The sequence below is a fragment of the Diorhabda carinulata genome, chromosome 2 (genome assembly GCF_026250575.1).
Source record: "Diorhabda carinulata isolate Delta chromosome 2, icDioCari1.1, whole genome shotgun sequence".
Classification (NCBI taxonomy): Eukaryota; Metazoa; Arthropoda; class Insecta; order Coleoptera; family Chrysomelidae; genus Diorhabda; species Diorhabda carinulata.
The window spans coordinates 60057-348414 of record NC_079461.1 but is presented as its reverse complement, the minus strand read 5'-3'; the positions used below and the strand labels follow the sequence as shown (position 1 = coordinate 348414).

General features: G+C 31.0%; 25 protein-coding genes and 1 long non-coding RNA gene across 53 annotated transcripts; 14 read left to right on the top strand and 12 right to left on the bottom strand.

Annotated features, from left to right (window-relative positions):
- Positions 1-17017: 17017 nt before the first annotated feature.
- Positions 17018-22762, top strand: LOC130903533 (uncharacterized). The gene is made up of 3 exons (XM_057815686.1): positions 17018-17225; positions 19247-19710; positions 20618-22762. The coding sequence occupies exons 2-3, from the start codon at positions 19252-19254 to the stop codon at positions 20873-20875; spliced, it is 717 nt and encodes a 238-aa protein (XP_057671669.1). The 5' UTR covers positions 17018-17225; positions 19247-19251; the 3' UTR covers positions 20876-22762.
- A 1439-nt stretch (positions 22763-24201) lies between these two features.
- On the bottom strand, positions 24202-36469 carry LOC130903520 (SUN domain-containing ossification factor). Its single transcript, XM_057815667.1, has 7 exons — positions 36238-36469; positions 35677-35928; positions 34664-34998; positions 31504-31956; positions 27026-27318; positions 26281-26964; positions 24202-25027 (listed from the first exon to the last, which is right to left on the bottom strand). The coding sequence occupies exons 1-7, from the start codon at positions 36294-36296 to the stop codon at positions 24293-24295; spliced, it is 2811 nt and encodes a 936-aa protein (XP_057671650.1). The 5' UTR covers positions 36297-36469; the 3' UTR covers positions 24202-24292.
- Positions 36470-36479: 10 nt separating this feature from the next.
- Positions 36480-45194, top strand: LOC130903527 (eukaryotic translation initiation factor 4E-binding protein Mextli). Of its 7 annotated transcripts, none has more exons than XM_057815674.1 (11): positions 36684-36839; positions 36966-37101; positions 37159-37271; positions 37865-38077; positions 38140-38329; positions 38621-38692; positions 39384-39444; positions 39598-39874; positions 41178-41358; positions 42648-42874; positions 44316-45194. In XM_057815674.1, exons 2-11 carry the CDS (start codon positions 36984-36986, stop codon positions 44418-44420), a joined length of 1557 nt encoding a protein of 518 aa, XP_057671657.1. In that variant the 5' UTR covers positions 36684-36839; positions 36966-36983; the 3' UTR covers positions 44421-45194. The 7 variants fall into 7 exon arrangements, with proteins under 7 accessions (XP_057671660.1, XP_057671657.1, XP_057671662.1 ...); XM_057815675.1 differs by having other exon boundaries at positions 36721-36839; positions 36972-37101; XM_057815677.1 differs by lacking the exon at positions 38621-38692 and having other exon boundaries at positions 36480-36839.
- A 1808-nt stretch (positions 45195-47002) lies between these two features.
- On the bottom strand, positions 47003-56389 carry LOC130903519 (Golgi apparatus protein 1). Its single transcript, XM_057815666.1, has 9 exons — positions 55384-56389; positions 54992-55325; positions 54257-54401; positions 52065-53120; positions 49285-49473; positions 48919-49221; positions 47884-48127; positions 47716-47825; positions 47003-47278 (listed from the first exon to the last, which is right to left on the bottom strand). The coding sequence occupies exons 1-9, from the start codon at positions 56084-56086 to the stop codon at positions 47111-47113; spliced, it is 3252 nt and encodes a 1083-aa protein (XP_057671649.1). The 5' UTR covers positions 56087-56389; the 3' UTR covers positions 47003-47110.
- A 226-nt stretch (positions 56390-56615) lies between these two features.
- Positions 56616-60384, top strand: LOC130903531 (carboxy-terminal domain RNA polymerase II polypeptide A small phosphatase 1). Its single transcript, XM_057815683.1, has 4 exons — positions 56616-56862; positions 58277-58563; positions 59116-59451; positions 59513-60384. Exons 1-4 carry the CDS (start codon positions 56790-56792, stop codon positions 59729-59731), a joined length of 915 nt encoding a protein of 304 aa, XP_057671666.1. The 5' UTR covers positions 56616-56789; the 3' UTR covers positions 59732-60384.
- A 5026-nt stretch (positions 60385-65410) lies between these two features.
- LOC130903524 (myotubularin-related protein 9) lies at positions 65411-71487 on the bottom strand. The gene is made up of 6 exons (XM_057815670.1): positions 71054-71487; positions 70455-70891; positions 70114-70400; positions 68247-68690; positions 67993-68188; positions 65411-67284 (listed from the first exon to the last, which is right to left on the bottom strand). Exons 1-6 carry the CDS (start codon positions 71198-71200, stop codon positions 67119-67121), a joined length of 1677 nt encoding a protein of 558 aa, XP_057671653.1. The 5' UTR covers positions 71201-71487; the 3' UTR covers positions 65411-67118.
- Positions 71488-72014: 527 nt separating this feature from the next.
- LOC130903525 (protein nessun dorma) lies at positions 72015-74468 on the top strand. Its single transcript, XM_057815672.1, has 2 exons — positions 72015-73581; positions 74178-74468. The coding sequence occupies exons 1-2, from the start codon at positions 72104-72106 to the stop codon at positions 74338-74340; spliced, it is 1641 nt and encodes a 546-aa protein (XP_057671655.1). The 5' UTR covers positions 72015-72103; the 3' UTR covers positions 74341-74468.
- A 491-nt stretch (positions 74469-74959) lies between these two features.
- LOC130903522 (GTPase-activating protein) lies at positions 74960-101272 on the bottom strand. The gene is made up of 13 exons (XM_057815668.1): positions 100962-101272; positions 97336-97456; positions 89329-89593; positions 88930-89258; positions 84444-84636; positions 84235-84380; positions 83891-84092; positions 81767-81985; positions 81455-81693; positions 79454-79560; positions 79128-79371; positions 78756-79055; positions 74960-77892 (listed from the first exon to the last, which is right to left on the bottom strand). Exons 1-13 carry the CDS (start codon positions 101056-101058, stop codon positions 77787-77789), a joined length of 2568 nt encoding a protein of 855 aa, XP_057671651.1. The 5' UTR covers positions 101059-101272; the 3' UTR covers positions 74960-77786.
- Positions 101273-103031: 1759 nt separating this feature from the next.
- Positions 103032-105419, top strand: LOC130903534 (protein slowmo). The gene is made up of 3 exons (XM_057815687.1): positions 103032-103211; positions 103278-103443; positions 104806-105419. Exons 1-3 carry the CDS (start codon positions 103180-103182, stop codon positions 105262-105264), a joined length of 657 nt encoding a protein of 218 aa, XP_057671670.1. The 5' UTR covers positions 103032-103179; the 3' UTR covers positions 105265-105419.
- A 2527-nt stretch (positions 105420-107946) lies between these two features.
- On the top strand, positions 107947-109899 carry LOC130903335 (protein-S-isoprenylcysteine O-methyltransferase). The gene is made up of 5 exons (XM_057815420.1): positions 107947-108382; positions 108441-108702; positions 108756-108865; positions 108925-109032; positions 109095-109899. The coding sequence occupies exons 1-5, from the start codon at positions 108191-108193 to the stop codon at positions 109269-109271; spliced, it is 849 nt and encodes a 282-aa protein (XP_057671403.1). The 5' UTR covers positions 107947-108190; the 3' UTR covers positions 109272-109899.
- Positions 109900-110480: 581 nt separating this feature from the next.
- On the bottom strand, positions 110481-143330 carry LOC130904219 (uncharacterized). Its single transcript, XM_057816859.1, has 8 exons — positions 143221-143330; positions 131787-131916; positions 116316-116430; positions 116099-116259; positions 114571-114719; positions 113725-113983; positions 113196-113513; positions 110481-112695 (listed from the first exon to the last, which is right to left on the bottom strand). Exons 1-8 carry the CDS (start codon positions 143290-143292, stop codon positions 111725-111727), a joined length of 2175 nt encoding a protein of 724 aa, XP_057672842.1. The 5' UTR covers positions 143293-143330; the 3' UTR covers positions 110481-111724.
- On the top strand, positions 116659-169157 carry LOC130904220 (monocarboxylate transporter 12). 6 transcript variants are annotated; one of them, XM_057816865.1, is made up of 9 exons: positions 116659-116829; positions 153170-153299; positions 157444-157563; positions 157618-158127; positions 158756-159038; positions 160838-160958; positions 161023-161299; positions 161355-161555; positions 168227-169157. In XM_057816865.1, the coding sequence occupies exons 2-9, from the start codon at positions 153182-153184 to the stop codon at positions 168379-168381; spliced, it is 1785 nt and encodes a 594-aa protein (XP_057672848.1). In that variant the 5' UTR covers positions 116659-116829; positions 153170-153181; the 3' UTR covers positions 168382-169157. The 6 variants fall into 6 exon arrangements, with proteins under 6 accessions (XP_057672848.1, XP_057672845.1, XP_057672846.1 ...); XM_057816862.1 differs by lacking the exon at positions 116659-116829 and adding an exon at positions 146551-146799; XM_057816863.1 differs by lacking the exon at positions 116659-116829 and adding an exon at positions 146586-146799 and having other exon boundaries at positions 157618-158109.
- LOC130904218 (nuclear valosin-containing protein-like) lies at positions 164334-167853 on the bottom strand. Of its 2 annotated transcripts, XM_057816858.1 has the most exons (8): positions 167641-167844; positions 167294-167397; positions 166685-167213; positions 166471-166632; positions 166103-166419; positions 165553-166050; positions 164989-165487; positions 164334-164927 (listed from the first exon to the last, which is right to left on the bottom strand). In XM_057816858.1, the coding sequence occupies exons 1-8, from the start codon at positions 167642-167644 to the stop codon at positions 164611-164613; spliced, it is 2430 nt and encodes an 809-aa protein (XP_057672841.1). In that variant the 5' UTR covers positions 167645-167844; the 3' UTR covers positions 164334-164610. The 2 variants fall into 2 exon arrangements, with proteins under 2 accessions (XP_057672841.1, XP_057672839.1); XM_057816856.1 differs by having other exon boundaries at positions 167294-167853.
- Positions 169158-169415: 258 nt separating the features above from the next.
- Positions 169416-174540, bottom strand: LOC130904217 (fl(2)d-associated complex component-like). Its single transcript, XM_057816855.1, has 10 exons — positions 174197-174540; positions 173757-174052; positions 173472-173703; positions 172763-173318; positions 172439-172707; positions 171651-172379; positions 171308-171597; positions 170841-171249; positions 170386-170626; positions 169416-169645 (listed from the first exon to the last, which is right to left on the bottom strand). The coding sequence occupies exons 1-10, from the start codon at positions 174309-174311 to the stop codon at positions 169450-169452; spliced, it is 3333 nt and encodes a 1110-aa protein (XP_057672838.1). The 5' UTR covers positions 174312-174540; the 3' UTR covers positions 169416-169449.
- Positions 174541-175082: 542 nt separating this feature from the next.
- On the top strand, positions 175083-180701 carry LOC130890961 (sodium-dependent phosphate transporter 2). Of its 2 annotated transcripts, XM_057795424.1 has the most exons (10): positions 175083-175210; positions 176308-176481; positions 176539-176664; positions 177656-177898; positions 177972-178331; positions 178402-178728; positions 178783-178915; positions 178972-179157; positions 180366-180518; positions 180585-180701. In XM_057795424.1, the coding sequence occupies exons 2-10, from the start codon at positions 176412-176414 to the stop codon at positions 180685-180687; spliced, it is 1701 nt and encodes a 566-aa protein (XP_057651407.1). In that variant the 5' UTR covers positions 175083-175210; positions 176308-176411; the 3' UTR covers positions 180688-180701. The 2 variants fall into 2 exon arrangements, with proteins under 2 accessions (XP_057651407.1, XP_057651408.1); XM_057795425.1 differs by lacking the exons at positions 175083-175210; positions 176308-176481; positions 176539-176664 and adding an exon at positions 177033-177438.
- Positions 180702-182078: 1377 nt separating this feature from the next.
- LOC130890964 (uncharacterized) lies at positions 182079-182684 on the bottom strand. The gene is made up of 2 exons (XR_009058809.1): positions 182578-182684; positions 182079-182281 (listed from the first exon to the last, which is right to left on the bottom strand). It is a non-coding gene; the product is annotated as an uncharacterized LOC130890964 (long non-coding RNA).
- A 167-nt stretch (positions 182685-182851) lies between these two features.
- On the top strand, positions 182852-195492 carry LOC130890963 (SET domain-containing protein SmydA-8-like). Of its 2 annotated transcripts, none has more exons than XM_057795428.1 (8): positions 182852-183239; positions 183912-184161; positions 184293-184681; positions 184741-184951; positions 185547-185857; positions 185920-186083; positions 187080-187247; positions 195381-195492. In XM_057795428.1, the coding sequence occupies exons 2-7, from the start codon at positions 183926-183928 to the stop codon at positions 187191-187193; spliced, it is 1425 nt and encodes a 474-aa protein (XP_057651411.1). In that variant the 5' UTR covers positions 182852-183239; positions 183912-183925; the 3' UTR covers positions 187194-187247; positions 195381-195492. The 2 variants fall into 2 exon arrangements, with proteins under 2 accessions (XP_057651411.1, XP_057651410.1); XM_057795427.1 differs by having other exon boundaries at positions 182959-183239; positions 185905-186083.
- On the bottom strand, positions 187371-194202 carry LOC130890960 (cyclic nucleotide-gated cation channel beta-1). 3 transcript variants are annotated; one of them, XM_057795422.1, is made up of 10 exons: positions 193943-194202; positions 193470-193648; positions 193162-193412; positions 192138-192421; positions 191750-192074; positions 191432-191686; positions 189726-189955; positions 189543-189655; positions 188495-188708; positions 187371-187782 (listed from the first exon to the last, which is right to left on the bottom strand). In XM_057795422.1, exons 1-10 carry the CDS (start codon positions 193967-193969, stop codon positions 187600-187602), a joined length of 2061 nt encoding a protein of 686 aa, XP_057651405.1. In that variant the 5' UTR covers positions 193970-194202; the 3' UTR covers positions 187371-187599. The 3 variants fall into 3 exon arrangements, with proteins under 3 accessions (XP_057651405.1, XP_057651404.1, XP_057651406.1); XM_057795421.1 differs by lacking the exon at positions 193943-194202 and adding an exon at positions 193710-193874; XM_057795423.1 differs by lacking the exon at positions 193943-194202 and adding an exon at positions 193796-193815.
- Positions 194769-198083, top strand: LOC130890962 (diacylglycerol O-acyltransferase 1). The gene is made up of 8 exons (XM_057795426.1): positions 194769-195492; positions 195646-195774; positions 195831-195925; positions 195979-196031; positions 196086-196191; positions 196246-196401; positions 196453-196754; positions 197355-198083. Exons 1-8 carry the CDS (start codon positions 195386-195388, stop codon positions 197859-197861), a joined length of 1455 nt encoding a protein of 484 aa, XP_057651409.1. The 5' UTR covers positions 194769-195385; the 3' UTR covers positions 197862-198083.
- A 1095-nt stretch (positions 198084-199178) lies between these two features.
- Positions 199179-201124, bottom strand: LOC130903577 (alpha-aspartyl dipeptidase). Its single transcript, XM_057815763.1, has 5 exons — positions 200682-201124; positions 200120-200211; positions 199878-200060; positions 199393-199678; positions 199179-199332 (listed from the first exon to the last, which is right to left on the bottom strand). The coding sequence occupies exons 1-5, from the start codon at positions 200777-200779 to the stop codon at positions 199269-199271; spliced, it is 723 nt and encodes a 240-aa protein (XP_057671746.1). The 5' UTR covers positions 200780-201124; the 3' UTR covers positions 199179-199268.
- Positions 201125-202247: 1123 nt separating this feature from the next.
- LOC130903438 (mitoguardin) lies at positions 202248-235373 on the bottom strand. The gene is made up of 8 exons (XM_057815532.1): positions 235048-235373; positions 234841-234997; positions 234591-234785; positions 204283-204578; positions 203824-204127; positions 203568-203764; positions 203137-203328; positions 202248-202907 (listed from the first exon to the last, which is right to left on the bottom strand). Exons 1-8 carry the CDS (start codon positions 235141-235143, stop codon positions 202770-202772), a joined length of 1575 nt encoding a protein of 524 aa, XP_057671515.1. The 5' UTR covers positions 235144-235373; the 3' UTR covers positions 202248-202769.
- Positions 211164-234075, top strand: LOC130903440 (protein unzipped). 3 transcript variants are annotated; one of them, XM_057815535.1, is made up of 7 exons: positions 211174-211312; positions 211370-211422; positions 226434-226630; positions 229262-229594; positions 229675-230083; positions 230143-230428; positions 230493-234075. In XM_057815535.1, exons 3-7 carry the CDS (start codon positions 226441-226443, stop codon positions 230700-230702), a joined length of 1428 nt encoding a protein of 475 aa, XP_057671518.1. In that variant the 5' UTR covers positions 211174-211312; positions 211370-211422; positions 226434-226440; the 3' UTR covers positions 230703-234075. The 3 variants fall into 3 exon arrangements, with proteins under 3 accessions (XP_057671517.1, XP_057671518.1, XP_057671516.1); XM_057815534.1 differs by having other exon boundaries at positions 211164-211422; XM_057815533.1 differs by lacking the exon at positions 211370-211422 and having other exon boundaries at positions 211185-211312.
- Positions 235374-235424: 51 nt separating the features above from the next.
- LOC130903700 (pre-mRNA-splicing factor syf1 homolog) lies at positions 235425-239160 on the top strand. The gene is made up of 11 exons (XM_057815933.1): positions 235425-235602; positions 235680-236140; positions 236209-236462; positions 236520-236861; positions 236915-237182; positions 237250-237492; positions 237552-237788; positions 237839-238020; positions 238451-238626; positions 238684-238881; positions 238943-239160. Exons 1-11 carry the CDS (start codon positions 235555-235557, stop codon positions 239084-239086), a joined length of 2553 nt encoding a protein of 850 aa, XP_057671916.1. The 5' UTR covers positions 235425-235554; the 3' UTR covers positions 239087-239160.
- Positions 239161-239517: 357 nt separating this feature from the next.
- LOC130903701 (homeobox protein caupolican-like) lies at positions 239518-242877 on the bottom strand. Of its 4 annotated transcripts, none has more exons than XM_057815935.1 (7): positions 242787-242877; positions 242294-242401; positions 241871-242183; positions 241190-241486; positions 240938-241091; positions 240499-240879; positions 239518-240437 (listed from the first exon to the last, which is right to left on the bottom strand). In XM_057815935.1, exons 2-7 carry the CDS (start codon positions 242328-242330, stop codon positions 240294-240296), a joined length of 1326 nt encoding a protein of 441 aa, XP_057671918.1. In that variant the 5' UTR covers positions 242331-242401; positions 242787-242877; the 3' UTR covers positions 239518-240293. The 4 variants fall into 4 exon arrangements, with proteins under 4 accessions (XP_057671918.1, XP_057671921.1, XP_057671922.1 ...); XM_057815938.1 differs by having other exon boundaries at positions 240938-241088; positions 242787-242873; XM_057815939.1 differs by lacking the exon at positions 242787-242877 and adding an exon at positions 242578-242670 and having other exon boundaries at positions 240938-241088.
- Positions 242878-243771: 894 nt separating this feature from the next.
- On the top strand, positions 243772-248920 carry LOC130903731 (MFS-type transporter SLC18B1-like). Its single transcript, XM_057815981.1, has 8 exons — positions 243772-243879; positions 244082-244251; positions 244313-244460; positions 244919-245105; positions 245166-245475; positions 245535-245630; positions 248305-248613; positions 248679-248920. Exons 1-8 carry the CDS (start codon positions 243772-243774, stop codon positions 248800-248802), a joined length of 1452 nt encoding a protein of 483 aa, XP_057671964.1. The 3' UTR covers positions 248803-248920.
- Positions 248921-248971: 51 nt separating this feature from the next.
- On the top strand, positions 248972-270481 carry LOC130903730 (uncharacterized). Of its 7 annotated transcripts, none has more exons than XM_057815979.1 (23): positions 248972-248992; positions 260316-260558; positions 260703-260937; positions 261000-261216; positions 261564-261685; positions 261796-261990; positions 262091-262280; positions 262380-263065; positions 263129-263314; positions 263386-263619; positions 263678-264019; positions 264231-264467; positions 264527-265275; positions 265334-265576; positions 265682-266020; positions 266087-266171; positions 266274-266516; positions 266630-266799; positions 266885-267140; positions 267204-267496; positions 267603-267765; positions 267819-267964; positions 268038-270481. In XM_057815979.1, the coding sequence occupies exons 2-23, from the start codon at positions 260319-260321 to the stop codon at positions 268224-268226; spliced, it is 5760 nt and encodes a 1919-aa protein (XP_057671962.1). In that variant the 5' UTR covers positions 248972-248992; positions 260316-260318; the 3' UTR covers positions 268227-270481. The 7 variants fall into 7 exon arrangements, with proteins under 7 accessions (XP_057671962.1, XP_057671958.1, XP_057671956.1 ...); XM_057815975.1 differs by lacking the exon at positions 248972-248992 and adding an exon at positions 249302-249493; XM_057815973.1 differs by lacking the exon at positions 248972-248992 and adding an exon at positions 251476-251713.
- The last annotated feature ends 17877 nt before the right edge of the window (positions 270482-288358 follow it).

Genomic DNA, 288358 nt, shown 5'->3' with positions numbered 1-288358 from the left:
GGATAAGTTTTCCCCAAGGAATCCCCTTCTAATAAATGCAAGTTTAATAGTGTAAATTGAATTGAAAATCAAGGCTGTGACTTGATGATGAGAATCGACAGTACTGACCTCAAATCCCTGCTAAGAGCCGTCGAGCAGTGGTGACTGTTTCCCCCTTCATTTTGCACCCTCCGTAAAGAGCATAGAGAGAAAGAGAGAGAGAGAGAGAGAGAGAAGCGAACGGGCGACGGTTGAATGCTGAAACTCTCCTTAGGGATACGATAATACCAGTGACGGTCTTAAAACATTTTTTTTTTATATATAAAACTTTCTCCTTCATAGATTTTCCTAATCGAATTTTCATTTTTAATACACAGACGGTTGTGTCTGTATAATGATAACCCGCCGCTACTTAATCCTTCAAAATTTGAGTAGACGTACCGGGAATTCTTAAAAACGGGCTCGGTCGTCGACGCGCCGCGATCTGGACGAACGGTATCGGTGAAAACTAACGAAAATATGGAAAAACTGACAGTTGAGCATCCGAATCAAACTGTAGTGGAGCTTAACCTTCCAAAAAACTTCTGGATCGCAAATTAGAATGCAGCAATCTATTTTGTAATCAAATGGAACAATCTTCAACCTGAACGGTACGATCTGCATCTACTGGAACGACCAGAATCCTCAAGTCTTCATTGAAGAAGTATTAAACCTGTTTAAAGTGTGTTCGAGTAGGTTTCGTGGATCCGTGGTTGTTTGAAAATCACGTGGCGGGCTCTGTTGTCGACGCGCTGCGTTTTGAACGACCGGTATCTCTAAAAATGAACGAAAATATAGAAAAATTGACGCTGGAGTTAATTGAGCAGTCGAATCAATCTCTAGAGGGTCTAAGCCTCACGAGAATGATGTCGATCGCAAATTCGAATGTAGCAATCCATTTTATAATGGTATAGAGCAATCTTCATGCTAAAATATACGGTCTGCATCTACTGGAACGACCAGAATCCTCCAGTCTTGATTGAAGAACTATTAAACCTGTTTAAAATGTGTTCGAGTAGGTTTCGTGGATCCGTGGTTGTTTGAGAATCACGTGGCGGGCTCTGTTGTCGACGCGCTGCGTTTTGAACGACCGGTATCTCTAAAAATGAACGAAAATATAGAAAAATTGACGCTGGAGTTAATTGAGCAGTCGAATCAATCTCTAGAGGGTCTAAGCCTCACGACAATGATGTCGATCGCAAATTCGAATGTAGCAATCCATTTTATAATGGTATAGAGCAATCTTCATGCTAAAATATACGGTCTGCATCTACTGGAACGACCAGAATCCTCCAGTCTTGATTGAAGAACTATTAAACCTGTTTAAAATGTGTTCGAGTAGGTTTCGTGGATCCGTGGTTGTTTGAGAATCACGTGGCGGGCTCTGTTGTCGACGCGCTGCGTTTTGAACGACCGGTATCTCTAAAAATGAACGAAAATATAGAAAAATTGACGCTGGAGTTAATTGAGCAGTCGAATCGATCTGTAGAGGGTCTAAGCCTCACGAGAATGATGTCGATCGCAAATTCGAATGTAGCAATCCATTTTATAATGGTATAGAGCAATCTTCATGCTAAAATATACGGTCTGCATCTACTGGAACGACCAGAATCCTCCAGTCTTGATTGAAGAACTATTAAACCTGTTTAAAATGTGTTCGAGTAGGTTTCGTGGATCCGTGGTTGTTTGAGAATCACGTGGCGGGCTCTGTTGTCGACGCGCTGCGTTTTGAACGACCGGTATCTCTAAAAATGAACGAAAATATAGAAAAATTGACGCTGGAGTTAATTGAGCAGTCGAATCAATCTCTAGAGGGTCTAAGCCTCACGACAATGATGTCGATCGCAGATTTGAATGTAGCAATCCATTTTATAATGGTATAGAGCAATCTTCATGCTAAAATATACGGTCTGCATTTACTGGAATGACCAAAATCCTCCAGTCTTGATTGAAGAAGTATTAAACATGTTTAAAGTGTGTTCGCGCAGGTTTAGTGGATCCGTGGTTGTTTGAAAATCACGTGGCGGGCTCTGTTGTCGACGCGCTGCGTTTTGGACGACCGGTATCGGTAACAACTAACGAAAATATAGAAAAATTGACGCTGGAGTTAATTGAGCAGCCGAATCGATCTGTAGAGGGTCTAAGCCTCACGAGAATGATGTCGATCGCAGATTCGAATGTAGCAATCCATTTTATAATGGTATAGAGCAATCTGTACGGTTTACATCTGCTGGAACGACCAGAATCCTTCAATCTTGATTGAAGAAGTATTAAGCTTGTTTAAGGTGTGTTCGAGCAGATTTAGTGGATCCGTAGATGTTTGAAAATCACGTGGCGGGCTCTGTTGTGGACGCGCTGCGTTTTAAACGACCGGTATCGGTAACAACTAACGAAAATATGGAAAAATCGACGCTGTAGTGGTTATCCCTCGCAAGAATTAAAAATCCTCTTCCAAAGAACTTCCGAATCTTTTATTATGATAATTGAAAACAATCCTGAAACCAACCCTGCCGATAGTCTCTCCCTCAGGATAGTAAGTTGAGTTCCATAGCCAACGCTGATGTTTACAATCGAATGGAATATTTATAACTCGACAGTTGACGAGCGTTGCAATATGGTGGTGATATTTAGGTGCTGGGCGTCCGAGTACGGTTTAGACAAGACCGGAGACCGTTCGTTCGTTAGTTAGTTAGTTGGAGGGCAAAACGACAATATTGATTCGATTAAAACTAATATTTGCGGGGGTAATCTTGTAAGTAATTTGAAAAGCAAATATGATCAGGAAGGCGCTACATCCATCCGTAATGCGGTTCATTACCGTGATTGTTTTTAAATAGACGCGTTTCGATCACGATGGGGAACGGAATAAGAATCGTTGGGTAAATACGGATATTGTTTGCGGTATAATTTAATCGAGTAGATAATTATATTTGTTCTACGACTACAAAATATTAATACAGTATCATTTAAACAGTCTTAATAATGTTTAATTAGATAAATAAGAAATATTACGTTGTAAAATAAGTTTGTCGATAATTTCCTTGGTGAGGAATCATTCCTGGCCACCACGACGCTGAATCTGAGTCCAATTCCTCAGGGGATGAGTTTACTGGAAGAACCAAGCGGAATTAAATGCTTTGGTTGGAGATTTCAACGAGGAATCTTAAATTCTAGGCTCAAAACTGAAATCACAAAGTTTCTTAACCCAAGGTACATTATACTCATGGTATATGATGGTGTTTTGTTGTTACGAAATATGCGGATCCTATTGAAGAAGATGCGGAGCACCCATTGGCGATTTGAAAGCCTCCAGCTAAATCAACAGCTGGATTATTCGAAAATTGGAAAAATAAAGCTCTGGATATAAAAATTGTGTTCAAAACGACGAGATTTTCGTACCTGGTACGAAAAATATCATGTAAGAGAAGTGGATTGACCCTATGAAGAAGGCGTCTGCTCCAGGTATCAAAATCTAAACGGAGAGTGACAAACATTTATATGTAGGATGTGGTGTAATCGTTAAAATCGTTAATGCTATAATTTATTATCGAAAATTAAGTAGATAATTGAAGAAAAATATTTTTGTCAGCCCCCGAGGAACGTAAATTAATAAAAATTAGTTCAAAAAAGATACTTCCTGTTCCTCTCGTCGTTAACAATCAAATAAATCCCACATTAAGAAAAAATCTTTGTATTTCGATTTGGGGTAATTTTTTTTTGTATATTTGATGAATGGTGAGTGTCGCCGTTTTGTCGTTTGTCATCCCCTATTAAATTCCTCAATCCCGTATTGTCATTTTATACCGATCGGGGCTTATTCGTGCCCGAGGTCAATTATATGTTTTCTTTTTTTTTTTTTTTTTTTCGAAATGCATATGAAATAATTCAAATTACAAACGACAAACCCAAATAATTATTGACAATGCTACAGGATTGATTTAAGTAGTCCATCGCTTGTAAACTTCTGTTAAGGAAGATAACAACAGAAAAATTATCAAATGGTGTCATCCAAAAGATAATAGAGCCTCTAAAATGTGGTAGTATTGAGTAGAACCAAAGATAAACCAATTTAAGTCTTGTAGAAAGTTAAAAACTGTTGCAAAGTCAATATCTTTTTGTTTTTTTGAGATATTTTGAAGCTTCTTCACCCAAATGAGCCACTTAACCATGTAAAGACATCTTCAAGCTCAATATCTAATAAACGACATCCAAACAGGATCAAATCCTTCGCTGTATTTAGTAGAATCAAAGATAAACCAATTTTAGACTTTGTAGAAAGTTAAAAACTGTTGAAAAGTCTACATCTTTTTGTTTTTTTGAGATATTTTGAAGCTTCTTCACCCAAATGAGCCACTTAACCATGTAAAGACATCTTCAAGCTCAATATCTAATAAACGACATCCAAACAGGATCAAATCCTTCGCTGTATTGAGTAGAATCAAAGATAAACCAATTTTAGACTTGTAGAAAGTTAAAAACTGTTGCAAAGTCAATATCTTTTTGTTTTTTTGAGATATTTTGAAGCTTCTTCACCCAAATGAGCCACTTAACCATGTAAAGACATCTTCAAGCTCAATATCTAATAAACGACATCCAAACAGGATCAAATCCTTCGCTGTATTGAGTAGAATCAAAGATAAACCAATTTTAGACTTTGTAGAAAGTTGAAAACTGTTGAAAAGTCAATATCTTTTTGTTTTTTTGAGATATTTTGAAGCTTCTTCACCCAAATGAGCCACTTAACCATGTAAAGACATCTTCAAGCTCAATATCTAATAAACGACATCCAAACAGGATCAAATCCTTCGCTGTATTGAGTAGAATCAAAGATAAACCAATTTTAGACTTGTAGAAAGTTAAAAACTGTTGCAAAGTCAATATCTTTTTGTTTTTTTGAGATATTTTGAAGCTTTTTCACCCAAATGAGCCACTTAACCATGTAAAGACATCTTCAAGCTCAATATCTAATAAACGACATCCAAACAGGATCAAATCCTTCGCTGTATTGAGTAGAATCAAAGATAAACCAATTTTAGACTTTGTAGAAAGTTGAAAACTGTTGAAAAGTCAATATCTTTTTGTTTTTTTGAGATATTTTGAAGCTTCTTCACCCAAATGAGCCACTTAACCATGTAAAGACATCTTCAAGCTCAATATCTAATAAACGACATCCAAACAGGATCAAATCCTTCGCTGTATTGAGTAGAATCAAAGATAAACCAATTTTAGACTTGTAGAAAGTTAAAAACTGTTGCAAAGTCAATATCTTTTTGTTTTTTTGAGATATTTTGAAGCTTCTTCACCCAAATGAGCCACTTAACCATGTAAAGACATCTTCAAGCTCAATATCTAATAAACGACATCCAAACAGGATCATATCCTTCGCTGTATTGAGTAGAATCAAAGATAAACCAATTTTAGACTTGTAGAAAGTTAAAAACTGTTGAAAAGTCTACATCTTTTTGTTTTTTTGAGATATTTTGAAGCTTCTTCACCCAAATGAGCCACTTAACCATGTAAAGACATCTTCAAGCTCAATATCTAATAAACGACATCCAAACAGGATCAAATCCTTCGCTGCAGTGCCTGGATCTCTGGGGGGGTGCACGTCAAACCTTCCTGAGGTATGTCAATCGATAGAGACTTGGATAGATCGCTCTTTGAGAAAGCTAATAAACGAATCGATGATTGAGGACGACAAATCGTACGATCTCAATTTATTTAAAAGGTCATGCGTCAAAAACCTTCGATATACCCACTGCGATTGCTCCGGATTCCCTATATTCGTCTATAGCTTTAGCCCATACCTTGGTGATTTAGACCATGAGATCCCAGGTTGATCTAAGTTAACTAAAACCTTATTGATATTAGCAGAATCAAAACTTTCTCGTCAACGACTTTGGTTTGGTTTAGATTGATATTCTGGTGAACCTGAAGCTTTATCCATGCAACCTCATGCTGTATATAGAGGTTTCCATTTCGGAAACTGATTTAACGATACATCTTCTATACAATGGTAGGAAAGGTCAACAAATTGCGAAGAAATTGTCTTTCCAATAAAATATTATCGTTCCTAAATACGTTATGGAGATAAAATCGAGTTGATACTATTGACCTTGATAGGTACCGAAGGAAAACCTGACCTAGAAAAACGTCAAAAACTTTCCGTTGTTTATTTTCGGTAGCATCTCGCAAAAATCACGAATCCCGCGCGTCACTTCCTTTATTCCGATCCGAAAACAAACGAAAGTGCGTGCGTTAGGCTCGCGACTTCCGGTCGTGGGGCGGCAATTTATACCAAGAGAAACGAACCGGGGGAGGAAGACGCGGGGAGAGGCGACCGGAGGCGGCATGCTATACCCCAACATTAGCAGTAACTACGTCACCAGCCCTCTCGCGAGCTAACTTGTCGACCAATCAGTGCTTAGAACAAAAGAATACATTTAGGGGGCAAAAGTTCCGATGCTGCGGTGGCGGTAACTCGGGGACGGGTTTTCGCCGTGAGGCGGGTAGGCGATGTCGAACAGATTTTAGAGGGATCGAAATGTTTCGAAACATTTTCGTCGAGCGCTCGGAAATATAACTAATTAATCTTTATATTTTTCTCTTTATTTTCTTTTAAATATCGAATAAACTTGCAGGATATGGTCCTGTCAGGACATAAAATAACACCAGAATTGTGAAATCGTTTAGATGGAATGTATTTTCGGGGAAAATGATAGAGAATCCCCCTGTGAATCGCCAAGGAAAACCCTCAACAAACCTTCACCTTCCAAAGGATTTTTTAATATAATTCAAACGCTACCAAGACATATTCGAATTAATAAAAAATGTCTTGATAAGTTGAGTCATTCGAAATCAAAATTACAATCAAAACTATGGACTGATGAGGGAGGACCTGGTTCCACCAGCTGGCAAGGTCGTGGTGTGGTTTTTTGGGATGCACGTGGTATAATTTTCATATTGAAAGGAAAAACTGTCAACGACGAGTATTTTGTGAAGTTTTTGCAACGTTTAAGCGAAAAAATCGAACAAAAACGGCCGCATTTGGCTAAGAAGAAAGTTGTTTCGTCAAAACCATACACCAGCTCTCAAAATCGTTATTTCAATGACAAAAATTAATAAAATAAAGTTTGAATTGCTACTTTATGTTAGATTCAACCACCTTGGATTATTTTTTTGTTTCTACACTTGAAAAAATGTCGAAAGATCGCTGGTACAAGCTAAAAAAATGATAAACAATTAAGTTTTCTTTGTTGGACCTGGTACTTCTTGAATCATCCTCGTACATACGACGAAATATACAATTTTCTCATGGATTTTTCATTAATCCTCGATCATAATTATAAAAATCTTAGAAACGGCGAGAAATAATCGAAAAAATGTCCACGAAATCAAAATAACAATCAAAACGATGGACTGATGAGGGAGGACCTGGTTCCACCAGCTGGTGTCGATTTTTTGGGATGTACGTGGTATAATTTTCATATAGAAAGGAAAAACTGTCAACGACGAGTATTTTGTGAAGTTTTTGCAACGTTTAAGCGAAAAAATCGAACAAAAACGGCCGCATTTGGCTGAGAAAAAAGTTGTTTCGTCAAAACCATACACCAGCTCACAAAATCGTTATTTCAATGACAAAAATTAATGAATTAAAGTATTTTCTTGTTTCTACACTTGAAAAAATGTCGAAAGATCGCTGGTACAAGCTAAAAAAATAATAAATAAATTTTTTTCCGAAATTTTCTTTGTTGGACCTGGTACTTCTTGAATCAACCTCGTACATACGAGAAAATATACGATTTTCTAATGGATTTTTCATTAATCCTCGATCTTAATTATAAAAAATCTTAGAAACGGCGAAAAATAATCGAAAAAATGTCCACGAAATCAAAATAATTAGTTTTAAGATTTTTGATTGGTTGTTAAATCAAAAGCGACTAGATTTTTCCCTAAAAATTAAATACGAGAAAGAGAAATAATATTTTTTTGATTATATAACACGTTGCTATTTTATCCTATTTAAAAAAAAATATTCAAAAATTTGTAAGCGACATTATTTAGTAATATTCCTTCGGCAAATAGATTTCTGGCTGAATGCGGCTTTCGACTTCTTTAGGTATGTGAGCAATGCCAGGAAAGATTCCTCCATTCATTTTTACAAACATAAATCAAGGGGAATCGCTTTAATAAAACCGAGGACAAACAGCGGCGGACCGATACGAAAAAAATCCTTAAAAAATCCCCCAAGAAAGTTGAACCAAAAAATCGTTTCCATTAGAAATATTCTAAAATCATTTCGAATAGCAAATTCGAGATCTGAAACACCACCGCAAGTTCGTAGTTCGTAGATGTGGCTTCAAACAAGCCCCAGGTCACCATAATTCGATGTTTTTTAAGAATCCGATCGAGAATTTTGAATTTAACAAAAAAATAGAAAAGAAAATCCGATTTAAAACCACATCAACTAGGAAATCCTGCACATTCTGTGGGAAAACCATAGAATATCCGAAAGTGTTGTATTTCGAGGTAACTAAGTCTTTTAATGTTACAGTTTGTCTATGGTTTTCTCGTAGAATCCGCAGGACTTCCCATTTGACGCAGTCGGATTTTCTTTTCTATTTTTTTTGTTAAATACTGAATCCTTAACGAACGGTTGTTTGTTTTAACTATAAAAACGCGTGTTTTTCGTACTTTCTAACATAAAATCGAGTCGAAAATTCCGAAAATTTTGACTTCAACTTAAATTTAACAAAAAAAATCCGATTTAAAACCACATCGACTAGGAAATCCTGCACATTCTGTGGGAAAACCATAGAATATCCGAAAGTGTTGTATTTCGAGGTAACTAAGTCTTTTAATGTTACAGTTTGTCTATGGTTTTCTCGTAGAATCCGCAGGACTTCCCAATTGACGCAGTCGGATTTTCATTTCTATTTTTTTTTTTTTTAATACTGAATCCTTAACGAACGGTTGTTTGTTTTAACTATAAAAACGCGTGTTTTTGGTACTTTTTAACATAATTTCAATTCCAAAATTTTCTTTTTATATTCGCGTACGCCGCTGGAAATTCGAGTGGAACTTATATAACACAGATTTGTCGTTGGAACACCAGCCATTTTCAAGCTCAAATATTTTTATACGTGTACTTTGTCTAAGGGGATGTGTTATATTTTTCATTAGATATTAGGTAGGATATGTATGAGGGTAAAAAAAAAACGTCGCTGTCGACAAGCCGCAAACCGAGAACAATTTTGTGTAAAATCGTTTTGGGGCTTGTCTTTTTATAATTCGAACATTATATCATTCCAATACCGAATTTTATCATTATTATAAAATAAAAAAAAGTTATTTGGAACTTTTTTTATTCACTTTTGATTCACCCTGTATCACAATTAGTGAATAAATAAATAGTTTACTCAACAAATCCCAAATACTTTTCAATTTACATCTTTTGAAACACCCTGTATTTGAAAACTAAGTAATTTTGTTATCGAACAACATTCCGGAATACCCCTGTAATATTATAAATGATTTTATATTGTGAAAATTAATTAATATCTGGAATGACGAAGAAATTACTAAAATTTACGATAATAATCAATCACCCTGTATATTTATCGATATTTTGCGGGCTTCATAATTCACGTAAAATTATTTTAAAATGTCTACATCGATTTCTTCTTTTTTACTATTAAAAAATATGTCTATTATAACTACTAATTTTAATATCACAAAATCGAAATTACAAGGTAGAAAAAAAAAAGTAAATACGTAGTATAAATGTATGTATTTAATAATAAAAACAAATATAAGTGTAAAATCGATACTGAATAATGTAAGAAGAAGAAGAAATTTAACTCGAACGTATAATTCGAGTTGGTCGGGCGAACGGAAAAGAAGAAACGCGAATTTATACACATACACACACATATACACGTCTCACTCTTACATGGAACACGTTCCGCTATTATGGTAAAATATGTATAAGAATGACAATACTATTATGCTAATTCTATTAAGGATACGTCGACAATAGTGCCACCTGTTGACTATCCAATTCACGAACGTTTCATGGACAACAACTTTTTTTATTCGACTACAAAAATAGTACAAACGCCACGTACAAGGGATATTGACGAATGTACGGGAACGTGATAACCTTCATTGACGTTTATGACATCTGTCATCTTGTTTTTACTAAATTATACATTCAAACGAAGTTACCGAAATTTCAAACTTAAATCAAATAGTTAATTATAAATTATTAGTAGAAAATTATATAATAAATTCAATAAATACGAGGTACGTTCGGAAATTAAGATAAAATCTATAACTATGACAACATTGTCGATCCACAGACATGTGGAAGGGTCATAGAATGGTAGAGGGGTTCCAGAAGGACCACGTGGTTTATGGACGTTCTCTAATTTAAATTATATCGTCCTATTGCTTGTGGAAAGTCCTAATCACTAATTAATACGTTAGTGGCTTAGTAAAACGTGTTTTGGGACGCGCATAGACAAAGTATCTAGATACCTAACGCGTTTAGAGCGCCCTCTGACGGCAATGAACAAAAACTGCGATATATCATTCAAAACAATACTAGTAGAATGTTTATATGTCATATGTCAAATGTCAAATCGTCACATTCCGTATACTTCTATTTTTCTGTGTTCCCTGTACAAAGACACCTGATTTTCATCGCGGAAAATATGAACGTTGTACGTTGCATACTTCAAGGTCGTCGATTGGATTTTTTTTCGTTCTTTGTGTTGCTCGTTTTTTACTTTTTTTTTTCTTCCACTTTCGATCTTTTGATGTTCTTTGACATCGTTACAGCTGGACGGATCTATTGTCATGGTATTCGCTGGAAAATCAATAAATGCCTTACAGAAGCGCGTAAAATAGCCCATATCAATCTACAGGACGTTATTTATATATACGGGGTTACTTGAAAAGTTAAAATCATTTCTCAAACAAGGCACTTATTTATTCAATAATTCTAAATGGATTTGAGCTTCCGAAACTATTGATATTGAAGTAAACAAGAAGATAATAGGTTAGGAACGTTAAATCGATTAATTTGGTTGGAGAATTTTGACCGACGAGTCAAACTTTTGAACTTGACGGATTTCCAATTAATTTTACAGTCTTAATCAGTTTGGTTGAAGATGTTTCGGCCTACTAGATACCCAGATCTAACAATAATGCTTTTTTTTATGTGGAAAAACGGTCTAGATAGGTCCTCAAGTCTTCTCAGTAACTGATTTAGACCTGCTGCTTTTTTCAATACTATAATTTGGAAATCTTTGATATTATCGATTTCCCCCTGTATTTGTAACGTTTTTTCTTGCGTCGTAATGAAAAATTAAAAGTTTACGTACTCGAATGGAGTGTTTCTATCCAATTAAACAAGAAATCAATTTCGGAAATGCAACTTTTTGGTTAATAGAGCTCCGCTTTGATTGGGACCCCGGTAGATTTCGGCTAATAGAGAGAATGGTCGGATGGTTGTTGGATGGATGGACGTGGACGACGCCAAGGCGCTTATTGCTGGAAAACCAACCGGTGATTAAAATGGAGGCTGTTGCAGCGAGAGAAGGAGGAGGAATAGCACAAAAAAGAAAAGGGTATTTGTAAAAGCGTCAGTACATGAGTTGGACTCCAGATTGGACACCAGGAACGGAATCAGATGAAATTTATCGATAATAAATCATGTTTATCCAGAAAATTCTATATTTCCGAGAAGTACAATAAGTTTAATACACTTTTTATAATAATATTTAACTGCTGAGCTTTTTTTTCATGTCTTGGAACAAAAAATATTCCAATTCAAACTATAACTCATTCATTTTGGCCGTTGCACTTTGTTTTTAGCCAAATGCGGTCGTTTTTACTTGATTTATTCGCTCAAACGTTGTAATTAGTTCGCTATCGATAGTTTTTTAAGATTTTTAAGATAGTCAGTCCCAAAAAACTGACTCCATTACTTTGATTTCAAATGAAACGATCTCTGCCTTTTTTTGGAACCCGTTTTCATTATTATTTCTTCGAAACATCACCAAACACTCGACGGAAACATCTTCGCGACGCTTTTTTGTTCTATTCCAGTTTCTCATATCCAAATTTCCAGGTTATGTACTGCACTATTTGAAAACGGTCTCGTCCAAAGTAAAATCCAGTTCAGCTTTTATATATCGGTTAATTCTTTCAAATAAAATAACGATGAATGTTTACAAATTTACTATAAACGTTCACTATTAATAGCTGTCAAATAAATACTAAATAAAATGGCGTCTTTAAACTTCATTGTGTACTTTCTAATACAACTACCGCCATCTCTAGATCGGGAGAGGTAATTCTGTGACAATCAACGTAAATATAAAATATCCCTGGAGCTATAATAAATAATATATTTAGCAACACAGCAATCGTTACATTCTAAGTCAAATATAGTATGTACAGAATGTAAATTTTATAACCTCTGGTATGTTTAGGGTTATGAATAATTGTCGTCAGTTCAATTTCAACCAAAAAATTCTCTATAGCTTTCAGAATTCCTTGAAAAACTTGAATAATAGTATTAATTACATTGGATAACAAAATTTTTTGTCATATATCAAATTTGGAACGTACCAGGGGTTTTAAACAAACAAAAATTGACAAGTGACATATATTTTCGTCAAAAATAAAAAAATCAACAACTTTGGGGCCTAATATAGAATGAATAATTATAATTTTTGACTATATTTGGCTACTGAAAGATCTATTATAAGTTTCCAACAATAATCGGTTGGAATGTCTGTTTGAAAACGTTTTTTTCTTAAGAGAATGTCCTGATGAAACTTCTCGCCGTATTTATCACTGACAGGATCAAAATTTGCTAAAAATAAACCCCAATGCGAATCCTTTAAACGTAATTTCAAGGATATATTACACCCCGAAGCTACGATATTGTATTGTGATTTTTTTCCTGATCATTCAGCTTTCCCCTCGTATCTGTAAGCTGTCACTTGTCACCAATTGTCTTTTAAAAAATGATTTACGTCAATAACTAAAATAGAAATCGATTTTTTTTCCCATATTAGTCAAATTTCGATCCCGCTACGGCTGGATACGGTCCCGTATATGAGGGACCGAGGCCCCGGGGCTCCTGGATATTTAATATTTCACCGCCGTAAGCTGGAAACAGAAGTAATACGACATCGGAGTGCCTGTGAAACGAAAGAAAAACGATTGGAAAGGCGCTCACGTAACCGAAGCCAATATCCAAGTCTCCACTCTTTCCATTCTCTCCATTCCGAATCGCGTTCTCTATGTACGATAGCGCCATCTCTCTCTCTCCCTTTTCATCGATGTACAAGTCACCACCAGAACTTGGTTCGTGTGGCTTTTTTTATTTTCACATATTTCCCGCAGGGAAAATAATTCTAAAACGCAGATATGTAAATGACCGATTTGATGATAATACTCGGGGCGAAAACCACTTTAAAACAAAATAAATTTGTTTATTTCGAACAATTTTAGTATCTACTTTAGTTTCGAGATATGGCAACACTGGTGTGGATATGTCAAATCTGTCTAAAAAGGTTCGTCTTGGTTGTACGTTCCACGTGAATTTAACCAACATCAACAATCGATAAAATTATTTCGCGTTATTTCAAAACTTAACGAACTAATATCTTTTATAATCGAAATTTAGTATTATTTCGAGTGATTTTATCAATTTTTATTGGACCCACACACGTCGTATTCATAATATCTTAACGTAATAAAGGTCATCGCAAAGTTTTATCGGTGTCAGTGAGGGTTCTAGCGGCACACCTTAAAAGTGTCAAATCTCGACAAAAATCACCGAACGTTGATATACAACATTCGCCCTTGTTTCTACCACCCTCGAAACGATAACATAAAACTATAAATCACTTTTGTTTGGACCAAAAAAAAAAGAGATGCCATCACGTGGACATGCCCTTACATTAATTCTAAGACTAACAGAACGCATTGGCGTAGCGTATATCAAACAATTATTTCGTAATAATTATATATTTGTACTAATAACTGCACTGAAATACAATCTTAATATCTACAACTTCATTAATAATCTAGAAAAGAAGTAGAAATCTTCTATATGTAATAAATAAACAAAAGATAATGTTATTTAATAACAACAGATGGCGCTAGTGAAGTCACGTAAACTTTATTTATATAAAATTTTATATTTCGTACTCCAATAAATATACATCGGTTAATTTTTTATACTCAAAAAGCATCAGTAAATACTTTTTAGTGATATTTTTGTTGTTATTGATAAATGTCATATCCTAAACCTATCCAATCATAGACTGAATTACCTTGTCAGCTGATGCCTTTCTAATTTATTAAAAGAAGAAGAATATTAGAATTAAATATCATGTATCTAAGATTTATTTGGTTTAACTAAATAAAATACGTTTTAAAATAATAAAACTAACGAAAATGAATTTGATTCGGGTTTTATAAATGAAGATTAAACATTAAACGTCAGTTTAAATCACAGATTTTTTATACTATAATCAATTATGTGTATATGTGTATTTACATTGTTGTCATATGTTTCAGTTTATAATTATAAAAATGGATTAATTGCGTTGTTTGATGTATAGTTGAATCCCTTTGGGTACGTCATTGAATAATTTGATGTCCTAGACGTAGAGTGAGACAGGACGGCCGGGCCGGACGGAACCTCTGCCGCTAATATTTTTATGGTTGATCAGAGATAGCCATGGGTCACGGAGGAGGCGATCGTCGAATGTTATTTCCTCGTAATCGTTTCCGATACTCGTAATGGCCGAATGTTCGGCAATATTTGGACGAATTTGCGGAAGGGAAATTGCAATTGACATGAAATGCGGTCCGGCGGGGATAATTTTCAATTGGAATTTTATGTGTATGTATATTGTGCGTTCCGATTTGACGTTTCCAGGGGTATTCTTCTTCTTTTATTATGCGGAATAAGCAAATTTTACTTTAGAAAGAAAAATCGGCGTGTGGAAATTCAAATAAAAAAAGGGGTTTGTAGAAAAATTAGATCGTTCAAAATTTATGAATTGAAAATAATTTTTTTGGGCGGTGATGTAGTTCCAAAATATTTTCAAAATTCCAATTAATATTATTGACATTAATATAAATGATGAATCTGCGAAATTTGAGCTTACGTCACGTCTGAAGCAAACTTCATGCATATCAGATGATTCTCGCACTAATGTGGCGTTGCCAGATCTATTTATTTTTCAGTAAATCTATTAATTTAAAATGTAAATTGCTGATTATACTGAAAAGCATTTTATTAACATCAAATTGGTTTATTACGTAATAATACGACATAATAAATGATGATATTGAATACGTAATGATAAAACACTTTATATTATATAACAAACTACTAAAGATCCTTTTTCGTATGAATTAATTCGTGAAGAAAAACCGAAAATATTTCCAAATCCACTCACCCTTACCCAAGAACATCGACCCTATTAGAAAAATTTATTAGTACGTTAAATCGCCGCTAGAGCTGCGCCACCGCTACCAGTGAGGCGTGGTAAGTGTAGCGATACCGCCTCCGATGCGGTAGCGGGGCTGCAGGACGTCCTTTCTTCTACCACCGTTAGATTCTGTCACTTTTACTACCCCCACTACCGATCGCTGCCTACCGATCGAGTAATTCGTTGCAGTTGCTCTTCGATACTGTTTCTAAGCATCAGTAAATACGGATTTATTTAAAAAAAGGATTCATTTAATTAAAATTAGGTTTACATAAATTTAGAAATAGAAACCACAGCGATTTTAGATAAATATTCCATGATACAACAATCCCTTACTAAATATTCCTGAATACTGATGTTGTACGTACTAATTTGCCTTATAATGCACATAGAAAATGGCAGTATTTCAGCAATAATTATAATTTATTCTTAAAATCGGTTGATCACCTGTATATATCAATGTATGGAATATATAGTTTCAATTTTATAATATCAATTCGAATAGACAACGAAATTAAAAAGTTATTTCAATAAATTTCTTCGATTTTAAGACTTTATCGACATCTATACGTTAATTTACAACTCATGAATACTGTCAATTGAAATATAAAAAAAAAATCTGTAATTATTAAGTTTAGCTTCTAAGTAGTAGATGGCGTTGTATATTTCAACAAAATATTACAAATTAATTAAGATAGTAAAAAATTGTTCGTTGGAAAAGAAGTTTTTAAATAATCTTTGTTTAGTTTCAGCTCTGCAGGATTTGGGACATGTTTAATATATAAATAAATAAAATAGTTCCTATACTAGTGCCACATCTAGCGGAATTTCTTAAAGCTACATAAATAAATAATAGTAGATATTTTTATTTAAGCAGTGTTACTGGAACTATAACGTTTCTACTGTAAAATAGATGGCGTTACTAAAACTAATGTTTGTTTATAATAAATTAATAATAATAGGTTAATATGTACTATGATATTTTATTAATATTATAAATTATTGTTTTTAGATACAATACTTGCATTGAAAACAATTATAAACATTTTAGATATGAAAAAAGTTGCATTCTTATTTGTGTTCAAGTAGTATCACTTTTTTTAGTACTTACAGGGTGAACTAAAATTGTTTAGAATTGAAAAGATTTTAACAGTTGTGAAATGAATATATTCCTGTTATTTTCAGTTAGACTGGAGATAAAGTGTGTAATTTTTAGTAGGTTATTAGTTATTAATAATAAACAATTAAAAATGTCCAAAATAATATACGAATAGTACGTAAAAACATGGAATGCTACAATTAAAAAGGTGAGAAACTGATCAGGGAATAATTTTCGACCAAAACGAAAAAAAAAAATGAAATTTATTGCCCCCTTCAATACCGATTCGAAGTACCGTTAGGTTAAATACAACCATATTGATTTCAAGATTTCAAGACCAAAAGTTTGATTATTAAATTGTAAAAATTAGTGGCAGCAAACTTAGCAAACCTTCCACTAGGGTATTCGCTTTGGGTATTTCAACCGATTATTATTTAAATAAACTCGTTAAGAAAATCAGTTGTGTATTGTCCGTCACTGGTAGTGTATCGATGTCCAGTGTTACAGTTTTTTGCTAAAATTAGCAACCAGTGTTTTGGCGGCTTTTTTTTATATCGAGCGATTTCTTCTTAAAAAAAAAGGTGAGATTTAGTCAATTTTAACAACTATTAACTTAATAAATATTCAAAATAAGTCAATTTATATTTATACAAACACACTTTTTTTTATTTTTACTCTATTAGATTAAGAAAAAAAAGACTTTTTTTGTTTATTTCAACGTAATTTGTTATAATTTTATTGGTAATAATATTTTTATCGACAACAACATGTATTTAATTCGTTTTACTTCGATTTTTTGGAAAACAAAATTTCCATTGCCTTGTAAAAACCATCTGGCTGAATATCGACAAATCATAACAATACCTAACGGCTTAATACCCTTGTCAAATTATGACACACACAAACAATTCGCTTAAAAATTGCAAAGGATTGCCTAGAAAGATATTACGAAGTGAAAGTATTCCATAAAAATAACTTTTATTATCAGAATTCTTTCAACTGTTTCTTTTTATAAAGATATTTTATTTTATTACAAATAATATATCCACAAATGATGAAAATATTTCGTTTCTATCACTTAAAAGAGCTTTGAAATAAACGAGCTTTTTTACTATGCAATGACCTTGAAAAGTCCTCAGCCGTCTACTACAGTTTTTAATTCTGTTCATTTAGTTTCTTGTTAATTATGTATCCATAAAATATTAATGTAATAATAACAAAAATTACAAATAAATTATCATCTAATATGAATATTATCATTTAAAAGACATTGTAAACTAATTTATCGTTATAAGAAATATTTATTTTACGAATACAGCTACTTCTTCATTTATATAAATAAATATAACATGTTTATACAAAATATTTATCAATATTTCATTAATCCTTGTATACGCAATTTTAATTTTCGTTTATACACAAGACAAAAAAATACTTTAACATCAAATTCCATAATTACTATTTATCTACGTCTATATTTTTTTCTTTGTTTTCTATTTGTAATATTTCCGGTTTCCATCATATGTTTTGTTTATGGTTTAGTAATTATAGCATAGATGTCACTACAACTTTTTCGATTAACTGCATTTATCACGTAGGCAAATTAGTATTTATATTGAATATAATCTGGTATTAAAATTATGAATCCATATTAAAAACACAATATTAAATTTATTCTATTATGATGTAGAATTTATAATTCGTCTACATTAAATGCGTATATACTTTCAGCTTTGCTTCATTGATTATAACGTAGATGTCGCTACGAAATCTGATTGGATTTATTTTATATTCAAAATATTGATATGAAAAGAACGTGAATTAATAATAGAGAAATTCGAAATCAAATAATAAATAAAGGTTATTAATGTTTGCAAACTAATTCTCACAGAGATTAACATTTTCATATTTTTATATATGCATTGATCATCACGTAATTATACCCTGGTGAATGTCGAAACAATTAGATGGAAAACGGTAAAAAATTGAAAATATTATAGGGAAATACGTAGATGCCATTTCATAATAGTATAAATACGATAAAAATAATGACGATGGTGTATGACTTAAACAAGAGAGCATCATTTTGTTAAGAGTTGATATATTCAGTGTAGTGTAAGAGACAGAGATAGTACATTGTTAAATTCATGGTCGGAAGAGAGAAGGAGCGTTACTAATCGTTAAAATACATTAAATTATGCCGCGTTGGATGCTATTGACTTTGGAACTCGGGCTACGTTCGTTGTTTGAACGATTGCGACGTTGTCACGTATTTGATTTTGTCGTCATGTAAAAGATTTTTATTTGGTTTCATTTTAAACCAAAAAAATTGTGTTTAATTGCATTACTATATAGTAAAGTGACGTTTCTATACTGGAAATATTTACTATAAAATCATAATTTAATAAAAAAATTACTCATTATATTTTATTTTTTTCATTCATCTCCTGTATTTGCCAACTTTTTCTCAGTCTCCCCACTATTCTTTTTTATTATGCGTCTGCAAATCTTTCTTTTCAATTATTCTCATTTCTCTTCTTCTTCTTCTATGAATTATTTCCCACTAAAACAGAGTCTTAGCAAAATTTCTTTTTGATTCTAGATAAAATGGCTTTACCGACGGCAATCCTTTTATCTGGAATCGATACAACACAACTCGAAGAAATCGCCGACAAAATCGAAACGACCAACGACCTTCAACATGGACTCGATGATTTAAAAAAAGGAAAGGGTGTAATGGCGCTTCCTTTCGTAAAAACTCGTAACTCGGACAGTGGAATCGGCAGTTCGGATTCCGAAGTTTCTCGCACTCCTTCTCCTTATAATATTAACTTAATTAACGAAATTGAGGAGAAAAATAAAATCGATTTGGTAAATACTGTCGCGAAAAAAGAAGAAGGTGATAATAATGTGCTTCATGAAGATGATAACGAATCGGAAACTTCGTCTGATTATTGCCCGGACATCCCGATGGATTCGGTCGAATGGATGACAGCTATCAACAATTCCGCCGATAAATTGATTTATTGCATGAACGTCATTGACAGATTGGAAAGTAAATTCGCCGTAAGTCCCATTAGATTTAGTACAATCCAAGAAGAATATATCAAAAATAAATTCATACATATAGTGAAGTAAGCAACTGTGAAATTAGTAATTATTTTATCATAATTATGTTTTAAAAAAGACGAAAATATATTCTAATCACTCTAATGATTGCATTTGTCTATGGAAATCTGATGGTTCTTTCTTCTTTTTCATCGTCGTCCTATTTCAATATATCTATCCATCTCCTACAAGCATTTTCTATCCCATTATTTGATTTTTTTTATAATTAAACCTATATAAACATCGATAATCGTTGTTTACAACTTTTTTTCGAATTCATTCTTTTCTCTTCTTGATAATTCCTCGTATATTATGGTTTTAACTGTAATTATTAATTTTTATTTTGCGATGCATATAAAAAAGAAGACGAATGAACTGAGAAAATACATTTAGAAGCTATAAATCTTGAAAAGTACGGATTTAGTCACTTCACTATATGTATGCACGTTTTTTTTTTAATTCAGTTAAACAATCAATTTTATTTCGATTTATCCTGATAATATTAAACATATTAATCACGTCATAGTCATTTGCAACATTGCCAGATTTTTCGTAATAATAATAATATTTGAACAGAGTAGATAATGTCAATCAAAATTTCAATTGGATAAATATCTTATCATTAAAAACCGTCAGTAGTTTAATCTTTTTATTAAATCATTGCTCCATAATATATAATCCATAATAATCTTTGATATTAAGTAACAATTAAATTGTATTTACAATAAATCTAGCAACGCTGTAAATGTCTGTTTGATAACCGATTGAAAGCGCTGTTGCCTGTAGTTTTAGTATTCCAAATAGAATTATATTAGTTGAATCTACTCTATTTCGAAATAATGAGTGGTTTAAATTTTATTTTTAGATGTTTTCTCAATCTAATTGCCCTCAAGGACACATCTACAGCCCTCTGGATCCCAAAATTATTTACGATAACCGGGATATTTTAGATTTGGCATCTAACTTGCGACGTAACGTTTGGCAATCGCCATTAGCGCACGCGCAAGCCGATGCCACTACTAAATTTCAAAACGAACCAATTGCTAAGGAAATGGCGTCTCCGCGTACAACCGAAAAATGTAAAATCGAAGGTTGCAACTACAACGAACCTATTTACGATTAACTTAATCAAATTTTATTTATTTGCGCGTTTCGAAAGGAAAATTAATACAAAGTATATGCCGCAATAACACTGTGATAAATCACATCGTCCTTATTTTATTTATACAGTTTACAAAACAGACTAATGTACTTAATGTAAGTACAAATTATTTGACGAGTTGCTTTAATAATTCGAAATCGTTGAATGTTTTAATGAAATATGTGTTTTTATACTTAGTTTTAAATTCATTTTGATTGTTATTAATTGATTAAAAGGACAGTTGCGTTTTGTAAAAACGCAAATTAAATTTCCATAGCACTGATTTAACGGAAAATTACCACTACAGTGTTAACTAATTGACAATTACAAACTAAAACTGCATTATTTGTTACCAAAACACCGAAAATACGAGAACGTTGCAAGAGAAAATAATTTTTAACTTCCAATTTATCGAATCAGCTGTAACAACCAAACAATACAGCGTTGCCACGTATACTCACCATTTTATCCTGAAATTATAAACGTTTCTCCCCTCCATATATCTGGAATAATCTAGTTACCAAGTTACTTCTTTTTTTAATTTACTTGGAGTATCAAATTAACAACAATTACCAGTTACAGATTCAATTTTAATTAATACCGGAACTGGTCTCGTCTCGCAATGACATATATTCAATTTTTGTTTAAAAATATTTTACAATTTTTATTTTGTATACTTTGTATTATTTTCTTTTATGTTTATATCAGTGACATTTCTATTTTTTATATTTCTTTATTCATAAAAATAAGAATAACTCAACTTTCTAACGATAAAAGAAACGATTGAGTTTTTCTAATGTTTTTTTCTATTAATTTTTATAATATTATTACAAAGATGTTTATAGACATCATATTTTAAATAAATGTATTTTACTAACACGGATTTATTAATAGTATTAAACTGCCGGGGTAGTACAAATATGATCAAGTACCTGAACTTTGTTATACTATAAAAAAGAAATCATAAAACTCTCAATATTTTACCAAAAACACATGACTTTACAAATCTTTACGTCACAAATTACAATTCCCAAGCAATAGTATATGCAACCAATATAACATGGAGATGAACAGAGTCGATGTCTGATATTTTGTTAATCAAAAATTATGTTGTCATAACAAAACGATTACTGTTTTTGTTTCTTATTTTATACTAAACCATATTATATGTTGGTTTCGAATAGTTGAATGGAGCTTCTTATTAAGTGAACAAAATTAATTATGTCAGATCATTCAGAACAGTTTGAAATAATCTAGTCCAGTCCTGCGTATTAATGTGCTACACTGGTTGCCTATATCAATGTAATACATTTAATATTAAAATGTTTTATACTAGAAAAGATGCTAATTGTACCTTAAAATGCAGAAATATTTAATTGTGACGTCTTTTTTTTGGTGTTTTAAAGAGATATGCTAATTAGTTTATTCAATAAAATTTCATTGATACATGCACAAATCTGATGATTCATTTGTAGTAGCCCTGAATTTATTTATATATTGAATATACCTAACTATTTATTATTACTAATTCGTATGTATGTTTAAAATGTTTTTTTAAAAAATTTTTCAATTAACTAGTAATTTGTATTTTAATATATTTAATTATTATACTTATATTTTACTAGATGTCAAAAATTGCTGTTTTGCGCTGTTGCCGTTTTTGTCAATATATAATTCAGTAATGCTAGTTGCACACTAAGTAGTAACTAACATTGGTTTTAAAAATTGAATTTAAAATCAAAATACTCAAAAAAATGTTAACTTATACTCAAATAAATAAATCGTTCTGCTTATTTTTATTCATAATTACAATATAATATGTAATATTATTTCTACTTTAACAAATATAAATTATTATAGTGAAAAACATCGTTTCTTTTAAAACCTGTCCAAATCCGTGTGCTCGTGTTGTTGATTGATAATTCTAGTCTCTTGTATAATTCTAGAACGCGTATGCAGGTCACGGGTTCCTTTGTACACTCCCACAATCAAAATTAATTAGTCCAACTGGAGAGAATTTAGTTTGTAACTTTGAAAAGACGTGTCGAGCCGAAAACTTTCCAACGTTTAATTACCCGGAATAATTAGTAAGGAGCTGTTCGTGTTTCCAGACTTGTATTTTGTCTATTTATATAGACAAGTCTTTTTCGTGGGCCTTATTGGTCATAAAAATATTGAAATCAAAGAACAGTATGATTAAAATAACTGGTTTTTATTTATAGGTAGAGTGAGACATCCTGTAGGTAAAAATGTCAATAGACGTATATAAATTAATGTTTGTGATCGTATAATGTTTTTGTGAATGATTTAATGCTCAATTTAGACTTGCATGTGCTTAACAGACATTGTGCAGGTATGTTTGGTTGCCTACCTAACGAACGGTGTATTATTAGTTGTCTATAAAACCGGTATCATAGAATAGAAATATTTTTAATGATTTATTCTATATAACCAGTTTTTTATATATCTCAAATGATCGGTGTCATACGGGTACTGATTACAAATTTCTCAAATCAAATGTAAACATTGCTTATTCTTCGGAACGATTTCAACGAGTGACGTAACAACTTTCCTGTTTAGTCTGTCGCATCCATATTATTGGGCAACCTATCCTCTATCAACCTTGATACTGCGTTAGATTCTATTAACTCGCTGGTAAGCTTGGAGTTAATTTAAATTCAGTTGATAACTAAATTAGGATCTATATAATTCGTGTGATTGTTTACAAATCCAGTATATATACTATTTATTGGATTATTTTAGATATGTGTCGTAATGTCTGTCGTATCCATGTTATTGGACAACCCATCCTCTATCAACCTTGATGCTGCGTTAGATTCTGTTTCATGTCATTCTAGTTTATGAAAAATTCCTATTCGATGGGTAATTGAATTAGAATCTCTATAAAAGTACTTTTGATTAGAAACCCCATAAATTGTACGTAAACAATAATTATATGGATCATTTTCGATAAGTGACGCAATAGCTTCTTTCTTTAGTCTGTCGCATCCAATGTTATTGGGTAACCTATTCGTTATCAACCTTGATGCTGCGTTAGATTAGCTTTGTTCGAGGTCAGTTTAGGATGGATATCGATGATAATCGAGTTACGAACGGATATTTATTTATAGCGATTAAGGAAATCGATGTTTTTCAAGAACATAGAACTATTTTAGTTAGTTTAGTTCAGAATTGATCGAATCGCATACGATAATTTCGTGATCGATCCTTAGAATAATTCGAAATAAGAATTTCGAACAAAGAGATGCGTTCGTAGTTTACAGGGTGGGTGTAACAAAGAAAAAAACGATTCAAAAAAATTATATATTTAAATAAATTACAGTATAAGTAAACAATAAGTAATATACAGGGGGGTTTGAGAGAAATAAAATGAAATAGTTAAAAAACTTTTTTCAACAGCCTTTTTAAGCTCTTCTTCTCTTTCTTAACGGGTTCATTAGAAATAATATTCGTATAATTCGTTAGATTACTCTCGATTTCAATCTGACTAGATTTGACATCGACTTCTTTCGATAATTTACAACCATCCAATATGGAATTGTCGCTTTCGTCCAAAACCACCGGCACTTCTTCTATTTTATTAGTCGGCGTCGGCGTCGTTTCCTTCTCTTCCTGCCATCTATTTTTCAATTTTATACTATCCAAAGATATCGACCGGTTATGACGAACTTTCTTCTTCTTTTTTCGTATTCTCTTCAATCGATCGTCTTCGTTTAACGAACAATAACGAACGATCTTCAAAACTTGATCGCTCGGACGACGTTTCTTCTCTTCTTTATCGGCGGTTTTCAATTCGTCGACAGACTTACGACGAGCAGCCTCAACGCTTTTTTCGATGTCTCGCGAACAATCCGAGCGTTTGCCGCAAAAAAAACAAACGCAACAACAGGCAAAGCCGAGAAAAAGTAAACAGTACGCGATGGCGAGGAACGTCCTTCGTTCGGCCGTCATATTTTCAATGGCGGTCGTTAATTTGTGGAGACGTTCTTCGAGTTGTTTGTTGAGCTCGTCTCGCTTTTGGGTTTCTTCGCGCATCTCTTCCACTTGCTTTTTGTAACGTTTACTCAATTCCTCCAAGTATTGACTCGACAGCGACATGTTCCTTTCCAGCGCCTATTAAAAATCCCTAATATACCGGCCGGTTCGTTCCAAAAGAATCATAAGATTTAGAACAATTTCCGGTAGATTGCGGTTGTCGTCGAAAAAAATTTTTTCTGTTATTTAAAAATGGAGCACGTTAAATTTGTCACGAAAATAAACGGTGTGTTAATTAATATATTAGTTTTGAAAATATATATACCTATGAAATCGGGTGATTCTTTTTGGAACGAACCCCGTATAATCAAATTTTTCCCCAGTTGTATCAAAATTTAGAAAATATTTGAATTTTGACGATTTTTTTTTTTCGTAAATAAAATCCTGGGATTTAGCATTGACTTGACAATAAATTATTCAATATTTTTTTATATACGAGAGTAGTACGAAAAGTCGTTGGATTTTTTTTTTTTTATTTTATTACGTTGAATCTTGAAATTCCATATAAAATTTTTTTTTCAATTTTTAACAAGAAATTTGTATCTGCAATGAAAAAAATACTAGATCCTGTCAAATCTGTCGATATTTGACGTTTATACGTATAATTTTGTATTTTTAGATCAAAATATGTATAATTCGGTAGAAATGTTTGAAAATTTGACGATGTTTATGGAAATTACGAAGATAGACGATATTTCAACGAAAATATTAATTAGAGGTGGACGAATCGAATATAAAATAACGATACACTCAAAAAAATAAAAAATCGTAATCATTTGAGAGTTTTACGTTTAAATACGAGGGTAATAAGAAAAGTTTAAGATACAAATAAAATCCAAAAATTATTCCGTATAAAAAAACAATAAAATATTCGATGAAAATCTGTCACAATTTGACGTTTTTATTAAGATCCGGTTGAAATTTGTCAAAATTTCAAAGATGGACGATATTTCAACCAAAGTTATTAGTTAGAGGTGGACGAATCGAATATAAAGTAACGATACACTCAAAAAAATAAAAAATCGTAATCACTTGAGAGTTTTACGTATAAATACGAGGGTCTTTAGAAAGATTCACTGAAATTTCGAAGATGGACGATATTTCAACAAAAATATTAATTAGAGGTGGACGAAACCGATAAAAATTGACGATACACTCAAAAAAATAAAAAATCGTAATCACTTGAGAGTTTTACGTATAAATACGAGGGTCGTTGGATAGATTCAGTGAAATATCGAGAACGAACGATAATTTAACGGAAATTATTAATTAGAGATGGACGAAACCGATAAAAAATAACAAAATTATCGAATAGACAAAAAAAAACTCACCTTGATCCGATTAAATAACCTCAAAAAAATGGATTCTTTCGCCGCTTGAGGACTATTAGCCGACGAGGAACTGACCAAATTTTGATTTTGACCTTCGGTCGTAAAATCCGATATAAACTGATCGTCCAAAACGTCGCTACTTTCCGTCGACATGTAACCGTCGTTAACGAACGCTCCGTCGCTAACGACACCCTCCGTATAAGTATCCGCAATTTCCGTATCCTTTTTCGTACCGTTTCCGTCGGGCGTATCCGTTTTGGTGACGTTCTCGTTTACCGTTAAAGTCTTGGTCGGTTTTATTTCGTCGGCCGGAAAATATTTCCACGTTTTATTTTCCGTATTATCGATAGATGTCGCCCGTTCCGTTATTATAACTTCGTCTCGGGTATCGGCGACGTCGACGATATTATCTCCCGGTATATTCGAGGTTACGTTCCGGAATAATTGACTGACGTTGACGACTCCGGTGTTTTCGACGATGGCCGCTTCGTTGCACATCGCCCCGACGTAATGTTCGGGAAAGAAGGCTTCGATATTTTTTATCAGATGGTTCCTTTCGGTGGAATTTTTAAAGTGGTAACCGAATTTTTTGCATATCGACGACGATGTCAGGGTATCGTAGACGGAGGGTACGCCGACTAAACGTTTGATTTCCGCCGATTTGCAGCTGAGTAATTCGTATATCTGGAAAATTATTCGATTGTAAGTAGTTTTTATTTCGTTCGGATCGAATATATTTATTTACTTTGCCGAATAGGGTTTCGTTGCAGGTTTCGCAACCGATGACGTGTCTCGGGGAACTGCAGGTGTTTATTAGGGCTCCTGCCGCCGCGGCGTTTTTCGTATTGGGCGTTTGTTCGTCGGTTTTGGTACCCAATATTTGGGCGGCTCTTTTAACTACGGACATTACGGCGTCCGTTGCTGAACTGAATAGATTTTTTTTGTCGTTTTGCGTTGGATTTAAGCCGTTTTCTTCGTCATCTTCGTCGTCGTCGTCGTCCGGTCGGTTTACGTTGGCGGCGTCTTCTTTTTGAAGAACTACGGTTTGGGATTGTTGCAAAAATTTTATTCAAAAAAATATGTTGGAAGGTTCGTTAAGATGTAATTTTGATTGATATTTTTTGAAAAAACTGTCGCAAATATCGAATTTTGACAGTTTTTTTTGTCAACAGTGACGTAGGTAACAAATTTTACGAATCTTAGTGGATTTTCATGGGAAACGTTTTTGAAGGAAGATAAAATGTTTTTTTTTTATATTTTATTTATTTAACTTTTGAATCTAATTCGCGAAATTGACGAAACTTTCATGTGTAGAAGAAATTTTATTGGATAAATATCAAATTTATCTGAAAAATTTTGATCTTGTAATGAAAATTTTGAAAAACTATACACAAATAAGTTGGAATTTCAAAATTTCTATTACTCCATTTTTAAATTTGAATGATTTTGTGTCTGACTATTGCAATTTTTAATTTGTATCATTATTTTCAAATTTTTAAATAAAAATCGTCAATTTTCGTAAGTCTGTCTAAATTTGACCATTTTGCCCGTTTTCAACAAATAATTTTAAAGATCCGGTGAAAAAACTGTCAAAATTTGACATTTGTACCAAATTTCGAAAAATAATTCCGATGATACGGTTAAAATATAACAAAGTTTGACGTTTATGCCCGTTTTCAACAAATAATTCAAACGATCAAGTAAAAACCCGTCAAAACTTGACAAATGTGCCCATTTTCAACAAATAATTTTAAAGATCCGGTGAAAAAACTGTCAAAATTTGACATTTGTGCCAAAATTCGAAAAATAATTCCGATGATACGGTTAAAATCTAACAAAGTTTGACGTTTATGCCCGTTTTCAACAAATAATTCAAACGATCCAGTAAAAACCCGTCAAAACTTGACAATTGTGCCCATTTTCAACCAATAATTTCAACGAACCGGTGAAAAACTGTCAAAATTTGACATTTGTACCAAAATTCGAAAAATAATTCCGATGATACGGTTAAAATCTAACAAAGTTTGACGTTTATGCCCGTTTTCAACAAATAATTCAAACGATCCAGTAAAAACCCGTCAAAACTTGACAATTGTGCCCATTTTCAACCAATAATTTCAACGAACCGGTGAAAAACTGTCAAAATTTGACATTTGTACCAAAATTCGAAAAATAATTCCGATGATACGGTTAAAATCTAACAAAGTTTGACGTTTATGCCCGTTTTCAACAAATAATTCAAACGATCAAGTAAAAACCCGTCAAAACTTGACAATTGTGCCCATTTTCAACCAATAATTTCAACGAACCGGTGAAAAACTGTCAAAATTTGACATTTGTACCAAAATTCGAAAAATAATTCCGATGATACGGTTAAAATCTAACAAAGTTTGACGTTTATGCCCGTTTTCAACAAATAATTCAAACGATCCAGTAAAAACCCGTCAAAACTTGACAAATGTGCCCATTTTCAACAAATAATTTTAAAGATCCGGTGAAAAAACTGTCAAAATTTGACATTTGTGCCAAATTTCGAAAAATAATTCCGATGATACGGTTAAAATCTAACAAAGTTTGACGTTTATGCCCGTTTTCAACAAATAATTCAAACGATCCAGTAAAAACCCGTCAAAACTTGACAAATGTGCCCATTTTCAACAAATAATTTTAAAGATCCGGTGAAAAAACTGTCAAAATTTGACATTTGTGCCAAATTTCGAAAAATAATTCCGATGATACGGTTAAAATCTAACAAAGTTTGACGTTTATGCCCGTTTTCAACAAATAATTCAAACGATCCAGTAAAAACCCGTCAAAACTTGACAATTGTGCCCATTTTCAACCAATAATTTCAACGAACCGGTGAAAAACTGTCAAAATTTGACATTTGTACCAAAATTCGAAAAATAATTCCGATGATACGGTTAAAATCTAACAAAGTTTGACGTTTATGCCCGTTTTCAACAAATAATTCAAACGATCAAGTAAAAACCCGTCAAAACTTGACAATTGTGCCCATTTTCAACAAATAATTTTAAAGATCCGGTGAAAAAACTGTTAAAATTTGACATTTGTACCAAATTTCGATAAATAATTCCAATGATACGGTTAAAATCTAACAAAATTTGACGTTTATGCCCGTTTTAAACAAATAATTCAAACGATCCAGTAAATACCCGTCAAAACTTGACAATTGTGCCCATTTTCAACAAATAATTTTAAAGATCCGGTGAAAAAACTGTCAAAATTTGACATTTGTACCAAATTTCGAAAAATAATTCCGATGATACGGTTAAAATCTAACAAAGTTTGACGTTTATGCACGTTTTCAACAAATAATTCAAACGATCAAGTAAAAACCCGTCAAAACTTGACAATTGTGCCCATTTTCAACCAATAATTTCAAAGATCCGGTGAAAAAACTGTCAAAATTTGACATTTGTACCAAAATTCGAAAAATAATTCCGATGATACGGTTAAAATCTAACAAAGTTTGACGTTTATGCCCGTTTTCAACAAATAATTCAAACGATCAAGTAAAAACCCGTCAAAACTTGACAATTGTGCCCATTTTCAACAAATAATTTTAAAGATCCGGTGAAAAAACTGTTAAAATTTGACATTTGTACCAAATTTCGATAAATAATTCCAATGATACGGTTAAAATCTAACAAAATTTGACGTTTATGCCCGTTTTAAACAAATAATTCAAACGATCCAGTAAATACCCGTCAAAACTTGACAATTGTGCCCATTTTCAACAAATAATTTTAAAGATCCGGTGAAAAAACTGTCAAAATTTGACATTTGTACCAAAATTCGAAAAATAATTCCGATGATACGGTTAAAATCTAACAAAGTTTGACGTTTATGCCCGTTTTCAACAAATAATTCAAACGATCAAGTAAAAACCCGTCAAAACTTGACAATTGTGCCCATTTTCAACAAATAATTTTAAAGATCCGGTGAAAAAACTGTTAAAATTTGACATTTGTACCAAATTTCGATAAATAATTCCAATGATACGGTTAAAATCTAACAAAATTTGACGTTTATGCCCGTTTTAAACAAATAATTCAAACGATCCAGTAAATACCCGTCAAAACTTGACAATTGTGCCCATTTTCAACAAATAATTTTAAAGATCCGGTGAAAAAACTGTTAAAATTTGACATTTGTACCAAATTTCGATAAATAATTCCAATGATACGGTTAAAATCTAACAAAATTTGACGTTTATGCCCGTTTTAAACAAATAATTCAAACGATCCAGTAAATACCCGTCAAAACTTGACAATTGTGCCCATTTTCAACAAATAATTTTAAAGATCCGGTGAAAAAACTGTTAAAATTTGACATTTGTACCAAATTTCGATAAATAATTCCAATGATACGGTTAAAATCTAACAAAATTTGACGTTTATGCCCGTTTTAAACAAATAATTCAAACGATCCAGTAAATACCCGTCAAAACTTGACAATTGTGCCCATTTTCAACCAATAATTTCAACGAACCGGTGAAAAACTGTCAAAATTTGACATTTGTACCAAAATTCGAAAAATAATTCCGATGATACGGTTAAAATATAACAAAGTTTGACGTTTATGCCCATTTTCAACAAATAATTTCAAAGATCCGGTGAAAAAACTGTCAAAATTTGACATTTGTACCAAATTTCGAAAAATAATTCCGATGATACGGTTAAAATCTAACAAAGTTTGACGTTTATGCCCGTTTTCAACAAATAATTCAAACGATCAAGTAAAAACCTGTCAAAACTTGACAAATGTGCCCATTTTCAACAAATAATTTCAAAGATCCGGTAAAAAAACTGTCAAAATTTGACATTTGTACCAAATTTCGAAAAATAATTCCGATGATACGGTTAAAATCTAACAAAATTTGACGTTTATGCCCGTTTTCAACAAATAATTCAAACGATCAAGTAAAAACCTGTCAAAACTTGACAATTGTGTTACACCTGTCAAAATTTGACATTCACGGCATTATTTCATCAAATTTTGGTAAAAAAAATTGACCGAAACAGAGAAAATAAAAATATGACTGTCAAAAATCAAAAATTCAGTGGAGATATTGTAAAATATAACAATATCCGACATAAAAATAAAAATTGAGGGATTTTCAATCGTAAATTTGACAAATATCGAAACGATTCAATACGAAAAAAATAAAAAATAAAAAACCCCCTGCACTGCATTTACCTTCGAAAACCGAAGCTCCGTATGCCCGAAACAAGGAAATGGGACAATAATGCTCGGACCCGTAATGAGATTTGATCTCGACTTTAATATATTTTCCAAACAGTTCCGTATCTAAATCGAAACTTTGGATATCTCTTTCATCTTCGGCCGTAAATTTCCCAATTAGGGCCCAATCTCGAGTGGGAAATCTCTCGCTGACGGAAACCGTAAATTCTTTCGGCGACGACGAGAACAATTCGTAATTGGCGAGGTCGATTTTTTTGGCTTGTATAGCCTCGCACAGTTCTACCACGAACCAGATGCGACTCGTGCAAGGATTCAATTTGTATTCGTCGCTCGAAGGCGATAAAATCGCCCCTGGACTGACGGCTTCCGGATTCGCAGCTACCACTTTCGCTCCGCAATCTAACGAAGCGTAATTTTTCCAACGGAGTTTGGCGTTTTGAGCTTTCCCTTGAAAAATACACAAGATTAGGTTTCACTGCATAATTATAATATTCGATTTTTTGTCCATAAAAAACTCCAAAAACTAAGAATGCCTCTAATTAAACATGATTTTTGAATAATTTCGTATTTTTTTCGAAAATTACTTAAAAAACGAAAAATTTGAGAAAAAAAAACCATTGGATATGATTTTTTTACGAATTATTAAAAAATTTTTAGGTTATGTTAGGTTAGGATTCTTATTAACGCTTTTTTTGTTGCGTGCATTTCACAATAATTTAATTAGAGAATGAAAATTTATTTCTTTTTAATATTACGATATGATTTCTATTTTTTTTTTTTATATAAACCAGAAAAGTTTTGAAATTTTCGTTTTCAAACTTTTGGTATGTCAATTTCTCGATCAATTAAGAGCGAAATTATAAATCAAAATTCATAATAATTTGTAAAAATTGTCTAAATTATGTTATTTAACTGTTTTTTTTTCCCCAAATTGTTATTTTTCCAAAAAGAAAAACAAAATTCTTCGAGAAAAAACAATTTTCAAAAATATTTCGGGAAGTTTGAGTAGTTTTTGAATTTTTTCTTGTCCATAAAAATTGATTTTCAAACTTTTCATCTCAAATACAAACAAAAATTATTGAAAATATTGTTTTTTATAACCCTACATTTAGATACAATTTCATATTGACGTTGGAACGTCAAATGAGGTCATGTAGTATTATTTCGCCATCTTGAATTGATGCAGCGTCAAATATGAGAACTTAAAAAATGATCTGTTAACTCTAAGCTACCTTCGTGCGTCAACATGAAATTATACCATCAAAAACAATTTAATGCCAAAAGTATTTTTAAAAAACCTCGTATATACATAAAACGAATATTATAAAAGTTTCAACATTGAAGTAGAACACAATCAATTGTAAACATTTGTTTAAATAACTAATGGACTGATTTAATAATTCAAGGTCGAAATCATTAAATTGTCAATTATTTCTGTAGGGTTGTTATATCTTATATTGGTCCTCTTAACAAGGTCATTGAATCGACGAAGGATTTGAGTTTACAGTGAAATTAGGTTATGTTGACATTTCGTGTAAATTTCAACGTTTAATTTTGTAAAGATCGTCTTAGAATATTCGGAATTCAATTCTGAATATTTGGTAAAACACAAGAAACTAAAATATTTTTTTTTTCGTTATAACAACAAACTATATACAATTCGTATCCTTTTGATTATAAACTAGTACCTTAACTAACTATCAAGTATTTTTTTAATTACACATATCAATCGATAAAAATAATCTTATCGCATCGAAATATTTACGAAACAAATCAATATCTGAGTAAATAGACGAAATATGGAAATAAGCGGGACAAAATATTTACAACTAACCTTACCCAATCGTGAATCTGTAATCCATTAACACAAGTTGAAAATTTTACTCAAATTCCACACAAAAACACTAATATTTACTTTATATATTATAATTAAAATACGCGTAAACAAATTTCGATTTCACTGACTTAATTTGCCTTGTTTATTACGTAAATAAACATCCCGGTAAATGACTTTAGGAAATCGACGCCATAATGAATTGTTATGTCGTCGCCATGTTGTAAAAAAAAGTATAAAGCAGTGACTAATTCGTTTGAAATGTTCGATGAGATATTATCAAATATTTTGTAGTACTAATTATGAAAAAATGAAAATATTATAAAAAATCATATCGTAGAATAAAAATTACACAGTAACCACTGTTAATTAACGTAAATGTTAAACAAACCGCTAATTGTCATTGACGTAAATTTCAAAACACCCCCGTAATTTTTACCTGTCACTTTAATTGGATTTCATACATTATTTAAACATTCAAAAGTGTTGTATTATATCGAAGGTTTTGGTTTTAAATTAAATTTGAAGGTTAGTTTATTTAGATTAAAACTAAAATATTTTTGTATGCAAATATCATTGTTTCTCTAATCCATATTGACGAATAATACGTATAGTACATTTTCAACTATTTTATTATCATAAAAACTGTATCAAACGTTTTTCAACACCTAATGAAAATATTTCTGCATTAACCACTTTTATAAATCCCTTAATAGTGTTATTTCGAAACAATAAAGACTACACCCAATGTGACAGACAAGTTATAACAATATACATGGGTATCAAATACAAGGGCTTGTCGAAAATAACTCGAAAAACGAAATTACGTCATAATGAATCGAACATGGGGATAGTTTTTTTTCAGTCGAAAAATGGATTGAAATCACTCTAAAATAAACAGACTTCCTGAAAATTTTTTATTGAATTGTAATCAAGTCTTATCAATATGATTTTAATTCGAAAATAACCTTAAATTCAGAAATAATTAATCAATAAATTATCTCGACACTCCTAAAGGGAACCATTTGGATTTGTTAATCATACAGTTAAGTGATTCAAAGTGTCCCTTATTTATGACTAAACACTCAAATCCCATCAATGTATCATCTCCAATTACTTATTTTCATTTATAAATGTCCTTATCTACTGATTTTATGATTATTATTGTACACGATGAGATTTAGTATTTAGGCACTAGTACACTAATGCGTTATAATACCATTTGTCTTTGTTTATATCAGAAATTGAAATAAAAATTGGATTTTTAGTAGAAATACGTCTACTACATTATTAGTTTTTAATTAATATTTAAAAACTTACCATTAGTGGTTTGATGACCTTTAGTCGAATTGACCTGTTCATTTTTTTCCACCTCTTCCAACCTTTTTTGCGCCCATTCAGAAAATGAGGGCATATCCTCCGATTTTACTTCGGTTTCATTTTTTTCTAATTCGATGTTATTTTGAATTATATCGGTTTCTGTACCGTTAATGGAAATATTAATTGGAATGTTATCGTTTTCTGTTACTACTATCTTCTTTGAAGATATTTCTTCACTTTGACTAGTTATTACTACAGAAATTTCCGGGAGTTGATCCAACTCCACCGTCGAGCTTTCTGTTGACAACAAAACTGGCGTATCATCAGTAGAAACTCTAGAAAAAAACGAAAATTATCGTCTCCTATCTGGAGAACCTCAAAAGGTCAACAATTCTGCAGGAAATGATCATTTTCCAGCTGGAGGAACACAAAAGGTCAACAATTATGAAGAAAATGGTCAACTCCCAGCTGGAGAATCACAATAGGTCAAAATTCCTGCAGGAAATGATTGTCTACTAGCTGGGGAAATATAAAAGGTCAACAATTATGAAGAAAATAATCATCTCTCAGCTGGAAGTACACAAATGATCCACAATCCTGCATAAAATGATCACCTCCCATTTGAAGGAACACAAAAGGTCAACAATTCTGTTTCCGAGCACGGAAGGTCAATAATTATCATTTCCCAGCTGAAGAAAACATAAAAGGTCAACAATTCAGCTAAAAATTGTAATATTCCAGTTAGAGGTACACAAAAGATGAACAATTATGCAGAAAATTGTCGTTTCCCAGATGAAGAAACATAAAAGGTCAAAAATTTTGTGAAAATATATAAAATAGGTGATTCATGTGATGGAAAATTCGTAAATATAACTAATTTTCGAAAGTTTTAGGTTAGAATTAATAAAAAATATAATAAAGAATAATACATTACACGAATTGTTTAAAAGGTTAACCAATCATCATAATATATATTTAACACTTTTTTATATATATATTTTTGAAAAACTTACCTATTTGGTAAATCAGACTTGTCGTTTTCAATATTGGGTCTACTTTGACCCTCGAGACTCTCAAAATCTATGGCAACTTTAACACTCTCTTCAATATTTACACTAGGTTCTAAAATAAGTTCAACAGCAGATGCTATGCTAGACGCATTTTCATCAGAATTATCATTTTTTTGATAAACTCCATTAGATATATTTAGAATAAGAGTATTAACAGAACTTAAAACAGTTTCATCATCTGTATTAGTATAAGGTCTATAAAAGATTAATTAATATGTATAGAAGGAATATATAACTTGTTCTTTTTTTTAATTTTTATTAATGCTAATTTTATGTTAAAAAAAATCTCATTAACATACATCCTGGTAACAAAATGATAAAAATGCGATATCAACAACGAAATATTTAAGTAAGAAAAAAATTCCTAATGAAAGTTATTGATTGTACTTAATCACGAAATGAAACGTAAAAATTAATAGAAATCAATTCAACTTTCTCTATTTAAGAAAAATATTTATGAAAAAAACGTCACTATAAATCTGTTTTTTATTATTTCCTACTTACATTGTAAGAATAAAATATAAAATCAATTTAAATAGAATAGTCACTGTGTCGTTCTTCATGTTAAAACTTCTATATTATATTTAAGTTGTTTCTGTCGTGTTATTTTTATTAATATTAAATACATATTTTTTCATTCAGTCACTGAAGAACGACATAACCTCAACGTTCGAATAGGACAACTGTCTCTGTAGTTCCATATACGTTCACACCATCAAGTTTCTACCCACCAATCAAAAATAAGCACATAAAAAGTTTACGTGTTTTATTCCAGTTCGCCTAGTGAAGTATAAATAGCGGTACTTATAAAACAAAATATTTAAATGATAAAATTCTTTCATATTATATTAACATTTCTAATAATATTATCAAAAAAAAAATATTTAATAAATAGTAGTTTTTAGTTTTGTCGTAGTTTACCGTACGGCATTTGTAATTTTAGACACTTTAATCAGGTGATTACTAACAAGTACGACGCGTTACGGAATAAAATAGAACTAAATCGAAAGAAAACGAACACGAATACGAACGCGTTGCGAGTTGCGAATTTCATCTTTTAATAAAATTTACATTTGTTCAAAAATTTAAACTATCCTGATTTCAAGGTAAGTTGATCATCCTATTCGATAAATCAAATATTTATCCGATTGATTACAATTCTTGGAGTAAGTGAGGTTAAAAGCAGATGTCAGTCTGGTGAGTCACGCAAAAATACTTTTGTATATTTTGAGATTTAGGGATAGCGAACGATGTCCTCGAGTCTTTCTGCGCGACTTAAACATCCCAAAAAGCACGAACTCTCGAAATCGCACAGTCAGGCACAACTTTTAGCGAATAAACTCCGCCAAGATGGGGTACTATCTACGGGTAATTAAATCATAAACTTATTTGTTTAGTATTTATTTATGATTTTTATTATTGCAGTGGAAGATGTTTTGCAAGCGGTAGATCAAGTCGCGGCATTATTGTCTTCGAATTTAGCAGACAGTCATCTTTCTTATAAAGAGAGTGTTATTAATTTATGCCAACATCTTAAGGTATGTACTGGTTCATATAATTTAATAATTTATTACGTTTTTAGTAAAGTCAATGTCATATAAAACCCACACTAAAAAAAATATTAGTCATTGTTAAGAGAAAGTTTCAATTATCTTTATTTGGTTAGTTTTGTTGTTGATTCACTAAAAGTATTAATTAATAGAACACAAGGGATGTAGTTAACACAGACATTTTGATACATGTCTTTGTGACACTAACAACAAACAATTTGATTATAGTAAAGTTAATATATAGGAATCATTTTTGTTATTCCTGATGTTTAATTATTTTAACATAACCTCAAAATTTTCGAATAAAAATGCAAAAATGTCGTTTTTTCGGTGTTTCTATTTGAATTACAGTAAAACGATACGTCCCATCACAAAATATGTTAAATGAAAGTTGTAGAGAATTAAAAAATCTGTAATTTACGCCATTTGTTTTTTATTCCTAACTTCAAATTCACTAAAATATTGATTAATAAAACAAAAGGGTTGTAGTCATGTTTTGATACTTGTTTTTGTGACACTAATAACCAAAAATTTGATAATAGTAATGTTGATGTGTAGGAATCATTTCCTAACATTTCCAGGTATACGGGGTGTATTTGGAAATATTATTTAAAGAGCAGCTCGATCACGCGTTCAAGATATTTCGCGATAAAGCTCAGGACGACATCCAAGTCGATGTGTTGTCTCGTCTCCATTTGTTGGAATTAATCGAATTGCGTGCTAAAGGATGGAAAGGCACCGAGGGAATGAATTCCTATTATAAAAAGAAAATTAACCAATTCGGTAGTTCACAGGTAGATACATATATAAACCTGTAACACGGAATTTTGTGATTCGTTTGTTTTATAATTTACAGGTAGATATGACCGAATCTATATCTAGTTTGAACGAATCTATTGGTACAACTTTGACTTCCTCGCCCCCGCCATTGTTAGGGCCGGGTGAAGTTTTGAAACCTTCGGGCAAATTTACCAAACCTACCAGAATACCTGGTAAGAAATATTGTAAAGACGAAGTTGTTATCAGGAATGCCGATTCTGGGAAAGGTGAGGATTTTTTTTGATGAAAAAAAAATTGTCGAATTGAAAGATGGAAAAATAATGATCCGGGTGGGGGGTATGAATAATTTTAAATTTCGAATCTCCATTCTTATATGTATGACAAAAGTGTATTTGAAGTGTTTGCAGTCATATGAATTTCTGACTATTCCCTATATCTAAATATTTATAGAACAACATAAAGTCAAATGGGATATTTGGCATGGGTATTATAAATATAAGAGTCGAGATTCTTTTTCTATAATTTACTATTTTATTAGTATTATTTTGGTTTTGTAGTTATGGGTATCAAGGGAAGGCGAGTACATATGATAGAGGAATTGAGCGAAACTATAATTTCTTTTCAAAGAGGTAAACTTATCGTGTTCGTGACACTGCCTCTTCTTCTAACACACGCTTAATCATATAATGAATATTCACCATATAAAAAAAAATGTTTCGTTTAATACTACTATTGCAAATTTATTTTTTTATACAGTGAGAGGTAAATTTGGGTGATTATTAATTAAAAATGTGTCCACGTCGCGACGGTTTGTGGTAGTTTTTGTCGAATTTGGCATCATCGCTAACCAAGCTTGCGTTTTAATGTTGTGTATGAGTTTCGATAAATTATTTGATATGTTTCTTGTTCTGTTTTTTTTGTGCGATATTTAAGAAATAGAACAAGAGTGTTCGTATACAGGGTGAGTTAAAACTAGTCAATTTTCATAATTCGATCATATTTACCATTCTAGATGTCGTTACCATCATCAATTGTATAAAAACTTGCAAATTAGTCTTAATCGGTGACAAATTTTCAATTAATTATATTAATTTCATTTATCACAATATTTTTGTGAAGAAAGTGACAATTTTTCAAAATAGATATTTTTGTTTTAAATTCCCCTGTATATTTAAATAACTATTAACAAGAATCCCGCTTTATTTGCCTTTTGATACGATCCACGCACTGACAAAAATAAAAGCACATAATATAATATCGATTATCGATTTTTATCATCATTTGTAAATCATGATATTGAAAAATTTAATATTTTTCTAGTCAATCCTGGAGCTAAAGAACGATTAGTTCAAATTACCGGCGCTAACGAAGAAAGCATCAAGTAAGTATCCACATTACTCACCCTATAATAATATTAACTATCGAAACGCACTCGTAAAATAAAATTTCCCGATTCCCCATATTTTTATTTCAAATCCGGCAACGCTGCGTTTGTTGTTTTGGTTGGGAACAAACGTTTTTATTTTTTTAACAGTCACGCGAAACAATTGATCGAAGATACGATACGGAGGAACGCTTCGCCTGTTAGAGATCCATCGATATCGACGAGCGTCGGTCCTCTGACGGGTTCCAGTTCGAGTATCAATTCTTCGGCATCGGATGATAGCGCGTTGCCGAATTCGGCGCGCGCATCCCGCGCGTTGATGCACAGCTTGAGCACCAACGACGCCAACTTGGGCGAATACAAGTACACGGTCATCGTCAACGGTTGCACCATTAAAATTACCGGGGATAATTTGGATCTGGTTAGGGTAAGTGATATTCTTTTTTTTTTATTACAATACATATTATAATTGATAATTCGATAGTTTTTTTAATAATTAACGTATTTTATATTTCGACTTAAATATCTATTTTAAAACTATTAGGAAGTAGAATTAAACTTGGCAACATAGCGTATTCGTAATTTATAATTGAAAGTAAAACTTAATAATTTTTTTTTTTTGAATGTAGTTCAAAATTATTTACCTCATTTCACTAAATACTAACTTAACCTATAAAATATTGTCATGTTTATGTTTATTTAACGCTCTTCAGACAGTGTAATTGTGAGTGGTAGTGTAAAAAGTGTATTCAATATGAATGTCATAACGATACCAGAAATTAAAATTTAGTTGTTATGGTTATAATTGTATAAGTTACAGCGTTGCCAAGTTTTACAATTTAGTCTTAAAAAACTCTATGGAAAGTCGTTGGATTTATAAAAAAATTTTCGCGCATAATCTGTAGGCTTGTATATGCTTCCATGCCGATTCATTGTTGCCAACTACTAGAAATATTTTACCCCCATTCTTTTTTTTTGAAAACACTCGAACTACTATTTTAAAATTTATGACGTTTTTTGGACTATTGTAAATACTATCCCAAAATTGATTTCTTTTAAGAAAAATCCATTTTTTTTTTAAACAATTATTTAAATTTCATATAAATTCCCAATTCCCATCACTGAATATTGTATACCATGTTTCCATGTGCGATTTCCATATTTGTCTCGTTTGCAACAGACACTAAAAATGTATTTATGCCTACATCCGATAATATTCTTTCCTAATTCTAATGCTAATTTTGAAAAAAAAATTTTTTTCACAACTTCCCCAAACGCTTCAAAATATTTATAAATATAACATAAATTAAATTTGTGAAACGACAAAATAAACGTGGCACCGTTGCTAACGTCATGTGTACGAGATAGCGCGATCGGGAAAGTTAAAGAGGGGATCAGTCATCAGTTATATATCAAGATGGCCGTGAATTGTCAATATTATTTCGAAGTAAATGTGTGTGTGTTATAAATAAATAATAAGTAAATCAACGTAAACAAATTTTTTGTAAATATATTGAAAATACCTTCTGACTGTACATTATTTGTGATAAAAATTTAGAGAAGGATGTGAAAAAAGAGATAATGTAAAGTTATGGTTCGAGATGTGGTAAAATCGACTGTTGGTTATTGTGATTGTGTCGTGGTGATATAAACGAAAAAAAAAACAATCGACGATTTGAATAATGAATATATGAAATATAATTGTTAATATATTCCCACCCCTATTTTAGACGAGTAAATTAGTATTGGATGAATATTTTTCTGGTGAACCAATCCACGACGTGGCGCAATTTTACAGTTTTGACAGCTTACCACAACCTATAATAACCGAGGAATTTCCAATAACGCCCCTATCGCCGCCGGAATCTCTACCTTCGCCGGAGGCGGTACACAACGGACAGACCGATGGAGGTAAATAAAATAAATGCACGTTTTTTTTTTTCGAATAATTTTTTATTGTGTTATTGTGACGTGTATTTTATGCTTGAACCATTCCATAGTTTGATTATGAGAAAACTCCTAGAAAATATCGTAAGAGGGGTGGAACTTGGTTTATATATATCGGTGTGGTTATACAGGATGTCTCAGTGATAGTGATATACTTAATTGAAATTTAAAAATGGATAAAATGTGATTGTTGTCATTTTTCTGGGACTTCCGGTATAGATAAAATGGTTTTTAAGGGAACTAACATTTTAAAATATTGATTTTCGTTTATATTGGAGTATTAATATTGGAAAAACATTTGATAAAAGTATTTTTTTTTATTTAAAGTAAATTTTAATTGAAAATCGTATTATTATATCAAGAATTAGCCCGGAGAGGTGCATAGCTCGAAGTGTAATGTTTTTTTTTTTTTCGAGAAAAAAAAAATCTGGATAAAATAGAAAAAAAAATGTAACAAAAATCGATTGGATCAAGTTTTTCAAGTATTTATATCAAAAAAGTCTATTTGAATTTTAAATTTATTCATTTCGTGAAGAACAGTTGTTTAAAATTATATTTTCGTTGTTTTTGGAAACATTAAATCAATTTTCTTTATTAAAGTCATACACAAGTCATAAAATGTGATTGTAATCATTTTTATGGGACGCCCGGTATAAGTAACATAGTTTTTAAGGGAACTAACATTTTAAAATATTGATTTTCGTTTATATTGGAGTCTTAATATTGAAAAAATATTTGATAAAACTAATTTTATATTAATTGAAGTAAATTTTAATGGAAAGTCGTTATTATTATATCAAGATTTGCCCGGAGGGGTGCATAGCCCGAAGTGTGATGATTTATTTTTTCAAAAAAAAAATTCTGATTAAAACAGAATAAAAAATTTCGAAAAAATGATAGGATCCATGTTTTAGTAACTATATAAAAAAAGTCTACCTCAAATTTAAAGTTATAAATATTTACACAAAGAAAAATTGTTTAAAACGATATTTTCGTTGATTTTGTGAAAATTAATTTATTTTATAAAAGCGACTTCGTTATACAATTGATAAATGTAATATAATCATTTTTTTGGGACGTCCGGTATAGGTAAAATGGTGTAGTAAACGATGTATTTCTTCGAGAAAAATAATTCTGATTAAAATTAAAAAAAATTTCGATAAAACCCTTTTTTTTTAGTTTTTGAAAAAATTAAACGATTTTTTTTGCGAACTCATTTTATATATAAATGAAAAAATATGATTTACCATCAGATAAAATCAAATTGCGAAAACCCCGACTCTCTATAGAAGAGATAATCAAGAATAAGGGTAACGCGAATGTCGAAAGAGAAAAAGAGAAAGAAAATACTCCGACGAAACCTTCGAATCTGACGTATTCAATTGAATTCTTGGCGAATTTAGCCATGTCTCCACTCTGTCTAACTCAACCGATAGAATGGGAAAGAATACGTAACGATTATCCTACTTTAGTGAGAAACGTAAGTATAATCTTCTTTTTTAATATGTGCGCGTGACTAACACGTGGTGATACCGTGTGTGTTTAAAATAATTTTTTCGCTGGTTTGGAAATATTTCTAGGAGTGGCTTTTTCGTGTTTGTTTGTATGGAATGGAAAAAAAAATACTCGAAAACGTGGTTTTTCTTTTTTTAATCGGTGATCGGAAAAACGGTTGAACATATAAACATCGAATGTATATCTATGGTGACGTCATATCGAATAGTGTTGGTAATTTTGTAAATTAAAAAATTTTTTTTTATATAAACGTTCAAATGGAAAGTTTTTTCTCATTTTCGTTTAATTTTCAAAGGTTTTAATGTTTATATACCCCCTCTACCTATTCTACTAGTCGGGTTCGATGTAAAATGGCGTCGGGAAAATTGTGAAACAAAAAAGATTTTACGATACTGAATCATAATACACATTAATTTAGCGTTTTCGAGGTCATATAATCCATTTATCGTGGTTGCAGAATTATTACTTCCGGTTTTTCCAATATAATTATAAAGTAAACGGGAGGTTTTGGTTAGGGCTATATTGGGAAAATGGGGGGATTGGTTGGAAAATTGAAAATTTCGTAAATCCACTTGAAAAATTCGAATGGGAAATCAAATAAATCATTTATTGATTCAAATACCATTTTTCTACATCGATAAATGGATCGAAAACGCCAAATCCTCCGTTATATCACATTTCTACCTACAGAAAAAAAATTGTAACTCGTAGATGCGGTTTTTAACCCTTTCGAACCTCTTCAGTATGAGGTATAATCGCAAAATGCCGTTTTTCCAATAATTGCGCGTTTTCGAAGTGGGATTGTGGCTAGATTAGATATCAAAGTGGGGAAAGGGGGGATTGGTTGATAAACTGAAAATTTCGTAAATCCACTTGAAAAATTCGAATGGGAAATCAAATAAATCATTTATTGATTCAAATACCAATTTTGTACATCGATAAATGGATCGAAAACGCCAAATCCTCGGTTATATCACATTTCTATCTACAGAAAAAAAATTGTAACTCGTAGATGCGATTTTTAACCCTTTCGAACCTCTTCAGTATGAGGTATAATCGCAAAATGCTGTTTTTCCGATAATTGCGCGTTTTTGTAGTGGGATTGTGGCTAGATTAGACACCAAAGTGTACTAACTCTAATATATTTCCGAGTTTTCGAATACTTATGTCTGTGAATTGATCAGTAAAGAATTGTGGCGTTTTAAATTTCGTCGTTTCTTTAAAAATATTAAAATTGACGGTTTATAGAAATATGAATCGATATTTAAAGTATTCGAAAACTCGCGAGATATATTGGAGTGCGTACACTTCGGTGTTTATTTTTCCACAATCCCACTACGAAAACGTTGATTATTTAGTTCCAATTAACGTGCCTGTAAATAATATGTTTATTGGGATTTTTCTAGGTCGTTGAATATTTCGACGCGAAGACGTATCTGTCGACGCGAACGACGGAACCGACGGGCGTCCTGAGCGCCGACGACGTCGATCCTTTAGTTTTCGAAGTTTGACGTTGGAAACGTTTGAGCTCAATGAAAATATGATTTTGTGTGGTAGGAAAATATTTTCCGGCGTTTTTTTATTTAGAAATATCGATATATGTTTATTGAAAGCGAAAAAAAAATTTGATATATTTGTATTTTATAAAATAATCCAGTGAAAATATGCTTTAGATTATTGTTGTTATCAATTTTTTTTGTCTTCTTATATAATTGACTGATTTTTATTTATTTTTCTTTTTTTTTTCCAAATAGTAGGATTTTTGAAAGCGGTGGTTTCGTAAATAGTATTAGCTTCCATATTGCGAACCGGCTCGTGTGAAACTACCTTAATAATTTTTTTCAAATAAATATATAGGTAACCACTGCTTTGTAGTGTCTCGACCATAGATATTACTTAATTGTTTTTTTTTCTTTGTGATAATTGTGAAATATATTGGGTGTTCCTAAAAATTAGTTTTTCCTAATATTTTAATTTATATAATAGGGACAACCAGTATAGAAGGATTTTTGTTAACATTTAACATTTTTTTTTTGTTTCTCATTTAGTAGTTACTCATTTTAAATGAATTTTTTTTAAATATTTAAATATTGTGTTATGTATTGAGAATCTATTTTGTTTTTTACTTTTCGTTTATTCTTTTGTTTGTGAAAGTAGATTTGTGATTGTTTATTGTGAAATATTTAATGTTTTAATGAGTTGTTTTTCTTTTCTATACTTTTGTTTTTATGTGTTCGTCAATACTTTTAAATATATTTAACATATTAATAAAGTTTTTTTCTACATTTTCGTTTTAAATTTCATTTTTCACCTTTCAAAATTTTTCCCCAAAATTTTTTTTGTATTTTTGAACTTGAACTAGAGAAATATTATTAGTTGCACATCACGTTGTTGAAAAACTTCAATTTCCATCAAATGTGAGGAAGTTTTTATATAAAATCGTATAAAAATCAAGGAATTTTGAAAGTTACTGTCTGGGAAATCATTTTTCCCTAAATCTAGGGAAATTTACAATCGAGACAGTGTTGCCAGAAGTAGGTTCTTCAAAATAAATTTGATAATTAACTATGTTGTTGATTTTTTAGTAACATTTACATTGTGGAGTTGCCAGACTTGCATTAATTTCCCTAGATCTAGGAAATTATGTTGATTTACAACCAAAAAATGAATGGATGTATCTGATGACATAACAAATGAATCAATTGCGATGTTGTCAAATCTCGTTTTTATACATAAATTTAGTGATTTTAGTATACAGGACAATTTGGAGGTCTCGGTGTGTTGCCAATTTTCCTGAGGTTTGTTGAAGTAGGTATGCAATGTTGTAATAAGACATTTTAGTTTAAGGGAAATTTCAAAATTTTTTCAACAGAACGAACGAGAAGTTGCCGAACCTCATTTTCATCAAAATCTTGAGAAATTTCACTATTTACAAACTGACATTTTCAGGATGCGATGTTGCCAAATCTCAATTTCCTCGAAATCTAGGGAAATTTTACTACTAACGAAATAAATGACATTTTTAGGCAGCGATGTTGCCAAACCCCATTTCCTCAAAATCTAGAGAAATTCTAGTAGTAAAGAAATAAATGACATTTTTAGGTTGCGATGTTGCCAAATCTCAATTTCCTCGAAATCTAGGGAAATTTTACTACTTACGAAATAAATGACATTTTTAGGCAGCGATGTTGCCAAACCCCATTTCCTCAAAATCTAGAGAAATTCTAGTAGTAAAGAAATAAATGACATTTTTAGGTTGCGATGTTGCCAATTCTCAATTTCCTCGAAATCTAGGGAAATTTTACTTCTTGCTGAATCAATGACATATCTTTAGGTTGCGATGTTGCCAAATCTCAATTTCCTCGAAATCTAGGGAAATTTTACTACTAACGAAATAAATGACATTTTTAGGCAACGATGTTGCCAAATATCATTTTCGTCAAAATCTAGGGAAATTTTACGTCTTGCTGAATCATTGACATATTTTTAGGATGCGATTTTGCCAAATATCATTTTCGTCAAAATCTAGGGAAATTTTACTACTTACGAAATAAATGACATTTTTAGGAAGCGATGTTGCCAAACCCCATTTCCTCAAAATCTAGAGAAATTCTAGTACTAAAGAAATAAATGACATTATTAGGTTGCGATGTTGCCAAACTTCTTTTTTTCCCAAAAATCTAGGGAAATGTGATGACCTGCTAAATAAAGACATATTTCTGTGTTACGATGTTGCCAAAGGTAAAATTCGCTTCAATCTAAGGACATTTTGTTAATATTTGTAGGATGCCATATTGCGAACCCCATTTTGTGCCAGATCTCGGGAATTTTCACGATTTGCTAAATAAATTACGTTTTTATTATGCGATATTGCCAAATCTCCTTTTGTCTTCGATCTAAGGAAATTCTACGGCTTGCCGAATGAATATCGTATTTATAATTAGCGTGGTTGCCGTACTTCTTTTCTCCTTATATTTAGGGGAAATTTTATGATTTTTCATAGATAAACGTACCTAACCAAAACTAGGAAAGTTTTCGATAATTTTTGTTGCTTCCAAACGCGCGACGCCTGCAGATAAAAAAATAAAACGACGAAGTTATTTCGACATTTTTTTATTTTTTTCTAAAAAATATTTTTATATTACTCTGTTAGTCATAACATAACGTAATCGCTCGATGGTACGAACCTCGTCTTTTTACGTCATTTATTTTTAAGTAGCCTGTATTTCCTTTTGGAGAACCGACCGCAAAACACCCCCACGAAAAATATCGCCCCTATCATCATAAACAAAACAATCGCGAAATAATTCTTGGAAGGCGACACCGACACCGTCCTCACCAGACCTTTCAGATCCGAAGGAACCTCGATCTGAAAAACAGAACGTAAATAAATTAGTGTGTTAAGTGAAGTGTTACTGAATAGTTTAGTGTGTTAAGTGTTAGTGAATAGTTTATTGTGTTAAGTGTTAGTGAATAGTTTAGTGTGTTAAGTGTTAGTGAATAGTTTATTGTGTTAAGTGTTAGTGAATAGTTTAGTGTGTTAAGTGTTAGTGAATAGTTTATTGTGTTAAGTGTTAGTGAATAGTTTATTGTGTTAAGTGTTAGTGAATAGTTTAGTGTGTTAAGTGTTAGTGAATAGTTTAGTGTGTTAAGTGTTGGTGAATAGTTTAGTGTGTTAAGTGTTAGTGAATAGTTTAGTGTGTTAAGTGTTGGTGAATAGTTTAGTGTGTTAAGTGTTAGTGAATAGTTTGGTGTGTTAAGTGTTAGTGAATAGTTTAGTGTGTGTAAATTCATCCCAACACTCACCACTTGCGCCGCGTTTCGGTACATTTCCAACCTCTCTTTCAACTTTTCTTTACAATCTCGAGACAAATCTTGTTCCGCGGTCGACATTACGGTTTTCAAACAATTAATTTCTGAAATATTAAACGAAATATAAGAATCAATCGATGAATCGTGTTCCAGTCGACTCACTTCTGCCGTTTCCTTGTTCGATATCTTTGCAATGGGTTAAGAGATCGAGAGCGCACGCTCTTTGTAATAGAGGATCGGCTTGGATATCGGCTTCGGAACCTTCGATTAAAGCGGCTACTTCGACGCGACATTCCTGCGTCGGGATCTCTTTCGATATGAAAGCGTTCTTTAAACATTCCACCGTCGCGCCGGATTCGTCTTCGTCCGGTTTGCATATAGTTTCCAATTCGTTTTTACACATCAACTAAATCAAATCGAAAAAATTTCCAACAGTGGTCATTCCGAGTAACGCGATTTCAAACGTCGGCCATATTGTCGTGATATAGTGTTGACCGCGTCTCGTCTCGTCGAAACGATACTCGGGACGGTATTCGAAAGTTTTCTTGCGATACGAAACGAAACTTTTAAAATTCTCGTCTCAAACGAGAGTCTAGCAAAACAAGGTTTGTCCCCCGAGACAATATGGCGACTGGTTATGACGTCATACGGAAATGACCTAAGCACGACAGATATTTTAATTGAGAAAGTGATAAAACAAAAAGTATAGGAGATCTGGAATTGAATTATCTTTTATATCGATTTTAGACAAACGAGAATCGATAACAGATAATCGATTATTATCAATAGACAATCCATAATAAGTAATCGAATCGATTAACGACAATAGACGATCAAGAATCGATTATGGACAAACGAGAATCGAAACAGATAATCGATTATCATCAATAGACAATCCATAATAAGTAATCGAATCGATAAACGACAATAGACGATCAAAAATAGATCGAAAAACGTAAATTTTTTTACGTTTTAAAAACTAATTTTCAATAAAAAGCGACCCAAAATTGAGAAACATAAAAAAAAAGGATAAATAATTAGAAAAGATGATTTTTTGTTATGATTAGGTCGAAATCTTTTCACATAACCCTCGTAGAACGAGGAAAATCCAATATAAAACATTATGTTTTAGATATAAATATCAATTTAATTGGTTGGCGTTTGTTTTATCACTTTTTTGACTGTATAGTAATTTACCTTTAAAAGGGGATCCATTTGGACGTTTAACGCCATCTCGCGTAATATTTCCGCAATCTCCTGTTCGCAATTATTCGACAACTTCGATAACTTAAATTGATTTTTCAAACATTTAATCACCAAATCTTCTGGTCTCTTATCGTTCCTAACGCCGATTAATTCTTTTTTACAATAACTGTTTATGTCCGATTGGCAATTTTTTTGCAACGACGGATTCAATAGCGAATTCGAAGTTTGTTCCATGAGTCGATGCGTCACTATCAAACGACATTTTTTACTGAATCCCTTTTCTTCTTTGTTCAACTTACGAATAAAAATAATCGATATTCAAATAAGATAAATCGAAACGCTTATTACTAAACTTACTTTTAAACAATCGAAAACGTTTTCTTTTTTCGCTCTAGGACAAAATTGATCTATGGATTCGGCGCAATTGGTTAATAAAGCGTAATCGACGCTATTATCGAATACCTCGAGTTTTTGGATTTTGAAAACTTTTTTTCCGCACATCGGACTTAATTGTTCGTGCGGTACCATCTGCAGACATTCCAATACCTAACGAACCGTTTCGAATATCATCAGATACATTTTAAAAAATCACTATTGCGATCAGTGACGTTAATTTGTCAATGTCAATCTTATTGGTTAAAACTGGTAGTGGGTAGTTACACCGCTCAGAGTACTCCGAGCAAATAAAAAGTGAAACAAGTTTTTGAATATACGGGGATTTATCAATATAGGAAAGAAAATTCTACAATTCTAATTTATACGAGGATCAATCGATGTGAAACAGGACGTTTACAAATTATATACCAGGACTAATCAATATAATACAGGACATTTTATAATTTCAAAAATATGTACGAGGATCAATCGATATAAAAAAAGGGCATTTTCAAATTATATACGAGGATAAAATAATGTAAAACTAAAATTTGATAAGATTTTTAATATACGGGGACTAATCAAAATAAGGAACAAAATTTTACAATTGTAATTTGTACGAGGATCAATCGATATGGAACAGGACGTTTGCAAATTATATACGAGGATTAATCAATGTAAGACAGGACATTTTATAATTTCATAAATATGTACGAGGATCAATCGATATAAAAAAAGGGGATTTTCAAATTATATACGAGGATAAAACAATACAAAACTAATAATTTTGAATATACAGGGACTAATCAATATGATCGAGGACCAAAAAAACAAAGAGTTCAGTAGAATATGTAATATACGAGGATTAATGATGGATACAATAAAAGCAGTTATTGTATATAAGGATGAAACATGGCATTTTATATACGAGGATAAATCAATATAAAAAAAAAAACAAAAATCCTGTTGAATTTGGAAGATACGAGGTTTATCCAATATGTAATCGTATACAAGGGTCAATCGATGAAGAAACGGGACTTTTTTCAAATTATATACGAGGACGAATCAAAATATGATAGTACATTCGATAATTTTAAAAATATAAACGAGGATCAATCGATATGGAAAACAACCATATAGAATTTTTGATATACGAGGTTCGACGAATATAAAAAGAGACGTAGTTAATTTTATGATTATCTACGAGGATCAATCAATATAAAACGAAACATTTTGAAGATTGTAAACGACGAAAAATGAATATAAATCAAAATTTTATAAGTTACAAATATACGAGGACCTTTCAATAATGATATACGAAAACCGAATAAAAGTTTTAATATACGAGTACCAATCAATATAAAAAAACCTTTCGAATTTGGAAGATACGAGGTTTATCCAATATGCAAATATATACAAGGATCAATCGACAGAAAATGGGACTTTTTTCAAATTACATACGAGGACGAATCAAAATATGATTAGTACATTCGACAATTTCGAAATTTTATACGAGGATCAATCGATATAAAAAAAAAATTCTGTTGAATATGGAAAATACGAGGATCGACGAATATAAAAAGGGACGTTGATAATTTCGCGATTATCTACGAGGATAAATCATTATTAAACGAAACATTTTGAAAATTGTAAACGACGAAAAATGAACATAAATGAAAATTTCATAAGTTACAAATATACGAGGACCTTTCAATAATGATATACGAAAACCGAATAAAAGTTTTAATATACGAGTACCAATCAATATAAAAAAACCTTTCGAATTTGGAAGATACGAGGTTTATCCAATATGCAAATATATATAAGGATCAATCGACAGAAAATGGGACTTTTTTCAAATTACATACGAGGACGAATCAAAATATGATTAGTACATTCGACAATTTCGAAATTTTATACGAGGATCAATCGATATAAAAAAAAATTCTGTTGAATATGGAAAATACGAGGATCGACGAATATAAAAAGGGACGTTGATAATTTCGCGATTATATACGAGGATAAATCATTATTAAACGAAACATTTTGAAAATTGTAAACGACGAAAAATGAACATAAATGAAAATTTCATAAGTTACAAATATACGAGGACCTTTCAATAATGATATAAGAAAACCGAATAAAAGTTTTAATATACGAGGATCAATCAATTTAGAAAAATTCTTTCGTATTTGGAAGATACGAGGTTTATCCAATATGCAAATATATACAAGGATCAATCGACAGAAAATGGGACTTTTTCCAAATTATATACGAGGACGAATCAAAATATGATTAGTACATTCGACAATTTCGAAATTTTATACGAGGATCAATCGATATAAAAAAAAATTCTGTTGAATATGGAAAATACGAGGATCGACGAATATAAAAAGGGGCGTAGTTAATTTCCCGATTATATACGAGGATAAATCATTATTAAACGAAACATTTTGAAAATTGTAAACGACGAAAAATGAATATAAATCAAAATTTTATAAGTTACAAATATACGAGGACCTTTCAATAATGATATAAGAAAACCGAATAAAAGTTTTAATATACGAGTACCAATCAATATAAAAAAACCTTTCGAATTTGGAAGATACGAGGTTTATCCAATATGCAAATATATACAAGGATCAATCGAGAGAAAATGAAAATTTCATAAGTTACAAATATACGAGGACCTTCCAATAATGATATAAGAAAACCGAATGAAAATATTCGATATACGAGGGACGAGTTAATATAAAACTGACCTTGGCTTCTCCAGATTGGACGTTTTTGCAAAATTTCCTGATATCCATCAAACAAAATTTCTTCAATTGCGGATCGTAATCGATATTTTCCCTCTGCTGGAATATCTGCGCCTTCAATTGTTGTTTACATTCTTTGGGTATGAAACCTTTGTCGCCGTTTATGGTGGCGTTCAAAACGTGCTCGCTCAAACATTCGATAACGTCGCTTTTCGTCGTCGACGCACTACAAAATCTCTTCGCGTACGGTTTACAAGCCACTTTGAATTTATAAGTGAATCTGTAATCTTTCAACGATATTATTTGAAAATGTTCGACGCTCGCCCGGCAATTCGGCGTCGATTTCACTTGCGGATTATTCTTATTGCCGACCAAACATTCCACGATATCGTCCTCGTCGGCGCACAAATCGTCGATTATTTTACCGCAATATTTCGATATGTACGGATTCAATTCGACGCGTTGCGATTCGATTTCCGTGAAAGATTCCACCGTATCTCGACATTTATCCTGCAGCTCTTCCAGATGGTCTTGCAGACACATCATTTCCTCGCCCTTCTTCAATTTATCCTGGCAATAGAAACTCAGATCTTTCACGCAGGCCTCCTCGATTTCCGGTTGGAGATGGACGCTCAAAGCGCGTTGTCGCATGACGCGCTGCACTTGTTCGAGGCACTGTTTATCCAGTTTCATCGATTCGTCGGTTAGATACGCGTATCTGTAAAGACAAGGTAGAACTTGTCGTCTCGAATAACTCGGTCCCGAGCTGTCGGTATCGAAATGGCAACGTTTCGTCGCGTCCGCGCTGCAAGATCTGTACAATTGGGGATCCAAGGCGAAATCTCTCGCTACGAAATATTGGATTTCCAAAAGGGCGTTTTCGCAATCTTCCGTCATTATTTCCGATCGCATATTATCCATTAGACAAGACATAACTCTGCCGTTTCCGCCTCTAACGTTCCGACACGCCACTTTTACTACGGCGTCGCAGGCTTGACGTAAAACCGGATCCACGTTCCAATTTTCGCCGGGATCCACTTGGTGCATCAAATCTTCCAACTGTTGTTCGAAAATTAACCGAAAATTGATATGTTGGAAATGGACGGTGACGATCGGTCGTAAAACGTTTTATTTTTTGAAATTTTGTACAAAATATACCAATCAAACTCGTAAATTCGTTTCGACCGCGGATTTGACAAAAAAAAAATGAAACAAATTACAATATCTGTCGGATGTTTTTGATAATAAATCATGAAATATTTGTATAGTGACCATTTTACATCGATGGTAACCGTCAAAAACCGATTAAACCATTTCCAAAGTAGTCGCACGTCCTAGTGCCTTAAAAACAGTTACAACGGTGGATAATGATGCCAAAAACCAAAATACCGTTTCCTTCGAGAACCAGGACCTTCTCGACAATCCTTTCCTGTCCTGAACACTGTCCTTTCCTCTCAGTCGCCGTCCTCCAGGCACCGTATCGATCAGAAAGTATTCTAGCCACCTCAGACGAACCCCCGGATGAACGACTCGTAGGATATTAGGTTTCCAGAAGTTCAAAATCCTCCCAATTGTCATCGTCATAGTCCGTGTCTCGCGTTCTCGACTTCGGAGCAATGTTTGAAGTAACAAAAATCCACTTGTATTCACAATAAACCAAGAAATAGTCAATTTCACCCGGTTAACATACTCTAAAGATTGTCCCATCGGTTGGAAACGTGATGGACACCGTTTTCTCCAAGTGGAACTTACATATATATCATTTGTGGGACGATTTCACGCAAAAAACGCCATTTTTACGAAAAAAATAGTACTTTTCAATCATGACAACGCACTAGATTCCATTTACGACCTCGCGATAACCAAATTAAACCAAAAACTATTATCCGTCCACTGTATTCTCCAGATTAGGTCCCGTGCGAATTGTATTGTTTCAAAACTTGAAAAAATCACTAGTTGGATAGAAATTTAAGTAAAATAAGATTTATTATACGCATTTTTGACTGAAACATCGAGAAAACTCAATTTTCAAACGGGTTCAAGCGGTCGAAATGCGTCTGGACGATTATATCGAGACGTCAATGGAAAATAACCCTCCAATTTTTGTATATTTTTGTCGTAGTTTAAATATTAAACGTTTTCCTACATACAACCGATCGTCACTATTTATAAATCACCCTGTATATAATACTCACGGCTCTCATACAAGACGGTCCTAATCTAGCTGCTATATTCCTAGCGTGACCCATCAAACAATGCAAAGTTTTACCTCCGATACCGTATTCTTGACAAAACATGGCCGTCTCATTTTTACAATTATTCACAACTTCGGGAGACAACCTATACAATAAAAAAATAATTGTATAAAAAAAATCAATTTGCCAGTGCTTCTATTGCACCCCTTGCCCCAAAATCCCAAGAAAAAGTCGCTTCCACCCCTTTTCGGGTACTAGAAATAATCTAACATGATTCACAATTATTAATTGGTCTTTCTTGGCTAAAAATTGGAGCTCAGAGCTCTAATTACTTCTTGGTTATCTGATAAAATGATAATCTTGACCAGGATTTCATGGTTTTTATTTTCGGTTGTTTTGTAACCATCCTAATATCATTTGAAGGCAAAATCAATGATTAATGGAGGTTATAAAGTGGTATATTTTTTATCACACCCTAATTCCCATTTACCCTCAGTACAAAGACATTTAACTTGTCTAGGCATCCCCAAATCAACTAGATTCTCATAAAATAGGAGCTCAGAGCTCTAATTACTGCTTGCTTATCAGTTGATATGAGAATCTTGACCAAGATTTCATGGTTTTTAGTTCCAGTTGTTTTGTAACCATCCGGGTTCGATTTGAAGACGAAATTGGTAGTTATAGAATGATATTTTTTTACCACACCTTGTATATATAAGAATTGACAAAACTTACCTGTAATCCTCCATCAACATTCGCCTATGTTCGGTAAGTTCGCTATCACATTCAGAACTGATGTAAACGCTAGGATTATTGGAATCTTTTCTAACATAATCTTCCAAACACAATAAAATCTGAGCTAATCTGACGGATTTATCGCTAGACAAATTTTTTTTACAACGCGTCTTTTTAATATCCTCTTTACAAGCCCTTAGTAATCCCTTGCTAACTCTAAACTCTTGAGAAATCAATTTTTCCCTACGTCTCAAATGCTGTCGGCATTTGGTGGCCAAAGTCGAATCGTCCAAGTGTAATTGGTGTATTAAGCAAGGAAAAACTCTACCAGATCCTTAAATTACACCACAACTAACTTAGATATTGAACAAATTATAATTTCATTGACTAACCTTCCAAAAATTTTCCGCAGTATCTTTGGTAATCTTCTCTGCATTCTAAATAAAGCTGGGCGTCTAATTTTATATTATTAGATTGCAATTCCGATAAATGGAACACTTCTTTCCTACATTTATCTCCGACTTCCAAAATTCTATTTTGTAGACACGAAACTGATTTAATTTGAGAAAAATTATCTCCGTCTATAACGCCACATTGAAATTTTTTTATATCCTCATTGCACTGATCTAAAAAGTCCGATATCCACTTGTAATCGGTAAAAGCGATACTCTCCAGGCGATTAATTCCTCTATAACAATCTTGATTTTCGATATTATTCACTTTATCTACTAAACATTTTAAATAATTATCTCTTTGGCACTCGGTTTTTTTTAATTCTTGTCCGCAGAACGGCGAAAGGTACTGTTGTACCCCGTCGTATGCGGTAATGTTTCGTACTCTACCCCAAATTATATTCTGGCATTCCCTATTTAAACGATTCAGTTGCTGTGGATTGGACGCTAATAAACACTCCAATATAAGAACGTCGTCTTTTTCGCTTAAATTGTGGCATATAATGCCTACGTCTTGGCACGCTGGTTCATCCACTATAGACTTCGTTGATATGTTACGGCCAATTGGATCGGATAATATTAATAAAAAATATAGATGAAGTAATAAGATTACTGAAAAATTGTGCATTGTTTTGTTATACATTTTCTTAATAGATTTTTTTATTACTTATAACTAATTTTTAAAAAAATGCAATATAAACACTACATGTCATTTATTTTCACTTCTCGGTTTTATTATGCATTACCTAACTTCATTATAATAAATGACAGTATAAAAATAAAAACGATAAAACCGTAGACTTTTAAACAATTAATACTGCATTGTGATAAAGTATAGAATCCAGAACAATTTTTATTAAAACATTTTATAAAAAATCTAATTGAATTTTAAGAATTTAAGTTTAAAATGGGAATAGGTTATAACGACAGTTGGCACGCGAAAATTGAAAGAAAAAGAAGAAGAATACTCAACTGACAGTTTTCATTCCTAATAATAATTTCCTAATTTATATATCTTAAATATTAAATAGAATTTTCTTTAATTATTAAAAATCTTATTTAAATAGTGAAATATAGTTTTCCTTAATAATTTTATGATTTAAAATCTTGTTTTATTTTGAATTTAAATGGCCACTTCGATTTTAAACTTCCCGCTGTGAAAATTTGACATATACTGTTAAAACATTTTAATGGGTATGTTGATTGTTGTTTAGATCTGCGAAGTATACGAAAAAAGTAGTAAAATAATCGTTAAAGTGCATCGGTATAGTTCCTATATAATCTCGAAAATGTGGTAAATGTGCAGATAAATAAAAAAAAACAAGTGGTGATAAGCAAATGTTTAAATGGAAGCATCCTCCATCATTACCCAGGTGTCAAGAGACGAGGAACATCTGAATAATTATGCTACAGAAAAAGGTAAATATTCTCATAGATATCAAATAGATTTTAATCGTGCGAGAATCGTTTTTAATATAAAATTGATACAAAATTAATAGAGAAATATAACTTTGATAACATAGTAGGCGTGTGAGGTGTAAACAGAGAGGTGAGATAAACACTTAAAATCAAGATTCTGATTTTTAATCAAGGTCTTCTATTCTACAACTTATTATTTAAGCTGGAAAATCAACATTGTTGTCAATACGAAAAATAGACGTCTCGAATCTTGTAATTGTTCAATTTAGCAAAGGTGGGACTGGTCATTTAAATATGTAAATTGTCAACATTCCTTTTCCAACTCTATGACCTCTTTAAGAAGAAACCGTAGATATATTATACTTTCACATTAATAAACGATTAACTATAACCCCCGAAATATCTAAATTACATTATGATTTTTACGTAAATAGTTAACAAGTGCGTATTGCGTACAGGGTCACCCAAAAATAAATCACATTCATCATTATTCCAATCCAAAAATAAACGTCCATTTCCAAAAATAGGTTGGTATCAATGATTCTAGGTTTAGCGACGTCACGTCTCGCACGTGATACCACGAAAAAAACGTCAACTTTAGTTAAATTTATTCAATTATATTTTGTTTGTTATAAAAAATATTCTTCATTTAAGTTATCCGTTTTATTTTACTTGATAATAATTTAAAAATTTGCCAGTACTGTACTCTATTATTTTTAATAAACTTAGGGATGAACTAGCTGGAGTCTCCCACTGTTTTCTCATGAATATTTCTACTAATAAAAACCACATGAAAATACAATCAGTAGTTTTTGATTTTATTGAAATATACAGATGCAATGAAAAATTTTGTTTTATAATACGAGGGATACTCGTAAAGATACATTTTGGAATAAAAAACAATTAGTACTGATATGGTATATTGCCATATTACCAGTAAAGTCGTAAAATAATTTTTTTATAATACGAGGGGTTCTCGTAAAGTTAGATCCATTTTGGAATAAAAAACAATCAGTACTGATAGTGTATATTGCCATAACGTGGTAGAAGCACTAAGGGCTAAGACAGGATTGTACTGAGGGGAAAACGTTAATTATTCATCATTAAATTACATTACAGTTTATTGTTTTTCAATGAATTTCATATTTAGCAATCGATTTTCACGATAAACAGGATTACTCAATCAATTTAACCATTTTAAACAACTGTTTTGATGTATAAATTATCTTAATTTAAAAATATATCTTGCTCGTATTTATAATTTGCTTTCAATTTATAGATAAACCTATTACATCATATATTACGTTTTTAAAAATGTAATAATTGAACTAATGACATTAATATCTCAAAATTAAATTGTTTTTTGCGTTTGATTTTGAAAATAATCAGTAACAGTGGGTGATTGTTTTCAAAGGCTCTTTATCTACACAAGATGGCGGTAACGAACAACTCGCTCAACTTCAACCGTCGTCGTCGACGGCGACGAAGAAGAGTTCCACGAAGAGTTTCTTTCGTTCGTTATTCTGTTGTCTCCGACCGAAAAAATCGAAACCTCCCACATCAGAACAATGTTTGGACGGTACCCAATGCGTCGATCACACTAGATGCAGTTATCTACTCAGTCCTCCCAGAGCGGAGGATACAAACAAAAAATGTATGGTTATAGATTTGGACGAAACTCTAGTACACAGCAGCTTCAAGGTATGTAACAATAAATGACAAGCGAGTTATTATCATTGAGTTTGGGTTTATTTTTTATTCAATTTTGGTACATTTTCACTTTTGGAAAAGCTTATAGTTCCTTAGTATCTTGGTGGAATAGTTTATCTTCACATTTCTGGGAGTTTCTGCAAACTAGTCGAATTGGGAATGAAGAAAAAGTACTGAAATGCCGTTTGATTCATCTTTTGACTGAAAATTTCTCTACGATCTATTTAAAGGCAACTTAGCCATCTATTTGAGTCATCGTCAACGTTGTACTGATTTGTGAATCAATCATAAATGTTGAGTGTGTCCCTAGATACCTTGAAATTTTGTATTTAAGTATTTGTAACAATTTTCATCTCTTTGAAGTGATTTTACGGATTATTTCATCAATTTCAAATTAGTTTGAGCTGGAAATGAATAAAATTGGGTAGATAACAAGTAATTTTTGTTTTATAATGTTCATTTAATTTAGAATTTTCATTAACCATCCGAAACAATATTTTTATAGCAGATTTCTGTATAAAAAAAATAAAATTTCAATTTCAGCCAATCAATAACGCCGATTTCGTGGTACCTGTCGAGATAGACGGTACTTTACATCAAGTGTACGTTTTGAAAAGGCCGCACGTCGACGAATTCCTCCAAAGAATGGGGGAATTGTACGAATGCGTCCTTTTTACGGCGTCTCTAGCCAAATACGCCGATCCAGTGGCGGATCTACTCGATAAATGGGACGTATTCAAAGCTAGATTATTTCGAGATAGTTGCGTCTTCTACAGAGGTAACTACGTCAAAGACTTGAACAAATTAGGACGAGAATTACAACAGATCGTTATCGTTGATAATTCGCCCGCTTCTTACATATTCCATCCAGATAATGCTGTAAGTGATATCGACGACATTTTAAGAGGGTTGTTTTCGAAAAAATTTTTTATTTTATTAGGTGCCGGTAGCGTCTTGGTTCGACGATATGAACGATTCCGAACTGTTAGATCTTATACCGTTCTTCGAAAAACTCAGTAACATGGACAATGTATACACAGTGTTGTGCAACTCCAATCACCCCTACAACAATTCTACTCCTTCTCAACTCAACGGGCCGCAGAATTTGAACCACGTCATAGGCTCCGTTCAGAACAATCATTCACCTGCCAAGACGTAGCGATCGCTATTCGTCTTTCAGTTGATGATTTGTTATTGATTTTTATTTTTATTATTAATTTTTTTTTTTTTTTAATTTGCGACACTGTAAGGAGTAGAAAATGGTATCGATGTAAAATAGAACGAGAATTGATTCATATGTACACAGGGTTTTCCGAAAATTTTGCAAAAAAAAATCGATAAATTTATTATTATTTTTATCACCCTATATATATATATATACATAATTTTTACCGATTTTGAATCTATATATAATTTAATTAAATAAGTGGATATTAAAAGTATAATATTTAATATATTTAAATTTGTGACCCTTTGGCTTAGTCCGTATCTGGTTTTTTTTAACTCGAATTATATTTTGCGACTTTAGCACGATGTAATTCGTAAATTTCGTAAATAAACGTATAAAAGGATTTTTATGATATTAAACACCCTGTATAACTTATTATTCAATTTTATTTTATGTATATAATTGACAAATTTACGGTTAGAAAATGTTCGATATTCGTTAGGGGGGATGGGGTTTTTTTTTTGAAATATCTTGAAAAAAATTTTGGACAAAAACTGGAATTTTTTATATAAAATTTTGACGTAAAGAATTCGAAATAATTAAAAATAACTGTAGAATTAAAAAATTATGAAAAATAAAAAAAATGGTAAACTTTTTATGAATTATGGATTTTTTTTCAAATTTTCGAAATTAAAAAATTGCAAAATTTGATAATTAATTATGAAAATTGAAAAAAAAATATATGAAAATATCAATTAGTTGACTTTTTAATTATATTTACAAAAATCAACATTAAACACGCGGTCCAAACATAAATGTTTACAATTTTCAAAATAATTTTACTGATCTAAATTAAAAAAAATTTAAATTTCATAATATTTTTTATAATTTTTTAAATATTTAATAAATTCATATTAATATGAAATGTTGATTTAAAACATTGCCCCCTTTTAGTATTTAAAAAAAATTAAAAATGTCCATCCAAAATTGAATATTTAATTTTTTAATATTCAAATTAAATTGAAAAAAATCATAAAAATATTAAATTAAATAAAATTTTATCGAAAAATTAGAAATTTTAAACTTTTTCAAATTTTTCAATCATTTATTTTCCATAAGACATAGATTTGAAATATTTTTTTATTAATTATGAAAATTTTAAAAATATAAAAATTCAACTTTTTCGTGTTTTTCATTATATTTACAAAAGTTAATATTAAAGATAAATAAAGATTCCAAAATTTACATGTATTTTGAATATTTATACTGCACTAAATTCGAAAAAAAAAAATTAAATTGAAATTTGATAATTTTTTAAATATTTAATAAATTCATATTAATATAAAATGTTGATTTAAAACATTGCCCCCTTTTAGTATTTAAAAAAAATGAAAAATGTCCATCCAAAATTGAATATTCAATTTTTTTAAATTCAAATTAATTTGAAAAAAATCATAAAAATATTAAATTAAATAAAATTTTATCGAAAAAATAGAAATTTTAAACTTTTTCAAATTTTTCAATCATTTATTTTCCATAATACATAGATTTGAAATATTTTTTTATTAATTATGAAAATTTTAAAAATATAAAAATTCAACTTTTTCGTGTTTTTCATTATATTTACAAAAGTTAATATTAAAGATAAATAAAGATTCCAAAATTTACATGTTTTTTGAATATTTATACTGCACTAAATTCGAAAAAAAAAAAAATTAAATTGAAATTTGATAATTTTTTAAATATTTAATAAATTCATATTAATATAAAATGTTGATTTAAAACATTGCCCCCTTTTAGTATTTAAAAAAAATGAAAAATGTCCATCCAAAATTGAATATTCAATTTTTTTAAATTCAAATTAATTTGAAAAAAATCATAAAAATATTAAATTAAATAAAATTTTATCGAAAAAATAGAAATTTTAAACTTTTTCAAATTTTTCAATCATTTATTTTCCATAAGACATAGATTTGAAATACTTTTTTATTAATTATGAAAATTTTAAAAATATAAAAATTCCAATAAAATATCAATTAGTCGACTTTTTCATGTTTTTCATTATATTTACAAAAAATAACATTAAAGATAAATAAAGATTCCAAAATTTACATGTTTTTTGAATATTTATACTGACTAAATTCGAAAAAAAAAATTAAATTGAAATTTTATAATTTTTTAAATATTTAATAAATTCATATTAATATGAAATGTTGATTTAGAAAATTGCCCCCCCCCTTTTAGGAAATTTAGAAAAAAATGTCCATTTCAGAGATATTTTATAAGAAATTGTTATTTAAAACTTTTTGTCATATTTTCAAGATATTTCGTAAAAAAAATAATTTTTAATCTTTCCAGATGGAATTCGACATTTTTTTATATAAATATTCGAATATATACTAAAAAAAATTAAACTCAAATACCCTTTAAATATTAATAAAATTTAAAAAAATATTTTTTGACTACCCCCTATATTATATACAGTATTAAATAAACAATAAAATCTATTTTTTTTAAATATTCTATGTGAATAAATGTGCCAATTTGTTTTTTCGCGAATTTTATCTTTCCGACTATATACGAGGACTAGTCAAAAATTCTTGTATACAAACTAATTATTACTTTTTTTTTATTTTTTTTATATTCAATTAATTCTGTATATTATGTAAATATTACGGAAAAGAAAAAAAAAATATTTTTGTATGTACCCATACCATTTTTGTCTCCTAAAAATAATGATTTTATAGAGTGTAAAAAAAAAATAATTAATTTTTTATTTTTTTATATACATATATACATAACAAAATTTGCGTGTGCGGATGTGTATAACAATCATTTTCGATTAAAGGAGAAAAAAATTTTATAAAATCCCCACATAATTACATATTACCACGTGACAATTACACGTGATCGAATTTATATTCAGAATTTCGCGATAATCATAGTAACCAAAAAATTTATTATTTAATCGATTTTTTTTTTAATTTTAAATAATTTAAAAATTAATCAAATATATTATAATTTTATAGGGGGGTAAAAGCAAAATTTAAAAAAAATCAAAATTATTTTTTTTTATAAAATTTATTTTGTATTAAAAAAATTTGATAAATCGGATGTTTTTCAATGTTTTTTTTTTTTTTTCATTATTTCTTTTTTGTAATAAAACTATTTCACCCATGACAAAAATTTCTGTACAGGATGTTTCGGATTTAAATTAAAAATATCCATATATACGAGGCGTATTCGAAAATAAATCATAATCCAATTGTTTCGTTGTATATTTAAAAATTAATTAAAGGGAAACATCCAAATGAACTGTCGGTTGTCAAAACAGTCGAAAACAAATATATCAATAATATTCAACGTGGACTGAAATACGTTTAAGTAAAACTTTTAGGCGCGACTTAATCTCGCGTTTTATAAAATCTAGTACCAATTAAAAATGTAAAATTAGTGGCCTTTTGTGTTGTAAAAACGCTAATAATTGTAATATTCAATTTTATACGAGTTTTTTCCGATAGGTGGCGCCACGACGTATAAATAACCTTAGTGGCGCCATCTGGCGACATATCAATTCAAACAATTTTGATACTCTATTGAAAGATGAAAATAATCGCGACGATGATTGGTTGGTGTTGGTTTTTTTTTTTTTTTTATTTTATTTTATTTTCTATCGACGAGAATGTTAACGTAGTTTGTGTTCATAGTAGTTTCTTAATCTTCTGCAAATATTTTTTTATACAAGATGATATTTTTTTATCTTGTATTTACGAGGGTTGTCTAAAACAAACGATTCTCGTAACCTAAATTCTACTCTTCTAAAGGATATTTTCTATATTTTTTACTTTATTCACTCGTTTCATAAAGAAAAAAAAAATTTTAGGTTAGGAAACGTGTAAAGATCAGTTAGGATCAAATCCGGTAAAATATTCGTTCAAATCGCAATAATATCGTGGTTTTTCATTATAAGGGTGATTTATTTTACTTTTATAATCAATTTCTACTTTCCCAATCGATGTTTTCTTTATCCTTTCTTCTATTCACTAGTTCGATTAAGAAAAAACCAAATTTATAGGTTACGAATAGTGAAAAAATGACTGGGAATCGAAATTGATGAAATATTAGATCAAATTAAAGTGAAATTGTGAATCTTAGTTGTGAGGGTGACTTAATAGTGAACAGGTGAATTATCTTGAAAAAAATTCTATATTTATCCACCCAAAAATAGCATTTTTCTCATTAGTTTCACCCTTTAAGCGTAAATTTCTTTTTATTTCTGGTTTTTATCTTTTTTAATATTAGAATCTCGACAAAATTATTGGATGTTTCTAATCCATTGCTACAGTGACTTTTATCGTTAATTGTATCTGTTTTTAACCTTCCCAAACCCCCATCTCTAATCGAACTGGATATAAATGTATCTACAAAAAATTTCGCGAAAGCAATGATGCACTTTGATTAGAAATTTCTGTTATTTACATGCTTGATTCGAAAACTTTTTAGACAAACCTCGTAACAATATTTCCAGAAAAACTATTTTTCAAATTTCCTTTTGTTTTTATATTAGTTTCCAAAACGAATCGTCTGGGTTAACAAAAAAATAACCCGTATTGTAATTTTTCTTATTGTTTTAATACGTCGACATTAATTATACGAGGTGTAAAAGATAAGTTGTATTATTTTATTGTACGGAAGTATCACCCTTAAGTAGTCGAGGTTTGTTCGATTTTTTAGTTGAAAAGACCCTTAGGTGTCACGGAATGTGAGAAAAATCGCCCCAAATTAATAATTGCATTTAATTTGTTTTCCTATTTTGTAAATTTCCTGTTTTTATCAAATATACGTAATAATCTACTACGTAGTAGTTGAAATAATTTATTTTTGTTGTGTTTTTGGGGTGGTTTCTCCTATTATTCACTATATTAGTCAATTCACGAGACAAGACATATTTAAATTATTCTAATTAAGTTTTGCTGAAAAGTTAACAAAACATGCTGTAAACTAATGAAATTATGTATTGTATATATAAATATTATTGTATTATTATATATTAACTATGTATAACTACAGCTGTAAATACACAGAAATTTATTTATAATTGTTTTATTTTATTTTAACCTAAAAAAACTCATCAAAACTGAAAAAAAAAACAGGATTTATCGTATTGTTGTTACTATCTACAGATGAAATTTAAATTTTACCGCCATTTTACTAAGTTACATTAACAGTTTGTTAGTTACCTGTATATCAATAATAATAAAAGACCAAAGAAAAGAAGATTACATGATGGTGTTTACAATTCCAGTTCGCCAAACAAATTTTGTCGATCAAAGAAAATGTAAGTTTCTATGGTATTACTTTATCTATGGTATTGGGTTGATATTTCGATAGGAACGTATGTCGTAGCTCTAGACGTCGACGTTGCCAAATTCCATCGAGTTTTCTTGATATTTAAAGCATTTGCTCGATTTTTTAAGATAAATACTTCAAAATTATAATTAATACTCGAGGTTTAAAAACATGAGAAATTACAGGTTAAAATTTTATTGTGGTAGATATATTCTAATTTATAAGTAAAACAATAAATATTCGTAATTCATGTAAATATCTTTTTATTAATTTTTTTTTGGATTTCTGTCCAAGAATAAGGAAAGACATAATAAAAACTACAAAAAATATTGTCCATATTGTTTTATTCAACAAAAAAAATAAATACAAATTGTTTTAATATATTAAAAACTATATAAATTCAAATTTTTGAATATTTTTCTTTACCAGAATCGATATTCAATTGACTTATTTTCATTTTAATATACATATCGTTATATACTTTTCGAGTTATCCATATCCAAAAAAGTTACTTTTCTCTCAACCCAAAACTAAATAAAATTTTATAGATAAAACATTATAGAGTAGATTATTCCTACAAAACATAATAGATGATACACTTTTTGAGATATGATAAACATGTTAAATATCACACTAGTAGATTCATTAATGACTAGCACTGATTATATAATATAGAAATACTTTTTATATACAAAATCAATTGACTTAAAGGTCATTCTATATCAAATCAATACAGAATTTTATGAAATTTGCTGTAAACAATGACAAAGTCATATTTTGAAAACACCATGGCTACTTTCCTAATTGAGAAACTCATTTCACTTAGTTTTAAATTCCCTTTCTTTTGATAAGCAAAACAATAAACTTTGTTATAAAAATTATTGTTTAAAAATCAATTTTTTTCCAAAATTTCATAGCTAGTAGGCTATTGAGTTATAATTAAATAATAATTGAGTGCTTTATAGGTTATTATTATATTTAAGTATGTACTTAACCCAATATACAACGAAATTTAAAAAAAACTAATAATCACTTGATGAAAGTAATAAAACGTGTAAATATTTAAATTCTACTACCTTCCAATAATACTGTTGACGAATTTATAAATCCTTTATTTTTTCATTGTTCGAATGTCACAAATTCTAATTTAATAACCTAGTTTTCTCAATTTTTAGTTTCCCTGCTGATATCATTTAGATAATAGATTATTCCCAGTATCGAAAGATACCAGTGAATAGCTTTGTTCGCGTGTATGCATACGTTCAAGAGTCGATATTCATTCCCCGGGATCAACAATTTTGACAATGCGAATGCGATCCGTCCTAAACTGATTCGGAATTTGACCCCCGAACAAAGCTAATATCTACAATCCCAATCAGTCGTAATTACACCACACTACATATCCCAGTATTAACTTTTAAACCAACTCTCATTTTTGAGATTCGTTAACAATTACCTGTATATCTATAATAATAAAAGATCGAGGAAAAAGAAGATTAAATGACAGCGTTTGCAATTCCAATCAGTCAGACAAGTCTTGCAAAACAAAGATAATCAGTTTCTATTGAATTATTTTATCTATGATCTTTCGATATGAACGTATGTCGTAGCTCTAGACATCGACGTTGTCAAATTGCTTTGAAATGATTGAGGTTTACAAAAAATATTAGTTAAAAATTGTTGTTAATGATGACAATTTAGATCTGTTGGTTGATAATTTTGTTGTTTCGAAAGAAAAGACTTTTATTCTTGAATAAATAAGTGTTGTAGCTCACGATACCATGTAAATGATAAAATTTTTAGCTTTCAAGCTTTCCGTATTTCGACTATATTCCAGGTCGAAGAAATTATAGCAACAAAATACAATGTTGCTCAAAAAGGCAGATTCCGAAATATATAGGACTTTTTTTTTAATTTTAGTTGATTTCATATGGAATAACCCTATATATAAGTGATATGGAATTTATATTTGTTATTTTTTCAAAGAGATTCTTAGGTTACTTTTTTGTAAAAAAAAAATTAACAGGACTCAATCTTCTTCTTTCAATTCTTCTTGCATACATTGAAATTCTTTGATTTTATCAAACAATTGTTTCCTCAATTTCCCGGCAGTATTTCTGAGATCTTTGCTTTGTTGAATCAAATTTTGTATTTTAATTAAGGCCTTTTTTTGTTGTTCTTGGTCTATCAACCACCTACATATCGAAAAATTATTTTACAGTATATCGAAATCCCCTTGTAATTTTCAGTATGGAAAATCGAAAAATCTTCTGATTTCAATTAATTTTTTTCTTAAATCTTAATTTTTATAGCGGAATTATAGAAAAAAATAAGAATAATATTTCGTATAAGTTTGATGACTTTAAATGTTATTATAAGGGCACTTTTTTTAATATAATTATTTTGTGAAACATCAAATTGTGGTTATGCATTTTATATGTTAATCTACACATAAAATGAACATTTTTAACAAAAAAATCATATGAAAAAATGTTTGTTTAGTAAATTTTTACAACTGAAATAGAATTAAAATCAACTTTTTTTTTGATTAGTCCTATATAATATTTCAAGCTATAAAAACATTCAAAAACAAAAATTTTGTACAAGATTTTTTGAATTATGTTTTTTTTATAGATTGAGTAAAATGAACCAAGAAAAAGTCATTTGATTACTTGTAAAATAGTTATTAATAATCATATGTGATTTATTACAGTTACATCAACATTTTAACCCCTAAAACTAATATAACAACAATTTTTATTATACCCATGATTATTTTCATAAATTCTACATAAAAACATGAATTTCCGGATGATTTTTCGATTTTCTATAACAAAAAACGAAGTAACCACTCATAGTATGAACTGATTTAAAAATAATAAATAAATATAAACGAAACTCACCTAAAATAAAGATCAGACCAAACAACTATACTAACAGGGGCTACACTAGGCCAAATCGGCGATTTATTAGGCTCGTAACTGGGATTTAAAACAGAAGTCAAAACATCAGGTCGATTTAAATAAGACCACAAACTTGTAGTTTTTTTAAATAAATCAACATTGTTCCTTTCGCATTTTGAATTACATAAAAACGTACCTAAAACATATCACTTATTAATAAACAAACTTATTTTTCAATATAATAATTTTCTTACCGAATTGACTGAAATAAGAATGTTCGAATATTAAAATCAACATGTCAGTCTTATATTCGAAACTATTAGGAAATTGATAATGCAATTGTTGAACACAATCGAGAAATATTAAAAAACTAGGTTGAATTCCTTTGATTTTCGTACCGGAAAAACAGAATTTCTGATGTCTGGTATGAAACGGATGACCGGATTGCAACCATTCTCTTTCAATTAGAGCTTGAAGACCTCTAATCGTCCTACAATCCGGATTTAAGATAACTTGAGTTAAAGAGGTAACGATTAATGTACTATCTTGCCCGTTGGTGCCGTGCACAAGCACCGAAGCACCGTCTTTATCTAAACATTGGGCTACAAGGCAAGCCACATTTAACGAATTTTGTATGTGTCCTAACCAATTACTACTTTTAGATATCCATTTTTCTGATGATCCTATATCGTAACAAGCTAAAAAAACACAAACATTTATTTATTTTAAGGACAATTACTTTCACGTAAAAATCATTAAAATTTCTAATGTAATTATTGACGTTAAAAAAATAATTTACGTAGCAATATTATGTTAAAAATATACGGCAACTTTCTTTTTTTATTAAAAATGATTCACTCATCTTCGAAAATAAATTCTCGTCTATCAAAATTGATTTCTAAATCCTCTGTTATATAATGATAATAATCAACTAAAATTAAAAAAAAAGAAGAAGACTTTATTATGGGCACATTCTTTTGACGTTAATTTTTATAAGGTGTTGCCGTAATTTAAAAATTTATTGTGAACTAAAAGATGTACCAATTAAGGTTAGGATGCTTTTATACGAGTTTGAGTGATTTTGAAATAAAATTTTTAATAATTATTATTTATTTTTATTGTAACTAATTAATTAGTTGCATCAAAATAAATACAAAACGCCAGCATCCATTTATAAGTGAAATTATTTTTAATCAAAATTTTCGTTCTAATTCATAATTCGTAACTAGTTGCCAGTTTTTTTTTATGACATTCTCCTAACTGAGTAACAAAAATCATATCAATGCACCTAATGACCTTCACAACAAAAAACGTGTTACTACAAAAAACTATAATATGAAGACATTTCGTAATAATAGAAAAAACAAACGATTACTCTTAAGATTGAGGATATTGCACAGCTAAAATGATGTTTTGTTATTTGATTTATACAACTAATTAATTTTTCAATCTCAATAAAACTGATCAAAATATTTATTAATTAAACAAAATGACATGAAACTATTCAATCCTTTAAAAAAAATAGTTGAAAATCTTTACAATGGAGAAAATTTTTCAATTCTGGCAACACCGTATGTAACAAAATGACGGAAATTCTTCTTTTCTTAAATTTAATTTATCTCATTTGACCTACGATTTGTCTATGATCAACGGAGGATTCGGAAACTAGTTTTGACAAACAAGAAATTAGTTTTGACTATAGACCGGAGTCTTGAATAAAAATTGAAATAAATATGTTTTTAGTGAAATATATCGACTAAAATGTGATTTATCAACAAAATATTTCGATGATTTTAAATATAAACATAACCTCATACTTTTTTACATTTTTTTTCAATTCCATAATAAAAAACGCGACAAGAAAGTATAAACAAAATATTGGTTAAGCATCTAGAAAGGAGAAAAAATGGAAAATGAAAATAACAAAAAAAATTAAAATAATTACAGAGGGCCACTAAAAGTTTTCAAAAAATTACTATTATGAAGATTTTTTTTTCAAAAATTATTATTTTGATTCAATTTGGAAGGAAATCAACAACTGTTGTATGAAATTACATCTTAATTTAAATGAAGTACTGATATCAGATGAATTATAATAAAAATCAATTTAAAACAACTTACCATCAATAAATTTTGCTAAATGCTCCAAAACAGAACCATCACATTTAGAAATTTTATCCATAGGCCTAAAAACTTTTTTCCATTGATTGTAATAACCATCCGGCTCGGTACCACCCCCTTTTCCTTTACAATAATTAATATAAGCAGTACTCCTTAAATCTATAATATACCCCTTTTTATAAGGACCTAAAATTGAATTTAAGATCCTTTCATCGGCTTTGCACCTTCGGTTCGAATTATTTAACATTGGTTGACTACTTCTAAGTAACACCGTGCCATTTTCATGCCTTAAAACTCGATTTTATTATTATTTCCCAGATAATTATCTCACATTTTAATACCTATAACTTAAACAAGGGAAACGCCCGCCATCTCGAAAATTAGCTGATGCTACAATTGTTTCATCATCTATATTCTTTGGTACAATTAAAGTACTACCGTAAGTACCACAAACGTTGAAGTTTCTGTTAACATGCGAGACTCTCCATTCATCCCCAGCAATTAATTTAGTGAATTCTATTTCCAAGTCGAAAAGTGTATGACCGTCTTCTAATATACTATACATAGGTCTATAAAAGAATGGATACAGAAGTTCGGGTTTTTCCAGATTAGATAAACGTTGGATGGAGATTAAAACGTTTTGGAAATCTTCTGGATAAGGTATGTCTAGTTGTAAAATTCGAAAATCTTTACATTTTAGTAATATTGAGCCACCACATTGAGCTGTGTTGTTCCCAGAAACTTTTTTTTCTACAGAATCTATACTTTGATGCAACAACTGAAAAATTCGGATCCTGATAACAATAATTTAAATTTGAAATCTCAACAATTTGAATTTGAAAACAAATAAAAATGCCCAAACGAGAAAACAGAATAATGGTATTATAGATTACGAAATAAAAGCAAAAAATAATAAGTTTGAGGGTAACTTTAAACATACCCACAATTCCTGAGCGTCCTCTTTTTTAGATGAAATTATCAAATGGTGTCCTGTTATACATAATCTACAATCTATTGGGCTTTCCAAAGGGCTATGTAAAATTACACCGTCTAATTTTGGAGTTTTTATCATTTCGATAAATTCCATTATAAAAAATTGTTGCCATCACTTATTTTTATTATACATTATAAATAGGGAGGGTGTTTTAAATTTCAAAAACGTCATCAACACAAAATTATGATTAATAGATAACAACGTTGTAATTGTTGCATTTTTGTAACTAACGTGTTTAATAGTAAAAAACGAATAATGTAAATTATATCAATTAAAATTTGAACATATCGCGATTAATAAAAAAAAATATTTATTTAGAACCGAAAACGTTTCGTCACTACACGTCACTTCTTCTTTTTGGTATCAAGTTTAAATCATTTAAAATAAACAATTCCGTTGGCTGCTGCTAATCATACGATTATCGTACAATTAAAATGATTATTCTTCAAAACTATTTTATTTGTTTAATTCGAATATCAAAAAATTGATCTTACATATATTTCTCATTTTTTTATGATTATGCTATAGAACAAAAATAAATTATTCATACAATAATCGTTTAAATTAAAACAAAAGCAATTGTCCGGGTTATACGTGAATAGACACTACCTTTTTCATATGCCAAAACAAATAAATGATAAAAGAAGAAGATATAAGCTTATACGTAAAGGTATGATCACAGAGAATAGACAAAGAGTAACAGCAACAATCAATTTCTTAATTTCTATTACCAGTAATATAAATTTAACTTTAATATATATTTTACTTATAATTTTCAATATTATGATGTAGATTCAAACAGTTATTGTCTATATCGTAATGCGGATACCGTTTTTATTCTGCGGGATAGGGCTTCAAAGAATGGTACTGATTGGCTGTTTCTTCTTCAAAAGTTCTATGTAACTGCAGCTTAAGTACTTGAAAAGAAAAAGTGACATCTGCCAAATTTAAAAGTTAACGTTTTAAAAATTTCTATTTTACACGGTTGCAATAATAATGGATTCAATAATAACATTCGATAAAAGTTATCAACAACGTTTTATAGAGTTTGATGAAGTATTGTCAGATTATAACGTTGTGCCGTCTTCTCAATTAAAAAAGCAGTGGGGATTTTTTATCGACCTTACAGTAGATAAAATAGGCTGGCAGGCTATTTGGAAGATTCCCAGGTTAAAATGTGAAGCCTTAAATATCCCCTTTCCATCAGTGGTTCTCGTTTTAATTCTGACTATAAACACTGAACAATTGAAAGCTTTAGTGAGGGTGTTGGCTATACAAGGTGATATTAATATTCCGGAAAAAAATTGGGTACCTCTTACTCAACTTTGGCCTACTGAAGAACAAGATAAGAGCATCGCTATAGATTTGAATCAAACGGCAAATTCCATGGATATGTTGAGATTTTTTTATTTGTATTTATACATGCCTTGGGATAGAGAGGAAGACGACAGCGTTGATTGGAAAGAAACCCATTTGGAAAGTAGATTAAGATTTTATTACGATTTGAAAAATGGTAAAATTCCACGAGCTGTTGCCGAACATATTCATTGTTTATTAACTGAAGCTAGAAGGTTACAAAATAAACGAGATTTAATAGAAGAACAGTTGAGTAAAGAAGAAGACGAAGTTGGGGATAAAAATAGAGATAGTTTCGATAAAAAAACAAAGTGTTTGATGGAAATTCACGTGCGTTTATTACAAATTCGTCCAGATATCGAGATTGCCGAAAATCCACTACTTCGTAATGTAATTATAGAAAAATATTCTCATTTAGATCAGATTTCTAAAAACGTAGACGCTCAAATTTGGTTGATATTTGATGAAGGTACTGCCGAGCAGCATGTTAAGTACTTGAAAGAAGTGGAATCTTTATATCCGAAAGAAAATTTGAAATTTTCCACGAATTTAGCGGCGAAATTAGAAACAGGTAATCCCAAGGATATTTATGTTTTAAACGAAACTAATCACAAGATTCTAACGACTGGTGCTTTAGAAAAAGGCGGAACTTTGCGAGGAATCGGGGCTACAGATAAAGTGGTTATCACATCGAATATTGAAGATGTGATGTTAGATTTCAAGGGAAACGAAGTGAATTTGGTGAATTTAACTATAGACGCCAAAACGGCCCAATGCGCAATACTAGTTAGACAAGGCAAATGCGTTTTGAAAAATTGCAAGATAATTGGTAGAGGCAATTCTTCAATTTATCAGGGAATTATAGTTTTGAAAGGGGCTCGATTGGAATTGGAAAATTGTGAAATTACGGGATTTTCAACAGCTATTATCGGAAATTCGGGATCGTTTTTAAGTGTTAAAAATTGTGATGTGCACCATTCCGATGCTGGTTTTAAAATATTTGATGAATGCGAAATTAAATTAGAAGAAACCTTGATTAGGGAAAGTATGGAATTTGGGTTTATTCTAGAAACCAATAAAGAGAATAACCAAATCGGAGATTTCGGTAAATTAAAAGAGTGAGTAGATTTTTTTTTAATTAAAACTTAACCTTTTCACTTTACCCTTGGTGTAAAAAAATCATTAAAAAAAATCAACGGTTCATCAATCTAGTACAAAATATTTTTTTAGCTCTAATCTTTTGTGATCTCCCATTCCTTTTACTTTACAGTGTTGTCCTGTATACGTATTTTTTATAAATTCTATATCCCTATACTACATTCAATGACAGTGTAACCTTTAAATCAGTTTCACATTACAGCGTTGCCCTACTGACGTATTTTTTATAAATTCTACGTCTATTAACTACATTTCATGATTGTGTAACCTTCAGTTTGACAGTCTTGCCCTGTAGACATATTTTTGCCTATACTTCTACCAGCTACATTTGATGATGACTGTGTAATCATATTAGGCAAAGGCCAACTTACAAGAAAAAGAAGAATAACATATCTTGCAATATCTTGTTATAAAAATCAGTAAAAAAAATTGATTTTTATCAGTTAAAGGATGCTTATAATATAAAATACAATATATAACCCGAATTCCCAGTGTTGGAAAAAACTACAGGGTGTTTTAATCTATTTCTTTACCATAATTTGTATTTTGGTTGTAGTTTACCATTTGTTGAATCCAGTGGCGTAACTGGTGTTAATAATGGAAGAGGGGACGTGGCAATTTTACAAAAACCCAAATTAAAACCTGTTGAAGATTTATTTTCGAATCCTGACCACGACCCCACCATTATAGAATCGGATGATGAAGAAATGTTGCTTTAACTTTTTTTAAATCAAATGTATTTTTTTAACTTTCTGGTTGTTTAATTATTTTTTTTTCGTTATTTTCAGTGCTCACTGTATTTACAGCTATTTTTCTGTTATTAACAATTTAATAAATATATTTAACATATTTTGTTTATTTTTTTAATTATTATCCTCACTGTATTTGAAAATTTACGATCGATAATTGAGAAATGAATGAGAGTTATAATTACGAGGGCTGTACAAAAAATATCGACATTTCTTTTATGTATATTTCCACATAATCGTCAAATCATAACCTTAGAAATGTATTCAAAAAACTGTTTGTTCCCGCACAGGTGGTAGTTGTTCATTGTTTATTAGTTTCATTGAAATATATCTGAAAAGTATCAATGAAGTCTTCTCAACGCCATAAAACGATTGTTTACTATACAGCCGCCATTTTGAAGTAAATTAGCTGTTTTCTTAGATTGGTTTACAGTACAAATATCAAAATCAGCTGATTTTGACATTAACTTGACATCATGTTGAAATGACATATTGATTTTAAGGTTAGGTTTTAATTACTTGGTCGTGGTCTTGGTTACTATTCATCCATTATTATAATTGAGTGACGCATAAATAAAAAAAAACTCAGTCGCTTTTGAAAATATTTATTAAAACTTTGTTTTTTAAAAAACAACATTAATATTACACAAAAATTTACAAAAAAGTTAATAAGTTAATTTGAGAGAACAAAACAATTATATTAAATTAAAAAAAAAATCTATAAAATCAGTGCAAATAAAAATATACAATAATAAGAATTATACATACATATAAAACAGTATGTAGAAGCAAGAATTTTTTTTTTCAAAAAAATTAATCACCCAATCGCATCAACAATTCTATTTTTGAAATCGCCCAACGTTTCTAAACATACGAGGAGTGTAAAAAAATTCCTTTGACACAGAATACGAAACGTATTATCAATTTTTTTTTTTTTTAATTAAAAAATATAACCAGATCTAAGATATCAAAATTGTTATTCGGATGAAGATAATGGAAAAAAAATTGATAAATTTAAAAATGGAATTTTTGATATCACCAGATGAAATATTTGAATTGGCACTTTTAGTGTCGATAACATGAACGAAGGAAGCAGAGAGCTGTATATTAAATGCCCTTTTTCTAAACATCTCTTCGAAAAAATATCTACACTATACAGTAAGTAACAATTTTAGGACTCGAAATATACATTAAATAATTAATATAAATTTAGGGACTTTATAAAACGTATAACAATATTCAAAAATTTATATAAAGTACGAAAGTACACATCATGAATGGTCATTTTAGAAAAAAAATATCGAGTAGCTGGACTCCGGCGAAATTGTATTTTTTTTTAAGTAAAATTTTGAAGCTAATTGTAGAAGCTTCAAAATGATATGAAATTTTCTTCAATTTTTCTCTCTCTCACAGCCCAACAACTTATTTAAGCTTGATTACTAACCTAACCTAACTTTATAATAGTGCTAATTAGGGGTAACTGAACCTTATAAAAGGTTATTAACCTTAACCGATACACATTCCCGTTAAACAACAGACAAGAATTCAAACTGAAAACGGTCACAACATGTGATAAAGCTACTCGAGCGGTCACCCCTACTTTTTTTGTTTTTAAATATATTTTCAGTAAAATGAAAGTAATTGAATTTTTCAAAAAAAAAATAAAAATGATTCATGATATGTACCCATTTCTACGCATTAAAGGAAGCCATTTTTAATTACTACTTATTAGGAAAAATTGCTAACAATCGGAAGATACGGGGTGGCGTTTAAAAATAACTGCATATGAAGCAAAGTGCAAAATGTACGAAATATAAAGGACGTCATTTTTATAATAATATATACAAATATTTGTGCTACTATATAAGAGCTACCGATATTTATGGAACACCCCGTTTATATCTAAAAAATATAGATACTATATATATATATATATAGATCATTAATATAGTAATTTTTCAAAATACTTTTAACTATATTGCCATATTTTTATTTATATAATTTTATCCGTACGTATATAATCTGGTCAAAAAATATACCTCCCAACTCCAACACGTATTATTGCTTGTTTACTAATAAAAAAAAAGAAAATATTTTTTACCCTGACGCGATACTCGACGATCGCCCTAATTTGTACTCCACACACAACCGCGGGGGATAATAAAATATATCCAAATAAAAACTTTACGTACACCCCCGGTAGTTGACGTATTATTTAATTTGTATAGGGAAGTATTTAGGGTAATATTGATTGTCTTACAGAACTATAATTAACATTAAAATCTAGTATTTAGAGATATCAAAAATCAAACAGTGAAATATAAAACAACAATTTATAGAATTCTACACTTTGTAAAGTGGTTAAAAAACGTTTTCTGTAGCTATTTGTAATATGCGTAAAAGTAAGGTTATTACTTTTCTTCTTCTTTGTGGTGATGGGCTCAATCCTTAGACTATCCACCCAGACAAAGTTAAGATTCCTTAAGATTTGATTTAACTGTCTAGAGTTGCGAATATTATCGCGTCTGATTCATAGTCATCACTCCTTCCAGCCATCTGAAGGTTATTACTTTTCTTATATCACATCAATAAGAATCGAATCAAAAAAGAAGAGCTTAATAAAAAGTTGCCGTTTTAGTTCTGTTTTATCGAAAAATATTACATTAGGAAAAAGAAGAAATAAAATGTTGACAGTTCCTTGTAAATATAATGTTTACATGTGAATATCACGATAGGATAAATAATTAAACAAAAGTGGTTATAGTGAGGTTATGATAATTATTAAGTTGATATTGAATTTAAATCAATTTTTATAAGGTTAGTATATCAATTTATTGCTGCGGGATGTTGTATATTTCACCACGATTTTCTATATAATAACAAGATCAATATAAATGTAAATAACAAAACATTTGAAACGTCTTTTAATTTAATAGAATTAAATGAAAATGTTGTTGATATGTTTCAACTTTTTATGCATGTAAACACTTTTAAAAGACGATTTAAACGTTAATTAAAACAAAATACACAACCCTTTAATCTTTATGTATTCACTGGTAGTGACGTTATTCGTTTTATATTTTCTTAACTTTATAGAACAGTCTTTGAATTGAGAATCTTTGCATAAAACTATTCTTTCCATATTCCTTTACTCATTTTTTTTTTCTTAAAATAAGAATTACCATTTTGAGATTTAAATTTGACGAAAGGTAAAGGAAAAATGAAATAGAAGGCACAGTTCGACATTTTTAGCACCCTATATAAAAAATATATATATATAAGCTCTTAATTGGACGATTTTTTTTTCAAAATACGGATAAATGTGGACGAACAAAGTTAAAAACTCAAAATGTCATTGTTCTTATGGTGAACAAGTAATTCTTTGGCTAATTTTGTTTTTAACACATTTAGATACGTCAGGGACATGAAGTCGGTTCACTGGAAGCGCACCGCCTTATTATAGAGGGATCGACATTTAAACGCGACGCTAATAAATAATTATCGTCGCCTATAGGTGCCGCTCTGCAAGAAAAAAAAAATAACGAATTGTATTTATTAAAAAACTATGAAACATTTAAAAATTAATTATTAAAATTGATGAAAATAAATTCGATTTTAAACAAAAAGTGTATCAAAACGAAATTATTATCTCCTTTATCTATGAAGAAATCTTAGTTTACATTTTGACCACAATGTGAAGTGTTTGTTCAACAAAATAAAAAATTTGTTTAGTGACAATTTATAATAGTGAAAGCAAATTCAATTGATAAACTTTATCTTTCTTTCGGGTATGTAATAATGTATATTTTTTTTATAAAACATTTTTGTAAATGCAAATTAGAGGTGAACAAACAATTTCTTCGTGAATTTGGGAATTTTAAGGAAAATTTTGAAAAAATATTTGGACATTGAGTTAAAGTCAACATATTTCTTAGTAGCATTGTGGACGGTTGAACACATAGAGCTTTAGAAAGGCCTCACTTGTATGTCCTTTTAGAAATCGATCAGGCGCTTCGGTTTGAATCCTTTGATGTCATAAGACAAGTTGTGACGCTTATCCAAGTGTTGAGTATTTCATAGATGATTTGTTCTGCAGTTTTATCATCATGACCTAGTCTGGTTATCGTGTTTTAGACCAAATAACCTTGGGGTTGTTTCATGGAGATTTCCCGGTTTCTTCAACGGTATCGAGACCTGTTAGTACCAGAAGGAAGGAAGACAAACGGATGATGGTGATGGTAAGTCAATAAGGTTACCTCGAGGGAAAATAAAGAAACTGATAGGATAATTCGTGAGATGGAAGTTTAGTCCATGGTTGTCTTCATTAGGAAATTTGACAAAATTTCAAAAAAAAAAAAAATGTAAATGATCAAGTTGAAACTTACAGACTGCCGTATTTGGTGTTCCTGTCGATGGTCCTCTTGTATAATCTGTGTTTTTGTTCGATTTGGTAAACAACTTCTCTCAATTTCCGTAGGATGTCGTATACCGTGGCCGCTTCGGTATCGCCTCCTCGTTGTTTGTTGGCGCATATTCCGATGAAAGTTTCCAATGTATCCATTTGGGATATGACCAGAGAATGTACTCGTTGCAAATCTCGTTCGGGATCTAAATTCATTCGAAAGTTACTGTCTGATCGGGATACTTCGCTACAACCTGGCGCCAATTCGTTGGGGGATTTACAGCTGGGGATAAATAAATAACGGAATGTATGATAAAAGGGGGACCGATCGAAGGGATTTATATATATCGCTTACCACATCCATTGGCCGTTGATGAACGCCGAAGGGTGGTATTTTTTCAATCTGTTCGCGTTCGTTTGACATATTTTCGTCAACAGATCGACCCATTCTTTTTCTTCAACGCAATTTGTGGCTTGGACGTACAACGCCCTTTCCGGTTGGACTATTTGAAACATGTTTTTCATTTTGAACGACGTTTCGGCCAATCTTTCCACCGCCAAGATATTCGATAAAGGGATTCGACATAAAGCTTCTTTTCCTGAGAAATTATTATAACAATAACGAATTTTTCGTGTAACATCGTATAATATTATCGATATTTTATGGTAAGTAGGACTCACCTCTACTTTTGGAATAACTGAGATCGTGTGTGGTGAGTTTGAAATAACGCTGTTTGAAATTTTTCCTACCGAATCTCTTCCTCCCTTGAGCCCTTTTTATCATAAGTCTGTAACATATTTTTTTTTTCAAATAACCCTTTTTTATTTTAACTCGCGACGTAAAGTGAAAGTGAAGATTGTGAAACGGTATAGAACAAAAAAAAATCATGAAGAAATAGTGAAAAGAATTGAAATAGAGAAAAAAATAAAGTGAAAAACTACACAATAGTGTAGTGTTTAGTGAGTAGTTAAGTTTTAATGAATAATTTAGTGAATAGTGTAGTGTTTAGTGAATAGTTGAGTTTTACTGAATAATTTAGTGAATATTGTAGTATTTAGTAAGTAGTTAAGTTTTACTGAATAATTTAGTGAATAGTGTAGTGTTTAGTGAATAGTTGAGTTTTAATGAATAATTTAGTGAATAGTGTAGTGTTTAGTGAGTAGTTAAGTTTTACTGAATAATTTAGTGAATATTGTAGTATTTAGTAAGTAGTTAAGTTTTACTGAATAATTTAGTGAATAGTGTAGTGTTTAGTGAAGTTTTAATGAATAATTTAGTGAATAATGTAGTATTTAGTAAGTAGATAAGTTTTAATGAATAATTTAGTGAATAGTGTAGTGTTTAGTGAATAGTTGAGTTTTAATGAATAATTTAGTGAATAGTGTAGTGTTTAGTGAATAGTTGAGTTTTAATGAATAATTTAGTGAATAGTGTAGTGTTTAGTGAGTAGTTAAGTTTTAATGAATAATTTAGTGAATAGTGTAGTGTTTAGTGAATAGTTGAGTTTTAATGAATAATTTAGTGAATAGTGTAGTGTTTAGTGAGAGTAGTTGAGTTTTACTGAATAATTTAGTGAATAGTGTAGTGTTTAGTAAGTAGTTAAGTTTTAATGAATAATTTAGTGAATAGTGTAGTGTTTAGTGAGTAGTTAAGTTTTAATGAATAATTTAGTGAATAGTGTAGTGTTTAGTGAATAGTTGAGTTTTAATGAATAATTTAGTGAATAGTGTAGTGTTTAGTGAATAGTTGAGTTTTAATGAATAATTTAGTGAATAGTGTAGTGTTTAGTGAGAGTAGTTGAGTTTTACTGAATAATTTAGTGAATAGTGTAGTGTTTAGTAAGTAGTTAAGTTTTAATGAATAATTTAGTGAATAGTGTAGTGTTTAGTGAGTAGTTAAGTTTTAATGAATAATTTAGTGAATAGTGTAGTGTTTAGTGAATAGTTGAGTTTTAATGAATAATTTAGTGAATAGTGTAGTGTTTAGTGAATAGTTGAGTTTTAATGAATAATTTAGTGAACAGTGTAGTGTTTAGTGAGAGTAGTTGAGTTTTACTGAATAATTTAGTGAATAGTGTAGTGTTTAGTAAGTAGTTAAGTTTTAATGAATAATTTAGTGAATAGTGTAGTGTTTAGTGAGTAGTTAAGTTTTAATGAATAATTTAGTGAATAGTGTAGTGTTTAGTGAATAGTTGAGTTTTAATGAATAATTTAGTGAATAGTGTAGTGTTTAGTGAGTAGTTGAGTTTTACTGAATAGTGTAGTGTTTAGTGAGTAGTTAAGTTTTAATGAATAATTTAGTGAATAGTGTAGTGTTTAGTGAGTAGTTAAGTTTTAATGAATAATTTAGTGAATAGTGTAGTGTTTAGTGAGTAGTTGAGTTTTACTGAATAGTGTAGTGTTTAGTGAGTAGTTGAGTTTTACTGAATAATTTAGTGAATAGTGTAGTGTTTAGTGAGTAGTTAAGTTTTAATGAATGGTTTAGTGTTTAGTGCATAGTTTGGTGAATTTATTTTTGGTGTATAAATAGAATTAGCAATTTTACAATAAAATAGAATGTTAAATACATAATAAAATATTCATACCTCGTAATCAATCTGCAGCAAAAACAAAACAATACATTGTCGATTTTGTTTTTAACGAAAAATTAAAAAAAGAAAAGAAAAATGAAATTCGACTCACCCTTCTTTCAGCATCACCGGTAAATCATTTTCGATGACTTGTTGACTAGAAGTATTCGCGGAGATGATTTCCAAAAATTGCCTAACGGCCGTCATGTGAGTCTCCGTATAAAACTCTTTATATAACCCCTCCATGTATTCTTCTTTGCACACCTGCTGCGTCGACCTGCAACTAACTAAGTTACCCAGCGATTGTATGGTCTTCGAAATCAACGTTAAAGTTCGGTTCGTTTGACAATCCTATACAAAAAAAAAAAAAGAAGAAGAAGAATAATAATACCAACAAAAACAATCGACGAGATTATCGACTTACCAGAGGTTGGGTTGTGAGATCGAATAGTTTCGGTCCTAATATGGCCGGAGCGAAAAATCTGAGAAATATAAAACCGGATATGACCGAATAGCGTACCCCTTTGTTTTCCGGAAATTGTTTCATAGCGCATTCTTTCAAATTGTAAAATATCTGGCACATCAATGCGGGACAATGGACGGCGCTTTGCGTTATTGCCTCGAATATTTTTTGTATATAGCACTGGAATGGAAAATATACTTCCGTCATTGAAAAAAAAGAAGAGGAGATAAAAATTCGACCGTTTTCAAAAGCAAAAGACCATTTATAAACAATTATGAACTTTCGTTGTAAATTATTTCGAAATCGGAGGAATAAATTGTTGGATAAAGTGAAAAGTTGAAATATATTTTGTGTCGGGACATATGAAATAGTGAAAAGAGGAGTGAAATTGTTAAGTGAAAAAAAGTAGGTGAGTTATTTGATAAGGTTCGCGTGAAATAGTGAAAAAGCTAAGAAAAATTGAGAACTTTGTAGTTTTGAAGGGTTTTTTATGAGGAACAACAAAAAATAGTGAAAACAATATCAATTAGGTGAAAAGACTTTGCATTATTAAGACTGAAAATAATGAAAATCTATCTAAAATAGTGAAAAATGAATGTAAAAAGTAAAAATATTCTGTACGTTTTTAAAGTGCCCAATAAAATAGTGAAAAACGTTTGAAATTGGTGATATTTTGAAAAACTTTGCATTTTTTTTCAGAAACATGTATAATTAACCACGTAAAATAGTGAAAACAATATAAATTAAGTGAAAAGACTTTTCTTTAAGACCGAAGTTAATGGAAATCTATCTAAAATAGTGAAAAAGTAATGAAATAAGTAAAAGTGCTACATAAAATAGTGAAAAAGGTATAAAATAAGTGGAATTTTGAACAACTTTTCATTTTTTCATAAACATGTATAATTAACCACGTAAAATAGTGAAAACAATATTATTTAGGTGAAAAGACTTTGCATTATTAAGACTGAAGATAATGAAAATCTATCTAAAATAGTGAAAAATGAATGTAAAAAGTAAAAATATTCTGTACATTTTTAAAGTGCCACATAAAATAGTGAAAAACGTTTGAAATTGGTGATATTTTGAAAAACTTTGCATTTGTATCGGAAACATGTATAATTAACCACATAAAATAGTGAAAACGATATAAATTAGGTGAAAAGACTTTACTTTAAGACCGAAGTTAATGGAAATCTATCTAAAATAGTGAAAAAGGTATAAAATAAGTGAAATTTTAAGCAACTTTTCATATTTTCATAAACATGTATAATTAACCACGTAAAATAGTGAAAACAATATTATTTAGGTGAAAAGACTTTGCATTATTAAGACTGAAAATAATGAAAATCTATCTAAAATAGTGAAAAATGAATGTAAAAAGTAAAAATATTCTGTACATTTTTAAAGTGCCACATAAAATAGTGAAAAACGTTTGAAATTGGTGATATTTTGAAAAACTTTGCATTTGTATCGGAAACATGTATAATTAACCACGTAAAATAGTGAAAACAATATAAATTAGGTGAAAAGACTTTTCTTTAAGACCGAAGTTAATAGAAATCTATCTAAAATAGTGAAAAAGTAATGAAATAAGTAAAAGTGCTACATAAAATAGTGAAAAGGGTATGGAATAAGTGAAAAGCTAAGGTGTCAAGACTTGGAGAGACCTTTATGAAGGATCACATAAAATAGTAAAATAGTGAAAACAGTATGAAGTGAAAAGGATTTACATCAAGACAAAAATTTATTAAGGATCCACTTTAAAATAGTGAAAAAGTGAGATAATATAAATAAAAATATCAAGTGAAGAAATTTTTTAAGCTCCACATGGAATAGTGAAAAGCTAAAATGTTGAGACTTCGTATTAGGAGAGACATTTTATCAAAAATCAATAATTTTTTTCAAATTAAAGTTCATAATTGTTACGAATGACAAATTAATAATACGTCAGCTGTCAAATTTATACACGTGTCTTTTGAAGGTTAGGATTAATTTAAAAGCATACGGATTTAAGCGCCATCTACTAACAAACTGAACAATTGACTGTTTCTTTTTTGCCCTATTAAAAAATTTAAGGGAACATACCTTTAAGTTGACTAAATTAGCCGCGACCGTCGTAGCGTCCCTAACGCGCGTCTGATCGATCTCGCACGGTTTCCTTTCGTTGATGATAAGTTCTAGGGTCGGTCGTAGGGTTTTGTGCAGGTACTGTAGGCCTATAAGACGCATCGTATCGTCCATCATTTTCGAAACTAGTGTATTACCCCGAAAAATTGTAGTCGGATCTCTGAAACGACGAAGAAAAACAAACAGTGAAGCCGGTCCTGTTCTAAAGCTCAGTCGGAGTTCGTCAACAATAAAAAGTGCAATTAAATAAATTAGTGTTAGTAAATAGTTTCAGATGAAATATTATTTCGATAAATACTCACGTTACTTTGGAAATCTCGACGTTAGCTAAAGATTTAATCATCGGTACGATTTTATCGTAATGTAAAAATATTCGAACCAGGGGTTGAGCGATGTCCATTTTATTGATAATCTCGCCCAAAAGGTATACTGAAGTAGCTGTTATTGGCTGCGGACAAAACGGATCGTTTAAATTCATCGCGAAAAATTTAAATATCTCCGAAAAACTCACTTGTATATTTGTACTTTCTAATAAAAGTTTCTTTAAACCGTCATACACGGAAGCTGGAAAAACTCTGTCTTCCGTATATTGGATTTGGAGTCTTAAAGAACCTAAGGTATTGTCGCTGGATAATCGCGTTCCGGGAGGAGTCGAATGTGTTAAAAACGGTCGTTTATTAGCCGATCGAGGCTGAAGGTAATACCTGAAAATCGATAATATCACATACAATGTGTCCCAGAATAGTCGAAACCATTCAGTCCAGCTTATTAGGATAAGTTTTATTACGAGTCAACGTCTCGTCGAAACGAATCTAATGTTAACCTAACCGCCATATCTCGCGTCGAAGGAACAAACTAAGTTTGTTAAGGATGCGTTTTTGAAAAACCGACGCAGTACAATCAACCACAAAGGACTCCTCGAGCAGTGCCGAGTGTTCTTGACAGCAAAACCGCTGCTCGATCGCTTTTTCCATCCAGATTTTGACCCCAGGAGCTCGGAGGTTACCGCAATCTTGTGGTATGGAACGAAGTTTGACTATATTCAATCCAGGTCCATTGGGTTGTCAAGATTCTCTTCTATCTAGCCCGTAACGCACAATTTTCCGTACTTATATAAACCATATGATGAATTAAGCGCTTAAATCACGTGACGAGTTTAATTCTGCTTCAATGAAGACGTGAGGATTCTGATCGATCCGGCTCGAGTACTGGAACTGCGGATCGTCCCGACTGTATCCGAGGTGCACGCCGTTTCCGGATACTGTTCGTTTAGATCGCGGCGCGTCGACAACAGAGCCCGTTTTTAACAATTTCTGGTACGTCTTTTGTATCGTTGAACGATTTGGTAGCGTAGATTTTGATTTTCGTTTTGTTATTTTCCATTAATTAACGAACAAAATGGCCGCGCATAGGAACAAATACCGATCCGTTCGGATCTCTCCGAAGTTGTTAACGAATACAACGATATCGAACAATGGATGTATTCAGTTACGGGGCCGTTCTCGTCCGACATCTATAATTATCATTTATTTATTGGATGTTTTAATTTTATAGCGAAAACTTACGATTAAGGTCACGTTTTAATGTTTATTTATTTAGAATGCGACGACAAAGTCGATTTCAAACACGCGCTCGCTGTTATTGTCTAGCGGGCTTCGTAAAATCGTACAAAATAAAAATAAAAAATAAACAATTAGTCGTTAATTTGTATTCAGGCACGTCTACCTACGCCAATGAGTTACCGATTGAGTAAGAGAGGGGAGGATCGTTTCAACTTAAAAACCGCTCATTAATAATTCATTAATTAATATAATTTTATCGTCGATTGTACGGTAAATAACATCGTTTATAGTCCAGGAATATTCGTAACCTATTTAATCGACCTCGCGACGCAATCGACAAAATAAAAACGAAATCGATGTTCTAATTACGAACAATAGATAAATAGTTTAGAAACTAAATTATTATCCATTCTAAACGTCAATGTAATGAATAATTTCTTAGTAGACGAACAACAGAATGGTGGAATCCGTAATTTTTTTACCACATACGCGATGCGATTTTCTTTTGTTCGTAAGATGGCGGCGAATTAATCATGGGAACTTTTTTATTTAGAAATCTCGAGATCTAGTTTCAATTGTATTCATATAAGCGAAAATTAATTATAGGTAATTATATTCGTTCGTTCGGCGAAGCACGTCAAGTTTTCAGCGCACGGTTTCAATTTTGATCTTCAGTTACAAAAAAGCGAGCCTTGAGAAAGCCCTACAGGTAGAAATCGCCACCGTTCGGGTGGCGCGTCGACAACAGAGCCCTTTTTTAATACTGGAACTGCGGATCCTTCGGTCGACTCGATGCGCCGCGGATTCGTTCGGTCGATCAACTAAAAACGGCGCCACTGTTTCCATATTTTCGTTAGTTGTTATAAATCCGATCGTCCAGGATGCGACGCGTCGACAACAGAGCCCTTTTTTAATACTGGAACTGCGGATCCTTCGGTCAACTCGATGCGCCGCAGATTCGTTCGGTCGATCAACTAAAACCGGCGCCACTGTTTCCGTATTTTCGTTAGTTGTCGTAGATCCGATCGTCCAGGATGCGACGCGTCGACAACAGAGCCCTTTTTTAATACTGGAACTGCGGATCCTTCGGTCAACTCGATGCGCCGCAGATTCGGTCGGTCGATCAACTAAAACCGGCGCCACTGTTTCCATATTTTCGTTAGTTGTCGTAGATCCGATCGTCCGGGATGCGACGCGTCGACAACAGAGCCCTTTTTTAATACTGGAACTGCGGATCCTTCGGTCGACTCGATGCGCCGCGGATTCGTTTGGTCGATCAACTAAAACCGAGGCCACTGTTTCCGTATTTTCGTTAGTTGTTATAAATCCGATCGTCCAGGATGCGACGCGTCGACAACAGAGCCCTTTTTTAATACTGGAACTGCGGATCCTTCGGTCAACTCGATGCGCCGCAGATTCGTTCGGTCGATCAACTAAAACCGGCGCCACTGTTTCCGTATTTTCGTTAGTTGTCGTAGATCCGATCGTCCAGGATGCGACGCGTCGACAACAGAGCCCTTTTTTAATACTGGAACTGCGGATCCTTCGGTCAACTCGATGCGCCGCAGATTCGGTCGGTCGATCAACTAAAACCGGCGCCACTGTTTCCATATTTTCGTTAGTTGTCGTAGATCCGATCGTCCGGGATGCGACGCGTCGACAACAGAGCCCTTTTTTAATACTGGAACTGCGGATCCTTCGGTCAACTCGATGCGCCGCAGATTCGGTCGGTCGATCAACTAAAAACGGCGCCACTGTTTCCATATTTTCGTTAGTTAGTTGTTATAAATCCGATCGTCCAGGATGCGACGCGTCGACAACAGAGCCCTTTTTTAATACTGGAACTGCGGATCCTTCGGTCAAGTCGATGCGCCGCAGATTCGGTCGGTCGATCAACTAAAACCGGCGCCACTGTTTCCATATTTTCGTTAGTTGTCGTAGATCCGATCGTCCGGGATGCGACGCGTCGACAACAGAGCCCTTTTTTAATACTGGAACTGCGGATCCTTCGGTCAAGTCGATGCGCCGCAGATTCGGTCGGTCGATCAACTAAAACCGGCGCCACTGTTTCCATATTTTCGTTAGTTGTTATAAATCCGATCGTCCAGGATGCGACGCGTCGACAACAGAGCCCTTTTTTAATACTGGAACTGCGGATCCTTCGGTCAAGTCGATGCGCCGCAGATTCGGTCGGTCGATCAACTAAAACCGGCGCCACTGTTTCCGTATTTTCGTTAGTTGTCGTAGATCCGATCGTCCGGGATGCGACGCGTCGACAACAGAGCCCTTTTTTAATACTGGAACTGCGGATCCTTCGGTCAAGTCGATGCGCCGCAGATTCGGTCGGTCGATCAACTAAAACCGGCGCCACTGTTTCCGTATTTTCGTTAGTTGTTATAGATCCGATCGTCCAGGATGCGACGCGTCGACAACAGAGCCCTTTTTTAATACTGGAACTGCGGATCCTTCGGTCAAGTCGATGCGCCGCAGATTCGGTCGGTCGATCAACTAAAACCGGCGCCACTGTTTCCGTATTTTCGTTAGTTGTTATAGATCCGATCGTCCAGGATGCGACGCGTCGACAACAGAGCCCTTTTTTAATACTGGAACTGCGGATCCTTCGGTCAAGTCGATGCGCCGCAGATTCGGTCGGTCGATCAACTAAAAACGGCGCCACTGTTTCCGTATTTTCGTTAGTTGTCGTAGATCCGATCGTCCAGGATGCGACGCGTCGACAACAGAGCCCTTTTTTAATACTGGAACTGCGGATCCTTCGGTCAACTCGATGCGCCGCAGATTCGTTCGGTCGATCAACTAAAAACGGCGCCACTGTTTCCGTATTTTCGTTAGTTGTTATAGATCCGATCGTCCAGGATGCGACGCGTCGACAACAGAGCCCTTTTTTAATACTGGAACTGCGGATCCTTCGGTCGACTCGATGCGCCGCGGATTCATTTGGTCGATCAACTAAAACCGGCGCCACTGTTTCCGTATTTTCGTTAGTTGTTATAAATCCGATCGTCCAGGATGCGACGCGTCGACAACAGAGCCCTTTTTTAAGAATTTTCGACGTGAGATCGTATCGGTTATAATGACATATATACAATTATCTGAAGCACGAACATGTTTCGTTTTTATATTTTTCTACATCGTTGCCGGACTTATACCGACCTCTACAGCATATTATTGGTTAAAATCGTCCTTAAGGACTATAAAGTCGCCGAAAAAATCTATTTACTCGGCATCTATCGATCGTATTACGCGTTTCGTCGGACTTAGGTGATTAAGGTCATGTAAAGAGCGCGCAGAGCATAACAAACCCGAAAAACGTCGAATACAAAACATCATTAGAAACAAAATTTTATATTTTAGCTTCGATAATGGAATTTTTTTGATCGAAAAACGCGGTTAAAGATGAAATAAAATGATATTTACCAAGCGTTCCGATGCGCCGAATTCTGTTGTTGCATCCCTTTGAGTTGCACCTTGATTTCGCCTAGAAAGACGTCGTCGCTTATACCGGGCGTATCGTGCCACATCGACACGTGCAATTCGCATATTTCGGCGTCGCCGTCGCACATCGAATCCTTGCCGCCGCCGTCGAAATTCGAAAAGGCGAACACGTCGTCGAATTGGGGGCTGGTCGTTTTTTTGCGAACCTTCGTTTTTTTCGATACACTTTTACCGTTCGTATACGATACACACACTAACGCGTACGGATCGCAGGAACCGTTTTTTAATGTTAAATCTAAACAACGCACTATCTGCAATTCAAAACAATGTATAAGATAAATATCAGTTCGATTATGGGGTATGGTACTACTCTACTATTACCTGTACTAACAGCCTTCTTTTGCTTGATTCCGTATCGAATTTTATTTCTATATTGGCCTTTCCCTGTACTTCGGAATCCGCGTCGACGGCCTTTATGGGGAACCAATGATCCTTATTGTTATAGGAAGACAGCTGTTCCCTTCTTATGGCTACTTTACCGAGAATTTTGTCCTGTTTTAAATGTCGATCTCGATCCGAAACGTATATCGAGATGAAACGAAAATTACGCGGCACCTCGAATTGGAATTCTTCCCCGAAGAAAGGACTATAACAATATTTTTATAATAAATACGTAATATAGTTTTATTCATTCTTCGTTTACTAATTTTCTAATAAATATCGTTCAGTCCTCGTACAATACCATTTTTTCAATATTTGAATAAAAAAAATACAATTCGTACATAATGTTGTTCGGTCCTCGTATATCGTTAACCGTTTAGATACATTTTATTTCGGTAAAGAGTAAAACATATATCGTTCGACCCTCGTATAATACTATTTGATCAATAACCAAGTGAATAATTATGATACATACAAAATATCGTTCGATCCTCGTATTTATCCAATATTCAAATATAAAAAAAAACCGATACGCACATATTATTGTTCGGTCCTCGTATATTATCAATCGTTTGATACATTTTATCTCAGTAAAAAGTGAAAAAAATATTATTAGACCCTCGTATAATACTATTTTTTCGATATTTAAATAAAAAAATACAATGCGCACATAATATTGTTCGGTCCTCGTATATCGTTTGATACAATTTTTCTCAGTATTCAAGTAAAAAAATATCGTTCGACCCTCGTATAATACTATTTTTTCAATAATCAAGTATATAATTATTATACATACAAAATATCGTTAGATCCACGTATAATACTGTTTATCCAATATTCAAGTAAAAAAATTATTGTCCAACCCTCGTATAATACTCTTTTTTTAATAATTATACATAATACGGTTCGATCCTCGTATAATACGCCATTGATCTTATAATACTTATATTCAAGTAACAAATACGTAAAATATAGTTTAGCCCTGGTATAATACTATTCTTTCAATATGCAAGTGAAAAATATGATACATATACATTGTATGGTCCTCGTATACTACTGCTAATCGTCTCGTACTATTTTCCCCATTTTCAGTTGATGAATAAAAAAAATATCGTTAATCCCTTGTATAATACTATTTTTTCTATGTTCAAATCAAGTTCAGCCCTCGTATATACTTATTTTACCATATTTAAACGAAAAAATGGTATTTTTTCAAAATATAAATAACAAATAAGATAAATATCATGCAACCTTGGTATAATTGAAAATCCAAGTTAAAAAACACGATACATACATATACCAGGTCGCCCTCGTATAATGCATTTATGGACTGATACTATTTTATCAAATATTTAAGTGAAAAATACGATCGTATAAAATAATAAATAGATTAATGGTCAAGCCTCGTATAAAACTTTCGTCTAATAATTTTTCTGTGTTTTCTATTTCATGAATGGATATCAGTTGCATAACATTTGGTCTCGATAAACGGAAATGAAAGATACCGTTTTTTCGTCATTTTTTTATCAGTAAAAGAATGTGGAAATATCTTTGCTTAATCGCGTATAATTTATTAAATTTATTACGTTCATTTTGATAATACCGTCGTACGGAACAAACATAAGGTGTGTAGTGTAAATATATGAGTTTACGGAAACAAAATATATTTGAATGAACAAAAAAAAACACGTAACTCATTTTCATAAACTCAATGAGCTGTTTAATACAGGTAGGTTAACTTACATAGTGTTCCTGTGAAATAAATTATGTAAAAATTCCAAACAATTTCAAAAATTTAAATACTTTCACTAATAATAGACTAAAATTTAGTATTACACATAACCTAAATAACATACTTCATGAATATAAATCTATTATGATGTTGTCAGTTGTAATTAATATATGAAAATGATTGCATATCCTTTTGAACAGAATTAAATTATCTACGTTTAATTTCACAAAAATACCTTCCCTTACTTTGAAAAATTTGACGTAAAGTAATAAATGCATCAAAAATACATGAAATTAATACTTTTTTATTAATATTTAGTTATATATTTGTGGTTTTTAAAATAAAATTATGATAAATGTGATGTTATTTCGAATGAAATGTAATGGAAGCATGGCAACGCTGTGTAAATTCGACATAAATTTATCTTCGACTGTCTGACTGATTGGCAATGGGCGCGAAAAGGGAATTTATTAAAGATAACTATTACTTCAAATAAAAAAAAATCGATGATACTCGTTATAAATAAATAAATGAATATTATTTAAATTAATTGGATTATTAGAAACCTACGGGAATGCATATATTCCAGAGACAGTTGTGTCAGTAAATTGACAGATTCTATTGGGAAGACATTTTGTTTTGTGATGTTCGAGATGTATACAGTGAAAGCTAATATACTGAATGTTTTATAAAAGGTAAGTGATAATTTAATCTATTAATTTCAACAATTGAAGCGATTTTGAGATTGATTGAGTGAAGGTTACATATAGAATCGGACCAGATAGTTGACATTGTGATCGAATTCATTTTGACACACCATTTCGGAGTAAATCAGTTTTTTTTTATTCAAAACATTGTCAATTAAAAGTTTATTAATTTATTACGAATAAATTATCAATCAATTTATATTATTATATTTTATTTACGTGATACCACGATTATTTTTTACTTGGATCATTAATATACGTCATTTCCGTGTACGGGGTGATTCATATTGGTAGACTAATACTTCTCAGTGGTAGATTTTCATTTAATTCACGTTTTCTCTCTTTAATTACGCAACTGTCTTAAAATATGTAGTTGTGATTCATAAAAAATCTTTTTTTATAACGAAAAAAAGTGATTCACTTTGACGAAGGACACTATAAAATATATACAATTCACAATCGATATTTTTTGAGGTTAAAACAGATTTAATCCATATTGAAAACGCTTACACCAATCGAATTGTCTGTCAAAACTTTTTTAGCGTATAATGAATTGTAGTAGACTTTTTAAGTGTCGTGTAACATTAATCAACTTTACAGTGTTGCCGGACTTAATATTTTTCTGTGGTTTTATATATATTTAGAAGGTATTTATTCGGAAATTAATTCTAACCTCAAAATAATGTATTTTTAATTACGCCATAAATGATTAACGATTATCGACACGTGCATAAATCTTGATTCTAACAAGAGATAAAGCAATGAAAAATAATAATAACAATTAAGGTATGTACTTAAAACATGTATAGATAAACGGTCGCATTCATTAACATCCATATCCATCGATTACAAAAAACGAATGTAAACCAATTGCTATTTTTAGACGTTCATTCATAAAAATTTATAACTGTCCGTAATATTTAATAAATGTTACAACTTTAAAGGTCAAATAATATGTACAGGATCTAGTTTCGTTGATTATTTATCGTCAACGTGTAATTTCAAGTGAAATCATTATACGAGGGGAAAACGTAAAGTCTACATTTATTGATTTATATTTAAACACTGCGGAAAACCCAGGGCCGTAGCAAGGCGAAATTTGTTTCTAAAATACCTTAAAAATTCAATTACACCTGTATTGAATATTATTTTCGAATGGCGATGATGTCGAATCATCCTCAGATAGTTAATTTACAAAAAAAATTGGATCTCGTTGAATCGACATGTACAGGGGTGGTTTCAGGTGAATTATTTATTTATTTATTATGAAAAAAAATAGAAAGCGTATTTTAAATTCATTTATTCTTCTCCTGAATCATCCTCAGATATTTATGTATTGGAAAAATTATATTTCGAATGATGTTGAGTGTGCGGTAGCAAAAAAAATCATCTCTTCATTTCGTAACAGCCCCTGTACGTATTGATTTGATTAGAACTGATTTTTTTCGGTAAATAAATGAATGAGGATGATTCGGGAGAAGAATCTTTCTATTTTTTTTTTTTTTTTTAATTGAATAAGATGTTTCTAATCAATATAATTATAACTTCGGCCCTGTATGATCGAAAACTTTTCGATTAAACCTCGTATAGTGTTTTCGTAAGTTGAGCGTTTTTTTTGTGTTTTTTTTTTCCGAAGTATACGTAAATATTGTAGAAATGGAATCGAAATATGATAATATGTCGTAGCGCCACTTGAGACGTTTTCGTTTCCAAAAGGAAAAAAAAATTTTTTTTCCATTCGTCTATTTTCATTTTCTCGTACACTTCCTATGTTTATCGCGTGAAAATAGAACGCGCGGTTTATTTTTCAAAATGTTATTTTATTTTTCGTAAGAAAACGTAGTTTACATATTTTTCCACAAATAGTACAGGAAAATAAACAGTTACAGGGTAATCGAAAATTAACTGCAGTAGTTTCTATCGAGACCTACGCAGTTTTTTGAAAATTCTCGATATCAAGATTGAACATCATCGTTACCTCACAATTTTTAATGAAATTTTTCGCCTCCCACGTACTTTTTACTGAATTTTTTTTGTCCCAAACCCTTTTTATATGATTTTTTTGTTTCCTAGACACATTTAAATCGAACAAAATTTCTTGGACACATTTTTATCAATTTTTTCGTTTTTCACACATTTTTTCGGTTTACTTAACACATTTAAATGAAATTTCTCTCTCTTGGACACTTTTTCAGAATGTTTTTTATTTGGTAGCCACTTTTTAATGTTTTTTTCGGTTACCAGACACATTTTTAATTGAATATTCTTCACCTGGACACTTTTTCGTGATGTTTTTATCTGCCAGACACATTTCAATGCATTTTTTTGTGGCTTCCAAACCCTTTTTTTGCGATTTTTTTGTTTCCTACACACATTTAATTCAAAATCTGTCTTCTGGACACTTTTTCAGCATGTTTTTTATTTGGTAGCCACTTTTTCATTATTTTTTCGGTTACCAGACACATTTTAATTGAATATTATTCACCTGGACACGTTTTCGTGATGTTTTTATCTACCAGACACATTTCAATGCAATTTTTTGTGGCTTCTAAACCCTTTTTTTATGATTTTTTTGTTTCCTAGACACATTTAATTCAAAATCTCTTTTCTTGGACACATTTAAATAAAATATGTGTCTTCTGGACACTTTTTCAGCATGTTTTTTATTTGGTAGCCACTTTTTCATTATTTTTTCGGTTACCAGACACATTTTAATTGAATATTATTCACCTGGACACTTTTTCGTGATGTTTTTATCTGCCAGACACATTTCAATTCGATTTTTTGTGGCTTCTAAACCCTTTTTTGAGATTTTTTTGTTTTCTAGACACATTTAATTCAAAATCTCTTTCCTTGGACACATTTAAATGTAATCTGTGTCTTCTGGACACTTTTTCAGAATGTTTTTTATTTGGTAGCCACTTTTTCATTATTTTTTCGGTTACCAGACACATTTTAATTGAATATTATTCACCTGGACATTTTTTCGTGATGTTTTTATCTGCCAGACACATTTCAATGCATTTTTTTGTGGCTTCCAAACCCTTTTTTTGCGATTTTTTTGTTTCCTACACACATTTAATTCAAAATCTGTCTTCTGGACACTTTTTCAGCATGTTTTTTATTTGGTAGCCACTTTTTCATTATTTTTTCGGTTACCAGACACATTTTAATTGAATATTCTTCTCCTGGACACGTTTTCGTGATGTTTTTATCTACCAGACACATTTCAATGCAATTTTTTGTGGCTTCTAAACCCTTTTTTTATGATTTTTTTGTTTCCTAGACACATTTAATTCAAAATCTCTTTTCTTGGACACATTTAAATAAAATATGTGTCTTCTGGACACTTTTTCAGCATGTTTTTTATTTGGTAGCCACTTTTTCATTATTTTTTCGGTTACCAGACACATTTTAATTGAATATTATTCACCTGGACACTTTTTCGTGATGTTTTTATCTGCCAGACACATTTCAATTCGATTTTTTGTGGCTTCTAAACCCTTTTTTGAGATTTTTTTGTTTTCTAGACACATTTAATTCAAAATCTCTTTCCTTGGACACATTTAAATGTAATCTGTGTCTTCTGGACACTTTTTCAGAATGTTTTTTATTTGGTAGCCACTTTTTCATTATTTTTTCGGTTACCAGACACATTTTAATTGAATATTATTCACCTGGACATTTTTTCGTGATGTTTTTATCTGCCAGACACATTTCAATGCATTTTTTTGTGGCTTCCAAACCCTTTTTTTGCGATTTTTTTGTTTCCTACACACATTTAATTCAAAATCTGTCTTCTGGACACTTTTTCAGCATGTTTTTTATTTGGTAGCCACTTTTTCATTATTTTTTCGGTTACCAGACACATTTTAATTGAATATTCTTCTCCTGGACACGTTTTCGTGATGTTTTTATCTACCAGACACATTTCAATGCAATTTTTTGTGGCTTCTAAACCCTTTTTTTATGATTTTTTTGTTTCCTAGACACATTTAATTCAAAATCTCTTTTCTTGGACACATTTAAATAAAATATGTGTCTTCTGGACACTTTTTCAGCATGTTTTTTATTTGGTAGCCACTTTTTCATTATTTTTTCGGTTACCAGACACATTTTAATTGAATATTATTCACCTGGACACTTTTTCGTGATGTTTTTATCTGCCAGACACATTTCAATTCGATTTTTTGTGGCTTCTAAACCCTTTTTTGAGATTTTTTTGTTTTCTAGACACATTTAATTCAAAATCTCTTTCCTTGGACACATTTAAATGTAATCTGTGTCTTCTGGACACTTTTTCAGAATGTTTTTTATTTGGTAGCCACTTTTTAATGATTTTTTCGTTTACCAGACACATTTTTAATTGAATATTCTTCTCCTGGACACTTTTTCGTGATGTTTTCATTTGCCAGACACATTTCAATTCGATTTTTTGTGGCTTCTAAACCCTTTTTTTATGATTTTTTTGTTTCCTAGACACATTTAATTCAAAATCTCTTTTCTTGGACACATTTAAATAAAATATGTGTCTTCTGGACACTTTTTCAGCATGTTTTTTATTTGGTAGCCACTTTTTCATTATTTTTTCGGTTGCCAGACACATTTTAATTGAATATTATTCACCTGGACATTTTTTCGTGATGGTTTTATTTGCCAGACACATTTCAATTCGATTTTTTGTGGCTTCTAAACCCTTTTTTGAGATTTTTTTGTTTTCTAGACACATTTAATTCAAAATCTCTTTTCTTGGACACATTTAAATGTAATCTGTGTCTTCTGGACACTTTTTCAGCATGTTTTTTATTTGGTAGCCACTTTTTAATGATTTTTTCGTTTACCAGACACATTTTTAATTGAATATTCTTCTCCTGGACACTTTTTCGTGATGTTTTCATTTGCCAGACACATTTCAATTTGATTTTTTGTGGCTCCCAAACCATTTTTTACGATTTTTTCGTTTACCAGACACATTTCAATTGAATCTTCTTCACCTGGACACTTTTCAATGGTTTTTCTCATTTCATAGGCACATTCCAAATGAATTTTCTCCTCCTAGACACTTTTAAATTACGTTTCCATTTACTAGACCCTTTTTTATGCGAGGTTTCGTCTCCCAAACACTTTTGAATATAATTTCTTTGAAAATTTCGAAGTAATATAAAAATTGTTGGACTTTTAGGAACACATACTGTATATTACAAAATTAATTAACAAAGTGACGAATGTGAATATTGTTATCAAGACGTTAATCCATTAAAACAAAACGCGAGTACGTAAAATTACTTTCTATCGAGTTTCTCACGCCATTTTTTTACTTAAAATTTGTGTGGTCGTAGAAAAAATATAGTACGCAATAGGTAGGGAAAATTACTTTTTTCACTAATGTGCACAAATCATCATTTTCGTGAATTGTCGACAGTAATTGCAATATTTTTTCAATTTTAGTCGATTATATCAAATATTTCAATGAAATTTTGTTATTAATTAATTATTATAAAAACTAACCTCAAACTTTGTTGTATTGTGCTCGTTCTAAATATTTCTTCTTGATCTAGAGACAACGTACAATAAACGTCTCTTAAAGTAGTCGAACCATGTATTCTGGCAGGTAAATTTTTAGCCTCACCTGAAATATTTAAACGATTTCGTAAAAGAATCGATTTAATCGAATGTTAGTCGTTACAACAATTATAATACCCCGACACAGAAATCCTAAAAGTCGACGTGTTTATTTAAAGAAATACCATTTGCAGCAGGGGTTGATTGTTAAATGTTAAAATGTGATCAAACACAATCGTAAACAGGATATCCGGAATGTATCGGAAGTAAGTTGATAGTAAATGGCTATCGGAATAACAAAAACATCTTTACGACCCCCATAAACTATTTCGGAATTCTAGAAACGAATTTCCAAATATTTCTGATTGTTAAATCACGTTTCGTTCAGAAATATTTTGTATTTTTAATAAATTGAACTACCCGTATTTGTACGTGTCTGCTTGACACGTTTTCAACCGAATTTTGACTGATTTTTACACAGACACATTTTTAATTGAATATTATTCACCTGGACACTTTTTCGTGATGTTTTTATCTGCCAGACACATTTCAATTCGATTTTTTGTGGCTTCTAAACCCTTTTTTACGATTTTTTTGTTTTCTAGACACATTTAATTCAAAATCTCTTTTCTTGGACACATATAAATGAAATCTCTTTCTCCTGGACACTTTTTCAGCGTGTTTTTTATTTGGTAGCCACTTTTTAATGATAGTTTCGTTTACCAGACACATTTTAATTGAATATTCTTCTCCTGGACACGTTTTCGTGATGTTTTTATCTACCAGACACATTTCAATGCAATTTTTTGTGGCTTCTAAACCCTTTTTTTATGATTTTTTTGTTTCCTAGACACATTTAATTCAAAATCTCTTTTCTTGGACACATTTAAATAAAATATGTGTCTTCTGGACACTTTTTCAGCATGTTTTTTATTTGGTAGCCACTTTTTCATTATTTTTTCGGTTACCAGACACATTTTAATTGAATATTATTCACCTGGACACTTTTTCGTGATGGTTTTATTTGCCAGACACATTTCAATTCGATTTTTTCTAGCTTCCAAACCCTTTTTTATGATTTTTTTGTTTCCTAAACCTCATTTAATTCCAAATCTCTTTTTCTGGACACATTTAAATAAAATCTGTGTCTTTTGGACACTTTTTCAGCATGTTTTTTATTTGGTAGCCACTTTTTCATTATTTTTTCGGTTACCAGACACATTTTAATTGAATATTATTCACCTGGACACTTTTTCGTGATGGTTTTATTTGCCAGACACATTTCAATTCGATTTTTTCTAGCTTCCAAACCCTTTTTTATGATTTTTTTGTTTCCTAGACCTCATTTAATTCCAAATCTCTTTTTCTGGACACATTTAAATAAACTCTGTGTCTTCTGGACACTTTTTCAGCATGTTTTTTATTTGGTAGCCACTTTTTCATTATTTTTTCGGTTACCAGACACATTTTAATTGAATATTATTCACCTGGACACTTTTTTGTGATGTTTTTATCTGCCAGACACATTTCAATTCGATTTTTTGAGGCTTCCAAACCCTTTTTTTTAAGATTTTTTTGTTTCCTAGACACATTTAATTCAAAATCTCTTTTCTTGGACACATTTAAATAAACTCTGTGTCTTCTGGACACTTTTTCAGCATGTTTTTTATTTGGTAGCCACTTTTTCATTATTTTTTCGGTTACCAGACACATTTTAATTGAATATTATTCACCTGGACACTTTTTCGTGATGGTTTTATCTGCCAGACACATTTCAATTCGATTTTTTCTAGCTTCCAAACCCTTTTTTATGATTTTTTTGTTTCCTAGACCTCATTTAATTCCAAATCTCTTTTTCTGGACACATTTAAATAAAATCTGTGTCTTCTGGACACTTTTTCAGCATGTTTTTTATTTGGTAGCCACTTTTTCATTATTTTTTCGGTTACCAGACACATTTTAATTGAATATTATTCACCTGGACACTTTTTTGTGATGTTTTTATCTGCCAGACACATTTCAATTCGATTTTTTGAGGCTTCCAAACCCTTTTTTTTAAGATTTTTTTGTTTCCTAGACACATTTAATTCAAAATCTCTTTTCTTGGACACATTTAAATAAACTCTGTGTCTTCTGGACACTTTTTCAGCATGTTTTTTATTTGGTAGCCACTTTTTAATGATTTTTTCGGTTACCAGACACATTTTAATTGAATATTATTCACCTGGACACTTTTTCGTGATGGTTTTATCTGCCAGACACATTTCAATTCGATTTTTTCTAGCTTCCAAACCCTTTTTTATGATTTTTTTGTTTCCTAGACCTCATTTAATTCCAAATCTCTTTTTCTGGACACATTTAAATAAAATCTGTGTCTTCTGGACACTTTTTCAGAATGTTTTTTATTTGGTAGCCACTTTTTCATTATTTTTTCGGTTACCAGACACATTTTAATTGAATATTATTCACCTGGACACTTTTTCGTGATGGTTTTATTTGCCAGACACATTTCAATTCGATTTTTTCTAGCTTCCAAACCCTTTTTTTTAAGATTTTTTTGTTTTCTAGACACATTTAATTAAATATCTCTTTTCTTGGACACACACACAAGGAGGGGAAATTTGGTTCGTGAAATGTATCAACTAGCATCATCGAAACGACACTTTGGGAAACGTTTAGTCGATTTGTAATATTCCTAAGCAATAATTACAGAAAATACTTCGATAATTTATTTTATCGAAAAACTTTGCACGACCCAAATGGTGCCTTCAAGGTCATTAATAGATAGCTCAGTCAAAAAATTGAAAATCAATTCTTTACGGTTGTCAAATATCAAGTTTTTAAGATATTTCGTGACTGGAGTTTATTCCTTTTTATTTTCCGAATGAAATATAATAACTGTACTCCCCGTTCATAATTATAAATATACCGAAAGCCACTACGAATAAAATAAAATTATTAAATGACTCACTAGTTTGGATAATTAAAAGTTTTATACAAAGAGACATCTTTTTTGTTATCATTCTATATGTATATCTATATAAAAGAAGTAACTATGTAATTTGTTTATCATCTAAATTATAAATAATCATATTTATTACTTATATAAAGTAAATTTATGTTTAACGTGTTTTTTTTTTCACGAAACGAATACCCATTCATAGATTTCATTCATAAAAATTTCTAAATTCATCCACTATTCACCATAATAATTCGATTAAAACACAGTTTACACTATTTTATTTAATTCATCCAAATATAATCAAACACAGGAAGTAAAATATTTTTTAGAAAACGGTTTTATAAACCTATATTGAAATTTCACGTAATAATCTAATAAAATTACCAAAACCCAAACTTTTAAAACATCAAAAACACATAATAAAAGTTATACAATTATTTGTAAGGACTTTTCGTGCCCAAATTTAAAGTTCTTCAGACACCTGGAAAGATGACCACTTCCTCCTAACACCCACGCGAATTTCAATACAATCAAGACATTAAATTCTAACCAATTTACATCGTACAAATTTAATTAGTAATAGATACGAATATAAATAAACGCTACTTACCGATCTTTATTTTGAGTCGTTCTTCCAGACGAACTTTAAATTCGTCAGCCATGTTATTTAGTTCTATAAATTGGAGTGTGTTTGACATAAGCACCATTAAGTTGTATGCACTAAACGCGGTGTCTGGTTGTTGATCGTCGTTATAACAATACGCGGACACTTTTCACATTTAAACATTATTTAAATTAGTAAAAACAAAGATCGTACGGTAGGGTGCTTTTGGTTTACGTTTGTCATACCCTCGAATGAACCAAAATTATGAATGAAACTAAATTCAAGGCTACAATCTACAATGCGTATACATCCCATTCGATTCGCTATGTTGCCAAGTTGATTTAAAAAAAAAAAAGAGTTTCTTCCACACGTTATAAAATGTGAATATTTAATTGTTTATTTCATCGTTTTATCTTCCACACGTTATGAGATGTGAATATTTAATACTTTATTTCATTATTCAATCCATACAAATCAAGATATTATAATAATTAAATAGAAAAAAATTCTAAGTATAGTAAAAGAAGCTGAAAAGGTTTTGAGGAAATTTTTTGCATTTGTTTCGAAGAATACAACGAAGAAAATGTATAAATAAATTCGAGTAAAATACAAAGAATCGACATATTATAAAACATATTAAATATTAGAATTCCACATACATGAATTTGTAAATAAGAAATATTGTTTTGACCTTGAAAAAATTAGATTAATTATAATTTCAACATTAATTTACAATTACGAACAATAATAATTAAAAATTTCGAAACAAAAATTCCTGTTTTCAGGAATTTATTAATAGTATTATTTTTGCGTAAAATCTGTGAGGTCCGACAACGCAGCATTTCACACTTCATATTTCTGGTGTTGGTATCGTTTGCTCCGAATCGGTTCCGACAAAGAACGACTACGGAGTGTAAAGGAATCGAACATATTTTATCTCCTTTCTTTTATTGGATATCGGCTTGATAAAATACCAATAGAACGGTGTTTTATAAGAGAAAATTAGATCTAATGTATAAGTAATATAGAGTCGAGTTTGAATGTATACTTTGTATATTTTCAACATTAGCGTATTTTTTTATGAATGGGAAATCCTCACGCTCATAATAATTATTATACTTTTTCAATGATAGTTATTGTATTTATTATGAATTTCACATGATATCCCTTGGATCAATAGAGAAATTCAGTTTATCTACAAAAGTAGAACGTTCAATTCATAATTATATTCTTTATCTGCGTATATCAATATTTACTCTTTTCAGATATATTACTGCTTTTAAAAATAGCTTCACGACTTCCGGTGTTGCTTTTCATTGTATTTTTACTACTTTCTTCGTTAGAATCATGTTTTTAATCACAAAGATGATTATTCTGAATTCAAACATGTACCGAGTGAGTTCGAAAAATATATTATCATTTAAATAGTTTAGTTTTCTCGTCATATTTATAATCAAATATACAAAATTCAAAATTAAAAATGAATTTTAATGGAATCGGTTTTATTTTATATGCTCATTGAGTGGATTTTTTATATTAAAAGATTTTTAAAAACTAAAGGTTAGATAACCAGTAATACCTAAAAATGAGGTGTAATGATTGTTGCCTACCAATTTAAAAAATTACTCCATCTATTAACAAATTTGTATAAAAGTATATTTAGTTTTGATTAATAAAACTGAGTGATTTCAAGTCGCATATTTCTCAAAAATTCATTTTTATTCTAATAAATACAATACGAAAAAAAATAGTGCATGATTGTAACGTATATTGCCTATCCTAGCATACAACATATTAATGATTTTTATACAAATACTTAATTTTTCCCAGTTTTTTGTAATATATCATGATGTTTTAATATAAATTTCGTATTATTTTATTTTGTTTTCGATGTAGGACTACCATAGTTTAATACGTCTAAAACGATTGCTTCTAGCTTATCTATGGATATATCTGACAGATGTCAGTTATTGTTACTTCATAAACGAATGACGTCATTATATATTGGGTATTCATCATATGGAATTTATCAATTTCGTCACAGTAAATTGTTAGACTTTGAATTGTTTGAATTACGTTTTAAGTTACAATATCTAAAATCTTTCTTTTAGTGTTCTGTCACTCGTAACGAACGGTTCGAGACGTCACTCACTGTTCACGCTCAGCTGTTTGATGCTTGTCTAAAATTTAGATTTTATATAAAAACTTTAGTAATAAAACAACAATGAAAATTTGGACAAGTGAACACACTTTCAAGTAAGAATATATTTTATTAATTTAATAGATACGTATATATTTATTAATTATTTTTGTTCATTTTAGCCACCCTTGGGAAAAGGTTGCAACAGCAGCTTGGAGAAAATATCCAAATCCTCATAATACTGCCGTTATAGGTACGGATGTCGTCGAAAGGAAAGTAGTAGATGGAGTATTACATACGCATAGATTAGTTAGTTCTATTTGGTACTTTCCTAAATGGGCACAAGCGGTAAGTACATTTCATACTTATATATGAGGTTGTGCAATTAATTATATTACGAAAAAGTTTTATTTTTTTCTATTTAATAACAGGAAGTAATTTTTAATTCTATATAAATGGAATGTGTGTGACCTTGATTTACATTTAGTGACAATGAGATACTGCATTTTAAGGTTATTGAAACTTTTCTATATTATTATGTTTTAGTTATTTAAATTATCGTTTGAAAATATTTGGAAATCATTTTTTTCGACATTTTTTCCATTAATTCTTTTGTTTCTTTACATTTTATTACTAATTTAAGCAATTAAAATTAATGAATACGTTTTAGTAATAACAAAGGTTAATTTACGTGTTTTTATATTTATTTGTGCTAAATGGAAAATTTTTTATCAGGAAAAAATGTGTTTAGTTTTTTCGTCATGTTTTTGTATCATTTATTCTGCTTATGTCAAATATGAACTATGGAAAATAAATAATGTCTTATCAATATTTGTTTGATGTTAAAAGTGAGGTTATGTAAGTTTTTTTTTTCGCCTGTCAGTGTACGATTTTACATCTTTGGCACAACTTCAAAAAACTGTTAAGCAATAGCGCGTGTATATATGAATTTTAGAAAAAACATTTAAACTTCCATAGTTGCCAAATCGACACATCCCACACGTTATATTTCACGTGATCAATTAAAAATGTCTCATAGACGATTCAATCAAATTTGAGGCAGATTCAAATCAACAGAAAACGTTTATTCTACTTTTAGATTTAATATTTCTAATATAAAACATCGTTAGATAGTTAGATATTCGTTTTTTTACAAAGATAAGACCTAGATAAGGGATTTTAATATTAATGGTTAATAATAATATTACTGATATACCAAGTTGATAATAAAAATAATGAATTATCAACAATATCAGGATTATTGCGTCTCAAATGGAAAAAATTATTCGTCTATATCAAGGTATTGAATTTTATTACTTTTTTTAGTAAATATTACATCGAACAATATACGAGGGCTGTTAAAAAAGTCATAAAAATTCCACCTTAATTAAAGGAAAGTTCCTCATAATCTCCATTTCACTGTAGAAGTACTAAGATGCAGATCACGTTTATTGATCAATACAAAACGTTTATCTTCAGCGATTAAGGTTTTTTCGATGCCGCTTTAAACGTTTTCTATCAAATATATGAACTTTACAAAAAGATGTTTTGGTCCAAAAAGTATAAATTGGGACTAAACTACAATCATAAACACTGAAGAAATAATTAAGAAATAAACCGGTACTAGCAAGTTTTAACTTGATTTGTTGATTTGTGTATTATTTTGAAAAGTATGTGATTGTTTTTATTAGGTATAATTTTGTATTTCAGCTCATAGGCTCGGCTAAGATCTGCTACGCCAGTGAACAGTCAGAAGTGAATCCCTCATTGCGTTTAATGGTATTAAAAACGATAAATCTGACATTTTGTAGACACATAGCCGTAAACGAAACTCTCAAATACGTTCCGCATCCTTCGGATCCTTCTAAAACTCTTTTGAAACAAGAAGCAGTGGTAACTGTGAAAGGAGTACCTCTAACAAATTATATGGAAGATTTGCTGACGACGAAAATATCAAATAACGCGGGAAAGGGTAGACAGGCGATGGAATGGGTGATAAATAAATTGAACGACGAAGTGAAGGATTTAACGAGAAGTACGGACGAAATTTTCAGCCAGACCAAAAGATCCTTAGACGATATAGCCACGAGTGCGAAAAAGTCGATGGGGGACATCTCTCAAAAAGCAAAAAAGAGTCTGGACGATATGCAGACGATGAATCTTAGTTAATTTATCATTAGCACGTGTACGTCGTTGTTTTTTTTTTATTGCAACAAGAGGAAACCGATTGTTGGTAGAATGAGGAGTGTAGTAACCGATTTTATGTCCTAAATCTCTAAAACTTATTACGAATTACGTAAATTAATAAAAAAATTTAAACGAAATTTGGTAATATCATCTCCTCTTCGCCATTTCGATATGAAAATCTCACTATTTTCTACTACTAACCGTCTATAATCGCTGTTACATTATTTGGTCCTTCGAGCCGTATACGTACGCGGCTCGAAGGACCAAATAATGTATTAGCGAGTGTTTGAGTGTTCTGAATAATTTATTTTATAATATATTTGGAAAATAGTTACCGTTATTTCATTCTACGACTTATTTTTAATGTATAATTAAATATAAAGGGTGAGTTTTTAGTACGGCAACTATTTATCTATCCAAATCCAAATTTAGATGAATATAATTGAAATAATTCGAAATTAAGCGGTTAAATTTGACCATTTTACGAAATATAGTCACAAATAATTAATCGAATACAGTGTGAGGCAAAATAATGCATATTAATAATAATAAAAAAATACTAATTGCCGATTTGTATTTAATTTTTTTTTGTGCAATTTAATATTTGAACATATTTATCGAGTTATTACGGCATTATATATGTTTTTATTTATTTTTCATGTACAGAGTGTTATTTATCTAACCTATAAAAAAAAATCGCTAAAAACTCGTCCTGCTGTAAATGTTGCCGATTCGAGAGAGGAATTTAGCGAAATATTCGCGTTTAAAAATATTTCCGTATCTGTTTTCGGTAAAAAAACGCGCCGATTTAGCGTTTTCGAAATCGCACAATCCATTTATCGAGGTCCCACTTGTCGGAAATCGATACTTCAGGTTTTATAAATTGAATGGAATTGATGGATTTCCGTTTCGGTTTTTTGAACTAAATTTATAAATAACAGCAATTCTTCTTCGAAGCTTGAGTCAACTTAACCTATTCTAATCGAAGCTAAAGTCAACTTAACTTACTCTAATCGAAGCTAAAGTCAACTTAACTTACTCTAATCGAAGCTAAAGTCAACCTAACCTATTCTAATCGAAGCTAAAGTCAACCTAACCTATTCTAATCGGAGCTAAAGTCAACTTAACCTATTCTAATCGAAGCTAAAGTCAACCTAACCTATTCTAATCGGAGCTAAAGTCAACCTAACCTATTCTAATCGAAACTAAAGTCAACCTAACCTATTCTAATCGGAGCTAAAGTCAACTTAACCTATTCTAATCGGAGCTAAAGTCAACTTAACCTATTCTAATCGGAGCTAAAGTCAACTTAACCTATTCTAATCGAAGCTAAAGTCAACCTAACCTATTCTAATCGGAGCTAAAGTCAACTTAACCTATTCTAATCGAAGCTAAAGTCAACCTAACCTATTCTAATCGGAGCTAAAGTCAACTTAACCTATTCTAATCGAAGCTAAAGTCAACTTAACCTATTCTAATCGGAGCTAAAGTCAACTTAACCTATTCTAATCGGAGCTAAAGTCAACTTAAACCTAACCTAACCAGAATATGGCTTTGTTCCTCGGTCTGCTCAACAACATCGTGAGACAGTTCCCAATTCGAAAATATTTAAAAGTTGATTTAAGAAAACATGAAAAAAATTATTTTTGACTTTTCTTCCCCCTCTTCGGTCAATTTTTCTTATAGATAGGTCCGACAAAATTAAACATTTCGTTTAATTCATAAATCCAGTTTGAGAAAGCCAAACAGGAAGTAACAGAATCTAATTATGAGGCCTCGATAAATGGATTTTATGTTTTAGAAAACGCTAAATTAATGTGATTCAACTATATTTTCTGGCCGGGCAGATACGAAAGTAAAGCGCCTGTTGACAAGTATTAGCATTTATCAAAATAATCATGATTGTTGCTTGGTAATTGATTTTTTATTCATTTCTGACGATCGTTATTGAAAGGAAAAAGAAGTTTGAGTGTCATCGAAGAATTTTATAGTACCAGATTATATCGGACAAAGATATTTTACGAAATATCCAGTTTACACTGACTTTGGCGTGTTTTTTCGATATCTACCAACTTACTGTGGCTCTAAAATTATGAAAATGTTTAAAAAAAAATTTGTAGATCGTCGGAATGGATTTTTAGGAAATTTTTTGTAAATAAATTCATTTTTAAGGTTCCTCATGTGAATTATCAAACATTCCTTCTAATGAATGTTTTTTTTGTTAAATAAAAACTATAAAAAAACAATTTTTTGTCGACTTTTTCATTTTCCAATCGTCCTTTTTTACCTCTCAACTAATGGTAAGTAGATATATTTTCTTTTTGTTATCTTATCAATTTAATTTTATTTATATTTTGGTACACCTCGTAACATCACTTTCTAATTTTTATTCCTTTTGACTACACCTCGTATCACCAGCTCTGTTCATTTCATTTGATTCGAACACTAAAACGTCATAGAATAATGGGTCGTCTATCGTTTTAACCATTTTGACAAATGAATTACACCATTAATATCTAATAATCGTATTTATTGCTAGTTAATTTTAACATTTTGAATAAAATTATTTACTAAAAAGTACTAATCAGTGTAATATATCCCAAAGAAATATAAATTATTTCGTTTGAACTACTCCTGGCTGAATAACTTCGAGGAAAAGTACTTGACATTTGACGTAAATGTCAGTGAATTATTTGTTTGTGTATCATTTCTTATTTTAGTTACCCATAATGTTTACCTAATGGCGCATTCATACGCGATAATAAATATCGTTTTAAAAACAACTTTAATCAAAAATAGCACGAAATCAATGTGATTTACCACTACAGTATAATATTCCAGTATCCAGAGGCTTCCTTTCTGCAGATATATTAAATTCAAAGCTATTTTTTTATGTAAATACGTAACTATGATCTGCATTCAAGTTCAAATAGGTCTCAAAGCTTTCTTTTTATCATTAGTTTTGGCAGGACTAGTCGGATTTATACAGATATACTATAATTTAATAAATATTTGGATCAATGGGTTAGTGTTTTCATCCACTGCTGTAATACTTAGCATTATCGTTAAAGTATTCTTTAAAGGATATTTTCCATTTCAGGTGAGGTATAAATTGAAATTCGAACATATTAGTTTGATATGTGTAAATTTATTTTTAGATTGCTGTTAGAGCAAGCTTCTTAGGATATTTATTTGCCTTAGGAGTGTTTGTAAGGCTAGTTGCCCCTCCTCATATCAAAATATTTGGGGGTTATATGTGTGTGATGGCGTTCTTCCATTTTAGCGAGTTTATTGCTATAGGTTTAGTCCAACCGAAATTTGTATCTACCGATTCCTTTGTCCTCAACCACAGTCCTCAATATATAGCAGCTGCACTTTCTTCTTGGCTAGAATTTTTCCTCCAGTGTTACTTTTTTCCAGGTTAGTACTCGATTTTTTTTCAATAGTTTGGTGGGATTTTATGAATTTTTTAGGGTTGAAGCAAATTTATTGGTTATCAAATATTGGTTTGGGTATATGCTTTCTGGGGGAATTATTAAGAAAAACTGCAATGTTGACTGCTGGATCAAACTTCAATCATTTGGTAGTAGATTTTTTTTTCTTTAGAGAATTATTGAAAAATTTATATTTTTTATTATACAGGTGCAATGTGAAAAGTTTAGTAACCATACTTTAGTTACATATGGAGTTTATAGTTGGTTTAGACATCCTAGTTATGTGGGGTGGTTTTATTGGTCGATTGGTACCCAGGTTTGTTTTTTTTTATGACCATTTGAGTTATGGAAATGTTTGAATTGGATGTTTTTTTATAGATTTTACTTTTGAATCCGGTTTGTACACCGGTTTACGCTCTGGTAAGCTGGTACTTCTTCAAATCAAGGATAGAAATAGAAGAAATAACGTTATTGAATTTCTTTGGGCAAAATTACTGTGATTATCAAGAAAAAGTCGGTACCGGAATACCTTTTATACAAGGTTATAAAATATAGTCGATAATTTATCTCAGTGATGCGACGGTTTCATGAAAATTGTTTTTTTAATTAAATCAAAGTTTTAAATTGTAACTTTTATGTTTGGAATTTGAAGAAAAAAATTGAAATCATGTGTCGAAAAATCGACAAAATGAGAATAAAAATAAGTTTTGATCTTATGACATTTATTTACTTTTAATTCAAATAAAATTACTATTGAAATCCCCTCGTATTTTGGCTTTAGAGAATAACCCAAATTATTAACTGGGGTAATTCTACAAGCCTTGTTTGGACCTAAATCGTCGATCTTCATACTTAAATTTACTTTTACATGAATCCTTTAGTATTACAAGGGGATAAAGAAAAGTTTCAGTATACTTTGCATTAGATTTATACTGACAGTGTTGTGCTTAAAATATATAATTATTTTTCCATATTCTCCATTTTCAAATCACCTTGTAGACACGCCAATTATGTATTAAAATATATTCAGTGTGCATACGATAAGTAATTTTTATCATTGAAATATGAAATTTTAAAACTGCAGAGCGTACCTACTACTATATATTTTTGTATTTCGATTTATTTATTTTTGTTCTACGTCTAGTCTTATTGTTATTTTTATGTAATAAAATTTCTAAAAACATCTTGTTTTTTTTCTATCCTACCTTTCCCCATGTAAACGATTTTATTGATTAGATAACACACATCATAATTTTTTTGGACAACGAAGTATTCTTACAATGTTGCTGCGTTCGCTCCAATGAAGAAATTTGTGGTATTTTCCAAATTTTATCTATCCACAACAAAGCTTTTTGATGTAAATTTTAATAAAAAACCACGTTTGATATTAATTGAAAATAAACCACAATAAAGTAATCAGACAGTCAACTTCCACAATTATTTTTTCTTTGCAATATTTTAATTTCAAATCTAACACAAAATAATGATAAAAACTTGGCAATGTTGCCTTTTTTAATTAATCAATTTTGTGACCGAGGTTGTCTAGATGCATACAATGGAATTTGTTTCTACTATTAACCAGTATATTTTCAACCAATCAGAGATCACCTCGATCATAGATAAACTTAATATAAATAGAGGTATTTTCTTGGTGATTATTAGTTAATCACATTGGTATATATGATTTATGTGCATCAAAATGAACATAGCAATCAGGAATAACGTTCAAAATAATTTTGATAGGATAGTTTGAAATGAAAGAAATTTTTTTTTTAATAATGTATTTAGCACATTAGAGAACATATATTTACAATTATATTATCTATAATAATTGTGCTCGAACATATATAAAATTTTGAGCTAAACTGGCTCTAATTATATTTATTTGTTTCATTCGAAAATTCGTTTCATTTGACATTTCCAAGTATTTATTTCATTTGAGCCTTATTTAGCTATACCAAATATCACCAGTCATAATATACAGGGTGTTTGATTTGAGTAATACAAGTATATTTAATTGTTGACACCCAGTATATTATTTACGAAATAGGACGGTTAATAAAGCAGGACGGTGCTCGTGCATTAGCTTAGTTCTGTGTAGTGTATACATAAAAAAACAAGTTTATTACTATAATGATGGAAATACTTAATATTATTAGATGTTAAAGTTCGGCACTTTCAAATTGCGAATTATTTATGCTATATTGTTGTAGTAAATAAATTGTTTCAGGATATTTGAAACATCAAAATAATATTTTTCTACTAATACCTTGTAATATAACGATAAAATCAGTTCCATTTGGAAATTTGAAAACAGCTTACACCTACATCTACGAAATACTACTAACGTGATATTTTTATTACGTACGTGAAAAATATAAATCCGATTAAGCAATACCAAACAACTTATTATCTTTGGGTAACATTTCAACTACTATTCAAATATTACTACTACTAGATTTAACTGAATCTGCTTTTCGAACTTTCTTCTTCTGTTTTCAATGTGTGCTATAAAACCTACAATAATATCTAATCTCCGAAAAACGTCAACAAAATCTCTTCTTCTTTTTTACATAACATGAAGCTTAAAATCTATATTAATCTAGACACGCTCATTTTACTACAACTAAAATCATAATCTATAAAACGTAATAGACTCAAAAATTCACAATTTTATAGTTTAGGTGACGTAATGACAAATATTACGAGGGGATATCTGAAGGTTTTGTTTTTAGTACTGATATATACGAGATGTTTCTCGAATATCGTATTAATAGTATTGAAATTATTTTAAAAAAAAACGTAATTATTTTATTTAGAACTAGATTGATGAATTAACTAGAAATATTGATACTTTGACTTTTAGGACGTTAAATATATAGCATTTTGTGATAAAAATAGTTTTTTTCATGTTATATTGTGAATAAATCTTGTCTATTTCGTCTTCTTTTTTATCCAAAATCAACAAACATCCTCGTGGACAACTCCTAATTAACATTTTTCGTAGTTCATCCCAAAACCCTGCTAAAAAAATTCGGATAAAACGATCTACCGTGCGGCCTCGTCAATTGCCTCTGTCTATTCGGTCTCGGTCTTTCACCGATTTCGTCGACTGCAATTACCGGTACGGTAGTTGTCGATTCATCTTTTTCCACTGATACGTTTTTCTTTTGCAATAATTTCGGAAGTAGTTGTTTCTTTAAAATCTCTATAATTTCACTCTCATTATTCTTGGTGATGTTTTTATTGAGTAAATAAATATTCGGATCGATTTTAGTTTCGTTTTCCGGGGCGAATTCGTCTATATCCATTAGTTCGAGTTTGTTTTCGCCGTTGATCGGCTCGAACGGAGGCTCGTCCGCCATCATCGGCAGTTCTTTTCTGAAAGTTCTGTTTAAATGCGGCGATTTGTCGTTCACCAACGGGAATATTTCGATTTCCTTATTCAGATCCATTTCCTCCATGCTTTCCTTGTTTTCCATTTCTCGATCCAAGTTTATCTGCGTTTGTATGCTGTCTTCTTTCGATAGGTTCGTTTCTATATCTTCCTTTGGTTCCGGTTGTATTGTTTGTTTCAACGGAATTATTTCTACTTGTTTATTCAAATCCAATTCTTCTTTACTTGCAAGTTCTTCTTTTTTATCTTCTGTTCGTTCGTCCGGAATTGCTTCTAACGTTTTTAATGCCGATCTTTTAACATTGAGGTTAGTTTCATTTTTCTTCCGTTCTTCATTAGGTACGACAATTTGATCATTTTTATCTTCTATTATCTTCTGATTATTCTTTTTCTTCGGATCGGAATTTTTGTAAATTTCCTTCTTGGTGGGAACTTTGCCTTTCGAATCCGCGTTCTTCGTTTTCTTTTCGTCTAATTGTTCGAGTTTCGTCGACGGTTTTGAAGTTTTTGTCTCCGCAATTGAAGTAGTTTGCTGTTGAAACAATTTCGTGTCGTTTAATTCGATTATATCGAACATGGTGCCTGCAAACAAATTTCCGGTATATAGTAGGTATATATTCAATAAATAACATGAAATGCTAATATTAAGTTTATTTAATCAAGTGATAAAAAAACAAATGTATCTTTTAGTATTATCTTCATTTGTCTCGCTTTTTATTTATTATATTATTTATTTATCACATTTAAATCGACATATTTCTATTATTATTTCTCTATTATCAAACTTTGTCTATGCACATAATTGTAACTGTGATGACTCTTCTACGATTTACGTTTATCTATGAAGTAAATTAAACGTATATCTTTGATTGTTACTCTATGTTCTACATTTATCTATAAGTCAAATCAAACGTATGTCTGTGATAGTAGGTTCTCTACGTTTTACATTTATCTATCAGTTAAATCGAACGTATGTCTGCGATCACTTTCTGCGTTTTATATTTTTCTATGAATTGAATAATGGCGTACGTCTTTGATTACTTCTCTATCAATAATAGTTATCTATAATAAACAATACTTACCGTTTTCTATGATACTAAACAATTGTCCTTGACTAATGGCGCTGGGGTATTCAATGACGATATCCTTTTCGTCATTTTCAGTGGTAGTTTTAACCATTTTCGATTCGGAGCTGGCAGTGACGGTTGTATAGGTATGTTCTACTTCGATTATAGGAGTGATTTGTTCAGTTGTACCGGACGTAGAAGAAATAGTACTCGTTTTGGCGATAGTTTTAGCAGATGTTGTACTGATGGGAGTTGTAGTTTGAGTACTGGATATTACAGTTGACGCAGCGGGAATTGGATTTGACGTCACTTCCGTATCATAATTCGTGGCAACTAGAAAATTAAATAAACTGTAATATTAAAACAACGCCATCTTCAGTTTCAACTACGAACGCAAAAGATCGTTTGTCTAGACGTATCATAAAAAAAACAGTAAAAATTATGTGTGTAGAGGTGGGAGTTTTTATTTACACTTATTACAGTTTGAAAATAACCGTTTCTTATACTTATAATGAAGTCGAATAGGTTTAGAGTACTAATTTACCTGTGAAACTTTGAGTTGTTGTGATTTTCTCGGTGCTATCCGTCGAAGAAGCGCTCAAAGTATCTTCGGTTTCTCTTCGATGTCTCGTAGGTATGCCGTAATCGACGTCGATGGTATTAGACGTCCAAATCTTGGTTATTTTGTTGTCACTTTGCGTGTAGGAAACTGTAGATGCTAGTATTGAGGATTTCGTGGATTTATCTTCGAAATCTTCGTTAGAAATAGCGCAAGTTAATTGTTTTAAGATTTCCTCACGATCCTGTATGAAAATATTGAATATTCCAGTACAATTATAATTCAATAATATATCTTACTTGAAAAGAGAAATGAATAATAAATAATAGCAATAAATAGTAATTTTTTATTATTATTATTTATGAAAAGACAAAAAAACTCAAATAACTGTATTAGGTCGAGATTTTCCCAACTCTATAGTTTCCTTGACAACTCAAAGAACACACTACAATCACTTGTCTTCTAGAGTTAACGCTTTCTTTTTTTATCTCTCATTCACCAACATCTTACGTCTTTATTTCTTCGTCGTTACGTATTGTTATTGTTTTTTTTTTATAAGGACAACACTGACGAGACTATTTTTTGTACAATATTATACGATTGACTTTCGTTTTAATATATTTATAGTATTTATTTCGATAGCTACATAATATCGGCATTTTTTAATTTAATATTTAATATTGAGACGCGAGTTTAACTCATCTTTAGTTTATTCGTAGTATACGAGGGAAAGTCGATAAATATGTACCGATATTTCATACGACTGGGATTAAATTTGTAAACGCTCAGGGTTATGCAGGAGTTTATGAAATTGCGAATAAGGAATCTTACCGCATTCCCTTTGCAAGCTATTCTCTTGGTCCCGTCAAGACCGCAGTCGGACGTCATCTCCAGGGAGGACTGTTCGGGTATGTAGAGGACGGTCAACGAAGGTAATTCAGTCAATAGACATCCTTTGGGACCCATCGCCCAAGAAGGAACTGCAATAAGAAAATTAATAACAACGAGATACCGATGAAAAGATAAATTGAAAAAAACTTTTTATTCAAAACTCTTGTTGGGAGAATTTAGGAAAAAAACTTTTTATTAAACTGAAAAAGTATCTCATAACGACACATATTTTCTCATTAATTCAGAACGTTTTTCAGTTATTTAAAACCTTTTCTACGTAAAATTTCATTTGCGTAATTTCTTGAATTTCTTGAAACTTTTCGTTTTTCCACTTTTTAACAGAAAGCAGAGGAGGATTAAATTAACGTCACAACTACTTTGCAACTTCTTTTTTCAGTTGAAAAGTTTTCGGTGCAGATTTTTTTCATAATATTTGATAAATAAATGCTTGTTAAATTTAATTATATAAAATTCTAATTAATACAGCATAAATCACTACACACCAATTAAAATGTCCCTCACTTAGTTAATCTAATAATCAAAACTGGAGAATAGAAAAAATGTTTTATTAAAAGCGAGCAAAATTAAACGCCAATATGTCCTTCGACTCTATTAGCAAGTCAAAGTTTATTTAATTTGGGACTAGTTTAAAATTTCAGTGGCTACAATTCGTCCAAACGGTAATCGAAATAAAAATTTCAGGGTTACATTGAAGTAATAACAAAAGATCGTATCCCATACCGTGATATTCATTAATACACACTTTTATAATATTTTGTTTTATTGAAATACGTTTTTCATATAAATATCGATCACAAACAAATTTAACTTAAATAAATGATGTCAAATTATTGTTGACAGGTGACGTATGTCTCGATCGACTCATAGACAAATAATTAATCGATTAAATGTCAAATATTATCACTGGAACTATATTGGTGAATGTGGAAAAACTAGTAAAAGACCACAATGCAAAAAAAAGAAGATTCTCTTTTCGTTTAATATATAAAAATATACAGGATGTTTATTTAAAAAAAAAAACGATGGTATTAACTACGGGTACGATCGAAAGTATAAAATTATTCTAATTGGACCCAACACAAGCTTTCCCATACAAATTTCTGCTTAATTCGTTCATTATCTTGACTAAAGTACATAATTTATACCAAACTACCCTCTATTCACCCTCATCATGTTGGATTAAATATAATACTCGCAGATTTCCTTTAGTTGTGAGTAAACAACGTCGACAAACAACTACCCAAATTTATACTCACGACTTTTTTATTTATCTATGCCTGAAAATTCATTAATGACCTTCCGTAGTCCTTGACAGTATATTTAAAAAAGAAGAATACACACAGACAGTCCATATAAACGATAAATAAAAAAGGAAACGGAATTTTGTACATTATAAATACTAGTTATTTTATATATTTTAATTTTTTAATTTTTTTTCTAAACTTACTTGGCATTTCGCATATGAATGAAGCTACATCAGGTCCTCCGCAGGTTAAAGTTTCCCATAGAAAATCTTTGGCGGAATCAGTTGCGATGCATTGGGAATTTTTCGATGGAGGAATCGCTTCCTGCCAATGCCCTTCTCCCGACAACGGTTGTAAACTGTTCCTGTGAATACAATTTTTTTTACGTATAATAAAATAAATATTTATATAACAACTTACGTCCATGTAAAGTTTGGTTTATCTGCATTTTTCGACAATCCTATCCAAACGGTATCTGTGATGTCTAATTCTTTGAGATATGCCCTTATAGCGTCGTATTGCGAGGTACTGTCAGCTGAAAATAAAATAAATTGTATCACCCCGTATATAAAAATTAATTATTTCAAATCGTATGAATAAACTTTTAAAAATGCCGCTTAAACATACTTTCTAAATATCTTTAATAAAGAAATTTAAGTTGATTATACTGTTCATGTGGTAGCACTGATCGAATGACATCTACCCTTAAAGGCGCCAATTGCTAAATTATTCCAATGTTTCTTCTACTATAATCCTACAGACGTTATACGTCAAGTTAAAATGACAATATGTCTGTTCGAACGCGCAAACTAACCGTCTCAATATTTTTCTTCGAGTAAATAGTTCTCGCGATTTAGTAAAACATTGTTGGTGAGATGTGAAGTTAAAAAAATTGTGTGTTAACATTGAAATGGTTTGATGCTGATATGACTCTGTAAGTTTTATCTATTTAATTTTCAATATGGCGACGAACTCGTATATAAAATAACTATGCTTCTATTTACTTGTTTTTGTAAACTTTTCGAAATACATTTACAAATATCGGTTATTATGAAAAACGATAAGAAAGGAATTTTTATTTTGTGTCTAAATGAATCGCTAGATGGTGTGTGTATAAATACATATTTGTCTTATAATCGTAAATTTATATCGTCTGAACCGCTACGAAAATGTTTGGTAATATTTTGACATCTTAGCCGAAATTAAACTCACTAAACATTTGCTGCCGTTATTAAATACTTAGCTTAGGGAGGATGCAATTTGAACATAGAAACTAGAATATTACGAAATAGGTCAGGCAATTATTTCACTGAACGGTAATAAGCGTTTTAATAATAAGTCAGCTCCCCGTTTTTTTTTCTAATGTTTCTCGTTTTCTTACGAAACGTTATCAACTGTACAGATACGGACTAGGTTCCGGCTGATCTTTTTTTAAGAAATTAGAATTTTTCCAATCCTGTTTCATTTTTTATCTTTGCTTTCTTCTGCTTTTAGATTTACCTTTACACAAACATATAATAAATATAAGTGCCGCGTATTATTCTTGATAAGCTGGAAAATATTTGTTTTTGGCGTGTATACGCCGTTTTAAACGTATTTTTTTATTGTTATGTCGACTATAAAAAAGAAAGAAAATATTTTTCTCCGTTTCTACAGAGAATTGTTTTTGCCTCGAAAGCGCGGTGCTCACGGAAGGCTGAAATTCTGACTATGTTAATCTAATTACCGTGTATATGACAGCGAAAATGGAAAACTTGTTTTTCATCGTGCAATATACGCAGATTTGATTGATATTGGCGTTATCACAATCTATGTGATATTATACAGTTTGTGCTACGAATTAATTTTGGATTTTTCGTTCTCTATACAAAAATGTTATTGTTTTCGAATTTATGATAATAATTGAAATAGAATATAATAAAATGAGCGCTGAAATTCGCTATACAACGTAGGTCAATAAACTGCGAATGACTTGGCAACATCCTAATCTTAGATACGAAATCGTCCTCGACATAGACCGTGAAGCCGTTCCTGTTCGGTTATAGGAATACTGTTTTTTTATCTTATTTAACACATGATCGACCTAATTCCAAAGGTTATTCATTCATTTAAACACACTGTATATGTATATAAGCGTTTGATCGTTTTTCTAAGTCTATTGAAACTTTTTGATCGTATTTATAGCATTAAAACGTCGTATTTATATAATATTTTTCAAATATTGAAAAAGGGGGTTGATTATGATAAAAAAAAACCCTTCGCCGAAATCCAATAAAGGAGCAAACATAATACTGAAAACAAAATTCGATAATGTGATATCTGCCCTGTGAAAAAAGGGGTTTTAGAGGGGCAATTAACGAGCACACGGTCGTGCTTAAATGACAAATTGATTTTGACGACAATGAAAAAATGTGTCGACAAAAATTTTATTAAATTTTTTTTTTTTTTTAGGCGAGCGCGCTTCGGTGATTGACGCGCGTTATATACACGATAATATTTTCATCGAATAACGAGTTTTCACTTCGGGATTAATCTTTGACACGTTTTTTTTTGTGTTTTTAAATTTCCGGTTAATAGTTTCGACGAGATTGAAACTAATTTTTGCTGTAAGACTGTTTTCTGCGGGTCTGTCGAGTTATAAACAAATAAATACTGACTAGCCGAAAAACTACCCTTATTTTCCCGTAATTAGCGATCCAACTCCCTTCTACGTGTGTGGCGCGCCTCTGATATGGTAGTGGGCTGAAATAACTTTCTGCTTCTCCATTAAACGAGGGTTGTAGCAAAAATAGCCTCTCCTCGATTCCAAACGCCTCGCCTGGGAGTCTGTAGAAGGTAGAAGGTATTGGTTTTTACCTAGATCAGGTATATTGAGAAGGTTACTGGTATCGGTCAGGTATGGACGGATTTTCATTCCCATTGATTCAAATTACCTTTAGACTGTCCAATTCGTTATCAATTAATGTTAATTAATGTCTTAATTAATCAAATTTCCAACATTTCGTACTTTTTTCGGTAGTTTATTATATAAAAAGGTCCTTTATCTGTTCCTGCGGGCTTATAACACAAAATTTGAAGTAGTAATTTTGCTCCACCACAAAAATGGCCTCTTCCAGAGCCCGGTCAGCTTATCGGGTTTTTTATTGGACCTTTTCCATTATCATAATCGCAAGGCGCCGGTTTAATTAATTGGATAAATCCTTAGAAAAGTGATAAATTGATACGAGGGGTTGTTATTTATATATTGTAAAACATCTATTCAAATCAAACTAAAGTTGTTTGCACATCAAAGCAAATGGAGGAATGTCGATGAAAAGACGAATCAACGTGACTCTAAAAGCTCAAACCGCTCTAACATGAACCAGCTAAAAGATCGAGTTGATTTATATGATTGGTCAACATTTATAGACATCGAGAACCGTTAAAAAGTGAGGTTAAGAAATCAATATTCGGTATACGAGGTCTGGTTATTAAATAACGCGACTAGAGGGCGTTTCCGTCACTATTATAGCGTTTGTGAGGTTTGAAACGAACAGGACAAAGTATCAATCACAAATTCCTCGTTAAATTAAAAAAAAAACTCCGATCTAGTGGTATAAATCGATTCAATGAGCTTATTGGGACAATTCTCTATCTTGTGCGCGTGTTTTTGAGACCGCTGAAGATGACCAGCGTCCAAGTTGTCCTGTGATTGTTTCGACTCTTCAAACGGTGACCAAAATCAATCGAATAGAGTATCCAGATGATTACCGAGTCTGTTAGACAAACGATTAATTCCACATGACGAGAGTCTGTACGAAGTTGGTGCAAATTCCTGACCGAAAGCTGTTGCGTCAACGGGTTTGTTCGGATTTCTTTGAAAGGGTAGGAAAAGGGACTCGATTTGAGTCGATGGAAGCGGTAAAGCAGATCTCCTGAAGGTCCTCACCAAAGAAGACTTCCAGCACTGGTTAGATCGATGGTAAAAACGTATGGAAAGTTGTGTGGCAAGGGCCAGACCTCGATTGACGAGATCGACGGGTTGAAAAATGAACTTCAAGGAGCGAATAGAACATTTTCGAAAATACCGTTGGAAAAACAGTTTTTCTTTCGATGTAAAACCGATGTTAATATAAATAAATTCGACGCCCATGTACGCGTAAAGTAAATCCAAGATTATATACCTTGTTATGCAAACTTTCTTCTGCGAGAAAAAAAAAAGGTTTACCTTGGAAATTGAGTTTCCGCTTTCCACATACATGGAGAATTTGTCGCGGTTGTAGAACCGATACACCAGATCACAGATTTAGATCACAGTTTCCGAACGTAACTTGATGGTTATCAACTAATTATCCCCCCATGCATCAAAATTTAATGTTGAAATACTGAAAAGTAGACAGACCGCAAACCTCAGTAATTTAAGGTGAATAAACGACTTTTGGAGTTTAAAAAAAACCATGAAACAACCCTTCGATTGATCTCATTCACCCATCGCTCAACGACGACTCTATTAAGTCGATCAGTTTAGTTAACAACAATGAACGCGATCCGTTTTAGTCCCTCTGTATATAACATGTCAAGTTGTCCGCGAAAACTTTTCAAATTCCTCTTCAATTGCGGTTCGGAGGTCGTGGTACTCTTACAAAAAACGCGGTGCTTGTGAAAGCCCAACAAAAATTAACCTTAAAGAACTCCCGGTCCTCCGGAACTCGGCGCGTCGGCAACAGAGCCCGTTTTTGAGAATTTCTGGTACGTTTTCTACGCCATTGAACGATTTTGTAGCAATCTGCGATCGAAATCGTCCGCGTGAAGTGCGTGGAGCAGACGCGGACGATAAACTCGATAATGCACTTGTAAAGAACGATTTGGTATTTAAAATTCTCCCGATAGATTGATTCGACCGTTCAAATAACGCCAGCGACGCTGTTTCCATATTTTCGTTGGTTATTACAGATAACGGTCTTCAAGAACTCGGCGCGTCGGCAACAGAGCCCGTTTTTGAGAATTTCTGATACGTTTTCTACGCCATTGAACGATTTTGTAGCAATCTGCGATCGAAATCGTCCGCGTGAAGTGCGTGGAGGAGACGCGGACGATAAACTCGATAATGCACTTGTAAAGAACGATTTGGTATTTAAAATTCTCCCGATAGATTGATTCGACCGTTCAAATAACGCCAGCGACGCTGTTTCCATATTTTCGTTGGTTATTACAGATAACGGTCTTCAAGAACTCGGCGCGTCGGCAACAGAGCCCGTTTTTGAGAATTTCTGGTACGTTTTCTACGCCATTGAACGATTTTGTAGTAATCTGCGATCGAAATCGTCCGCGTGAAGTGCGTGGAGGAGACGCGGACGATAAACTCGATAATGCACTTGTAAAGAACGATTTGGTATTTAAAATTCTCCCGATAGATTGATTCGACCGTTCAAATAACGCCAGCGACGCTGTTTCCATATTTTCGTTGGTTATTACAGATAACGGTCTTCAAGAACTCGGCGCGTCGGCAACAGAGCCCGTTTTTGAGAATTTTTGTTATGCCGTTGAGTTTGAAGGTTGCTTCATCCAATCACAACACGGAACGCTTGAATTACGGATACGTTCCATCAACTTATGACGGTGGAAAATATTATTTGTTATTCTGCATCGGAACGTGAGAAATTTGAGAAAAAAAAATACGGTTGTTTTTGAGCAGGGCGCGTTTATGGAATCTTGTAGAACTTTGTTTGTCCCGGGGGAAATGAAATCCGGTTTAGACGTATGTGTAAGCCGCGTATTAGCATACTCCGCCGGAACATAACCTCTATACCTTCCGGCGGGATTGTTTTTTTCAAACCAAGGGCTCGGCGGAATTAAAACGCATGAATAAAACGCGGAAACAAACAGATTTGCCAGAAACAACATCGTTTAGGATAATAGAGAGACGTAGAGAGACGTCGTTTTGTTTTTATAAAGATCGTATCGAAAATAAAATCTGTATGTCAGTCGGCGATCAGCCATCACAATGTAAGCAACTTAAGCCGTTTTCGAATTTAATTATATGAATTGCAAATATCAATTGCAAATCCGGCGAATTTTGAGAAGTGGTTCGTCGGCATGAAAAATTGAAAATGACGAAGTTTCCTCTTGGTTTAAAGGACCAAAACTATACCAGATTTGAACCAAAAAGAAAGCAAAAACGGGCAGTTTTGACAAAGATGGTTTGTTGCGCGAAAAATTACGCTTCTTACTTATTATGAACTCGAGATATTTATGCCAAAAATGATTGGATTTTCGGATGTAATCAAAAGATTTTGGAGTTGTTGAAACTTGGTTGGGAATAGAGGTCAGCGATTTAGAACAGTCCAAATTAGAATTAGGCCTAATAAAAGGATATCGGGATATAGATTACCAAAAAGGAAAATAGAAGAAGAGGAAGAGGCTAACAAACGTTTAATGAGGATATTAGAAAAGTATGGGAAAGCCTCAATCCGAAGGATCCTAGCAGTGATTACAGGTTACTGCACAGTAGGCTCTAGATTCAGAACCGACATTCTCTGTGCCTAATGTGTCACTGCACAGCATTGGCGTCGAAACGACTACAATGCACGGGGAAGTTTGGAAGAAGCATCGAAGCTGACCTGGAAACTGGAAAAGCTTGGGAAGGGGACAAGGATCTGGTAACGGAAGACACAACCCAACTTAGAGAAGTAGAACCAAAATACAGAATCGCGAAAACGTCGTTATCCCAAATCGAATCGCCAAGAAACTGATTAATCCAACTTTGGAATTGAGTGCCGAGTGCGTTTTTGGCGGTATATCCAAAATCCAAAATGTTAAATCGAATTAAAAACAAGCGAGCAATTAGAATCACCCGCCCCTTTCCAGAAGACATCCCGAAAGTCGATTATAAATCCCACGGTTTCGAATAGTAGACACAGTGAAAACGGACGCATATATATCTATATATAGGGTAGAATAAACCCTACGAATACTCTTTCGACCCTATTCACGAGGCGAACCGCAATAGCGAAAGACAGCAATGGCGGATTCGAAGGGATAAATATTTGGGTCCATCGACGTAGAGTTATGGTCCTTCGAGCCGGATGGGATTTTCGGCGAACGTGCCGATAACTGAAAAAGGTTTCGAAAGAAAAAGAGAGATTGGGTTACAAAGAGATGGCGATCTATCTAAAAAGGATTTTTTTCATCTATTTGATGAAAAGGATGTTTGACTGTAGTTTAACTGGAAGGTATTCGTTTTTGTATCGATTATTGATTATCACTTCAAATAAATACGCGCGCGATTCTAAATTTTCTCGGAAAATGATGATAATTATTATTATAGAACAACTTTTCGCAAAAATTGAGTTACATCGCTAAGTTTTCGATAATCTTGTGCCTGGATTCCTCTTTGATCTTGATGGAGAGGCGCGGACGCCTTTTTCGGATTGCGATTCTGTATTTTCGATCTCCGATTCGATTTTTTTCTTTGCTCTACTTAATCCCCTTTCTCAATTGCCCTCTTTACAAATCATTTGGTGTTTATGGTACCATTGGATCTCCTTGCAACCTGACACAAACTCTGCTGTCGATTTCATCCGTGATCTGATCCGCGGTTCCTTTCACGAAACCTCTTTGGTATTCTCCGACTACTATTTCTTGGTACTCGTTGAGTCTGTTCCTCTTAATTTGAGCCAAAACTTGGTACACCACATCAAGAAGACTTCGCTCCATAATTAGCACTCTTATTTTCAGTATTTGAGCACCTCTAAAAATGTTTTTCGAACATGTTGGTGAAAAAATTCGAAATTTTAGTAGTTCGTGTCTAATTTTTCGCTATTCTCCGCTACTGTTTACCACCGATATCTTGGAAAGTTTTTGAAAAGTGTTCGGAGCTTCAATTCATCGAAGTCGGGAATTGGTGGATATAAATTAGGAACGAAACGGGCCGTTTTATAAATTGCGAAGGTTTTGTTCGGATAAATTGGTATTTTTGATTAAACGTTTTTTTTTTGTTTAAGAAGGAAAGTTTTAATTGAGATAACGATCAAAGTAGTTGGGAATGTTTAATACAAATTCGACCTTCTAGACATATCACCGAAAATTCGGTATAATTGGAGCATTTTAAAAACCCCGATTTGATGAGTACACGGTTGGTCAATGAAATTTAATAATAAATTGGTTGATATCCCCTAGCGAATTTCGTAACGTTTTCAAATTAGTTTTATATTCTCTAGCGATTTAAAAATACACTAAAAATTCACCCATAACGGCAGACCACAATATCAAATTAAGTAACTAATCCCATTCCGTGCAGTATTCATTTATAACTGAATAATTTTGTATGGAAATCGATTGATATTTAAAGAAATACTTCAAGGGTTATGCTACGTTCACACGTTTAATAAAACCCGCGAACGTGTAAACTTTATGTAAGATCTGCGTATCGCCATCCTAAGAAACGATTCTTTCTAAAATAGATCGATTTTTAAATCGATTTAAATTGATGTCTAAAAGATCGATTTCTATGTCTTTTAATCTTCGTTTAAGCTTGTATCAAGGTCATTCATAAAACGAATAAAATCCCATTAAAAAAATACCCCAGTCTCCCCCAATAAATAAATCACAACGAACCTCTCTCTCTCTCTCTAGGTCTATCTCGTTTTTATACATGGCGTTCCACGACGAGTTAAAACTATCTGTATATGGTAAAATATTTATAGTAAAATCATGAAAATTTCTACGATTGGGTTTTCGGTTATGATCTTTTTAACTAAAATATTTTCAAAGATGGCCGATTTCCAGTTCTACCGGAAGTCGACTGTAACTTTGTTATTTTAAATAGAACACTCTGTATATTGATACATTTTTGAATTCTACGTAAAATTTGAGTAAACTTTTGTCTGAAAACTTTTTTCCAAAAATGCCTACTTTTTGAGCTATTAATTTTTCTGTGAAAAATTTGACCCTTATAAATTATTTTTTTACGATGATACCCTTGAAACTATGAAAATGGTTTTTATTCGGTTACGTTAAGCTAGTTCGGACGTATTTGAATCTATTTTGAAAAATTTTTCATTTTATACAGGGTGTGTGTAAAAAGTGTTTAAAATTTCACTTAATAAATATCAAATTTCTTTATATTTTTAAATATAACCACCCGGTTTTTTCTATTTTAATGCATTTAGGGGTAAAAAATAAGACAAATTCATTAATACTTTCCTATACCTAAACCTTATCGTTATCCAGATATCCACACCTGCATCTTTAAAAATTTGCACATTTAATATCTGGATAACGTTAAGGTTTAGATATAGGAAAGTATACATGAATTTGCCTTATTTTTTACCCCTGAATGTATTAAAATAGAAAAAACCAGGTGGTTATATTAAAAAAAATGGAGAAATTTGAAATTTATGAAGTTAAACTTTGAACACTTTTCATACGCACCCTGTATAAAATGAAAAATTTTTCGACATAGATTCAAATACATCTGACCTTGCTTAAAGCAACCGAACTAAAACCTATTTCATATCTTTAAGGGTATCCTCGTAAAAAAATAATTTATAAAGGTCAAATTTTTTACAAAAAAATTAATAACTCGAAAAGTATGCATTTTTCGAAAAAAGTTTTTAGACAAAAGTATACTAAAATTTTACGTTGATTTCAAAAATGTATTAATATACAGGGTGTTCTATTTAAAATAACAAAGTTATAGTCGACTTCCGGTAGAACCGGAAATCGGCCATCTTTGAAAATATTTTAGTTAAAAAGATCGTATCCGAAAACCCAAACGTAGAAATTTTACTATAAGTATTTAGCCATATATATATACAGATAGTCGTGGGACACACCCTGTATAATTAATTGAAACCAAAATGGTCGGTTTTTTGGGACAAACTGTATAAAAATGTTACGTTACCCATCGGAGAAATTCGGTTCAATAGATTATTGAATAAACCATCGATGCGAATTAATATTTAGCCACATGTTCGTGGCCAATTTGAGGGGTAACATGACGGAAATGAATGTACTACACCCTTCCGCTTTCCTATTTACACCACCGTTTATAATACTCCAGATCCGATACGTGTATCTATAATAAACGTTAACCGAACCAAATTCAAGGCACATGTTTCATTAACTAACTTATTTTCGTATGTGTATATACCGCTCGGGGGTTCTTTTAGGGTGAACAGCGATTTTTTTTTATAACGCGCTAAAATCAATATCCAACATGTATTCGTTCATTAATTAATTCATATCACCAACAGTACGCTATATGATAGAACTTTGATTAACGAAATTTGATTCGTTATTTATACCGGGTGTCTAATGTCGGGTTTTAAGGGGTTGTAGTAACCGTGTTACCATCTAGAGATGGGCGTAGGTGGAGTAGTAATGAAAATTTTGATATAATGTATGTGGGATCGAGATTATTGCTCTACTCCATCCTACAGCCACGCACGAAACACGAGTTCTCTTCAGCAGTCTAAATCCGACAATAACAGTCGGAAGTAAGACGTAGACGGTAAAGGTCACGCAACTAAGACGTGATCAAAACCGTCTCCCGCTCATTTATCGTACGTAATACACGGAATATTTTTACTATCAACCTCAATTCTTTTATTTTAATTGTACATAAGTGAAGTATTTCCATTGTTTAAATTATATAATAAAAGTGTTTTACTTCTAACCGGCATTTTGAAAAGAAATATATAATATAAATATAACTTAAAATCGGCGAGTACGTTGTACAGTGTTTTACCATCCATCGATCGATATTATACACTAATAAGTGTACAAAATGGCTGAAATTTGAGTAGGTATATCTCAACGCGTGCGTACAAATCTTTCTTTTGATGTGTAACGATATATTTAGTTTCTTATATTTTTATCTATAAACAACTAAAATATCACTCGTTTGACAACACGTTCTGAATACGTTCACCATTATAAACGTCAATTGTCAATGTCAGATATATTCACATCGGCGTTGCCATATCTAAAATCTTGGTATTTATGAATAAAAATCTTTATTCTTTCCAGAAAAAGATTTTCTAAACAATCATCTATATTTTGATAGAGTTTTCCTATAAACATCCTTTCGGATTTATCCTAAAGATGAGATGGCGGGTTTCTTTATTTTTTTTTTATTCGGAAACCTGATTTAAAAATATTCCAAAAGATTTCGTGAGACATTATCTGATTTGTATGTCACATAAATCTTTTACGTATATTAAGTACGCGATACCGCTCTATGACAACATTCCCTAAAATCTCATAAACGTTATTGTAAATAAGAGGGATATTGAAAAATATGCTTTCCGATATAAAAAGGATGTATGACAAAAATGCGAGGAATGATCTGTCGAAGAAATTCAGTTTCGGAGACAATTTTCAGAAAAAAAAGGAAGAGATTGTTAGTAGTCCGGTCAAAATAGACCAAAAAACAAAAGTGAAGTTACTTAAATTCCCATCGAGCTGAAAATTGTTTAAAATACAATTGAACATAGAATTTGAATGTTTTCCATCATTTCCGTGTATGGAAAAAATTTTATTCAAGGTCAAAGGTTAAAAAAATGAGTTTTTCGCAATTTTCAGAGTAACGGTGAGTTTTATCATAAAAATACCTCAAACGAAAATTGTAGATCATAAAATTATCTACAAAAAACGTATCGATACTTTTTTTCCTACGAGCCACCGTTTCTGAGATATAACGATTAAAAAGTTGTAAAAATTATAATCCGGTCAATTTAGACATTCGAAGTTATATAAATTCGAATCAAGCTGAAAATCAGGAAAATTGTTTAAAATACAATTGAACATAGAATTTGAATGTTTTCCATCATTTCCGTGTATGGAAAAAATTTTATTCAAGGTCAAAGTTCAAAAAAATGAGTTTTTCGCAATTTTCAGAGTAACGGTGAGTTTTATCATAAAATTACCACAGACGAAAATTGTAGATCATAAAATTATCTACAAAAAACGTGTCAATACTTTTTTTCCTACGAGCCACCGTTTCTGAGATATAACGATTCAAAAAGTTGTAAAAATTATAATCCGGTCAATTTAGACATTCGAAGTTATATAAATTCGAATCAAGCTGAAAATCAGGAAAATTGTTTAAAATACAATTGAACATAGAATTTGAATGTTTTCCATCATTTCCGTGTATGGAAAAAATTTTATTCAAGGTCAAAGTTCAAAAAAATGAGTTTTTCGCAATTTTCAAAGTAACGGTGAGTTTTATCATAAAAATACCTCAAACGAAAATTGTAGATCATAAAATTATCTACAAAAAACGTATCGATACTTTTTTTCCTACGAGCCACCGTTTCTGAGATATAACGATTCAAAAAGTTGTAAAAATTATAATCCGGTCAATTTAGACATTCGAAGTTATATAAATTCGAATCAAGCTCAAAATCAGGAAAATTGTTTAAAATACAATTGAACATAGAATTTGAATGTTTTCCATCATTTCCGTGTATGGAAAAAAATTTATTCAAGGTCAAAGGTCAAAAAAATGAGTTTTTCGCAATTTTCAAAGTAACTGTGAGTTTTATCATAAAAATATCTCAGACGAAAATTGTAGATCATAAAATTATCTACAAAAAACGTATCGATACTTTTTTTCCTACGAGCCACCGTTTCTGAGATATAACGATTCAAAAAGTTGTAAAAATTATAATCCGGTCAATTTAGACATTCGAAGTTATATAAATTCGAATCAAGCTGAAAATCAGGAAAATTGTTTAAAATACAATTGAACATAGAATTTGAATGTTTTTCATCATTTCCGTGTATGGAAAAAAATTTATTCAAGGTCAAAGTTCAAAAAATTGAGTTTTTCGCAATTTTCAAAGTAACGGTGAGTTTTATCATAAAAATATCTCAGACGAAAATTGTAGATCATAAAATTATCTACAAAAAACATATCAATACTTTTTTTCGTACGAGCCACCGTTTCTGAGATATAACGATTCAAAAAGTTGTAAAAATTATAATCCGGTCAATTTAGACATTCGAAGTTATATAAATTCGAATCAAGCTGAAAATCAGGAAAATTGTTTAAAATACAATTGAACATAGAATTTGAATGTTTTCCATCATTTCCGTGTATGGAAAAAATTTTATTCAAGGTCAAAGTTCAAAAAAATGAGTTTTTCGCAATTTTCAAAGTAACGGTGAGTTTTATCATAAAAATATCTCAGACGAAAATTGTAGATCATAAAATTATCTAAAAAAAACGTATCAATACTTTTTTTCCTACCACCCACCGTTTCTGAGATATAACGATTCAAAAAGTTGTAAAAGTTATAATCCGGTCAATTTAGACATTCGAAGTTATATAAATTCGAATCAAGCTGAAAATCAGGAAAATTGTTTAAAATACAATTGAACATAGAATTTGAATGTTTTCCATCATTTCCGTGTATGGAAAAAATTTTATTCAAGGTCAAAGGTCAAAAAAATGAGTTTTTCGCAATTTTCAGAGTAACGGTGAGTTTTATCATAAAAATACCTCAGACGAAAATTGTAGATCATAAAATTATCTACAAAAAACGTATCGATACTTTTTTTCGTACGAGCCACCGTTTCTGAGATATAACGATTCAAAAAGTTGTAAAAATTATAATCCGGTCAATTTAGACATTCGAAGTTATATAAATTCGAATCAAGCTGAAAATCAGGAAAATTGTTTAAAATACAATTGAACATAGAATTTGAATGTTTTCCATCATTTCCGTGTATGGAAAAAATTTTATTCAAGGTCAAAGTTCAAAAAAATGAGTTTTTCGCAATTTTCAAAGTAACGGTGAGTTTTATCATAAAAATATCTCAGACGAAAATTGTAGATCATAAAATTATCTAAAAAAAACGTATCAATACTTTTTTTCCTACCACCCACCGTTTCTGAGATATAACGATTCAAAAAGTTGTAAAAGTTATAATCCGGTCAATTTAGACATTCGAAGTTATATAAATTCGAATCAAGCTGAAAATCAGGAAAATTGTTTAAAATACAATTGAACATAGAATTTGAATGTTTTCCATCATTTCCGTGTATGGAAAAAATTTTATTCAAGGTCAAAGGTCAAAAAAATGAGTTTTTCGCAATTTTCAGAGTAACGGTGAGTTTTATCATAAAAATACCTCAGACGAAAATTGTAGATCATAAAATTATCTACAAAAAACGTATCGATACTTTTTTTCCTACGAGCCACCGTTTCTGAGATATAACGATTCAAAAAGTTGTAAAAATTATAATCCGGTCAATTTAGACATTCGAAGTTATATAAATTCGAATCAAGCTGAAAATCAGGAAAATTGTTTAAAATACAATTGAACATAGAATTTGAATGTTTTCCATCATTTCCGTGTATGGAAAAAATTTTATTCAAGGTCAAAGTTCAAAAAAATGAGTTTTTCGCAATTTTCAGAGTAACGGTGAGTTTTATCATAAAATTACCACAGACGAAAATTGTAGATCATAAAATTATCTACAAAAAACGTGTCAATACTTTTTTTCGTACGAGCCACCGTTTCTGAGATATAACGATTCAAAAAGTTGTAAAAATTATAATCCGGTCAATTTAGACATTCGAAGTTATATAAATTCGAATCAAGCTGAAAATCAGGAAAATTGTTTAAAATACAATTGAACATAGAATTTGAATGTTTTCCATCATTTCCGTGTATGGAAAAAATTTTATTCAAGGTCAAAGGTCAAAAAAATGAGTTTTTCGCAATTTTCAGAGTAACGGTGAGTTTTATCATAAAATTACCATAGACGAAAATTGTAGATCATAAAATTATCTAAAAAAAACGTATCAATACTTTTTTTCCTACCACCCACCGTTTCTGAGATATAACGATTCAAAAAGTTGTAAAAGTAAATCTTCAATCTCTGAAGATGATAACTTGGTTATCGAAACGCGCGTCAGACAGTATAATGATGAGTGTTGGGACAATAGTCCAGTGATCACAACTCCCGACCCACGAAAATTAAGTTTAGTGGAATTATGGCATTTTAGAGGTTTTTGTAGGTTAGGAAAAATCATATTTGAGCTTCTTCGGAGGTAATTTTCTGCACGGCAGTTTTTTTTTTCTAAATTTCAAGTCTTTTTTGAGTTATCCGCAAAAAATGCACTGTTGAAAAAATCCAGTAACACGATTTTTGTAAGAGTAATTTTGGAATTAGGAAAAAATCACAGTTAACCTTTTTTGTAGGAAATTTTTTGTACTACATTTTTGATCCTTTCACTTTTTTCGAAAATCGACATAGATTCCGAGTAATTTGCAAAATTAGAAATTTCGAAAATTTAAACAAAAATATATCGCTTATCGTCCAAAATTTTGATGTTAATTTTCACTGTATCGATAAAACACCCTGAAAACTACGTAAATCCAAAAAATCAGCGACATAATTAATTTTCGCGGGTTTCGGTTCTAAATTGGACTCTACTCACTGGACTATTAGAAATTCTAATTTAATTGATCACAGGTGTTGACCTTGATGACTAGTATCTATCCGATCTATAACGAGATGAAAAGAAACGTGACAACAAATTAAAATATTTCAGTGCTAAAAACCTTTTTTTTTTTTTTTTTATTTATATACGAAAATTTCAGGAATATTTTCAGATTTATATCGTGTGTGTGTGTGTGTTCGATGCGGTCTGGTTTTCGGGATTGTCTATTTGGTCTGTGTGATAACTAACTACACTAAAAGCTATCGATCGGCATCGTCGGCGGCGGTAGCTATTTACCGACTACCGTCATTGGCAACGGGGACGGCGACAGCGACATCGCGACACACACACAATCTGGAAAAATTGCATTCTAGATAATAGATATTTTGTTTTTTCATCGGTAATTCAATTTTGAATTGAATTGCATCGAATTATTTATGGAAGTACTTACCGGTTACTAAATAACTGTGATGGAATTGACAGACGGCGTCTGCTTCGTACCAAGAGATGCGATCTCGGAAATAACGGTAGAATACAGGAAATCCTTCTTCGGGGAGCACCCATGCGTTGCTGATGTTCACCTGAACGAAAAAAATGTCAGTGAAAATGTTTTGGAAGAAAAACGCCGACGGGGGATTTTATACTTTTCGCGGTCCCCTCGTTTTTTTGGATATTGAATATCGAAAAATCGTACGATTTCGATGAAATTTTTTTTTGAAATCTCCGTTTTTACGACGGGTTTATGAGAAAAATTATGGGGATAAAAAAAATGGGGGCTTATATTGGTTTAGGGGGGCTTTAAATGTTTATGGAAATGCACTCGGTCACGTATAATTGTTGATAACTTTTTTCCTAATAAACAAATAAAGTTTTTACATTTTTTTTCGTAATCTGCACAAAAAAACGAACAAATTGAAAAAAAAATTTGTAGAAAAATGTTGATTTTTCATGTATTTAGAATTGAAAACTTATTTTGGTTTTAGAGATTTAAAAGTTTATGGAAATGTACTCGGTCACGTATAATTGTTGATAACTTTTTTCCTAATAAACAAATGAAGTTTTTACATTTTTTTTCGTAATCTGCACAAAAAAACGAACAAATTGAAAAAAAAATTTGTAGAAAAATGTTGATTTTTCATGTATTTAGAATTGAAAACTTGTTTTGGTTTTAGAGATTTAAAAGTTTATGGAAATGTACTCGGTCACGTATAATTGTTGATAACTTTTTTCCTAATAAACAAATGAAGTTTTTATATTTTTTTTTCGTAATCTGCACAAAAAAACGAACAAATTGAAAAAAAAATTTGTAGAAAAATGTTGATTTTTCATGTATTTAGAATTGAAAACTTATTTTGGTTTTAGAGATTTAAAAGTTTATTGAAATGTACTCGGTCACGTATAATTGTTGATAACTTTTTTCCTAATAAACAAATGAAGTTTTTACATTTTTTTTCGTAATCTGCACAAAAAAACGAACAAATTGAAAAAAAAATTTGTAGAAAAATGTTGATTTTTCATGTATTTAGAATTGAAAACTTATTTTGGTTTTAGAGATTTAAAAGTTTATGGAAATGTACTCGGTCACGTATAATTGTTGATAACTTTTTTCCTAATAAACAAATGAAGTTTTTATATTTTTTTTCGTAATCTGCACAAAAAAACGAACAAATTGAAAAAAAAATTTGTAGAAAAATGTTGATTTTTCATGTATTTAGAATTGAAAACTTATTTTGGTTTTAGAGATTTAAAAGTTTATGGAAATGTACTCGGTCACGTATAATTGTTGATAACTTTTTTCCTAATAAACAAATGAAGTTTTTACATTTTTTTTCGTAATCTGCACAAAAAAACGAACAAATTGAAAAAAAAATTTGTAGAAAAATGTTGATTTTTCATGTATTTAGAATTGAAAACTTGTTTTGGTTTTAGAGATTTAAAAGTTTATGGAAATGTACTCGGTCACGTATAATTGTTGATAACTTTTTTCCTAATAAACAAATGAAGTTTTTATATTTTTTTTCGTAATCTGCACAAAAAAACGAACAAATTGAAAAAAAAATTTGTAGAAAAATGTTGATTTTTCATGTATTTAGAATTGAAAACTTGTTTTGGTTTTAGAGATTTAAAAGTTTATGGAAATGTACTCGGTCACGTATAATTGTTGATAACTTTTTTCCTAATAAACAAATGAAGTTTTTATATTTTCTTTCGTAATCTGCACAAAAAAACGAACAAATTGAAAAAAAAATTTGTAGAAAAATGTTGATTTTTCATGTATTTAGAATTGAAAACTTATTTTGGTTTTAGAGATTTAAATGTTTATGGAAATGTACTCGGTCACGTATAATTGTTGATAACTTTTTTCCTAATAAACAAATGAAGTTTTTACATTTTTTTTCGTAATCTGCACAAAAAAACGAACAAATTGAAAAAAAAATTTGTAGAAAAATGTTGATTTTTCATGTATTTAGAATTGAAAACTTGTTTTGGTTTTAGAGATTTAAAAGTTTATGGAAATGTACTCGGTCACGTATAATTGTTGATAACTTTTTTCCTAATAAACAAATGAAGTTTTTACATTTTTTTTCGTAATCTGCACAAAAAAACGAACAAATTGAAAAAAAAATTTGTAGAAAAATGTTGATTTTTCATGTATTTAGAATTGAAAACTTGTTTTGGTTTTAGAGATTTAAAAGTTTATGGAAATGTACTCGGTCACGTATAATTGTTGATAACTTTTTTCCTAATAAACAAATGAAGTTTTTATATTTTTTTTCGTAATCTGCACAAAAAAACGAACAAATTGAAAAAAAAATTTGTAGAAAAATGTTGATTTTTCATGTATTTAGAATTGAAAACTTATTTTGGTTTTAGAGATTTAAATGTTTATGGAAATGTACTCGGTCACGTATAATTGTTGATAACTTTTTTCCTAATAAACAAATGAAGTTTTTACATTTTTTTTCGTAATCTGCACAAAAAAACGAACAAATTGAAAAAAAAATTTGTAGAAAAATGTTGATTTTTCATGTATTTAGAATTGAAAACTTGTTTTGGTTTTAGAGATTTAAAAGTTTATGGAAATGTACTCGGTCACGTATAATTGTTGATAACTTTTTTCCTAATAAACAAATGAAGTTTTTACATTTTTTTTCGTAATCTGCACAAAAAAACGAACAAATTGAAAAAAAAATTTGTAGAAAAATGTTGATTTTTCATGTATTTAGAATTGAAAACTTGTTTTGGTTTTAGAGATTTAAAAGTTTATGGAAATGTACTCGGTCACGTATAATTGTTGATAACTTTTTTCCTAATAAACAAATGAAGTTTTTATATTTTTTTTCGTAATCTGCACAAAAAAACGAACAAATTGAAAAAAAAATTTGTAGAAAAATGTTGATTTTTCATGTATTTAGAATTGAAAACTTATTTTGGTTTTAGAGATTTAAAAGTTTATGGAAATGTACTCGGTCACGTATAATTGTTGATAGTTGATAGAGTCCATTCGAATAGCTGTCACTTTTTAATGAATAATCGAAATGTTATGACATTTGACACATAGTCTTTTGACAGTTGGCACGTCATCAATGTCATACGGATTTAACAATATCAGTGCCATCTGTGTGACGAATTTTCGATCAAATTAACTATAGTTAAGACATATCCTATTATTTTATAGACAAACTGTATATTAAATAAACAACGTACCGTATACTAAACTCGATGTTTACGATTTCTACAGTTTTTTTTATTGATTTCCAAAAGGTCTATGACACGATCGAGATTTTGATAGGAATCAGTTTTTTTTTTTTCACCTTTACGTTAATTTGAACTCAACCGATATTTTTCTCTTTGTATGTTTTTGCGTTGGACGCTCCGAAAATCGAAACTTCGAGTCGACTATTAAAGAAAATCTCTTGGAGTGTGAAGTCTCGTGGGATTTTCTCCATCTCGGTCAATTATAATCGAATTTTCTCGATGTTCCGTCGATTCAGGATATTCTCCACCCGGTTTCGATTTACTCCTAACGCCACGAAATTATTTTACAGAGAAACAGTTTTTATTTCTGTAAAATACGCGTACCGGGTGGACAACTAAAAAAATTTCGTCGGACGTGTCTCGCGAAAGGATTATGTTACAAAAAAAAATTATTTCCACAGAATTTTAAGTCCAGAGTGCGTATTTTAAAAAAATCTGCGCATTTTTCATGTTACAAGTTTAAGTCTATGTCTTGGAATAAGACGTAGGGGAGAGTGGGAAACTTGGATGATAAAATCCTGTAAGTCCGGTTCTGTTTTGTAACCTTGTCGGGAGTTTTTTTGTGTAACTCGCAGTGGTTCGCCAATAGGGGGCGTTAAAGCACAGTTTAAACTTTATAATTAAATTGTAAGTACTTAAAATCCATATTTAGAGCTCAAATTTGCCAAAATTTGAAACTGCTGGTCTATTTAAATGATCCTCGTATTCAGATTTCAGAAAATTGTAGTTAAGTTTATACAGATTTGCAGAATCTAGTTTAAATTCCACGTATTTTAAAAGATATGGCAACACTGATGTGAATATGTCAAATCTGACATTGACATTTGACATTTTTAACACTGAGGAAAGAAAATAAATAATAGAGAATTATAAACATTTTATTTATTGAACAATATAATGTACTATAATGTTATTTGCAATGTAAATATTAATTATTTGCAAAAAGTAATGTTGATTGTACCTCCAGGACAATTATTAATATTTATTGGAATGGATCATCGAACTGAAACTGTCGACTGTCAATATTGAAGTGGCTAGAGTCATTCCAGAGCGTTTTGCAGTACGGAACTGTCACTTTCACTACATGGAACACTCGAAACGCAACTTTCAGTATTTAAATGATTACGGAACGAAAAACTTTCAGATTGCGTCGTCTAATGATATTGGAAGATGGTGTGTGATTGTCACATACTTGGGTATGTGTTTTTTAAACAATTATTTATGTCGATAGCGAAATTTTACACGAAATAGAAAAGCTGCGGTTGAATCGCCACCTTGTATGCAACCACTCAACAGCTAGCAATTTTCATTTAAGTGGATTGCCGGTAGATGAAAATTTTTTTATTCTCGACCAGCCAACCACATCTTAATTCTACTCTAGTTCGTCTTTACGGGTGTTCTCGCGCGTGACTATGTTCATTAACTACGAAAAAAAATAGTTGGAATTGAAAAGAATAAAAAATCGTAAAAAAAAACATTCGGAGAAAACGGCGAGAAGCCACTACAGACGTACGAATGCATCCGGCTCTAGTTACGGGAAATGCGGTCGTAAAAACGAAAAAATTTCGCAAGATCGCTAAACAGAATTAGTCCGGTCGCTTTAGGCAAAAAATTCGGAAAATCGCCAAACAGAATTAGTCCGGTCGCTTTAGGTAGGTTTAGGCAGAAATTTTCGGAAAATCGATATACCCAGGTATAAAATCGTTTAAACTTGTTCATTTGACGTCCTAAAACTTCTCTAAAAACTCACTTATAATTCGATGTGAGCAACTTTAAAAATCGGGGGTTAAAAGTAAAAAAAAAAAAGTTTTTTTCAAATAACTCGTTTACTATGGGTTCTACGCTATTTGTATTTATTATCAATATTGTAGAATATTAAATTTTCTACAACTTTTGTTTGAAGAATTTTTCCATACGGTGAATCGTTTCTGAGATACAGGGCTATAAATAGAAACGAAAATGTAAAAAAAATCAATTTTTTGCAAATAACTCGTTTTCTATGGGTTTTACGCTATTTATAATTATTATCAATATTGTAGAATATTAAATTTTCTACAACTTTTGTTTGAAGAATTTTTCCATACGGTGAATCGTTTCTGAGATACAAGGCTATAAATAGAAAGGAAAATGTAAAAAAAATCAATTTTTTGCAAATAACTCGTTTACTATGGGTTTTACGCTATTTATAATTATTATCAATATTGTAGAATATTAAATTTTCTACAACTTTTGTTTGAAGAATTTTTCCATACGGTGAATCGTTTCTGAGATACAGGGCTATAAATAGAAAGGAAAATGTAAAAAAAATCAATTTTTTGCAAATAACTCGTTTTCTATGGGTTTTACGCTATTTGTATTCATTATCAATATTGTAGAATATTAAATTTTCTACAACTTTTGTTTGAAGAATTTTTTCATACGGTGAATCGTTTCTGAGATATAGGGCTATAAATAGAAAGGAAAATGTAAAAAAAATCAATTTTTTGCAAATAACTCGTTTTCTATGGGTTTTACGCTATTTATAATTATTATCAATATTGTAGAATATTAAATTTTCTACAACTTTTGTTTGAAGAATTTTTCCATACGGTGAATCGTTTCTGAGATACAGGGCTATAAATAGAAAGGAAAATGTAAAAAAAATCAATTTTTTGCAAATAACTCGTTTACTATGGGTTTTACGCTATTTATAATTATTATCAATATTGTAGAATATTAAATTTTCTACAACTTTTGTTTGAAGAATTTTTTCATACGGTGAATCGTTTCTGAGATATAGGGCTATAAATAGAAAGGAAAATGTAAAAAAAATCAATTTTTTGCAAATAACTCGTTTTCTATGGGTTTTACGCTATTTATAATTATTATCAATATTGTAGAATATTAAATTTTCTACAACTTTTGATTGAAGAATTTTTCCATACGGTGAATCGTTTCTGAGATACAGGGCTATAAATAGAAACGAAAATGTAAAAAAAATCAATTTTTTGCAAATAACTCGTTTACTATGGGTTTTACGCTATTTATAATTATTATCAATATTGTAGAATATTAAATTTTCTACAACTTTTGTTTGAAGAATTTTTCCATACGGTGAATCGTTTCTGAGATACAGGGCTATAAATAGAAAGGAAAATGTAAAAAAAATCAATTTTTTGCAAATAACTCGTTTTCTATGGGTTTTACGCTATTTGTATTCATTATCAATATTGTAGAATATTAAATTTTCTACAACTTTTGTTTGAAGAATTTTTCCATACGGTGAATCGTTTCTGAGATACAGGGCTATAAATAGAAAGGAAAATGTAAAAAAAATCAATTTTTTGCAAATAACTCGTTTACTATGGGTTTTACGCTATTTGTATTCATTATCAATATTGTAGAATATTAAATTTTCTACAACTTTTGTTTGAAGATTTTTTCCATACGGTGAATCGTTTCTGAGATACAGGGCTATAAATAGAAAGGAAAATGTAAAAAAAATCAATTTTTTGCAAATAACTCGTTTTCTATGGGTTTTACGCTATTTATAATTATTATCAATATTGTAGAATATTAAATTTTCTACAACTTTTGTTTGAAGAATTTTTCCATACGGTGAATCGTTTCTGAGATACAGGGCTATAAATAGAAAGGAAAATGTAAAAAAAAATCAATTTTTTGCAAATAACTCGTTTACTATGGGTTTTACGCTATTTGTATTCATTATCAATATTGTAGAATATTAAATTTTCTACAACTTTTGTTTGAAGAATTTTTTCATACGGTGAATCGTTTCTGAGATATAGGGCTATAAATAGAAAGGAAAATGTAAAAAATGTAAAAAAAAATCAATTTTTTGCAAATAAATCGTTTACTATGGGTTTTACGCTATTTATAATTATTATCAATATTGTAGAATATTAAATTTTCTACAACTTTTGATTGAAGAATTTTTCCATACGGTGAATCGTTTCTGAGATACAGGGCTATAAATAGAAACGAAAATGTAAAAAAAATCAATTTTTTGCAAATAACTCGTTTACTATGGGTTTTACGCTATTTATAATTATTATCAATATTGTAGAATATTAAATTTTCTACAACTTTTGTTTGAAGAATTTTTCCATACGGTGAATCGTTTCTGAGATACAGGGCTATAAATAGAAAGGAAAATGTAAAAAAAATCAATTTTTTGCAAATAACTCGTTTTCTATGGGTTTTACGCTATTTGTATTCATTATCAATATTGTAGAATATTAAATTTTCTACAACTTTTGTTTGAAGAATTTTTCCATACGGTGAATCGTTTCTGAGATACAGGGCTATAAATAGAAAGGAAAATGTAAAAAAAATCAATTTTTTGCAAATAACTCGTTTACTATGGGTTTTACGCTATTTGTATTCATTATCAATATTGTAGAATATTAAATTTTCTACAACTTTTGTTTGAAGATTTTTTCCATACGGTGAATCGTTTCTGAGATACAGGGCTATAAATAGAAAGGAAAATGTAAAAAAAATCAATTTTTTGCAAATAACTCGTTTTCTATGGGTTTTACGCTATTTATAATTATTATCAATATTGTAGAATATTAAATTTTCTACAACTTTTGTTTGAAGAATTTTTCCATACGGTGAATCGTTTCTGAGATACAGGGCTATAAATAGAAACGAAAATGTAAAAAAAATCCTTTTTTTGCAAATAACTCGTTTTCTATGGGTTTTACGCTATTTATAATTATTATCAATATTGTAGAATATTAAATTTTCTACAACTTTTGTTTGAAGTATTTTTCCATACGGTGAATCGTTTCTGAGATACAGGGCTATAAATAGAAAGGAAAATGTAAAAAAAATCAATTTTTTGCAAATAACTCGTTTTCTATGGGTTTTACGCTATTTATAATTATTATCAATATTGTAGAATATTAAATTTTCTACAACTTTTGTTTGAAGAATTTTTCCATACGGTGAATCGTTTCTGAGATAGGAAAATGTAATTAAAGTATGTCCATTAGTGGTTGTTCAATCACAGAAATAAAGTATTTTTGAATTCATAGATAAGTTCATTACTAAAAAAAATATTTAAATATAATGTAATTGTTGATAAAAAATGAAAATTATTTATAATTATATATTTAGCAATAATCGATTACCAGTTGATTTCGAACGGGATACTAACCGCCCTCTATCTCAGAAACGATTCACCGTATGGAAAAATTTTTCAAACAAAAGTTGTAGATAATTTGATGCTCTACAATATTGATAACTGATGTAAATAGCGTAAAACCCATAGGAAACGAGTTATTTGCAAAAAATATGTGAAAAATCGATTATTTGACTGATTATGAAATATTTCACTAAACTAAAATCGAAAACATCCAAAAACAAAAGAACTAACATTAATAACAAATACCCTGTGGTGAATGTGAGGTTATTTACGTTGGACAAACATCCCAATTTTTGGAAAATAGACGATTAAGCATTCATTGATATCAAAAATTGTCTCGGAGAGAGAAACTACAAAAAATGTTGACAAATAAACTATAAATGGGAAGCAGATGGTTAGGTTAGTTGGGTTAACTTCCTTTTCAAAGGATTCTTCATGCCTTTGGGAAAACCGTGACGTATCTACGTCGATGTCGCTCGTACTAACCTAAAAAATTTTATCAGTCGATTTGAGAAGGTTAACCAAGGTTACCAACTGCAGTTCGACGTGGAAACGGTATTTTGCATTGTGGTACATCCCTAAAAAAGATTTTTTGCTTTTCCAATCATCCAAACTTCATTTTGGTTACAAACATTTTGATTGGCCAATGGAAACGTCAAACGACGACATTCAAAACTGGAATTTACCACTATTATATTTTGAGATTTATCCACTTAAGTAGCAAAAACAATTATTTTGTAAGAATTGGAAAAAAGGAAAATACGGAAAAAAGAAATTTTTAGAACGATGATTCTGTTGGACACACATCTCCACAATCCTTTTCTCTTCATCTAAATCTGCACTTGTTTGGAAAGATTTATCGGTTGTTTCTAAATTGTATTTCCACAATTACTTTGTTGTCTTTTTGTTTTGACGTCATTAATCACTACCCTCTGTTTTTATTTCAAATACATCGTATTAACCCCAACGAAATCTCGTAGTCGTTTTTCTTTTTTTGTTTCACCTTATGTCGAAAAAAAGTCCATTTCTTCAAATATCGACCAATAACTATGATTCATTGCGTTTGATTGGAATTCCAAACAAGGATCAGGTAAAAACCGGGTGGTTCTATTTGAAAAAATAAAAAAATTTGATATTTATGAAGTTAAATTTTGAATACTTTTCATACGCACCCTGTATAAAATGGAAAATTTTTCAAAATAGATTCAAATACGTCCGAACTAGCTTAAAGTAACCGAATAAAAACCATTTTCGTATCTTTAAGGGTATTTTCTTAAAAAAATAATTTATAAGGGTCTGCAAGCGTGAAATTTTTTACAAAAAAATTAATAACTCGAAAATTATGCATTTTTCGAAAAACGTTTTTAGACAAAATTATATTGAAATTTTACGTAGATTTCAAAAATGTATTAATATATAGGGTGTTCCATATAAAATAACAAAGTTACCGTCGACTTCCGGTATAATCGGAAGTCGTCCATCTTTGAAAATATTTTATTTAAAAAGATCGTATCGGAAAACCCAAACGTATAAATTTTCATGATTTTATCATAAGTATTTTGTCATATATACAGATAGTTTTAACTCGTCGTGGGACAACCTGTATATATATTCTCGTTCAGCGTGAAAAACTGTACAACATATTAAAATTTCAAGGTAATCGAAGATGAGGAGGTTAAACCGCATAACGAAAAATATTTCGATCTATTTTAATATTTTTGAATACTACCCTGCTTTGTCGAAGACAAATTTTCAATAAATCGAATTTTTGACTACATTTCAGTACGTTTTATACGACGAAAAGTTAACATTTAGATCAATACCCCAAATTTCATAATCATCGGTCAAATATAATTCATGAATTTGAATCCATCGCATTTTTAACAGGTTTACTTTTAAACCAACAACAAAGATTTAAATTTGTTTTTTTTTTTATTTTTAACTGTCTAACAACGAAAGTAACGGAATGGAAAAAATATAAAAAGAAGCGTCAAGTTATTTTAAGTAAACAAGCGAACTAACCTCCGGAACGGAGTCGGTGGTTGAGTTTTTTTCCAGACTGGAAACGTAATTGCACAACCGTGGAAAGTAGCCCGTTTTTTTATTCTTAGTTTTCATCTTTATTTAGTATTTGCGAAAGTATTAATCAGTTCCTTGTCGAGTTAATTTTTCTAAAGAAACTATTTAATACATAAAACACGGCGGCTCTGTCACTTGTCAACGTCATTTATTTCAAACGCAAGTACTGTGCACAAATCGATTTATCTGAACGATTCAGATCGAAAACAACACGATACGTGACGTAGAAGAAGAATAGGAGTAATAAACAAACCGGATTTGTATCGAAATAAAAGTCTGACGTACGTCGATGGATAAACCATCGACTTACAACTGATTGTGGATCATAGATTTTGATGACAGTTTACGAACGTCAAATTTACAACATGATCTACAAGAACTTTTGATTTTTATCACTTTTTTGTGAGTTATATAATAGAAATTAAACGTTTAATAATTATAATGAAATTCCGAAAAGTATAAAAAGGAAACGTGTCAAACTGGTATCCAATTTCAATGAAAGATCGGTGATTTTGAGTAGACGGTTCAAATTTTGATATAGAATCTAAGATTCGGGCTCCGGCTCTAAATTTATCGGAGAATAGGGCGTCGACTGGTACACGGAGACAAAAAAAAATATCATGAATGCCTAAACGCAGCTTCGAACTTTCGTAGATGTGATAAACAACTTTACCTTCTAACCTCGTATTATAAAAACCGCACCGTTCTAACCCCATCGGTTTATCACGTCGACCAATCCCCCAATATTTACCTCCCATCAATAAATTATGAGGAAAATTCTCCCTTTCTCTTTGTTTAACCTTCTTTTATATATAAAAAAAAAATATTTCGGGTTTTTGTCCCAATTCATCTATAATAAGCGAAGCTGAAATATTTTTTTAAATTTTTTACTCACCGCTCTGGCTGTTGAAAAATGTACAAAGCTCGCCAAGACGTGGAGAACGAGGAGGGCCCTTCGGAGGGCCATTTTGCGTGTCGTTGTAGTGCCGCGATCTCGAACGACTGAAAGCTGAAAGCTGCCGCAGCTTTTCAGAGTTCGCATTTAGCGCAGGAAAATAACCGAAGCCAGAGGGCACCACCTCGCGGGGGATATAAAAGGGGTAAAATAGGGAACGATGATTAAGGGGTTCGGAACTTGGATGCGCATTTAGGTAGTTACGACTTTAATATATATATGACGGTAATATTTCAGTTTTACATCGGCCTACAGGGACGCCGTTACGTAGAAATGAGATTAGATTCATTTTATTTATAATTTTCAATTATTTATCACTCGCAGACGTACGTATACGTTAAAAACTTGATATTGTTATTAATAAACACTCTTACACTTAACTAATTTATTTATATCTACGCAAATTCTCTTTATATCCCAAAAGAAATTCTCGAAAGTTCTAGAAAATAAAGAAACGAAAACAAATAAACCGCCTGCCATCACTCGGGCGACAAAGACGACGTCGAAGCGGATTCAATCGCCAGAGTGGGATCGGCGAACCGACCAATGGACGCCCGGAACCCATCCTTCATTCATCTAATCGGACACTGCCATCTAAGTCGTCACATTCATGCCGCTGGTGCATGGAGGAGAACGAAACATCGAACTAATTCCGAGTATAATCAACGTATATCAAAGATGTCGCGATTTCGCCAAATTTTAGAATTCCGTTACCATCAGACAGGACCGGCTCCTTTATGAATAATTTGAGTGAATTCTTCGATATACAAAAGAGATCTGTTAGATATTTACTCGGAGTATAAACAACAGGGGCTTATTTAAAAGATTCGAAATTCTGGCTCCTCCTTCCCTAAACGTTTTTGCTTAAGTCGTAATCATGCTTCTTCAATTCAAACGCGGAGCACGATCTTTATATACCCACTCCACGTTCAGAATTAGTTAATGGCTCGATACTTTACAATGCAAAAAAATGCACAATCATTTGCCGATTGGAATCAAATCGTTATTATTTTTTCCCGCATTTCGCAATAATTTGAGTTTATTTACTGGAAAGTACCTTCTACTGTGTAAACGACTTACATACTGATTCAATTTTTCAATTTTTGCCATACTAATTGTGTTTTTTTTTTGTGTATATTGAAATTTTATTTTATTTGTATCTATATTTTTAACGAGCTTTTGTTGTTTGACAACAAAGCATTTCTCTCTCTCTATCTCTACCGTTGAAAGACTTTGGGGTCTTAAAAGTCACTAGGAGCAAAGTCCGGGGTGCAGCTAATAGACATAGAAGCAAAATTTGCATTTTGGATATACCTCGTAGTATGCAATGAAACTTTCTCGCACACTAGTACGTGAAAAAGTGTATTATTAAGGTCGTGGTTAGATTACGAAGCTCACATGCGGTTGGTCCCAGGTTCAAAGTGGCGTTATTGCCATTTTTTTATTTTTCTACTTTCTAATCTTGATTAAGATGTTCAAACTATTAATAAATATATTTAAACTTGTGTATTTTAATAAAATGTTCGTTAGTAGAAAAAATATTGTGTGCAATTCGTGTGTAGAGGCCTTTTTTTGTGTACGAAATTTTTCTCTTATAAATAAAAATTTTATATATTATGTTGATCTATATCAAGTTTAAATGAACTATTTATGGAAAAAATCATATTTTAATCAATATCCACTGATTATTAATGGTAAAAACGCTATAAAATTTACGAATTTTTACATCCCCATCGAAAAACTGATGCTAACGCCTTTTGCCTGATTTCTATTACAAAATTTGCTTTAAAATCACATAAACGGATTTACGTCATTCCTCGCCCACATCTAATTAAGAAAACTAAAAACGCCATCTCTTATTGAACGACTAAACTTACAGAATAGCCGGTAATCAATCATAAAGATTTCGACTTTTAAATTTGAAACCAAACTAATCATTTTCGACTTGTTTGTATGGAATTTTTAATTCATCCTGTATACATTTCTTTTAGCATGAAAATGGCTAACAACTTTTTTTAATTTTGTTGCTACGACCATTTTGTTGTTCGTTTATTCATAATGTCCTACCTCGTATAATAAGTCTATTACTATTGAAAAATAAGCAAACTATCGATAATAGCGAATCCTTGTAAATCCTCACGGTAAAAAGTTATAAGGACATCATGATAATAGAGTCGTCGTTTTTGTCGAGTCGATTGGATCTCGATACGATTTTTCAGAAAATTGAGCACATCCAGTATCGCTTAAACGGAAATATTCTATGATAAATTGGGAACGTAACGCGCCTGCGTATCATAACGTTCACTAACATCAGCTGTTATTCCAAATTGATGTTTAGATAGAGAAAGAACATACAGATGCGCACACCGATTCCGTATTAGTATGGGAGATTGATACGTTCTTTTTTAATTTCAAAATAAAATGAAATGAAAATGAAACATTTATTTAATTTCATTAAAATAAATAATTTTAGTTACCAGCATTGTCAAGTTCTATAATAATTTCTTCCTGGTTTTGCCCAGCAAACGAAATCCAGAACATATTGAAAACTTTTACTAGTATTTTTGAAGCAAAATTTATTTTAGAAGGAAATTTTCTCCAATGTCAGGAGATCGAGAATCAATTTCAAACCAAAAATTTATTCTCCTATAGGTTCTTGGATTTCGAAAAATGGCTTTACAAAAAATCGTGTATATCGCAAAAAAACAAAAGAAAAAAACACATTACAACTTTTTATGGGCTAATACAAAAGCATATACTCTCTCCCCACTTTCAGTCAAGGCTTACAAAGGTCGAATGCTTATAAAAACTGCAAAGATAGAAGAAGAAATTTGTGACTGGCCAATTGAAGACAGATCTCTAGAGGTTACCAGCGATTTCGTTGTTAAAAAAACCAACGATTACTCACAAATCAGAAATATGTCCTCAAATATTCATATTTGATTTTTTTCCTATTTCCTCATTTAAATAATTTTACTATTTTTTAATTGGATTTTCAACATTGTCTTAGAATAAAAATAACAATTTTTCCTTGAAATTTTATCTCTTTATAGTGTAAAAATTTTATTCGTGTTGTAAATTGAATTATTTTACATGTTAACATTTTTTAAAAAATATTTCAAGAGAAATATAACATTTTTTCGTTTTCCTAAAGTTTACTTTCTTGAACTCACGCCCGTTTAAAAAAAAAGCGATTCAATTATTTATATTTTAAAGTACTTTCCGATATTACGAAAACGTCCGCTTTGCCTCCGTACTAATGTTTATATTAGAAGACCTGGCCGCGAGTTGAGATTTTCCGTATAAACACACACTTGCTAAATTAACCTGTATTTTGAATACCAGACGGATGAAAGATCGCAAAATCAAACGTGTTAATAAAAGAAATACCGTTTTTCTGTTGTGGTGTCGTTCACGTATAAATTTTGTATACCACGATGAGTGCTGTGTGGAAAACGGATAGGAGACTTTTGATCGTTGACGTTTTTAAAATAGATTTTTAATTTTATGCGTTTAGAGGTAAGGGAACTTTGTTATTCACGAAAAGTGTAAACAGTTTGACTTATTTAATCGTTGCTATCTCGCGTGAAACAAAAAAACCAGGAATATCGAAAATATAACAATTAATAAATTTAATTATCGATTAGATATATTTCATATTATTATGATTATAAAGTAGGGGGATTATCAGATTACAGACAAACTAAACCCTTGTCGAAACAAGTCACCTGTCAAGTGATTTTTGTATCTGATTAATGATTAATTGAAGTAGTAATTACAAAATGTATTATTACAAATCAAAAATTTTAAAAATTTACAATATTAATTATAATTTTTTACCGTTTTATCAAAGTAATGATTAGTGCGTGATCATCACGTGAACATCCCGGGAGAAACGCGGCGCGGCATCGTTATTGGTCTAGATCAGTGGCGCCATATTATACCGCGTGGGAGGGGCGAACGCCATATCGCTTTGTTAAAGCAGTTAGATCAGGTGTAGTACAGGGACGGCATCGTATTATCGTACTGCATTGAGATTGTTTATATTTGTATGTTGCGTAATTCTGTATCCATCAAGAAAAAATTAACAATTCAATCGATGGTTTCGATTTTCAATTTTTTGTTTCAAAGTATGTTAACTACAGCGGATAAAGTGATGAAAGTAGTTAATGAAAATAAGGACTTGCCGGATTTAAAATATCAACATTTTATAATTTATGGAAAAAATGAGAAAGGAATAGTTTATTATTGGAAAAAGCATAAATAGTTGTGTGAAGACAGGAATACCTTAGAAAAATTGAGAAATTTCGTGAGGAAAATAGAAATAATATTATTATTACCTGGTTTTTAAATGAGTGTGTTCCATATTTTGACCGTCCACTTTTTATCTATTCCAAACTTTGCTGTATGAAACCGCAAATTATTCCTTAAGTGCGGAGTGCGGTCCTGTTACATGCTCGGCTTCGATCACGTGCACTATGCGTGAATATGTTTCACTATTTGTCGTCTTCGATAAATAGACTTTAAAAGAATTGTGTTAAATCTCGTAAATTTTTAGGACTATGCACATGTCTTACTTTGATTTTTTCACATTTCTACTCATTTTTTACATGATATTTGTCGAAACTTCTCATATATACACTTTTCCCTGTTTCCATCATTTAACTTGACGTGATAGCAATCCAATCAGAATAGAGTAGACACAGTGATACGTAGATGGTTGTCAGAGTTACCAACTTAGTAATTTTCCCCCAAAATTTAGGAGGGGGATGTGGGATGGAATATTTTTAGTGGTGTATGTACAAATTGACTTTGTCATTCGTAATTAACAGTATTGAAAATAGTTTTGTTTTTATAAAATCTCTATAATATAAATAAAAACCTAACTCAACATCAATGTAACTTGAAGAGTAAATAAATTTCAAAATGTATGTGAATATAAACGTTTAGCTTGTCATCAAATATTTATTCCAACCGTATCGTGAAAGACAAGATAATTTCTTATCTATATAAATGGGTATAAAATCTTGATTTAAATAACTTGGTAAACAAAGACGATTTTTGTTATTCAAGTAAATAAATGATTACGATGTTTATTAAGTCCATAGTTCTTTACAGAAGATACGTAAACAAAAATAACCCAAGGTCGTTAAATATACAGCGTGTGGTAAATTTTTTATATGTCGTAGGTTATTTATTGGTTATTGTCTCAGATTTTAGTACATATTTAAAGCCGATTCAGTAACTTGACTTCCCGTTGTCGTTCGCCGATGACGTTCGACGTTCGTAGCAAATTCTACACCTTATTTATTAACTTGACGTTACTGCTTTTTGTTTTAGTAATATTTTTGTTTGTAATCCGTTTATTTATTGACGATATTACGGAAAGACAAAAAATTACTATAAACAAACAAATAATAAAAGAAATAACCTAATGTCACATGTCAAAATCACGTGACAAACGCAAACGGATGTGACTCTTTTCTATAGCTATGAACGGCAGACGGCGACATCAAACGTAATAGAAGCTATATATATAGAAAATATAAAAAAGAAGAACTCAAATGGTACGTCAGTTGGAATCATCATTTTTTTTTAATATGTCGAATAGTAGAATAAGTATTGAAAAAAAAACTAAAGAATCGACGGTACGAAGTGATTGAACTCGAAATAACAGATAATAAAATGCAGTTTTTATCGATTAAATCCGTTTCTATCGCTTTTTTCGATATTAACCTCTAAAATAACAATTATAGAACGTAAAAATAGGCTACATTTTCCACATTCATTTTTAAACATAATGCAAGGTTAAATTCAATAGTTCCCTGACTTTTATGACACGATTACCTTCAGTTGCTGATGAATTTCTAAACATTCCCATTTTGTAATTGTCAAAATGTTTCTCACGAAGTCTATGCAAACTAAAATATTCATCTAGATTACATTTTAAAACGTTTTATTATTAAACTGTATATTTTGTATAGTAAATATAAAGAAATATTTTAATTTCGTTAAATCTAGATATTTATAATACAATCTGGCAACTGCGCTTAGTGGTATTCAACGATTTTAAGGAAACGACGGGACGTAAAAAATGACCCTAAGAGGTATGCTTGTTGCCATGGTACATAGGTACATTCTATTTAAAAATAAAATGGTTAATTCTTCCTTATTTTGATACAAGTATAGTTATAAATAAGAATATTCATTAGATAATACTATTTTAAATGTTACGGTCTCAAAAAGTGGTTTTAGTATGTTAGTAAGTGAAGGTTAGCCAGGTCATTGTTTATCTGAGGTATAATGACGTAATTCATTGTCGTTTTATTTTAACTTTGAACGTCCATTCTTAACACAAAATTATAAAAAATACAAAACGACATATTTCTTGGTATAGTTGACTAAATAGAACGATTGCAGTGGGGATAAATTAGTCTCTTATCTATAGAAAATTGTACATAATCTTAAAACAATATTAATTCTGTTTGCCAAAGTTCTCGTCGCTGTCGCTATTCACAGAATAACCACGCGTTTTCGAAAAGTGGACAGTCAGATTTGTTTCAGTGTCGAAGTACACTCGGCGTAATTCACTACGGGTTATTTTGAAACACATCTCTTTTATTCCCACGTGTGTATATCGTACTGGGAATTTGTGTTTAGAATATATATTTATAGTTGCATTCGGTTTTGGTGTTTTTACGATTGTTTTGTTTTGTTTTTTGTTTTACGAAGTGTACCTACCTCCTGTTTATTGTTGATTGTGATATTTCCGTATTAATGCTCTTATTTTAAACTTTTATTTCATTTATTGAGGTTAGTATTTATTTTTTATTTATAATTTATATAACTTATATGAATGTCTGTTATAAACATGGACGGAAAGTTTTTTTAGTTGACATAAAAAGGGGCCATAAACGAAAATATGTAGGTTGGTAGATAAATAAATTTTTATAGGACGTGTAGACATGTGTTTCGCAGGTGGTATTAGAAAAAGTTCAACGGTTATTTGCAATAAAAGATTTCGAAGAAGTTTTGAGAATATACTTTATGGATAAAATAGAAAAAAAAAGTGATAAAAGTTTTTTGGTACCTAGATATTTAAAACACGTTTGGAATGAATTTTCTTCTTTATCTTTTTACGAAATTGGTGTGGGCAATCTCATTTTAATTAATATTAATAAAAATTTGAGGTTAGGAATTTGTTTATTTTTACTGTTTATTGCATTATATATATATATATGAAGCTGATCTAAAGGTTATAGCTTAGATACTTTGTACTTTCACTGTTTTCGATGGCGGAATTGAGTTGTGAGCTGTAAAAAATTTAGTTTTTCGTTTTACGTCAATCATTCTCTTGTCAACTGTCATTGGGAAAAGGGACGATTTTTAAAAATGAATCCAGACTCGTCGTTTGGTTCATAATCGTTAGATAAACTGTGTAGTTGATTAATCACATATTTTCACTTGCACTTTCGTTACGAACCGTTTTAAATTCAAGGTCATTTTGCTTCTTGAAATAATTTATCAACAAATCGTTGCTAAGCTTGAAATAGACACTGTGTGATTTTGAAAATTCGTTTTTTTTGCGTAAGGATAGGTCATGGTATTTAAACTTTTAATCAGGTGATTAAGCATATTCTTTTATATTAGGAAATTTGTTTTTTGTAGAATATATTTCGATTTCTCTTATAATAATGGCTCCTATCGAGCTGCCACGTATATCGCATTAATAATTTATATGTAGAGTTGTTTAAAATCACGTTATTGCACCAAAAAATTGGCTGTGTTTTTGTAAAAAGTCCCACGCGACATTCAGCTTACTATTTTAATCCTCGTTTATCATCAACTTCACGTGGAATACAATTTTTTTTTTATATTTCAAATCTATTTATCTATATTTATAGTACTTATTGATAAAACGAAATCAAAATAATCTAAACTTAATTTGTCTCATTAAAATCTGATTTTCTGATGACAAAATTATCATATTCTGTTTCCGATATCAACAAAACGTAATGACATAACCTCACAATTCGAAAGTATCCTACATCTGACGATCAGACAGCAACGCAAGGCCGTGACGACGTAAATTATTTTTGGAATGCAACGGTATTTGAATTAAAAATTCCAAACTCGTATTAACAATCATTTATTGACAAATAAATTAAGATTTTAATGAAAAAATATGTTTTATAATACACGGTGGCGCAAAAATATTTTGAAACGCATTAATTTATGGAATATATAACATTAAAACAATCATTTTGTAAATTGGATATCATGAATTTCAATTTTTTCAAATTGTCTTATGATATATCGTATATTTCCTTCGAGTCACATGGCGATAGATCCGGCGAGCGTGCAGGCTAATGGAGATCAATGAAACGTGAACTTACGTGAACAGGAAACGCTTTTTTGAAAGTAAATGTGACAGTTCACAAGATCAAACGATACCAATTCTTTAGAATCCATTGTACAGGGTGTCTCACGACGAGTTAAAAAACTATCTGTATATATATGGCTAAATACTTATAGGAAAATTATGAAAATTTCTACGTTTGGGTTTTAGGATACGATCTTTTTAACTAAAATATTTTCAAACATGGCCGACTTCCGGTTCTACTGTAACTTTGATATTTTGAATAGAACACCCTGTATATCAATACATTTTTAAAATCTACGTAAAATTTGAGTAAACTTTTGTCTGGAAACATTTTTCCAAAAATGCATACTTTTTGAGTTATTAATTTTTTTGTAAAAAAATTTAACCGTTGCAGACCCTTATAAATTATTTTTTTACGAAGATACCCTCAAAGATATGAAAATGGTTTTTATTCGGTTGTTTTGATCAAGGTCAGACATATTAGAATCTATGTTGAAAAGTTTTTCATTTTATACGGGGTGTGTATAAAAAGTGTTCAAAGTTTAACTTCATAAATATCAAATTTTTTTATTTTTTTCAAATAGATCCACCCGGTTTTTTCTATTTTAATGCATTCGGAACTAAAAAATTCATATATACTTTCCGATTCTTAAACCTCACCGTTATCCAGATATTAAATTTTCAGAGATACAGGTGGCATTTCGCCACATATACAGATAGTTTTAACTCTCGTGGGACATCCCGTATACCGTACCCTTTGTGCAGTTGTTTTTGCTACAATTCGTGTAGTTCTCGTTTACAGATTCGTTCTAATGAAAATCGTTATTCTCACTAGTCAGTCAATGATTGATTCAATGATATTACGAGGACGTTTCCAGAAATACCCCGGTACAACAAAGACAACACAAAAATTTTGAAACAACGTAATCTCCTTTTAGCTCCAGTAACTTTTCCCAAAAATGTTCGATAATCTTCGATACGGGGTACCACGTTTATTTCGGTTAATTATAAACATACTTCGCGAACAACGGTTTCCATTTTGTGACAGTATTGAAACTAATATGGCTGCTTGACATATGGTGTAAACGTGAAGCTTTTATTATTCATATTAGCTCCGATATCATCAAAAATTTTCGAACAACCGGTCTATTTATTCTCATAAATGATTATATTAAACGAAATAAATAATACCAAGTAACCAAATTAGTAATAAAACTAGACACTACAAGATGTCGTCTCTGAACGGTTTTTGACGGTTGTTCTGCGTTTTTGCATCCACCCTGTATCTAATAACACAATATGTATACTATTATCAATTGCACTTTCGCTCAATTTTTACAAAAACATCAAAAACTAATAAAAAAAAAGCTTTAGTAATGCAATTTTTATATTTCTTTGTTTATTATGAACCTTCAACATATCAAGGTTACCGATATATCGAGTCGTCACGTGATATATACAACGTAAACAAAAAAAAATTATTATTATTATTATTTTTCTTTACAGTGGGATAATAATATGTCTATTCATTCTTCAAAACGGAGAGATGAAGACGAAGACAGTGAATTACCACCTCCTCCCGACGGCGGTTGGGGATGGGTGGTCGTTTTTGGATCATTCATGATACACGTAGTCAGTAAGTGTCTAATTTTCACCAAATAATTTCGGCAGATCGAATCCATTCATTTTTGAATCGTTCGTAACAATTATACGAGGGTCGCTCCTCAAGTTTTTGAATCGTCGAAGTATTTTTTTCGATTTCGATTGACCTCCAAGCATCAATTGCTTCTTGAAGTATAGATCTGCGGGAAAAAGATGCACGAACGTGTTCTGAACGCTCTTTCCATAACTTAATATAACGTAATCGCGGCGATCTAAAACAGTGGGGGGGGGGGGGGGGTTATTTAACTGAAGTTCGTAGCTATTGTCTACACTAACACTAATATGTAAAATTCGGCTCTGTTTTTACACTAAACACTTGAATAACTAACTCAAAAGGTTTCGTGCTCTTCAGTCTTCTTTTTAGGTTCGTGTTGTCGAGGAGCTGGATGCACCATGGGGCATAAACGATCCTCCTTAGCACTTTATTTTGGAATCTATTCCTTATATTACCCCAAATTATCCCTAGAGCCGATAAAATCCTTTCTTTTATCATCTTCTTGATGTTCTAATAGCACGCCATTAAATTAATCCTCCCCTATATACCAGATACACGTTTTAGGAAAAACCGATACGTTTACACGCACCCAGGCGATACGTTTTGAATCCTAGTGTCTCGGAACAACGAACGCTTAGATCTCAGCGGAGCTACGCAGCTTCTAGAGATCCGGCACGCGCGGTTTAGTTTAGTTTTTCGTTTCGTTTATTATTTTCTGTGTATTGTTTTGTTTGGTATTTGTGTCTATATAGTAAGTTTGATTAATTATCGCATTTTTATCGTTTTGTTACCTCGATCCTAGAATAAACGCCCTTTAGACCACGTTTTAGGAAAAACCAATACGTTTTAACGAACCCAGGCGATACGTTTTGATTCCTAGTGTCTCGGAGCAACGAACGCTCAAATCTCAAGCGAGCTACGTAGCTTCTAGAGATCCTGCACGCGCGGTTTAGTTTAGTTTTTCGTATCGTTTATTATTTTCTGTGTATTGTTTTGTTTGGTATTTGTGTCTATATAGTAAGTTTGATTAATTATCGCATTTTTATCGTTTTGTTACCTCGATCCTAGAATAAACGCCCTTTAGACCACGTTTTAGGAAAAACCAATACGTTTTAACGAACCCAGGCGATACGTTTTGATTCCTAGTGTCTCGGAGCAACGAACGCTCAAATCTCAAGCGAGCTACGTAGCTTCTAGAGATCCGGCACGCGCGGTTTAGTTTAGTTTTTCGTTTCGTTTATTATTTTCTGTGTATTGTTTTGTTTGGTATTTGTGTCTATATAGTAAGTTTGATTAATTATCGCATTTTTATCGTTTTGTTACCTCGATCCTAGAATAAACGCCCTTTAGACCACGTTTTAGGAAAAACCAATACGTTTTAACGAACCCAGGCGATACGTTTTGATTCCTAGTGTCTCGGAGCAACGAACGCTCAAATCTCAAGCGAGCTACGTAGCTTCTAGAGATCCGGCACGCGCGGTTTAGTTTAGTTTTTCGTTTCGTTTATTATTTTCTGTGTATTGTTTTGTTTGGTATTTGTGTCTATGTAGTAAATTTTAGTAGTTATCGCATTTTTTTATCATTTTGTTACCTCGATCCTAGAATAAACGCCCTTTAGACCACGTTTTAGGAAAAACCAATACGTTTACACGAACCCAGGCGATACGTTTTGAATCCTAGTGTCTGGTAGCAACGAACGCTTAGATCTCAGGGGAGCTACGCAGCTTCTAGAGATCCGGCACGCGCGGTTTAGTTTAGTTTTTCGTTTCTACAGTCATAGACAATGTTTAATATTTCTCTTTATGCCTTTTTTTAAAAATCTTTTTGTTATTAAACTAGTATTTATTGATAATAACAAAAAATATCGATGAACTATGTACTCTTATGGGATTTGGTCATTCGATTGATTTATTCCTCGGTGGGATTTATAAACAAAATTTTTTATCGACTCGACGCGACAAATTTTCTCAAATAAATTAAAAGTTCCGCTTAAGATATCAATTGAGTGAGTAATGAATAAGTATTTTAAATTAGGTCGTAATTTACTAAACATCTAATTCGATAATACGCATCGTTATTTTTTTAACCAATTCAACCGTAATTAAATTAGAATAAGCGCAACACATAAAAAAGATCGAGTTCAAGTACATTTAATCACCGAATACTAAATAACCGGAATCGTCGGATTAATAACAAGAAGCCGCTTCGACGAATTTATCATAGTTGAACATTGAATTTGCGCCAATTGCAATAATCATTATCATTGAACTTCACCTACGCCGGCCGGTTTCGATTAATTACATTTAGAAAACAAAATTTTTCCGAAATACTCCCAAGTAAACGTTCGACGATTGGCCTTGCGATTTATTTATAGTCATCGCAAAGTCCAGACGAACCGGAAATTGTAAACGTTCAAAAGGCCGGCGTTCTAATTTGTGACGTGTATATTTGTATTTAATTCCGAGCATTTTCATATTTATTAAACGTTTAAACCTTCTCTGGACTTGAACCCCGAATAATTCGAGTCCAAAATTAACCAAATCTGTCCGGTCGTTCTCGACTTTTAGCGATTCGTTTATCTTACAATAGAATGGAATGGAATTGAAAAAACAAAATCGTGAATCATCGTTCGACAATAAAAAGAACTGACAACAAAGACTGAATCGTTCCACGAAATTTCTACGCTGTTGTCAGATCTTCCACCGGGTTTTTAGACAATTTTAGTATTTCTAACCGATTTATAATTATTTTAAATCATTAGAATTCACTGGCGTGGCGGCTTGGGATAAAAATTATTCGGATTTCTGTGATATATCCACTAACTCGGTATTTATTTAGAGTTGCATCTAATGACGCAATCATAAATACGAATTTCGATGTTTTCGTCACCAAAATATAAACAAACTAACGCATATTCTCGTTACAATTGACATTTGACATGAATTCGATGGTTGCTACTTTAGATATGTCGAATGTGACATTGACATTTGACATTTTTAATGGTGAACGTACTCGATGAGTTGAACGTTTCATTAGAGGAACGTAGAACTGTCAATTATGAATGGTAGTTTTGGAAAACCGATCGCGGATAACGAATCATTCTCAATGTTCAAGCAAAAACGTTTTTGAATAGTTATAACATCGAATCGGCCTTGCTTATAACGAAGTTTATCGTAGATAATGAAAAGAGCGCTCAGAACACGTTTATTAAGCTACTAATACGGCGTTTATTCAAAGCCGCCCCTGATTAAACTTATCGTTTCGTCGTATTTTTCGAAATTGAATAGTTTCGAAAACGTTTATTTATCTAAACTTGTGTAATTTTATATCGGAAAATATTGCAAAACCGATACGTAATTTAATAATAACATATGTTAAACAGTAGTTTGAATTGAATATTTGATAAGACTGTGGAAACACCCACGATTGTATATAACAAATATTTCATACTCGCGTATATAGAAGTGGCAACGCTGTCAGTTCGTTCTATCTAAGTTTTATCTAGTTTTCACTTTTTTACCGATAAGATTTGAATAAATTATTATTAACGTATAAATAATCTGTTGCTTTGTTCTCCGTTTACGTTTTCTCGACTAAAACTCTATTTATAAAATTTTCTAAAATTAAATTCGAATTATCGAAGTCAGGTCATGGCGACCATGATGCCAAGCGAACGTAAAAAGAAATGGTGATTGACGATATCGATAATTTTGAAATAAAAAAACAAACCGATTGGTATAAGTTTGCAAAAATTCGTTATTGAGTTCCGACGACTCCTGTATAATTTAATTATTTTCAAAATAAAACTTGATACTGCGTCAGTTATAGTTATAATTATAATCGATTCTGAATTAATTCGTAACCAATTTAGAATCATTTTGGAATCGACTTTATCGAACTTTTCGAATGTTCATTATTAAAAATGTCAAATGTCAAATGCCAATGTCAAATGCCAATGTCAAACGCCAATGTCAAATGCCAATGTCAAATGTCAATGTCAATGTCAAATGTGTCATATTCACATCAGTGTTGCTATATCTCAACCCACGTACTAGCTGTGGCGGTGGGGTATGTAGAGAAGTTTGATTTGCAGAGGTTTTATTAAAATTTTTTGTTGTTACAGCGGACGGCGTTACTTACTCATTTGGAATATTTTACGACGAATTTTTAGAATATTTTAAAGAAGGAAAAGGTCTCACATCGTGGATTCTCTCAATTCTAGTCGGCGTTACGCTCGGATCCGGTAATTTTTACATACAATTCGATTATCCATCAATATATCGAATTATTTTTCCAGGTCCGTTATCTAGTTACTTCGTTAACCGATACGGGTGTCGAGCAGTCACTATAGCCGGTTCTATATTAGGAGCGGCTTGTTTAGTAGCATCTTTTTACGCGGAAAACGTACTTACGTTATGTATAACGATCGGCATCGGTACCGGAACTGGTTTCGGTCTCATCTATCTTCCGGCCATCGTCAGCGTCACCACTTATTTCGAAAAGAAACGATCCCTAGCTACCGGAATAGCCGTGTGCGGTTCCGGTTTGGGCACCTTCCTTTTCGCTCCGATCATCTCGAAATTATTATCGGAATACGGTTGGAGGGGATCCATTCTAATCATCGGTGGAATTGTTTTGGAATGTATATTGTTCGGAGCGTTGTTCAGACCTTTGGAAAATAATAATGGAGATAAAGGAAAGAAATTGAAATCGTCGGAAGCCAAAGTTGATTTACACATTTCGGATCATGATTTTGATGAAATGACCAGTAGAGTATCGCATCATAACGGTCAGTATGGAGGGTATGGTAGGTTTTGAAAGTTTGGAATCGGTAACGTATTTTTACGGGATATAATACGAGGTGTGTAAATTAAGTTAACGCTCGGACGAAAACGTCAATTTCACCGCTTCCTAGATGCCTTAAAAGCGTTCTACAATGTCTGCGATCGAATTGTACCACAATTTGGTACGGCTCCCGTTCTTTTCTACGTAGTAGTCGGCGAACTTGTCCCTTAAGATCTTCCGTGCTTGTCATTTTCGATTTTTATCTTTGTATATATCTGTTTCGATGTCTTACACGTATGGTAAATAATAAAAATTCAAGTTCCGACACGTACACGCGGATTCGCGATGTCCGCCTACTCGGCGAGAGCGTTCCACGCGATTTTGGCCGACTATGAACGAAGTTTATCGATTGGAATGCGGTTGTTCGAGGTCGTGTACCGCCCGATCAAATATTGGTGGCGTCAACCGATTCCAATATTGAATAAAAGCAATATTGAATAAAAAAAAACTCATTACTTCGCTTACACACCTCGTATACAAAATTCGACTCATTCTGTGAGGCATAACGAAAAGACAAAATTCGAATTATTATTATTATTTTTTTTTTGTATAGATTGGGAGACGTTGTTATATATGATATGAAATTATAGGTACGATAAATGGTAATATGCATCGACCGCACAGCGTTGCACATTTTACGTTACCGAAAAATACGAAAACCGAACTTAACGGTAACGTACCTTCGTCCCAAAAACATTTACAAAGTGATATAAATAGATTGGCCCTTAGTCAACCGATGTTAACGCAATCGGAAGGAAAATATAGGCAACATTATCATTTCGGTAGTCAAAATTGGAGGAAACACGGACCTCTCGATAGACCCGATATATTTTATCAAGGGAGCTTGATGAATATACCGTCGTATAGATCCAAGTAAGTTTCGAAATTTTTCGTACGCCACTCGTATATAAAATACTCGAATATATATTCGATATTTTTATTTATCGAATTAACCTCGTATATTTGACTATTCTTGTCTCTATTGCTAATAGACAAATAAATTGTTTTTTAAAGGAATTTTCCTCTTCTAAATCTTTTGATAAGTATATATATATATATATATATATATATATATATATATATATATATCAAATTATTTTATTAAAAATACATAACATCAAGTTTAGTATTAAAACTTTGACTTTTTGTATCGTTAATTTGAATTAAATAAACTCCTTGTATATAAAAGTCTGAATACGTGCTATAAAATCCGCGTGTAAGAGAGAGAAAGAATTATGCGTCATTTTCTATTGGCTCCTTTCAAGAAATTAATGGCGGTCCTTCCTGTCATATGGTATCGCGAATGTAAACAAAACATACGAATACGAAATTTGCATTTGAGTCGTCATTATTTGTAATTTCGTTATTTATGTCTAGAAATTTTATTACTTTCATGAAACTTTTATAGTTTGAATATACATATATCTCAATAGTTAATAATATTGTGCAATCATTTCAACAGACCACGTGTTTCTCTTATTGGAGCCGCCATTAATTCTTAGCCAATCGCGTGAACTGCTCGTATCCGGGCTCCCTATACAGGGATTTTTAAATGAAATACCTAACGGCTCCATCTTCTATTGACCAGAAGAACTACAAAATTAATTTATTAAGGAAGGTCACGACGACGTACGAGTATCAACCTTGAACTAATAACGGATTTTCTTAACGATATATAGACCATTATTAGAAAATGGATTTGAAAGCAGTAATTTCTTATTGAAAATTTATTATTCAGACCTCGTATAACAAACATTTTTTTCGTAAATTCCTTACTTCTCTCGGGTTTTTGAAAAAATCTTTTTTAAAAAAGTTTTTTCGCATTAAAACAAAATCTCATCTCTAAATTTGAACACCCTATATATATGGTTTGCGTAAACAAGTATTTGAATTTATTCGAAATTAAAGATTTTCCTGTACTTAAATATAATGAAAATAATGATTTTTTTTTCCTGACATATTATTTTTGTATAATTGCAGTTGCCCCATATGGGTTTCTTGCGTATCATTATTAGTAGCGTGTTTGCGTTCGTTAACTAAAACTAGATTATCAATTATGGGGTAAGCTAACGTCGTATTTTCCACCGTATCATGTCTTCGTTTTCAGTATTGTACCTTTGACTTACATTTTTCATTGCATGGTTTTATTTTGCAGTAATTTAACAAGGGAGTCCATGAATAACGTGATTGTTCATTTAAAACCCCTCCCATTTACGAATTACAAAGTTTTTCTAAACTTTCGATACCTTTTTTGCATTTTTTACGTACAAACAACATTCGTGAACTCCCTGTATAGAAAAGTCTAGACGCGAACTATAATACCCATGTGTAAGAGAGAGAACTCTGCGTCCTTTTCTATTCCCTATTTTAAAGAAATTAATGGCGGTCTTTCCTGTCACGTGGTATTACGAATGTAAACAAAACATATCAAATTTAAATTTGCTTACGTTCTAGTTTACTTAAACATCGTCTCTTATCGTAATTTCATTTTTTACTTCATAAATTTTCATTCATTCATTTCGCGCGCTTTTCTTATTGGAGCCGCCATTAATTTCGAAGCTCGAGGCATTAACCAATCGCGTGAACGACTTTCCAATACAGGGATTTGAAACATTCGACATTAGCGACGCCATCTATGTTTCGATGGTTGACTTATTATTATTATCGTATAGATTGAGTTTAAGAAGAGGTGAAGAAGGTGAATTTATGGAACGTCCCTCGTCGACAACGTATAGCAAACATAACGAAATCGAATCCCGAAAATTGTGCGGTTGTATTCCGTGTAGTGACGAGGTAAATAACTTAATTTGAAAATTTTCCATTATCGATTTTCGATCAAGGAGAAAATTATTTTCAGGTACGGGAAATGTTGAATTGTTCACTTATGCGCGATGTAATATTCTTATTGTTTTCTTTGAGTAATTTATTGACCAGTATAGGTTTCAACGTACCTTACGTATACCTCGTACCGAAAGCTAAAGAATTGAAAATGACGATCGACGAAGCCGGTATGCTAATTTCGATAATAGGTGGCGCCAATACCGTAGGTAGGATCGTATTGGGATATATTTCGGATAAACCGTGGATCAACAGGCTGTTCATATATAATTGGAGCCTTACCATATGTGGGGCTGGTAAGTTTTTTAACGTTTTTAATGTTGATTAAAAAATTTATATTTTCGATTTCAGCCACTCTAGCTAGTGCCTTTTGTAGTACTTTTTATACTCTAGCGATTTACAGCGCCGTATTCGGTTTTACGGCGGGCGCTTACGTCGGTCTTACTTCGGTTATTCTTGTCGATCTATTGGGTCTCGAAAGTCTAACTAACGCTTTCGGTTTGTTGTTACTTTTCCAAGGAATCGCTTCTCTTGTCGGACCACCCATTGCAGGTAAGTCGAAAAAAAGAAAACGAGTAAACAGTGTATTATTTCAGTGTAAAAATTCAAAATGCGCAACCTTTTTTTTTTCAAAGAAACTCAACATTATTCTTCGAATTGAAAATGCGCTACCTTTAATTGTGTTATAGATGAATTCTCGAGAATATGACGAACAATTCTTGAAATGCGGTACCCTTTAATTATTTTAATACAGAAACTGGTAAATTTTTTTTTTTGGTTTAACATAAAATTCGATTAATTCTTTCCAAAAAACAAATAAAATTTCAATATTTTGAAAAAAAACGAGTATAGTGTATATTAAAAAAATTCAAAACGCGTAACCTTTATTTTCAAAGAAACTTATGTAACGTTATTTTTCTAATTGACAATGCGCTACCTTTAATTGTGTTATAGATGAACTCACGATTTTTTTATACAACACAGAATATGATGAACAATCAAAAAATACGTGAAATGCGGTACCCTTTTATTATTTTGATACAGAAACCGATGAATTTTTTTTGTATTAAATAAAATTTGATGAATTGTTTCCAAAAAACATGAAAAATTTCAACATTTTGAAAAAAACGAGTAAACTATTATTTCGGCGTAAAAATTCAAAATACGTAACCTTTTTTTTTTAAAAAAAATTAGTTAAACATGATTCTCCTAATTGATAAATGCGCTACCTTTAATTGTGTTATAGATGAATTCTCGAGAATATGACGAACAATTCGTGAAATGCGGTACCCTTTAATTATTTTAATACAGAAACTGGTAAATTTTTTTTTTGGTTTAACATAAAATTCGATTAATTCTTTCCAAAAAACAAATAAAATTTCAATATTTTGAAAAAAAAAACGAGTATACTGTATATTAAAAAAATTCAAAACGCGTAACCTTTATTTTTCAAAGAAACTTATGTAACGTTATTTTTCTAATTGACAATGCGCTACCTTTAATTGTGTTATAGATGAACTCACGATTTTTTTTATACAACACAGAATATGATGAACAATCAAAAAATACGTGAAATGCGGTACCCTTTAATTATTTTAATACAGAAACCGATGAATTTTTGTTTGTATTAAATAAAATTTGATGAATTCTTTCCAAAAAACAGTCAAAATTTCAATATTTTGAAAAGAAAACGAGTATACAGTATATTAATTCGGTGTAAAAATTCAAAATGCGCAACCTTTATTATTCAAAGTAACCTATTTGACGCAGCAGGAAAATTTAAGTTTAACTTGAAATTAATAAAAAAAATCGTAAATTGTGAATATTTTGCGTATATTATTCTGGTATCAAAAATGACATGTCTTCATAAAATTGCACATTTCTATAGAAACTATCTTTTATACAGCAAGAAATTTTACTTGTGCTGTGAGACTAAAAAAAAAGGGAATATGTTGATTATTTTGCGTAAATAAACACTCTGTATATTCTTCTAATATCAAATATTACGATTCTGTTTTCATAAAAATTAAGTTGCGTTACCTTTAAATTTGTAATACACAAACCAATGAATTATTTTTGGATCAAATATAAAAATTAATGAGTTGGTACGAAAACAAATTTCTTTAAGTATGAATTAACTGAAAAATTAACACTCTGTATATTGTTTTGATATCAAAATTAGCGTTATTGTTCTAATTGAAAATGCGCTACCTTAAATTGTGTTATAGATGAAATTTAAAACGAGTTACCTCGAATTATGTTGCCAAAACATTGTTAGGTTAGTTATTAAAAATCATACGATTTTGAATAAATAAATGCTCGATTAATTAATGCACTTGCATAAAAATAAATTACCGGTTATTGCCAATATAATATCGACCACAATGCAGTTACACAAACCATTTTTGCAATTCTTTTTTATTGCCAATAATTTAGTTGGCAGTTATGGCAACTGTTGTAAAATAAGAATCGGTTTTATTTTCAGAATTAAAATAGGCTTTTATAATTAAATTTATTACAGCTCGTTAATACCTCATTTTTATGGATTACGTCAATTTATAATTACCCAATCGCGTTGTGCAAAAATATTAATGTTATTTCATAATTATCGCTAATTATTGCAGAAAAAAACATTTCTCAATCATTTATTTACACATCATCCTTCCATCATTATTATTACAAACATAGAATAAAGATTAACTATTAAAATTAAATTAAGATGGACTAAATATGGCGAAAATTTTTACCGCCATCTATCATACAGTAGCTAATTAAACTTTTTGTTGGAAATTTTATGGCGAGTGTATCAAACGTCAATTAACATGTGAGTTTATTAATAAAAGACATACGTCTGTATTATTTTATATTTGTTAAGTGAATTTTTTTTAAATATTGACGATAATTTCATTATAAAATTTCTTATAGTCTGAAATTATAAGAAATTAGTAAAAGGAATTTTTTTAACGGTAGTTAACCTAGAATATATAAAATATAGGAACAACCATATTTCTTCAGAAATATTTCAGTTTTGGCAATAATGCTTCACCTTAAGATCCAATTATTGAAAATTTATTATTACTTATTGGGTTTTGTGTAATATTTGTAATTGACGGAATGTACCCTATAGAAGCAAATTCAAAATTATAAAAATCACCAAACAAACAAACAAACAAAATGTTTTCATCTCCACCACTACTTGACATTCCTATAACAGCGCCTCTAGTGGCAAATTTAAAATCAGTGGCGTTCGTTAGGGATTTAGTCATTATTTGTAGGTTTGTTGGGAGTAGCACTTTGGTAGATTGGGTAAAGGGTAAAATAAAACAAAAATTTCACCTAAAGTTATTATATTTCAAAAAAATAGGTACATTTTGTTGATAATTCGATTGAATAACCTAACAATCATTTCTAAATAATAAACAAATAATTTGGCGAACGAAAAGTTGAAAAATAATTTAAAACAATTCAATTAAAAAGTCGCTGATTGATTGTACGAGATTTTAAAATGAACTTTTATTATCGAATTTAAAACAACAATATCATTTATTACCACCGCATATTGTATACAATGAAAATCTTAAAAAATATAAAATGAAAAATTTATAACTTAGGATAATTCCATTTCTTCGACTTCACTATCCTTCCTATCCGAAGAAAAAGTCCTTCGCATACTTTCATAGTAATTTCTATCTTTCTCGCTTACCGATCCTCTAATTTTCCTAAATGCTTTGTTGAAATGATCCAAAGTCACCGCCAACGGACCTTCCCGGTCTACTTGTTGCGGTAAACACAATAAATCTTTCAAAGCGGCAACGCTGGCCTCGCGTACCAAAGCTGCTAGATCGGCTCCTGTAAATCCTTCGCATTCTTTACGTTCCGCTATATCCAACAGGGATACGTCCGACGCTAAAAGGGGAGATGTACCTGAAACGATAAATCGAATTATATTAAATCGAATATAACGATTATTTTGTTTTGTTACTACCATTTTTTGTAATCGCTTTCAAAATATCCGCTCTATCCGCGGCGTTCGGTAGCCCAACGTACAGAACTTTATCTAATCTACCCGGTCTTAATACGGCCGGATCTATTATATCTACTCGATTTGTCGCCGCCAATAGGAACACTCCTTTCCTTCCCGATATACCGTCCATTTCCGTTAGCAGTTGATTTACCACTCTCGATGTACCGCTGTTGTCCGAATGGCTTCTTTTCGGACATAAAGCGTCTAATTCGTCGAAAAATATGACGCACGGCGCGCTGTTTCTCGCTCTTTCGAAACAGACTCTCACCGCTCTTTCGCTTTCACCAACGTACATGTTGAGTAATTCGGGTCCTTTGACGCTTATGAAATTTATGGCTGCTTCGTTGGCTATAGCTTTAGCCAAAAGAGTTTTACCACATCCCGGTGGACCGAATAATAATACGCCCGCCGGAACTGTTATACCCAACGATTCGAACTGTTTCGAATGACGTACCGGAGCCTACGGAAAAATTTTCTCAAATTATTTATTCCTTTCCTTTATCTATAAATTTTAATTCAACTTACCACTATCGATAATTGCAATTCTTCTCTGATGGTGTTTAGCGATCCGACGTCATCCCAAGTTGTGTCCGGTACAGTAACAAATCCTTCCCTCTTTGCCGAAGGTTGGACTGATTTTAAGGCGGCTTTAAAGTCTTGTATGGTGACTCTAAGTGATTCCAATTCTTCGTCCGATAGAGGTAACTGATCATGTAACCAGAATAATATTTCATCCAGAGCGCTTATATTTTGAGTTATTCCTAATTTCTTTGTTGTCGTGGGTTTAGTTTGATTTTCGTCATCTATGAGAATTATAGGTTCTGACAGATTATCTGAAGGGGCGGTAGGTGCTGATGCCGGTTTTTCGGGCGTGTCATCGACTATTATATCTGGATCCTCTTTTTCTTCATTTTCTACATTCGAAATAGGAGGAGGAGATGTAGATGTAACTACGGTTGGATCTTTTTCTACAGTTTTCCCAGCTTTCACTATAACAGGTTCGTTTTCTTCTTCTTCCTCTATCTACAAATAAAATTTATGAATAATTATTTCTATAAGGGATTTACCTTTGAACCTTTTTCTCGATTTCTTTCATTTCTCTTATCATCCTATCAACTGCAACCATAGCTGCTTCCCTTGTTAATGCCAATAAATCAGCTCCAACATATCCGGGTGTTAATGAAGAGAGAAGTTCAAAGTCGAAGTTTGATTCGAGTTTCAACTTTCTAGTGACAATTTTCAATATCGAGATGCGGCTTTCTTTATTTGGAATTCCCAAGCAAATTTCTCTATCGAAACGACCAGATCTTCTTAATGCTGGATCGATCGATTCAGGTCTATTTGTAGCTCCTATTACAAGAACTCGGCTGCCTTGTTCTGATTTATTCAATTCTGAAAATAACGTTTTAATAACAATTTGGATACTTTCAACTGTATACTTACCATCCAGGCAACTTAATAGTTGTGCCACCATTCTTTTTTCCATATCTTTTTGCGCATTTTGTCTACTTTGTGTAATGGCATCTATTTCGTCTATAAATAATATGCACGGAGAATTTATAAAAGCCCTTTGAAATAGATTCCTGATTCTTTGTTCGCTTTCACCTGCCAAAACGAAAAATTAACTATATATAAAATTAAATACAGAAATTCTTACCCGAAACTCCAGCAACTAACTCTGGAGCAGTTACCTTAAACAACTGTATGTTTAATTCCCCAGCTATAGCATGAGCTAATAAAGTTTTACCACAACCAGGAGGTCCATGTAACAGAAAACCCCTTGGAGGTGTTATTCCTATAGTTCTATATATTTCTGGATGGTTAATGTGCAATAATAATTTTGCTACTTCTTCGAGGGTCTTTTCCAAACCTCCGACATGGGAAAAATTTATCTCTCCATCTCTAAGTTCATTAGCAGAAGATACGTACTTCCTTTTCTTATTCTGTTGTTGACCAATTACATTTGTTATGGTAGCGTAACTGTTTTTACGTTTCTTATTTTTCTCATTTTCATGTATCGGTTGTATACCATTTTTATCTACATTTATAGAATGTACTCTAACGTCTTTGCTTATGTGAGTTGGTACAGATGACGGAGGTGCCTCTGTTTCATCATCACTACTTATATCTATAAGTTCATTTTCATCCATATTTTTAATTGGTGCGGGTTTTTTGTAGAGATCGACCTAATAAGAAGAAAATTCTTAACCATTAAATTGCTATTATTAAAAATTATTATATACAAATTCGATTTTTACCTACTTACCAATTGATTGTTCATGGAATCGTTTTCGGGAGTATAGTCGTTTAAATCGATGCTACTCTCGTCACTGTTTCCGGGTGTATTATCCGAATCGAGTCCGTAACGAGCTAAAACAATAGTATAAGCTTTTTTAACTGAGGCTCTGAAAGCGCTTCGCTTTCGTTTTGCGTATTCTCTATATTGAGATTGCAGTTCGTCAGCTATTTCGTTTATATCAACGTAAGTTTTATCAGTGTTTCGTTCTAGGTACTTTTGTACCCTCGCGATAATTGTAGGATCAGACATATACGGCATCAGCGATAGTTTTCTTATCGAAAAAGTTGAATAATTTTCTAGTCAAAAAGACTTACTCATGAGAAGATACGATAAAACGGATGAGTTTATTTTACTAATCGAAAATACTTCAGCTCGACATGTATCAGAAATAAAATTATATATTTCAATTTCTTACATCGATTGCACACGAATTTAGAATAAAAACACTGTATAATGCGTATTTGCTTGGCGTTCTCGATGAAAATTAGGTTAGCTTTACTTGGAGGGACGAATGACATATTCGAATGAATCCGTGGCGCTGATTTATCGACGAATCGATATTATATTCGATTCATATCATTTTTAAAAATGTAATAATGATTATTATTACGTAATTAAAATTCAATTGAACCTAATTGCACTAGAAATATTAATATATACTGAAAATAATAAAATAATCAGTTTAAATTATTTATCGATTATCGTAATCGATTATTAACGAAATAGTATGTCGGAACTTATTTCGTATGGTAATTGTACGTCAAACATTATCTTCTTTCAAATATTTAAACAATGTTATCTAAACGACGTTTTCAGCTATACTGTTTTTATCAGTAAAAATTTGAAAAATTATGACGAAAAGATCTATATAAATATGTATATATATTTTTTTAATTTCAGGAAGCCTTTTTGACTTGACGGCTTCTTACAATCCCGGATTTGTACTTGCAGGTGTGGCGATTGGAATAAGTGGATTAATTCTATTTACGATTCCTCCAATTCAAAGGTGGCAATTGAAAAAAGCTCAATCCAAACAGATAAACATCGCTTTATAACGCAGTTTATAAAGTCGGTTAGGTTTTAAAATTTCAAAACATATCATTTTTTTTGCTATAGGGTGTATCAAAAATTTGTTTATGAAAACTATTTCTTCAATAAAGAAGTGTTTAATTAGTTGTAAATGATGTTGATATACTCTATAATGTAAACTTTTCTATATTTTCCTAATAATAATAATAATGCACAGTGTCTGTCATAATTTTGGATTCGGAATTAAGACAAATATAGTGTGTATAGATCTATGGGGTGCCATAATTTTGTCAGGGTATTAGACGTCTTTTCCATCCCAGAAAGACGTGTATAGTTTTTTTACTACGAAATCTTTAAAATTTCCATCCATATTTAAACAACAACTTTTTATATATTTGTATTCCTTGCACGTAAGTAAATTAGTTGGGATTACGCCAAAGAAACTTTATACAAATTTTTTGTTCATTATCTTTATACAACAAAATTATTTTTGATGTTTGTAAATGTTGTAACACATAAGGAGCATTTATTTATATTATGTTTCAATAATTTAAATACTACGGGGTAACTTCACAATATTGAATAAATGAAAACGTCATTTATATGTACAGGGCGATGTTGTTAATTGTTACATAACAACATTTTATTTTTGGAATTACCCTGTATATTAGATATTATGTTTTATTGGTATCGAATTTATTTGCATGTTTAAAATAAAATTGATGAATTATATTCACATTTTTGTAAACAAAGAAAATTTTATCGTACTCTTTATTTCTGTAATAAATTTTTTTTAATTAAATTTGTTGTTTACATTTTATTTTGTCGCCAATTACCCCCAACCAAAGTGACTTGAATATCACTATAACGAGGCTTCTCTTTTTCCTTATAACTTGGTCTCTTCCTATATGATTATGCAGTTAACAACTATCTTCGAGTGTTCTATATTTTAAATACAAATTTGGAGAATCAGGTTTTCGTTATAAAAACATAGTACGACAAGAATGTTTGTATATATAAAACGTGCAACTTTTTCTAAATTCATATTTAAAGGTTTAAATAAATGTTACATCGGTTTATTATTTTAATATAAATTACAAACTTCTTTCTAATAATTGCGAAGCCAATTGAAATAAATCTGGATCGTATCTTTTAGGTACTTCTACGTGCTTATCGGTGATCGGTAAATTACACAAATGTCTCCTGATGGTTAAATCCCTTCTAGCTGCTAACGCTCTCCTATGAGGTCCGACATTAGTAAAGAGACTCTTCCGGATCGCCGATCTTTCCCTAAAATAAAAAATAACAATGTTGTTTCAATAATAAATCAGATACAAATTGGATACATGCATGTCGCCTATGATGATGATGTCGACATCATGGCACGAACTATTTCTGCTCTTTCAACTAGCTGAAGCAATAAATAAACGGAAAATCAATTAGATGAGAATCTCGATGAGAACCCCGACCTTCCAAATCAGGAACCATCGTTTCCCAGTGTGCCATAAATTCAAATATCTAGGGACTTCGATAACTGAAGATAATGACGTGACAACAAGAGTTGTTACGGGGAACAGATACTTCTGGGCAGTCCAAATAGCGATCAAGGTCAAAGCTTACTACAAGACGATAATCCGTCCCGTAGTCACTTACGGATGCGGGACGTGAACTATGACGACGTTAAATGAGCGGATTTTGAACTACTGGGAACATAAGATCCTGCTAAAGATGTTTGCGTGGAGGAATACTGAGCTGAGACAGATGAACGACGAACCAGATTTGGTGGCGTACAACCGAGGGGCGCGTCTGAGGTGGCTAGGATACCTTCTGATCGATACAGTTCGTGGAGGACGGCGACCGAGAGGAAAGATTAGGTTTTCGAAATAATCTAAAATAAAAAGTTTATAATGCGAATAATTTTGGTTTAATACTAGATTTATTAGATTCGTGGCATTTTTTTGTTTTCAAATTATACTTGTAGACCTCACAATTAATAAAACGAATAAAAATATTGTGCAATTTCAACCAACCTATCGGCTACTTGAATGGCCGCCAGAGATTCGGGGACGTTAATATCCTCCATATTTGTAGGCTCAATTTTCACTTCCGCATTTTCAATCTTAACATTCGCCTCTACGCCGTTCGTAATCGATTCATCGGGTTCTATTTTTACCTTAACATCTACCATCTCCGATTTTACGACTTCTTTATTTTGATGAGCCATTTTTGCGTCGGCGTGTTCCTTTAGGATCAACTTTACTAAATCTTCGCCTAAAAAATTGTTTTATCAAAATGAAATTGAGTATGGGGAAATTTTAATTTCGTTTGATGTAAGTTTATTATTTACCGGCGTGCCGATCTTGCGGTTTTACATTCAGTCTCTGAAGACGATAACTTAGTTAAAGAAACGCGCTTCAGACTATGTAATTGTGAGTGTTTCATTGTATAAATATCACCGACGGATTAAAGAAATTTTATTGATTACCTGCCAACTGTACGGAAACCCCCAAGTTGACTAAAACGTTATGAGCTTCCCATTTAATTTTGGCGCTACTACTCGGTTTAGTTCTAGGTTTCGATTCGGCTACCAAACTAGACCAATCGACGCCCAAAGCATCGACTAAACCTTTCATCTTCGATTCTTCTTCCAATTCATCTTCTGATATTTCTTCGAAATCTAATTCCATGTGATCCTCGTCGATCGATCCTCCTTTATTATTAGTAGCTGCGGCGGTTGCAGGTGATTGCGGACGAGATTGTTCGCCCGGAGGAGTTTGTGACGATTTTTGTGAAGCTACGGAAGTTTGTTCCGTCGTTGTAGCTGCATTCGGACCGCTAGGTTCGGACGTTCCTTGCGTTTCAGTAGATTCTTCTATATTAGTTTCGGGTATATCCTAAATGTAAAAGAGGAATTATTGGGGTTATCAAAATATTCGGTAATAAAAAATTTACTTCGTCTCTATTCAAAATATCGTCAGCGTCGTCGCTTATTTCGCTGAGATCGTCTTCCAAAGCTGGTTGCATTATATCAGATTTGACGCAAAGTTTTTTCGAACTTCCGGGACTATCTAAAGATTCATCTATAGGACGTTTTTGAGACGCGGGTGTCGATCTATTGGCATCTTCTTCACCGGCGATAATATCCAATTTAACTTGCGACGATTCTTCCGTGGATTGTGGCACTACGACCGATACTTCCTTTTTACGATTCGATTCTAAATTAGAATCTTCGGATGGTGGAACTATAAAAAAAAAAAAGTGAAGAAAACTATAAACGTTGAAATATATTATTTACCGCTCATAGTTTCTACATGATGATGCGACGCAGCACTTCTGGGTCTAGAGCGTTCCCTCCAATCCTGCTGCTGCCATCTGCGCCTATCTTCATTATTCCAAGCTTCCATAGATCTATTATAATGCCTCCATTCTTCTTCCAGACATCCACCGGCGGCGACCTGTTTATGACTATCCCAATTATCTCTGGTATCCCAATCGGGGTTCAAAGCTCGTCGATTATTTCTATCCCAATCGTGTTCTGGATAATCAGAATGTTGATGATCGATCCAATCACCGGCTCTATTCGATTTCAAATCGTCTCTCTGTCCTCCGTATCTTAATCTATGATCCATTTCGACGTCCGCCATATCGTCCCACATATCTCTCCGGCTTCTTCTATCTTCCAAACTGTTTCCGTACATTCTGTCGTCGTAATGATCTACGTCTACGTCGAGGTATCGTCTATCGTCGTGTTGACGACCTCGATCGTAAGGACTGTCGTAATCTTTGTCTCTGTGCACCGAAACGTAATCCCTTTCGTGGCCTCTATCGTAGGATCGATCTTTGTTCATATCGTTTCCACCGCGTCTATCGGGAGATTTGCGCGTTAACGATCGATCTGGGGTACGATCACGTCCGCGACCATCCCCCCTACCTCTATCTCGATCCCCCCTTTCGCTCGAATGACCTTTTCGAGATGGCGGTACGCGTTCTTCCAAAGGAGGAAGGAGACGTTCGACACGATCGCCTGACAAAAATTCATTTGTTTATTTATTATAACAATAACGAATAAATAAAATTATATACCTGATGGTTTATCCAGTCCCCTATCTTCTCTTCTCGTCCTATCTCTCCTTCTTTGTTCCTCCTCCTTTTTTAAACGTTCACGTTCTCTCTGTCTCTCTTGACATCTAGCCAACGCTTCTTCTCGTTCTTTTTCTCTGGCTTCTTCTCTTTCTCTCGCTAAACGTCTTTCTTTTTCTCTATCGCGCTCTCTATCCCTATCTCTAGAATCGTGTTTGATGTCTTTACGAGTCAAGCTTCTATCTGATAATCGAGCGTCTTTACCTCTAGATCTACAATTAAAAAATAATAAAAGTTTGTAAGATAATAATTTTGTCTCTGTTTTACCTATCTCTATCATCTCTCCTATCGCTTCTTCTATCATCCTTAAGAGGACTCTTGTGATCCTTTCTAATATTTCCTTTTCCTCTACCCGGTGATGGTTTCCTTTCCTTGGTATGTACCGGATCCGGTGTATCTCTCTTATTACGTACGTCCTTTCCAGATCTATTATCCCTTTTCGGCGATCTATTCGATTCCTTCTTTTTATGTTCCTTCTCTTTTTCTCGTTCTCTTTCCTTTGCTCGTTCTTTGGCGCGCTCTCGTTCCTTTTCCTTTTCTCTTTCTCTCTCTTTTTCCTTTTCTCGTTCGCGTTCTTTTTCTCTTTCTTTTTCCCGTTCGCGTTCTCTTTCTCTTTCGCGTTCTTTTTCGCGTTCTTTGTCTTTCGGTTTAGGTGAAGGCGTGCGGTGTTTTTCTTTGTTGCTCGATCGACTTTGGGGTCGTGGAGATTTTTCTGAACTCAATTTTTTTGTGACCGACGCTTTAGATTTTATCGGGGGTGTTTCGGATTTTTTTCTTTGTCTGGTCGGCGAAACGGATTTGGTTTTGACCGCTTTGCTACTTACTGAAAATACAAAAAATAAAAAAAACATAATTCTATTAATCGCTCAATACAATAAATATTTCACTTGCACCGCACCTTTTAATACCTACATTAAATACCGTTAATTTCAATTTAATTTCAAATACAATTTTCATAATGCATAATTTTCATTACCTTTTTTTCCCTTTTCCATTATTAATGATTTTGAAGATCTCTTAGTCTTAGATTTGTGTTTAATCCTTCCCCGTTCTTCTGACGAAGTAGAACTGGACCTCTTAGTTTTGGTTTTCTTCAATTTTCTTTTCTTCGCATCTGCAGAACTTGTACTAGACGAACTAGAATCATCGCTTGAAGTAGTAGAATCTGTGGTAGAACTAGAAGTCTCGCTACTTTGACTACTTTCTTTCTAAAAAATTCTAAACACTTTAAATACCACAAATACATTTAAAACAATTTTACCTTTTTATCTTTTTTCTTGGCTTTACTTTCCATTTTCATTTGTAGTTCGAGTTCTCTCTGTAATTCTTGTCTCTTTCTCTCTAAATCGTCAGGATCTGCATCTTCCAATTCCTCAGGATCCCACTGATCCCATTCTTCTTGTTGTACTCTCTTATGACCATCTTTTATATGACGCCTTTGGGTTTTAGCGGCCCTTTGTTTAGAAGGGCTTATAAGGGTATGAGTACTTGAATATTTACAACCTTTGCCATAAGGACATGAACCACTTTGAGCCCAATGGTGACAATATTCTTTCCCTATCAATAAATATATCGTCGATACATATGCAAAATAACTATTATTAAATGAGAATTTGTAACTTTATTCACAATTCTAAAGCAATAGTTATATATCGAAAACGAACAAAATTTGTTATTTCACATAGAAATCTGAAATCTTACCTGTATTCGTGGCTTTGGTACCGAGTCTTTCGAAAACACTAGGACGAGTTTTGGGAATGCTCCCTTTACCTTTAGTGCTTAAATTAACTGTTATTTTTCGTTTTATCTTAGACATTGTCACTATAAGTTATAGTATTAAAGTTTCTTACGGCACTTGCTGCAAACATATTTACAAAATATTATAAAGATTTTTATAGAAAAATCATTTATAACACAAAAAAATCAGAGCATGCGAAATTATTATTGTATTATTATTATATTACGAATAAACACGATTTGAGGATAAGCTATGAGGTTAGTAAATTTCAGGATTAGTTGGAAAATTTCGCTGTCAACTGTCAAACTTATCTGTAGTATGGGTGCCATTATTTATTTTTTTTTTAATGAAAATCTAGACTTTCATATCTGCTTTTTTTATATATTAAATTATTAGAAACGGAAATTATGAATAAATAATTGAGATGTATAACAAAAAAAAATAATTATTAACAGTAGGAGACTTATTTTCATTGATAAATATTCATTATTTCATGAATTATTCCCGTGGAAAAAAAGTTATATGGTTATTGATCAGTGACGTGCAGATTTCAAGGGATATGAAATATACATCAGATCGCGGTTTCCATATGAACACGAGGGTTGATTGTAGGCCAATCTCATAAAACATATTTTAATGCATACCTGGCGTATACGATTGTATTATTTTTACACGCAAAAAATATTTGCGTAGCATTAAATTATTTTATCTATAAACTTTCAATATTTTTCGAACTAACTTGTTTAATGTACGCCTTTGGCTAAAAAAATCGGTTATATTCCCTCTTCTCAACCAACAGGTATAGAATTTTCCATTTATTGTCCCCCCTGCCGTCCTTTTTCCTTCCTCAATGTAATCCTTTTCGTGATCCCGACCGGCTGAAAAGATACGATTCTGCGCACGGGACATTAGTTTGTGAACCGCACTTTCTATAACATGGCGTTATGAAATAATCTGGAAGATCCAACGTCCAAAATGTAAATATATCAATTAGATGTGACGTTTTGTATAGCACAAATTTGTAGAAAATAGTTATAGGTGCATGAAGTAGATTGCTTGCTGGAATCTTTGTTTAGACGAATAGATTTTTTCCACGTGGGTTATCACCCGGTACAGATCGATAGGAATATTGTAACATAATTTCACAATTTTTGGAAATTTGTTTGCTAAAATATCGTTTATTAAATTAAATACGATTTAAAGTTGAATTTGGAGCTTGAACATTTTAAGATTGTCTCTACCAGACGCTTATTATTAGGACAATTTCGTAATTTATAAAATAAAATCAATTTTTCCTAATTATTGTTTCAAATTTAAAAAAAAAATCGAGTAGAATAATTTAAAATAAGTAATGAGGGTTGAAATTGTAAATTATGGATTATTTTCAGTTTGTAGATTGACAGTAACAGATTGACGATATAGAAAGTTAGATATTTGGGCTTTTACTTAAAGAAATATCATTTTATTGTGGTAACCAATGGGAGGTATCTCAAATAACCTCAACGGGTTTCATTCATTAAAATCAAAAACAAAATTGGTTGCGTTATTGCCAAACGGAACTTTATTCAAATGTAGCTAATGCAACATATGACTGTTGCTGTATTATAAAATGTAGTTTTTCGCCGAATCTAGGGAAATTTAATAAGTTACTAAATCGGAATATATGCCCTGTTATCACAAACCAAATTCCATGACTTAATTACAGTAAATTATGTCGCGGGGTTGCCAAGTGTAGTTTTCAACGCAGAATTGCTGAAATCTATTGAGTTGTACGTAGAAACTCCGGATGAATGAAATGAATGTAGTATTTTTTTAAAGTTTGGAGAAACTAGTAACATGCTAAATGCAGTTTTTTCTACATCTAAAAATATTTTATGAGATTACTCACAGTAAAATAACAAATTAGATAATATCGAACGTCAAAAATATTTGGCATTGTTGCCGAATGTAACTTTATCCTAGATACGGGGAAACACAGTTAATTTTGTTTTCGTACGTTTTAAAGATAACCCATTCGATACATTGAATTAATTAAATTTAAATGATTAGAAATAACGATAATTTTCTGTTTCAGATACCTAAACAAACACAAAACTCCTTTTCTTCAAAATGGCTGTTCTTTAATACACTCTTCCAAAACATTTTATTTTGCATTTTTTTCAACACTAGATACAAATTATGTTGGAACCATATAATTCAGATGACATATGGCTTGTTGTTTTAGGTTTTCTCATAGCGTTTGTTTTGGGTGAGTTTTGAAAAATTTTCATATTCGTTCCGAAATTCACTGGGTTTTTTTTTCCAGCTTTCGGTATAGGGGCAAACGACGTAGCAAATTCGTTTGGAACGAGTGTAGGATCGAAAGTATTGACAATATTTCAAGCTTGTTGTTTGGCTACAATTTTCGAAATTTCGGGAGCTATATTAATCGGTAAACATCACTTAGTACGAGGGTGGTCCTACAAGTACTTCTATCCATTTTTCAAGTTTGAAAACAGAAAATAATCCGAGGGAACTAGCTTTGGCAATATCAAATTTTGATTCATTAATTTTGTCCATTACTATAACTGTTTTATGAGCTGATGCGTTATCTTCATGAAATAACTTTAACTGAAACGTTACAATAAATTGAAAACAAAATGGTTTTCACCAACTTTGTAGCCGGATCTACATTCATTTTTATTTTTTTTTCCCTGGTATAATCTAACAAACGCAGTACGAGGGGTTGCTACTTAAGTTTTGAGATATGGCAACGATGATGTGAATCTGTCAAACCTGACATTGACATTTGACATTTTTAATGGTGAACGTACTCAAAACGTGTTGTTTATAAATACTTTTAGATAATTTTACATAAACATTTTGCTGCAAAAAAGATTTGTTCGCGTTGTATCCAACAAAAGTTGTTCGCACACGAAGTCCTTCGAAGAAAATGGCATTTGTTATGGGTGATCTTCCGTACAGTCCTTGTTTGGCACACTTGAAGAAGCGGTTGAAAATCACGCGTTTCGGAAGAAAGAATACTTCGACAAGTGATTCAAACCCATGCAAAAGTAGCACACCGATTTCTCGGATCCAAATCCAAAATTTTATCGTTTAAAACGTGCATTTTCAGTCGACAATAATCTAAGACCTCTTTGTGGATTTTCTTCACTAACTTCGGAGTTTTCGCCTGATTTGATGGATTTTTAGGATGCTTGTCTTGGTATGGTATATCTTTTACTGTTTTACATTTAGTGAAAAATTTCGCTATTGATTTCTGTAAACAATCACTAAACAACATGATGTCTTAAAATCAATACCATATACAAACTTTTTGAATCTTTAAGTCATCCAGTACTTATGGGACCACTCATTTAATATCAAATTTGTTTTCCAGATCATCGTTTATTAATTTTGGAATACTTTTTAAAATGTTATAGGTTATAAAGTATCGGATACGATGCGCAAAGGTATTTTGGACGTGAATATGTACAAAGATGCTGAAAAAGAACTGATGTTGGGCTCGATAAGCGCCCTAACTGCTAGCGCAATCTGGTTGATAGTCGCTACATTTTTCAAGCTTCCCATTTCCGGAACTCACAGTATTGTAGGAGCTACAGTCGGCTATAGCGTAATTTTAAGGGGTACCCAAGGTGTTCAATGGAAAACTTTAGGAAAAATTGGTATGTAACAAAAATAAATACACGTTTCATTTAATATTTACATATATATATATTAATACAATTTATTTTTCAGTTGGTTCTTGGTTTATCTCTCCAGTTTTTAGCGGTATTACGTCCTGTTGTTTGTTGTGGGTGATAAAAAGATTCATATTATCCCGCCCGGATCCGTTAGAAGCCGGTCTAATGTCATTACCTCTATTTTACAGTTTCACGATACTCATAAATCTTTTTTCCATTATCCATGATGGTCCTAAGCTACTCCATATGGATAACATCCCATTATGGATGGCTACTACCATAAGCGTCAGTATATCTCTTTTCTTCATGGTAGTTATATGGTTGTTCGTAGTACCCTGGCAACGAAGAATCATTAAAAAAAAGGAAATCGAAGATAAGAAAGCTACAGTTAATTTTAATATAGGAGAAAGTTCGGGTAAGCATCAAGAATTTAATAAATTATATAAAATGTGTAACCCCCTTAACGAATTAATTCCATTTGTTAGATACTTCGCCCGAAGGAAGTCCGAATCGTAAACCGAATCGCAATTCCGCCTGCTTTGATCGTCAATTAACCGTCATATCCGAAAATACAGAACTACAAGCTCTCGATCAAAACCGCATAACGGCGGCTAAATATATATTTCCAGTTCAAACCAGCGATAAGTCGGTTTTTACTGCAGGCACGAAAGATACTGACGTTCACAAATATGTTAGACCCACTGAACTTAAACTAGTAGAGAGTACGACAAGTGTCAATCCCGCTTTATCTCCAAGCTCAAGCGGCGTTCCGTTGATTATAAATAGGAATTCCGCTGGTCACTGTGATCAAGGTACGATAAATATTAAACTTAGCAAAGATACAATTTTATTTTTCGAATTTTTAGCGATACCAGTTCGTGATATTGAAAAAAATGGCGATTTATTTGTTGAAAATAAAAGTGTATCGAAATTGTTTAGTTTTTTACAAGCCCTGACAGCTACGTTCGGTAGTTTTGCGCACGGGGGTAACGATGTAAGGTAAGAATCATTCAATTCGATGATAATTATAAATCTACTTCGTTTGTTATTTTAAGTAACGCTATCGGACCGTTAATAACTCTATGGTTAATCTATTCAGAAGGCAGTGTTCAACAAAAAGCAGAAACTCCCTTATTCATACTTTTGTATGGTGGTTTTGGTATTTCTGTAGGTCTTTGGTTGTGGGGAAGGAGGGTTATTGAAACAATAGGAGAGGATTTGACTACAATCACACCGTCAACGTAAGTATCTACTTTTCATAACGAAACCACGTTGCCAAATATATATAATAGTTTGTTAAAAAGTGAAATTTATTAATAATTTCTTATAATGATGGATTATTATAAATAATAGACCAGGGTAGGAGAATTTAGAAGTTTACGGACGATTTGAGGTCGGGAAGGGGTAGGGGGTGAGTTTTTAAGGGTAAAAAAACGGTTTATCTCGATTTCCGGCAAAACTACAAGTTATATGGAAAAAAATCAGATAGAAAAGTTGTAGGTTATAAAAAGATCTACAACTTTTGTGTTTACACTTTTTTCGCATAACCTCAAAATTCATGTGAAATTTTTTAAAAACCAAGTTTTTGGTTTTCTATTTTTATCTTACTCAAAAAAAAATTTTTTTTCACGAAATTTGACGAAAGGTTGATAGTTGATTTAAAATATTTATCTGTTCACCCTTATTTTGACTTAATATTGAAAACGCACCCTAATTTTAAAACGAAAATTCTCTCGTTAAAATTCCAGCTTTTTTGGAATAGTTTTTGAGTTTTTTTTGTAAATCTCTACTTTCTGATGGTTTAAATAAATATTACCACTACCATGGTGAAACAAAAGATAAAAATAAAAATTTTTTTAAAATTCCACATAAATTTTGAGGTTATGTGAAAAAAGTACAAATACAAAAGTTGTACATCTTTTTATAACCTACAACTTTTCTATTTAATTTTTTTCCATATAACTTGTAGTTTAACCGTAAATCGAGATAAACCGTTTTTTACCCTTAAAAACTCACCCTCCTCCACGTCCCGACCTCAAATCGTCCGTTAATTACTTTTCCTTTAATTTTAATTATATTCTCCTTACTCCTTAAACTCCAATGAGTTTAATCTTACTATAATTTTTTTTTAAATTATCCACCCTGGTTAGGGCCGGATTAAACTAGTGGCTTGGGGGGGTTATAGCCCCAGGCCCAATCATTTGGAATAATTTATTTTATTAAAAATGCCCATCACTCTTGTTTTCCAGCTTTCCGAAATCCCTTAAGGGAATTATTTTATCCCTGTGCCTTATAAATCTTAATCCGGCCCTGTCCATGTTCTATAACTACACTTTCTATCTCTCCAATCAGAACAAATCGTCAATTATTTCTAGAATATATATGGCAACGTTGCTCGTAATATATATTCTGTTAGGCAACTTCCTGAACATTTTTTAAATGTTTTTAGTGGATTTACCATAGAAGTCGGTTCGGCGTTCACAGTATTGTTAGCTAGTAAGATCGGCATACCTATTTCTACTACGCATTGCAAAGTTGGGTCTGTTGTTTTTGTCGGATATTTTAGTTCGTCGAAAAGGGGAGTTGATTGGAGTCTATTTAGGTAAATAGATAAAAAAAACTCCAAACAACAGGTATCGAATCAATTAAATGCGTCTTATTGTTACAGAAATATAATTTCTGCATGGGTGGTAACGGTTCCGGTAGCAGCTCTTCTTTCAGCCGGCACTATGTTGTTATTAAGTTATATAGTTTTATCAAAAGTTCAGTAAAATTGTTGTTATCGTATTTATTTTTTCCTTTTATTTTATTAAATTAACTTATTCATAGGACTAGATCCAAACCACTCTAGTATTACTGCGTTGTAACTAATAATTCTTTCAATAACAACAAAACTGACGTAACTTCGAATTTTTTTTAACATTTATATAGAGAACGCAAGCGCCGTTACACGAAACCTCCTTCCGATCCGTTACGTACAGTGTTGCCGCTTGATGATTTTTTTCAGGAACTATAATTGACTCTTAAAGTATAACACCACAGAATAATAATACAGTTTCTTTATAAAAAATTATTATTATTCTACAACAACACATGATCGATAATAATAATAATAATAAAATGCTTTTAATAGTTATTCGATTAAAATATCTACGCAGACATCAGCACTTAATCCCGATTATTGACTTGTATTTGTAGATTACGAAATATATGTGGCAACGCTGGAATAATATGCTCATTCGAGTTGACTCGTTCGCGTTCGTATTTTAAGTTTTTACGTGTAGTATAAACTGAAATGTGTCATTTTTATTTGCAGGTTATTTAAAAATGTTTTAAAATACTATTTATATATGAAAGAATTATTTCAGATTATATATTTAGAATCGTCGAATCTTGTATTAGAAATTTAATTCGGTAATTTTTATAAACGTTTTACGACAGTTTAAATCAGTAATTTTTGTTTGTTTGTGGATTTAACCATAGACTGTGGCTGTAATGATATTAGAAAAATGTTTTGTGTTTTTTGTGTCTCAGCTCTGCTACTTAAAAATAATAAACTGTAGGTTTTCGAAAACCTTTTAGATATATCGTGACACTTTTCTCAGTCAAAAGGCATATATAGATCACTCGAATAAATTAGAACGTCGTTTCCTAATACCTGTTTCGTTTAAACCGTCAATAATAATGAGAAAAAAACCCCACGATGATTAGAATAGAAAGAAAATCGTACTAAGAAAGAGTCTGTAATTTATTTTTCATTTCACCTACACTGCAAAAAATGATTTCATCATCATATAATTTTATTTTTTGTAATTATGTATCGAGTAATATACTATATTTTTTCTATGACTATTTAATAATAAGTTATGCAAGAATTCATAAATTACTCCACTAAATTGTAGACTTTTTCTTATTATAAACGTTTGGATCTTTTTTCGTTTACTTTTTTTTTTTTTTAATTTTTTATGAACCTTTAAATGTATATTTTTGATAAATATAAAAAGCTTAAATTTCATGAAATATTACAAAATCTATTGTATGTTGAAACTTTTTTATTGATCCGAATAAATTTCTTTTGTTTTTTTAATACTACCGTCTTTTTTTTTAACTACCTACTTATTCCAATTCGGTATTTATATTTAGTCCAGAAAGGTAAATATAGTTTGTTGTAATCTAAAAATATATTTTATGAAACACGTTTAACGAAAAAATAAAACCGGTTTACTTATACCTATAGAAAACAGGACCGGATTCATTCGAAAACATTATTAACGAAAATAAACGTATTTTCAATCAACATCGTAATATAATATTTTTTTTTTGTGACAAGTTGAACGTCCTCAATATCAACATAAACGAGAAAAACTGAAAAAAAAAATGTTTAATTATGAAAAAAACTTGAAAAACCTGAAAAATTAGGTTTAGCAACACCGCAATTTCCCAATAGAATCATTATATATATATATATATATATATATATATATATATATATATATATATATATATATATATACAAAATGATGCTACATGATAATTTCTCCCCTTCCCCTAATCTAATAATTAGAACTGAACTATTTTTTAGTATTAATTGATTAATGTTTCAAATATTTGTAAACAATTGAAATAGCACTCGTATAACAGTACTTTCTGAGTACGTTTACCGTTAAAAAATGTAAAACTTCATTATGTCAATGTCAGATATGACATATTCACATCAGTGTTGCCATATCCGAAAACTCAGTAGTAACTACTCCCATAACAATAGGTCACGTGACGTTAATTGTGCTAGAGTTGATTTGATTCTTGACCAATATATTGCAAGAGCTTTATAAGGAAAATTTTCACTTCAATGGTTTTCTTTTTTTCTGAACGTTAAATTCTTCCTTTTCCCTAGTCCTATCCTGATCATAGACGCGATGACGTCAACTTCAATCACAGTTCATTTACGTCAAATCAAATATCGAATCGTAATTATAATGAATAAAAAAAGTAACGACAATTTTTTATCAAATTTATACGAAAAATCCGTATCTGTTTAGCTCACTTTTATTTTTTACAAACGATTTCCAACACTCATCCTTTCCTTCATCAATCATCAGTAGTAAATTTAATATTATTCAATTTTCGACTTTACGCTTAATTGCATCCACTAACTCACTTTGCTAAACTGTTTTTTTCGTTGTCACGTCTGTTAAAAATAGAAAAGACTTGACGGGGCCGTGTAATTAACAATACTAAATAATTAACATACCACTTTAAAACAATTAACGATCTTTTTTTGTCGACGATTGGATCAAGTGAAAAGTGCGGTTAAGATAAAGAGGTAAGTCACAAATTAATTTAGTAAACCACTAAATACATAAAACTATTAATTATAATAGATTATTTTTATCTACGAAATAACACTTAAAATAAATGGGAATATAAAAAAATTATCTTTCTAGTTTTCAATCCATTTTATATCATAAAAAATATTTAGATATTAGAAATCAAACAAAATACTTAATAGTGACGTAATGAATCAGACGCTATATTTTATGGTGAGAAAAGTCCATAATATATAACCCCATACATGCTATATACTAAATGAATATTCCGCCGCGTAAAAAAGCAACGTATTATCATCATTACAATCTGTACCAACATGAGTTAAATGGTATAGACACATTGTATAAAGTCAACGAACTCTATTACATTCCTTTGGATATATTTCAATTTCAAACATGGCGTTGACATTTGTATATGACGTTAATCTTCTATCTATAATAAGTTAACAATATGGCGTCAATTCATAACATAATTACTAAAAATCAACTATAGTATACCCTGTATAACTTCAACAATCCATTTGTTTATTATTAAGGATTTATTTTTGTCTGGATTAACAGCTATATTTTAAATATATTTATACTTCTCAAATAAATACTAGTACGTTTGAAAATAAATTTATATAAAAGAATGTTCGATACGAAAAAGTTTTATAATTTAATCGTAGTATACTTTTTACAAATGGGTATCGTCCGAAATGAAGTACATTTAAATACAATTATTCAAGAATATCTTAAAAGAAAATCTTGTTATGTAGAAGATAGGTTGTGGATAATAAAAAAATCGTCACTTGGAGGATTCGGTATATTCGCAGAAAGAGATATACAAGCGGGAGAAATAATATTTATAGATTCACCTGTACTACTCGGACCACGATGTGTACCAGATATTCCTATACAATGTACGATATGCTATAGGTAAATAATACGAGTTTGATATTTACAATGTTGCCAAATCGATTATTAGTTTTACTTTAGAATTTCCATGTTGTTATGTAGCGATTGTCATTTGTTGAAATATAATTATTGTTTTTTTTTTCATATTACAGGAAGATTAATTTAATTACGTGTAATAAAAATTGTCATTTGACAATATGTAATTCTTGCGTCGATTCCGATATACATTCTAATGAATGTAATTTAATTAGAAAGTTGAAAACCAATAAAGATTTTAAAGAGGGGGACAAAGAAAAGCTTACGAAATGTTTAACGCCTCTAAGGTCTCTAATTTTGAACGAAGAAGATTTGAAAGTAGTGAGTATTTTAAAATCTCACAGAGGCGATCAACACGGAAAAGAAGTGGATATATTGACGGAACAATTGGGATTAAATATAACAGAAGAAGAGAAAAAATTTATGTATTTCGTATGTACGGTATTAGACGCTAATGCATTCGAAGTTTTGACCGACGTCGAAGATAATATGAACAGCGTAAGAGGTAGAATTTTGTTGATTTAAATAAAGTGCAAAACAACAATTTTTTTTTGTTTATTTCAGGTTTATATCCTTTGGGAAGTTTGGCAAACCACAGCTGTTTCCCTAACGCTTTTCACGTATTTGGCGAAAAACATAAAATGATCGTCAGGGCTGGGGTTTTTATACCGAAAAATTCAGAAATTTTTCACGCTTATACAAGACTTTTATGGGGCACAATAACCAGAAAGTTTCATTTGAAAAATTCGAAACATTTCATCTGCAAATGCGAAAGGTAAAAATTCTCAACTTCCTAACACCCCCCGTATGTTACGAAGAACACTATTCAGTCAATCTTTTCATATATCTAAATCGATCGTTGGAGTATTCAATTTTTCGAAAAAAAAATCACAATAAATCCGAACTACCCTGTATATACGTATTATACACGTTTTAGATCAATCTTTTCATATATCTAAATCGATCGTTGGAGTGTTTAATTTTTCGAAAAAAAAATCACAATAAATCCGAACTACCCTGTATATACGTATTATACACGTTTTAGATCAATCTTTTCATATATCTAAATCGATCGTTGGAGTATTTAATTTTTCGAAAAAAAAATCACAATAAATCCGAACTACCCTGTATATACGTATTATACACGTTTTAGATCAATCTTTTCATATATCTAAATCGATCGTTGGAGTGTTTAATTTTTCGAAAAAAAAATCACAATAAATCTGAACGACCCTGTATATACGTATTATACACGTTTTAGATCAATCTTTTCATATATCTAAATCGATCGTTGGAGTATTTAATTTTTCGAAAAAAAAAATCACAATAAATCCGAACGACCCTGTATATACGTATTATACACGTTTTAGATGTATGGATCCGACTGAATTCGGTACGTACATGACCGCCATCTATTGCGAAAAATGTAAGGGAAATTTGTTACCGCAAAAAACGTCTAGTTGGCAATGCGAAATTTGCAATTCCAAACAAAATGTCGGTAGAATTTTAACCATGATCGGGTCTGTCTTAAACGGTTTCGAAGCCGACGATTTCGATCGTATGCATACGTTTTTAAATAAAAAGCTGCCGTTATATATGCCGCAGACGAACCAAGTGGCCGTAGAACTTAAATATAAGATTATTTGGATTTTGGGATATAGAAGCGGATATTTATGGGAAAGTAATTATTCTTTGTATTCCTTATAAGTAATGTAGATGTATTTGTAGACGATTTGATTGTAGACTTGCCTTCTCGTTTGATACTTCTTAAAAAGCGGTATTGTCAAGATATCTTGGAATTAATAAAAAAATTACGAACTGGTAAATGTAAAACTAGAGGGTTATTATGTTACGAGTTATATTTGTGCAACAAAGAATTAAAATCAAGAGATGATACTGAAGGTTGGGTACGTATTTAAATAAAAATAATTCTTTTATTTATTTACCTTTATTTCTACATGACTTCGTGTGTTTACTAGTACAGTTTTCGATTAATCATAATTATATCAGGAAAATATATTCAGTTTGGCAACGCCGTGTAGTTCATTAACAATTGGTGTCTACTCATCAAAACAATACGATAATCGATTATTTTTAAAATCAGGATTTATTTCATTTATAAATCAACAAATTGCGAAAATAGTTATTTCTATGTGACACAATGATTTTCGATTTAGTAAGACCTGAAAATTTCTTTTATTTTGAATTCAAAAATCATTCGAAATTAACGAAAATCGATCGCTTTTTTACTCAGTAATCGATTATAGACATCATTAAAAAAGCATAAGGTTTGCTCTTGGTAGCTGCACCGGAACTGTACTGAGTGGACCAGTGTAGGCCAGTTCATGAGTGTATAGAATTAGTTCGATCGGATACAAAGAACGATATAGTCCAGAGTAGTTCAGAGAGCAATGGAGCATTTGTTGATTGTTGTATTTGAGGTTAATTGATGTGATTCGGGCCTTGTAGTATTCACAATAATAGAAAACGATTTTGTACTTTTTGATTTTACATTCAAGATGTAGTGCCACCGTTTCCAGATTACACTTATTGCACAGTCTTAACTCTAGATAACGCTTTAGTGTACACTAGTTCTACCAGTGCAGCTATTAAGAACAAACCTATAAATTCTTTGGTAATGAGAACTGTCAATTTATGTAATGCGTAATTGTTCGGTTATATATTTAAAATTTCGAAATTTATTACGATACTTGTCACTTTTTTAAACTTCTCCCGACGATTTTAAACTGCTGAACAAGAATATTATAAACTAGAAAATCAAAATTTGTCACAAATCACTAAAATCTTACTATAACCTAACGTCATTATTTCTCGTGTTCAAAAAAGGTAAATATTCACAATAATTATGAAATTAACTAATGTTTAGTTGTATTATTTTATAGGATGGTGAAAATATCACGGAAACTTACTTGCTGGAAGCTGTGGATATTTTAAAATACGATATAGGTGCTCCGGATCTTATTAAAGAAAAAAAAGCACAACTAAATGGTTATTAGTTACCACGTAACAAATATTTGCAATTCATTTTAGTTACGAGGGTCGTTTGAAAGGTTAGTTATAATTTTTTTTTGATATCAAAAAAATGTCGTTACATACTTATTTAGTTAAAAATAATTTGAGATATATTGTGTACATTTAACTTGGTATTATTGGATAATAAATAAAAAAATAAAACTTTTCTAATATTTATTTTATATCATACCGTCTTATAATATATTTAATTGTTATTTACATTAAATAATCCATCTTGTATCACATTTTAACCTTTATATACTTCCGCATATCTATGTCTAGAGAATTACACATTTTTTCTGCAGCGTTGCCATGCCGTTTTAAAATTTCGACATTCTGCTGATAAAATGAGGTAATTGAACGTAAATTTCTTTATATATTTAAAAATGTTCAAGTCGTGGTCCGGTGAACGATTACATTACCTTCGAAATGATTTTCAAGGTTTTCATTAGGGCTTCGTATTATCGGTAAACTATTTCTGTATTTGAATTTGTCGTATTCTGGATTCGTGCTCGGTTTTCCTCGACTACCGAATCGGAGAAGTCTGTTTGTCCCCGAATCAGGTGGTAAAACCTACAAAACATTCTATGTCCATTTTTAAAGGCAATGACATTTACATTGGTAACATCTATGAAAATTGAGTAGTTATCAAAAGGGAACGTTTTGAATAATAAGAATTTTGGATTAATCGCGTTTAATTGAGTAATCCTAACAAATTGTCACAATCAACTAAAATGACTGCCGTGGGGTAAACTTATTCTTTTGCAGTGAATATCTGCGTGATTTGTTGGTTTTTAAACCTTAGTATTCCTATTTTGGTGGTTCCGAAATGGTTTCCCAAAGAGTTGCTACTTTGGGAAGTATGAAATTTCCTGGCGATTCTCATAATTTGAGCACAAAATACAAGTATTGCGATTTTGTAAAATGCTTGAAAGCTTACTAAGAAAACTGGAAAAAACTATTCTGAAACTGTATTAGTTTCACTGGAATATATTCGAAAAGTATTTGTGTTGTCCGCTTAACAACGTAAAATAAAAAAAGAACAATACAAAACAACCAAACTATCGGTAAAAACCAAGAAAAACTCAAACTAGTACATATGAGAAAATCGATTGTTTACCCCACGGCCGCCATTTTGAAGTGAATCAGCTGTTTTCTTAGATTGCCTGGTTCGAGTAAGAAATAGAAGAAGAAAGTTATACAACATAAATAAATTATATTATACAGGGTGTGGAGGAAGTGTTGGTTCGAGGTGATTTTTATTCTTTATTAAAAACGAACTTACTTGTAAAACTGTATTCAAGAATTTCGTCTGTTTTTCCGGGGATACCGGATTATTTATAACAATCATTGCTTTGTGTTTCCTTTCTAAATCTGCGTTTTTTCTCATGAGCACTTTCGCTTTTTTATTGAGCAATTCTTGAGCTTCGGGATAATGAGATAGAGCCGCATTCAGATCGGCTTTACTCAATACGAATAAATTTGAATAACCTTGAGACCTACGAATATAATAAAAATTGAAACACATCATTTTGTTGATATCAATAATGTGTCATGTGTCATTATCGTGAGAAACGGGGTATTTTATCGTGACATTTGACGTTTAACGTGACAATTGGCGTTTTTACGTGCCTTATTACGTTTTAATGTGACATATATGATCAATCTAAATTTGTACGCGAAGCTCGAAAATAGAACTTGATATTTGAATACATAGTTTGACAGTAAAACTGTTAAATTTCATAACATTTTAACTCGCTAATCAAAGAAACGCGATATGTGACTTTTTAACGTACCGTGCTACATTTTAACCTGTCATGTGACATTTTGTTGTGACACGTGTCATTTTAACGCAAAATGAAACGTTTCGGAATGATACGTGTCATTTTCATGGGAAACGTGGCGTTTTACCATGACATGTGACACTTTGAAGTGACGTTTGACGTGACAATTGGCGTTTTTACGTGTCAGTGTAATAATATTTTAACTCGTTAATAAAAGAAACTCGATATGTGACTTTTTATCGTACCGTGCCACATTTTAACCTGTCATGTGACATTTTGTTGTGACACGTGTCATTTTAACGCAAAATGAAACGTTTCGGAATGATACGTGTCATTTTCATGGGAAACGTGGCGTTTTATCATGATATGTGACACTTTGAAGTGACGTTTGACGTTTGGCGTTTGGCGTTTTTACGTGACATATAACTTGATATTTGAAGTTTTGGATGAATTGAAGGAAAGAAAAAGATTAGAATGTAATAAAAAGACGATGAATTGATACGAACATGTTGAAGAAAAGATAGAGTGTAATTTATAAGGGAATATTACCTCACATCGGCGGTTCTTCTATTCATCCCAGGTATCCCCAAAAGACTTATTTCCCCAAATACGGAACCTTCGGATAAAGTGGCAAGAACTTGTTTTTCGTCTGGTCCTATGACCTAGAATAGGTACAAATACATATTTTTTTTAATAGTTTTATTCCCGATGTATAAATATTTCGGTAAATACCTGAACTTTTCCCGATTGAATTATGTACATTTCTTTACCGACATCCCCTTTTCTACATATTATATCGTCGGGTAAATATATTACCGATTTTAATTGCAAAACCAGTTCTCTTAAAAGAGCTTCGTCGCAATCGGCGAATAATTTAACTTTGCTCAATGTTTGTATATGGACGTTTATGGCGATATCGGTTTTCATTTTGTGCGGCAGACAATCCATAATAATATTTTCATCTACGATAAATAAATAATCGAACGTCAATGTATATTTAAAAAATTACCAACTTATCAAATCACCCTCGTAGCTACGTTACATTCAACTTATCAAACCACCCGCGTAGCTACGTTACATTCAACTGCACGTTAATTTTTAAATAAAATTCACAATATGTCGGTGATTCACGTGGATAAATTAGATAAAAAAATGTCCACAACATAGAATGAACTTGAAAACTTCCATTTTGAACAATTTTGACACTTTGCGATCGACAATCGAACCTGTCAAAATCTGCAGATATCAAATTTTTTGATAAACGTCAAAATATCGGTGAGTCATGTGGATGAATTAAACAAAAAATCGTCCAAAACATCGAACTCGTTTAAAAATTTAAATATTCTATACATATATACGTTAGATATACAGGGTGTTTCAAAAAAAAAGCTGATATCGTCTCTAGGATAAATAGAAAACTGAAAAATATTTGGGGTTTACACAGTAAAAAAGTTTCGTAACGCCATCCGTATTCCAGATAAACGGCTTCGAAGAAAAATACACATTTTTTACGATTTTTCCGCAACTATTGGCAACATTGTATTTAAATTTTATACGAATAGTGTGTAAAATTTAATTATGTAAAAGTTCACTCGAAATTTTGATTAATAAATCTAATATTGAAAAAGTTATGTTCAATATACGAACCGTTTAACTAGCGCCCTCTATTAGAGTCAGATATAAAAACAAATTCATCGAATGTATCAATACGGTGTTGTCAGTAGTTACGGCGAAATCGTAAAAAATGTGTACATAAAATTTTTTACTGAGCAAATATTATTCAATTTTCTATCTATCCTAGAGATGTAATCATCTTTTTTTGAAACACCCTGTAGAGAGACGAAATACTAAACTCTTTTTAAAGATATATATATTTTTTTTATTAAATATTATCTTGTATTTCCTATGTAATTAAATATGTAACTTTAACATAAAAATCATCACAAAACTTGGCAATGTTGTAATTGCCAAGTGTAATTTTAATTCAGAGACGTTCGAAAATAGGGAAATATTTGGTATATTACACCAATCGTTAAGTTCGACCACCATTAGTAGTTTTTATATTTTATAATTGGCAACGCTAACCGACAATCAGCTAACTTCACTACACACCGGCCATTTTGGATGTCTAATAACACAGGTCCGGCTGATTATTATTAACGTAAAACGAATTTCGTTGTTTTTAAAGTGAATTTGGGTATTTTTTTTGCCAGTGGTGTAATTAAGGCAAAGGTAAGCTGTCTATATTTATATTTTTCGTTATTAATTAATGATTAACTAGTGATAAACATACAGACGACTTAGATAGGTTATATTCTTGTCAAATTAGAAGATGTACAAAACGCTATACCTAAATATTATTAAAGAAGAAGAATTCTTATCAAATGTTTCGTAATATTGGTTTTTCCAAACAATTAAAAACAAAAAATTCGATTTACCTAATGTCCTTTGAGTTTCCCAAGTGTAGTTGAACCATAATTGTACCCTGCGCTGCATATCTTGCGGTAAATTCAATCTGCGCATATATTCCAACGTTTCGTTGACTAATTTTCGATACTCAGTCTTGCATCTGTTGGCCGTCGATATGATATCGCGTATTTGACCGATGAGAAGCGCGAAAACGAATACGCCCATCAACCAAGAGAAAGTCATAAACATGTATTCGATTTCTTGGGTGGGTTTAGGGTTTTTACCTTAAACGACAAACGTACATTACCCCCATATTGCCAATAAATAAAACGTTTAATTCAACTAACCTATAGAAGTTGCGGTCTTTGTGGCGAAATAGAAACATTTTATGTAGGCGTTTCCTTTTCCGTTATAGACGAAATTATTGCTACCTATGCCTCCCCAAGCGGAAAACGAATAATACGCGCACGCGTTTAAATGTATCAGGTACATCATGTACATCAAAGTCCTCGAAATGCGTATAACGTAAGGATTCGATAACAATTTGTCCACCAAACTGAAACATTCCCAAAACGTGTGACATTTAAAAAATCTCGGAAAACGTAATATTACGAATTCCGGTCCCCAAACAATATAGAGAAAATCTAACGGCAACAGCGACAACAAATCCAGCTAAAAAAAAACCAAATAATACAATTGTACATAGAACGATAAAATTAATATCGAGGAGTTTACCTTGAATCTTTTACTTTTAATATAATTGGCCCTTAGTAATTTGATATCGGTAACCCAAAACCCTTCGTTCAAATATTTAACTCGCGGTTGTACGAAAACCATATCGATCGAATAAATCAAATCGGCGAAATAATCGAAGGCCATCCAGATCGGACGATTGTCCTTCGTTTGATATGGAAACGTACTTCTTAAAGGAATCACCCACGCGTTGTAGAAAACTGATACGGCGGCTACGCACATCCATATTATGTAAAAATGGCCGTTCGGATCGATTATTTTCTTATCTGTCGAATGAAATATCTAGTTACTAATCAAGTTTCGTGATATGGCAACACCGATTCGTTAATGTCAAATCATCTAACACTCACCAATTAATAAACGTTGTAAATACCAATTATTTTTATTTCTAAAAATTACGGTAAGTGATATTCGAATTTATTAATAATTACCTTAAAAAGTGAGTTTTTTTTCTTTTTGGTTATTAATATTTCACAAGTCTCGTTGGTTAAATTCGTAAAGTTCGGTTCTGCGCACTCTCAATCATGCGCAGTATAGATATAGAAAATGAAGGACGTTCTTTCCCATACCGACGTTTGATATGGCAACACCGATTCGTTTATGTCAAATCATCTAACACTCACAAATTAATAAACGTTGTAAATACCAATTACTTTTATTTCTAAAAATAACGGTAAGTGATATTCAACTTTACGAATTTTACCAACGAGACTTGTGAAATATTAATAACCAAAAAGAAAAAAACTCACTTTTTAAGGTAATTATTAATAAAGTTCGGTTCTGCGCACTCTCAATCATGCGCAGTATAGATATAGAAAATGAAGGACGTTCTTTCCCATACCGACGTTTGATATGGCAACACCGATTCGTTTATGTTAAATTATCTGACGTTGACATTTGACATTTTTAATGGTGATCGTGTAGCGACCCTCGTATTTATAATATACGTAGATGGTTTGACACAAATATTTGTATATTTATATTAGAATTGGAAGAATCCGCTTACCGAAATGTCTGAAAAAATCCGATCTTCCGTTATTTATTTCGGTATAATCTTCGACGTATTTATCAGAAAAGGAAATACTTAATTTAGGTTTTATCGAAACCGTAGTTTGTTGATCGACGACGGTTTCTCTGCTGCTTATCGAAGAAGGAGTAGCGGGAGTTACTATACTTTCTCGAGCGGCCTGAGCTCTGGTAGAAAAAGCGTCCACCAAATGTCTTATACGGTCTTGAATAAATTGCCTGTTGGCCGTACTAAAATTAAAGTTCCATATGCGATTTAAAATTTTTTTTTTTGTAAATATTACTCACTTTTGATGAATTCCACCATTTTTATATGAACTTTCATCGTATTTATCTTTAATAGAATCGTCTCGAACGAAAATATTATTGCTATTTTTTTCTAGCGGTTCGCTACACCACGAAGAAGCGTTTTGAACGTTTTTATTGACGACTTGGTCTAAAATTAATTGTTCAGGATACACCATTCTCTAAAAATTTATAAATAACTATTTTCATCGACACCCTCGTAATTAACGTGCAAAATCGTACCGCGACTACATAAACAAACACAATTTTATGAATAAATATCTTTCTTCGAGTAAAACTTGACTGAATTAAAACGTTCGAATACATACGCACGATTAATAAAAACATGTAAAGGTATAATAGCTAAAAACATCATGCCGTACGCCATTCAAATAGCCTACTTAATCTAATTGATTTCGACTATCAAGCAATCAAGGCGAAGTGCCTGCCTACTTCGATTATATTTATTAGATTACCTTTTTGAATATGTGAATGTTTTCCATTTCTGGACAACGCCAATCGCGGTGTCGTTTGTCGTGTCATTCGGCTGTGGTGCTTTGGATATTGATAGCGGGAATCGCGTTTCTATGGTTACTTCGTTTATCGATTCGAATAAAATATATATTATAATATAACTCGTATCGTCGAATTTTCCCTCTTTTTGTTTTACCAAGCAAATTGTTAATGTAAATATTATTCAAATATAATATCGAAGGTTTCGTGCGTCATTAAATATCTAAAAGAGGATGGAGTAATTAAAAAAAAAAAAAGAACGTCAGGTTGAATAAATGATGAAACGTATTCAAATTATTTAAAAATTTTCGTTTCAAGGACAAAATATCAATTATTATATTCCATTTCTATAATTATTTTAGTGAATAACACTCACAAATTAATAAACGTTGTAAATACCAATTATTTTTATTTCTAAAAATTACGGTAAGTTCGGTTCTGCGCACTCTCAATCATGCGCAGTATAGATATAGAAAATGAAGGACGTTCTTTCCCATACCGACGTTTACTTAAATAAAACGAAAACATATAACATAGAAATTAAATCATAGATTTCGTAAAATGAAAATAGTACTTGGCATGAAATATGGATTAATCATTAACTTTCTGATAACAATAACTAATTTTATTTTTTGCTAAAAAAGTTTTTTTATAACCCACATTTTATGTATTTACACCGGTGTACACATTGTAGGTATAATTACAGAGTTGTAAATCTTGTTTTTAATAATTTCAAGAATATTTTAAACAAAAACGTTTTTCTACAAATAGTAAATTCACATCGTGAATGCAGTTGTTTAGCGTACGTTATTTTTGAAATATATTATTTGCATTGATACTAATATATCGTTGTTTATAATAATTATAAACATCGATTAACATAAACATTAAATGTGTCGATAAATTTTCATAACAGGAAATTTTATATAAAGAAGCGATGTTGTCATATATCACGAATTATCACTATATCCAACAATTAAGTTATTAATCTTTTCTACAATTGAAATAAAATAAAAATGTTATGTTTATTTATATTCGATCTAAATATAATAAAACGCTTTTACTTTACGTTCCTCCAAAATTATGATATTTACGTAAAGTGTTTTTAAATCGAACTTTTATTATTTAAATTCGAAAACTTTTGTAGTAGTTAACTTGGCATCATATATATAATTATTATAACCAAGAAATAGGTTATGTTCTGTCTAAAGTTAAAATATAAAGAGGTGCGTCAGGAAATCTATATCTAAATAATTACAAGTTGTCTACTAAGATAAGCAATGATAAAATTGTTAAAGGTCATAAGCCAACGAATCGACAAGTTATTAGTTAATTCCACATGAGGAGATTTTATTAAATTCAATCTGTTGTAGTGAAAACAATTCGATATTTTTTTTTTAGAAATTATGTCTGAACAGGTAGAAAGAATGCATCGAAGAACGAAAAGTGTTACAAGAGCCGAAGAAATACAAGCTGAAGAACAGAAAGCTAGAAAAAATCAGCCTGATAAACCGTAAGGAAATGATTTGTGTATTAAATACACTTTTTTTTTCTAATAATATATACTAATAAATAAATATTATTGAGGAATTATTTCTCGATTATTTCATAGAATAAGTTTCGAGATATTTGAGGAATTTATTGTTATTATGAGAATATATTTTAGGTGTCATAAACCAAGAGATTCTTTGTTTTCTTGGAATTCGGGCTTTGATAATTTCACGGGTTTTGTAAATTGGGCATTTCTATTACTTTCCATAGGAGGTATAAGACTGTTACTGGAAAATTTTATCAAGTAGGTACTCATCTCAAATAATAACATATATTTCGAAAGAAAAAATTTCATTACAGATACGGTATAAGAATAGATCCAATTCAATGGTTGTATATATTAACTGGTCAAGATGATTCTGGATCCGAACATCCGTCTATCGTTTTAATAATGTGTAAATAATCAAATTTTGAAGATTTTTATTTTCTTACTATATTATTTCCGTAGATTCTTGTGTGCCTGTAATGTTGTGCCTTTTAACTGAAAAAGGTTTGGCTGTGGTAAGTTCCTTATGCTAGGGAACAATTAATTTCGGTTAAAATCGATTTTTTTAGGAAATTATTCCCAATCACGTCGGTATGTTTGTTCACGTAGTAAATCTCATAGCATTAAATTTACTTCCGATGGCTGTTATACACGTTAAAGACGGTTTTAGTTTAGGTAATTTAAAAATTATAAATCAAAATTATTATAAATCTTATAATTTCGTCGTAGTTGGTGCTTCTACAGTAACTACATTATACAGTATCTTATTTTTAAAATTATGGTCGTACGTTCAGGTGAACATGTGGTGTAGACTCGCCAGGTTGAACAACAAAAGTAGTTTAAGGAGACAGTCGATGTCTTATAACAATTTAAGGAAAAGGAAAAGTATGTAAAAAGATTAAGTATCGAATAATATTCATCGGGTTATATTTCTAGATAGTGATGGTAGAGAAGATTCTTTAGAAGATCTAAAATTAGTGCAATATCCCGATAATTTGAATCTTAAAGATATTTATTATTTTCTATTGGCGCCTACGCTTTGTTACGAATTGAATTTTCCTAAAACTGAAAGGATTAGAAAGAGATTTTTGATTAAAAGGATTATCGAAGTAGTATTAGGGACGCAATTGATTTTTTGCGTTATACAACAGTACATGATTCCGTCTGTAAAAAATTCCCTCATTCCGTTTAGCAACATGGATTATACGAAAGCAACGGAAAGACTATTGAAATTGGCGGTAAGTAGAAATTACTTTATGTCAAATTTACATCACCTTAATCTTCAATTACTTTCTCAATTTTCGTGTTTTTCTTTTTTATTATTCCTACTTCTTACTATCTTGTGTTTCCACACTAATTTGGTGTTTTTGAGTTTGTGGACGGTTTATTGGAATTTAGTACTTGCTAATTCACTTTTTGAACTGGTTTTTTGAATTACAAAAACTAGCAGTTCTTTTCGATTATATAAACTAAGAAATTATAATAGAAGTTGTATATAAACTATTCAAAACTATTTTTTTCTCAAACCATGCAAGTATCATATACTGTGGGGGTTAAGTAATTCTTCTTATTTTAGTGTGTTAATTATCCAAATCTATTTGAAGACATTTAGAGACACTTTTTTTATGAAAAATGATAGCAATTAATTTGAAAAATCTCTACAAAAGTCTAGTCGATTTAATTCCAATAGCCTACACTGTTGCCACATTTAGTCAAATTCTCATTTACTACTTATAAAGATTTTTTAACATATCGATATTATTTGTAAATTCTTTTGTGTTTTGTGAAAATTCCACCAGTGGCGGGTGGTTTTATTACCTTTTTGAATTGTATTGTAGATTCCCAACCACCTCGCGTGGTTGTGTATGTTTTACATCATGTTCCATTCGTGGTTGAATCTATTGGGTGAAATTTTACATTTTGCCGATAGAAGTTTCTACGGTGATTGGTGGAATTGCAACAACATAGATAGTTTTTGGAGGAATTGGAACTTACCCGTCCATAGATGGGCGTTGAGACATTTATATTTTCCGTTAATTGAAATGGGTTACGGTAAATCGTTAGCTAGTCTTGCGGTGTTTTTCATCAGCGCATTTTTCCACGAATATATGGTTAGTGTACCTTTGAAAACTTATAAAATATGGGCGTTTATGGGTATGATGGCTCAAGTACCGCTATCCCATTTTTCTAAAGCTATCGAAAAGGCTTACGGACCACGCTTTGGTAATTTAGTATTTTGGGCTTCAATCATTTTAGGACAACCTCTTTGTATTATGATGTATTATCACGATTATATCGTCGTTAGATATGGGGAATCGTTATTGGAGGATTATTCCCATATTTGAATGCAAAAATTTCGGTTAATAGTACTATTTAAAACAACTCCATACTTTTTTTTTTATATGAATAGAAATTTTTACAAGTTCCTATTTTATAATTTTATTTATATAAATGTTACGATCAACGCCATTATCAATAAGCTATTTTTAATATTTGTTTAACATATAAATACAACGATGTATATACATTTTTTTCAGTGTCAGTTATATAATAAAATATTTTGCAAATTTTTGAATATTACTACTTGAACCTTAACCTTGTTATGCGGAACGGATTAACCAAGATTTTTATGAATTTCTTGAAACAATTTCAGTTTTGAAGTTGTTAAATACAAAATCATATTGTTTCGGCTTTGCTAAAAAAATGCGTTACGTCCCTGGATAAAAACAAATTTGAAGTATTGACGTTAACATAATTAGGTGTCTTTTTCTATATACGTATACATCCCTATTAAGAAAGAATTGTGAAAGAAGAAACGTCAGACACATTTAAAATAGTCAAAAATTTCCGTTTAGCTATAACATTCGAGCTATTTTGTGATTTCCAAAAAGAAGAAATAAGTTGGAAATAAAATTATTTACAATGTTGTAAGAATCGGTGGATTTTCTTAAATATGAGAGGTTTTCGAAATAAAATTGAGTCAAAGGACCCCGCACAATCATTATGGAAATTGAGTTTTGATTAGAAATTTTACTGAAACTTGGCACAATGATCGTTTGAAGAAAGTTGATTAAAAGTCTTAATTGCCACGAAACCCGCAACCCCTGAATTTCCAAAGGTACTCTAGGAGGAATTACCGGGGTAATTATCGACAAATGTACAGAATCAATATATACCCTTAGATCATTATGCAATTTCAGATTTTCCTCAACTCACATTAGAAATCATAGAGAACCTTAAAGATATAGAATCATAAAATTGACCGAAACCAGTTCTCTTACGGTACCCTTGAACTTTTCAGGGGTAATTTTGGGGGTTTGGTGAGGGTTTTGGAATTTCGTGCTCATTGAGACTTTTAATTAACCATCATTTTGTCAAGTTTGAGAATAATTGGTCAAAATCAAATTCCCTTCATCCCAAGGTACCTTCGGATTCTTCAGGAGTAGTTTTAAGGGACTTGGAGGGTTTCCAAAAGGGTCCTTTAAATATAATAAGAAACACCACTGTTGCCTTTTACAGGTAGGTTGTCTTAGTTTTAATTGTGTTCAATTATATATATGTTCAAATTATAGTTTTTATGCAAATATATACTATTACTATCCACTGAGTCCACTAACCACTATTTTGAACGATTTTTATTACTCATTGGTGAAGACAAGTAATTTATTTGTTATCCCATGAAATTTTATTTAAAAAAATATCGTCAATTCTATATAAAATATTCGTATATAAATATATATAATCGCTTCCAATTAATCTTGTTGAAATAAATCATTCAAATAGGTCCCAACTTTAATTTGTACGGGATCTTTTTCCCTAAAACAAACATCAATATTATATTAGGTTTCTAGTAATTTCAACAAATATAAAACTGACTTTTGAAATAATGTAGCGCCTGCCAAACCCTTCACTTCAAGTATAGTATCTCGTATAGATAAGATGCATCCTTCTCTTATACCGAGAACAGTTTTAGAATGTTTCTCTTCGTGGTACTGTTTGATTCTTTGTTCTCTAGTTTCTCCTTGGAAAGTAGAATTAGGATCGGCGTCCAAATAATGGGGATTTATATTGAAAGGAACTAATCCTAGTGCTTCGAATGTTGGAGGGTATACTATAGGCATGTCGTTTGTTGTATGAATACTAACCGTTGCAATATTTGAACCTTATAAACAATAATAACAAAAATTTGTTACTTCCTAGACCTCTTTTTTATGAAATCTTGACGTTTCGATCTATTTGACCACAGTAGTTTGAAACGTCAAGATTTTATGCTTTAAAACGAAATTTTCATAAAAGAAAACTAAAATTAAGACAATTTATCAACAATTATAATTATAAAAAATATAGCAATAGTGTAGTACCTGCACTGGCTCCGATGTAAGGTACCGCATTTTCCAATACCCGTTTTTTTATACGTTTAACTAAATCCAAATCATAAAGAGTTTTCAAAAGACGAAAAGTATTTCCTCCCCCAACGAAAAAGGCTTGCGCTTGATCAACAGCATCAATAGGATTCTGAGTATGAATACTACTTATTTGGAAACCTAAAATTTATCAGTATAATCACACAGTTATAATTCATTTGCAAGAATAGTTAATTTACCCCATTTTTTAAAAGGTACTTCAACTGTTTGAAAATATTCATCATGGTTTTTCAAAGCATAAGGAATGAAAAGAATATTTTCTATTCGGAGTCTAAAAAAGGGAAATTCATTTTATTTATGACTTATACAAGGCAGTTTACTATTATAGTACACAAAAAAAGGGTATTTTTGAAGGAGCTAATTGAGAACTTCATTTCATGAAAAATGTACTAAACAGTTTATGTTAATTAATTTCATGTTACCACCTATCCCATATAAATACAAAGGTCGGCATTAGTCAGGCAAAAGATTTGCGTCAAGAGAAAAATATACAGCTCCAAAATGAATTTAAAAAAAAATACAAAAGGGGTCCGAAAAAGAGTTACTGTAAGTTTTCCAATTGATGCCCATCTTGATAAATGCATTTACGGCAACGTTTCTTAACTGAGGCAGGTCCGACGATACATGTCAGTCTCTCTGTGAAGAGTTTCGAATTATTCTTCAATTGAAGATTTTTTAGAAAAAAATGTACATGGAGAAGTACTTGAAATTGATAAATAAAACTCCTAATGTGTCACTTACTCTGTTAATAATCCGCAAATTTCGTTTTCGGCGTATTCCAAAAAATTGTGTCCGTGTAATTTTGAACTCGATAGAAGTAACAAATTCCTTTTGGCCATTTTACGAAATACTGTATTTCTCAAGTTCAGCCGTCTATTTACTTTTTGATATCAAAACCAGATATAGGATATGTGAAATTATATATCAAAACAAATAAAAACTCTGATAAAAAATAGATAATGAAATATTTACAAATTCATTCTGTTGTAGATATTAAATTACAAGCAATCACGGTTGTCAATGTAAAAACTTGAAATTTACTTTTTTTACGGTATTTATACGCATTTGAATAAATTTTAGTAGACACAAAACTTTTAAGACATAACCTCCAAATAAATATATCTATTTTTCTAAGAGGTTAAAATAATAATCTATTACATAAATTACACAAAATACACCAATGTATTGTTGTACGTATAATTTGTATAGTTGGTTGCATAGTATTAAGGGGTTTAAAGAACAGATCCGCATTCGAATTATTTTCATCGTCGAATAATAAATAAATCGAAATTTCTTCGAGTTTTTAATTTTCATAAATACGTAAATGAATATATTGTAGTAGACACAAAGTTTTAAAGACATAACTTCCAAATAAATAATTGTTTCTATTATAAGAGGTCGAAATAATAATTTACTACGTAGATAACACAAAATACATGAAAGTATAGTTGTACGTATATGTTGTATGGTTGGTTGCATATTATTCAGTTTTTTAAAGAACAGGTCCGCATTCGAGTTATTTTCATATCGAATAAATTATCATTTCTCCAAAATATTCATTTTCATAGATATGAAAATATAAGTAAATATATTTTTAAAACTTTTCGAGATATAAACTCCAAAAAAAATGAATTTTTGTTTCAATTAAAAGAGGTTAAAATAATCTACTACATAGATTACACAAAATACATCAACGTATTGTTGTACGTATCTTTTGTATAGTTGGTTGCATAGTATTAAGGGGTTTAAAGAACAGATCCGCATTCGAATTATTTTTATCGTCGAATAATAAATAAATCAAAATTTCTTCGAGATTTTAATTTTCATAAATACGTAAATGAATATATTGTAGTCGACACAAAGTTTTAAAGACATAGCTTCCAAATAAATCATTGTTTCTATTATAAGAGTTCGAAATAATAATCTACTACGTAGATAACACAAAATACATGAAAGTATAGTTGTACGTATCTGTTGTATGGTTGGTTGCATACTATTCAGTTTTTTAAAGAACAGGTCCGCATTCGAGTTATTTTCATATCGAATAAATTATCATTTCTCCAAAATATTCATTTTCATAGATATGAAAATATAAGTAAATATATTTTTAAAACTTTTCGAGAGATAACCTCCAGTTAAATAAATTTGTGTTTTTATTAAAAGAGGTTAAAATAATCTACTACATAGATTACACAAAATACATCAACGTATTGATGTACGTATCTTTTGTATAGTTGGTTGCATAGTATTAAGGGATTTAAAAAACAGATCCGCATTCGAATTATTTTCAATATAAATAAAAGAAAATTTCTTCAAGATTTTTATTTTCGTAAATATAACAAAACAGTATCCCATTATATAGTTTAAGTGAAACTTCTTGTACATTTAATTATATACAAACGACAACTATTAACAGGAATGTCAATGGCTCTTTTATCTTAAAGACTAGCATAGTACAATAAATCGTTATTAAAACAATTAGTTTTTGATGGTTCTATTTAAAATAATCTTCAATAAATAATTAAAATAAATCATTAGACGCGTGATAAAATTTGTTTTAACAATATTTTAAAATTTTGTCTAAAAATTGTTACTAATATTTGAAATCGTGATATAATGAAGTTTAATCAACTATTTGACTAACGATTATTATTCATACTTTTGTATTATCATTAAACATAGTTATGCACTTTAAACTACGATTAATAAATTTCTCTCATTATGAAAATACTACGAGGTGTTGAGAAAAAGTACGAATTTGTCACATTGGTTTTTCGAATACTTTTTTCATGATTCTAGATCAAAGACAAGTCATTTTAACGTCTTTTTTTAAGATTGTACACTTAACCTTTGACAAATATTTTCTACTCTAGTCCCTAGATGGGTGAAAACGTCCTTAGATAAATCTTCCACGGTGGTATATTTAGATTTATGAAAATTGAATATATCTATTAGAAATTCTATGACCTAAAAATATAAAAACATCGATAAGTAGGTAATTTTTTTTATACCGGTAGACATCCAAAAGTTCTTGTCGCTACACATTTTTCGTGTTAATTTCAAAAGAAATAATGTTTCAACGATGACGACGGATCTATTTGAACGAATTTTAAAAGGTAGAATTTCGCCCGAGGATATAATAATTTTGAAAAAGACAATAAACTGTTGAATGTCCTTGGTAATATAATCAACTAACCTGGTCTTTGAAATAAACGCAAGTTTCTCTGAGCATTTCGTCGGAACCTAAGAAACCCCAAGCCAATAGAGGCGATAATTGTTCGGAAATTGTATAGAAATGAGACATAAAACCGTCAGGAAATCGTAATCTTCTTCTTTTCGCTTTCAATACCGACCAAACTGCAGTAGTGAGAGCGGTCTCTTTGAAACCCTAAAAGTACACCAACGGTTTCTCACATTTGTTAAATATCGAAAGGAGTAATAAATAGTAAGAAATATGGATAGGAGGGAAGGGAACGAACGAATAAAAAAAACGAATACAATAGCAAGGAATAGAAATGAGTTAAAGGTACGGGTACTAGCGGATATCCGGAATCGTCTTCCAACACCTGAAAAGGTAAGTAAAAGGTGTTTGTTTTCGTCACTTATTGGCGAAGGTTATTTACTAACCTTGGACAACCATCGGTTTTGTATGACAGCCGTGACGGATGACGGGGGATTATTTAGATCTTCGAAAGCGTCCATTAGAATATAATCTAAAACTATGTCGTAAAAAGTTAGAGCTTTAATTCCTCTAGTGCTCAACTCTTCCTCGAGATCTCGCCAATTTTGAGGATCTTGACTATATTTAATCATCTGTTCGTAACCTAAGAAATTTACAAAACGGTAAAAACGTTTCGACGAGACCAAGATATAATGAGTTTACCTATTAAAAAATCTTTAGGATCCTTATCGGCGTACAATAAAAGATCGGCTAAAATTTGCCTTCCGGCGTCGGTGAACCAATTATACGTCATTCTATCTCTTAGCAAATGTTGAAACGCCAATCTAAGACAATGCAACTTCGCCAAATATTCAACATCCGAACCGCACTTGACGATTTCAGTTCGAAGAGTTCGATAAGGTATTCCGCCATTTTCAACTTGTCGCAAAGCGCTCTGATACAACGGATATTTTTCCAAATCGGGAAAATACTCTGAGAATTCCTCAAATTCCCTCAAATCTGCTACCTACGTACACATAATTCATTTAAATATTTACAAGACATCGAAATTGTTAGATATCGCCGTCTCCACGACGCTATAACATGCGGCTCAGTTTAACCTCCATATTTATCAAACATACAATAATTATTCCGGTAAAATAAAAATTGAATATTACTTACCATATCTTGTGCCGAAGCGAAACTTTCTCCCTCCGATAAATTTACATCTTTACCCGGAGCTGTATCCTTATTTCCACTTTCCGATCTGAACAATATCGACATTTCGTCCAAGAAAAGCATCTCCGAGTTCTCCTGCAATTCGATGGCGTACTCCAAGAGTTGCTGGAGATCTTTACAAAAAGCCGTTTCTTCTGGCCCTAAGACGGGCAAATTAGTCGTGCCATCATCTATGTTATTTCTATAAGCCGATAACGCATCTTCCCAATAAGCTATGCACGTTACTAACGCTTCCATACCTATTTTACATAAATAAAAAAATAATAAATGACATCGAAATAAGTCAGAGGATAATAATGCTAATCACGTTTTGAGATATGGCAACACCGACGTGAATATGGCAAATGTGACATTGACATATGACATTTTTAATGGCGAACGTATTCGGAACGTGTCGTCAACAGCAATGTACCGATCAATTCGATTCGACTTTTGGTGATGGAGCACCGTCGCGAGACAATCGCTCAAAAAAAGGTGAAAATATTCATAATACGTCTATAATATCGTGACAGGCGACGGACGAATCGTGGATCTATGTAGATGAACCTTAAACTAAACTATCATCGATTGTATGGGTCTTTCAAAACGAGCCAAATCCAACCAACAAGTTTTTTCGGAATAACTGAACATGACACCACCGTAGAACGGTCAATTCTGAATGGTACACCACTATTTGTTTGTCGGAAGTGTTCGAAAATATCGGGGAAGTAATCGTAGAAGACGAATCATTTTCAACCACGTAGATGCAAGCTCTCAAATAACAGTTCAAAGGAAACACTTTTTGAACAGTCGATACATCGAATTGATGAGTCATCTGCTACACAGTCTCCGTTTATCGTCCGATGATTTCTTTTTATTCCCGCAGTTCAAAAATAAACCGACAACGCGGTTGAAGCGTTCAAATCACATGTTTTGGAGGTACCTCAACCGGAATGGAAAATTGGTTCAAACGATGCAAAAGTACATTGATGTTAATTGAGTATGTTTAGAAAAAACAATAAAATGGCAATAAAAAATATGAATCTATCTGAAAACAATAGAGAAATACTACATACCAAACCTGATATGTGTAAACACACCTCGTAATGAAAAATCATTAAGATTCTTTGTTGATAATTGATCAAATTAACAGCCGATCCGACCTATCCCAATTTCACACTATTTTGTTTTATATAGTTGGTAGCCATGTTTATATTAATTTTTTTAATTTAGTTAAGTTGGCAGGGGACAAACGCTCTTAGATTTGTTCAAGCGACACAAAAATTTTGACAGGCAAACTTTTAAGTATCGACCAACAATCCTACGATTGTTAATCAAAACAAATATCATTCCTTCATAATTTAACAACAAAGAATGCATCTAAATGATTAGACAATAGTACTGAATACTAAGAGTAAAAATAAGTACATAGAAATCATTAAGCTTAAATAGACGATCTAGTTAAGTGTTTTGAAAAAGTAACAAGTGACGGCGATTTGCATTAACGTACAATTGTCGTCTTCCTATTGGCTCTATTTATAAATCTTAGTAACCTCGACACTGCCCACAATAAATATAAAGTTTCAACACGTAAATTTATCGAGAAAATAACCCCTAAAATTTCGGACGAAGCTTTTCAACACTCAACTCGAAGCACTTCTTTGAAAATGTATTTGTCTCGTGATGTTTTTCATTCATGAAATGTGTTTGAAATTGATAGTATTAAAAAACAAAAATACAGAAATCTGTAATGTGGTAAGACGATTGATGATGATGATATTACGGATCTGTATATAAATGTTTTGTTCTGTTAGAAATAACGGAACGACGGACAAAACTTATAGGTATATCCATTTACATCTCGCGTTTAGAGAATGAAAAAAAAAAAACCAATAATAAAATCGTGAATCGTTTTCCACTTTGTTGCGCATAATTTATCTTAAAGATTCTTTATTATTATTGCTATTAGGTTTAGCCTGTTTGGCTCGATGCGATGACCCTAATCAAACCTGATTCATACGGAGAAATGAGAAAATTTTGTTATAATAATAAACTTTTTCCACAAACAAAAACACACACGATAGTTTTTTTATTTTTCTTATATTATTTATAATTACTTAAGGGGGTATCCTGGTGTAGATGGCTCAAAAAATCGATTGTTTTGTGTATAAATCGAAAGAATAACGTTTCAAAAATATGTTGTGAAAATTTTAGAGTAAAATTCGGAGCGGCATTGATTTTATCGCTATTTTTGTAAAAGTCGCGCTGAGCAGGTAGGCAGGTACGCGCTCCGATACAAAAGACCCTCGTCGAGTAGGGTCAAAGGTCAAAGGACGATTTGTTTACTGGGTGTTACACACAAAACGTCAATGATAGTTTTAAGTTTCAATTCCGTTCTTTGGCGTTTGGCTCCGAAGCATCTACACAGAGGCCCAAAAACTGTTGAAATTACCGCTTACATCTCGAGTGTGGCTATCGACGGATGGGTTCAAAGTTCAAAGATCGTAGACAAAGTGTGCGTAAAGAGGCAGGATGCTCGAACCGAAAGTTACACGGACTGCGAAAAGAAGAAAATTAGCCGAAGAAAATGAAGCTTTTGAGAAAGCAGAAGGGATCCTTTATGCTCCAGGAATAGCCGACTAACTGAAAAAAAAATATGTTACACGTAAGTATAAAGTCAAAAGTTATTTCCATGTACAGCAAACTTTAAACGCGTTTTTCTCGAAAACAGTTTTTTTTTCAATTTTCCCATTTTGCGCCATGAATCATCCAGCGAGTTTTGGTCGCATTTTGAAGGAAATTTAATTATCTAATCCGTGAACTAAAAAGATTTTGCGAAAAAAATTGTTTTTTGCTATAATTGTAGAAATTTTTTTTCAAAATTTGTTCAAAAGTCTGCCGTTTTTTTGCAAAACATTTGTATAATGTTGAATTTAGTTTATGGACGCGATTTCGATGTGACAATATCAAAACAAATTTGATTTTTTTGTTTCAAATACGAAAAAAAAAATGATTGTCTTAAAGTAGTTTTAACTTTTGAATTATTTATATTATTTGTGAGCATATGTCCAAATTTCAAATAAAAATATTAAATAGTTTTTGAGAAAAAAATTCCCAAAGTTTTCGCCAATTATTCGCCATCTATACCAGGAAATATACCCCCTCAAATAGAAATATTTTGAAACAATATAAAGACGTGTTTCGTTTCAGACGCAACAAAAATAAAGATGAAATTTAAGTCTCGACGTAATTTAAAAGGTCAACGGATATTCGAGGTATTACAATAGTAATAATTGATATTGTACCGTGAATTTAAATAGTATCAAGTTCGTGGAAAAATAAGTCATTGTTGCAAGAATGTTGTTTACGCATTGGTAAAACCAGTTGAAGAATAACGGTAAAATCAAGGTCTAGATGAAATCAAAATTTTAACCTACATTCTTTTCTGGAATCTATAAATCTAAAATTGATGACGCATCATATGATTTTAGCTTTTGTTTCGACGTAACATTCAACATTTGACGTGCTTATAATCAAAAACGGCCAAGTCCATATTTTTTCGAAGCTGAATTTGATAGATTTCAGTACAACTGTTATTTTGTAACAAATACCCGCCACATCCTGCTGTATTTTGCGATCAGAGTTGCGGTTTAGTTGCATTATTCTCAAAGTCCAAAGACAGTTATGCAATTTAGCTGCTAGTTGTTTACCCTTCATACTTTTATTTTGGATTGTTGGAGAAAGATTTTAAAAATCTCATTCTTAAACTAGAAGAATATGCGGAAACATTGAACCGTTCATCGGGTTGGAGTCACCGTCCTGGTTAAAGACCGGAAGTCTGAATCTTAAAAATTGTTTGTGGTGCTTCAAGTTCAGTTCATCAAAAAGGATTATGCTACAAAAGAACAAGAAAAAAAAATAACGTTCTGGTCAAGGATGAAGTCTTTTATAGAAGTGAAACTTGTCAAGCGAAATCCGTCACAAAACCAAAATTTTAAAGTGTTTGACAAAAGTCCAAATGTATCAACGAAGGGTTTAACTAACAAAACATTCTAGACAAGGGTGGAGGAATAACGAGACACTAAAATTTTATCGAGATTTGGAAAATCAAGAAGGTATCAACAATGAAAACATTATTGTCGATGAGGAAATTGATACAGATACTGTTTGATGAAAAATTAATGTTAGTTTAGCTTTTATAGCTCAACCCCTTTGCAGCTTAAGCATATTTCTGTTTTATATCCCGCCAAATCCCAATCTTAGTATCAAACTTCGACAAGTCCAAATGTTGATTTTCAATTTTTCTACATATTTGTGAAACTGGGGATCTCGATCATATATAATATCTTTGTTATAAAGTAAAAATGGTAAAAAAAATTAATAATTCCTCATGATTGGTCTATTTGTGATAGTTTTTTGCACTTTTCAGAAAATTTCTCGAGATGAACTTTGATTTTGATCATTTATTTGGACATTGTTGAAGGGGTTGCGTATATACCCACTTTTTTCCCGTACCAAAGATAAATTAATTAAAGACAATGAAAAATTTATGATTTCAAAGCAAAAAGGTGTCTGTTCGTAAATTATTATCAACAAATAATTTTGACCTTTAGCGAAAGGTTTGCGTTTGGCATTTGCAGTGAATCTTGTTTATATAATCAGGGTCGGCAACCCGCGTTCAGACTAAATAAACGTTTAAGTAAACGTCTTAAGCGATACGCATCGAAAATATAATGCTACACTTCGAGTTTGGTATTTTCCTTTGTGTTTTTCATCGCAACTCAGTCAATTCAAAGCGAAAGATAAAAAATATAACATATTAAAGGTGCGTTCCAAACAGAATTCCATATTCGTTAGGGTACGCTGAGACATCGAAATATGTAGTTTTTATTGCTTATTTATTATAATTTGTGTGGTTTTTTGTCATATTTTCGGAAACAATTAGATTTCCATTTTTCCTTTGCACCACGAATATCGTTATAACTGGGATACGTATTTGCGTTTTTCTACTCTTATTTTTTGGTGCCGACTTTTTCTTGGCGTATAAACAAAGCTTTGTCCCTAACAAATTTGGTTTTTCTTCTTTGAGTTCTCTCGCTACTAACCTCAAAAGTGTCGTCTCAACTCGACTGAGAATTTTGCTCCGGAAACCTTGTTTTTATTCTATTAGAGATTTACCACTTTTTCGAAAAAGAAACCAGTTTCTTCACAATGCCCTTTAGATATTAAATGATTCCGTATTATTTTCACCCTTTTACCATTAAAATTAGTTATTTACTTATAATATCAAAAACGAATAATTATTTTCTATTTATTTTAACGGGACATTCTGTATACTAAACATTCACAGTGACGCTGGTAGAAAGTAAAAAAAAAACTAGTTTTTACCACTCCAAAGGTTTAAGCCAAAGCGCCTGATCGAATTTTGGTTAGATGTGTCAAGTGTCAAGTGTCAAACGGGACACGACGGGCCTACCTGAAGGCCTACGTGCTTAACGGCTTCACAGCCACCTACAACTACGAACTAACACTCTAACTAAAAACTATAATTCCCTTGAGAATTTTTTTAGATTTAGAAATCGAACGTAAACAAGTAATTAACAATGAATTACAGATTTTATTAATGGGTATTCCTTAAATACCTTGTTTCTATTTCTGGTAGTTGGTACGCCACTGATTATACTTGAAATATCTGCATAAAGTTCATTCCCATCGAATGTACGTAAAAGTAAAAAAATTCCAATTGTAATTTATTAAAAACGAAAATTTTGAATACGCTAATACCCACATTGACCTCAATATTATTTCGAGGTACATTGCATATCGCTTGCACCGCGATAAAACATAGTATCGAACCTGAGCTCAACACACCTGACTGACTCGTAGAAGATTATGTTATGTTAATTAAAACGAATGTTTTATTCATTAAACAATTGGTATTATATATATATGTCACAAAACAATCACTATAACAACGATAAAACGCTGAATCTTTATAGAAATATTTGATATTAACAATTATTCGAGCTGTATTAGCAATTATGATATTTTCTTGGAACGTGTCGTGTTTTGAATTTTTCTCCTTTGGTTATGTCCTTGAGCGTCTCGACTATCAGCGTCGATGAATCGACCGGAGCAGGAACGATACTTCTTCGTCGTGACGCGATGACGTCGTCACTTTTTCCGGGCTCCAATCCGGATCAACGAAATATACCCCACTTCCTTACAATGCCCGGTCACTATGTTCTCGGTTCATGTTTTATGTAATGCGTTGTTGCCACGCTTCGTAAGATATAACGAATGTTCAACGCGTTCCGATTCAAATTAAAAAGTAATTGACGAGTAAGTGACATTATAAAGAGATTAATTAGTGGTTTAAATTGGTCTAAATTGATTAAACAACATTATACAAGATATTTGATTACAAATATCGGTATCTGTAGATAAATTATTTTCTTAAATGCGAAGTAGATTATCGAACATCTAAAACCAGAATATTTCATTTTATTGCCGTTGTTCCTAATTCAAGGAAATATATATTTTAAAAATTAATGCTTCTTAATTTTCTTGATTTTAGGTTAATTATGTTTTAATATTAGTTTTTTGTCAATAATTTTTGAAAGATTAATAAAAAATTTCGACGTTTCGACTTAACTAATTTTGATAAAGACTGAAATTAAGTGGAAACGTCATTTTTTTATCAATCTAACAAAAATTATTAAAAAGAAAACTAATTTTAAAACAGAATTGAGAATATATCAAAAGTTCTAAGAAATTTATTGTGAAAATTTAGGGTTATAACAGTAACAGTAAACTTGGCAACGCCGCTTTAATTCACAACCGGCGAAACGCATTGGAGTCGTCCCGCCATTAGTTCAGCAGTTGTTCTTTATCCGCACTGTTGGATCTTTGAATCGATAGTGTATCTCAACCCCCTCATATCTAACATAAAATAAGAAGAAAAAGTCTTTTCATTATAATAATTTATTGAAAGGTAATAAAATTATTTTTGTGTGTGTTACTAGTGAGATATCTAATAATATTTTATTAGTGATAAGTTTTCGTCTATGGAAGGATATTAGAACGTATTAGAAGATCGAAAAGGTAGGTTATGTTTCAGAAAAACAATCATTATTTTTTAATAACGTACGAATTTATAAGAAAGATATTTTTAAAAATGACTAGTGATCGAATGTAATAAATTAACGTTATCTGCGGTGTCAGAAGGTCATCAAATTGTACCTCGCAATTAGTCTAAATTATAAGATAATTGTAAACATGGATATAAATATATGAACGTTAAGGAAGGTTGTGTTCGTTAGGGTAAACATCTGACAATAACGGGGTTTCGGATTGTACCTAATGCCCCAGTCACCTTGATATTATGTTTTATGTAAATCGTAAATGAGGCTCTAACATTGAAAGAAGTTATCACAATCGTAAAACTTTGTATTTATTAATAAATACAATCTATATTTCGATTTTTAATATATGTGTAGATAATAAATTGCCTGTTGTATACAGTTTATTCATTTTTATTAATTATTTATCAAAATATAGAAACCAAGAGTTTAAATCAGTTTTTGAAAATTTGGGCAACTAAAAAATGATGTATACAAAGTATATTTCGCCGAACTGAACTAGATATTGAATAAACTTGTTTATACGTCATCACATTTTTTGCTTCCTTTTTTTAAAAAAAAAAAAAATTATTTTCGCTTTTTTTGCAAACAACAAATAGAATGTGTACGAGGTTTATATATTGGTGAAGTGTAGAGACGTAAGATTGTACTGTATCCTTATACGCTATATTTTCACACAAAAACATATGTTTTTGATAGGAAAAGTCCTCGTATATATACAGTGTGTCCACGTAAGTTGACGGCATATGGAATCCTTTATTATTATCGATTTTACGAAAAAAAGTTATTCTTTATAAAAAGTTTTGCGTGGTTCAAAACCTAAAATTCAATCATCGGATGTTAAATTTTTTCAGTCGTATACGAGGTTTGTCGAAAAATGTGATTTTTTCTCTAGAGTCTTTTTGACAACATCGAATATTGTTATAAAGAAAAGATGTTTAGAATTATAAATAGCTTTCAAATATTTAAAATTGTTTATGCCGGTGCATCCTAGATTAATTATGCATTAAAGTGCAAACTTAAATTTCCAACGTAATCGCAGAGAAAATGTAGAAAAAAAAAATATTTTTTTTAATGTAAATGAACAATTTTGAATATTTGAAAGCTATTTTTAATTCTAAACATCTTTTCTTTATAACAATTTTCGATATCGTTTACTCTAGATCCGAAATTACATTTTTCGACAAACCTCGTATACGACTTAAAAAATTTAACATCTGATGATTGAATTCTAGGTTTTGAACTACGCAGAATTTTTTATAAAGAATAACTTTTTTTCGTAAAATTAATAATAAAAAAGTTACGTCCCATATACCGCCAACTTCGTGGACAAACTGTATAATAAACTGTTTTGTTATTGTGATAAATATCTATACGATGCGTTTTATAGGTCGTCCTATAACTAACTAGTCTTGAATTGAGTGTGTTCATCTTTCAACTAGGTTAAACATTTCCTTATTTAACTAGAAAACGTGGTTAATGGTATTTTAACAGAAATGGTCGTTATTTATGTTTAACTTTTCTGTTTCGTGACAGATTCACGATCGCCATTATGATAAAAACGATGCGTGTGTACCATTAAAGGAGGTTTAGCTCATTGTTCCAAACGGCAACAAAATATCCGCGATTATTACCAATACTACTCGAATCGGTGGTGTTTCGAACGATTCCAATACATGATAAACTTTTGATCAATATACAGGTTGTCACCAACTTCATCCAAAAGGCGAAACCAAACAGCCTGGGTCTTTGCTTTGCAATAAATTCAATCGGATTAATTCCACTCCGCTTCAGAATGTTTGTAAAATCGGTATTTGAACGACGACGTGCGCGTCCCAGTGTTGAACTTAAACCTTCCTGAGGTATCGACATGCCAAACTCTGTTGAAAGCTTTCGATACGTCTCCATAGCTTCAGTCCATACGTCGGTTGAAAACAGTTTGAATTGAACCCGATCAAGTTTCCAATCTGCGGGGAGAAGAATTTGTATAGCAGAGTTGTTAGTTCAGTGTTTCTTCGAGACTTTTGCCACATTTCCATTGACCCATCATCTTCAGTCGATTGACGTACATAACCTCTTTTGTTATAGTCGAGAAATATTGAAAAAGCAAACAAACAAGTTTAATATGTATAAAATCATATTTCATCGTGAATATTCTTGTTTGGAATAAAAGAGAAACAGGAAATAATACGTTTCTAACAATATCTAATTACAAATAAGGTCCGTCTGACAAATTCGTTATAAAAACTGAAATACGTTATAACGCAATGTTTAGACGTATCAATTTCCTTATTCGAATTGTGACTATAATGAATTTTGACCGTAATCGGAATGTAATTAGTCGAATAAGACGATGAAGTAGTACGGGTACGTTATTTCCCACAAGATTGCAATTCGAGAATGGTTCATGGTCAAGGTTGATTTATACAGTGGCTCGCAAATAGGTCTTTACATTACATTATTTAACTAAAATTTAATCAGTAAAGTTTTATTTTAAAAGATATTTCAAGTTATTGTTTGTTTACTAAAAATTCCGTTGACGCGCGATGGTTTTACTAGAAATATTTCATATTAGCTAATCTACATTTGAATATTTTTATTTAGTCCAAGGTTATAACAATAATATTCCCTTTTGTCGCTTGATTGTTATTATGTAACGAAATTGGTTTGCGTTTAATCCTGTTCGGGTTGATATTATTCAATATTAAAACTTTTCAATTTAAAATCGAAATCTATTATCATAATTCGTACAAGTCCGTTCATAAATCTAACCTATACGTGTGTCGTATATTTGCTCGCAACGTTGCCAGATTTCATATAAAAAGAAATAACGTACGAAAATTGTTTTGTTTTCGAATTGATTAATATATTTATGAGGGTTGCTACTCAAGCTTTCAAACAAATAAAAACATAATTGGATAATCTTCTGGCGATTTTTTCACCAAAATGGCGACTCAAATAACACTCGCACGAGTATGATCACCATCAAAAACGTCAAACTTTATGGTGGTGATGTCACATTTGTCAAATTCACGTCGGTGTTGCCATATCTCGACTTTATAATGATAATGCGAACATTTTTTTTTTTGAAAATATTACGTGATAAAGTGAAGGTCGATTTCGATTTTTATCGGAATGATTTTTAAGAAACGAAATCTAGCTTAACTCGAGAGGATCAAAAAATATTTATGACGTTATATAATTTTATTTATGCAAATGTTATTTGATAATAAATTATAATAAGATTTTTTTATATCGACAAGTTTTTCGAAGAGAATTGAAACTGTTACGAAATAATATTTGTTCTAAAGGTCGTTGTATTGTTGAGAACAGGTTATTTTATAGAAGATGAAAGCTATAAATATACCATAGAAAATAATAATTATCACTTTTCTTCGATTTTTATAACAATTTTATTTCCACTCTGTACGTTTACTCGCGTATTATCGACAATTTTGTATATTCCTTTCAGCACACATACAAACATTTATTCATCACCATTTCTCAAATAACGGTACGTGTTCCCGTCGTCCTAATTTCGCCCAAGGGATCCATTTTGATGACACGTGCATCGGCGTAGAAACAGATTTCGATCCGGTCCTGCCCTCTTTTCCTTCACTTCACTTGCATGCATTTTGATTTTATTACTATATCCGAGCGGAAAAGAAAATCCCTAGTAAAGGTATTGCTCTCCCCATGATTTGGGGATGGAAAAGTTAATACTCGGTGCATACGGAAGAACGTCAGGGGCGTTCTTTTAGTGAAAATTAAACGAAAATGATGAGGATCTCTACATTATCGGCTACAATTTCGCCATGTTTGATTCTTCTCACTAATAAACGATAACGGCGTGTACCTCCAAATTATTGTCCGTAATCTTTATTTGTAAAATTATTAATTCTATTATTTTCACTTTTTTATGAATCGTAAAGTGAATCTCCGCTACTGAATCTATTTTCAATAGAATCGTTGCTATGCCAACGCCCTTGAATCGTTCGTACCTTAAGGTCTGTTTAAACTATCTTCATTTTGGGGTACAGACCTTTTTCAATCAACTCAAAACATTTTATTCATGTAAAATTTATGTCGTCTCTGACTATTTATTATTTACGTTCTGGGTATGTTTTGTTTTTCAATCAAAATCTTCATGTCATATATTTAAAAATCTTATTATTATTTGTATGTAACGATTGTATGGAAAAATTTTTCCTTTCGTCCATTGTTTGATAGATATTTTTATGGCTTTGCGCAATTTTTTAGGTGCGACGGACTATTCTTTATCCTTGTTCGATGTTGTTTTTTTTTTAATATTATGCAAATAGAATCACTATATCTTAGTTGTTTGATCGTGTCGATGATGTCAGAGCGAAACGTATATTTAGTTTTAGTCAATTAACCACGAAGGCATAAAACACGTCGAGTTTCATCAAAATATGCAATTCGTTAAACAAATACATCGCTTCACTATCATTAGATTTGATTTAATTATAAATATTAGTGAAAAAACAAGAAGCGGACTTTCAAAAGTAAGAATTTCTCATTTAGTCGAGAAAAATTATTTTAAAAGAGGTCAATTTACACATTCGAAGTTATATAAATTCCCGTCAAGCTGAAAATCAGTAAAATTGAATATAAAATTTGAATGTTCCTCATCATTTCCGTGTATGGACAAAAATTTATTCAAGGTCAAAGGTTAAAAAAATGAGTTTTTCGCGATTATCGCCAAAACGGTGAGTTTTATCATAAAAATACCTTAGACGAAAATTGTATATCATAAAATTATCTACAAAAAACGTATCAATACTTTTTTTCGTACGAGACACCGTTTCTGAGATAAAACGATTCAAAAAGTTGTAAAAATTATAACCGGTCAATTTAGACATTAGAAGTTATATAAATTCCCGTCAAGTTGAAAATCAGTAAAATTGAATATAAAATTTGAATGTTTCCCATCATTTTCGTGTATGGAAACAATTTTATTCAAGGTCAAAGGTCAAAAAAACGAGTTTTTCGCGATTATCGGCAAAACGGTTAGTTTTACCATAAAAATACCTTAGAGAAAAATTTTAGATCATAAAATTGTCTAAAAAAAACGTATCAATACTTTTTTTCCTACCACCCACCGTTTCTGAGATATAACGATTCAAAAAGTTGTAAAAGTTATAATCCGGTCAATTTAGACATTCGAAGTTATATAAATTCGAATCAATCTGGAAATCAGTAAAATTGTTTAAAATACAATTGAACATAGAATTTGAATGTTTTCCATCATTTCCGTGTATGGAAGAAATTTTATTCAAGGTCAAATGTTAAAAAAATGAGTTTTTCGCAATTTTCAGCGTAACGTTGAGTTTTATCATAAAAATACCTCAGACGAAAATTGTAGATCATAAAATTATCTACAAAAAACGCATCAATACTTTTTTTCCTACGAGACACCGTTTCTGAGATATAACGTCTCAAAAAGTTGTAAAAGTTATAGATATCATTATATCTCAGAAACGGTGTCTCGTAGGAAAAAAAGTATTGGTACGTTTTTTCTAGATAATTTTATGATCTACAATTATCGTCTAAGGTATTTTTATGATAAAACTCACCGTTTTGATTATAATGATGGGAAACATTCAAATTTTATTTTTAATTATATTTTAAACAATTTTACTGATTACTAATCAGCTTAATGGGAATTTATGTAGCTTCACAATTATTTTTTGGTCTAATTTCACCGGACTAATATTCAATAAAGAATTTCAAAATTTCGTTCTTAAAAAAGGTCAATTAAATTAATCAAGATTTTGTCTACATATAAAAGTAGCATTTCTTTTTTTTTCTTATTAGTATTGACATATAGTTGTTTGATGAAAAAAAAATTTTCGTATTTAAATAGAAATTTATACATATATTATTCTTATGCATAATAAAGTAATTACGTTAGCAAATAATAAATAAAATCTGACTCAGTCTTGCACTTTCATAAAAACGTAATCGGTGTCTAGGATATCGACGACAGAAAGCCTGCATTAACAATTTATTATCGATCGTAATTTGAATAGAATACAATCTTGCCCTTATTCATTTATGTACATAGTCACATTTCATTCCGAACGACACGAAAACATCGTAAAATGAGAACGTTTCTCGACATGAAAATGTTACTAAACGTCTCACATATATAACAAATAAGATTCTAACCCAGTCATGTTAAAAGTACGGCCCGCGGGCCGTTTTCGGTCCCCCCGGGCCTTATCAATAAGGCCCGCTATCGCAATGGGTCTCAGAAAGATGAATCGTGTTTTTTAGAGCTTTTAGACTAGATATGAATAAAGTTACGGGCAGTGGGAAAATCAGATAAAAAATATCAAACTTTGAATCGTTTCCTTCATTTAAAATAGTTGGATACAGTGAACCAAAAAAAAATTGGATGAATATTATCAACTTCAACAATCGTTTTAAAGACTTTTTCACAAAATGAATGAAATGGAATCCAAAATTTTCGACGATCCATTCAATTTTGAAGCTTCACAGGTACCAGTTCATTTGCAAATGGAGTTGATCCTACGATCTTTAACAACCCTATATTACATACTTATAAAATTGTGAATTTTTGTCGATAAAACATTTTTTTCTTTTTAGATGTGTGTGTGTGTATATAGAATTTGTCTGGTCATGATAAAACGGCGACAACAAAGTTGAATCGTATGAATAAGACTAATGAACATCTCGTCAGTTGGGTCTTGGTAACAATTAAAGCGTTTAAAGAGTCAAAGCACTTCATATAAGGGCGAGCAAACAATTTTATTTAATTGTACGAAACGTTTTTTAATTTATTCGTTTTATATTTGCCGTTTGGATCCATTTAAGCCTCTATAATCATAAATATACAAGTCTTATATTCGAAATGGAACGCACATTATTTGACCGCAAGGATATCCAGGATTTAGCGAGATGTGCTAAAGACCACTTACGAAATTTAGTCTTCATCATCCCATCTCTAACCATCGATGCAAACACATAATTTCCAGATATAAAATATACAAATATTTGTTTAAATCTTCATCGGCCCAATATCAAGATTGATCATCCGGATGCTATAAATATATATAACATATTATATATGTATCCAATTATTTATAACCGTAACAAAGTATATTATGGGAATTCTTTACAATTAGGGTAATGGTATTTATCAGCAAAGCGTAAAGATTCGTGATTTGATTCCGATTTACTTGCAGCACTATTAGGTACTGATATTTCTTATAGTTCGATCTAATCGTACAAATACCTGTTTGATTTTATTTTGTTTCTAAAGCAGAGATGATTAAAAAAAAAAATTCGAGTCTACCGTTACTATACACTTTTAATTGCCTTTCTTCGTTTTCGAATCGTGATTCGTGGTATCGCCAATTCTCGTTGTTCATTCCGACGAATTAACTTTGGTTAGAAAAACGTTAGAAAATCGATTATTTCGAAGCAAAAACTTCGTTCCAAGTAGAAAAAAAAACGAATTGAACTAGGTGATGGATTCAATTAAAAAAAACTCTAGATTTTTCTTTTAGTAAGTCTTATTTCATTTTCAATTAATTCGTTTTAATTGACTTTTCCTTTTTATTTTACACAATCTATATAAACAGTTATGTACTGTTGAATCTGGAATTTGTTCAAAATTATTTTGTTTTAATTCACGTGATCCGTTTCAATTTCGCCAAAAAGTTCGTATAATGATCTTCAGTTAAGGTAAATTAGGAATATTCCTAAATTTTTGAATCAACGGAATATTCAACTCTGCAAAAGCTTCCACAACGTCCTTTGCGTAACGAACGGTTGCCATACATACAAATTTTCCTTCAGGATCTCATAGAGGAAAGTTCCAAGGGCCCAAGCTTGGTCCAACCATGTAGAACTCTGGGTCAAGCTTGTAAGCCACACTCTGGAGTGATAACGATGGCCCGAGCTTGGGTTATCATTGGTATGGCCAAGGCTGGGTCAATCAACCTTTGCCCGAGCCTGAGTTGGCGATAAATGGCCAACTTTGGAGTTTCTTGTATTTCCTCGAGTTTATTTTTTGTGTTTTTCGAAATACACCTCTGATTTAATTCCTCGCCTTTCTGACAATAATGACTTGTATGTATGAATATTGGGGTATCGTATACACTGAAACTCGAAGGATCTATTGCTGCGGGATTGGAGAATCCAGTGTTTACAGCTGATCTGTTAATCCCAAGTCTAGAATGATCTAGATGGTTGTTATTGCCAGAGATTTTGGTTTGCCAGAGGTTGGCTATTCCCATACTTACAAAGCGATTAATAGTAAACGATTTCTTCCAATGTTGATTTTGTTCATAAAATTTGTCAATTATTTCACGACCTTTAGAATAGAAGAATTACCTCGAACTATATAAAAGTAAAGTTTCTATCGCGTAATTATCTTTTCAAATACTACACGTTACAATGTACTTTTATAACTGGTTTGTGGATTGGATGAAATAATATGTTATCCTTGAAACTTTCTCTACATTTTTTTTTTTTTGTTAAAAAAACCGTAGATCAACGTAGATATAAAGTCGAAAATAAAGAACGGCTCTCGTTGAAGATAAACATCGCATTGTTAAATTAGTTTAGATGCTCGAGTACGTTAATAAAGGATCATATTTTTTAATAACGCGTTTTTTCGAAAACATATTCGTCTATTTATAAATTTTTCCCGATTAATTTGTTTCAATTGTGTAAATAATACCTATTTACATAGTTACATCATTATAAATTTGAAAAAATAAAATTGCCCACCGGAGACTACCTAATAAAAAATGAATTTACGTCAAGGATTTATATTTATGGTGATTTCACTGACTCTCTCAATGTCACTTAATTATTAGTGACCGCAATGTATTAAGAACTATGCGTATACTATAAATAAATTTACGACATTATTAATTTGATGATGATGGATCAACCTAATTGATAAGTTTTATTATTTAAATTTTATCTACAGTTTGTTATAAATGATCTTGAGAGAGAGAGAGAGAGAAAATATATATATATGTATATATCTAAATCGTTTCTAGTGATTCGAAATACTCTTGAAGGATGTGTCGAATGAGTCTTATCCGGTGAGAAAAGATATTGTCGAAATAGCTTCCTTTACAATCTATTATATTACCAGTTGTTACATCATTAAGATTCCTCCTGAACTACTTACGTATATATCGTTCACGTGACCGACTATAACATCCCATAAGAAAGAATTATTGAAAGTTGTCATATAGTTAGAAAAACGTACTTCAAATATTTATCTTTTTAGACGGACGACGACGTACTTGTTAAAAATAATAAATACAATCGATACGAGGGAAACTATATTGACATTGAGTATTCTTTGAGGTTCACAGTGAGCCGATGAGGCACTACTTTAACCCTTTGATATCATTAGGCAAGTTGTGAGGCTTAACCAAGTGTTGCTGGACGATTTTTTTTAGTTACACCAAGGATGGACTCCAGCTTTAACCTAGAGAACACCTTTCCCGTAGCGTAGATTGATAAGATTCCCTTATTTTGCCTCCTGGAGCCGTCTATAGACCGGGTGGTTCTATTTTGCGAAACCTTGTTGTTAACGGTCTTGGAAGTCATTTGGTCGATGCCCATCGAAATGATTGGGCATTAACCTGTAGCCTGCGTCCAGATTTTTGCATGGCTAATTGATCTGACCTGAAGTTCTTTGTCCACATGGATCGTATCGCTAGATCCAAGGGTGGAAGGCCCAGTAGGGGTTTGATCTAGTAATTGCGTGATTTAGTTTTTTTAATATCACATTCGTTTATTTCTTATAAAATTTTTATATTTCAAGACCAAAACGTAAAGACTTTACCCTCGATAGCACTTATATAGTTGTTAGAAAATAGGGAGAAAAGTTAATATAAGGGAAATGCCGTCGTCTGCACGCTACAAAATCGGTTGTTTTTGAAAATAATGTGAAACGTCTAAAGTTTAGACGGTAGGGAAAAAAAGAAAGATGTGTGTATTCAGTAGAATTGCTACCGATTATAACGTATGTGTTGTTTTGTATCGATTTTTGAAATTCACTTAGTCGGGAACTTTTAATGCTTACGAAGGGACTTTTTTCTTAACCGCGCACAATTTGTCGTATTAAATCAATTGAAATAAATATTATTATGTATTCGTTAGAAATATTCCGTTTTGAAATCGGAAATATCTTAATTCGTTATATATCACGTCATTTCGAATAATAATAACATGTAGTGTTTATAAATAAATTTAAACAGAAATGTCACCAAATTGTATAACGAGGCAATAAATTTCTGTTATTATCCAACCATAAATTTAACGTCGTCGTTAAAAATCTAATTTCGAAGGAATAATCATACAATTCTAGCCCAAATTATCGGATTTTTAAAAATGTTTAAAACATTTTCTTCCCGAGCTGTGTCGATGACGCCATAATATGTATTTGTCGAAAATGATGTCCAAAGATTATTATTAAATATCTTTAATTTCACAGAAAACTGAAAAATGGCGGACTTTTGGAATAAAAATGGCGCCGCCATGTGGCTCTTACATATATGGGCTATTAACGAACAGATGGCACTACGTGTATTAATAATGGCGCTGCCTTCTGTGACGTAACGAGACCTTGCGTCACTATGACGTCAAGCTCTCCTTCTCCCACTCATTGATTTCGTTATCTGTCTCTTTCGGACTTATTGTTTTCCCAATACTTGTGGTCGTACCCGTTTAGTATACCTACACATTGGTAGATTTGCTTTTTTCTTTCAAATTAAAATTAGAATGTCAATGTTAATTGAGAGAAGAAAATCATTGTATGGTTGAAACGAATTTTATTTCGATATTCATGCGATTTATTAATTTATAAATTTCAAAGTTGTGTCGGTTTGTTTTTTGGTAAAGTTATCTTCAAGACATTGTATAACTTTTTATTCTATTTAATGATATCACAAACGTAGAAATCATAGAAATTCCATCGTTTGTTTATTGTTTTCGTCTCCGTACTGTTTTTATTTTTTTCTATTACATGTATATATACCATTATTATCTGGTTTAAAATTAAAGGTCAACAAATACGATGAAAGTTATTTCGAGATAATCTACTAGACTTTTGCGTGCGAAAGGTTTTAAGTTTTTGTTAATAATAAAATAATATTCAACTTGTAATCCGGTTTAATACAAATTTGGCTATTGGACTTATCGATATTATTAGAATCAGTCTTATTACAAAAAAATTAAATCGATGAATTCGTATTCGTATTAAATATTACGTCGATACCCGCAATTTTATTAAAAAAATCGCTTCAATGGTGCATTGTTAAAGGTGTTACTCATTCATGAAAATAATGTACCGTGTCTGAATTTGCTGATCGTAAATCTTCCTGTTATTATTACAATGAGGATCACGTTGAAAAAAATTACAAATGTAAATTTGTGTGCAGAACAATCTCTAATTATTATACATTAGCATATCGCATACCGAGCTGTTTATACAGGGCGGCGATGAAATGTTTATAAAAATAAACTAGCAGTAAATTAAATTCAAACTAAAAAGTATTAACTATATTTATGTTCTACAACATTCTATTTCTTCTTTTTTCTTCTTCTCGTTACGTGATATTTCTACTAATTTTTTGTATAGAAACGTTTATCGTTGATATCTTCATGTGACTGAAAGAAACTTGGCCATTTTGAATTCTTCTATAAAGTAAAATATTAGAGAATAAGCGTTTTTATAAATTCGCAAACGGTTTTTTCATATAGAATTATATATTTCTATAAATTAAAATCCAAATTCGTAATATTAAAATATACAAAAATAAACAAATTCAAATAAATGAAATGAATCACTCTGTGGAATAAATCTATTATTAAATGGGGTTCGTGGTTTACATACTATATCAATCCGCGTGATTGTAATTGTAAATGGAAAATCTATTTCGCTTTAATTTTTATTGTCTACGCGTTCGCCTTTATACCGTGGGAGTAGGAATACTGTTAAGGCAATACGTATAAACCCGTATACATACATAAGAAATAACTAGACGCTTAAATATGTAACCGCATTTAGTATTAAAATAAATTATTAATTCTTATTTCCATTTTTACATTTATATCGTTGAAATTCTTTACGTTTACGCTGCACCTCGTAATTAATTCCGATTTTGCGGCTTGTCAGTTTCTATTAACAGCAATCATACCTTGACATATACCTCACTTGAAATACGGAACATTTCTGCATAAAAAAATGAAAGAACAGTTACACTGGAGAATAAGTTATTTTAAAACCAGTATTTCGTATATTTATGATTCTTTTTTACTTGATACATTACAAATACGTAGCGGTTTCCAAATGTTGTTTCGTTTTTGACGTTTGTGTCCTTGAGGTTATTTATAAGTTCGTTCCAACATGCTAGTCTCGACCGCGTTCTTAGAAGCGTTTTTTTAAACGATATTTGGAACGCAAAACAGAATCGTCCAAATAACTGTAACTGAACGGTTGGAACACGTATTTTCTATTGCGCAGAATCGTCGCCGTACCAGGGACGGTTTTTTGATGGATTGAAACTTATACGTTCTAAGGATTTTATAGATTGAATCACGTCATTTCCAAGTTGATTCAAATAATATTACCACGAATATTGAAATATTTTTAAAGTTATGAAATGTGATAGCGACTGAAATTCCATAAAATCTCGGTCATGCCAATCCAATACTTCCAAGGTGACCTTCTCGATTTTCAACACTATTATCACTTTGAAATTTGTTTAATTCGTTTTGTTGATAGACAGTTTTACCAACCGATAGAAAAAATCACTAAATATACACCAGAAGTTGTTTTGGAATCAAATAATTGTATTTATTTATTATATATATATATATATATTTAGTAACAATATTTAAGTAGTTCAGTAATTATTAACAAAATAACACTCTCATCTCTAGACTCCTACTGCTTTTTTAAAATAAAAATATATATATAAAATTATTTCGTTGCTAAGCACGGTTACTATCTGACAAAAAAGTTGTTTTTCTATGTTCTCGGTAACAAGTAATTCTCGATCATTATATCAAAATCAATTTTATAGGGTTAGGTCAGTAATTATTATCAATGAACTGATTTCCGAAGAAATAATAATTGGTTATTATAGAAATTAGAGATGGAAACAACGATATAAAGGTACTAAAAAGTCATTTGCATAACAAATTAATACGTAAATCGTTACAAATATATCGTTATGCTGCTAATAGTTATAAGGAATCGTATAATCTATTTTCAATTTAACATTTTCACCGTGTTTACATGAAAGTATATCATTATAATTTTTTTATTTTCTTATCATTTGTTGCAAAGTTGATTTTGTTAAATAATTTGTTTTCTTGGCACATTTCGATTATAATTCGAAAATTTCTATTTCCAGAGAATTTATACATATATTTTTTTCTGTTTATGGAATGTTTTTAAAAATTAAATAACCGAATACAAATGAATAGAGTGGGCCAAGTGGTGTAGGTCGACCAAAATACCGAACTTGAACTTGCGCAGAGGTAAATATGTTTTTAAATGCGTGGTTGCGTTTGTAAAATACAAGAAGAAGACGGAACCCGGTGGAAAACTAAAAGGAAATGAACGAAGAGATATAGTGGGCGTAAAGAAACTGATAATACTGCCTGTACTTTTGAATAAAAACTCCCACAACGTTTTTAATATTTTATATTTGTTAATTTCATAAAATACAAACATAAAATGAATAACTATTCGTCGTATGGGAAACGAAAAGACAAGTTAAAAGCGGTTATGAGGTTTTAACGACGATTTATGGGTCTTTGTCTTACCAATTAAAAATTATTTCACGGACGCTCTTAAATTTAACTGTTCTAGAATCAATTGTAGCTGAAACTTGAAGAAAGTGATTTAGTTTCGTACGAAATTACATTTCCGACATCTCGAAATGTTTAATATAATAAGTTAATAATTATAAACTACGAATTCATATAAACTGACACACCTCATTCACGTATTCATCAAAGTTTTTCTAACGATCATTTACATGCAAATTAAAAACGAACGTATCAATCATGATTAGTTTTGATATACGGGTCGACAAGGTATCGAGACAAAAATCGATCAAAATAAAACTCAATCACGATTTATCTAAATAAAATTAATAGAAACGTTTCATACAAAGACAACAATTATAAATTCAAATCGCCAATCATATACAGGGTGTCCAGAAACCGTCAATTTCTCACTACGTATCGATATTTAAATCCGCGCAATTTCTGTATTGATTGAGGAATTTTTAAGAGCCAAAAATCCGTAAAACGACTCGTAAATAACCTTTTTCGATCAAATAAAAGTTTATATATACAGTATTTGGTGATAATACGTCTAGAATTGATTGGAAATCATGTTTAAAGATTACTCATAAATTCAATTGAACTTCTACCTATATACGTATTAAAACCAATTAACAAATTATGTCGTAAAGCGATTGATTCAACATTTTATCATTAATCGTATGTAATAATTAATAAAATCCCCACGTGTATTATCAATTCAGAATGATCAAACTTAAGCCGGTACCACACGTCCGACGTTAGACGCATCGTGTGGTCATTCGACGAATGTTTTGCCATGGAAAATCGGCTTTAACGTTGGAACGAAACCCGCTTGAATGATATTTGTATGAAAAAACTAAAGTTGCCGGGGTATCATCCAGTTTAAAAGACTTAGTATCTGTTGTATGCTATTCATAAGTTTTTATTTCTTTAGGTAAAATTCCAGCCTTCGCCCAACGTTCAGTCGTACGTCGGACGCATCGTGTAGTACTAGCATACTCAATTTTTATTTATTTATTTAATGTTTCACACATTTTGTTTATGACAAAAATGATTATTTATTGAAATGGTATCGATTTGGAAGTGAATCTTTGCTTTTCTATTATATTCTAGCCGAACCATGAAGTATATCAAGTGGACGTTGATGTTAACATCATTTTGGTTTGTTTTCGTTAAAGCAGAACCGTCGGTACATATTCTTGCCGAAAATCTAGAACAATTCATCACGTCGACGACGTTAGAATGGATCCCGTACAACGATAAAATTTCTTTAAGGAATGCCGTCGTAGCAGCATATCAAATTGTTGAAGGTGAGTCACTATTCAAATATAAAATCAGAAGATAATCTATTAATTTATTGAAGACGATTGTTTCTATTAATTTATCGTCTTCGGACAACGAAGGTTAATTTATAAAATTTCGATTATAGTAGGCGATGAACTTGAAATTTGACAGCTGTCGTTGACGTACGATAGTGATTAATCGATAACGTAGAAAAACTTTCGTGACAAATTTTACAATTCACTTTACGAACTATTATTAGATACGGTTCTGTTTGCGAGAATATCTTGTCATTGATATATATAAAAAAAAAACCGTTGGATTCTTCCGGCTCTTCGTCTGCCGAGATTGTTACACTCGTCAAACACTCATTGTTTGTACAACGGTTTCGGAATTAGTTTCACTCCATAAAAATACCGCAAAAAGTGTACACTGTCGATGATTTACAAATAGAAGAATGAAATTTGTAACAGATAACGGTAATTTTATACATCTAAGAGTGTAATTTAAATTGGGCTTTACTGTCATTAAATAAACAAGTAGGTTTATGAATCAACTGAAAAAAAAAAACGTTAAGAATTTCATTTCTCGTAAAAATAGTTTCTCTGCTTCGGTATTCGACAATGTTTGGTAATTTTGTGTAGTGGGTTGGTGCCCCTGAATACTAATTTCGTTTTGACAACCGACGGGACGTTGTATTATTCCGTCATGCGTGAGGTTATTTCAATTTTAAGATATTATTCACAATAAATAAGTTTCTAAACAAAGTAAATATAGGTAAAGAGGTAAATTATTTATAGCGGTACGCAATTTTTGTGGTGTAAATTGGAAATCCGATTAAGCAAACTTTTTAATTCAAATAATATTTCAAAAGTCAACTGTCAAACGTGAATCGGTGCTACCAACCGACCGTCTACGTTACGGTGTAATTTCCCTGATGCATATTTACAACAATTTATTCGCGGTGTTGCCAAACGGTCATAGATTCACATTAACAAAAACTTTCTGATTCCGATTACGTAATTTTTTTTATTAATAACATTATTATTATTATTATTATTATTGCAGTTTTAGTAAACATTTTGTACAGTTGTGTAAATAAAATAAATTGAAATTATAATATTATGTCACAAAATAAATTCAAACAATAATAGAAATAACATAAGTAAATTGATTATTACTTTATACTATTTATATTTATATTGATGATGTTTAAAGCTACTGATTTTTGAGTCATTTTATGTTTTATTTACGGTTTTTTTTTTATTAATACTAGTGTATAGTAACAGAAATTCAATCAAACAAAAATTCCACAAAATAAAATCATTTTATTTTTTTCAAACGAAGTGAAATTATAATTATAGGATCGACCTTGAAACATAGTTAATTGAATTGTAATGAAGTGTGCAAAGTGTGTTACTTAAATTTGTTGTAGTTTTCGTTCCATACAATAATTAACTATATACAGTTAAAAACTGTGTAGTAATACAAACAAACAGAATAGTATATAAATAAAAGCGAGTTTCCTCGTAATTACTAGAAAAAAATAATAAAATACGGACGTTTTATGTTCCGTACAAGTAAATTTAGTTGAAGAGAAAGACATAAAATTATTCTTCCTATTAGTTATGCAACCGTTTTAAAACGATACTGCCTTAAGCGAGAATTTCGAATTTCCTTACAAGTTATTAAGTAACGACAAATAAAAATACCAAATCTAACAATTATACTAAACACACTGTAATTTGTTCCTTCCAAACGAATTTAACTATTTCATTATATCAAAAGTGAATCTAAATAGAAAAATGAAATTTTTGTTTGTAATACTGTAAGGAATACGGAATATGCAAGTATTTTTTTAAAATTTAAATTCACTCTTTAGATACCTATAAATAAATAAATAATATGTATTCCTGCCAAAAAAATCAAAATAACGTTTAAAATTGTAATTAAATTTGGTAAAATTTGAATTATTTTGAACGCCATTATTTTTCGCGCGCTTTGAAAGATGTCAATTGCAACGTCAAATATTTGTTTACTTCAAGTGGACGGTTACTTTATAGGTTATAATATCGATAAAAGTCATTTAAAAAATTAAAAAAATCGTTCTATAGGTATTGTATTGTACCTGAGTGTAAAAACACTATTAGAAGGAAACTCTATAAAGTTCAGAGACATGAGAAAACAAGAATGAAATGTTTGTTATGTTGCAAAGATCATTTTAATGCTTTTACTCCTTTGAACTCAGTCAATGAGATGCAAAACATGCAGTTATGATGAATGCCAGAATCTCAAAAGAATAATTAGAATATAAAAACGCTTCGGAAACACAAAGTGAACAAGATTTTAGTTCCAAACACAACCAACACTCTGTTTGGATTTCAATAAATCCAAGACGTGTCATTTAACGTCTCGAACAATGATGAGCCGTTCATTTCGCACTTTTTATACAACTGAGAACGAATTATATAAAGAAGTAATGATTTTATGATAATATTGGGACTGTAATGTATTTCGTATGTTTCTTTTTAGTTGTGATTGTCTTATTTTTTATTGTTTATAGTAATTCTACGAGTGGTATTATCAAATAAAAACGTCTATTTAGGCAAAATGTAATGTGACTGCGTACAAAAATTGATTCTATCATTATTTTTCTTCAGAACCTAAAAGTAACGAAGCTGAACTATCCGAAAATGAAACAGGAGAGGACGATCTAACGAAACGACCAGTTTACGTCTGTCGTGCCAAAATTAATAGCGTTTGGGTATCGGGTCAATTGAGACCCACTAAAAATGTTTGTGTAGTTTCACTTTATGGGAAAGTTACCGATTATAAGGAATTTGATGTATTGATAAGTATAGAAGACAGCGCCAAATTGAGTTGGGTTCATAAAGATAAATACACGCTTATTTCACAAGGAGCTGTTACCAACGGTGAAAATGTTTTGAGGAGTTTTGTTGCACGAAGAGCCGCCAATAGCCACGATAAAGAAGGTAATAATATTTTATCATGAAATATCGATCTGTTTCGTTATATCAAAGTATTAATAGTGAGTATTATGAATTTTTTTCAGGTTCTTTATCGCATTATATCGGTAAATTCACGCCGTCTGAAAATTTAGGTATGTTTTACGTCGTAGATCAAAATAACATAGAAATTCCATACGAAGATGGTGAACTTCTTATCGAGACCGAACCCATATCTTACGAATTGAAAAATATCAAATTCGCCCGGATTAACAAACACCATCCCAAGAAACAACAAGTATTGGGACACGCGATATTGAAAAACGAAGAAAATACTTTTCAAAGAGTCGAATCCGTCATCAATTACAGTTACGATTACAATCTATTTTGGGGAAAAGGACATGGACTTTTAACGGGATTGCCTCTAAAAGTTAATTTACCTTCTGGTAATCAAATCAACGGATCTTGGGCTTTACATTACGTAGCGCCTCAAGTTGAATTAGTTCCAGTGGAAAGGTGAGATTAAATCCTCTTCATACGATATAATTTATGTTGGATAATTTTGAATTTTCAAGGTTTTTGGAAGCCGGTACCGCTGTCAATGTGACGCTTCTCGGTAACTACACCGAATTGGAAATACCGTACACGGCGACTATTGTCCAAAATTATAAAGACGGCGAAAAAAGGGAAATAATTATACGAGATACTAAAAGAGAAAACAAAATGATGGAAATTATAGCCGAATATACACCCGCCTATTATTTACATAATAATTCTCTTGTTCCTACAACAACAACAACTTCGACTACCACCACTACCACCATAAGTACCACAACGAAGCTCACGACGACTACACAAGAAGTAATATAAATTGTAATTTAAAAACGAATTTTATGTAAATTCTTTTTTGTTTTTTTAATTTTAGGTCGTTCCAATAGCTTCTCCGGAATCGATAAATAACAAGCAAGCCGATAATTTGCAATCGAGTGAGAAGAAAGTAGACGAAGAACAAAATTCCACAATGGGAGAAACGCGAGAAAGCAAATCGAGTAGTTCCAATGTATCGGTTACAAATTCAAATAGTATAATTACTTGTTTAACAGTATTACTCGTCCTTCTGTTTGGACACGCGTAAAGAGATTTTTTAAATATTTGAAGAAACAAATAAAAAAGTTGGCGAATATTTCGAAAGTGAAAATTGATCAAGTCAACTTCACACCATTAGATAAATATACACTTCAGATATCAATATTTACATAATAATTCGTTATTGTATATTTCAGTTACATAATTGAGCAAAAAAATATCGCAATTAAATTACAGGGACGTAGTTAGGGTATACGGCGCACTTGACGAGTTGTACTGGTTTCTCTCGGTAAGAGGAGGGATATTTTTGAAATTTTAGGTGCAAAATGTTGAGCTTTTCGTGCTTGTCGAAAGTTTTAATCGAATATTTAGGTAACATAGCTGCCAATTTAACGACCTTGAAAAAGTCAATTCGCTTAAGGGATTCGTACCGGTCATAAATTTCGAAAAATTATTATATTATTTTTTTTTACATGTTTCAAACTCCCACTTTCAAAAAAAAGTTCATAATCTGCGCTCTACCATAACCCCAATCCTGCAGAGCAGCAATTCCTATATCAGAACCCACTCCAACAAACCCTCATCCTATCAAAATTTTTTCCAACGAATCGGCGCTCGAGTTATTATTTGTAACCAATCGACAGATTTTTTAAATTATTTCAGCTTTTTATTTGATTTGTTGGAATTTACCAGAAAATTCTTTTTACATTTTTTTGCAACCGCCATTTCGTTTTGTTTTTCCAATTTTTTCATTAAAAGTTGATAAACTACGATAAAAGCTACCTTCCTCTTTAAAGAGCTTTTCGAATTTTTTGTTTCATTTTTACCAAATTCGAGATTGTCTCGGCGCAGTGGGAGCCTATCATTTTCAACTTTAGCACCCTTTAAAAAATTATGTTGAGGAAGAAAAAATTAATTTGTTATCAAAAAATAATAAACAAAAAGTTTTTTGGAAATCATGATAAAGAAAACGAGAAAAAAAATTGAATTAATCGTTACTTTTTACCCTTATAACCGGTACTAGTCCCTTAAGAAAAAATTGAAATATAACCGAAAGGCTATTTGCGTAATGTACTGTAATTGAACTAGTATGACAGAGCTTAATAATTTAATAATAGCTTAACTTAAAGCTTTAATAATATAATGGACAATAGTAGACGAGAATTGAAAACTTATGTTCCTAGTTTTGATTGGTAGCAAATTCTAAAATTATGTCATCGAAGTTTAGTTTGGAAGCAGCTTCATATTCCATTAAAAGAATAGCCAAATTTGTATTTGGCCTGTCCTAAATCTCGATATTTGGATATGCTTCTCGTAGTTAATAAGCTTGTATAGCTTTTAGAACATCCAAACTTGAAGCTAATTCAATGTCCTCAATGAGCTACATCATCTCAAATTTGAAGATACGGGTTTTTTCAACAGTTCGTATCCACATCTTGATTATACTTTATTAAATTAAAAGTTTTCTGCACAATTTTCCAAAACAGAGAAATTATTGGCAACTTTCTCATATGGATTTCATCATCAAGCATCACTTTTCCGAATCCAAATTCTTTTGGATTAATGAATTTTGTTTGTTTTTTCACTTCGTTAATGTTTATTGCATACAACTTGTAAAAGTGTTTATTTTCACTCTTATACTTTTGTTATAAATTCATCGATTTTTTTGGGTTTTACTCGCCCTAGCTACGTCCCTGTTAAATAATCATGAGTGCTTTTAAACGATACACAGATTGAACGCTAACTTAACGCTGGTTCGCTAGTTAACATAACCTTAAAAGTGCATTTGTATAAATAAATTTGAACGGGGATTAACTGTTTTGAATTATTTATGTTAACTTCGACGTCAAGTGTGTGTTATCACAGTTTCTCAATAAGTTGAACTATCTTTGACATTTATGAACGTTTAATGCCCTTTCATTCTGTGTACCGCTTTAATGTGTGTCGAGAAATTGATGTTTGGTTAAATTATTAATATAATTTGTCTAAATAAACAAACTTTTTATTTATACTTGCCATTAAGTGAGATAAATATTAATTATGAAAAGTTATGTGAAGTTGTCTTGTGAAACGATTAATTATCATAAAAAGAAATGTTTTTTTTCTGTTGTTATTTATATAATCTGCTAAATTTTCTTCATCATAATCATTCCTTCCAAATATTCTTTTTTTTTATTAGATTTAAATGTATATAGATGTTGTATATAGGCGGGAAGTGATAAGGACGAGTAGAAATGCCGGATATTGGTGATAATTGCTACAACACGTCCAATAAAGTATGATGAATAAAATGTACTATCAAAAAATTCAATATGTAATAAACATTCTGTATAAAATGTATACGTTTGTAAATGTTTTATTTGTATGTAATTTTTAATCATATTAATATTATACTATTATCAATTTTTTGATTGTACAAATAGAGATCTCGAATAATGTTAGGATTATTTTTGGTAATAAGAGAAAAATGATCAATTATTCCATTAATAAAAATAAATGTCTACAAATAAAATTTCACTCAACAGAAGAATGTGATTAAATTTAAATGTGTCAATATAAAATAAATGGTTTGAATAAATATTTTAATAATGGAATAAATCGTTTGTCGGGATATTGAAGACTTGAATTTTGTTGTAAAACAATTTTTAGCATGAAGATATATATTTTGCAAAAAATGGTAGAATTAGTACGTGCATATATTTTTGCTAAAAATAAATCGTGTTATAATTATTCAGTATTTTCGAAAGAGGTACAAAATTTGTTAGAACCTATATTAACAATTACAAATTAAAATTTGTGTAGGTATACACCCAACATTATATGGCCAAAAAATCATTTATTATATCAAGAATTCTCTATTCAATATCATAATGAATTTCATATAGCAGCTAAGTGTTTAATGGATTTGCAAATTCTAATTTATTCTTCATGTAGAAAATAGTACCTCAATTTGTATACTACCTTCACTTCGTTATCAAGAACAAAATAGTTTCGTTTCAATTTCAATGAATAATAATCATTAATATAAGCAAAAAAGTCACTAATGAAAAAATTGTGTAAATAGATCTAAGACATAATGAAGTTGTTAAAAAAAATATTCCATATCTTCAAATAACAAAGTCGGATAATAGATGATAAGAACATTTTATTAACGACTTTGTTTTTATTGTTCAATAAAGCTTGTTCCAAAATATCATGCAATCTTCTCAATTCAAATGCTATATTATATGTATTCAAGTTCTACTTGTGCTTTTTCTATAAATTCATAGTGACAATATCTTTATAAAAGATAAAACAACAGCTACCTTCTTTGTGATTATTGGACTGAAAACATGTTTGATGTAAAGATATATTTGTTTTTTAATTATTATTGTACATTCCTGTATTGTGTAGATATTCATTATTAAACAAATTAAAGTAAACTGACTATTTCATTAATTAAAGCCCACAAAAGGACATTAAAAAAATAGAATACATTAAAAGCTTTATATGAGAGATTAAGAAAAAAATTACAACATCTAAAGACACAAAATTTTATAAATGAGGAAAATACCTCATAATATTGTATTATGAAAAAAAAAACAACTGGATGGACAATACTATCAAAAACCAACAAATACTGACATCTGGAAAAGTTAAATTATTGCACAATCCTCAAAATTGGCTCAGACACTGACAATTTTTGGAACAATCGAAATTCATATAATTGATATGTAATAAACAGGATAACAAATGAAAAAAATTCAATGGAATTTATGAATTATATAATATAAAAAGAAGACGAAAATTAAATATTTCAACGTTTTTCTTAAATTTTCACCTCAAACTATCATGAATATTTGCAAAGAATTCATTTTAGACTATTTTATTTCTAAATTAGTTTGTCTCTAGTAAAATGATATCAAAATTAAAGGAATTTTGTTTAAAAAGAACTCACCCATTACTCCAAGTTGTTGCGGGGTCAAATTAGAAGTATTTAAACCTTCTGGTATGGGTAAACCATTGCTGACGATACTTCCTGAAGCTACAGATGCTTTACCACTAGTCACAATTGAACCTTGTTTATTTAACCTGTCTGTCATTGCATTATAATTTGCACTGCGTCTTCCACTACTAGCAACACTACCCAAATCTAAGAGATAGTTTAGAAATTATTCATTTTAGAATGATAATTAGAAATTAGTTACCTGGGTATGGACTTCTCATACCAGATATTCTGGAAAGTTTGCCATTAAATATATTTCTAGGTAGTTTGGAGGGATCTACAATTTTCTTTTTGCGTCGTAGAAGCCTCGCTAGGACGCCAATAAATACTACACTAGTGGAAATAGACACTATTACAATCTAAAAGAAAATAATGTCAATTATGTTACTAAAATATTTAATTTCCTTACCTTTTGGGTAGTTGACAACTGTATATTTCTTGGTAAAAGTTGTTTGATAGTATTTAGATATTGCTTACCATTTACCGAATTTAATAGAACGGACATAATCACAATTATAAATAAAATTTGCTCAATAAAGAGGTTATGTCACGAACTGTATTTTATATATATTTTTGCTAATTAATCGAACATTTTATTTAAATTTAAATTAAATAAATAAATATAGGCGGTTCGACTTTAAAATTTATGTAAAATAGAGAAATTTCGAATTTTAATTAAAAAAATTGTTCAAAATATGGAAACATTTGAACTATTCAACATTTGAACTAAATTTCTTCTTTTTTAATATGTCTCTTCGAACTAATCTTTTTTCGTAAAACTTTACTATTGGTCTTTTTCTATGAGCATAATAACGTTAAATATATAAAAGTTGGGTTATCCATTATAAAAATATGATCGATTTTTATTTGTTTACGTTTTGATTTTATTTTTTTAAAACATTTTTATTAAATAAAAATGCATATAAAAAAAGGAAATATATCGGAAACAATGGAAATTGTCTTTGTGAGTTCAAATTATAAAATTTTGTAACCTTTACTTTTTATTTCTATGATAAACTTTCCATATTATTTATATTTTAGAACGATGACGATTTGCCATACGAAGAAGAAATTTTAAGGAATCCGTATTCGGTAAAACATTGGTTAAGATATATCGATCATAAAAAATCGGCTCCGAATAACGCAGTTAACATAATTTTTGAAAGAGCCTTGAAAGAACTACCAGGATCATATAAATTATGGTACAATTATTTAAGAACCAGAAGAAATCAAATAAAAAGCAAATGCATAACAGATCCAGGATACGAGGAAGTGAATAATGCTTTTGAAAGGTCCCTAGTTTTCATGCACAAGATGCCTCGTATTTGGATGGATTATTGTTTATTTTTAACTGACCAATGTAAAATTACAAGAACTAGGAAAGTGTTTGATAGGGCGCTGAGGGCATTACCAGTTACTCAGCATAATAGAATTTGGCCTCTATATTTGAAATTTGTTCAGAAACATGATATACCAGAAACAGCAGTTAGAGTGTTTAGGAGGTGAGAGAAATCTTGCTATAGCGTGGATTTATATATATTTTTTAATATATACATACTTTTCCATATAGATATATGAAATTGTGTCCAGAAAATGCTGAAGAATACATTACATATTTAACCAATATTGATAGATTAGATGAAGCAGCACAGCTTATGGCGAATATAGTGAATGATGAAAATTTCGTTTCTCAACAAGGAAAATCGAAACATCAATTGTGGAATGAATTGTGCGAATTGATTTCTAAGAATCCCGAAAAAGTACATTCTTTAAATGTAGATGCTATCATTAGAGGGGGCTTAAGAAGGTACACCGATCAGTTAGGTATGTTAATGATCAATTTTTTTCTATGTAATTATCTTCTAATTTCATATAATTTAGGTCATCTTTGGAACTCCCTGGCGAATTATTATGTACGCAGTGGTTTATTTGAAAGGGCTCGTGATATATATGAAGAAGCTATTCAAACAGTTACAACTGTAAGAGATTTTACACAAATTTTTGATGCCTACGCCCAGTTTGAAGAATTAAGTTTAAGTAAAAGAATGGAAGAAGTGGCCAATAAACCGAATCCTACTGAAGATGATGAAACTGAATTGGAATTAAGACTTGCAAGATACGAATATTTAATGGAAAGGAGGTTACTCCTTTTAAATTCTGTTCTGTTGCGACAAAATCCTCATAATGTACAAGAATGGCATAAAAGAGTACAACTTTATGAAGGTAATTGTTATAATTTTTTTTGTCAGTATGTAAAATATTTTTTTATATTATAGGTAAACCAGTGGATATTATTAACACTTATACTGAAGCTGTACAAACAGTTGATCCAAAGCTAGCTGTAGGAAAACTTCACACCCTATGGGTAGATTTTGCTAAATTTTATGCCAAAAATGGTCAAATTGATGATGCTAGATTGATTTTTGAAAAGGCTTCACAAGTAGCTTATGTTAAAGTAGATGATCTGGCAACAATTTGGTGTGAATGGGCTGAAATGGAAATTGGAAATGAAAATTATGACGAGGCGTTAAGACTGATGCACAGGTAATTTCTTATATAAAATTAGAGGATTGCTAGAATGTGTGTATAACAATTTCTATGTGTTTTTTAGGGCAACTGTAATGCCTAATCGTAAAGTAGCTTATCATGATGATACCGAAACTGTTCAAAACCGTCTTTACAAATCTCTCAAAGTTTGGTCAATGTATGCAGATTTGGAAGAGAGTTTTGGTACTTTTAAATCGTGCAAAGCCATTTATGACAGAATTATCGACTTGAAAATAGCCACACCTCAAATAATTATCAATTATGGGGTATTTTTGGAAGAAAATAATTATTTTGAAGAGGCTTTTCGGTAAATTATAAACGATAATTTTATTTATTATTGTTTTGATTAATATTTTTACATTATAGGGCGTATGAAAAAGGTATATCTTTGTTTAAATGGCCAAACGTTTATGATATCTGGAACACATATTTAACGAAATTCCTCAAACGTTATCAAGGAACAAAATTAGAACGTGCTAGAGATTTATTCGAACAATGTTTAGATGGTTGTCCTCCTCAATTCGCCAAACATCTCTATCTACTTTATGCGAAATTAGAAGAAGAGCACGGCATGGCCAGGCATGCTATGGCAGTTTACGAAAGGTTACTAAATTATATATTAACTAATCCTCATCTAATTTTTCATCATTTAGGGCTACTAAAGCTGTTCCGGAACAAGAAATGTTTGATATATTTAATATTTACATTAAAAGAGCTGCTGAAATTTATGGTATTCCAAAGACAAGGCAAATTTATGAAAAGGCAATCGAAGTACTTCCAGAAGAAAAGACTAGAGAGATGTGTCTTAGATTTGCAGATATGGAAACAAAATTAGGTGAGTTCTATTTTTATAAATTTGTGAAAATTATACAACACAGAGGAGAATAGTAGTAGCGGAGTAAAAGCAATTAAGAAAAATAGTAAGAAAAACAAAGATTGATGGGATAAGAAAGGAGGTATTCATAGAAAACCTGAAAGAGAAATCAATGGGAAACAAAATAGAGGATGTTTAAACTAGTATAGACACATAAAGAAAGGAACACCACTGAAGATAATAAGAAAAGTGACATAAGCAAAAAGATTAGTACAGGAATAAGGAAGACAAGGGAAAACAATATGGCAGATGAATGAAATAGCAAAGGATCTCAAAAATTAGATAAAAGGAGAACTAAAATATCAATACTCTGATGCTCGAAAGGGCGTAAAGAGTTGTAGAGTGAAAATTGTACGTTAATAATGTGTTATTTTGATTTAAAATGTTCCAGGGGAAATCGATAGAGCGAGAGCGATTTATGCGCATTGTAGTCAGATTTGCGATCCGCGTATCACGGCAGACTTTTGGCAATTATGGAAAGAATTCGAAGTACGTCACGGTAACGAAGATACCATGAGAGAAATGTTGAGAATTAAACGTAGCGTTCAAGCTGTATATAATACGCAGGTATGTAAAACAAATTTTTATCTATTCATAATATTTGTTACAATTTAAATTTTGTAGGTGAACATGATGTCAGCACAAATGTTAAGTTCGGCTGGTAGTATGAGTGGAACCGTGGCAGATTTAGCGCCGGGTGTTAAAGACGGTATGCGACTTTTAGAAGCTAAAGCCGTCGAAATGGCTGGTACCTCTCAAGGAAATAAACCTACAGGAATTATGTTTGTTAGAGGAGAAACTCAAGGAGCTGGCAAAGACAAAGTATTAATAACGTTTCAAAGTCATTTTCAGTTTGTTTTCCAATTTTTTTTTTAATCAATAGGTGGTGAATCCCGACGAAATCGATATAGATAGTGAAAACTCCGAGGAAGAAGAAGAAGACGAGGAAGTACCAGTGGAAAAACAAAGTGTTCCTTCGGAAGTTTTTGGAAGTCTTAATAAGAATAATGAGAATGAAGAAGATTAAATAGAATAGGAATAAATGTAACGTTTACTAATTTTGTAGTTTTTTTTTAATAAATACCAAAAAGTTGTTGGGCATAATCACTATCAGTTTTCCCAGCCTAACACAAAAAAGTACATTTAATAAAAATTTTACTCTTGGTTGAAAATAAGTATGGTAAGTTTTATATGCCAGATAATCCATAAATAGGAGCTCGGAAAATATTTGGAAAAATTTGTTTTAAAATTGCGAAGCATAACAAAATACACCGAGAGGGCAATTTTGAATCAAACATTCATCATATTAAAACTACTCGTTACCCTTAATAACCAAAATCTTAACATACAAAAGTTAAAGAACTCAATTTACTAACTTGGTCACGGTAATTTGCCAATATGAAAATTCATGATGGGTAGTAAATATGGGTATGAACAATTAAGAAACAAATACGTAAATGTGATGATAAGCCAAATAACTTTATTCTGTTTGTATGCTAACAATAAAAGAGACAATTAAAATTAATATTTAAGAAATTTAAATAAATAGAAAACTTAAAATTCTATCCAGCCCGTGTTTAACAATTAAATACAGAAGAATCATGCTATATCTACAATATTATTTTAAAAACTGTACAATACACGGTTTTCTGAAAATCACAAACAATTTTCGTGTAGAGAAAGGTGATATTGTAACATCCGATAGCTCCTAGAAATTTCAGCCACAAAATTAAATACATCTATTTTACTATACAAAAAGTGAAACAAGAAATTTATCATTTCTTCAATGTAAAATGATTGTTATATTAAAACAATTTTTCCTCTTCATATTGATTAGAATGTACACGTCCTATATGCCTAATGTTGTTTCACATACAAAAAATTGTAGTTATCATAAACAACCGTTTATTTATACCGATTAAATCTGTGTATATAATCGAATGGACTAAATATAACCTGAAAACATAATAAAACAGTTCATTTATGTAAAAAGCATCACAGATGCTATCGTTTTGAAAGAAACTATACAACCAATTTATGAACTCGTAGTTTCACATTAAATTTATTTTATTTTTGTTACTACAACAAATTAATAAAAATCAAAACTGGATTAAATAATAAATATCCATACACGATACAACTGCAGCTTACCGATAATGAAAATCAATTTAAAACAAGAGATAACTCAAAAAAAAAAATACAACTAACACTATTTTTTACTAAAAAATCCCAATTCAAATTTCTTGTTTCACTATAACCGTTTCTATTTCCTGTTTAACATTTTCATCTGCATCATCATATTCTTCTTCTTCTTCCAACATAACTTCGTTTACATTTTCTTCCAGCGTTACTTCGTTCACTTCTTCTTCCAATGTCACCTTTTTATAATATGAATCGTTAATAATTATCACTATTGGCAATTATAATAATCATACTTACTTCGTTCACAAAAACTTCTTCAACATCCTCTTCTGGTACAAACAATTGGTCGTCTTCTTCAACGGTTACCATTTCAGATTCCACATAAGTTTCACCTTCATCTTCTACAATAGTTTCAATTTCATCTACTCCCTCCGTTTCTAATCCTTCTACATATTCAGTGTCAACTCCCTCGACTGTTTCAATTCCATCAACTTCCGTGTCTTCTTCAACAAAAGCTTCTTCTTCTTCAATTACAGTTTGTTCTTCATCTCCTCCACCCATTTCGTGCTCTTCGATAGAAATTTGGTCTTCAAGAGGCACTTCATTTACTACTTCAACTAGTGGGGCTACCACAGGTGAAACAGATTTCTTTGTCTTCAACAAATATTGTTTTGGAATCTGCAAAGACATTTAATTAATTGTGATAAATATTGGAAAGTGTCAGATTTTTATTTACCTCTGTAGATTGAGATATAACCTTTAGGACAATGTTCTTCCCCGAAGCAGTCTTTACAACTACTAAATTAGATGGGAAAGGATTCGATGTAGTTGTCTGATTAGAAGTCTGGATCACTTGCTGTGGTTGGACATATTGAACTGTCTCAGGTCTGCTAAATAAACAATGAATGGTCATTGTTAATTTGAAACAATAATCAAGATAAATGCTAACTAATTTATAACTTCAATGATAAATCCATTGTGGAATTACCTTCTTTCTGCTGAACTGACAGTTAATCCATAGTGTACATCAGGGTTCCAAGGGTTGAACTTTCTACTACCAGTCGGTACAGCCATTTCCACCTGCTGTGTTGGTGTTGTCTCAACGAAACCATTAGCATCAACTTCATATTCTGTATCACTATCGACCCTATCAACTCTCAACATCTTTTTACCCTTTTTGTAGTAAATTCCACTAACTGGAACTGCCGTACTACCATCAGTGGAATTTCTTGGGGAAGTAGATGCTCTTCTTCTTCTAGTAATTGTGTAATGGACCGAGTCATAGCTGGAATAAACCAAAGGGGGTTTTTCTGTGAATCAGATGTCTTTCCATGGTCACGTATTTTTTAAAAACTCCTTTAACATATACTTTGACATAAATTGTTACTAATACATGAGATGCAAATTTAATAAGTTCTTATTGATTTTTTGATAATGACTGAAACATTCAATTTACACACAAAATCGATTCGATACAGTTTCATCACATTTTTGGATAATAATAATGCTTATTAATGAACAATAGTCATATAAACATGAATGAAAAATAAATGTAAACATTTACCTTAAACTTTAAGATACACCATGGAAACAAGACCCAATTTAGAGAAAAAACCCCAAAATAACATGACCCAATTTATACAAAAAACATAATTTATGATAAACTTACCCTTCTCTTCTCATCATTTCTGGAAGATATCGTCTTCTTGCATTTATGAACCAATTGCTAATTTGTAGTACTGTTAAATTTGTTTCTTGCGATAAAATATGTTTTTCGATTTCTGTGGGATATGCATTAAATCTATGTTCGTAAAGCCAAGTTTTCAAAATTTTCACCGCATCTTTGGGAAGGTGACCACGTCTTTTTACTGTGCGTTCTAATGGTCCCACCATCTCGTATTGATACATGACTGGTACTTGCTCTTCGTCAGAAGCCGTGTCATTTTCATCATCTGCACTACTCACAGAATGAAACTGGTGATCTGGTAACAAAGATTTAATGGTAAGAGACTAATATTTTAATTATCTACTAGGCGTAAAAAAAGCACTGTAACGTACGCACAAAATGTGAAAAATAATTAGGTTTACTTACCGACTACTTCTCTAATAGTATACTGATTAGCAGACATTTTGATGTGTAATTATCGTTTCAAAGTCGATCCTTTTTCTTTAAATATTCTCGATGAGCGATATCTGGTAACTGAAATATCAAAAATAATTTGAAAAAAAACGATATTTCGGGGAGGCTTTGTGGTTGATTAGCTGTGATATTTTTGATAGAGGAAAAGGTGATGACGTCATCATGGAAGAAGCAGATGGGCGTGTGGAGTTTTATATAACTTTTTATTATAGATTATAATAAAATAATAGTCCTGCCTGTTGTTTTTATGGAAGAAATATGTTTATAAATGTCTTTTGGCGTTTGATATGACAATTTTTTGACAAAATGTCAATATTGTCAATAAAATGTCACTGTCTATAAAATACGGGCACGAATTTCAAATATAAATTAATAAAAATTTCCAAATTTTCATAATAATTTATATAAACCTATTACGGATAATATAGATATAAAAAAATATTACTTGCAGAGCTTTCTTCTCGAGGCGTCACTTTCTCACAAATTCGCCATAACTTGTTTGAAAAGGTTTGTTTATTTCACTTGCAAGACTACTCGACTTTACGATCGGTGTGAAATTAATGTACACCGACTCCTCAAAAAATAATAACTATACCTCGTTTTAAACTGTTTCAACTCATAAGCAATAGAATATTGATATTCTTGAGTATGTAATGAAATAAATGTCAATGAATACATAAATAAGAAAAAAATATTTAGATAAGTTCAGTCAAAACGAACGTAACGTTTCAAAGGTTACTGTACAAAATTACGGAAGCTTGCTCGGTAAGGCAGTTTCCTCCATAGATGGCATCATATTTGTTGCCTTGCCATCTAACAGCGAAAAGCCAAACTACGTAAATTTTCAAATTTGTTCAAAATCTTATTGAATATATGAAACTACATCAATATTAAACTTTTTATATTCTTGAGTATGTAATGAAAAAAATGTCAATGAATACATAAATAAGAAAAACATATTTAGATAAGTTCAGTCAAAACGAAGGTAACGTTTCGAAGGATACTGTACAAAATACGGAAGCTTTCTCGATAAGATAGTTTTCTCCATAGATGGCATCATATTTGTTGCCTTGCCATCTACCAGCGAAAATCCAAACGAAGAAAATTTTCAAATTTGTTCTAAAACTTATCGAATATGTAAAACTACATCAATATTAAATTTTTTGATTATTAACTACGTCGCTGTAAGGGCTTTATCAATGTTTGGTTTGATATTACAAATTATTTATTCAATAATGTAAATTGTTTTTTCACGTTCTTAAATATTGGTACACAAACTTCGGATACATTTTATCATCTGTCTGTTTTAAAACTCTAAATATGGTAGTTGAACGGCACCAAATTCTTCCATTCAGTCTAGTTAAAAGTTAATAGCTTAGACGTAAACTATAAAATTATCAAAATAGTATTTAAACTGTAGAAGATACAAAATGGTTAATTTCACAAAGAAACAATGGTCTACGTTGATAGTTATAGGCATAGCGGATTTTTGTAATGCTATTTGTGTCTCATTACAAGCGCCGTTTTATCCGCAAGTGGTACGTATTATTAAATTAATGTTTGAAATATCAAACTTTAACCTATCCTATAATAGCCACCATCTTGTTTCAAATATGTGTTTAATGTATCGAATTATGGTATCATAAGAAACTAATTTATGTGTTTGATTGTTTAATCATATTGTTAAATTTCAATTAAATTCGTTTTGTTGATGAAAAAAATACAATTTTTGTTATTTAGGCCGAGAGTAAAAAATGCACAGCAACAGAATACGGATTAGTATTTGGAGTTTTTGAATTTGTCGTTTTTTTGGTGAGTCCATTTTTTGGACGACACATAAATAAAATCGGACCGAAGCGAATGTTTATTGCAGGGTTATATACTATTGGTATTTGTGCCATTCTTTTTGGGTAAATCACATTAAAATATATAGTTGCCGAATAAAAAAAAAGTTGGTTGTTATTTTTACAGTACTTTGGATAAAATCGAAAACAGATATTATTTTATTATATCGAGTTTTTTAATAAGGATAGCAGAAGCTGTGGGTAATGCAGCTTTTTTGACAGCTAGTTTCGCTATAATAGCCATAGAATTCCCGGAACATATAGCCACAACGTTCGTAAGTATAAAAAAACAATGTTGTTTATCTGTTTGAGCGCATTAAAAAAGTGTGAAAATCAATCGTGATGATTATTTTGAAAGGATATGAATGAAATAAGTTTTCGTCTAGTGTTATATCAATTTATGATTATTCAAACTAAAAAAAAATATTTTTCAATTATAATCGGGGTTCGGCGTACGATTTGATCGTGTATATTTCGTCACAAATGTATTTAAATCTGAAAAGCTATACGTTTCGGCTATGACATGATTAGGTTAGGTTAGGATTCTCAATTTATTACAGAAAAAATATCAAATTGGAATGAATTTAAGGTGTCATAATTTCTATAAGGGGTTACGTTTTCCTTCTAATGTCGATAATAAATTTGAAATATCCTAATTCTACAAATTATTCCAATGATTAATAATAATCGTTACTATTGGTAATAATAATTGAAGAAATGTTTATTTAATAAGGCTTGTTTGGAAACGTTTTTCGGATTGGGATTAATAGTCGGACCTACGGTAGGTGGAGCCCTATATCAAGCTGGTGGTTACACTCTACCATTTGCTGTAATGGGATCTTCGCTATGTTTAGCATCCTTTTTTACCACATTCGTATTATCTATTAATCTTGATCATTGCGATGGAATAGTGTCCGAAAGTGAGTAATAATTTTTTTATTAACTATCTACTGCCAAATAACATTTTAATATTTTTTTAGGATCGATACTGACAGTCTTAAAAATTCCCAGCGTGTTTTTAGCAATAATTAGCGTGATAGTAACGAGTATGTCTATCGGTTTTTTGCAGGCAACTTTAGAACCTCATTTACGCGATTTTCATTTAACCCCCGTAGTTGTCGGTTTAATGTTTGTCATCAATGGAGGTATTTATGCTATAACGACACCCGTATTCGGTTTTTTCTGCGATAAATTACTAATTCATCCAAAAAAAATTACAATTTTAGGATGCGCATTTGTAGCAATCGGATTTACATTGATCGGTCCATTGCCAATAATACCTCTTAAAAAGTAAATATATTCAATATACTTTTAATATCTAATAATTGATATTGAGAATTAACTTTAAGGAGTATTGGATTGATCATAGGAGGATTAATACTACACGGATTTGGTATGGGTGCTCAACTGGTTGCTTCTTTTTCAGATGCGTTGAGAACGAGCGTGTGAGTAATTAAGATATTTTCTTATCAATAGTTTTCTTAAAAATATGCTAAAAAACCAAATTTTTATAATCTATTCATGTAATTCGAATCGTTAGAATATGTTTAAGTTTGTTTTCTAAACAATTATTTGTAAGATATTGACTCAATTAATTGCGCTTTCGATCATTGTTTCTAAATTATATAGTTTTTAAATATTGACAATGATGAAGTTGTTATCTTATCTTGAAAAGAAAATATTCAAAATATTATTCGTCATCAACGTTACTTTGTTCTAAGTCATTTTCGTATAGTTTATTTTATTTTCATATATTTTAAATGTTGCGAAAATTGATGATAAAAAAATATTTTAATCGTGCTTTTTATATTCTTATGAACCTGTATAATGAAAATTCTAATTTCATCCCATATCTATGGATGTCCGTACTCTAGAATCGAACAGTTGATAAATGTTTAAAGAGAACACTCTGTATATCCGCGCTATCGTTTTTGTATATTTGAAAATCGCTCTATAAGTCATTTTCTATAGAGAAACTAAGGTATAAGTATAAAAAAATTGCAAGATTTTTACAATAGATGTCGATGAAAGTATCTATCAATCGAAATTGAGCAAAATAATAGAATCAATTTTCTTGATTTCACATTATATAAAATTAACAATAACATAAGAACAGAATGGCATACGAAACCAACTTGGTCCTCAAGATGATTAAACTTATATGTCACAAAAAAAAATCAGTGATAATAAGTTTGGTTGATAGATGGTAGATAGATCAGATCCTGAATTCATATGCTTTTAGCTTTTCAAAAAGCAAAAACTGCATTAAAAGAAAATAATTATCCGGAAAAAATGATAAATAACATCAAAACATAAAACATTTTTCATTACCATATGTACAAGGACTTTCCCAACAATTATCGAATTATTTCAATAAATATGATGTTAGTATAAGTCATAAAGGACACAATACATTATCGAAATATTTCACTAAATTAAAATTTGAAGCGCCAAAAAACAAAATATATTGATATTACATATCAAGTGCCTTGTACTAATTGTAGCGTTGTCTACATAGGGCAAACATCTCAGTACTTAGAAAATAGACAAGAGGATAAAAAAATAGAACCATGAGATATCAAAAAAAAAACAAAAATTCAATTATAAAGATTCAAAAATTCTTGAAACGGAATCTATTACAGGAAAAATAGAGTAGAAATGGTTCACATTCATAAGAACGAAAAGCTATAAATGATAAAAAAAGATCTAAACAATTTAAGTAAAATTTATAGCCGTATTTTGTAAATTCTAATAAACTAGCTTTTACCCGCGGCTTCGCTCGCATCGAATCCATTAAATAAGTATCAGAAATCATTATAATAGAAAAGAACGAACTCTGTAGCTATATTAGAAACTGAGATATAGATCTTTGAATGTAGAAAAATTGCTAAAAACCTACAAAAATCCATAACTCCACATTGAATGTCCGCGCCTAGCTCCTCTCCAACTCAACCGATTTAAGTGTTCGAAAACTCAAAAGAAAGAAGGTGTTTCATCGAGTGTTCTTAAACCAAAACGAACTCTGTAGCTATATTATAACCTGAGATATAGATCTTTGAATGTAGAAAAATTGCCAAAAACCTACAAAAATCCATAACTCCACATTGAATGTCCGCGCCTAGCTCCTCTCCAACTCAACCGATTTAAGTTTCCAAAAACTCAAAAGAAAGAAGATGTTTCAGCGAGTGTTCTTAAACAAAAACGAACTCTGTAGCTATATTAGAACCTGAGATATAGATCTTTGAATGTAGAAAAATTGCCAAAAACCTACAAAAATCCATAACTCCACATTGAATGTCCGCGCCTAGCTCCTCTCCAACTCAACCGATTTAAGTTTCCAAAAACTCAAAAGAAAGAAGGTGTTTCAGCGAGTGTTCTTAAACCCAAATGAAGTCTCTTTCTTGAATAGAACCTGAGATATTGAGGATTAGAACGTGTGTATGTGAAAAATTCCCATAAGTAATGTACAGGGGGAAATCGCATTTGAGTATAACTTGAGAATGGTGAAAATTAGATGAAATCCGATGGTTGATGGCTGATCTGTGCATCAATACCTTTCATTGAAAAAAAAAAAAATTAAGCAAATCGGTTGGGTAGAACGCCTGAACGGACTCGGAATGGAAATCATCAATTTTTTTAAGATGTAAGATTTAGTACATTCGAGATGTGGAAACCCAGGAAAAGTTCCAAGTTGATTTTATCCTTATTTTGATATTCATGATTAAAGTGATCTATTAATCAATATAAATAAGCAAATCGTCAGTGTCAATATCACATTTCGATAAAGACTTGAAGAAAAATCGAAACGTCAAAATTTCTTTTCAAAAAAAAAATAGTTTTTGAAATAAAAGAGACCTAAAATCAATTAGTACATTAAAATACTATAATTATTAATGTGGCAAAAAAATGTTCATGTTTATAGTAATGCAAAATCATGTTATCGAGTTACCATTGAAATTTTTTTACCTATACATAAATTTTCTTTTGTCTTCCAACATTTTTATGATTGTTGCAAGTAATATTTATTTTATTTATAAATGTAATAACATAATCAAAATTCGTTTCCAATACAATGAATTAATTTTGAAAAATTAGAAATGTTGTGGTTTATCTTTACAGTGCACACGGTTTTCCTGATAACGTAGATACATATGGTCTAATATCCGGACTTTGGACGAGTAGTTTCGCTCTCGGAGCTTCTATAGGTCCATCGATAAGTGGTATTCTTTATGATATTATCAATTTTTCCAACGCTTCCATATTCGTAATAATAGTACATATCTTCGTTGGAATTATTGTATTTCTCTATTTGTGTTACGTCAAACCGCGAGCCAAATATATCGAGATCAGGGACGATATACACCACGTAGATAAAGAGAGTTATAACTCACTTTCTAGACTAAACAGTATCACTGAAAGTATGCAAAGGTATATATTCCATCGAAAGTCTTAATTATCCTATCAAATTTAATTTTGTATATTAATGTTTTTAGCGGTCACACCGTTATCAATGGCATTTCTATAGAAAAAAGCAGACCGCCAGCGATGAATGGTTTGATAGCTTGCAATAGTTATTTCGCCAAGTTTGGCAAAGTCACAGATATACTTTCAATTTAAATTTCGCATTTTGTAGTAGTTATACTACCAATACCCGATTCTCATTAAATAAATGAACGAAAATATATGGTTTTTTTGTCGAATTATTATATTACAACTGTTTTATTTTTGTGCTTTATATCAAATAACTCGCAAGTTACCCAGATACGTTTGTATGTAATAGAACATTTACAAAGAATAACATCAAAAGGTAAGTCTTTTTTTTTACTTACTTTATGTGTTTTTTTAGTATTTTAGGTATTTAATATTTAATATTACGTGTACCTGATAATTTTAGAATTTAATAAATTAGTTAAATTCCCATTTTGAATATAAATTACTTGATATTTGAAACGTTTTCCGTCCCGCGTTCCAACGAACTGGATACGTCACTGGCAATTGCATGAATCAAACAGGTGAAGTACTTTTGCCTATACAAACTTCAGGTAGACAGAGAGGGAGCGAGAAAAAGGTAGTGAAAAATAAAAGAGATGGAAATAGAGTCGCAGCCTCCGGTTCACTTCGTTTTGGTGTAGACCGCTCCCGCTTACCTTACCACCAGAAAGGTGCAAAACATTCTTTATTGAAGAGTTAAAACGTTCGTGAACATTTTTATTTTATTTTTTTTTAATAAAGTGTACTCGTACGTGACAATTAGTTGTGTTACATTTATTGGATATTATTTATATGGGGACCATTTTTTAATTAACTGGTAAGCCTTTTGTTTCTTTAGCTTTCGTCGATATAAAAAACGAATGTTTTTCGCTCTGGCCTCCACGGTACACCTACCTACCTACCTAAGCTCCGCGTCTAAGAACACATTTTTCGTTCGACGTGACGTAACTCATATTTTATTAATTATAGAAGAAAAAAACGAAAGTGTTTTTTTAACGCACTATTTAATCGGAATTTGATAACAATTTTCGAAAATATGTTTCGTAAATAAATTAACACAGCTCAATGGGAAATTCGTAAAACATCGCGTGTTTCGTATAATATTAAGAAATGATTTCGATAATTGTTGAAAGCACTTATTTTTATTTTGAAAATATTTTTGACGAAAAACCTAAAAATCACATGATTGTACGAATCAAATATGTAACTGCCAGCGAAAGGAATTTCCGATTTGTAGGTGGGGAGCAATAAAAACTTACTCTTACATTCCATAGTGCAACGACATATCTATGTATTAATTAAAATATGAATAGTTGTGAAATATTTTTTTGTATCAACTTTAAAATTTTGGGTATTCGACAATATGTGTAAAAATAGGTTCACAGTTGTACCGGAAAGTTTCTCATTCTTTATTTTTATTATTCGCTTCAGTATGTCAAAGAAAATCTGGATCTGAATATAAGGTAGTGAAATTATGAACACGTTTCCTGTTATTAATGAAAAGAGTCCAGATATCCTAGTAAAAAATTACAACCGAACAAATATTCCAAAGTATTTTTTTAATAATCACCCGTTAATTTACAATTAGTAACTTCAATCTCATAATACCATTATAGCTTTTACTCGTACTATTGTGAATTTCTCATGGTAGTTCGTATAATTATTATTTTACTATTATCTATAAAATACTTAATCACTCAACACCGTTGCAAAGTTTGTGCGAAAGTTCAACGTAACTGAAATACGAACATTTGAATAGTACAATATATTCTATAAAATGAAAAAACTGAGTTCACATGGTAGGTAATATGTATATATATAACATTACGTTATGCAGTTTTTATTTCTAATCCATATTCGATTACGATCACGTCTGTATATTATTGCAGTTTGGATTTCAAAAATAATACGTATGCTTAAATATTTAAATGATTATACGGCAATATTTATTTTATTTGATGTTTCTTTCAGTTTTTCGTATTGACAATGAAAAGGAAGTTCAATTATTGGAAATTATCTAGTTCTAATTGATCAATTATTATTAATTCTAATGAGATTTTTTTTATACGAAAAGCAATGAACTTGTCACAAAATTCGATTGTCTGAATTCGCTGATCCGAAAAGGACGAAACTAAATTAATTTTCGAGTTCGTGTATCTAAGCTGAGATACATTAAATATTAACAAATAAGAACATTTCAAAACAAAACAAAAATCGTTGGCATTATTTTACAATTGAGCAATGAATTCCATACTTTTTTGTTTCGTTAGCCGTTTCCCGGTATTTTCTTGATATAGTAGTATATTAACAATCCATCGATTCCACTGATTAGACAAGAAATAAAAAAAAAGCAGAATCATCACTAGCCAGTCTTGCGGAACTAATCGTATATTGACTCCGTGGTAGACGCACTTGTTGTTTCATTCAATATTTTCAAATAATCCAAAATGTTTTTAATAATTACATACAAAGTTGTCTCTCTTTCATATAAAACAAATTCCACATCTATACAAACAAATGTTTTTACTACGACTGAATGTCCTTAGAAATCAGTAAATTTCAATTGTGTACAAACAAATTTCAGCACGTGTGTAAGTTGAAAAATAAACATTCACATTTTTTATAAATCAGGAAATAAGTGTAAGCCACTTTGAGTTTCTAAAAGAATAGGCTAGTTGACAAAATTTGGGAATTAGTTTGAAATTGTAGCTTAGCGTCTATTTCACCCCAAAAATATATTATTTTAAGAAAAATAGGTTTTTTTTGAGAAAGGAACTTCAAATTGACCGCGAAAAGGCCAAGACTGTCATGGCGTCTTGTATGACTTCCCATTTCGCTAAACAGCTGTGTTTGTTTCTGACAGTCAATTGTGTGTTTTAATAAATAATGAATTCCTCGTATTATAAATATTGTATAGTGCCCCAATGTGAAAATACAACGATAAAAATCCCAGACAAATTATTCATATATGTTCCAAACAATAAAGAAATACGAAAAAAAAAATTCCACAAATTATTTCCGTGAAGATCATTTTGATGTAAGTATGAAACAATACTCTATGTATATATTTATAAATGTATAGCAAAAGGAATGAATTTTACAAAATCTATCATAATATACCAAACATAACATATAAAATGTTATCTCTTAATTAAGTTAAAGTTATCGAAACTTTGCATTCGCTAACCTCAAAATCATTTAAATATTTTCATTATACAGTACGGGTAAATGCGACTCTCTGACTGCTAACTGCTAATTAAATAAGACTTTGTTTATTCTTCAAATTTTAACACTGCCTGTTTTCGATAAACAAAAGTACGTGTTCATTGGAAAAAATTTGTCAAGCATGATTGCGTCAATTTTGGGTAAATTACTGCAGTTTGCTTTGTTAAATCCTGATTCTATGGCAAATTATACCTGTCTTTCAAGATTAAATTAAAAACGAACTTTATTAATTTAACGATAATTGCTGAAAATTCGAAATAACTTTATACGAAAATGACAGCTACAACAGGTGTGACGTAACGCTTTTCTGATTGAACGCCGCATTTTGTCGATTTTATTTTCCAAAAATATAATTAATCTTTTATTATTTTTGTAGTAAACTTGTTTTTTTTTTATTTACTAATTATCATGGTTAATCATTAGAAACTCAAAACCATCCATCTTTATTCTAAATATGTATTAAATAAATAAATACTAAATTGCCATACTTTTCGGTCATTCTACTTTTGCACCAAGGCAAATTAATTTTTCGTACATGCGGGGACAAGAAGTTTAAACCCATTTTTCGCAAATTTTATCAGTATGTGTGGGAAACAAGATGTACGTAACTCAATAGAAGGTAACTTTCCAAAATTCCCGTGTTGTTTCATTCGACTGACTTCACACTCATATAAAATTTGTTATTCTCTTCTTTCGTTATGTAAAATACTATTTGATCAATTTATTGCATTATTGTTAATATTATTCTATTGAAGAACAAAGAATTTGATATGGATCACTTTTCTATCGACGCTATGATCCTAAAATAAATGTGCTTGTGTTAAATTTGTAATTAATTATTTCTCTTTGCTAAAACGTAGTAAAACTTTTTCGTATATCAGAAAATATGGCCGCAAGCGAGACTGGTCTCATGTAAGAGTTTTATTATCACTTTTACTTGACCTACCTATACTTGCATTACGACGGAATGCTTGCAGATTACGTCGATGTACGAATTCGTCGAATTATATTTATTTAGTTAGAAAACATAATTACCGCAAATTAAAATCTTCAAAACTAAAAAAAAAATAGATGATTTAAACAATGAGACACTTTTAGCTTTGGTTGTATTTGTTTTTTCTTGTACATTCTTTTGATAAGTATCGACGAATTGTATATTCATTATATACATTTATCAGTTGGCACGCGTAGAAACATTCACTAATAAATACAACAAATTATTGCAAACTTCAATTGAAAACTTTCTAAAATTCGTTGTTTCGTGAATTTAAGATAGAATTTTTGGAAATATTTAAATATAATGGAAAATATAGCTAATTCCCGTGATTTTTCGTAAAAAAAACTGTATCAGGTTTTTGTAGATCGAACAGTAAATATGCCCAGTCTAAATTTATTGAACCGTTCAACCGCAATAATTATGATTACGGTTCAGTTTATTCATCCCATATTTTTTATGAAAGTAATTTACTCGATATTATTGTTTTTCGTTTGTATAATTGAAATGATTACTCCGTTTTAATTGGAAGTTATGCGCGTTACACATAACTCAATATTTCTTACGTTGGCCGTAGTTTCGTTTATGTAACGCCAATCAACGGAAAAGAAATGTTTATTTACATCTACCAAGGAAAAACTGTATCAAAAATGAAAGTGATTCAATGGGAAGCAGCGTGGATCGTATACATTCATTTATGAATTCAATGATTAATTTATAGTGTATTTTGTTTATGATGTTGGATATCCAGGAATTTTTTGGTACATAGTACAATTGAATTTTTCTTGATAATTCGTCTTGATTATAGATCACTTTTAATAGAAAATTTATTACAACAAACAAGTACAAATTGACGTCAAGACTTATTTTGATCTTTAGCAAAATATGACATATATTAATCAATAGATCACCTACAACATGAATATCATATAAAAATCTATTTTAATTACAATAATTTCTCCCCGATTGTCATGTCTCGAATATAAGAAGTAGCCATCAATTAAATTATTCATAGTAGCATTGAAATTCATAGAATATAATTATAAATTTTACTTAAATTCTTTAAATGTGTGTGTATATAATAGTAAAGATTGTTTTGGAGATGGATTATTTCTAAATGTGCTGGATCCTACTATTTCGATAAAAAAACGTTGTAAAATATCCCCTTGAGCGGAACTAGTCGTCATCGGTATGACGGCAGGTATTATAGAAGTTAGTTCTTTCAAGAAATAACCACGGTACCACGAATGACCGTTAAAAAAAAAGCCACTTTCAGAGCATACAAGTCTGTATTGTAATTTATTTCTGTATTTAATTTAAGCACGTCTGTCGCTTTCGTCTGGTGTTTCTGGCAGTGACGGCTTGAAACATGTAAAGAAGGGTCTTCTATAAAACGTAAGGGTTTCAATTAGTTGAATTAAAAAATCATTTCGTTCGATAGAAATGTTGGACTTGCTTCATATGGTGGGTGTCGTTTATAAAATGTAAATATTCATTAAAATCTGACGACTACCTATGCGCCTTCTATAAACACGTGTTCATTTGAAAAAATATCCATTCTAAATACCTTAAATTCCATTGCTATGACGCTTTCTTTGTGTGTTAACCCAACATGTTTTTAGCTATATATATATATACCCTACAAAAATTATCGCATCACTTTCATATTTCAAATGCGTTGCCTGTTTTTCGAATTTTATTATTATTATTACGAATTAAAATACCGGTAGATACGCCTTTTGCGACATTTATTTTATATCAGTTTAATCTACAGAGGACGAAAAGTTTGATTTACCAAAACATGGAAAAAATCAAAAAAAATTGTACAAAAAAATGAGCGGTGCTTAAACTAAAACCATCCAATGAATTTCTAATAGCATGTGTTGTCGCCCCCCCGCTTCCATTCGTCTTGGAAGGCTTCTAAACAGTTTCTGGACGTATCCTTGCGACATGTTTAACCAGTTAAAGTTGAAAATAACATTTTGAAGATCATCTAGTGTTCTTATTGGTGCCGAATTTGCCATCCTATATGGTCCCAGACACGCTTTATTGGGTTAAGGTCCGGGCTACGTGCAGGCCAATTCGGGTTGGGTATCTCGACCTCTTCTAAATACTGCCGAACCAATTTAGCGGCGTGTGGACGAACGTTATCGTGCATTAGCACAGAGTTGTCACCGACAACATGGGGTTCTACGATATTGGTTAACATTTAGTCTTCCATCATTCACTGGTATTAACTCCGTGCGACCCTCGAAAGAAATTCCTCCCCAAACCATGATAGAGCCACCACCAAAGCTTTCAGTTTAACAAAAATTAACCTGATCGTGCCTATATACGGGTACACGCCTATATGATGAATACAGATAAAATCTAACCTAACCTAACCAATCTTGAATATTCCCATTCGCGTGTTCTCGAGCAAATTCCGATCTTGCTACTCGATGTTCTCTGGTAAGACGTGGACCTCAAGCTGGCACTTCGAGCGGTGGTATCCCTAATTCTTAACGCCGTTAACCTCAAATAACGATCATTTACTATCGAAGATACCCTTCCGCGACCTTGTCTGGGTCTTCTGGTTAGCTGCCCTGTATCTTGGTAGCGAATAACAACTCTGGATATGGTGCTTTGTTGAACTCCAATTACCCCGGCGACGTATCTTTGATTGAGGCCATCTTGTATGAGCGCGATGATTCTAGCGGCTCCTTCATTCGTCGCACATCCGTTATTAACGAAATAAATTTACGATTTTCACTATACAATAACACAATTTGCTTAGAAAGTTCTAGATCTCAATGCATTCTCCAAGACAGAAATGATTTACCTACTCGAGCATTTTTGCTTCCAAAAAATTTGTGATATTTTTTTGCCCATGATAAGAAACCAGAAACATCTATTAAGTCGATACGTATACAGATTGTCCCAAAAAAAACAACTAAAATTAAGTATTAAAAATATCCTAAAATGATGTTTTTGTTTTGTGAATGAAGGCAATTAAATACGAGGTACAAAAATCATAATACCATTGAATTGTACTAATTTCTCGGAACCGATTATGTCTTTCTAGTATCGGAAAAATATTTCGGAATACGTGATATTTTTCCATTATGGAAGTTGATGATTTATTACTTGAACTTTTTATTATTGCACCAAACTAGGGATTCCATATCTATTTACCTCTACCTGTTTCTTTGACTATTCAAACATTGTACCTGACTTCCGTCTAGACGGATCCAAATACATTGTCGTCCGTAACTAAAAGTAACTATGAATCGAAAGGGTGACTGACACACCTGCATACAACAGACGTTCATTTACAATCTCAAGTTTCGGTTTTTCCAACAAATATTGAATTGCGTTTTTAATATCATTCCAAAAATTCGATTCTCATCATGGTTTATTCCATCTTCGGTATAGGGTTATCTTAAGTTATATTTTTATTTTGTTTGCATTTTTGGAAAAGCGAGCTGAATTATTTATTAATTGAATAATTTTTGTTTAGTTGCACATATATGTTTTTGAAAATTATTTTTACATTACATAATATTTTTTTAAGCTTGAATCATGTTGATGAGGTGTTTTATAGACTTATTCATGAATTTTATGTTAATGCGAATAAAAATATTTTCGTTGACGATTAACGATGGAATTCCAAAATAAAACATTCTTTAATGCTTAATCGCTCATCAATTTAATTATTTTCCTATTTTTTAATTGACTCACAGGATGTTGCCAACAAATTCCATACTTAGTCTTATCGCAATTAGCATTGTTTTGTTAAATTTAAGGTGGTAAATAAATTAATAGATTCATACTTTTCTACACGCATACACCAACATTATACAGTTGCTAAATATGATGGTGTCAGTGCAAGTCAAGGTAATTCGTTTATAATTACTGTTTTGTTTTTTATACAAAATGTAATTAAATTAATGTATATGTACTTTTAAATAGATGAACTAACATTAAATTTAATTTGTAGCTATTTATATTATTGTAATTTACAGTTTGAATTCTAGATTTATACTTGTTTTAGTAAACTTAATCCTACTGATTTTGTTACTAGTTTTTCGCTTCACAGTTATCATTAATTGATATTGGTTTTTAGGTTGACAATAATTTGAAGTTTCAACATATTTGTTATCGAATATTGAATCTAACTTGCAAAATTTTTTGATCAAAAAAATTTAGAATATATTGATAATTGTGCAATTTGATAAAAAACTTTTATTTTTATTCATATCTTATTACCACAAATTGACGTGATTATAATTTGAGAAGAAACAAGAAAAATTCCATGGTTAATATTTTAACATTTAACATTAAAAGGCCACATTTTGTGCTCCGACTAAGCTCATCATGTTAATGTGTGTTGTCGGGGTTCGTTGCAAGATTTTGTTGTGTTTAAGGGGTATACAAATTTTGTATGCTTTCAATTTCCCACTCAATTTTTTTAACCTAAATTGAGAAAGGTATAGAAATAGGTTGAGGTATCTTTAGAAATAAAGCTGCTTGTTGAAAATAAAATACAATGATCTATATTTGAAACTCGAAATTATATTAAAAATAATTACCCGCAAAACTCATGAGTTTTTGGTTTACAGAAAATAATGAAGTAAATTTTACATTTGACCTTTAGCAACACATGAGGCTCCCTACTTGTCAGGAGAATACAAATAGGACCATATCCGTGGAATGCTATTAAGAATTAAAGAAGTTTATTCAGTTAATTGTCCAGGACTAGATAGTTCCACTAGTCAAAGTTTGACGTTAAATCCAAATTAAGGTCGTCTAAGTTTTAAATCCCAAGAAAGGTCCTATTTCCAAAATTAGTTCTCTAATTAAATTAAAAAGAAAAATGTACAAAATACAATCCGAAAAATTTCGCCAATTTATAGACCACTAAAAGAAATAATTTATAACTTAATTTTTTAACATTTGCCGAATGCAATAAAAAAGGTAGTCTATAATTTGGAGCCTAACCTAGTTCATTCATAAGACAGTAATTAGAACTATTTCTGCTTTTACAAAAAAAAAAGATCTTACCTACCTTTTTAACGAAGGAAACTTATATCTACTTCTTCTTGGATGTCAATTAACAATTTAATATTCCAGAATTTTCGAAATCGGCGGAAGCCTTTTCAAAAATCTCTGGAGAAATTGATCTTAAAGTTACCACCAAAGAACAAGGTAACTACCTCCCCAATCGTCAAATTCTCAGTCAGACTTCCGCAAATATAAAATTTGGAGTCAAATTTAAAAATTTATAATCAAATCCATAATGAAAAATTCCACATCGGTTGACATTCAAAAGGAAAATATGAATGAAGTTAGCAGCAGACTTCTTGAGCAAAATCGGGTCACACGTCATGACGACAATTCAGCCAGGTGCAACAATAGCTCAATTTCAAAAACACCAGATAACGAAATCATTCATCAATGAACTGAACAACCAATATCCGCAAAATTTACAAAATATTGCACGAATAACTTAATTCGTGAATAGTTAACTAGATGTTGTTCGAACCTTCTAAGAGGAAGCAACTTGGCTTTTACAAGCAACATAATTCTGCAACCAGTTATACCCCGTCCGGCAAATTTCGAATAATGCTCGCCTCCTTTAGACCAAGACTTAACCTCAAAAGAAAATAAACCAAATATTCAATTTGTTTATATAAAAATAGTTCAACAAAAGGATAAATTAAACTGTGCTTAATAACTTAAATTCCAGAAACCCAGTATGTCACCAACAAGTACATACAAAAATTACAAAAGAGGTATGAAATATAATATGTTAATATTTCTACTCAGTGATAATATGACAAAATATAAAGAAAATTATTTACAAAAAGGAGTTGGTAGGTTTATATCGTATATATGTTTATAACAAAAGTAACGTCAAGCTGTGAGCAATGAAAACGTTACAATATCACGAGTTTGAACGATAATTAAGTTTAAATTGGATGAACCGGTCTTTTATTCTGTATGTATTATGTATAAAGTAACGATTTTAGCAAGGTTATCTGCTCTTTTATAACCGAAAAGTGAATAAGAAAGTTATAATTTTCACTAAATCAAAGAAAATTCACGATTATTTGAAGTGTAGATATATTTCTCATCGCCCAAAAAAAAAATGATATCAAAACGGATAGTAGTTGACGCAAATTGGAGTTTTACACTCGAAATATTCGCATAAAATATCAATTAATCAGCTTCGAATCGAAGAATGTCGTCTTCCGAGTCGGGAACTTTCAGTTGAAACAGATGGTCTTTGATTAGATTAATATATTATACAGAGATATATCATAAATTAACAAATAGTTAATAACGAGTCCAAAATGTAACCCAGTTTTATTGTATAGAGGTCAGTTATTATTTTGAAAACATTAAGTTTCCAAATTGATATCAGAGAAAAGTTTATATTGAAAGAGAGAGAGAGAGAGAGAGTATGCATTAATCTTAGTATGTTTGAAACTCGCCTCGGGTTGTATTGAAAAAGAAATCGGTTATTGAACAGATTGTACAAACAATTTAAAAAGTAAAATAATTATTGAATGTAACACCTTTTTCCTTTAACAGCATTATATTATATGTGTAAATGTATAGGTACTAGAAAATATTTAGCCAAGAAACGTTTAGAAATACTTTTATTTTTCATAAAAAAAATGAAAGTTTAAAATATTTCTATTTCGTGTGATATTCGATAGTGATTCCGCATTATATTTGATATATTTTCCGCTCGTAAATTATTCACAAATAGGTCATGGAACTATAATTATTGTTATCGGTATAAAATAAGAGAAAACAATATTTTTATGTAGCGAACGGAACCGTCGTCGACCCGAATGAAAAACTAACAACACAATTTTGAATGATTCAATAAATGACCTCTGTAACAACATTTTTTTTTCTCTCCAACGACCTTGTCGTTACCATTACTAAGTAGAGGTTTTATCCACCTAAATAAAATCCCGTGCATTGCTTTCGTTTTTCACATGATTAGATAGGTACTACTACTCTTACCGTAACCAATGGATATATCTTGATTGCAAAATGTGCCTCTCTTGCAGTGACGTGTCTCTTATAGTTAACAATGAATATTTTATAGTTGCTGTTATGGAACGGTCAACAAATATTCGAAGGACAACTTCTATTCTATTTATTATTATTTTACTTTCTGTTTAACTCCGTTTATCGACATTAGCCGCACCGTAAATATGACATTTTTTTTATGAACAAACTGCAAATAATTTTAACGTTGGAAATACAAAGTACTTGAAATATCTAAGATTTTTTTTATTTAAAATTTCTAAAATTCGTTACAATTATATAATTCTGTGAGTTATAAGTTTGTTTAAATAGTGAAATAACGTTATGTAAATGAATATTTAATATAAATGTTGAACTACGTTTATAATTGTAGGTTATGGACGCCGACAGCAGTTATGGCGGTAGCGATACTGCACAAGATTCGCATTCCTCGTTAGATAATTCGCATAGTTCCCATAACATTAGCAAACACGACAATAACGAAGATACGGTGACTACGGCAGTACACGTCATGCCCAATACTACAGATGAAACTCAAACGCCTGTGAACCATTACTATCATAAAAACGAAATCACGCTCCCTGTCAATTTAGACGATACGGATTTCCAAAAAAATGTGAGAAATGTTATGTTATCTATATAAGTATATACATAGAGATCATTCGGAAATGATCCATTCTCTCTCATATTATTTGTGACATTGTCTGTATTAACTGTATCAGTTGAAAAAAAGGATTAAATAACCGTCTTTATGTTTTAGAACGATTCAAAATTACATTATTTGGCCACAGCCAATTTGAACATCAACGAATCTTTAGAGCATCATAACAATTTAGACGAAATGAGTAAAAATTACAAAAGTCAACATAACTTGCAAGAAAGTTTTTCAAAAAAAACCAAGCATTCTCCACCACCGACTGGTATTGATAATCCTGCGTTCGTTGAGGACGTCAAAAGTACTTTCAACAATGACATGCCTTACAGTAACGGATTGAGTAAGATATTTTTTATTTTTATATTTAATATATATTTAAATATATAAATATATTCTATCCAGCACCGGATCCTTCGAAAAAGAATAATCACGAACCTGTAACGGAAGCCGTTAATTTAGAATTAATAAATATGAAGCCCGGAGGAGCAATTCACAACGGTCTCAAAGGGTATGAAAGTTCCGGTATGACTACTATTCCTTTAAAAAAAGAAGAAGAGGATATGCGGAGTCCATATGACGAATATTTTGTACCGGTAAATGAACATAGGAAGTATATGAGGTTAGTAATTATAAATACTTTTAAAGTAAGTTACTGAATTTGAATTTCTTGAAGTTTTTGTGACACGCATACTAAACACGCACACACGGTTTATTGCCAATATTCTTTATAATACCGAAAGGTAATAACAATGATTGACAAGTTACAGGTAAACAGTTTATTTTCAATCTCTGTTATCGTAACTTTTGGTATAGTGGTAGAATGTTCAGTCAGTAAATTATTGTTAATAGTTTCTACAGATCGTTAATAATATTTCTAAAATTGAAATGTTTTGACCGAATCTCAATTATTAATGGTTCTTATAATAAATTCAGAATAAAATAATTCAATAATTTTTTTTGTTGTAGAGGAGAAAAACTATATGTTACAAAAGATAATAGAATAGAAAAAAGTAAAGGTAAATGCATTTGCTGGACTATTTGCATCGCCCTTGCAACTATTGCAGTGGTAGTTGGTATATTAGCAGCAGGCGAGTAAAATTTCATTTAATTGTATATATACGTTAAATAGAACCAAATTCAATACGCATCTTTTTATTTTATTCTAACAATAAATATAAAATCGTGTTTTGTGTCTTAGCTGGATTATTAGGATCCCAACCGCCAATGCCACAAGCGATAGAAGCAAGTGGAAGAAGCTTGGACAATGATACACCAATTAGAAAAGGGGGTATAAGTTTACCAACTATTGGTCACAAATATCCGCTTACCCCAGAACCTCCAATAAGTACGGTTAGCTCAATAATTCCTTCGACAGATGAATCTCAAATTCACGGTAGGTAAATTTGTTTATCCATGGGATACAGAATAGTGTCTTATTATGAAAGAATGTTTGGAACTCATTTTGATTCATAATAAATTTATTTTATTTTCAGTTCCTAGACTCATAGAATCTGAATTAAAAATTGATAACCTAGAATTTAACACTGCATTATTAGATAAGGATAGTTTGGAATACAAAGCACTTTCCGAAGAAATAGAAAACCAGATAAAAGAAGTTCTTTTATTAAATAAGGAACTCAGAAATGGAACTATGGACTTTGATATTAAGGTTATGGAAATACTGTAAGTATTTTTACACGATACAGGAATTGGGAGCATTAAGGACATATCGATATTGTTTTGAGCTTAAAAATACCCTAACGGAAAAATATCTATTTTCAGACCCGGCAGTGTAGTGACAAAATATCGTGTAACATGGAAACCTAAAGATGAATATAAGTCGCTGGAAGATAACAATATGGATCCAATTAATGAAGTGTCTCTGAATAAAATACTCATAGACTACCTAAAAAGACATAGAGACTTAATGGGTGAATTTCACATACAAGAGAATTCCATTAGATCCCAAAGAGTTCTAGATCTTTGCAAAATACAAAATAATGGCTGTGAACATTTCTGTGTTTTCGATTATACTAAATTAAATTTCGCGTGTCTTTGCCCCGAAGGTCAACGTTTGAGCTCCAATCAAAAACTCTGTAAAATCGACATTATGTCTAAAACAGTACCAGATTACATAATGTCAAAATCAAAGGCGGAATCCACTACTATAAGAGAACTTATCGGAAAGTCTGAACCAGGCCCTGAAGTAGTACCGGAATCTGAAACTACTTCAAAAGTAAAAACTGATGCCGTAACCACATCACCAGAACCAAAGGTAGGGCGTACATCAATATCCGAATACGTTACAGACGAAATATCGGGCTTCGATGTAAAAACATCCTCAACTAATCAACCCAGTACGAAGGATTACTCTATGGACTTCAATTTGGCTACTCAAGATGTTGGTACTTCAATGGGAGATTATAGAGAACCAACAACCGTAAAATTGCCCTCTTCAATATTTTCAGGTAGGTAAAAAACTATTTGTCCGTTGATAATACTAAAGCTGTTTTATTTCCTTTCGTTTCCAGCTATCCCTGTAGAGTTTCCAACAGAAAAATATGTTGATGAGATTGAAGTTTCATCAGATGAAAATAAGGATCGACACACGTTCTACTTCGATCCAATATTATCCGGTCCACCAATAGAAAAGACTACGGAAACACCCTCCGTACATGTTACTGAAAACGATATTACCTACATACCAAACTTAACAGGTACAAATTACAAATATAGATATTTTTTATTATAATTAATTGATGTGTTGTAACTATATTTTTTTTAACAGTTCATCCTGTTGAAAATTGGAATAAAACTGAAACTGAACACAAAATGGAAACCATTAGTACTGAGAAGCCAACAACAGGATTTGTAGCAGATGCAGAATTCAGTTTCGGTAATGTATATACACCACCAGCTGAAGTACATTTTGATGTAACTACGAAAAAGAGCAGCATGTACATGATACAAGTATTGAAACCCCTAATACACAAAGAAAAATTCAGGGAACCCAAAATACAAGGTAAACAATTTATAATCACTAAATATTTAAAAGAAAACTAATTTATTTTGCACTGTAGAGCTACACATGTCATCTACAAACTCATCCCAGATGGAAAACAATAACACGACGAATCAATATATCGACGACGCTATGGATAATTCCGAACAGAATCATGACGAATACATGTCGCCTTTTTTACCAGAATTTGATAACGATACTTTCGTGAACTCCCTACATTCCGAAGAACACTTTGCAGAACATGAGAATCATGATAACGTTTCGACTATCAAGTCTCCGTCGGAGGAAACTTCTACAAACAGATTTGCTATAGGAGCAGAGGAAAATAATTCGGTTGCTGCAGAATCAAAAAGCAATAACGAAGATAATTTTACTGATTTATCACACTTAATTGTAGAAGGTAACCTGTTTGTGAATATTTTAATTCCATAATTGTTTCCAATATTACATATATAGATAATTACAGTTATGTAACTTGAAATTATCATTTAAAAATAACGTTTGCATCCGGATGTCAAAGATTTGTTGGTTCTAGTGGTTCAGGTATTCACTAAAATTGAATCCATTGAATTGATAATGATCATTATTCATTGTTATAATTTCTATTTTAGTAACTACTAAGCCTCCATCTTTAGAATTAGATCAAATTAACACTACGAATCCTTTTGATAATGATACATCGGATGCTACGAATTTACAAAGGAACGAACAGTTTATTACTAAAGATTTGGAAATAGAACCCATAAAACCCGAGGTTATGATAATAATTTCCGATAAAAATGATATGACAACTGAAATTGCTACTACTACTGAGAACCCAAACGTATTTGATACTACTACTGCCGAAGGTATTTTCTTCAGTAAAAAACGACAATAAGTATACGAGGTAATTTTTATTTATTTCCAGCTATCGCTACTACACTCCATAACATTAATGTCGACGAAGAAAATGTTACTACTGATAACTCTAACATCGAAAATATAAATATAATAAAAGAGAATTTTAATAATGACGAAAGTGCTAATAGTATGCATTACTATACATCGACAATCAAAACAGAAGTAGATGAAAGCAACATTAATATAATGGAACACACCTCAACTACGGAAATGTATGAAAGCGTTACAGAAAATTTCATAACGACCGAAAATATTCAAGATAAATCAAAAAATATTATAGTAAATGAAGACATTAATAATATCACCACTACTGATAACGTTGAAATCAATACAACAGAACTAACGACATATAATATGACAAAAGATATAGAATCAACCGACATCGATACAAATATTTTAACCTCAACAGAAAATTCATCTATAAATAACACAAATAATGAAAATATGCTAGATGGTCTTACCGAAACTACTACAAGTATAAATGAATATACGACAGATATCTCAATAACTGTATCAGATTTGAAAGAACATACCACATACGAAACAACCATGCCGTCATCACATAATAACGATATTGACGAAACGACAATGGCTTTGGATAAAATTGAATCTGAAACAATAGCGGCAACATCGTTACCAGAAAATTCTACAAACATAAAGAATTTTAACGATATATCGTCGAGTACTGAAGATCTCATCGCTTTAGAGACTACAACCAACACTGAGGGAAGCACTATTCCCATAATATTGGCGAATGTAAGTTGACAGTTTATATATTAATTTGTATATAATTCTAAAACTATTTCGGTTGTAGCAATATGAAGTAAATATTGGATCGAACGATGTTACCACTGAAGTTTCGGAAACCACAACACCCGTTTCAAATAATATCGAAGCAAATGATGAAAATAAAGAAGATAATGAAATTTCCACTCAAACTATTCAAATAACAACGGCGAACTTTAATAAGGAATATCAAGTTAAAGAAAATGTTCCCGATATTACTACAACTGAAAAATTATTTGTAACTCACAAAACCACCACCGAAATATTGAAGGTAGAAAATAATATTCACTATATATTTTCATTAATGTTTATTTTATTACACGTATATACAATTTTTAATTATTATTTCTTAATTATATTGTATAATACACATTAGGTGGAAGAAGATTCGACTGAAAATTTAAGCATAATACCGTTAGGCGAGGATCAAACAGAAGCAAATATAGCAAAGAAAGAAACTGACAAGAACATAGAGTTGACACAGAATGAAATAATCATGTTGACAAAAAACGAAGAGAAGCCTATCACAGAAAATTTTCTATTGCCGAAAGCTTCGCGATGTTCTCCGGATCAATTCCAATGTTTTAACGGAACATCCGTGAAAGGTGGAAACTTTTGCGTATCAATAGTTGATAGATGTGATTCTGTATTGGATTGTACAGACGGTTCGGATGAACTTAATTGTATAGAGGAAGGATGTCCAAATAATTTCCAGGTTAGTTTCTCTATTATATAAAGTACTTACTATATATTCTTTAACATGTTTATTTTTTAAAAACAGTGTGCAAGTAAAGAGTGCCTAAAAAGACATCTTGTTTGTGATGGTATCTTCAATTGCCATGACGGAAGCGATGAAAGTAATTGTGGTGAGTAGCGTAAATAATTTTATGAATTAATCATTCCATCTTGTATTATTATGAATACAATGAATCCAAGGAAATTTCGTAAGATTTTTCTTCAATTATTAGATTCCTGGAGTTGTAATCCAAACGAAATATCTTGTGGTATATCAAATCGTTGTATACCTGTATCGTGGAAATGTGATGGTAGGAAAAATTGTCCTGATGGATCGGACGAAGAAGGATGTACACATACTGGATCTTGTCCGGCTCAATCTTTCAGGTGTACAGAAGAAAGCAGTTGCATGCCGAATTCCTGGAAATGCGATGGTGAAGTTGATTGTTTAGGAGGAGAAGACGAATCGTCATGTCGTAAGTATAAAAATGAATAATCGTATACCAGATTCCAGATAATATTGAATTTATTAGCTTATACTGTGTTAATAATATTTCCGTATATTATATAATCGGCTTTTTGATTACAGTTTGTACTGAAGAGGAGTTCAAATGTAGTACAGGTGGGGGATGTATAGCCAATTCGGATCGTTGTGATGGTATTGCCCAATGCTTGGACAAATCTGATGAATGGGATTGTCTGAAACTCGACAAATTGTTTCTCAATTTAACTGATATCAATGATAAAGAAATTTTGCAGGTACAATTATTTATACGAATAATTTCGTTAATTCAACATTCTGTTTTCTATTGTTCATTCGTCGTATTCGTTTCATAATTTTTAGCTCCAGGTCAAAAATAACACCTGGTTTCCTATATGTATGGACTGGACTTTATGGAATACTACGTTTGCTGATTTGGTATGTCAAAAATTGGGTTATTCGGCATCGTCTGCATTGGAATCAGTTCCAAATAACAAAAATTCAACGTCGCAAATTAGTTATGTTTTATCTATGAACGATCGACGGGCGGCTTTAAATTTCGTGGAAAATAATGATCGAGATTGTGATCAGTACGTTTCAATTAGTTGTCAGGAGTACGGTAAATTTTATTTTTTTAGAATATTGTTCCCCAGTAATCAAATTATGAAATCGTATCTTTTAGTTTGCGGTAATCCAGCCGGTGTAGATCCGCTTTCAACTCGGATGGTAGCGGGAGATAAAGCAGAACCGGCTCGATGGTCTAGTTTGGCATTAGTCTTTAATAAAAAACACAACACATACTGTACTTCAACCCTTGTTACACCAATTTGGGCGGTAACTAGTTATTCTTGCATAGCAGGACGTACTTCGCAACCTATTAATGAAGAAGATTGGTTTCTATATGCCGGAGGTACGAACAAAGGCGATGTCTCAAGTCAAGTTAGAAAATTGAGCGAAATCGTCATTCATCCACAAGTGAGTATGAATTGTTACAATTATTATGATCAGATATATCCTACATTCAATCTACCAGATTGGTTAGTTATGCTGGTGAGTGTAATGAGAATTTTATTTTTTGTAGACAAAATTTTCCAACTTTGGATTCAAGAACGACGTAGTACTGCTTAAGATGAAAAAACCTGTGAACATAGATGTGAACGTGAGTGCGGTATGTTTGCCGAATAATGGAATAGAACCTCATCAATTGTGCGTAGTCGCCGGATGGGGCGTTGACAAACCAGGAGGTAAAAAATTTGAAACCTTGGAATAATTTGACTTTTAATTGAAAAATTTTTAGAACCCGTCATGCAACAGTACATACACTATTTGCCGGTACCTCTAATAGATACCGACGACTGTAATTCGACAAAACATTATAATGGAAAAATAACGCCAGATAAAATTTGTGCGGGATATACGGATTCCGATACAACGCAATGTTTAGTAAGTGGAATCAAGAAAAATTTCAAGTTTAGATATAATCTAGGTAGGACTATATAAATTGTTTGTATTACAGAGTGATGAAGGAGCCCCTTTGATGTGTTTCTCTGACAAAACGAAAACCTGGGAGCTCCAAGGACTTCTAAGTCATCCCAGCAATTGCGGTAGTTCTAATAAACATCCTGCCATATATACAGCGATTGACACCACTTTAAGGACATGGATGAGCCATATTATTGGTAGACAAGCTCTTGCGACTTCGTAAATAAGAAATGAAAATGTCGAATGAACGCTTCGTGTAGAGATGTAAATATTTTTAGAAAAATAGTATGTTTTTTACTGCAAATTTTATTTATTATTACAATCACTAAATTTTCCTATTTCACTTGTGAAGTTACATAAAAGAAATATACTAAGAGATGATTTTTCCCGTTATATATTGCAAGGAAATGTAAATATCTTTTACAATATTATTTAAACATTTTCGGAACATGAAAATATTATGTCGAATGATTGAGACTCGAATATACAAAATTATTAAGTTTAATGTGATCTAAAAATGTTTTGTAAATAATAAAAATTTATTATTATCTTCATAGCCCTCGGCTTCTGCTCCTTTGTTATTTTCTGTAAGACTTCTATGTGAAATCATCAATATCAATTTTATATCAATGTTCGAGTGAAAATTTGTTCTGGATATTTATTCTAATAATAATTTTTTACTCTCCATCACGCAATTTTTTCATTATTTACAATAAAAATTTATAATTGAAAAGTACTTTCCAATTTTTCTGATAAATATTATATTTCCAGTTTCTCTGTTAAAAATATTCTAGAGAAACTAATAATTAATCGTTTCTCAAATGATAAATTACGTTATTTTCTCGAAGATTGTTTTGTGTTTCAAATGTATAAGTGCAATATTTACATATTCGGTAAGAAATTTTAATATAGATATATTTTTCCGTAATTATTGATACATTTTATTACCAATGTTATATAATACGAAAAAAAAAACAATAACAAAAAATAAACACATTTTTTACTTGATTGGGGATCAAAACTATACAATTCCATTTATAAGAGATTTTAAAACTGGGATAAGTTGAACTGTCAAAAATCGATAGAGAATGTGCTGATTGCAAATTGCCATTTGTTAAAAACGTTGAATACGTTTTTTAAAAAAAAAGTGCTGCTCAAACTTATTTTTGATCGATTTCATTATTATGTTATAAAAATTGATTGTAGGTTGGAAACTAGTCAAAAATTGTGAGAGATAAACACGAGGTGTGTAAGATGGTAAAATCTAAAACTAAATTTATTTATACAGGGTAATTGGGAAATGTAAACATTGGATCATTTAGACGAATCTGGTTTGATCCAACATTGCTATACAGAACCAATTCAGTGATAGATTATTAACGTAACTCCGTTTCACGAATAATACAAATGTAATTTTATAGTTACCATTGGTATGTTTAAGTTAATAAAATAACTTGTCGATCATTATTCAATTGTGTTGCGCAGTGTTAATTTTATGTCTCAAACACAATTAATTCTCAGTTTATCTATAATGTTTGAACTCTAATAAATTTTTAATACACGCATACATACATTTTTCTACATTGTAAATCATCGATCAATAAGTTTTCGTTTTAGAATGCCACAGCGATATGGTGGGTGCAAAGTAATTCTAATTAACTAAATTTTTATTGACTTGTGACATGGTACATTGTTTTTCGAGTAAAACAAGTTTTTTCAACTGTAATTGGAAATGTTTCAATTTTACCTGTTGCTTGAAAAATGGATACTTCAATATAAAAACGTGATTTGTACGATAACTACTCGCCGTCAGGTCGAGAACTTATTCATCGATGATATATTATTCCATTTATTGTCTTTCTGTTTTTCTATACACACTTACCATGTGAAAATTTAGAGACTTAATTTACTATTGATTAAAATATAAATAATATTGCTTATTAGTATGAGTAAATGTAAATAAAATGTATAATATTGAGGTTTGCCACAAAAATGATGTTATTTTTCAATGAGCCAATAGATCCATTAGGTCGCAGTATATACGATACGACTAAATAAGGTTGATAAGAAAGATACTTATTACAATATTGGTTGTTTTTTGTCTCATTTTTTAAATGGTTTGTTCGAAAAATATATTTTTGAATTCTAGTTTGAAATATATAAAATTTTTTAAAAGAAACGTCCACGAAACAATATATTTTTAATATAAATATTAAATTTAACAAATATAATGCCGTCCAATTAATAATGTGATATATTATGAGAGTAACATAGTAAAATGTCGAACTAAATAGGACGTTTAAACTAGTCTTTATTTACAATGTATAAGCTAACAGTATTCTGTTTTATTTTCTTAATCCGTGGCAGTTAGAATACATATATGTAGAAAGTTTTTGTTAGTGATAAATTGACAAAATTATTTGTATGTGTGCCTTTGTAAACTATATATTTACCCAAATAAAGTTTCTATTAAATTTACTCTTATTTTTTACTTGAAAAATAATCCCGAATTTTCAATCTATGTTCGCTACAATACAATAAATTAGATTATACGAATATATACGATTCTCATAGGAAAACAATAAATTTAATTTGAAAAAATGGCATACCTCGAAAGTATCAAAAAAACGCGTGGTTACATGTATTTTCTCAAGGCGATTACGAAAATCACATCAGTTTTCCAATTTGAACAAAGACTTTCGTGAAAATTCAATTTTCTCCTCTTGATTCACCTACCGCCATCTGCCCGATAAGACACAAACTTTTCTCTCTACTATACAGTGAGAACTGTGATGAGTGTGTGGCTCGGACATTCAGGCACGGAGGACGCACGTGTTTTGTAGCGTCTGTCATATCCGCGACCCGTTATACGACTCATAGAAAAAATAATAAATTTTTTTGAAATGAAACCTCAATATTTTCGTCTGTTGTCTTATTATTAGACGTTTCATACGTTACGAGGCTTTTGAAACTCGTTTAATAAACCAACTTCTTCTTCCATTCAAATACAATTTAGAGAAAATCGTTGATTATATTATTGCAGCTTTGCCTCAAAGTGGGTGTGCTCGTTTTGGTGGAAATAGAGATCATTTTTTTAATAACCATCATCATTTTGTATTAGTGTGGAATCAATTATTTGTACACACTTTTGATTTACAGAAAACAATGACTATTCAATTAAACAGTTACTGTTAAAAATTATCTCTTCATTTAATAAACTTTTTGTCATCACCCCTTTATTTATTTAGAATCAATTTTCACATTTTATACATAAAAAATTCTTTTCTCTTCTTATCAATCGAATAACTAAAGTATTTTTCAACAAAGTTGATTGTTATTTTCATTTCATTTAATCGACATCGTAGTATTTATTCTCCAAAGTGCTTAAATGTGCAAATTCTAATAAGTTTATAAAGAATTCCTAATGCAGATCGATAGTAATAGGAAAAAGAATATAAAAGCCAACCAAGTTCGATAACTACAAAACATTACTTTTGAAGAAACTGTACCAAAGAAAACTTCAGGGTTCCAAATATTTTAATTCTGGTATATTTATGTTAGAAATATTTATGAACCATTATTAGACCCTTTTTTTTTGTTAAAAGTATCCTTTATTTATTTTTCTACATTGGTTATCGAGAATTTACAAGAGGTATAAAATATTTGAAAAACAACACGTGCGGTGCTGTTCTAGAACACTTTTTATCAGTTTGTAGAATAGTTTGTTTACATTATATCGAGGATTTAATACCGATAACAAAGAATGACCGTACAGACCCTTCTTGGATGCCTTTGTCTTTGTTCAAAGAATTTCTTGTTTACCACACATTTGGAATATATTTTTTTTTATAAATATGAAATAACGTTCGGCAGAATCCTTTGTGAACTTTTATTTAATTTGAAGATAAGGACCACCCTACACTATGAGAAACTTTAAAATCACAATATTCTAGATACACACTCGTAATAATACCAAAATAACTATACATGTTGAGCGTTTAATACCGATAACGAAAATTGACCGTGCAGCCCCTTTTTAGACGCCTTCATCTTTGTTGGTAGAATTTCTTAATTACTCCACATTTCGAATTTATTTTTGATATTCATGAGAAAAATAACGTTTAATAGAATATTTTCTGATATCGTTTGTCTAATTTGGGAATGAGGACCTCCCTACATTATGGGAAGTTTTTAAATCACAGAATCCTCGATATCAAGATAACAAAAATGTTTTGATTTGTACTTTATACATATGCAGCTAATTTTTTGGAACTTGGAATAAATTTCAGTAACATTGTTTCAAATTCTACGATCCTTAATCAATATAAAAATTTTCATGTACCTGTAATCACTAATGAAAGTACTAATTCGAAAATCGAAGGTATGTCGTAAAACATTAAAAGTATACAGATTCCCAAAAGGAAATTACTATTATTTCCTGCCCACAACCTATACTTATATAGCCATTTAATAATATGAAGTTATTGTGAATTGCAATAATTAAATCTATGCCATATTTTATTGTATGTATTATATCTATTATCACTAATTATTTAAAACTTTCTTAGAAATATTATTAAAAATATATCTTGCTTTATATTGATTTATTTATTTTATCTTTGAAAACACTATTTTATTCAATATGGAAATTATATAACAAAATATGTAATATTTAATTACTTATTATTTAATAAATCAAACTTTACATCTTCAAGTTCATTGACCCCTTTCGAATTCTTTGCGAATGTCTAGACTTGTTTTTGACTTGCGCACTGTGAATGTTGAAGTCACAAGCTTTAAACAATACATTTAATTATTTAGATGATGAATCTTTGACAGTATTACAAATTCGGGCAGACATATTTGATACTAAATTTCGTGTAATTTTGTTTTCGATGGTGATTTCGATTTTCGATTTCTTATTGATATAGGTAAGATATAATTCTCTTTATGTAAAAATTAACGAGATTTGTCCAATTAAAGTTTCCAGGAAAATGAACGATTTCAATGTATTACATTTTATGGAATGCTAAGGTTTTATTATTTTTTTTTTAATATTTTCAAAGTAATTGAAATTAAGCATTTTCTTCAGATAATTTGAAATTGTGTGAATCATTAATTTACTTATAAACATTAAACAAACGATAATCTAAAATATAGCATCAAAAAGTTCGTTTATCCTTGTCTGTCTGGACAGCATGTCGGCCATCTTTGTAGGTCGACGCAATTATTGTTCACGTCAAATCTTTTCAACTGTAATGTGTTTTTTCATATAAAAATATATATAGATATTAATATTAAAACACCTTATTTCGATTGTAGTACAAAATAGTTATTATTAGATAAATAAAATACAGAGATACCGGATCTGTTTAATAACAACAAAAAAATCTTTCGATTTCTAGTTTTAAAAATGTGACTAATGTTGAAAACTTTTAATGGAAAGTTTGGAAATTTTCAGTATATCGATAGAAAATAGTTTTTAATTTAAAATTTTCCTGAAAAGGATTGAAAATAAACATTAAAAGTGATTTGTTTTTCTTTGATGTTCGTATTCGTGGTTTACAATAATCCGATAAAGAATTTTCTCGGAAAATTCTCAACTACCAAGATGGTGATTTCCTTATTTGTGAATTGGTGAGTGATTTTTTGTCTTATTCATATGATTTTAAATTTACTACCTGAAATATTTCTTGTAATTTCTTGTGAATGTCTAGACTTGTTTTTGACTGCCAATCGGTCCTGCTTTAATATGGGAGATGTGTATCTTTTTTGTTTTCACCTAAAAGCTACAAGATTGGCAAAACTTCGATTTGATCATTTGAAAACTTTTTTGGTGTGGTATCCAAAAAGACTAGTTACACCAATGAGAGATGAAAGCCCTCTCTTTTTCCACGAGCCATCTCCTGAAACGATGAAAAGATCTTGTAGACCTCGAGGAATGTTTTGTTTCTCCTACTCTGATACAGCTTTCTTCAGAACCATGTCGTAAACCGATTTCATCGCGAATCGTATATTTTCTACAAAGCGTAATATATTGTGGTCGGATAAAAAGTTGAAAAGCCAGCTATTAGGGGGTTGGGAATGAGATCTTTCTTTCCCGTACTATTTAGGATGATTCTTTGTTCCCTTTCGAGGCATATTGCGCAAAAATTTTCGATGTATTACTTGAAAGTAACGAAAAACAAAAAAAACATGCTACGATGTTTTTGCTTCCAATTCCAAAGTCACACTGAAATAACCGTTGCAAAATCGGTCAAGGAGAAAGTGGGGACCCTGTTTAAAGGTTTCTAGGCATCAAGTTTCGAGGATTCACAAACTGTGGATCTTTTGAATCGTTTAATATAGCATCTTCTTCTTTCATTCAAATCCAATTTAGAGAAAATCGTTGATTATATTATTGCAGCTATGTTCCAAAGTGGGGGTGTTTATTTTGGAGGAAATAGAGATCATTTTTTTAATAACCATCATCATTTTGTATTAGTGCGGAATCAATTATTTGTACACACTTTTGATTTACAGAAAACAATGACTATTCAATTAAACAGTTACTGTTAAAAATTATTTCTTCATTTAATAAACTTTTTGTCATCACCCCTTTATTTATTTAGAATCAATTTTCACATTTTATACACAAAAAAATTCTTTTCCCTTCTCATTAATCGAATAACTAAAGCATTTTTCTTCATATTTGTATAAAAATTGATTGATTCTAAAATAATAATTTAATTTTCTTACGAATTTTCAACAAAGTTGAGTGTTATTTAATCGACATCGCAATATTTATTCTCCAAAATGCAAATTCTAACAAGTATATAAAGAATTTCGAATGCAGGTTGATAGTAATTGGAAAAAGAATATAAAAGCCAACCAAGTTCGATAACTACAAAACATTACTTTTGAAGAAACTGTACCAAAAAAAACTTCTGGGTTCCAAATATTTTACTTCTGGTATTTTTAAGTTAGAAATCTTTTATGAACCATTATTAGACCCTTTTTTGTTGTTGAAAGTATCCTTTATTTATTTTTCTACATTGGTTATCGAGAATTTACAAGAGGTAGAAAATATTTGAAAAACAACACGTGCGGTGCAGTTCTAGAACACTTTTTATCAGTTTGTAGAATAGTTTGTTTACATTATATCGAGGATTTAATACCGATAACAAAAAATGACCGTGCAGACCCTTCTTGGATGCCTTTGTCTTTGTTCGAAGAATTTCTTATTTACCACACATTTGGAATATATTTTTTTTATGTATATATGAAATAAGGTTCGGCTGAATCCTTTGTGAATGTTTGTCTAATTTGGGAATGAGGACCACTCCAAATATGGGAAATTTTAAAATCACATTATTCTAGATACATACTCGTAATAATACCAAAATAACTATACATGTTGAGGGTTTAATACCGAAAACGAAAATTGACCGTGCAACCCTTTTTTAGACGACTTCATCTTTGTCGGAAGAATTTCTTATTCACTTCACATTTCGAATTTATTTTCATTTATATTCATAGGAAATATATTTGGGGATGAGGACCACCCTACACTATAGGAACTGAAAATGTTAAAATCACAGAATTCTCGATATCAAGATAACAAAAATATTTCGTTTTGTACTTTATACATATGCAGCTATTTTTTTGAACTTGAAATAAATCTTAATAACATTGTTTTAAATTCTACGTTCAATTAATTCAATTCAATTAATAAACACTTTCATATGCCTACCAATAATCAATAATAAAATTACTAGGGTTCACACCAGCAATGAAAATTTAGTGGTCCAAAAGGACCACCTAAGTTATGATTTAGTGGTCCAAAAATATAACGTGGTAGACAAAAGAAAAAAAATTAACATATGCATGCTACACACACTTTTATACATATTTTTACGGCATATATAAATTCTGTTATGTAAAAACAGCACAGTAAATATAAAACATAGGTTTTTTTTAAAATATTTTGGGCGACAAATTTGTCGTCGATGTGTATGATTTTGGCGACATTTCTTGATGATTTGGCGACAATTGTCGCTATGTCGCCATGCTGGCGTGAATCCTAAAAATTACTAATTCAAAAACGTAGATATGGCGTAAGGAAATATAACGTTTACTACGATTCTCTCTAATTATTTTCTTTAATTTGGAGTTAAGGACCACCTTACACTATGATAAATTTCCAGTATTCTCGATAATTAATTAAAATAATACAATATATATTGAGGGTTTATTACTGGAAACTCCGAAAAATTACACGTGCTGGTCCTTCTTACTTGCCTTTGTCTTATTTACTCCACATTTCGAATTTATTTTTGATATTCATGAGAAAAATAACGATTAATAGAATATTTTTTGATATCGTTTGTCTAATTTGGGGATGAGGACCACCCTACATTATGAGAAGTTTTAAAATCACAGAATTCTGGATATCAAGATAACAAAAATATTTCGTTTTGTACTTTATACATATGCAGCTTAATAACATTGTTTTAAATTCTACGATTCTTAATTAATATAAAAATTTTCATGTCCCTGTAATCACTAATGAAAGTACTAATTCGAAAAACGAGGTTATGTCGTAAACATTAAAAGTATACAGATTCCCAAAAGGAAATTACTATTATTTGCTGCCCACAACCTATACTTATATAGTCATTTAATAATATTAAGTTATTGTGTTGTAATAATTAAATCTATGCCATATTTTATTGTATGTATTACATCTATTATCACTAATTATTTAAAACTTTCTTAGAAATATTATTAAAAATATATCTTGCTTCATATTGATTTATTTATTTTATCTTTGAAAACACTATTTTATACAATATGGAAATTATATGACAAAATATGTAATATTTAATTACTTATTATTTAATAAATAAAAACTTTACATCTTCTCAGTTCATTGACCCCTTTCGAATTCTTTGCGAATGTCTAGACTTGTTTTTGACTTGCGCACTGTGAATGTTGAAGTCACAAGCTTTAAACAATGCATTTAATTATTTAGATAATAAAACTTTGACAGTATTACAAATTCGGGCAGACATATTTGATGCTAAATTTTCTATTCGTAAAATTTCGTGTAATTTTGTTGTAAGATATAATTCTCTCAATGTAAAAATTAACGAGATTTATCCAGTTAAGTTTCCAGGGAAATAAACGATTTCAGTGTATTACATTTTATGGAAAGCTAAGGTTTTATAAATTTTTTTTTTAATATTTTCAAAGTAATAAAAATTAAGCATTTTCTTCAGATAATTTGAAATTCTGTGAATTATTGATTTACTTATAAACATTAAACAAACGATAATCTAAAATATAGCATCAAAAAGTTCGTTTATCCTTTCTGTCTAGACAGCATGTCAGCCATCTTGGTAGGTCGACGCATTTATTGTTCCCGTCAAATGTTTTCAACTGTAATGTGTTTTTTCATATAAAAATATATATAGATATTAATATTAAAATACCTTATTTTATTTTAAAATTTTCGTGAAACGGATTGAAAATAAACATGATAAGTGATTTGTTTTTCTTTGATATTCGTATTCATGGCGTGTTTACAATAATCAGATAAAGAATTTCCTGTGTTTTAATACAATATTGTGTTGTGAATATTATGGATACCTGGAAAATTCTCAACTACCAAGATGGTGATTTCCTCATTTGTGAACTGGTGAGTGATTTTTTGTCTTATTCATTTGATTTTAAATTTACTACCTAAAATATTTCTTGTCATTTGGTCTCAGATTATGGAGTGAAAACTATTTTCTTTTATATATCGGTAATATTTAATTACTTATTATTTAATAAATCAAACTTTACATCTTCAAGTTCATTGACTCCTTTCGAATTCTTTGCGAATGTCTAGACTTGTTTTTGACTTGCGCACTGTGAATGTTGAAGTCAGAAGCTTTAAACAATGCATTTAATTATTTAGATAATGAAACTTTGACAGTATTACAAATTCGGGCAGACATATTTAATGCTAAATTTTCTATTCGTAAAATTTCGTGTAATTTTGTTTTCGATTGTGAAGTGGAAACTATTTTCTTATTGATATAGGTAAGATATAATTCTCTTTATGTAAAAATTAACGAGATTTGTCCAATTAAAGTTTCCAGGAAAATGAACGATTTCAATGTATTACATTTTATGGAATGCTAAGGTTTTATTATTTTTTTTTTAATATTTTCAAAGTAATTGAAATTAAGCATTTTCTTAAGATAATTTGAAATTGTGTGAATCATTAATTTACTTATAAACATTAAACAAACGATAATCTAAAATATAGCATCAAAAAGTTCGTTTATCCTTGTCTGTCTGGACAGCATGTCGGCCATCTTTGTAGGTCGACGCAATTATTGTTCACGTCAAATCTTTTCAACTGTAATGTATTTTTTCATATAAAAATATATATAGATATTAATATTAACATACCTTATTTCGATTGTAGTACAAAATAGTTATTATTAGATAAATAAAACACAGAGTTATTGGATCTGTTTAATAAGGACAAAAAAATCTTTCGATTTCTAATTTTAAAAATGTGACTAATGTTGAAAATTTTCAGTATATCGATAGAGAATAGTTTTTATTTTAAAATTTTCGTGAAAAGGATTGATGTTGGTATTCGTGGCGTGTTTACAATAATTGGATAAAAAATTTTTCGTGTTTTAATACAATATTGTGTTGTGAAAATTATGGATACCCGGAACATTATTAACTACCAAGATGGTCATTTCCTCATTTGTGAACTGGTGAGTGATTTTTTGTCTTATTAATTTGATTTTAAATTTACTACCTAAAATATTTCTTGTCATTTGGTCTCAGATTATGGAGTGAAAACTTTTTTTTTTATATATCGGTAATATGCGGCCATTCTTTTGGAACTTTGATATTTCAAGCGCATTAAACTGGGGATCTTTTAATAAAAAAACTTAATCTAATCATTTTTCACATTTTTTTTTTTGATTGATAGATACTCAATACATAATTAGCTAAAGGGTTGTTACTAAACTAATAATTGAGTTTTCTGTTTCATAGAAAAATTTCCAAGTGAGTTTTTGCTTCTACTTATAGGTTCATTCAATTCCTTACTTGATGACTCTTGAGTATGTATTTCCTAATTTTGAATATCAGATGACATCCCAGTACTGGTAGGAGCAGTGCTATTACTAGCTGATTAGCCCTCCATGTCTGCAACTTCTACATCGGAAGGTATAAGTATATTATTATCTTCAGTATACTTCTCAATAAAAGTTATGTCTCTACTTTCTACTATTTTATGTGTTAAAGGATTTATTAATCGATATCCTTTAGAATTTTCACAATAACCTACCATCAACATTTTCTCAGATTTTTTATCCCATTTTTGACATTTTTCTTTTGGTACATGTACCATAGCAACAGAACCAAAAATCTTTAAATGAGATAAATTGGGTTTTTTACCTTTCCACAGTTCATAAGGTGTTTCACCTTCCAAAGCCTTTGTAGGAGATCTATTTACAATATACACAGCAGTTGCCAAAGCTTCAGCCCATAGTTTCTTCTCCAGGTTGGCATAAAACAACATACACCTTGCTCGCTCCACTAGTGTTCTGTTCATTCGTTCTGCCAAGCCATTGTGCTCTGGAGTATACGGAGTAGATGTCTGATAAATTATACCATTATTAGTTAAAAATTTCTCCAAATTGTTATTACAGTACTCTTTACCATTATCTGTGCGTAACTTTTTAATATGAAATATTTTCCATAGGGCCACATAAATCAGAATGTATTAGTACAAGTGTTCTTACTGCTCTTGAACCTACATTTTTAAATGGTAACCGAGCATATTTTTCCTCGCAACAATAAATACATGTGATCACATTACCTTTGTCTGAAGTCAAAGACACACCTTCAACACAATTTGGCAGTTTTTTAATATCTGAAAAATTCAAGTGTCCCATTCGCAGATGCCACAGATAAGTGCCATTAGAATTCACAGCACTTGAAATCAGATGAACCTCTTCTCCACTTAGGTTCATAACATATAGGTTATTTTTTTAATACTGCATTACAGATAACCTCTCCTTTAGCATTCTGAATGTCACATCCCTTGTCATAAAATATAACATTATGCCCATTCTTCACGATTATGCTGACTGAAAGGAGATTGGCAGCTAAACCAGGAACAAACAGTACATTTTTAACTTGTATTTTATCTTTCTGATTTATTTGAATGTCCACACATCCAACTCCTTTTACAGTTAATGGCTCTCTGTTTGCCACAGTAACACTTTTCACAGTTGGCTCAGTGACATTATACAACCAGTCATCTCTGCAAGTCATGTGCAAAGATGCTCATGAGTCTATTAGCCATTTATCACTCACATTTTGTTTAACAGTTACTGGGAAAGTAGCTACAAAACTTCAACCTTCTCCTTTATTCGCTAACTTCTTTGATTGTTTACATAGTTTAGCAAAATGACCATATTTATTGCAATTATAGCATCTTAGTCCTCTGTTTTTAACTTGCTGAGTATTATTTCTGGATTTCTTATAATTTGTATAAAAGACTGTTGACTTTGATGTACTAATTTCTTGTATTAGCTTAGAATTAACTGAATCAGCACTTATTTTAATGCCTGAGCTCTCAAACCCCATAATCATGGGCTTGTATTCATCTGGTAAGCCTGCCAGCATCAAAGTACCAAGCCATTCATCGTTTACATCAAAATCAATGTTATGCAGCTTGGGAGCAGTATTTATGATCTTGCTCACATATTCTTAAACACTATTACTAGATTCCAATGTAGTATTTATTAAGTCTTTTAGTAAGCCAACTCTTCGCGTGAGCCCTTTATCGTCAAAATCTTGTTGTAAAAATTCCCATACCTCTTTTGCAGTTGAACAATCTTGAACATGAACATAATTTTGAGGGTCCAGAAGTAAAATCAACTTGGCTTTGGCCTTTACATCCTTACTTGATTCAGTTGGTTTGTTATCAGACGGTTCGATACAACACCACAAATTCTCATGCTGTAAATATGTTTTCATACTGAATTTCCAAGTGGTAAAATTTTCTCTTCCGACTAGTTTTTCCAAATTAAACAAATTTGAACCCATTTTGAAGATGAAGTTTGACGAAAAGCACGTTGTAATTATAACCTCCAAATTACTAAACTTAATTTTAACAGTTGTATAATCACTTCCTTCAGTCTTCTGTTATTTCCACGGAACCACGCTCTGCTACCATAAAGGAAAATTACATGGTTTGAAAATAATAACTGATATGATTTTCAGTACAAACAATTTATTGTAATTTCAGTCTTAAACATAAAAGAGCAAGATTGATTAGATCTATTGACAGACGTCAACTTACATTAACAACATTTGACAGTTAAATAAAAATTGGTTGCGTTCCATATATTCTAACAGTGTGTAATGAAAATCTTTGTCTTTTTCTATGATGTTGATGTTTATATTGTACATATAGTCAAAAAATAATGGGGACGAAATTATGAAATTATTGAAATTTCTCTTGTTTAATTTTTCTTGGAAATTTCCTTTCGGTGTGCAAGAGTGCGACCAATTTTTCACTTATTTTAAACAGTAGGATGATAAATGAAATTATTTTATAAATTCAAAAGATGCCAGATTTGAAGACTAGGACGGTTATTCATATTATGCTTTTGGAATACCAAAGTTTGCTTTGCAGCTTTTATACCCTTAACTTTTGACGGTTTATTTTTAAGAATTTTGCATTTGAAGTTCTTCAAATAAAAAAAAGATCAAAAAATTGAGATATGGAAATTTCTGTGGTGACTTCCTTCTACGTATCTATTTAACCGAGTAACGAAATCAATAGTATTTACTCGGGACATAAATTAACAAATTGCGTCACTTATTCTATTTACAAAAATTCCAAAACGTGAATTTGATTTAGATTTTTAGTACTAGCATCGCTATCTATGTACAGAAGCTTATACTGAACTCATTTCAATATTAGTTTCTACTATTTCGTATGTTTCAGCTCTGGCCTTTTTGTCACCTATTTATAAAACTGAAAGGAAGATGGCGTCCGTTATTTTCACACCAATTTATTTTTTTATTAAGACCAAAGTTGTGTTAGAGTGAAGAAACATATTTTTATAGAATAATGTGTCCACCATCACGGAAATATGAATGGAAACTTCTAAAAAATTGAATCCCATACTCTTCGAATAGTGGTTAAAGGTCGAATGCCCAATAGTGACATCTCTTATTGAATAGCTCGGTTCCATAAATTTTGAGTATTAATTTCATTAGGAAACATTGTTTGTTAAATGTTTAGTTCTCTTTGTTTCCACTATAAAATTATATTGATATACAGGGTGCGCCAATTTTGTTAAAAAGTTGAGTATTAGGGGGTCGTTTTAATACGTATCAAAAACATTTTTTTATTAGTTGTAATTGAGGTCCATATTTTGAAATTATCTTGAACGCTTTAAACATAATTTTTTGAAAATAAGATTGAAATTTTTTGAGTACTTTGAAAGTTGTATACAAATTTATATGAGAGGTAGGTGAATAAAAGAACCCTCTGTAACTTATTGTAAGTTAAGTAAAAGAATTTAACTGACTTTCTTAATAAGATGCAATATCATCGTAGTCAATTAAATTGTAATTATTTGTTATTTTATATACAAAGTGAGCCCAAAATTGAAATTCTCATTATATTTCAAATGTATCACACTGTAATTTATCTTCGTGTAAATTTTTTTAGTATTCCCTATACGTTAAATTTATAAGAAAATTGCTAACATTTATTGTAAACCCTAATTATTACCATTTCTTCAAAAAATGTGGTCAATCCGGTATACTATAAAGGACTCCTATCTATCATTTTAATATGTTTGGTTTGTAAAGGGGTTGGAACAATCTGTATATTTCGGGATAATTTCAAAATATAATTTTTAATGACATCAACTATTATTTGGTACAGTTTGTGTAACTCTTTCAAGATCTATATTATGTTAAAAGATAAAAATAAATAACTAGATAAAAAAACTTTTATACACGAATTGGTAAAATTAATTTGATATCATGATATATCAGAATCCTTTTAGAATGGTTCAATCATTAGTTAAAGATCGTCTATTTGGTTTAATTGATTATTTTGGGGACGTCCTGTAGATAAGTTTAGATTGTAACCGTGATTGATGTTTAAATAGCTACGAAAATGAATATTTTTTATATCTCAAATACAGAAAACTCACCCTATATATATATAATCTATTTTGCAAAATATTTACAAAAAAATGTGTTTGTAAGAACGGAATTTTTTTTGGAAAACTACTAGAAAACATATATATGATTGATATTTTTCTAATATTATATCGGAAAATACAGATAGTTGAGAAAAACCCTGTATATCATAATTGGTAAAAAAATTTTGGTAAAAATAATTTCAGAAATAAAATAATGTGGTCCTCGCTTCTGTTAAATAACAAAAAATCTTAAAACTTTTAGTTGTAAAAAACTAATAAAATCTAGTTTTGAAACAAAAAAGGAATTTTTTGTATAATTGGAATTCGGAAGCGAACAGAATTTTATTTAAAAATATCGTTTTAGTGAGAATGATTTTGTATAATTTTGTAAGATTTTGATTTGAGAATCGCAAATTTAGTGAAAAAGTAATTTTCCGTGAGAAATTTTCTTGTTATATTTTGTTTAACTTGAAAACCATGAAGGCGAATTCGACAAATTTGATTACTTGGGTGATTTTTTACATTTTTGCTTGCAACACGGATATTTTTTGTGAAGTTCATTTTGAAAATTTGATTTTATTGATATAATTTTCATTTATAACTAACTCACTCAAGTCGAATAAATTACAACATCTTGGGTAATATAACTTTGAATTTATAATACCGGGTACCATCTAAAAATTGTGGACTTGATATTTACGAGGGGGAAAATTTTAGTAGCTGACGGATTTAAGAAGTAATAAAAGTTTTTTTCTGAATATATTGTTACATAATTATTAAGATAGCAAAATCTCATCCCCTATGACTATTCGAAATATAGGTTTTTATTGCAACTTAGAAAAGGAACTTACATTGTGGATGTACCTCGTATGAAGGAAATACTAAAATCAGTTATTAAAACTTTTTATTCAAATTTTTCTGAAATTTTCGGTCCGAATTATTGCATCAAATTTTGATTGAAATGATTTTTTTTTGTTATTTATTGAGTGAGCAGAACTTTGATCAGATGTTGTTGGTTTTTGTGTTTTTGGGAATTCTAGGAATATTTTGTTGAGATTCATACAGTTACAGATTTTAATTATTGAAGAAAAATAGTTTGAATTTATTTTTGAATAACTTTTTTAACATTCAGAAAGTTTTAATAAACATCCAAATTTCGACTACTCCCTTACATTCAAACAGAAGATTGTTAATGTTTATGACCAAAGCTAATTTTTCTCATTATATGATACTGATCAAATAAAATCTTGACGTTGTTATTTTAGATCAAATTCACTTTGATTCGAAATAGTAGTACATGGATCCTTCTGATCAATATAAATGATAATTAGATAATTAACAAACTTTGTGATTTCCATTCAAATGACTTTCTGAGTAATCTGTTGAGATTTTCCTAAACTTTGAAGACAAATCTGTTGGGTTAATGAGATGATTGTGTGATGAATGTCATAAATGAGGTAGACAACCGCCGCGATATGGAAAAGTGATTCGTAATTTTCGGTATCGGTTTCGGTGTGCCGCGATTCGATTTTAAGTGATGGAAAATGGATATGGGGGCATTCCTATGTGGACAAAGTTATGTGAGTACAAATCATTTTACGTATCAAATTAACTTCCTAACTCTGAATCATAAACTTCAATAATATTTGCATAGTAAGTCAAATTACTAATTTTTTTTTATAATTTTAACATCTTCAAACATTATTGAAAAGTAATGAACGCTCTGGATAATTAGTATCCAAGCAAGATTTATACTCAATGATCGTAAAATTAAACCTCATTTTGGAAAATTTTCTCAATTTTTTCAAAAAATTACTCAAGCATTTTTATAATCTGAATGAATTCTTGTTTACTGATTAGTAATTTTAGCCATCATACGTTCAGAAAAACAATGGTTATTTTATAAGAAATTTTTATAGTGAAGGTAGATTGTTTAGAATCCAATGTTTTTAATTGCTTACTACTATGGAGTCTGGTATGTTTATTTTAGATATATTTTACGGACCATCATTACACCCTTTTTTTGTTAAAAGTATCCTTCATTTATTTATATTTATCGAGAATTTACAAGAGGTATAATATATTTGAAAAACAACACGTGCGGTGCAGTTTAGGAACCTTTTTTATCTGTTTGTATAATTGTTTGTTTACATTATATCGAGGGTTTAATACCGATAACGAAAAATGACCGTGCAGCCCCTTCTTGGATGCTTTGTCTTTGTTCGAAGAATTGTGTATTTACATTTCAATCTTATTTTTGGCATTTATGAGATTACGTTCAACAGAATTGTTAAAGAGATACGGACCACCCTACACTATGAGAAATTTTAAAATCGCATTATTCTATATACATACTCGTAATAATACCAAAATAACTAAACATATTGAGGGTTTATTACTAATAAACGGAAATTGACCGTGATGCACCTTCTTAGATGTCTTTGTTTTTGTGGAAAGAATTTTTTATTTACTTTGCATTTCGAATTGATTTTTGATATTCCTGAGAAACATAACGTTTAATAGAATATTTTCTGATATTGTTTATCTAATTTGGGGATGGCGACCACCCCCCATCCATGGGAAATTTTCAATTCACAGTATTTTCGATAAACAATCAAAAATAATACCAAGATAACAAAAATGTTTTGATTTATATGCAGCCATTCTTTTGGAACTTGAAATTGTTTTAGTCAGTAACATTGTTCTAAATTCTACGTTTTTTAATTAAGAAACATTCTCATGTACCTGTAATCACTCATGAAATTACTAATTCCAAAAACGAAGATATGTCGTAACACATTAAAAGTATACAGATTCCCAAAAGGAAATCACTATTGTCTGCTGCCCATAAATTCTACTTATATAGCCTTTTAATAATATTAAGTTATTGTGAATTGTAATAATTAAATCTATGCCATATTTTATTGTATGTATTATATCTATTATCATTAAATATTATTTAAAACTTTCTTAGAAATATTATTAAAAATATGTCTTGCTTTATATTGCTTTATTAATTTCATCTTTGAAAACACTATTTTATTGAATATGGAAATTATATAACAAAATATGTAATATTTAATTACTTATTATTTAATAAATCAAAACTGTACATCTTCTCAGCTCATTGACCCCTTTCGAATTCTATGCGAATGTCTAGACTTGTTTTTGACTTGCGCACTGTGAATGTTGAAGTCACAAGCTTTAAACAATGCATTTAATTATTGAGATAATGAAACTTGACAGTATTACAAATTCGGGCAGACAGGAAAATGAACGAATTCAGTGTATTACATTTTATCGAAAGCTAAGTAATTAAAATTAAGCATTTTCTTCAAATAATTTGTAATAGTGTGAATCATTAATTTACTTATAAACATTAAACAAACGATAATCTAAAATATAGCATCAAAAAGTTCGTTTATCCTTGTCTGTCTGGACAGCATGCCGGCCATCTTTGTAGGTCGACGCAATTATTGTTCACGTCAAATCTTTTCAACTGTAATGTGTTTTTTCATATAAAAATATATATAGATATTAATATTAAAACACCTTATTTCGATTGTAGTACAAAATAGTTATTATTAGATAAATAAAATACAGAGATACCGGATCTGTTTAATAACAACAAAAAAATCTTTCGATTTCTAGTTTTAAAAATGTGACTAATGTTGAAAACTTTCAATGGAAAGTTTGGAAGTTTTCAGTATATCGATAGAAAATAGTTTTTAATTTAAAATTTTCGTGAAACGGATTGAAAATAAACATAAAAAGTGATTTTTTTTTCTTTGATGTTCGTATTCGTGGCGTGGCTTTGTTTTTGACTACCAATGTTGACATCAATAAGTTTAAACAATGCATTTAATTATTTAAATAGTGAAATTTTGACATTGTAACTAATTCGGGCAGACATGTAAATTTTCTATTAGTCAAATTTCGTGTAATTTCATTTTAGATTGTTAAGTAAAAACTATTTTCTTATTGATATAGGTAAGATTTAAGTCTCTCTATGTAAAATCAACAAGAATTATCCATCTAAAGTTTGTGTGAATTCAGTTAATTACATTTTATCGAAAGCTACGATTTTATTGATTGATTTTTTACATATAATAATAATAATAATTTATGCATGTAGTAACAGTTTAGAAATATGACTCATTTATAATTATTTGTGGAAAATGAATATAGGTTAGAAAAGGTTAGTGTAACATGGTTATACGATATTAGAATAAATTAGAAAATATGTCGGTTATTTAGATTTACAGGGCGACGAGAAATTTTGGAATGGTTGAAAATTATGAATGTTATTTGTACTAGAAGTAATCTCGAAACAAAAATTCTTGTATATTGCAGCATTTAACTTCTAATTATTGTTCAAACAAGAACACTCTGTATTCAAAGAGTGGTGAATTTCGGTTCCATCTATATTTAATCGAAATATCTTTTTCTTTTGAGTATATTCAAAATTATAAAACAAGTTGTCCAAGTATCAAGACATGGCAATATCAAAATTCATTTTTGTTAAAATTTGTAAATAAATTAGTTTATATTTCATATTAATAATTTGTAAAAAATGTTGTAGGCTTCTATAGTTATAGTCCATTACTCCCTTTCGAAAAAATATTCTCACATCTACGAACCAGATGTTTTATTGCTGTAGTAGTAGGTAAAGATATGGATTTTTCCAATAAGACCCATTCAAAATGTACAGATAACACAATAATAAAGTAATAAATATTATCGGTTCCGACCGTTTTACAATTTATACAGAGTTGGCCAAAAGAATATAGTTCACTATCATATTTAGCAGGATTGATTATCAAATTTTGAGAAAATGCTGATTTTTTTACCGTCTCTCCAAAATAATATGAGTCTCAAAAATTCTTCTCAATTTATAATTGTTTTCTTGGAAAACACAAACTTGGAAAAACAATATGATAATTAATCAATTTTCGTGGATTCACAACCTGGAGATCTTTTGAGTCGTTTAATTCATCATTCATCTTCTTCCATTCAAATCCAATTTAGAGAAAATCGTTGATTATATTATTGCAACTATGTTACAAAGTGGGGGTGTTTATTTTGGAGGAAATAGAGATCATTTTTCTAATAACCATCA

Bases quoted from the DNA above. Each gene is read 5' to 3' on its own strand.
- LOC130903533 (XM_057815686.1), top strand. From the start codon at position 19,252: ATGGCTTTACCGACGGCAATCCTTTTATCTGGAATCGATACAACACAA. The intron at 19,711-20,617 runs GTAAGTCCCATT...TTTTATTTTTAG, and splicing joins GATTGGAAAGTAAATTCGCC to ATGTTTTCTCAATCTAATTG.
- LOC130903520 (XM_057815667.1), bottom strand. From the start codon at position 36,296: ATGAAGAACGACACAGTGACTATTCTATTTAAATTGATTTTATATTTT. The intron at 27,319-31,503 runs GTAAATGCAGTG...CCCAAACCGTAG, and splicing joins CGGAGCTTCGGTTTTCGAAG to TTCTTCAAAAAGAAGACGCC. The intron at 25,028-26,280 runs GTGAGTTTTTTT...GATTTTTAATAG, and splicing joins GGTTATTTAATCGGATCAAG to GCGCTGGAAAGGAACATGTC.
- LOC130903527 (XM_057815674.1), top strand. From the start codon at position 36,984: ATGTCCTCGAGTCTTTCTGCGCGACTTAAACATCCCAAAAAGCACGAA. The intron at 37,272-37,864 runs GTATGTACTGGT...TAACATTTCCAG, and splicing joins ATTTATGCCAACATCTTAAG to GTATACGGGGTGTATTTGGA. The intron at 39,875-41,177 runs GTAAGTGATATT...CCCCTATTTTAG, and splicing joins ATAATTTGGATCTGGTTAGG to ACGAGTAAATTAGTATTGGA.
- LOC130903519 (XM_057815666.1), bottom strand. From the start codon at position 56,086: ATGTATAACAAAACAATGCACAATTTTTCAGTAATCTTATTACTTCAT. The intron at 54,402-54,991 runs GTAAGTTTTGTC...TTTATTGTATAG, and splicing joins ATGTTGATGGAGGATTACAG to GTTGTCTCCCGAAGTTGTGA. The intron at 47,826-47,883 runs GTGAGTCGACTG...TTAATATTTCAG, and splicing joins CGAACAAGGAAACGGCAGAA to AAATTAATTGTTTGAAAACC.
- LOC130903531 (XM_057815683.1), top strand. From the start codon at position 56,790: ATGGAAGCATCCTCCATCATTACCCAGGTGTCAAGAGACGAGGAACAT. The intron at 58,564-59,115 runs GTATGTAACAAT...TTTCAATTTCAG, and splicing joins TAGTACACAGCAGCTTCAAG to CCAATCAATAACGCCGATTT. The intron at 59,452-59,512 runs GTAAGTGATATC...TTATTTTATTAG, and splicing joins TATTCCATCCAGATAATGCT to GTGCCGGTAGCGTCTTGGTT.
- LOC130903524 (XM_057815670.1), bottom strand. From the start codon at position 71,200: ATGGAATTTATCGAAATGATAAAAACTCCAAAATTAGACGGTGTAATT. The intron at 68,189-68,246 runs GTAAGAAAATTA...GATATGTTTTAG, and splicing joins TTCTTATTTCAGTCAATTCG to GTACGTTTTTATGTAATTCA. The intron at 67,285-67,992 runs GTGAGTTTCGTT...TTCGATATGTAG, and splicing joins TGGTCTGATCTTTATTTTAG to GTGGTTGATAGACCAAGAAC.
- LOC130903525 (XM_057815672.1), top strand. From the start codon at position 72,104: ATGGATTCAATAATAACATTCGATAAAAGTTATCAACAACGTTTTATA. The intron at 73,582-74,177 runs GTGAGTAGATTT...TTTTGGTTGTAG, and splicing joins GATTTCGGTAAATTAAAAGA to TTTACCATTTGTTGAATCCA.
- LOC130903522 (XM_057815668.1), bottom strand. From the start codon at position 101,058: ATGGTGCTTATGTCAAACACACTCCAATTTATAGAACTAAATAACATG. The intron at 84,637-88,929 runs GTAAATATCATT...ATCGATTTTCAG, and splicing joins TCGGCGCATCGGAACGCTTG to GTATTACCTTCAGCCTCGAT. The intron at 84,381-84,443 runs GTGAGTTTTTCG...TTTTGTCCGCAG, and splicing joins TAGAAAGTACAAATATACAA to CCAATAACAGCTACTTCAGT.
- LOC130903534 (XM_057815687.1), top strand. From the start codon at position 103,180: ATGAAAATTTGGACAAGTGAACACACTTTCAA. The intron at 103,212-103,277 runs GTAAGAATATAT...TGTTCATTTTAG, and splicing joins ACAAGTGAACACACTTTCAA to CCACCCTTGGGAAAAGGTTG. The intron at 103,444-104,805 runs GTAAGTACATTT...TTTGTATTTCAG, and splicing joins TTCCTAAATGGGCACAAGCG to CTCATAGGCTCGGCTAAGAT.
- LOC130903335 (XM_057815420.1), top strand. From the start codon at position 108,191: ATGATCTGCATTCAAGTTCAAATAGGTCTCAAAGCTTTCTTTTTATCA. The intron at 108,383-108,440 runs GTGAGGTATAAA...ATTTATTTTTAG, and splicing joins AAGGATATTTTCCATTTCAG to ATTGCTGTTAGAGCAAGCTT. The intron at 108,866-108,924 runs GTAGTAGATTTT...TTTATTATACAG, and splicing joins GATCAAACTTCAATCATTTG to GTGCAATGTGAAAAGTTTAG.
- LOC130904219 (XM_057816859.1), bottom strand. From the start codon at position 143,292: ATGGCCCTCCGAAGGGCCCTCCTCGTTCTCCACGTCTTGGCGAGCTTT. The intron at 116,431-131,786 runs GTAAGTACTTCC...TTTTATTTTCAG, and splicing joins TCACAGTTATTTAGTAACCG to CTGACAGTACCTCGCAATAC. The intron at 116,260-116,315 runs GTAAGTTGTTAT...TTGTATTCACAG, and splicing joins AAACCAAACTTTACATGGAC to GAACAGTTTACAACCGTTGT.
- LOC130904220 (XM_057816860.1), top strand. From the start codon at position 150,328: ATGGATAAAATAGAAAAAAAAAGTGATAAAAGTTTTTTG. The intron at 150,367-153,169 runs GTACCTAGATAT...TTTTCTTTACAG, and splicing joins AAAGTGATAAAAGTTTTTTG to TGGGATAATAATATGTCTAT. The intron at 157,564-157,617 runs GTAATTTTTACA...TTATTTTTCCAG, and splicing joins CGGCGTTACGCTCGGATCCG to GTCCGTTATCTAGTTACTTC.
- LOC130904218 (XM_057816856.1), bottom strand. From the start codon at position 167,584: ATGCCGTATATGTCTGATCCTACAATTATCGCGAGGGTACAAAAGTAC. The intron at 167,214-167,293 runs GTAAGTAGGTAA...TCTTCTTATTAG, and splicing joins ATTCCATGAACAATCAATTG to GTCGATCTCTACAAAAAACC. The intron at 166,633-166,684 runs GTAAGAATTTCT...TCGTTTTGGCAG, and splicing joins GTTAGTTGCTGGAGTTTCGG to GTGAAAGCGAACAAAGAATC.
- LOC130904217 (XM_057816855.1), bottom strand. From the start codon at position 174,311: ATGTCTAAGATAAAACGAAAAATAACAGTTAATTTAAGCACTAAAGGT. The intron at 171,250-171,307 runs GTAAATTTTTTA...TTTTACATTTAG, and splicing joins ATATTTTGAATAGAGACGAA to GATATACCCGAAACTAATAT. The intron at 170,627-170,840 runs GTAATCAATAAA...ACAATTTTTTAG, and splicing joins GGTTTCCGTACAGTTGGCAG to GCGAAGATTTAGTAAAGTTG.
- LOC130890961 (XM_057795424.1), top strand. From the start codon at position 176,412: ATGTTGGAACCATATAATTCAGATGACATATGGCTTGTTGTTTTAGGT. The intron at 177,899-177,971 runs GTATGTAACAAA...TTTATTTTTCAG, and splicing joins GAAAACTTTAGGAAAAATTG to TTGGTTCTTGGTTTATCTCT. The intron at 180,519-180,584 runs GTAAATAGATAA...TTATTGTTACAG, and splicing joins GTTGATTGGAGTCTATTTAG to AAATATAATTTCTGCATGGG.
- LOC130890963 (XM_057795427.1), top strand. From the start codon at position 183,926: ATGGGTATCGTCCGAAATGAAGTACATTTAAATACAATTATTCAAGAA. The intron at 184,952-185,546 runs GTAAAAATTCTC...TACACGTTTTAG, and splicing joins TTCATCTGCAAATGCGAAAG to ATGTATGGATCCGACTGAAT. The intron at 186,084-187,079 runs GTACGTATTTAA...ATTATTTTATAG, and splicing joins GAGATGATACTGAAGGTTGG to GATGGTGAAAATATCACGGA.
- LOC130890960 (XM_057795421.1), bottom strand. From the start codon at position 193,814: ATGTTTTTATTAATCGTGCGTATGTATTCGAACGTTTTAATTCAGTCA. The intron at 192,075-192,137 runs GTAAACTCCTCG...GTTTTTTTTTAG, and splicing joins TTAAAAGTAAAAGATTCAAG to CTGGATTTGTTGTCGCTGTT. The intron at 188,709-189,542 runs GTAATATTCCCT...TTATATTCGTAG, and splicing joins AGAAGAACCGCCGATGTGAG to GTCTCAAGGTTATTCAAATT.
- LOC130890962 (XM_057795426.1), top strand. From the start codon at position 195,386: ATGTCTGAACAGGTAGAAAGAATGCATCGAAGAACGAAAAGTGTTACA. The intron at 195,493-195,645 runs GTAAGGAAATGA...AATATATTTTAG, and splicing joins AAAAATCAGCCTGATAAACC to GTGTCATAAACCAAGAGATT. The intron at 195,775-195,830 runs GTAGGTACTCAT...ATTTCATTACAG, and splicing joins TTACTGGAAAATTTTATCAA to ATACGGTATAAGAATAGATC.
- LOC130903577 (XM_057815763.1), bottom strand. From the start codon at position 200,779: ATGGCCAAAAGGAATTTGTTACTTCTATCGAGTTCAAAATTACACGGA. The intron at 200,061-200,119 runs GTAAATTAACTA...GATAAATTTTAG, and splicing joins AGTACCTTTTAAAAAATGGG to GTTTCCAAATAAGTAGTATT. The intron at 199,333-199,392 runs GTCAGTTTTATA...TGTTTGTTTTAG, and splicing joins GGCGCTACATTATTTCAAAA to GGAAAAAGATCCCGTACAAA.
- LOC130903440 (XM_057815534.1), top strand. From the start codon at position 226,441: ATGAAGTATATCAAGTGGACGTTGATGTTAACATCATTTTGGTTTGTT. The intron at 226,631-229,261 runs GTGAGTCACTAT...ATTTTTCTTCAG, and splicing joins AGCATATCAAATTGTTGAAG to AACCTAAAAGTAACGAAGCT. The intron at 230,084-230,142 runs GTGAGATTAAAT...TGAATTTTCAAG, and splicing joins GAATTAGTTCCAGTGGAAAG to GTTTTTGGAAGCCGGTACCG.
- LOC130903438 (XM_057815532.1), bottom strand. From the start codon at position 235,143: ATGTCCGTTCTATTAAATTCGGTAAATGGTAAGCAATATCTAAATACT. The intron at 203,765-203,823 runs GTAAACTCATTA...TAAATTTCTTAG, and splicing joins TCCTAAAGATTTTTTAATAG to GTTACGAACAGATGATTAAA. The intron at 202,908-203,136 runs GTTAGTTGATTA...TTATATTTTTAG, and splicing joins GCGTTTATTTCAAAGACCAG to GTCATAGAATTTCTAATAGA.
- LOC130903700 (XM_057815933.1), top strand. From the start codon at position 235,555: ATGCATATAAAAAAAGGAAATATATCGGAAACAATGGAAATTGTCTTT. The intron at 236,862-236,914 runs GTAATTGTTATA...TTTATATTATAG, and splicing joins AAGAGTACAACTTTATGAAG to GTAAACCAGTGGATATTATT. The intron at 237,789-237,838 runs GTTACTAAATTA...TTCATCATTTAG, and splicing joins GCTATGGCAGTTTACGAAAG to GGCTACTAAAGCTGTTCCGG.
- LOC130903701 (XM_057815935.1), bottom strand. From the start codon at position 242,330: ATGTCTGCTAATCAGTATACTATTAGAGAAGTAGTCG. The intron at 242,184-242,293 runs GTAAGTAAACCT...CTTTGTTACCAG, and splicing joins TACTATTAGAGAAGTAGTCG to ATCACCAGTTTCATTCTGTG. The intron at 241,487-241,870 runs GTAAGTTTATCA...GGTTTATTCCAG, and splicing joins GAAATGATGAGAAGAGAAGG to CTATGACTCGGTCCATTACA.
- LOC130903731 (XM_057815981.1), top strand. From the start codon at position 243,772: ATGGTTAATTTCACAAAGAAACAATGGTCTACGTTGATAGTTATAGGC. The intron at 243,880-244,081 runs GTACGTATTATT...TTTGTTATTTAG, and splicing joins CGCCGTTTTATCCGCAAGTG to GCCGAGAGTAAAAAATGCAC. The intron at 248,614-248,678 runs GTATATATTCCA...TAATGTTTTTAG, and splicing joins ATCACTGAAAGTATGCAAAG to CGGTCACACCGTTATCAATG.
- LOC130903730 (XM_057815973.1), top strand. From the start codon at position 251,645: ATGTTCCAAACAATAAAGAAATACGAAAAAAAAAATTCCACAAATTAT. The intron at 262,281-262,379 runs GTAAGTATTTTT...ATCTATTTTCAG, and splicing joins ATTAAGGTTATGGAAATACT to ACCCGGCAGTGTAGTGACAA. The intron at 265,577-265,681 runs GTAGAAAATAAT...AATACACATTAG, and splicing joins CCACCACCGAAATATTGAAG to GTGGAAGAAGATTCGACTGA.